The following is a 240278-nucleotide window of genomic DNA, read 5'->3' on the forward strand; positions in this document are numbered from 1 at the left end:
AAAAAAAATTCTTGCCTTCATCAATGGCCAAATTATCATCTTTATGGATTTTTCAAATGGCTTTGAACAACCTGTGAACAATTTCTCTGTAATGTTATCTGCTGCACTATGTATTAACATTTTTTTTAGACAACTGTATTGTGCAAGGGTTTGTCTGCTTGAGGCAACAGATGTTGGTAATGTGGTGTGACACAAATAAAAATGTAACTAAACTTGGTTTCTTCTAAAAAAAAAAAGAAAAAAAAAAAAAAGCATTACTGCCATATTCATATATTCACAACGCCTTTTCACCAGAATCCACTTGCGCTTGTGATCCAATAAATGGATGTGACATACACTAGAGTGTATGCCCGTTTCCTAAAGCCTTTTCATCGAGTTTGTTGCAGTTTTATGGTTGAATGAACAAAAAAAACAATCCCAGTGTACATTCTCAGTATTTATTTCCTGAATCCCCTGAAAATGGCACCTTAATTATGAAACATCATGCTCAATGATGAACTATAGTGACCTTTATGTGACAAAACTACTGCAAACATAGCTTTTAGAAACAAAACTCAAGACTAGAAAAAAAATATAGAGAAGAGATTGTACAATTGCAAGCATCATCTTTTACTTTGGTACTTAGCTGCTATGTATTATATGCCTCACATGAGCTAGCTGCTAAACATCAGATACAGTTCAGTATCTGATCATATTGGCACAATAAAAAAAAAATCTTTTAAAATATATATATAGCTCTTCAAAATCCAATGTAAACTCTTACAAATCTATTTTGTAAATCCATGTACTGTCATATCCGGCCAATATAGTACAAACAAAAAATATATATAAAACATGTTTTGCATAGAAAGGCAACAATATGTATGAGCTTTTCAAAGCTAGGTAAATTTTGCATTGAAAGCATTGACATGGCATGCAAGTATGCAGTGTGTGTATAGTGCATACAGATGACTCAGAAAGATTATATTTGAAGAAACATCTGTAAAGAAGTCGACAGAACGTCTCCCTTTTTCAGTCACTGCCCCCGCAGAGCTTGAGTAGGAGTTTCTTGTAGTCTCCTGATGTGTCTCCCTGTTCAACACAGGCCAAGAAAATTAAACATCGGTCTCTTAAAAACAGATTTTAGTGGATACAGTGCTTTTGTATTATAGTGGATACTTACAGAGATCGCAGTGTACAGAGACTTGCCGTAATTTTTCAAATACTCCTGGCGAATGTCCAGCATGTCAACCTCGGAACGGGAGACCATGATCCGGATCAGAGTTTTGTCTTTTGTCCCAGCTCCCTGCACACAAAAAAATAACACGCACAAAAAATGAATATGATGCTCCATCTATTTAGTAACGCATAGAAAGGGAACAGGCTGTCTCACCTTCATGGCCTTGTAGAGTCTTTCAGCAAAATATGCAGGTGTATTTTTAATGCACTTCACTAAAACAGAGAAAACCAAGTCATTACCAAGACAACAACAATATATTATTAACTGTACAAAAGCAGTTTATTTCTCTAAAACACCACAAAATGACATCTGTGAAATGGAAACAAAACAACAACAAAAAAAACTTCTTAAAAAGAAGTATCTGAATGTTATTAATTGTGTTATGTTATTTAAATCTTATTAAACCGGACTTCCTGATGTATCCACAACAATAACAGCAAGGTGAAACAAATTAAGTAACATAAAACAAAAAAAAAAAAAACACCCCAACAGAAAACACAACAACATCAACATCAACGTCAGGCTCAAATCTACTGTGAAATAGTAAATGTGACATTAAATATTCACATGATATTTACTCCACCACCACCTGAGCATCTACATAAAGCAATAAAGCTGAAAAATTCTTCTAAGCCCTAAAGGTGATGTTAGGTTTTGTATTGTTGATTGTCATTTATGCTTAGAAATATCTACTTATATATGCTTAGAGTTTTATAATTAGTTTTAGATTATCAAGGATCAAACCTCTACCAGTCTGCAAACTTTGTGTGCATTAGAGAGCACTCTGGGAGCATGGGAGAGGTCGAACCTTCTCTTATTGTTTTATGGTAGGATAAACGTGGCTATATCTGTTTTAGGCTAAGTGCCTTTTGTTTAGATGAACTGTTGGACTTCCAGACCAGCAGGTTTAGGGAAGTCATTTATGGGGTCACACTCTGACCCCACCCACACACCCACCCACACCCACACACACACACACACACACACGGTACTCTTTGTCTGTATGTAGACGTCGTATGTTAATGAACCTATGCATATTCATGTAACCTCAATAAAAGAGCAGTGTTACGGGGGAGCGGACGAGAGCAACTGGGGTCAAGCGAAGGAACGGCGTTTGTCCGGTTCTCTCCCGTGCACGAGAAACATGAAGAACTCGTGTCTTGTTTTGCTGTGTAGCAAATTGTCCTTAACGCTCCAGCGAATAGGTTCAAGCTACAAACCTATCAGGTGAGGTATTGGTTGAAGCTTTAGAGCAAATTAAAAAACAAAAAAAAAACCAAAAACAAAACAAAAAAAACCAAAACTGTGGCAAACTTTCAACACTGCACTGCACAAAACTCAGAATGATAACACAGAGGGGATGTGGAAAACTAATGAAAGAGTTCACAAAAAATAGAAATAATATCTAAACAAAACAAAAAAAAACAGGTTACTCTACCATATCTCTGTGAATTGATGGCAAAAGGGGGAGAAGGAGGAGGGCAAGACAAAACAAAGATTAAGCATTTGAAGGACCCTTGCATCTGTACAACACATTTAGCAAAGTTAACTGCAGTACAGTATTAATCCAGTAAGGCAGTTTAATAGTTAATAGTGAATCCTTTACTGCGTGCATGCCTCTACAATCATTGACCTTTTACATAGCACACAGTCTAACTTTCCCAGCACATGGGAGTGGCTCTTTTAAGTAAAAACTTGAATAGGCGTGTGCGCATTCTTACCCACTGCCAACATGCCACTCTCAAGATCGCCAGACATTTCCCTGCCGATGCTCTTCTCAATATCCCTACCGCACATCTGCTGGTACTCCAGGAACACTACACACATAACCACAAATCCACAGGAAACAGGTAAACAGACTGAAAAGGACGCCAAAGATTTGCCTTTGTTTACTAATCCAGAATTTATACCTGCTCTGAGATGGGATTTGCTCCTGGCACATAAAATGGCATTGAATTTGGACTCATCTGTTCCCAGTTTGTTTTCTCCAGCAGCATACAGGGCCTGTTTAGACAAAAGCCAGGTGTGACAAACTGAATGTCCTTGCACTCAAAGAAATCAAGGATTGACCATTTTAAGACATGCAGGTGAATCACTGAACATAAGTCAACAACATGAAATCCGGAGGTTTTACCTGAGCATCTTGTTTAGCCAGCGAGATGTCGACATTTTCTCGTTCATCCCGATTACCCTGCAAAACAGAGAGCAGCACATTTCCTAGTACAAATTCGAAAGTAGTTTCTAACAAAAGCAGGTGGTGCACAAGTGTTTCACAACTATACCTGAGCGAGAGAGACCAGGAGCCTGCGGAAGTGGCCTGAGGTGTCTCCACTAATTGAATCCTCCAGTGACTTCTTGTATTCTGATATGGCAAATATGATGTTTTTTTTTTAAACATATCAAATGTGAGAAAAATATCAAATGTGACTAAATTTCTCAGATCAATATACTACAAACAGCTATCTGGGAATATTTTGTAGCCCAGATTAGTGACAAAGGGGAAAATGGGACACAAGTAGATAAATATAAAGAGCTAAAAGAGCAAACAGTGAATGATTAAGTAATTAAAATAATACCCTTATTTTATATGTTTTGATATTAGAATTGCGACAGCTTTCTTGCTATCAAATCAGAATTTATAGGCGTTATCGTGCTACCCACATCTAAATACACTAAGCTTATCCTCTATGCAATCAATCTCAGTGGTGTCATGCTGTGAGACTAAGGTTAAGAGAGCAGTGAGGAAAAGCAGCATTTAAAAAAAAACCCCAAAAAAAACCCTCAAGCATCAAACCTTGTTTGTAAATACGGTTAATCTCCTTGATTTCAGCATTGGAGCGAGAAGACAGGATCTCAATTAGACAGGCCTCATCAGTTCCAGCTCCCTATTAAGAGGACAGAATAATGCTATCATAAGAACCTCTTTGTCTGGATTGCAGCAGCCTGTGTATGTCTTTTCAATGAGCATGCATTCAGACCTTCGTTATGATGCGACACACCAACATGCATTTTCTCAGTATTTACCTTTATGGAACTGTTGAGTTCAGAGGCATCAAACTCAGTGGGGGTCTTCAGCATGGCCATGACAAGCTTCCTGAAATCCCCAGACAGTTCTGAGTGCAGATCCTTAATCAGATCCTGAAAGCGGGGATTGTTCAAAACCATCGTTAACTGCTCCTTGAAAATTTTGCTGCAAAACACTCCACTGTGGCCTAACAACAATCAGCTTTAAGGACATTCAATCCCCTCTGAATCTGACCGGCACGATAGACTATGTGCACGTTAGCATATGCTACTTCCGGTGTGGAAACTCCTGTGGGGAGCTTTGTTTCCGGTGTCCTATTCGCGCCTTGTTTAGGGTCCAAAACAAGTTAAGCAAATGAATGAATCAAGCGGCGATTTACATTTCTATAGATGTCTTGGGCATTTACCCAATATATCTGTAAATGATGTCCATCGACTTGTCGATATTTTTTCCCCCGCGCCTCAGAGCAAAAGAGAAAAGGGATTCAAATTTTATATTTCTCAGTATCTGTAAACAGCGGTCCCTGGTTTATCGCGGGTGTTATGTTCTAAAAATAACCAGCGATAGGTGAAATCAAGTAGCCAATTTTATTTTTTGATGGTGCAAAACGTTTCGTCGACATACAGTACTGCACTTCAGAGTCACACTGCTAGCGATCGATGCAGCGATTCTGTACTGTACAGGAGAGACGTCACGGAGGAGATCGTCTGCAGCGATCAGGACGCAGGACACAATGTAACGTAAAAATAAGCATGCAAACTTGCACTAAAAAAAAAATCTGCGAAACAGCGAGGTGAAAGGTGAACTGCGTTATAGCGAGGGACCACTGTAATTTTGAAGATAAGTCACAACATACCCTTCGTAAATACTAATGTATAGAAACCGTTACCAGCAATCATTCATTTTTTGTGTGGCTTTTTTCACGGTTTGTTGACATGCTGTGTAGGTGTGTACTTGACTAGCTGATATCGACATAAAGGGGAAACATCTGGTTTGACTATTCTTCACCTGTAGTTTGAATGCTGAACATTTGCCTGTTTAAATCATAAGACCAGTCACTATACAGAGATGTGCTTCTGAATGTGGACGATGTGTCTTCTGATTTTGTAATGCAGTTCTGCTTGTGTTGAGTGATGTAAACAAGTGATCGATCTAAACTGTTTAAACGTCAAAATTGATCATTCGACTTTTTATGACACAACAGTGGTGAGTGTTCCCACCTTCTGCTCTTTGTAACTTAACGCGATCTTTCCGTTTTCAAGTTTTGGACATGATTTTCGAGTATATCTTCGCAGTAGTGATTGACCGCAAAGTAAAGCTACCGGAAATGTACAACCCCACATCCGGTCTCAAACCAGGAAGTTAGCATTTTCTCGTGCACATGGTCTATTAGCATGATTTACCTACTGCTATGTAATGAGACAAAGTCATGTTTCTATTTTGGCAAATTGTTTGTATACACAGTACTAAGAGAAAAAAAAAGAAAAAAAGAAAAAGGCATTAGTTATGAGAATCGTTACCTTGCCATAGGCGGTTTTGTAAGACCGGAGCAAAGGAACGCGCTGTTTGTTGGACCGACTCCCGAGCAACTCAATGATGGCTTGCTCATCAGTTCCTGCGCAGACAAGTCAGAGATGTCAAGTCAGGCACAGATCAATTTAAAAAAAAAAAAAAAAAAAAAAAAAAAAAAAAAAAAAAAATTGGCTTCTTCTCACATTTAATTCACACTATGAATGAAATGAAAATGGCATAGAAAAGAAGAAAACTAGGGCTGTGTTGAGCTAATGACAATAAATGACTATTCACTAGGGGTGCAACGATACACAAAATTCACGGTTCGGTTCGATACTTTGGTGTCACGGTTCGATATTTTTTCGATACAAAAAAAATGTTCATGCCCTTTTAATTTGTCATTTATTAAAAATTATAAATATATATTTTAACTCAAAAGTACAGTTTTTAAATTTAATGTTGCTGAAACAAAAGTAATTAAAAAAAAATATATATATATATATATATATATATATATATATATATATATATATATATATATATATATATATATATATATATATATATATATATCTATCTATCTCAGGGGTCTCAAAATTTCAAAATCCCTGGTAGCCCTTCGGGCAGGGACTCTTCAGTTTTTGGTAGCCCAATAACCCGAATTAAAAAAAAAAAAGAGAGCAATTTTTTGATTGATGTTTTGTTTCCTTTACAATATTATACATTAAAGTATAATATTGTAAAGGAAACAAAACATTAATCAAAAAATTGTTGAAAAACAAATTGCAACATTGTATAAAAATTACAATCAGCAACTCAAATACTTGGTTCTAATTGAACAGAAATTTCTATGAACTTGTAAGAACTGTGTAGGACATGAATCAGTCTGTGTCAGATCCTGAATTTGAAATTTCCACCGAAGTCACGGGTAAGAGGCAAGTGGAACCAAGATCTAGGCCATTTGCTTTTTGAAGTTTGCAAAGACTGCTAAATTTTGCCAGTGGTAGTTCACTCTTTGCAACATAGTACACTGTTCTAAACAGATTTTTCAGGTTTATTTTTAGTATGTTATTTGCAATTGGTGTTTGTTCTGGGAAAGATATTGCAGACTGAGCAATAATGCATTTCTTGCATTTCTCATGGGTTCTAATGGGGGCCTTTCTTAAAATGACTGGTCCCAGTAACAAAGGCGCTTGTCGACTCAGAAATCGAGAGAAAACCAACAACACACCCGGCAGAACATTATGTTATTTACACGGGTGCGCATAAGTGGTCCGCATGTGCGCATTCGCTGTCAAAATAAAAGACGCGCACCAGAAGTTGCAACGCGCGTTTGCGTCCATATAAAAAGCACTGTTTTTGTCCGCTAGAGTGGGATTTTCACGGCACATTCTGCACCACATCTCTGTGTGTTCATCATTTGTTTGAAGCCAGCTCACGTCCTGCAACCACTTTTCCGAGGATACGCGCTTCTTTTGTGGTTCGGATTCCATCTGACATTTCTTTGGAGGTGGAGGAACACCAAAGTAATTGCTTAAAGGAGCTTCTTCGACATCTTTAAGAGTTTTAAACAAATGTCTGTCCTCCTCCAGAAAATCTTATGTATGCAAACACGCGTTGCAACTTCATATCTTGTGTGCGTTTTTTGTTTTTCTTTTTGACAGCGAATGCGCACCTGCGGACCACTTATGTGCAGCCCCGATTATATAGCTCGTCATATTGCAGCCACAGAAATTCTTTTGTCCATGAAACCATAAAGCTGCACTTTCTTTTTGTCTTGTAGTCTGATTTGTCATAACTTTTCCGTTTTGTGGTAAGCTTTTCTTTGTGTCACTTCTTCACCCTGACCTGTCTTATTTGGCTCACCAGGGGCCCGTTCTTCGTACGTCACTTACTACATCCAAGATCAAATAACACATCCAAGACCAAATCATCGCGCTAACTGTGAGCTCGCTAATCCGGTTCTCCGAACACACCTGCTGTTGACGATTAGTACAGCTGGATGAAGTAATGTGAGATCACTGGGTATCGTAAAAGGGGCTACGCATCGATAGTAGAAACATTGATCGGCAACCCTCTGATTGGTCGGCGCAAATGTCGAAGGAGCGTGCTCGGTATTTTTCGGCAGCAGAGCAAGAACTCTTGAGTGAGGGATTTCAGGAGTTTCAGAGTTTAATCAGAACGCAAGGGAACACTGCAAAGGCTGCAAAAGCAAGGAGAGAGGGCTGGCAGAAAGTTGCTGACAAATTAAACTCGTAAGTGATTTAATAATAACAATAACAATGGAGTGGATTGATATAGCGCTTTTCAAGGCACCCAAAGCGCTTTACAATGCCACTATTCAGTCACTCTCACATTCACACACTGGTGGAGGCAGCTACAGGTGTAGCCACAGCTGCCCTGGGGCAGACTGACAGAAGCCAGGCTGCCATATCGCGCCATCGGCCCCTCTGGCCAACACCAGTAGGCGGTAGGGTAGATTTATTATATTACACTATATTATCCAATATTATATTACATTATATTATGTTATATTATATCCCCTTCCACATTAGAGCCACAACAGGACCCACTAGAACATGGGAACAAGTAAAAGTGAAATATAAGAATATTCTACAGAATGGTAATATTTATCACTTATATTGCTTTTCGTCTCTTGGAAAGAGACCCTGAAATAATCTGTTTGTTTGTTCATAACAGCAACCAAGAAAAGGGCAGAGCAAAAAAAAAGACAGGTGGTGGTCCTGCACCCCCTCGTCAACAAGTTGGTTAAGTAAATAATACCCTCGTGGGAAAATCGATATCTCTCTATGAGCACACTGTCGCGCTGAGCTAAAGGATCCTGTCTATCCCGCAATATACGCTGAATTCTGAGGACTCCCCTTATCAATCTTGCACCTTCCGCAATGGGCTGCTCGCGTATACGGACAGGACATGGCTGCGACAGGCTTCCCAAATCCACCTTCGCTTTTATAGCCGTGGTCTCTCATCTTGATTACACGAAGTAATTTGCAATTGCTACTCTGAAATATGAATTACATCTGTAATAATCACATACATGTAATAGAATGTTAATAGTACATTTCCCTTTTTTAGGAAATGACCTGTATGTATCTGTGTGAAATCAATAAAAGGATCAGGTGCTGCATTATCTTTGGTTACATTGATGTTATTTATTTATGGTGAAACAGTGGTGGAATATCGCTGTTGCTTTCGTATAAATGAAGCGGACATACCTGAGTGGCCGCGATCTAATCCTGTTTACATAAAGTAAACCTGCTACCGAGCAGGTTTACGCTTACGGCTCTGTTGCTACGACAGCAAGTCCCGGATGAGCTTCGGGGAACCGAACGATCCAAGATCACGCGAAATCGTCAACAATCAAATCCAGCTAACTTACTTAGCGAGGTACGAAGAACGGACCCCAGAACTAAAATATATATCCTGCTGCTTTTACACACGCACACACACACATAACGGTCAGCGATTCTCTGCGCGATCAACCGCTCACATGTTTAAGCTTGCTGCGGGAGATTTCACTTGTCATGTTTGCATAGTAAGCTAACGATTGATAAGACGATGTCAGAGGAATTGGTGCACAAATTATCATCACTCACCAATCAGTGCTGTCGCTCTCTATACACAGTTCGCCTGATTGCAAAGTGAAAGCAAAAAAAACAAGCGCAAATTCAAACGCGATTTCAATATGTCACATATTGACAGTGGCTCCCCGATGCCAATGACATAATTACCCAGCTACATTTCCAAAAGAATGCAAAAGCATTGACATATATTTTTCCTTCCTACAATAGCCCGACGGGCAGGGAAGAGATAGATTTTGGTAGCCCGACTGGAAAAAAAATCGCTAGCCCCGGGACGTCGGGCTAGCGATTTTGCGAGCCCTGTATCTGATTGAGGAATCACTCATCTTTGAAAAAGAGAGTTTATTACAGAGAAATGGCTCTTTCCAAAATAAAAGCTATACTATACGCTTCTTCTGGGCTATATTCTCAGCAGCATATTGTAGCGGGTCAGGGCTGTTCGGGGTTCTGTTTGTACAGTTATGTTTTGTTTATGTTGCCATAGTGACGGGTGACGCCCTCTCGCTGCGACGGTGCGTCCTTCCGGGGTCAGAGGGCGCCCTGTGTGTTGTCGTTGTTGCTGTGCGGTTGCCGCGCTGAGCAGTTAGCTAGCGGCAGTGTTCTTCTGCAGATGTCAATAAACGGCTGTGCTCCCTGGCTAGCTCACGGGAAGCAAGACCAAACGATACCTCCGTCTCCTCCTTGTCTGAGCTCGCCACATTGGTGTCAGAAGTGGGATGATGGTGGCACCCCATGTTCTGACCCGAGTGACTTTTCCCCCGCCGGTCGTGACCAGCCGGTGCGCCAAAATAAGGCACCTGGACATTTGCAGGACTTTGTGTGGGGTAATGGGGTCGTCGGGGACGACTGACCCCTTAGGTGGGGGCTATGTAGCGGGTCAGGGCTGTTCGGGGTTCTGTTTGTACAGTTATGTTTTGTTTATGTTGCCATAGTGACAGGTGACGCCCTCTCGCTGCGACGGTGTGTCCTTCCGGGGTCAGAGGGCGCCCTGTGTGTTGTTGTTGTTGTTGCTGTGCGGTTGCCACGCTGAGCAGTTAGCTAGCGGCAGTGTTCTTCTGCAGATGTCAATAAACGGCTGTGCTCCCTGGCTAGCTCACGGGAAGCAAGACCAAACGACACCTCCGTCTCCTCCTTGTCTGAGCTCGCCACAATATTAAACATATCAGGTCCCCATAAGGAGAATCATGTGCTAACGGCTGTCTAAATGACTCGGGTAAAGTTTGTAGCATGCATGCTTGTTGTTTTTGTCCACTTGTCTTTGCACTAGGATGATGTCGGTGTAAATGTGCAGTCATATTCGTTGTGTTCCCACTAGTGCTGTCAGCGTTAATCTCGTTGAAATGACTTTAACGAGCTACCCCTGATCGCCCCGTGTGTGGGGCTAGACGGCCAACACGTTAACGAGCTAACTGTGCTAACACACTAGTTCCCACCCATGTAATTGAGCATTGCGTGGCACATCCAACATACTGTTTTACTTTAGTCTAGGGCTGCCACAAACGATTATTTTGATAGTCGACTAGTCACCGATTATTTTTGCGATTAGTCGACTAATCAGATCATCATCCATTGGACGTAAAACGTACAGCTTATTGCACCAGCAGCATCTGCTCTTATATAACTATCATTAGCTTACAGCTTTAAGTGTTTAAGGTCTGTGCTAACTAAAAATAAAGACAAGATGATAGTTTATTAAATTTTAATGAAATTTGCAGATTGTTTCGGTGAAGTTTAATAAACTCCTTGCTATCTAAAATATAACAGGACACCGGAGTAAATTCTCCAGCATCTCACACTTCTGATAATCAGCTGTCTGCTTGATGTTTATTCAGCTGTGTAAAAACTATAACTTTAATCTCAGCCAAACAGATTTACTCAGGAACAAATAAAATACTAAAAAAAAAAAAGCCAAACAATAACATTGTTAAGTTATCTAAGTGACTTATATTTAGGGATGGGTACCGGTGTCCGGTGCCATGATGGCACCGGTTCTGACATAAACGGTAGTAACCAGACCGAAAAGCAGCGCACATTTCGGTGCTTTATTTCGGTGCTTTTTTTTCCTGAGCTGTGATACACTTCTAGCCAATCATTTTACGTTTCCGAGGATAGTAGGCGGGGCCAGGTACGTACGTTCTGTTAGAGCAGAGCTACAGATTAAAAATGTCCAAGGCTAAGCGGTCAAAGTCTGGCTGTACTTCATAGCAAAATATGCAAACTCAGCAGCCTGCAACAAGTGCTTTAAGCTGATACTGTGATACTGTCAAAGGAGGTAACACCAAGAATCCGATTAAACAGCTGGCGACGCATAGCGTTTTTTTTTAAAAGCCCAGAAATGCGCCGTATTTGATAGCGTGCTGCGAGACCTCACACCGTGCACATCTACTGCGGGTGGGTTGCCTGTTATGCAACATCCCCCAAAAAACACAAAGAGGAGAGTCCTGGCCCCTAGCCCTGCCAGTGTAGCAGAAATGATGACGGATGATGATGGCAGCAGCAGCCGTTCTTCTCTGCGTGAGTAGCTAATTTACGTTGAGTAGGCTAACCACGTTATTACATTAATGCATGTAAGGTGAACTAGCAAACATCATCATAGCTACATGCCGCTGTCCTCTTGTTTGATGGCAGATACTCCCTTCACCCTGGCCAAAAAGGCTAAAATGACCAAAGAAAAAGTGGAAAACAGTTAAACATGAGAGGTTTTGGACAAAGTTTGTGTTTTTTCCATTGTTTAAGCACTGCTTCCAGCCAAGAGTGATACCATATATGCCCCATAGCTGCAGAAAAGGCTAACATTGTTATCTTTTTACAAAAAACAGCTGAACATGAGAGGTTTTTGGACCAATTTTGTGTTCTCCATTCTTTAAGCACCGGCTCGAGCACCGTTTAAGCACCGGCACCGTTTCAAAAGTACCGATTTGGCACCGGTATCGGATAAAACCTAAACGATACCCATCCCTACTTATATATCATGTTTAACCTGAGTAGCGAAAGATGGCGGTGGGTTTGAAAACGATTTGCCGGGAGTCCGGTGTTCTCACGGCTCTAGTGAGCCTAGCCCCCGGCTCGCTATCAAGCTAGTGGGTAACAGACGTCTCCGAAAACGTCGGAGCGCTTTTGAAAATATGTGGTGTCTTGATAAACTGAGCAGATATTTGAGGTTTACACAGCTACATTCTCGCCTGAAAATATGTTAAACGTTTATTTTGTGACCCAGAAAGAATAATAAGAGTAATATTAAAACTAACTAGCTGCCGCCATTGTTGGAAACTGAGCTGGGCTGCGCTATGAATTCTGGGACGCTGCTGCTTCTTCTTCGGGGTTTAACGGCAGCTGGCATCCTTGTACATGCAGTGCTGCCATTTTCTGTTACAGTCCGTTACTACACTCTTAAATCCTACTACTTATTCCTGCGTCTTGTGGGATCTTACAAAGCTTCAAACGACGCGTCGACTATTAAATCAGTCGTCGACGATTTTGATAGTCGACGTAATCGTGACTAGTCGACTAATCGTGGCAGCCCTACTTTAGTTCATGACGGGCTTACCTTCAGGGTCATACGTCACATGAAAACCAAAATAATTCCAAACGCCAGATCTGAATGAGGGTGGGGGAGGTTCAATTTGCCATGTTGCAAGGAGAGCTTAACTTCTGTCTCGCTAGCTTGCCCTGCGCTCTTCCTTCTGAGGATGCTGTCTGTGTTGAACGCTCAGTGGATCTGCGCTCGACAGTGCAGCATAGGCGGAGTAGTCGAACGCAGATTCACTGAGCGCTCAACACAGACAGCATCGTCAGAAGGAAAGTTGATAAAATAAATTACAAATTTTGTATTGTTCGATACATATGCGTACCGAACCGAAAGCACTGTATCGAACGGTTCAATATCGATACGAGTATCGTTGCAGCCCTACTATTCACCCATAGTTTTAAAAAGGCTACCCTGCTAAACATGTGCTTATTTATCAGGCTGTGAATCAGGTAAAATATTAAATGGGATTATTCCCAGAAGAACAAACAGAACACAGTTTCCCAAATGTACAATATCCAGAGTGTCTTGCCTATTTGCCTATTTTCTGGGATGTTTAAGCTGCACAAGATAGAACAATTTACATAGTCAGACAGTATAAAGCTTTTCAAATTCCCCCCACCTAAACTGGAAAGTTTCTCTGTTCTTGCTTAAAATAGAGTTTATTCTTCCTGATCAGAGTCTATGTCCATAACACTCACCAAAGCCCTTCATGGCCTTCCTCAGGACCTCCGCATCTTTGAGAGGGTCAGCTCCAGGAAAGTCCTTGATTGTTCCCCTGAATCCTCTCTGGAACAGGTTAATTTGAACAAGGGTTATTAAGTTAGTTTTGCAACACTGCACTGTAAACACAAAGTACATTAAACACATTCAGAGAGGAATAACAAGAATACATTTAATTGTTTTTAAACAAATAAGTTAAAAAAAAAACAACAACAACAAAAAAAAAAACACTACTCTTACATTGATAGGTGGAGCTATTGGCATGGCTCCTCCTCCACCATAGGCTGGCATGGATGGATTTGCTGATGGGGCATTTGGGTACCCAGGCATAGGTGCTGGTGCTCCTCCATAACCTGGCATGGATGGGTTGGGTGATGGTGCACCCGGGTATCCAGGCATTGGCTGGCCAGGCTGACCAGGGTAACCCATTGCTGGACCCTGGTTTTGTTGTGGTGGCATGGTTCCTCCTGGCTGTGGGTACAGGCCACATGACTGTTGGTTAGGGATGGGGCCACCAAACCCACCAGGTTGAGGGGCAGGTTGGTAGCCCCCAGGGACTTGGGCAAACATGGACGTGTTTGGAGGAAACCCCCCCATGGCTCCAGAGATCTGGTTAGCCTGTGATTTGGAAATATTGTCATCCCATAACATGTGCACAGATTCTTGAAGATTTTTTAATTTTTAATACAGGTAGCTGGTCACACCTTTTTTGGTTACACTTGTTTGTCAAATTACCATGATTAAAATAAATATTTCCAAGTAAATACTCAAACTGAGTTCAATATTCCTGGTGTTTATACATGATATCCTCCTAAGACCCAACACTTCATTTTTGTTTTCCTTTTTTGTTTGGGCAGGCATGAGTCTGAGACCTCTCCGTCAAATACTATTTATGCAATCTGTATTATTCCTCTGTACCGGCGAGGGGATATCATGGGCTTTCTATTTTTTTTAGTGTCCTTACTAACAGACATCTGGACTTACTACTTTACATTTTCAATCTATGTACATACTTTAGGAAGCAGATGGCAGAGTGAGGCAAAACCTTTATTCAGAAATGTGGAAGGGCAGTTAAATTAAATACACAGTATTTGTTAGCCATGATGGACTTGTGTGGTTTGTCTGTTAAGTCCTCCTCTGTTTTTTGTTAAACTTACATTTCAGTAATCAGATGGGGTTCTGTCATCTAACCATTTTTATATATTACACCACATCATTCGGTCATGAAATAAAACCTGAACAATTTTAACCCCTCCCGGAAAAAAAATGCTCCATTGAACCACTAATAACATTTATAGTTCTGGGTCTCAGGAGGATATAAAGAAGAATCCAAAGAAAGTGTGGCCAAGCTATTAAAATGTCATTGCATACATCTGACAGACCAAATAAAAAGAAAATGCATGGGGAAAGTCAAAGAGTAAAAAAAAGGGCATTGGTATCTTTAAGAACAATACACAGAAATTAAGTTTATGACTGCTTTTCATGCAGGAAAAATTGAAAAAAAAACAGGTAAGGGAAAAAAAAAAGAAGCAATAATGCTGAGAATTTAGGGAGACGTATTTTGAAACCATCTTACCGTAAAGTGAAAGTGCGTGATATTCCATTAATGGCGTGTAATTCTAACTTGAATATTTAAGGCAAAAATCCAGTGATCATGCATTAAACAAAATTTTACAAATTTCTGGGATGTATATTTTGAGATCAAACTTACCATGCCAGGATTGTATCCAGGGTTGGATAAGCCATCAAGACCAAAGGAGGGATATCCACCTGTAGGCCCTCCACCCCAGCTGCCTGCACAAGTTAACAAAGAAGAAACTATTCAGGAAATTTAAGGAACTGCACTTGCTCCTTGTTTTCATTTAAAGCTCATTTTGAGATTCTACGGATCATTTTAAAATTTGCATGTGGGATGAATAACGCCAACAGCTGGAACGCAGAAATGCTGACCAACTACGAATCCGTTCATATTCTTCGATTTTAGATATGACGGTACTCCTTCCATGAGTAATGTCCTTCAAGTCATGTTGTTTGTTTTTAGGTGATGTCATCTTTTATTGTCCTTAATGGTCATCACTGCTGTTAGATATACACTTTAATTTTCCTTTATCATATCATTTTCCTCTTTCTGTTGTAATGGAATTTCCGAAGCAATTTGTAAACACTGTTGTTAAAGGACACATAAACAAAGTTATGAACTCCAGTCCATTAAGTATAAATTCTCATGATCCCAGTTGCCTGCAAACACCACTTAACTGAAAGTAGGCACCATTTCACATTAACCAAAACACATGTTAATAAAAAGATTAAGATCACTTTCATGTCTGAATGATATGAAGCTACAGCTAGCAGCTCGTCAGATTGGCCTCGGATAAAGACTGACTATTGAGCCTGTAATAAGCAAATCTTCAAATCAGCAATTATATGAAAAGTTGTATAAATGTTACTTCTTTTCTTTCCAACTTCTTTGCATTCGGCTTAATGTTAAGTGACAGGCAATCATTTTAATTTATTTAATACATCAGTAAGATATGAAAATGATATTTATTAGTTGGCCGTGTTGCTGTATGTGTCATTGTCACATACAACAACAGTTAATTTGTGTATATACGGTGCAGAGCTGTGTATCGTTGTGCAAACAGACTTGTTTTGTGTGCAGATTTCCTGAAGATAAAATTAGATCACATTCAAGGTCTGCTGGACTCTGAACAGGAGACCAAATGACTCATCCGCTTCAGTCATTACAGTCAGAGTTTGACAGGACATAACGATAAACACATTTAACTGATGGATTAATCCATCAATCAACAGCAGCAACCAGCGCTACATGCTAAGATTTAACAACCTTGCTGCAGAAAGTAGAATTATATACATCACAAAATCTTTACAAAGAAATGAATCTTCTCTTTACTTAAGTGTGCAAAAGTGTGCACTGACTTTAACAGTCCTGCACAGTGGCTCACCTTGAGGTGGTGCCTGTGGGTAACCTCCAGCCTGTGGTGGGTAACCTCCAGCTTGAGGTGGATATCCTCCTGCCTGTGGTGGGTAGCCTCCAGCTTGAGGAGGATAGCCACCCGGCTGTGGGGGGTAACCTCCCGCTTGGGGAGGGTAAGCACCTGGTTGTGGAGGGTAAGCCCCAGGCTGAGGTGGGTATCCTCCTGCCTGTGGGGGATATCCTCCTGCCTGAGGGGGGTATCCTCCTGCCTGAGGGGGGTATCCAGGGTAGCTCATTGCTTTAAACATAAAACAGAGCAGTCAAAGGGATGCCCACCATACAACATAACCTCTTACAAATAATAAGAATCTGCAGCATCATTATCATTTTGTGCAGCTGCCTCCATTAAAAAGTACATCATCTGTTGAAAATGAAAAAGAAAAGTAAAAGATCAAACGTTTATGTGAACTGCACCTTTAAGTAATATGCAAATGATGCAATGTGCATCGCATTTCTAAACAGAGTCATTATAGTTTAGCATTTTCAAATGAGGTTTTATTATTTACTCTAACATGGAGCAGAAAATGGAAGATGAATGTTACGTTTGAGTGTTTTTGTCTTGAGTTTAATTTCGGTTAGCCCCCTGGAGCCGATTTGCTCTTTCAGTTTTGTTTTTACCGTTTTATATGTTACTGAAGTTTTTATTACTTCCGGGTTTGTTTGTTTTTTTAAATAATTATTACATAAATGGTATTTCCACAATGTAGTGGTTTACACATTTGTGTAACAAGCAAAATGTCCCCAATTAAATTCATCAACCAGTATAAAAATCTGCCAAATCAAACATGTGAAACTACCAGCTGTAGTGAAGGGACCAGCTGAAAGGATCTTCTGTTACGCAGAGGTTCTTTGTCAGAGGCAAGATTTGAATTCCTGGATATTAGTTAATTATTTAGCATTACAATAAAGCACAAGACTCTGTGAAAACAGTTGACTCACAATCATGTGCGTCTAAGTCTCAAAAAAAAAAAAAAAAAAAGTAAAACTAAGTACATTTCCTCATTTTTTAGTTAGTTTTCCCTCAAAATCTAGTTTTCTTGTACATTTTACTTACCTTTAGTTGGCTTTACTAGCAATAACTTGTGGTGTTGTTAATACCACATTTAAAAGTTTTAAAATCTGTATGCTTTATGTTTGTAATCTTTTGTTGAAATGAACTTCTGACCTGAGAACCTATAACTGTGAAAAGGTAATGACTATGTGTTGCCTTGGTTTCCTGGTTTGGAGTGTGTGGTTACACCGTTGCTGCTGCTGCATGTTAAAATCGTGTGAACTACTATTCAAGGCAAGTTCACACGTTTAAAACTAAAAAAATAAATAAATAAACAAAAGTTTTTAAAATGTTTACAACACCTCAGTAAAGCACGTTAATTTTGCTGCTTTTCTGAATTTAACAATGATGTGCTTTAATTGGCTTCTGGTCTAATATTTGCACAATGCTTGTTTGTATAGTGATACTACAGGTTTTATAGCCGATTTATATCCCTGACCCCAAACTGTCTTTCACTGTTAACCAAGCCATGCACAATTGAAGAAACTCATTTTACGTTTCTTTCTTCCCTTAATATGAATTGAACTAGTCTTTTTCTAGTCGCCATTAACTTTTGCTAATGTAGCAATGTAGAGGCCATGGTCATGGAAACCTAATGAAGGACAGACTCTTCATTCCATAGTCATGTGATCACAGATACTTTTAGCTCAGTGGTGGGATGGTAAGGAAACTTTCATTTTGGTTAGGCATAGTATGAAAAGCTTGTCCTCCAGCAGGCCCATTTATTCCGTGGTAAAACTGACTCCAGTTGACTTAACTGGAACAGTCTTCACTGCTTTTATGCACTGAGGATGAAAACAAGCTGCTACTGCATCTGAATAAGCACACAGGGCAAGAAAGATACTCAGGGAAATGCAGAGGTCAAATTAGAATATTTTATCTTAAAAACAACACAGCACACGTCATTATCTTAAACTACTGCTGATGTCCAGCTCAGAAACACTGATGCTGAGTATTAAGGTTAAGGTCTTCGTGTACAAACATGAGTAAATACGGTTTAGTTTCAAATCTGTCTTAAACACATTTAAATGTTGTTCAGGGGGAACACATCTGACTGTTTTCCCCTGCAAATTGTAAGCAGTCACATCTCCATATATGTTCTTTTAAGGGTTTGCGGTCTTTAAAAAAAGTGACTGTTAATATTGGGAAATCGTAACATACGCAGTTTACTCGCTTTATAACTTAGGCGACTTTTGGACCGGTTAAACATCGTGACCAGTGTTATAATATGCTAAAAATCTACTATGACAGTCCTCGGAAACCAACCTTTGGCTCGCTAATTATAAAATACATACAGCCATGCTTTGGGCCTGCGTTAATAATTTTAGAGAGCTCGCAAGTTAAACTGGCTCCCAACTGTATTTACATAGAGTAGCCATATCCGTCTAATCCATTGAAGGCTCGCTCGCTTCCCGCATTAAGCTAACTAACTACAAATAAATATAACAAAATATCAAGCAACAAAAACGAAACTACGACCTGCGTGTGTACTTTCTAGCTTTCCTCGACTGAGCTAAAGGCAAAGGTATGTCTGTAATAACGTTGACAGAGCAGCTAGCGACTGCTTCGAGAAGACAAGCAGCTCGGTAGACGTCAAAGCAGCAAAACGCCTTAAAAAACGACACCACGATCCAGCTCAGGTATAACCTTTACTAACCTATCAATCAACGCTTTAGTCTGTGTAGGAAGCTGTTTTCGCTTTTAGCACTTACTTTAGTTTTCTTGCAGTCTCTTCCTGGAAGCTTGTATTTCTTCGACTAGCTTGGTTGTATTTAAGTGGTGTGGGTGGGACGCAGAGTTTCCATTCAAGGTTCCCACCCATCTCTCTCTCTCTAGCCGTCCTCTTTCACAACGCCTATGAACAAAAACGAATTACTCCCTGCTGGACGTATATGTGACCTATGGTGACTTAATGGAAAACATGACAGCTATTATTTCACAAAAGGTATGTTGTTTGACTGATGTGTTCCTGGAAGGTAACACCCTACTCAGGTAAGAATATCTGAGTGTATGACTGAGTTAATCCCCTTTCTTTGTACATTTCTTTTTATTTTCTTGGAGCTACAAGAAAATGTAATGATTAATGTAGCTGGCAGTAATAAGTCTTAGCAATTTTTAAAAGATAAAATGAAATAAAATAAAAAAATATTAGGAAGTGAAACCATGCTGTAGGCTTGTGAACATATACAGCCAAAAAGAAAGAAAGAAAAGAAGACAGGACAACCAATTCTGTTCTAAAGTTTTACTTATCAAGATAAGATAAGATAAGATAACACATTTTATTGTCATTGCACAGTCATAGCTAGTACAATAGTACAATGAAAATGGAAACTGTCCCACCTCGACAACTAAACACAACAAAACACAACACAAATAGTAACAACACAACACAGTAACTTTAAAGTGGAGTGATAAGCGCAAAAAGGTATAAGCAAAAAAGAAAGAAAGAAAAAGGAATGACTTCATAAATAAATAAAAGAAATTAATGAATGTTTCTTGCACATTATTATTATTGCCCTCCAAAAAAAAGTCCAGGGAGGTAGCCAATCAGGTTAGCTGTTAGCATTGATTAGGGCTATTGCCCTATTGTAAAAGCTGTCCTTGAGTCTGTTTGTCTGTGACCTTGGCAACCCAAATCTGGGCAGGAGATTCAGGTTGCTGAGGTCACTTAAACACCCGGTGACTTGGGTCTGTGAAATCCCGTAGGATGCTACGTGCTCTCGTGAGACAGCGAGTGCTGTACAGGTCCTTCAGGGAGGGAAGAGGATGTCCAATGATTTTGTTCAGGACGTAATGATGAAAAGATATTACAAGGCTCCTCCAGATGGCCATACGGGGGCCACTAAAAGTATTGGGGTGGCACACCAAATGTTTTAAGTTTTCTATTCCAGTTTTATTATGCTATTGTCAAGTATAGGCTACATGGAAAAAAATGTTGCAAATTTTGTGAGATGAGATGAGCATCAACATATGACACATTTCACCATATCATTACTTATTCAAATGAACCAACTAAATACAAACTACGCCCTTACTACTTACCTGGGAATTAAGAGGGTAAATAGCAGCCATATGTTTTGATCATCAATACATTTCAGCATCTCTATGAAAGCTAAAGCTTTTTTAGCCAGTCTGGAGTTTTTAGGTATGTGTTAACTCAAAGCCAAGGCAAAAAGACATCAGCGGTGATCTCGGAGAACCTATTGTTGCTGCCCATCCATTTTGGAAGGGTTAGAATTATATCACCAAACACTATGACCTTCATTATTGTACAATTAGAAAGATTCAATACATGGGAGAATTTCATGGGACATCCCAGTAGGGTCCCAGCAGCAAGGCCATGGGGTCATAATTGGCCTGACAAAAACTCCAATCACTCCAATCCAGCCCACTGGACTGCTTTGGAAAATATTAAGGAGGGCATACATTTTGGACTTCCCACTAATAAAAGACCTCCCCATGGACATTCATACTACACTAAAGTAATAGATAAAAAGTTAAACGACAAAAAAGTTCATTTTTTCACTATTATAGAAACTTTTTGTTTCACAATAAAAAGACAAAAATGTACATTTTCTTCTAATTAACAAAACCTTTCAGTTTTATAATAACTGCAGGACAGTCTGGGTAACAAACTATCTGAACTTGTCTGTCATTTTTTACATTTATTTCTTACAATTTAAGCCCAAAGGGTCATTCTTTTTTTTTTTCAGCAGCATTTCTCTGTTGTTATCTCTGAGTTCAAATGTGCAGTTGAACTTCTGTACAGTGATAGATACCCAGATAAGTTTATCTGGCCCACTTAAGATTAAAGTGGGCTGTATGTGGCCCGTAATGTAAAATAAGTTTGACATCCCCGCCTCTGCCTCAGACTCCTAAATGTTAAAGTTCATGTACAAAGTACATTTAGAAAAAGACTGAATAAATATGGCGTGTTTGAAAGGGTTGCCAGCACAAGGCCTCTTGTTTCTAAAAAGAAAACATTAGCACAGTTTAGGTTTTCAAAGTTGCATCTGAGCAAATTGAAAACACCTGGAACAATGTCGTCTGCACAAATGAGAACAAAGTGGAGATGTTTTACCACAATGTACACTGCCACATTTGGCAAAAACCAAACACAGCATATCAGCACAAACAACTTGTAGCAACTATAAGCTTGGTGGTGGAGGCATGATGTTTTGGGCTTGTTTTGCAGCCACAGGTCCTACGCACCGTGCTGTCATTGAGTCGATCATGAGCTCCTCAAGTATTCTGGAGTCAAATGTGAGGTCATCTGTTTGGCAGCTAAGGCTTGGCTGAAACTCGGTCATGCAGCAGGACAATGACAGCAGCAAATCTACAACAGAATGGCTTAAAAAGTAAAGAATCAAAGTGCTGCAATGGCAAGGTGTTGCAAAATCTAGATCTCAACCACACTGAAATGCTGTGGCAGGAAAGCTGTGCAGAAATAAATGCTTCCAAACCCCAATAAACTCAAGCAACACAAGGAAAGAAGAGTGGGCCAAAATTCCTACACATGTGAGAGACTGATAAAATAGCACAGACAACATTTACTTCAACTCATTGCTGTTAAGGGTGGTTCAAAAGCTACTGAATCACAGATTGTGCTTAGTTTTTCGCACACTCCATGTGTGTTGTGGCTTAGTTTTAATGAAATAATGTTACAATGTAATATCACATGTATTACTGTTCATCTGAAGTTGTATTTCACTAATTTTAGAACCTGGTTAGGTCTATTTGTTTTATTATTGTGTCATATGCACCTCAGAACTGAAAGAGCTTTTCACATGACTCTACTGTAAATGTATGCACATATGGGAAATATCTGTTAATATAGTTTATATATGTGACTCATTGCAAACGTCCGTTCTCCTAAAATTCTCCTAATTTAAGTCTGCAAATTTAAAAGCACAAGATAAAATTAGGTTTTGGAAAGCAGTAGTCATACTTAAGAGCCAGAATAACCTCTCTAGGAAATGAATGCCAGTATCTTCTGGATTCGTGGATATATGCAGGGATTTTTGCCACAAGAGGGAGCCGTTTTTAAGGTTTTCTCCATACTCTGCTGCCTTGAATCTGCGGGTTGGCTGGAAGCTGGGACGTGCTCGACAGAGTGTGCCCCATAGTCCTGATAAGCTGCACAGTTTATTGATTTCTTAACCGCTGGACTAAATGTCTAAAGTTATCCAGGTTTTTCTTTATAGCATATTAATATGTGTTTTCAGAAGGTGGCTGAATGTCATAAAGAATCAGGGAGGCCTGTTTCCACTCAAGAATAGAGAAATAGTAAACCATATATATTAGTAACTTGGTAAATAATAGAATATCTACACCGTCTTTATTACAGCAGTTACTCGGTTGACTCCTGGAACAAACGACGCGCTGATTGGCTGCTGGTCCTCGGTGACGCAGAGCCGCGTTCATTGCATATTCAAAGAGCTTCTCTCTGCCCCGCTGCAATAAAGGCAGATAGCGGACCATGGGGAGCCATGGAAAACTTTTTATACTGACATGTTAACGCCATGACTTTTGAGTAACACCTAAGTGGGACGAGGCTCCCGGCGTGAGGAGGACAGGGCCTTTTACAGAAAGAAGAAGAAGAAAAGGGAGCACTTGCCATCAGTTTGGGGACGGGGACGGGAAAAAAGCAACATTTGAGACGAGTCCAGCAAAAAAGAAAAAAAAGAAGCGGTGGAAATCCAGTTTGGACATTTGAATGGAAAGATGAGCTTGCTGTCTGCCATAGACACGAGTGCCTCCGTGTACCAGCCGGCTCAACTTCTCAACTGGGTCTATCTCTCCTTACAAGACCCCCACCAGACCAGCGCCTTTGACGCGTTCAGACCCGAACCCAACTCTTCCCACCCGGATCTCAGTTTCAGCAAGACTCCCGCAGCGGCGGATTTGAGCTCTTCCCTGAACTCCAACTATCTCAACAACTTCTTCCAGCTGCAGCGAAATGAGGTGAACTGACGGCATGCTACGTACAAATCCGGGATATCTGAGGTTGTGAGACTGTGGCTGATTTTAGGGAGAGTTGGACGGTGTTAGTGTTGTTTGTCTGAGCAGCAAATGTTTTAGCATGCAGGTTGCAACATAGGCTATTCTGGTATAACCGCCATGATATTTTTAATATGGACAAAAACCTAAAATAGTCCGATGAAATAAACATTTTTGGTGGGGCTACTTTGAATGTAGCTCTATTGCTATGTGCAGATGTAAGTGTTTTACATAATATAAAACGATTGTGTAGGCTTCTGTGTATATGATTGCAATACTAGAAGAGAAAAATACACCAGAAATACTCAGTAAATATGTCACTAACCCACTCATGGATTAAATACTTATGTTAAAATTAAAATTAATGTGCAATCTTTCAAGATCTAAATATCACACAGCTCATTTCCCTCCCCCAGATGACATGATTACACATGAAGAGGTCTGCTTTCAGCATATTTATAAGTTATGGCTCAAAGTTAATGTGGTGAGGAAAAATATGTTTTAATCAGAGAGGCAGGAGATGGAAATAGATCCCCCCCCACCCTCTGCACGCCTCTGTCTGGAGAGAGCAGGCCACTGCAGCCCCTTGCTGAGGTCTGCTGTCTCTGACTCCTTCAAATAGACCAGGTTGTGCAAACAAAATCAGTCCTTGTTTACATATTCTCTATTTTTGTGCCTCCAAGTAATTTTAGGGAACCAACATGCTGATAATGTGTGCACGGTGCAAATCTGATACCCCATAGTGCACTCTGTGCAAAAGTGACCCCTCCATCTCTCCCGCATACAGAAAATGATCACACAGCGTGGGCAGAAAGGCAGTGTTATAATAAATAAAAATACACAGTGAGCAGCGTTGATTGCACTGCAGCCCAGTTTCTTAGATCTCTGTTCAAGTGACGCTATGTGTTGGAAACTTTAGTAGTGGATGGATGGTGTAGTCACCATCTAGAGCCAGTGTTCATTATAATGGTGGCAACCGCAGGGGGCTTTTGAAGTCACTTAACACGTAAAGTCATCTGAAAATGGGGCGTTCGCTTTATACATTACACGCAATTGTGTAATGCCATGAGAGTATAAAGTGTTTCAAAGTGAGGGAACACACATAGAGTCTGGAAACGGTTTAAGGGGTGGAGGGAGGGGGAGATTTTGCAACTTTCTATACCGGCTAAGCCAAGCAAAACAAACCACTGCAGAGATTTGATGATGAGATGACTAATGCGAAATGTGGTTGTTTTCACGGTGAAGGATCACACAACAGCCTGCTTGGAGTGAAATTGCGATATAGATTAATGAAGTCGCTGTCGACAGGGCACAAGTCGAGCACGCTTATCGCAGATTCGTCTGCTGACAGCTTTGCTCAAAAGCCTCCTTCACAACCCAGTTGCAGGCAGAAAAGCCCCCCTAACATATTTTTACTGTTAATTTAGAAACTATCTGGATTACTCTACCTCTTATCAGTGCACCTTTAAAGTTCCCAGGTGGCACCACAAGCCTGGCCTAAAAACAGCAGTGTTTTATTGACCTCCTGCTGTGTGACACCTCATCACCGGACCTGTGAAAACACTCACAGATGTGCTACACTTGTTCTGCCTGTCTTGGGCACACCGTGGCTGGCCATCCCCTCATCTATTGCCACACGGCACAAAACACACAACCTACCAAGGACTAGTCACTCAGTCACACACGCAAAAATAAACAAACCGTCTCACCCCACCATTAGCAGATGTGTGTGAAATCCGTTTCCTTTGGGCTGACAGTAGGTGGTTTGAAGCCAAACTGAAGAAATGCTCCGAATGTAAACAGAGCAAAGTTTCCTGTTTTTTATTTGTTAAAAATGATTTCGCAAGCTGCAGTAAAACTTAAATGTGTACATTTCCATTTGGAGGAGGGATGCAGTAGTACACAGAGCTGGAACACATGCACCAGATGGGAAACTGAGAAACTACAGAGCTGTAGTGCTTGATTTACAGCAACGACAAGTAATAAATGAACACGGCTCTTAAAGCTGGAGCTGGTTAGCAAGACAATCTTACAGTCTCCAGATAGAGATTTGGCTTTCAGCCCTGGTTAGGTTGCCAAGTGTAAGGTTTCTGTGCCGTGCAACATTTAAAATCAACAGTAACATCATTTCCCAGACACAAGCCTGTGTCCTAAAATGATGCATACCCTTCGGTTATATTAAAGAGTTTATCAGTGGATTTCCACATGCCTACGAACTCTTTGACATCTTTTCTTTTTCTCAAGAGCGGTCACTCGGATATTAAATGTCAGGCCAGATAATTAGTTAGGCTTCTCCTAGGTTAATTACCTGGCTGTATGAATATTTGCTAAAATCAGATTAATTTCACCCAGGGGTCAAATCACGTCTGTCTCTTCTGGACTGCGTTTGAAAAGAGGAAGACATGAACGAAAAGGGAAATAAGGAAAGGCAGGGAGCGCTTTCCCTGTTATTAATATTCAGAGAGCATCTTCTGCGAATTCAGTTGGCCTGGTGGCACGCAACAGTGCATCCTGTGTCTCCGAGCAGACTACAGATTCGGACGGCGGATAGTTTACCACCAGCAGTGCATGGCGTTAATGCTGATGTTCCGCTGGGTGGCCGGGGGAACATGCTTCCCATCTTGTTTACAATGAGTCATACTTTGTCCTGTGTTTCTCTGAGGACATGCGCAGTACTTTTCCAGTTCATGAGCACAGCTGGGCCTCGTGCCAGATGTTCCGAATTTAATGAGCGAAATTATCTTGGAGTTCTTTTTCCGTTTTTTTTGTTTAGTTTTTCTTTACTTTTTGTACAACAGCAAACAGGACAGAGAGCACATTTAGGAACCTGGCGCGTAATCTAAGCATTTCACGAGAAGCAGAGTTTCATGTTAACAACAGGCTGTATCTGGTGTTATTTTTCAGGCCTTAAACAACAACGTGTATAAGAACGTGTCTCCCTATGGCTCCCTGAACAATATTGTGGACGGACTCAACTCCCTGACGGACCATTTCTCAGACCTTTCCCTCTCTTCTGAAACAAGAAAACCGAACAAAAGACCCCCACCCAACTACTTGTGCCACCTGTGCTTCAACAAGGGCCACTATATCAAAGACTGCCCTCAGGTGAGACTGTTAACACACACGTATGACATAATCTAGTCATCAGGTGACACAGATGGCTTATAATCACTGTTAAATCTTTCAGTGTGTCTCATTTGCTTAATCTTGACATTAGACTTCTTCAATGACTTTTTATTTGGTTCATACAAACCAATAATGACACTAAAATCTAAGCTTGCTGCAGTCAGTCACTCTCTCCCTCACTCTTTTTCTTTCTTCCTCTCTTTTTGGATCTGGTCTGACCTACTTGTTAAACAGACTGGCCTCTGTCTTCTGTAGTCATGTGTGTGTGTATGTGTGTGTTTGTCTTGACTGGCAAAACACTGCACAACAAAAAGACTACACGTTATAAGCACATGTTATGTCACGGCCATATTTTTAAACTCCCAAGTCAAAGGTGAAGGGTTTGAATCAGATCATCATGTTGACTGTGTATAAGTAAGTAGTGTAAGTGCCATTTTCTGACATGTAGCCACAGTTTTTATATCCACAGTTGTACATCCACTTAAACTGTCGCTATTACAGCCACAGTTTAAGTGGGAAATTTCAGTGGGAGCTTTCCTGTCTCTGTTTCCCACTGAATCAGCCTGTTATGATGCAGCTTTTTATCCTTTTTTTTTTTTGGCGAGGCACCATGACAAATCCACCTTGAGGTCTAGTATCGAGGTTACTGGGTACCACCAGTGTGTGACAAATGGGGCTCCAGCTGTTGTCAACACCCCTAAACCGTAGCTTGATTTGGAAAAGAAAAGTATTTATATATTTATCCTGCCTGTCTGTCTCTCTGTGAACTATAGCGGAACATAATGTGTGAAAGGAAAAGCTTCGTTTGTAGCTGCTGTAGCAAAATTAAAGTGTATTTTCTAGGACTAGACTGTGAAACTGCTACGGTCTGATCTGTCATTATGTTGTTGTGTAGCAGCTTGTAAAGGCAAAGTCATGGAGTGCCAAGTGAGCTAATTTCATAGGGAGAACACAAAAGCACCTTCCCTTGGAACTGTGGAGTTTCTGAGTTTTTAGTTGGACCTTACACTCCCTCGTCTTTCAGTTGCCTCCCCCGTTTGTCTCCTCTCCCTTTCCCTGGGTGAGGTGCAACAGCCGAACCCCAGCCCTAAGTTTCTTTTGCATGAAAGTGTAATGAGGAGCAGATGTGAGATTAAAATGCTTTGACTCGCTTTATGACATATGATGACTGGTCTCACGAGGTCTGTATAAGACCACTGTAGTGATGAAATATCTCCTGGGCAGCCCCAAACTGCAGTGTGTGGGAATTAGATCATCTGCTCACAACTCTTCCTGGAATTTGGTTTTGTACTATATCATGCAACATGTAACGTTTTACCTTCCATCTTCCTTCAACTAATACTGTACATGTGGATGTGAGCAATGATGAAGTGATACTCGGCGCTGGCACAGGTGCACATTAAACGACTCACAATTTAGTGTCTTTAGTACTAAAACCATATCTGCTGTATATTAAGTTTCACTTTACCGTTTCAAGATGAAAAAAGGCTAAACTGTTCCTTTATTAAATAAAACCCCTTTGACAGCAGGGAGCAGTGAAATGAATCTTTCCATTGTGTATGTCAGAAACACCCTCACCCTACTTCTGGTTTGTATTTCAGCTGTTCGTTAAACTGCCAGCAGTAACTCAGAAAGCAGCAAAGTCTCCAAACAGCCTCAACACCTACCATCTCAGTTATTTAGGTCTCTCCTGGGCTTCTCCTCCATAAGCTTACCTTCCATTTGTGCTGCATCATTTACACTATTGCCCTCTCACCTGTCACTGCATGCCTAAGCCAAGGATAGTTCTTCCTTATTTAACCAGCTGAAGATTCGAATAATATATGTGACGCACAAGCGAGAAGAGCTCTTCCTAAGAGTGCTTGCTCGCCAAGTCTGGTGTCATTCTCTAAACAAGAACTCCTCATTCTAAATGATCAGTACTCTGTTTTACATTGTGCAGTCGTGTGTTCGTACTAAGAAAGAGTTTGTCCTGTTCAGAGAGGCTTTGCCAATGAAAACAGAAGCTCTTGCTTCACCGGGTCCTGCAAAGTTTGTCATCCTAGTCCAGCACAGTATGTAAAAGCTTCCTCGTCTACTTCCCCTCACCGCCTTTTATTGAGGTGCTTTGCGCAAAGACTGTCAAAGGGTCAAGTAAGTTTCTCCTTTATTTATGATGCTTTCTCTAGCTTTTCTTTATTGTTTTGCTTTTTGAGTATATAGAGGTAGGCCAAAGTGCTAATACATTAATTGAAATTGAAGACCCCCCCCTTTTTAAAAAAAAAGTTTTTACATGTTAATATTGGAAACACAGGCAAGGTTTGTGGTTGTGCTGAGAGATTTATTTTTCAGGAAACTTGTAGCTGAGTGAAAGCCACAGGTCTGGCAGCAGCTGCCCAGTGCTGCCTGTCATGGGGACAGAGGTGTTATGTAAACTGGCTTTTATTCGGGAAAATGACGTCGCTCCCCTAGTTATGAGCAGAATGCCTCTCGCTGCCACGCTCTGGCCCCGCTCCAAGATGTCTTCCACTTGCACTCATGATTTGGTTTTGTTTAGAGGACTAATCCTCTCAACAGCTGGCCCCACCTCTGATTTGAGTGATCAGAGTGATGCAGTGACTGACAGGTTTACCAGAGGTAGAAAGATGAACTCATGGAAAGTTTCTTTGCTGTAATGCAGGTTTATGGGTGGGCGGGGGTGGATCTTGCTGTTGTATGTTTTATGCGTGTCTTTGAGCTACGCTGGACTCTCGACTTACAATCCCTCATTCCTGAACATTATGCAACCCCCTTGTCCAGGATCTTCAGTTAGCACTGCACGCTCTTATGCTTCTGAGAAATGCCAGATTGTTGTTGTTGTTGTCTTTTACTGGGAGAATGCCACAAAAATGTGGTTTCTCATCTCTCATATGAGGTTAACCAAAACTGCTGAACTTTTTGGAGGCATTGTTTGACAGCTTAAAAAAATCACAATCAGCTGATTGAGAACATTTGGTCTTTTTAAGCAACATTCATTATTTTTCAGGAAAGATGCTTTTTATTTATTTTTTTCTTTTTATGAGTTAAATGCAAAGAGGCAGCTGTGGGTCAAGTGGTAAACTTGGTTGTCTACTGACTGCATGGCTGGTGGTTTCTGGCTCCTCTATCTGTCTCAACACTCAGAACCTAAAGCTTTTCCTGCTCCTATGGTAGCTTCTTCTTCAGTGGTGTCCACTCTCAAAATATGCATTCTGATACATATATTTATATATGCATTAAATATGCATTAACACGTTAATTAGTCAGCTTTTGTGGAGTAAAACAGGCTAGCGGTTTGCTCTTGTTTTCACACTTTGTGCTCAGCAGATGTTGCTTTATATCTAACAAACAGATGTGAGCGGTATAGTCTTTTGTTTTAAACGAGAGCTTTTATGCAGCTGTAGCATCAAACCAACTTACATAAGCCTTTGAATTTTCATTGCTTAAATTGCTGATGATGATATAGCCAAAGATGTTGTACAGGTTTGTCTGCAAGAGCACAGTGATCCCTATACAGATCCCTCTTTATCAAGCTTTTTTGTTCCCATTTGGACTGTGTTAGTGCAATGTCTATGTATTTTAAATATTTCCAGCAGAGTATGACAGAAGATAGAATCAAGCCATTTAATTTACCAAAGGCTTTTGCAGAGGATGCTTCACTCTAAAAGCACAGGCACTAACTTTCCCTCTCACGTCTATGGCTGCCAGTCAGTCGGCAGGCATCTCCACTTGCGTATATCTAATGCAAATCACTGCGATGGCATTTACGCCTCACGTGGCGTGAGTTTCAGCAGGAGTTTGTACTTTGTAACAAATGGTCTCCACGATCTCCCGTAAAAGTGGAGACGAGAGTTGACCTTTGAACTAAGGGCGTCCTCGGAGGAGAGGCAAAAGAGCAACGTGTGACTTTCCAGAGTGTGTGCTTTCCCGTCAGCCGTGGTAGTAAACATAATGACTTGTCATTACTGCAGCCTGCTTTGTCTACCATAACAAACATCAGTGGTTTTGACAAAACATATTTGCTTTTAAATTTTCCGGTGCTTGCCTCTGACAGAGCGGCGATCCTTTTCGGATTTGTTTGGCAGTCACGCTGAGAGAATTGTGCAATGTTTTTAATGTTTCAGTTTGTTGTTGTATGTGTGTGTCTGTGATTTGTCAAAAACACACTGCAAATTTGTAATTTACCAGCGTTACATCACTGCACAGAGTGTTGCTTGTGTGTTTGCTTCACTTTAGGAAAAACAAGTATTTTAGCTCAGCGTGGGAACACCCAATTTCCTGCAGAGTGTAACTCATATTAAAGCCTTAATCGAATCTGATTCAGGTCTTTAGCCGAGTTTCACCTTTCCAGCATGTGTTATCTCTTCCAGTTAATCTGAGCACGAGGATCTAACGTCTGATCTTTTTGGGGGCAATATTTATTTATCCGAGACTTCAAAAAGACGATATTCAGTGCTTTTAGCACTTTTAGCCAAAATTAATTTAACCATTTAACAAGGATGCTAGTTTTTTTGGGGGGTTTACGAGAGGCGGGGCTTTCACGTTTCAGTGGTGGTGTTATTGGTGTGTCAGTTCTAACAGTTTAGCCTTGTTTGTGCAACTCTGCAGTGCTAAAACAAGAGACTTCATTACATTCTGCTGGTTATGATAGTTTAATCAACACTTCTGCCTTGCAATCCCAAAAATCTGATCATCCCTAAGACTCTCTCAGACATATTATAGCCACTATAATTAGCCCATTTACCCTTTCTATTTCCCTTATAGATTTTATGAGCTGATAATTTAATTTTGTAAGAGATTTTAATGTAATTTAAATTCCAAGTGCATCAAAACTACACAGATGAATAATTTTGGGTCTGTGTCACCAGAAACAACAATAGATGGAGTGAATGGGGCTGTTGCTCGCTCCTGTTTATTTTATTCCTCTATGTGGCAAATTTTACAAGGGTTGAATAGAAAGCAGTCCTCTGATCACAGTCACAACTTCATTTGGTCTTTCAAAGATTCACTTTTAACCAGTTAGCATTTTTTCAGGGGACAGTCCCCTGGATACATCCTGAAAGACGTATTGCAGCGGGAGTTCCTGTGGTTGGAACAAGCACAAAGGTGTGGGCTGCCTTAAATAAGATCCAGAAAAAAACAGCTGCTAGTGTAAAACAGCCCAATGGTGGCGAGACCTAAAAGGCTCAAAAGTGTGGCTGCACTTCGCTAGAAATAATACTGCCAAAACTGCAACAAGTCCTTTGCATGTTTGGCAAATCTTGTGCACATAGTGTGGCTTTTTCTGTCAGAGCTGTGGGTATGAATATTAACATAAAAGTGTCAGAATAATAGGATGCTGTCACTTCAACAGACTGTTGAAGCCACCAATATAAAGTGTCCCACATATTTAAAGGGCTCTGCACTCCAGCTTCCTATTAAAATTCAACTTTTTCAGTCAGCAGTAAGAAATTCAAGCACAGTCTAAATTCTGGTGTCATGTGCGACTTGTATCTCATATTAACAGTGCCGTCTTAAACCTTTGGCAAAACATTTTGCAACTCTTGTGTTGGAAACATGCTGCGAAATTGTCTAAACTAGCTTTCTATCCTTCCTTGCTATTCAGCCCAGTGCTGATTATTCACTAGTCCAGCAGATTATGTGAGCTTAATGTAGCTGGAGAAGTTTGCAGTCTCCCTGGAGGCTAATGTTCCTGGGAGGAGAAAGAACCTACATCTGTCTTTTTGCTTTTCTAATCTATGTTTAACCCACTCTTTCCTGAGTTGAAATATATATATATTTTTAATGAAATACCAGTTTATTGATTTATTCAACATTTGTCATGAGAAAGAGTTTCACATTTTACCCCCACGATGCCCCAGGGGCAGGTTCTGACACGGCTGCACTTATTTTGCTGGGGCAGGGAGGCAGTTTGGATGTGTCACTGTCATGCCATTCAGCACTATTGTGTTTGTCTGGCACAGAGAGGGCATAGTCTGAAAGCTTGAGAAGGGCATAAGAGCCGAGAGACAGCGGACCAGTGAAAGGGGAGCGAGGGCACTTCCTCTAAACGGAAATCAAAGTTAAAAGAATGATAAAAGTGTAGTTTCCTGCCAGCTGGTTTGCGTTCTGTCCAGAAATCCCATTGTTCCTCTCAGTTTTTGCTGAGTCAACAATCACACCACTTCCTGTTTTGGTAACTGTGACACTTAAAACCCGATCTCTGGGACTCCAGCATGCTGTTACATTTGCCGCAGATAGATAAACTCACAGCTGTTTGCAGATTAAATGCTGAAATATGGACGAAGACACGGTGCACCATCTGCTCGCTTTTAGGTGAAGCTAAGCTGCCGTAAAGTCCCTCAGCTTTCTCGCTGGGAAGAGATTATGCACGTTGTGTCATTTGATTAGTCCTCCTTTTCATGCTCAGATGAAGGCTACACAGTCTAAGTGATGTTAGAGGGCTCCATTAGCTTATTTTTGGATAGTTTCTTATGTAACACTTTTTCCATCACGTTGCTGAGCCAGCACTGTAAAATGGAGGCTTCAGATAATAAAAGAAAATAAACAATAATGTGTTCGGAGCTCTTGCTCATCACACTGCTTTATGTAATTGTGTTTTTGCAGCATGAGGGAAACCAGGTCAGCACTCATTTTGGAACCAAGTTTCAGTATCTGTTATGTTATTGTACTAGAGTGAAAAATCCTTTGTAAAATGTGCAGTTTTACCTCTCTACTATTTAACAGATGGTACTGAATATATTGCAAAATATATACATGGTGGCTATGACAGTAGTCAAGACAGTGTTACGGTTTTTCAGCCCCATAATGAGGCCTCGGGAACTCGGGAACAGGATGGTTCACTTTTCACTCAGAGAGAAAGGAGGAATCAGAGGGTCAAAGGTCACATTTTCACTACAGCATGATGTCCTTGTCATGCGCCGTGGTGCGCGGGCATGAAAGGATCCAGGCGCAGACTCCGAGCTAACAAAAAGACACTTTATTAAAACAACGAAAGGCGACCCGGGGAAAGTAGAGAGCAAAACAGAAACTAAAAATCCGGGGAAACAATGACACGAGGAAGCCGGGATCGGGACGGCGGGGGGCTGCAATAGAAAGGGGAGATGATTACTAGGGAGCCAGGAAGCGGGGAGAACATATCAGGACTGAGTTAGAGTAGGGGCTTACGATAGAACGGAACCGTGGGAGCTCGGGAGGGAAGTGTGGCAGTCCGTGGGGGCAGGAAGTCCGTGGAATGGCGAGTGGGCCAGGTGAGCGCCGCGAGATCCAGTTGAGCCGGAGGACAGGCAGGTAGCAGACGCCGAGTAGAAATCTGGACAGAAGTAGGCAGGTTAAACAAAGTTCCAAGCAGAAGAGAATGCACACTTTTCGTGGAAGTCTGGTTACCACTGTGGGGATGACTACGGACTGGCGTGGAGCATCCGTCAGCGCCGGATTAAGTGGATCTCCGTGTAATCACCGGGATGGAGAGCAGGTGTGCTAGTGATGGCCCAGCCCGGGGGTGTGGCTACCCGAGCATCACGCATTCCACAGACCATGACAGTGCCCCCCCCTCAAGGGTCGCCCCCAGGCGACCGACCGGACTGCGGCCTGCGGAGAGAAGCGCGGAAATCAGCGATGAGGGACGGGTCCAGAATGAAGGAACGCGGAACCCAGAGGCGGTCCTCGGGACCGTACCCCACCCAGTCCACCAGGAACTGCCACCCACGCCCACGCCGGCGCTCAGCCACGATGCGCCGGACCGCATAGGCCGGGTGACCGGCGACAAGCCGGGCGGGAGGAGGGGGCTCGGACGGAGGGCACAATGGGCTGCGGCGGACGGGTTTGACCTGGGAAACGTGGAACGTGGGATGTATGCGCCAGGAAGTAGGGAGCTTGAGCCGAACTGCCGCCGGGTTAACAACCGCATCAACTTCATACGGGCCAATGAAGCGGGGGGCCAGCTTCCGGGAGGACACACGCAGCGGAATGTTTTTGGCGGCCAGCCAGACCTTCTGCCCCGGCTGATAGTCGGGGGCGGGGGTGCGACGGCGGTTGGCATGGCGTGTGTGCTGTTCCTTCGTCCGCAGGAGAGCTTGGCGGGCCCTGAGCCAGACCCGCTGGCAGCGCCGGAGATGGTGCCGAGCGGAGGGGACTGCGAGACCGAGTTCGTCTTCAGGGAAAAGAGGAGGCTGATAACCGAGGGATGCCTCGAACGGGGACAAACCTGTGGCAGACGAGGTAAGTGAGTTATGTGCATATTCAACCCAGGGCAGAAAGGTGACCCAGGAAGTGGGGTTTTGGGACGCCATGCACCGTAGCGCAGCCTCTAGCTCCTGGTTAAGCCGCTCGGTCTGGCCGTTAGATTGCGGATGGAAACCCGAGCTTAAACTAACTCTCGCGCCCAAAATGGAACAAAAGGTCCTCCACACTTGTGAAGTGAACTGTGGGCCTCGGTCTGAGACGATGTCAAGGGGAATACCATGGAGCCGGAACACGTTTTCAATTAGGGCTAGGGCTGTGTCAGGGGCGGAGGGTAGTTTCGGTAGCGGGACGAAGTGGGCGGCTTTAGAGAACCGGTCGATGATGGTGAGGATGACGCTCTTTCCCGAGGAACAAGGAAGACCGGTAATGAAATCTAATGAGATATGAGACCAAGGCCGGTGAGGCGTGCTGAGCGGATGGAGCAGGCCCGCTGGGTGCTTAGTGGACAATTTGTTGCGGGCGCAGACAGTGCAGGCAGCCACGTACTCCCTCGCATCTTGTCGTAAAGTCTTCCACCAGAAATGCCGTTTGAGAAGACCAATGGTTCTGCTCACGCCAGGGTGACACGAAAAACGTGCAGTGTGGACCCAATGGATTACCGCTCCGCGGGCAGCAGCGGGGACAAAACGCCGTCCGGGGGGTCCGGTACCCGGGTCAGGGTCTCCCGGGAGGGCCTGGCGGATAACCTCCTCAACATCCCAGGAGAGGGCGCCCACCACACAGGTTGGGGGGAGAATGGTGGTTGGTGACGATGTCTCCGTGTCTGGGGAGTACTGGCGGGAGAGCGCATCTGGCTTGGCATTCCGTGAACCTGGGCGATACGAGAGAGTGAAGTTAAAGTGTGTAAAAAACAGGGACCAGCGGGCTTGGCGAGAGTTTAACCTTTTAGCAGTCCTAAGATAAATTAGATTCTTATGGTCCGTCCATATGAGAAAAGGCTGCTCGGCTCCCTCCAGCCAGTGGCGCCACTCCTCCAAGGCGAGTTTTATGGCCAAGAGCTCCTTATCGCCTACGTCATAATTTCTTTCAGTAGGGGTGAGCCGGCGAGAGAAGTAGGCGCACGGCTGGAGCTTACCTTGAGGTCCAGACCGCTGAGAGAGAACAGCCCCGACTCCGGTGTCGGACGCGTCCACCTCGACGATGAATTGTTTGGTGGTGTCGGGGTGGAGCAGAATGGGCGCCGTAGTGAACAATGCCTTCAATTTGGTGAACGCTGTGTGGGCCTCCAGGGGCCAGGTGAAAGGTACCTTAGGAGAAGTGAGGCGAGTGAGAGGCGCGGCGACGTGGCTGTAGAAACGTCGGTAGAAGTTCGCGAACCCGAGAAAGCATTGGAGCTTCTTCCGCGAATCCGGGACTGGCCACTCCAGAACCGCCTTGATCTTAGCTGGGTCCGTCTTCACCTGTCCTCCTGCTAAGACATAGCCCAAAAAGGAAACCGATGAGGCGTGAAACTCGCATTTTTCTGCTTTGACAAACAGTCTGTTTTCCAGTAACCGTTGCAGGACGCTCCGGACGTGAACGTGATGCTCCTCCATGGTCCTGGAAAAAACGAGGATGTCATCCAAGTATACAAAAACAAACACGTTCAGGAAGTCTCGGAGCACATCATTCACTAGCGTCTGAAAAACCGCAGGGGCGTTAGTTAAGCTGAATGGCATAACCAAATACTCGAAGTGGCCCAGTGGCGTGTTAAAAGCGGTTTTCCACTCGTCCCCCTCCCTTATTCGGACCAGATGGTATGCGTTTCGCAGGTCCAGTTTTGTGAAAACGGTGGCTTCCTGGAGAGAGCCAAAAACAGAGTTAATCAACGGAAGAGGGTACTTGTTCTTTACGGTGATGTCATTTAAGCCCCGGTAGTCAATGCACGGCCGCAGCGAACCGTCCTTTTTCCCCACGAAGAAGAAGCCCGCATCGACTGGGGAAGAAGAGGGTCGAATGATACCGGCCGCGAGTGATTCTCGGATGTAGTTTTCCATAGACTCCCTCTCGGGGCGAGACAGGTTGTACAACCGGCCGGAGGGCAGCGGGGCACCAGGTAGCAGGTCGATGGCGCAGTCATAGGGGCGGTGTGGTGGCAGAGAGCAAGCCTTGTCTTTGTTAAACACTTCCTGTAAGTCGTGGTATTCGGGTGGGATGGAGGAGAGGTCAGGTGCTTGTGTAACAGGTGGGGTCGGGTTAGTGGGTGGAGCGAGAACTGCTGATCTCAGGCAATTCGCAAGGCAGAACAAACTCCAACTGGCGATCTTGCTTCCTGCCCAATCGATGTGGGGATTATGTCTTTGCAGCCACGGGTAGCCTAACACGAGCGGGGTGTCGGGAGACGGGAAGGTAAAGAACGAAAGCGATTCGTTGTGGTTCCCGGAAGTGACTAATGTCACGGGCGCGGTCTGATGAGTGATGTAAGCAAACACTTGTTTATTCAGCGCTGACGCAGGGAGGGGAGGTTCCAACAGAGTGAGTGGAATTTCCAGCTCTTTAGCCAGTCTTTCATCCATGAGATTCTGCTCCGCCCCAGAATCCACTAATGCGCTGCATGTGACAGTCTTTTTATTGGTTATTATGGCAACGGACACAATCAATCGGGGTCTAATAGTATTCAATGTGCAGCCCACCCGTATCCCCGAACCTACCGGTGAGCTGGTCCGTTTGGGCGAACCGGGCAGCTGGCGATGCGGTGTCCCGGCTTCCCACAGTATAAGCAGTCCCCGGCCCGAAAACGGCGTTCCCTCTCCTCCGGCGAGAGCCGAGAGCGCCCGATCTGCATCGGCTCCGGCGGAGGAGGAGACTGTGAGCGAGCGCACGCCGCTGGAGAGCTAAAAGGGGACAGGGGCAGTGACACGCGAAAGTCTGGGTGCAACACGGGTTTCGGTGGCTTGGACCGCCGTTCGGCCTCCCTCTCCCGTAGACGCTTATCGATCCTACGGGCGAGTGACACCAAATCCTCGAACGTTTTAGCCGCCTCGTGAAACGCGAGCTGATCCTTCATCTGATCGTTCAGGGAGCGTAAAAAAATTCCCCTTAGGGCCGAATCGGGCCAGCCAACAGCGGCTGCCACGGTGCGAAACTCCACTAAATACTCCGCAACGCTACGCCGACCCTGGCGGAGCACCAGTAGCTTTTGAGCGGCATCATCCTCGGAAACTGACGGAGAGAAGGTTGCTTTAAACTCGTCGAGGAAGTCATCGAAGTCGCAGCGCTGTATCGGGTTAGCAGATAAATAGGCTTCAGCCCACGCCAACGCCCTTCCCCTCAGTAGTCCCACGAAGTGGGAAATCTTGGCCGCGTCAGTGGGGAAGGCGAGTGGCGAGCGACTGAAGAAAAGAGTACACTGAAAAAGGAACCCCCCACACTGGTCCAATTCGCCGTGGAAGGGTTCCGGCGGCGGAGACGTCACACAGCGGTACGCCGAGTCGGGCTGTTTAGCGCACATCTCTCCCTGTTTCTCGCTCAGCTCCTGATACTGATCCTGAAGCGAAGAAAGTAACTGATCGTGTCGGCCGAGCATGGCACCCTGCTTATTAATAGCTGAACGTATCGGGTCTGCTGGATCCATCTTGGCCAGTCCGTACTGTCATGCGCCGTGGTGCGCGGGCACGAAAGGATCCAGGCGCAGACTCCGAGCTAACAAAAAGACACTTTATTAAAACAACGAAAGGCGACCCGGGGAAAGTAGAGAGCAAAACAGAAACTAAAAATCCGGGGAAACAATGACACGAGGAAGCCGGGATCGGGACGGCGGGGGGCTGCAATAGAAAGGGGAGATGATTACTAGGGAGCCAGGAAGCGGGGAGAACATATCAGGACTGAGTTAGAGTAGGGGCTTACGATAGAACGGAACCGTGGGAGCTCGGGAGGGAAGTGTGGCAGTCCGTGGGGGCAGGAAGTCCGTGGAATGGCGAGTGGGCCAGGTGAGCGCCGCGAGATCCAGTTGAGCCGGAGGACAGGCAGGTAGCAGACGCCGAGTAGAAATCTGGACAGAAGTAGGCAGGTTAAACAAAGTTCCAAGCAGAAGAGAATGCACACTTTTCGTGGAAGTCTGGTTACCACTGTGGGGATGACTACGGACTGGCATGGAGCATCCGTCAGCGCCGGATTAAGTGGATCTCCGTGTAATCACCGGGATGGAGAGCAGGTGTGCTAGTGATGGCCCAGCCCGGGGGTGTGGCTACCCGAGCATCACGCATTCCACAGACCATGACAGTCCTGTTAGCAGACAAGGGCCAAAAGCTCTGTTAGCTCATACTACTCATATTCTTAGGAGTTGTAGTAACACAGATTTATCCAACATCAATTTATACTCAATAATCCATAACAACATAAAAAAGTCGATTTTGTTCTTCTGTGCTTGAAAATGCTAGTTTTGCTATTTTCTTTTATTTCCTGTTTTTTACAATATTGGTAATATACTTTGTTTATCTTTGGGGTTTGACTTGTTGGTTAAACAAAGGAAAGCATTTCAAGATGCAGCCTTGTGCTCTTCCCTGTAGAAATTGTCATAGACTCTTCTCATTGGTTAATACACCATGTAGTGTGTGCGAGTCACTTACAGTGATGCTTAATAGCTATTTTGATGTTAAAATTGTGTGATTAGGTTCATTTGGATTAATTTACAGGCTCAAAGACAGATGTGAAACCCACATTGTACAGGTAATTTAAATGATGCACCAACAAGCTATTTAACCGTGGTCTTATCTCTCTCTGCTTTATCTCGTTAGTGAGCTGAGAAAGCCATTAAAACCTACCTCAATAAAATATCCACGTCATACTGACTTTGGCATTTGTTTTAACTAATTGCTCCTAATTGAGACGATTCATATGGAAAAAAAAGAAACAACAATTTTTTTTTTTCTAAGACTAGGCTGAAGGAGGGGACGGACAAGCAGATGGACGGACAGAGACGCTGTGAGGCTGCAAGTGCTGGCACACTGGACTGAGTTTGGTGTCAAGAGATCAGGGACTGACACTGCTAGCTTTGTATCACACTTGAATGGGCACCTTAGGGAGAGACCGTGGTTCTGAATGGGAGCTATTGGGGAAAACCCTAGCGGTGGGAATGGAGGCTGGTAATTAAGGCAGTCATTGTGTGTCTGTAGGATATGCTAGACGGAGAGGTCAGGAAGGCAGGCCTGTATTGTTCGCCCAGCAGGGCCCTCACTTCATCAGAGTAGTGCGTCAGACTCAAGTATGTTTGGAGAGAGCCTTGAATCTTACAGAGAAGAAAAAAGGAGTACAACAACAAACCACACACAACGAGTCCTATATAGTCTGTTTGTCTATATGTCAACACTTAGGGGCCTCTTCTGTGGTTTTCATTTTCTGACTGTTTTTTGCTCTCTGTGTCATGAAGTTTGGGAGGCTATCCAGAAGCTGCAGCCTTGCCAGGGATCAGGACAGTGTTTGCAGATTAAACTAGAGTTGCGCTCAATAATGGGAAGCCATAGTGGTGTGTGTGTGTGTGTGCATGCATGTGTGCGTGTGCATCATTAGTAAGTTTTAAAAAATGTTTTGCACAAGGTAAAACGAATCAAAAAGATTAAAATAAGAATATAAAGTCACGTGAAGACATAGAGGGGTTATAGCTTCACAAAGCATGACCTCTAAATAACATTAAGTCAGTTATAATATCAGAGATCTGTAATAAATTAAGCATAAAATATAACATGGTGGTTTAATGCTTTTTAATTTATATTTTTTTAAAAACACAATAAAAGCTTCACATCCCTTCAGTATGTGTTACTGAATATAATAAAGATATAAGTTGTTGTATGTTGTTTATTAAAGTAAGAAACCAGGTGAAAAATCATCATCACAAAAAATTAGAAGCTGTATTTTTTTTTTAATAATGATTATTTAGTGCACTGATGGACCTCAAATAGCATGAGAAACAAATATGAATCCTCACATATGAGCAGGTAATATGGGTCAACTAATCAGGCTGCTCGAAATATGAAAGTAGTCAAAACAGATATAAAAGAGGACACGGGTTTCTAGGGTATGAAGAACTATGTTTCTGCTCGATTTACTTACTTTTTACCCCTTGTTTACTTATAGATCCAAGGTCTTTACTTTAAAAAATAATCCACATTTCATTTGGAAACTGTCTCTCTCGCCTCTCGCTATCAGTATGTGCTACCCTGTAGTGTGCTGAGACGTTTCTGGCAGGGATGAGGGCTGGGGGAGGTGCGCTATGGGAATGTTTTTACAGGGTGACCCCTGATCTTCCTTCCAGTCACAGCAAAGGCTCCGAAAAGGCCTTGTGTCTCTGTCTCTTCTTTAACACACGCTCAGTCAGGTTAGCAAAGCGAAAGACTGGGAGCGAGTGCAGACTCCCTGCTAAACAGATAAGGCTTATCAGGGATGTGTGGTGTCAGATGGATTTTTTTCTGTTTCATAGCAGACATTAAAAAGCTGTGCCTCTGTGAACAAAGCACACAAACAAAAAACAGTCAAGATATTTTAGTTTTGAGAAGTTATATTGGAAAGAGCCTTTCATAGTCAGAGCATTTAGAAACCATATAGGGCCATAGGTCCAATATAGCATTGCCACCAAGTGACGCTGAGATTAGCAACACACGTGTACGGTATATCCGGCAGAGTGACTCTCAAAAATACAGTCTGCAGAGGGACATGCAAACAAATCCTGCTACGTACAGCAAATGCAGGTGACACATGCAGCATATGCACAGACAGCAGTAGCAAGAACCTCCTCCTGCAAGCAGATGACAATATTTTGTGCACCTCTGTATGCACCAGTGTGCGACCCAACCTGCTCTTGTCATTCACAGACTGGTAATATAACGCTGCTGTGCAGCTGCACAGCTTGTTGAGTGTTGCGGGGCTGTGGCTACGTCCAAGGCTAGCAGAGGGTAAAGAGGAAATTCACACCTGTGGCCTCACTTATCAAAAGCCCTTAACGCCTAGTAAATATGGCATATGTAAGTTTAGGAGTAGGGTAAAGTTATATTATGTGTGTGAAATGAGGAGTCTTGCATGTCAAGCAGATGTGTTGATGATCCTGCACCATTGGCTTGAAGCGGACAGATCCCAAAGCCCAGTTGGCTTGTTCTTGTGTTTTCTATGAACTAAGCATGAAGAAAGAGAAAAAGCACCCTGTCAAAACCATCAGCTTTAAAACAACAGCGTGTTACTCGTATAACTCAAAACACCCACATGCTTGGCTATCAGGGGTATTCATTAGTCATCCAGCAACATGTCACTGAGATCCTTTGGCCGATTAGTTGTGGAAATCTAGGAATCTGGGAATGGGGTTTTGGCAGAGAGCACGCTGGCATCATGATATGCCTCTGCAGCTGTCTTGAACACGAATGACATGGGTCTGCTCCTAAGGAGAACAGTTTGGACATGCATATGCACAAGTATCCACAAACATGCTATATTATGCCTTAAGTCGCTGTAGCGACTAAAGGAAGCGTGAAGTTTAGAGTAAAATTTCATGTTGTGTGGGAGATTTTACCATTGAACTGCTTACCACAACATAACCTCCTCCTCCGCTTTATCAAAGCAATCACAAATTGCAGGTCATTGAATGTAATTTGCAAGCAATAACATTATTAGAGATGACTAAGCCGAGATTTGTTACGATCTGTATCAACAGATCAGAATATCATGTTTCCGACTTTGCCAATTTGGTTTCACAATACAGTTACTGAGGGCTTAATTGCCTCTGCAACTAAATTATGTTTTAGGATCCTTCTGCTAAGTTAAGCCACTCACAAAAATATGTTGTTCAAAGGCTGAAAAACATGAATGTCTGCAGGTAATTTAAAAAACAAAACAAAAAGCTAATCTAGTTCGTCCTGTGAAAGATGCTCTCCTGTGGGGATGTTTTTTATGATGCCATATTTTTATTGCTGCCTGTATTTCATTGTTTTAGTTTTTTATTATTTTAAAGAGACAAATGTAAGTAGAATTGAAAACACAATCATTTTACAATCTAGTATATTGTTCATGTTCAAATGTGTCAAGAATTTCTTGGTGGGCAGTGATGACATTTCAAAATCCAAAACACCTCAGCTTTTGCTTTCTGGAAAAGTCTCAGCAGTTATCTACATGACTGCAAGCTGTGGGATGTTTTATATTTGGTGCAGCTGTCTTGATTTACCTTTTTCCCTGTGTGATATGTCAGCTTGTCATAGAACAGACTAAACATAAGCAAAATACCTTGTAGTGTTACGGGACTTCTCAAGAAAATGTGAGAAAATGTTAAATCAAGGTACTTGTTCTGTTTTAAGATTATATTATAAAAAGCAGCTTTCGTGTGTCTTCTGTGCTTCGCTCTCTTCCAGTAGGAACACACACGTACAGTGCAGAAGTCTACAAAAACACACACGGATAGACACACACACACACAGTGCTCACACAGTTACTCTGCCAAAGCAGAGGCCATTTCCAAGAATGAACTATTCTGGCGCCTCCACGGGTCTCGAAATGGACTTGTGGTTATATTTTAAAACAGTTGGAGTGGCTCTCCTCTCAAATTTTTCCCTGGATATGACGGTAACAAACGCATTTATGACAATTTTGGCGGTTAAACCCTGAAACCCCTTAAGAGCAGTGTCACCATCTCACACTTGAAAATATTCAGCATCTAGTCATTTTAAATGCATTGCTGTCCACCTTATATAGACTGCACTGCTGATATAGATTTTTTTAAACTGTTCCTGGTCGATGTGGGGTTATGATCCTTTAAAATAGCCGTGGATTTGATTATAGCCGAGCACTTGGTTGTGTATCAACATGGTTATGGCTCCTTTCCACATACCACATGTTTCACTTTCCTCCGTCCTCTGCTGTCTTTGCTGCTTTCCTCACACTTCACACTTGAAGGTGAGTAAGCGAGGCAAAAGACCCTATGACAACACAAATGCCTCCTAGGGCCTATTTAGACCTCGAAACACCAGGATGTGCTATTGTGAGTAAACCCCTTTTTATAGTGTAGTGAATGGTGAGGGTATATCCGAATAGCTGAAATAAAGAGCTTGTAGAATATGAAACCTTTTTAAGAATAGCACTGTGACCCACATGGGTGCAGAGCAGGTTTAGATGAGTGCTAGTTGAGTGGCTGATGACTGTGATGGTAAACTTGGAGAAGTCATATCTAGTGAGCTCACATACCTTTTGCTAACTTAGTTATGCTAGAAGCTATGTTAGAAAACACATTGTTGCTTTGTCAGCAACTTTATATTCAAGTGCAAATGTTTTATTTGAATATGCAGTCTTATTAAGATTGAGATCTAGTTTTCAGTAGCGACCTGTGTACAAAAAACATATAAAAATTGAGACAGACAGACACATAATAAAATTATACATTATACATCATCACAAATTAATAATAACATGTGCAGAAGTAGCGTCCTAATTTTTGTAACACATTGTATTTATAGGCAGCGAAGTATTTAAAACCAGTTTATTTAAAATTCAATGTACATCAAAGGTTTAAAACAATCATCTTTTAATTGTTAGATTCAGTTCAGTTATATTTATATAGCAGCAAAACACAAAAATAGTCACCTCAAAGCCTTATATTCTAAGATAAAGACCCTACAATAATACTGAGAAATCAGACGGCCCCCTATGAGCAAGCAATTGGCGACTGTGGGAAGGAAAAACTCTCTTTTAACAGGAAGAAACCTCACACTCCTCACAGCGTTACTGGAGGTCAAGGCAAGGCCACCTAGATTAGGTATCTGGTCAGACGCCATCTAAAATTTTTAGGATTTTTAGGACCGAGTATGATAACCTCAGTTTTATGTGAATTTAAAAGTAGGAAATTGGAAATAGATAAAGCTGGGTGTCATCTGCATAGCAATGTAAATATATGCTATGCTTTCTCCTAATAGTGCCTAACATCCGTATATTTGCATTTTTTCACCCAGCTCTAGGTAGCTTATTGGAAAAAAATGCTGTAACAGCAGCTGTCCTCTTGTTGCTATAAGTACAGTGAATGAGGTACCCAAGTAACCTATTAGTAAATGAAGAAATCGCTGTACGCATGCCTGTCTTAACAACTGTCTAACATCCGATCTATGATCTACAAACTTGTATTTCTTTGTGTATTTCTAGGGACCTGATTAAATTCAGTGCTGGGTTTCAGGTTGTTCAGATGCGTTGGTTTCATTGTCAGAATCTTTTCTGCTCAGCAATAAATGGGTAAATCTTTTATATCGTAATCAAAGGCAGATGTATGCTGATGTCCCAGTTCAGATAGTATTGTGGCTACTGCAACCCCTAGGCTGCAGTGAATAGTATGTGGACGATTCATGGAGCAGGTGTTGTCTGATAAAAATCCAGATTAGACTTTTGTTTCTGGGGTAAAAAGAAGGTAAAAAGAAATTGAATTTCTTGGCAATAATTTCATGGTTCAGACTTTTAAGGGCTAAACGGCATTAGCTGTTTAAGGAACAGTTTTTTTCTCTTGGTGTAGCCCTTTACAAATTGAGATGGGGAAATTTTATTTCAGAGAAATGAAATAAAAAATGCATTTGTATTATCAGATTATTATTAATTTAGCCATTGTGCGTGTTTACTTACAGATGCTTTTATTCTGAAAAGCAGTTTCTAAAACCCACCCACGTGTTTATCCCACACCACTTTGAGCTTACATAACCCTGAGACAGAACCACACAAACAAATGAAAAAAGTCTCCAATAGTAAAAAAAACTTCTGATCAAACAAATCAAGCTGATTAACAATAACAAATCAGAAGACTGAATGAGAATGTTGGAACCAACTATTATATGCTTCTTTGTGTAGGTTTGTAAATTCATGCATTGTGTTTCAATAAATTATATATATATAATGATTTTAATCCATTGTATGTAACTTATATAATATCAAATTTGGCACAAACAAAATTAACAAAAAAAGGAGAGAAGGGAGAAACAATGGCAGCCAAGGTTTAATATGCATCATCAGAAGGACAACTTATTATCTGTAACAGTTTCATTAATGATCCGAACCCTCTGATTTGTGAGCCAGCAAACACAACCTTATTGTCATAATGTGTTTGTGTTAACTTGTTTTTCAGGATGACCATATGCACGGGTTTACATGCTTGGTGGCATAAGAAGTTTGAGTGAACCAAAGTGTATCCGACTGAAGTTAGGTGCCCTACATGATGTGTAATGCTGTGGTTTATATTTAGAGACAGCTGTAGAAGATAAGAATGCTTATTTCAGCAGTTGTAGATGTGGGGCTGTGAAACTACGATGTCGTTACTAGGCAGATACAAGCCCCTGTGATTATACTCAACAAAGCATTACTAAGGTTGTTTTGCTTGAAATTTTCCACTAAATATCTGCCTCAAAAGTCACACGTGCACTTTCGTTGAGTAAACTCAGTATATTACAAGCTTGATTATTGGCTCTTTGGCATGAGGAATGCTAAATTAAGTGAAAGGTGGATTCATAGTGAAAAATTCTATCTTCATATAGGCTAACAACAAGCTTTCTTTTGTGGTGTAACAGCTTCAACAGCAAAACCCGGGTGTAGTTTGAGGTGTATACACAGTGAAGTACATAACCATCAAAGTGTGAGGTTTTGTGTTTGAAGGCTCCATGAATGACATTTTAAAAATGTTGGCTGTACTGAAAATAGTCAGATCCCATGATTAATAGATATCTGTTGAGGAAATATTTCCTTGTCATGTTTAGGTGAAGAATCGGGCACGATTGATCCTTTGATCTTGCTTGATGTTTCACAGAGGAGAACCAGTTCTCAGGTTTAAACCACATCCAGGTTCCTGCCTCCCTCCTCCCCCCTGCAGCAAGCTTTCATCAAACCACTGAGACTAGCACGCTAACTGAAACCACATTAAAGCAATTAGAAGTCTTATCAGAAATGCTACGCTTAATGACCAAACCAAACAAAAACCCTGAAAGACTCAAAGCAAACATTGTGGACTGAACCCCATCCGCTGTATCTGTAAATCTATCTCTTTCTGAGCTCCAGCCAAACTAAATAGAGATCCTGAGACGAGGACACAAGAGCAGACACACATGCAGACGTATGGGCACGGACACACTCGCGCTCGGATCTGGTCTTCTCTGTTGCTCGCTGAACGATGTCCTGTGGGATGCGGAGAAGGCAGAGCGGGGCTTGAGCTCCTCCGCTGCTCCTTTGTTTACACTGATGGTTTCCAGATGCTAGGTAGTGATCGGAGCGCTACGGAACGCTGGGGAGCAGCCCAGCAGTTTAGGGTCTGTGCCAACAAGCTGGGATTAAGGCAGCTTTAACTTTGATACTTGAAAAAAAATCACAGCTTTGTTTTGTAATAATTTTGCAATTGTTTCCAATGAATGACAGAGTTTTTCTTATAAAATTTAATTATAAATTATTATAAATTATTCCTTTGCATGTGGCAGTCATAAATGTACATGCTGTTGTCTTCACTGAATTGGAGGGGGGGACATGCAACATACAATGACGTCTTAGGTCATTAAGTGTAATTATTAGTCACAATATGTACACTTGGATTAATTGCATCTGACTGTAATTAACATATTTGTTTTACTCGGTAATTTGACTGCATGTTTCTTTAAACAGGCTCCAGCCAGGCGTTTCTTCTGATGCTGATTGCAAAGAGAGATTTTGCACCCTATAATTTTCCTCTACTTGTTTTTCTGGGGCAGCCTGAGTATATTGTCTGTATTCTATGTTGCCTTATTCGGGGAGGGGGGGGATTGTTTTCATAAACAGAGGTGCATTGTGCCCGAGGGAGGGCAAATTTATCACTTAAACACCTGTTCCTCCCGTCACTTTGAGCCACTTTTCCTTACAGGCATTATAAAGAGACAGCTGCACCAGCAAAGGAGCGAGAGAGAGGTGAGAAAGATTGCAGGGGGGGGGGGGGGGGGAGAAAGAGAGAGAGAGAGGGAGAGATGCACGGAAAACAGTGGCTGTATTTAGAGCTTGTAGTGCATGGTGGGATTGATAAACAGTTCCCATAATGCACCTGACTGAGGTTCTGGCATGAAGTCGTGGCTGTTTAGTCCAGCAGCGGAAACAGCCAATAAAAAAATGCTTGTTCTGTGTGCAGTGGGACACAGCTGAGGTGGGGACAGTGTCATTCTTGTGAGAGTCTTGGAGCAGTGGCCATCTGCACGCCCTCACTTGGCTCTGAGTTCTGACTGACATGGTGACGACTGCATCCTCAGATCTTTATTCTTTAGTTGCTGTGATGTTAAACAATGCGGGTAGTGATGGTGGAAGCAGATGAAATGGTTTAACTAAGACATGGGGAAGTGAGACGAGTCAAAGAGTGCCGCTCTGATTTCCTTCTTTGTTTTTCTAGGTACATGTGGATAGAAATACCACTTAAGAAAATGCAGCGTGTGAAAGTATGAAGCTTTAACTGAATAGTTTCCATGTTTCACATATGACTTGCTTTGATGTGGTCAGCCCAAACCCAATGGCGCAAAAACACTGTTTTGTCAGAATTATTTTCATCCGAGGAACCCGACAAATGTTTTTCTTTTCTTCCTCTTCTGGTGTGGTTTTTACAAACAACCTTAGGCTCTTCCTTTTAAATGTGAAAGGGAAGCTTATGTTATGAATCACTGACCTGTCTGCATCTCGGGGATCATTTTAACTTTGTGGTGTGTTAATGGTATCATCAAATCATACCAAAGAATCTCACACAATGAACTTCCTTGTAAGGGAGAAACTTAGCTTTGTTTGTTTGCTTCTATGTTTTAAGATTTATGTTAGATAATCATTACCTATTAAAACAATAGCTGATAACTTGAGATGCACCAACTGTGAAATTACAGTACTGTGCAAAATTCTTTAGACTCATTTCTTTATATTTTGCTTGGAAAGTTAAAAACAGGCGGAGCAGTTGATTGAAACATGTGCAGACATAAGTGTAAATACAGTATATTAAACAATCTTCTCCTTCTGGAGAAGGAAGCAAAATATAAAGAAATAAGGGGTCACTTGTCACAGTTGCACTGTATTTGCTGTATTACTGAAAACGAAGTGCATTTGAGCAGATCTAAATTCAGAAATAGAGTTCTTACACATTTTTCCAAATTTGTTTTCTCAACTAAATCTCCTTCACCGAAGCCTGACTGATATATCAGTGAGGCCAATATATCAGCTGATATTAGCTATTTAACAATATATTAGTATTGAGATTTATGACGACTGATAAATATAAATTTAAGAAGTAAAGAAGAGATAGAAGAAACACCCTTTAACCATGTTACAAATATTGATGTTGCGTAGTTTGTCCACCAGGGGGCACTCTGCAACGTCCTTCTTGGGAACACGTGTTTGGAACGCCACTCGACTCAACTCAGGTTTTAGGGTTTACTTTTTTAGTACCTGCTCTATCGGGGTTCCAAGCGAGCCGAGTCTCTGTTTTGTTGTTTGTGTCGCGTAAAAATGACGTCACTGGACCTTCAGCTGGGTTGCCATAACAACCCCAAGCACATTGAGGGGGTACTCAAATTTAATGGAAAATGACCAAAAGTGAGTAGAGTCAAGATGACCTGAGTCGATCCGAGAAGCTACTAGTGGAAGCGAGGCTAAATACAACAACCACATCTGAGAATAAACAAGTCATTCTGGATATAAAACAAGATTACTTTTAAATTGGATTGCCTTGTCATAGTAAGGACTCATAGTTTGCTACTTATAACAAATATTTGGGATGTCAGTTTCTGTTTTGTGCGTCTGGAAAAAAAATATCGGCCCATATGTAGGCTTTTTAATGCACTAAATATCGGTATCGGTCACAGTAGAATCTGTCAGTCGCTGAAGTAAAGAACAAACTTTAAGTCTTGTTCACATATAAAGGAATTTGCTCGTTGTCACCTATCACTTTTTACAAACAATAACAACACTGGTTGTTATTTCAGGTTATGGCTGTTTTGTAACCTTCTTTCATACTTCCCACCCTGCCATATGTCGTACAGCAGTATTTTGTGCTCTTCAGTATCTCAGCTCAGTTGAAACTAGTTTAACTCAGTGCTCTTTTTGCTTTGCTTTAATGAATATTTCACCTGCCATTCAAACTGCTGAATTTTGATATTTTGTGGTCTCTCGTTGCTCGCTGCTATAGTTTCTTACTGTCTAGTTAAGCCGTTGTCTGCGGACTGATAATATAGGAAATCCAACTCAAGGTTAATGTCTCCTCCAATATGTTGAGAAAGTACGAAATCGCCACAACCTTGAAAGGAGACGTCTTTAGCATGATTCCTTTTTATGTTTGGTTTGGGAAGGACGTCTAATATTAAGTCTGGTGTCTGTCCACTCCCCATTGCTCTCAGCAAGGAATGTAAGATCAACACGAATGCAAGGTCAACTTTAGGCTTCAGACGGTGGTCAGGACCACATTTTTCCAGCGGTCAGTAATATAAGACATCTTTTAGAGATTTACAATGGATCAGAATTTCAGGATGGTTTTGTGGCACAATGGTATTCAAACTGCAATTTCAGAGTCAGATGCCTGGGCTGCATACCTCTCTCCATTTCACAGTATTACCTGATTTACCCAGAAATTTTAAGACGTCTCATTAAATGTAGTCTAGACTGTGATTTCTTACTTAAAAACACCTCTTAAAATGCAGCAATGTGCCAGTAATTGTGCATCAGATCCATAATATTGTTCTCTCTGTTCAACTAACGCGTGTGGAAGTGGCAGAACATTGGCGCAGCGGTTAGCACTGTCACCTCTCAGCAACAGGGTTTGAACCACCTGACCTTTCAGTGTGGAGTCTGGATGTTCTTGCATGTGTCTGCGTGTCCTCCCGTATTCTACATCCATGCATGTTAGGTTAATTAGACACTATAAATTGGCCTAAGCTGTGTTAGCCCTGTGAGGGACCTATGTCTTCTACCGGTAGTATAGGCTTTACCCTCCACGCCCCCAAATTGGATATGTGTTTAACAAAATGAATGTACGTGTCTTTAAAAATCATAAAATCAGCTCCCCCCTGAGAATTCTCTCTGCATTTCTCCACATGATAACAAGTCGAGTCCACCATAGTTTTGGCCAGCACTGCAGTGGTTAGTTAACGCCGTTTTGTTCCCCCCATCTCTCTCTCGCCCTCTCTCAGTCACTGAAATGTATGGCCTAATTGAAAGCAGAGGAGCAATTTTACGACAGCCCTCAGTGTTTCTCATGTTGCCCTTGCGGAGACCATCTGCTTTGGATTTAGATTTCCACCCTCCTTCTCCTCCTCCTCCGCTCCTTCTCTCAGTTTTTTCTTCCGTTTTTCCACCCTCCTTTGAGGGACTGAATTGAGGGTCTCTCCAAAAAATCATGGGGCTTGTGGTTATTTGTCCACTTTCCTTCTTTTCCATCAAGTTTTTTTTTTTTGACCAGCAGGTTTTCAGGAGACAGAGGCCGCTTCGAATTCAACTGTGACGTCAGCTCCAGTGCTGATCTCGGTCTCTTGCGTGCCATTTTTTGTCTCCCTCTTTGTTTTACTGTGTCTTGCACAGCTCTGTTTATTCCATTTAATGCACTTTGTGTGCTCATTAATTCTGTGATATTAGCCAAAGAATGATCTGTGCTCTTGTAGCAGAGCGAAACACTTGAGTGGGAGTAATGCAGGAAACCGAGACTTTCCAGTTACGTCTCGAGAGTGTATGAAAACCTGTGTGTGTAGAATTTGCCGAGAGTGTATGTGTGTCTGTGCCGGGGTGTTAAAGGGAACAAGAAGAGGAAAAAGCATTAAATTAGGGCTTGCTTGTGCCTGTGTGTGGCCATGTTTTGTGTCAGAGAAAGTGGGTATCACGTGTGCATGCTTGGTTTAACAGTTCAATGACCCATAATGTGTATGCGTGTGTGTGTGTGTGTGTGTGTGTGTGTGTGTGTGTGTGTGTGTGTGCGTGTGTGTGTGTGTGTGTGTGTGTGTGTGTGTGTGTGTGTGTGCTCTGATCTGGACAAGAGGAGGATATGGTAAACTAGCTGTTGTTATGGAGCATCGCTGCCTTGTCTAAGGCCACTGTCTTCCACACACACACACACACACACACATACACACACACGCACTGACCCTTATCTCAACACACAGGGCTATAGCCTTGCGGACTTAAACAAACACTAAGTAATATGACAAACACTGCTTGCAGCCTCCTAGCACAGATCCCCACAGGCCCATTTGCCGTTTCAAGCCCTTGTTTCCACTTGACGGACACCTAAAATGCTCTAAATTGGTCAGATATGTCCATTTAGCTTTTAACTTGTCACAAGCTTGAATGGTTTCAACTGTAGAGAGCAACGGAAAACAAAACACATCCTCCTGTGCAGGCTCATCTCCAGAGCGTTGCATGGTGTGATGACGCAATTCCATTAAATTAGTCATTGTATTGTGTCTGCTGTGGACAGTTTGTAAATGTTGTTTTAAAAGATTATTTTCCTGGAAATGAAGCTTAACTAAAACATTTTTGCTCAGTCATTAGTGTTTACATCTGTGAAAACCGATGTAAATAGAAGGACAGGTCCTGTATGTATGGAAGAAACACAGCGCCTAATTCATTAATTAAACTCGTTCTTCGTCTAAGACCACCATGAGAGGCGGGCGAGTTACAATGGGCTGACAGCAGCTGACCACAATGTGAGTAATACTCAGATTTATGACTTCAAATGTCCAAATAAATTCTACAGTACTTTGCAGTTGCACAAAACTGAATTTCAGACTGTGTGGAAGGCAGATGTGATGAGAAATTGGTTCATTCACTGCTTTTTCACTCACTTTTTGCTCTTTTATCAACTTGATGTCCATATTGTTGGACAGACGCAAGTTTCTTTGGTCATTTATTTGTGTGTAATTAATTTTCTAATGAGAGGCTGAAAGGCAGAAGAAAACAAAAGCACTGAGATTTGAAGGACAGAGCTGATTGGTTTGCAGAAGGAATTGATGTGAAAATGATTGGACCAGAGTATTGACTGCAGAATTAAGTTTGACAGTGTGGGCAAGTGGAAGTCATGTAAAGAATAGGCTTCATCATATACAAAACAAAAACAATTTTTTTCATTGCAAAGTATTATTTTTGTAAATGATGACTAAACTCTGGAAGTCACAGCATCTACTCTGTCACTGGAAATAGGTACAGAATATGAACTGAAAATGAGCTGCTATACACTTGCCTTCACCTACCAAACAAAATGTTAGCATGTGGCTTTGAGTGTGCATGCGACTATTTGCCTTCGCCGTTGTGCACGTGATGCACATGCATGAGAATGCTGATAAATTGGCTAATTCTTGACTGACTGATCCATCAGTACATTGATTTTATTGTACACAGGTCCAAAACTAATAATTGTATTACTGATTTTTATTCATATTAATTAGGGCTGTGCGAAATGACCAAAATCTCAGATCCCCGATATAAGACAGTTATCATCCTGACAACGATATAAATCCCAAAAATGTAATATTTTCTGTAAATTCTGTGAATCTCGGGCAAGTCGACTTGCTTGAACTTTTTCCAGCTGGGCGTCCTGCACCTGGAGTCGACTGTTTTAACCGATGCATGAAACTATATTTTTAGCCATAGGTTGTAACGGCCGCCGTTTTCTTTGTATTTATTACACGGCGTGCTGTGGGGAAAAGCCTGTTCTAACGTTTGAGTTTAAAGTTTATTTTTTAGCACCTAACGGCTCGTTTTTGATTCTCATCCGTAAGCACTCTGCATACTTTTTCGCGTGATTCAGTTTATTTTGAAAAGTCTCAACAGGATCTTGAGCTTTATTGTGAAAGGTTTACTTGGAAAAGAAACAAGCGGGCAGCGGAGCCACGCGATGGTTCCCTTTCAGTCGATTCACTCGGTACAACACATAAGCATGGGATATCACGCCCTCGCGTGTCCTGGCTGAAGAAACCTTTATTCACGCCTTTACGGCAGATGACGTGTGATGACACGCGCAAGGCCCCGCCCGCACATATAGCCGCTGCCATCACCGTCATCCCTCAGTTCTTACGCTCTTCACCTCGCTGAGAACACCTCTGCTGAGTTGGGCTAGCTAGCTACTGCTAGTTAGCTCCGTTGTCTGCCAACTTGAACCTAGCTTAACTGCCCCTGTTGGTGTTAGCCTCCACCGCCCAGCTGGTGCGTAGGCTGCCCGCGGAGCGCTATTTTCAAGTTTTTCTTGTGCAGCGTTTCGCTTTGCGTTTTGGGAATGGACTCCAAACCGAAGCGAGCAAAGCAGAAATCTTCTGTTCGCCCCTGTCCTCAGGGATGTGGTTTCTCTTTGCACGACAGCGACCAGCACGATGCCTGCCCTGTCTGCCTGGGGATCGTCCACGCTAGGAGAGCGTTGACGGAGCCCGAAGCTTGTGCGTTTTGTCGCCAGCTCCGACGCTCGACCCTGGAAAGACGGGTGACGTTTGTGGAAAGAGTGCTGGGACGCTCGGCTGTCGCACGGCATGACCCTCTTCTTTCCGAGTCTGGAGCCCCGGCTTCGTCCGAGTCCGAAGACGAAAATTTTCAGGTCGATGTCCCCGCGATTAGCTGGGCTGACCACATGGAATACGTTGACGGGTTAGCCGATGACGGACCGGAACCATGCAGGAGCGCTGACGGGCTTCAGCCTGGGTTGAAGCCCGCCAGCGCTCCCCAGGAAGACGATGACGTGCTGGACATCGGCCTGGACATCCATGGTTTGTCGGAGGATGAGCAGGAGAGCTCATTGTCGACCCAATATGCCGCCGCTGCTGCGCCGGTCGGCCACGATGACACCTCTCTTTTCTCCCTGTTTCGCCGTGCCGCTGAGAAGCTGCAGGTGGACTGGCCCTCTCCTCCACCAGCTCGGAAGCCGTCGCGGTTTGCGGGTTTTTTCCTTCCACCGGAGCCCGCAACGGCCAAAAACTGCCTCCCCATGTTCCCAGACTTTCTCTGCGAGCTAACAGCGTCATGGGACAAACCTCTGTCTACCCGCGTCACTGTGCCCGGCTATGGACAGTACATGGAATTGGACGGCGCCGAGGGAGCTGGTTTAGCTAACCCACCCCCTATGGAGCCGTCTCTGGCTGCTTATCTGGCCCCGTCCCATAACCATGGTGTCGGTGGCCCCGCAACTCTGCCGTCCAAGCACTGCAGATTCTCGGCCTCGCAGCTGGAAAAGATTTATCGGGCTCAGGCCGGCACCGCTCGAGCCATGAGCTCCGTCACCATGCTCCAGACGTACCAAGCAATGTGCCTGGCGGAGCTTGGATCGCTGGTTCCGGAGGACAGCCCGCTGTCACCTCTTCTTAACGAGGTTAGAGTCACCACGGATTACATCCTCCGTGCGTCTCGCTGTGCAGCGCTCTCCCTGGGCAGAGGGATGGCTTCGACAGTGGTGGCGCAGAGGCACCTGTGGCTGACCCTCTCCGACGTCCCTGATAGAGACAGAGCTGTGTATCTGGACGCACCAGTGTCTGCGGCTGGGTTATTCGGACATTCACTTGAAGCCATTCAGGCTAGATTCGATCTGAGGAAGAAGCAGACGGAAGCTCTGCGCGACATCATCCCCAGACGCCAGCCCCAGCCCAAGCCCACTGCTAGCTCTCACAGGCCCGCCGCTCCTCTGACAGCTGGCAAGAGACCGGCGCCCACTGCTGGAGTGGGAGGGCCGCCGGCGAGAGCACGTACTCCGGCCCGAGCTCCACGCCAGTCGGCCTGGGGCAAAGGCCCTCCCCCGGGCCCCCGACGGGACCCGACGCCCAGGAGGAAGAAGCCTCAGCCCTCCTAGCTGTGATTGCGAGTGGGGAAGGGATCCGGCAGCAGGGAGACGCTGCTCTTACCCCTCTGTTGCCGCACAAGAGGTGCTGCTTAAGTTCTGTTCAGGTTGTCAGCCCCAGAAGGCGCTGCACTTCCCTATCGCGGTCTCCCAAGCACATAACCCCTGCACACGGTTCAGATGTGTTGAATGTTCAAGCGACCACATCGAGTGTTCCCGCTGTTTTTCATTGTTATGCCCCGGAAAAGGTGCACCCAACAAAATGTATAAATGTACATGTTCCCATGTTGCAATCAATAAAGAGTGTTGTTTACTCTCAAACAATCTCAAATGCTCAACCTGCAGGCGAAATGAGCCAGGTCAGGCAGGGGATGCAGTCCCCTGCAGACACACTGGGGGGCGACGGCGCCCCGCCGTCAGTGCTGCAGGCCAGCCGGCTGGCTGCTCACTTCCCTCAGTGGCGCGCTTGCGCCCCCTCTCCGTGGGTGCTGCAAACCGTTGCCATGGGTTACCGGTTGCAGTTCCGGGTCAAGCCGCCTCGTTTCCAAAGAGTCGTGAACACGATTGTCAACCCCGAGGCAGCCTTGGTACTCAGAGAGGAAATACAGGCGCTATTACAGAAGAGAGCAATACGGGTGGTCCCCGCTTCGGAGACGGACAAAGGTTGGTACAGCCGTTATTTTGTCATTCCGAAGAAAGGGGGAGGGCTTCGTCCCATCCTCGACCTGCGAGTCTTGAACACGTACCTGCGAACGTACAGGTTCAAGATGCTAACACTCAGACAGCTCCTGAGTGCAGTCGGCCCGGGAGATTGGTTTGCGACAATCGATCTAACAGATGCTTATTTTCATGTCGCTATACACCCGAAACACAGGCAGTTTCTGAGGTTTGCATTCGAGGGCGTAGCCTACGAATACCTAGTGCTGCCGTTCGGGCTGTCGCTCGCTCCCCGCACCTTTACGAAATGTGCCGAGGCAGCGCTAGCGCCCCTCAGGAAGAGGGGCATCCGCATCTTGGCCTACCTGGACGACTGGGCTCTCGTGGCTTGCTCCAGAGAACAGGCGGAGACGCAGCTGTCGCGGGTTCTGTCACACATTCAGACACTGGGGTTCTCTGTGAACTTTCAGAAGAGCTCGCTAATCCCAGGTCAACAGATCGCTTTTCTCGGTCTGGAAATATGCTCTCTTTCCAGCCGCGCACGGTTGTCAGAGCACAGAGTGGCCGCGTTTCATCGCTGCCTCGCTCAATTTCAGCTGGGACGCAGACTGCGTTTCCAGACGATATTGCGCTTGTTGGGCATGATGGCATCTATGATCGCCGTAGTGCCGCTTGGGCTGTTGAAAATGAGAGCGTTTCAACGCTGGACTCTCTCTCACCGTTTGTGTGCTTCGCGTCACCTCCGGAGGAGGCTGCCGGTAACTGCGTCTTGCATGCTAGCTCTCCGTCCTTGGAGGGAGCCCGGGCTACTGCACCAGGGCTCTCGGATTGGGAGGGTGTTGTTTCGCAAGGTGGTGTCCACAGATGCTTCCCTAAGTGGGTGGGGAGCGCTGTGCGAGGGTGCGTCAGTGAGAGGGATCTGGTCCGCGGCTCAGCGCCAGCTGCACATCAACCACTTAGAGCTGTTAGCAGTGTTCTTAGCTCTAAAGCGTTTCCGTCCAGTCCTGCAGGGCCAGCATGTCTTAGTCAGGACGGACAATTCAACAGTGGTGTCTTATATAAACAGGCAGGGAGGAACACGCTCTCTTCCCCTGTTGCAGCTGTCTCGCTCTCTGCTGTTATGGTGCAGTGTTCATTTTCTGACTCTAAGAGCCACCCATGTCCCGGGCCACCTGAACCTGGGGCCGGACCTTCTCTCCAGGGGGGGTCCTCTGGTGAGAGAATGGAGGTTACACCCTTCAATAGTGGCTCAGATTTGGGATCTATTTGGCGAGGCGCAAATAGATCTTTTTGCTTCCAGGGTGAATGCTCACTGCCCCCTGTACTTCTCCATAATCGACCACGATGCACCCTTGGGCTTGGACGCGCTAGCGCACCAATGGCCAGACGTGCTCCTGTATGCATTTCCCCCAGTGGAAATGATATCTCCAATTCTGGAGAGGGTGCGTCGGCATTCCCTCTCTCTGATCCTGGTGGCCCCTTGGTGGCCCGCGAAGTCGTGGTATGCAGAAATAATCAGCCTGCTTGCAGCAAGTCCTTGGCAGCTTCCTCTCCGCAGGGATCTCCTCTCTCAGGCGGGGGGGGGAAGTGTTTCATCCGCGCCCGGATCTGTGGCACCTTCATGCTTACCTGCTGAGAGGTTAAACTTGGTTGCTAAGGGTCTGCCACCTAGTGTGGTAGCGACGATTCAGAGCGCCAGGGCCTCGTCTACTAGAGGCTTGTACGCTTACAAATGGCGAGCCTTCGAGCGATGGTGCCAGGACCGCCACACTCTCCCATTTCAGTGCTCTATTGTGGATGTTTTGACATTCCTGCAGGAGCTGTTGGATAAAGGCCTTTCATTTTCGACGATCAAGGTTTATTTAGCGGCTATATCTGCTTGTCATATCGGTTTTGACGGGGTGACACCAGGTGCGCATCCCCTCGCCGTGCGTTTTCTGAAAGGGGTTCGCCGGCTGAGGCCCGTGCTTAAGTCCAGTGTCCCGGCTTGGGACTTGTCTTTGGTGCTGGAGGCCCTTTGTGGCCCTCCGTTTGAACCCGTTGAGTCGGTAGATATGAAACTTCTTTCGTATAAGACCGCATTACTTCTCGCTTTGGCCTCGGCGAAGCGAGTGGGGGACCTTCATGCGCTGTCTGTGCATCCTGCCTGCACACGGTTTTCTCCTGATGGCCGCAAGGTCGTATTGCGTCCGAATGCCGCCTATCTTCCCAAGGTCATGCCTGCATCTTATAGTTCAATGGAGTTTGAGTTGCTGAGCTTTTGCTCCCCTCCTTTTGAATCTGAGGAGCAGAGGAGGGTGCATTCTCTTTGTCCGGTGCGTGCGCTACGCACCTACATTGAGCGCACTCGGGATGTGCGTTTGTGTGACCAGTTGTTTGTCTGCTTCGCTAATCCGAATAGAGGTAGAGCTCTGTCCAGACAGAGGCTGTCCCACTGGATTGTAGAAGCTATCTCGCTGGCATACAGCACCGGAGGTTTTGCGTTGCCCCACGGGGTGGGAGCTCATTCCACCAGGGGGATGGCGACCTCATGGGCTCTTTTTGGAGGGGTGCCTGTGGCTGATATTTGTGCAGCGGCTAATTGGGCGTCGCCGCACACTTTTGTGCGGTTTTATCGGTTGGACGTTACGGCCCCTTCGGTGGCTCATGCTGTCCTTTCTGCTGGGTCTACCACTCACTAAGGATGTGGTGGTCCCGTTCCGGTTCGGTGGCTGCTCTGCGGGGCGTGTATATAGGTCCCATACTTATGTGTTGTACCGAGTGAATCGACTGAAAGGGAACGATTAGTTATGTCTATAACTTCTGTTCCCTGAAGGAGAGGAACGAGGTACAACACAGGGTGGCCCCACTGAGCAGTTGGCTCGGTGAAGAGCGGCTATCGAACTGAGGGATGACGGTGATGGCAGCGGCTATATGTGCGGGCGGGGCCTTGCGCGTGTCATCACACGTCATCTGCCGTAAAGGCGTGAATAAAGGTTTCTTCAGCCAGGACACGCGAGGGCGTGATATCCCATGCTTATGTGTTGTACCTCGTTCCTCTCCTTCAGGGAACAGAAGTTATAGACATAACTAATCGTTTTACCGTCATTGTTGCCAACGTAAAAACAGGCGCTTGTCCGTCCATAGTGTGGTTATATATAAGAGAACGAGAGAACTTATTAATAAAGCCACTACAGTAACCATCAAAACGATGAAATTTTTTTTGCTGTAAACGGTTTATTTTACGACACCACGAAACAAACGATAGCGTAAAATGAAACGATAGACATTTTTATATCGTCATCCGATATATATCGAACAGCCTTAATATTAATTAAATACTATTTTATTTAACCTAAAAAATGTAATATATTCAAAACAAACTTTATTTATCAGGGACTTGTTAATATTGAACAAAAATTGCGATATCATACCTTTAAAAAAAATATATCAGTCTGTATTGATATATATATGATATAAATCAAATCACTATTTCTGTCAAGCTTAAAGATTCATTTTTTTCTCCTAAGTGAAGGCTTAAGGTTAATTTTTATTTAAATAATATTTATTTTCAGTGTGCATACTGTAGAGCATTACACAACAGTGTTTTATAGACATTACAGAGACATTAGCGATTAGCACTGTAACCTCACAGCCCTGAGTTTGACTCCATCACCTGGCCTACCGCTATAATCTTATAATTTTTTTGTATAGATAGATTTTTTTGGAAACAAAAAAACAAATAGACAAAAATACGTAGGTATTACCTGCCTTTGTGTGGACATGCTTCCAACATCATTTACAGTGCATGCTTTGCTGCTTCTTTGTCTGTTTTTAAATAACCAAAATATGTCCACACCACCAAATTCCTCAGACCCTTCTTTTCAGCAGTGTCCTTGTCTTTTGAGCTGTTGTGTTCAGTAAGTTTTTCTTAACATTTTCTGTTGTTTGCCTTTTATAACACTCACACACACCTAACCTACTGGTGTGCATGGCTGAAGTAGCCCAACCATTAGCACATATGCTGTTCCCCCTTGACAGGATGCCAGTACTTCACAGGACAAACACCTCCGGCCTGTTTAGGACAAAGCTAACAAGTCCGTTTTTGGTCTGTTGGAAGAAAAACACACAGGCACAGAGAGAACAAGCATACTCTGCACAGAAAGGACCTCAGGCGACCATTAGATTCAAAGAAGAATCCATTGAGATGATGCGTGGCGCTTGCTATCAGCAAACACAGATCTTCAGATCTTGATTTTGTAGAGACAAAAATGAAATTGACATAAAATGATTGTCAACAAATGAATGTAATTATTATTTGGTTTCTATATTCTATGTGCATAATACAAGCATCTACACAATGATTGCGAAAAGAGTTTGAGCTAATCTGAGATGGCTCAGCTGCAGACAGAGAGCGCGATGTGCAGCCAAAGGTCAAAGCCGGGCCCTGGAAGCAGCATGGAGCAAGAGAGGAATGGTCATGAGGAGGATGAGTGCTGTTTCTGTCCTGCTGAGATCTGGCTACAGTGTTAGTGAGAATTTCTTTTTCTAACAAACAGCTGCACGAGGAAATTACCGCTGATTATGTTCAGATTTCTAAATAAATCTGAATAACAAGGGGGTAAGGTAGAACCTCCTTGGCAGTACACCTGGTACACTGATGATTTTGTTTTTAAACTCAGAATAGTCAGTCGTATTTTGTTGCGTGTGATAACGGTCAATCTTGCCACAGCTGGTTCTTGTACTTTAAAATTAATTTTTAGAGTAACAATGGCAGCCTGTTTATAGCTGGATTATATAACAGCTAGCTCATTTGGAGGAGTGTTCAAACAAAATGTTGCCATGGCATTGTCTCCAAGATTGCCCATCGATTGCATCAAGACAACGCTGTCACTGTATAGCGAGTGGTGTGGTGGGAGCCAGCAGAAGTCAGATTTTCCAGCTTGCATGCTGTCACAGTGGGAGATGCAAAGCTGACAGTGGCTTTGAGGTCATGCTGTTGAGGGGCCCGATTGAAGCACAGCCGCCATTACTTAGTATTGGCTTGCTGCTGCTGATGCAAAGTGCTGACGTCTGTTTGGAGAAGCCACATGCTCCTGATTAAAGTTCTTATTACTCATACATGGGCTAGGACAAAATAAGTGAAAACCAGGAATACTGATTGTACCCCCTCCTCCTCTCATTCTTGGTACCCCTTACCCCCCTTACCATCTATTCCAGAATCTGCAAGCAATGTCTAAGTTATGATGAAAACAATCTGCAGTCGCAGGGACTCAAGAGTGGACTGGACAGGTCTGATTTCAAGTAAAAGGCGCAGCATTTCCTAACTTCCTGGAAAGCTGCCAGCAGTTTCATGCTTTGCATGAGGCTCACTTCTGCCTGTTGGATCAGACTTTCATGAAAAAACATATTTTTTAGGTTTTAAATAAAATAAAGGACTTCCTTGGTATTCTATTTACAGTGTTTACTTCCCAAAATGAAGATATTTGTTTACCCAGATAGCCCACTCCCAGCCTGATGATGACTATCACTTGTTCTGGGATGAGTCTTCATTTTTATTTCAGTAATGGAGCTTTAAATTGATTATGACAAGTTCTGACAAAGTTACTAATCAGCATACATGTGGGTTTCTTCTGGCAAATGTCTCGCAGTCATTGCAGACATGCTTCTAGAGGAAAAATTTGTCTGTTTTCCCATTGCTGCTATAGTGGCTTAAATAAAGTTGCCAACATGAAGTCATAGAGGCGGCTCCCCGAGAAAGAACTGCCCTCGGGCTTGCGCTTTTTCATGGCTGACTGACTGTTCGTAATCATCTCCCTCACGAGAATCGTTGGGAGTAATTTAACACAGATGTAATGAAAATTAATGTCAATTACAAGACCGCAAACTGTGCCAAAACTGTTTGTAGGAGTGTCCTGTCTGATGAAGGTGAAAATATTTTAGCACAACAAGGATGGACACACCCTGCTGTCATCTCACCATCTCTTATTATCTGTCCATCTTCTGGACTGAAAGAAAAAAAACATTTTTGAAACATTTCTATTTCATATAAATTTTTAACTACATAAAGATATGGACTGTATATTAAAGATGAGCAACGTAAACCTGCAATATATCTAATGCACAGCAGGGGGCTACTCTCATGGTTGCAAAGAAGTCCAGCTGTGCAGAGAGCATAACCCTACTTGTAACTTGAATTATCTCCTCAGTAAACACTTGAACAAATTTATGGTCGTTGCTGCTTTCAAGTTCTATTACACGCAAGAAGATGTTTGTTTAGTTTACCTACAGAGTATGAAAAAAAAAAAGTGATGCAGTGTGCAAAAACCTGGCTAAAGTCCAGTTTCTTTTTCTTTTTTGCCACTTATTTTATCTGTCTTTGCTTATTTTCTATAAATTTTTAACTTGAAGATGCCAAGTGATGTCCGTTCTTTGAATTATTGTGGTTTAGCAACCACGATCAAACCACTGATTGATGACAATCCACACAGAGTGGAAAGCTCGCCAGCATCACTGAGGCCTTTTGTTTTGGTTCGTAAACATATTTTTCCCACAAGTGTTTCCACTTCTTCGTGCATTTCCTGTTCGGATAGTTTCATAAAACTCCAGGAATTTGCTGACATTAGTGAGTCCTTATCTTCATGCTACGATTACTATTCCTTATATTGAGAAGATGATTGTTATTCTCTCAGGTTAGGTGTGCACGTCAGGTTACGCCAAAAGTTGTTGCGTTTACGACGCTGACGCATAAATCCCCTTTAACGAGGTACGTTTCACTGGCCGACTGACCGGGTCACACCCCTCTGCATGCGTAGCTGCGCTGTGCTGGCGTTTTCCCCTCACAGCTGAGAGATTTGCTGGATTAGGCTCTGGGGAAAATAATGTGATTATTCTCATCAGAAACTGTTTAATAAACTACATTTTTCAGACATAGTTTTAAAACACAGTGTCATTGGTTGGATGCTGTTGTGTGTGTTATATTTGGATGGCTTTTCCTGTGCTGCGTTACAAATAAAGGGTTTGGTACCATGTCACTGACAGGTCGATACCAGTCAGATCTACCCCTCCTTCTCTTCTGGCTTCAGAATGAGGCTTTAAATATATGCAGTCTATAGCTTCCACATGTGCAAGCATCTTATTCACTTTGTTCTTTACAGGCCAGACCCAAAGGTGAAGGACTGACACCCTACCAAGGGAAGAAGAGATGCTTTGGAGAGTACAAGTGCCCTAAGTGTAAGAGGAAGTGGATGAGTGGCAACTCCTGGGCTAACATGGGACAAGAATGTATCAAATGCCACATCAACGTTTATCCACACAAACAGGTATGTAAGCCTGCATCACAGCACTCATGTCCTGAGAATTTGCAGTTGAGTTAAAAAAAAATTGCTCATAGACATCAGGCTTTGGTTTCCGTGTTGTTTTGATGATATTCCAGATGGCCTCATTACAGTAAAATAAAAATCCCACCACTAATAATTGCTTTGGTAATAAACCAGCATTGACGAAACTAATGAAATTTCCTGACTGATAAAAGTTTGGAATTATACACTGAATGCCATCAAATGCTAAAGCAAATATTTCTGTATTAATGGGTCTCAGACATAAACTAACTCAGAGGGAAGTCAGACTTCCAGCTGCAGAAATCTGTCTCACATTTAATAATAAGAAGGGAAAGCACATAAAGCAGGATTCTCTGGAGTCATTTTTCAAACAACACTCGAAGAGAAATCTGTTCAACTTAACCTCAAATAATCCTGGTAAGCAGCTGGGTACGGAGCTGGAGAAAGAATCGTGTCAGTTTTATATTTATCCTCAACACTTCATCTTTTGATATGTATGCTTTTTCACATTCTTCTAATTCCACTTCCTGAAATAAAATTAGGATCGTTGTCGGCTTGAGGCCTGCTCATTCTCAGAATACCACAACTGTCCACGCTTTGCTCTGTTAACACGTGAAATGAAGCAGGAAAGGGACATTTTGTACATCTGTCGAGCATTAACGCCATTCGGAGCCTGAAATTTTATGCATAATTTATTAGAAATCTCTGAGATCTTACCCAAACAGCTTACCTGTAGTCATAACCACAGATAGAAGTCTGCACACACTTTGCAAGAGTTCAAATATGTCTTGGTAAAACCTGCTTTGTTCCCGAAACTGGTGAGAAACCCTCACTCTGCTTTGAGTCTTGTGGCAAAGCTGCACACAGACAAGCAAATTCTCTGCATTTGCAGTGTCACCCACTTAACATACCCCCCTCCCCTTTCCAACCCGGTCAGCAGTTGAAACAGACCACTAACCTCTGTGTCCTTGAGTATCAAAGAGCTCAGCACAGCTCCTTCTCAGGCTGCGGATTCCCATAAATGAAAAGAATATGGATTTTCCAAACACATCCTCGAGTGTTCAAAATTTGGTCCTCTTTAACGTCATACAGACATGAACTTTCGACCCTTTTGATCGAGATTTTAATTTGTACCCTTTTAGATGTCAAACTCAAGTTTTTTGTCACCCTCACTTTACACAAAACAGTCTCTCTCAGTCCGTCTCTTCTCTTGTAGCTGCAATAAAGCCAGTCAAAGCAATTAAACGTGTAAGTCATCAGCTATTGAAGTTAGGTTACTTTAATTATTCTTAAACTGAAGTGTTAAGCAGTTATTTTATATTTTGTATTGCACATTTCTAGGAGAAAAACTTGCCTAGAGTACTTTCCTGTTTTTCTGTTTTATCTGTTCCAATAAAGTCACACTTCAAATTTGGAAGTTTGTTATCAGTGACAGTAGGTCATTGGAAAAGGACAGAAAATGACCTTCGTTTATTTGTAAATGTTGCTGCCTCTAGCATTTTAAATTCTCTTGATATATTGTGATATAATTTTGAGGTTTTATTACCCACCACTTTTGGTCACGCCCAATCATAGCATCTTCAGTTCAGCCATCTTTCTTTTTTTCTTTTTGTCAGCACCACTGGCTCCAAACTCATACATCAGCAGGAGTCACTACTGTCTTGTAAACCTTCCCTTTCACTGTTAATGCTGCCTGTCTGTCACAAATCACTCCTGACACTCGTCTCCACCCACTTCACGCCACCTGCATTCCCTTCCTCACCATTCTGTGTACAGAATTTGCAGAATGCAGAATTTTGCTTGGTTTCCCCCCTCGGATCATTTACCGCTTAGATTCAGAGAAATAATCTGCCGTTATCCTTTAATTACATATTATGTTTAACTGACCAGTATTTCTGGGGCCGACTAGCAAAGGCAGCAAGGTTTTCACATCTAGTCAACTAGTCACGCATATCCTTAGTACATTTTGCAACATCTAGTGTTTTACATGCGCTGCTGTCATCCTAGATAGAAGATAGGGAGCTAACAGCTAGTACAAACTGCAGTACTTAACCGCTTTTCCACTAGTACCTACTCTAATCTACTCAACTCAGCTCTACTTGGTTTCAGTTGTTTTGAATTACAATTGAGCACCACCTCAGTGTGGGTGGAATCGTTATAGCAAGGTGGCCCAAAAGTCATGCTGCTCTGATTCTGTCGTCACTCACCAAGCACAAAAATCTGCACCTTGTTGTTGGACCATGGTGTTACTTTGTGCGTAGCCATTTTCCTGTCGGTGCTGGGTTTCAAAAATGGCTGATTTGATTCTTTTGAAGGAGTTGCTCTCGTGACCCATCCACTGACATACAGTCGGTTGATGTTGCATTTTAATCTTGGCAGCTCGCTTGAAACCCCGGCAAAGTAGGTATTAAACACATACCTGGTACCAGGTACTACCACCTAATGGTAAACCCTAAAAACCGAGTTGAGTCGAGCTGCGTTGGTGCTAGTGGAAAGGGGCATTTGAAGGTCTGGGAGTTGCCACTGCGTCAGCAAGCCTCCAGGTCACCTGAAGTTGTGACCATAGACTATATAAATGATAGATTTATGTTCTGGGTCTGAAAAGTGAAGAAAATGTGCAAGTGTTTTAAAGGTGGATTATTTCTAATGGCTAGCAAGAGGTTAGTCCATCTTCTTTTCTACCAAGGCTTACCTTGTGATTGGAAGGTCAGTATCAATTAAGCATGTAATGTCCCTGTCCCACAATCAGATCGTGTCCTTCTTCATCTTGTCTGGGTTCAAAACACCAAGATGGTTAAGGGCAAAATGCTCACGTCGAGCTTTCGCGATCCAACTTCATCTTCCAGTGGGTAACACTACGGTGGCAACATGCATTTATTATATGCATGTATGCGCCTCTGTCAGTGCGCCCCAGGGTGGCTGTGGCTACAATGTAGCTTGCCATCACCAGTGTGTGAATGGGTGGATGACTGGATATGTAAAGCGCTTTGGGGTCCTTAGGGACTAGTGAAAGCGCTATATAAATACAGGCCATTTACCATTTACCATATGCAGTGTGTGTATTGAGGTTTCTCACACGACATCACACGAGTTCATCCAATCTGCCATGTTGGATGCGATATGATGCATCAACGGGTTGTTAAGAGAAAATATGTATTCCCTGATGGTTTTGCTAGCAGATTGCCATGTTAGTCTTTAGTTTTTCATGTTTATCTGCAAATGATGCCAACTTTCAAGACAAGTGATAGTAAAATTTGCAAAAAGTGACAGAAACTAGAAATGGAGAATATTTAGCTTTAGAGTAAAAGCTGTGGCTTTTTGATGTTGGGTGCAGTGCTGAAGCACAACTTTTACTTTGAAGGCAAAACTTTTGCCTCCTAAACCTCCAATTTTTTTAGTTCGCTTTTCACGCTTTGGTTTCACTAGTACTCGGAGACTACCTGAGAGACAAGTTAACATTAAATTGTTTGTGGTCACATGTATGCAAAACCACTTTTTTTATATTTACATATAGTAGATGTTTCTTCCTTAAGGTCATTTCACTGGGTGATGCCTGCAGTACAGGGCCTTGAACTCAATTCCCTTTAGCCTCCAAGGGAACTCTCTTCCAGCTTTCATCAAGGACCTAATGTCTTTGACAAAGCAATAATACATTTTCAACACTTCCTGGAAGACTCAGACTCAAATATCTTCTTGTGGTGACCCATGGTAACCTGGTTTCCTTTAGCTAGACCACTTGGAATAAATAAAGGTTTTGTTCAAAGCTCTAACAAGAAAAAAAAACAATAGATGAAAAATAAAATTTTCCAGATGGACCGTTAAAATAACCTCCAAGCGTGCTGGCCCAGAAAGGTTACCTTTGTCCTCGATAATGAGTCCAAGATGGTCAGTGTTGAAGCCAACATTTCCATACAGTCCATCACGATTAAATGCATACTGCATCTTTTCCTTTAGCACCAGGTTGTTAAAATGTATTGCTAGCCAGCATGGCTGATGGTGCATTGCCATATCTCTGCATCTAATTTGGCAAATAACACATCAGGTCTGTGAAGAATATGAGAGTTGGAGTTGTTAGGCGTATAGCTGACCTGAATCTGTTGCTAAATAAACGGCTTGCAAAATTCAAGAGGTTTATGTGTGTTTCTTGCTCGGTTTGCCCTTTTCTGTGTTTAATATGACTCATTATTGGTCTTCTGTTTGTATCTCCAGCGACCTTTAGAGAAGCCAGATGGCCTGGATGTGTCTGACCAGAGTAAGGAGCACCCCCAACACCTGTGCGAGAAGTGTAAAGTCCTTGGCTACTACTGCCGCCGTGTGCAATAAATATTCATCATTATTCAGTAGCAGAGAGGAGCCGCTCCATCCCAAACCCTGTTTTTTTTATCCGCCATTGAGACATTATACATCCTCCCTTCCCGGTCCACATCCAGATTTCCCTCAACACGACATGGCACCCTTTCTTCTTCACGTCTTCCTCCCAGTGTCTCAGAAACATCTAATGTGGACATTAGGTCTAATCCTCCCAAATCTCCTGATGCCTTCCTTTATTACCACATCAATTAATTCTGCTCCCTCTTCTCAGCCACTTGTGGAGCATAGACTTTAGTCATTTTCCTCCTCTTTCAGTGACAGTACATCCAAGAATATGTTTGAGGGTCAGCCTCTATCTCTTGAAGTGCTCTTCAACACAGCAAAAAAAAAAAAAAGAGGCCAAAATGATTGACTTTTTATGCCTTATGTATCAGAACCACATGATTAATTTACTCAATACTCAATGTTTAACAACAAAAAAATTATTATATTGATGATTTAGCACCAGGGGTTATATTTCCTTGGCATCACTGACAGTATTTGTCTCAATAGATTACCTCACCTTGGGGTTTGTTGGCTTTGTGTTTACAGAGATCCGCTTTCCATTTCCCTGCCAAGTGAAGTGTGTGTAGATGTGACGAACATTTAACTGGGGCCTCTCATGATGGCATAATGTATTCGAGGCCTTTGATGTCTTGCCTTATTAGGGTCAGCAGCACATCTTATTAACTGTGAATTAACTGAGGGATAATGTGCCATGCATCCCTAGCTTACATTTGGCCTATTTATTTTCTTGTTGTCTCGTGTGCAATTTGAATTTTAACTGGGACATATAGAGACATTTTTGTATGTTTGTATATCGCATTATTGTGTAACTGCTTCCACTTGTCTTTAGAAACTACTGTAGGTTCAGTTGTATAAAACGCTCCTTGGGCTAGATTTAGTGCATTGCTAATAGATAACGCTTCATTTATCCTATTCCTATTTTTGTTGTTGTTCTTGTCATTCTTGCCTCTCATTTATTTGTTAGCGTTGGAAAAAATAGACACTAGATAGGCAGAAGCAGCTGTGGGGAAAAATGGTTTAGTAATTGTTGGCAGTCACATATTTTCATTGTTTCAAAACTATTGATAAAATGCTTGCCACAGCTTGTTTAGCATTGATAAACATGATTTTGGACCCTAAACTGTTCACATAAATCCTGAATAGATTTTAACCACAAGATAGCATAATACAAAAGGAGCTGTTTGCTTGACAAAGATTCAGAGAGACTTTTTTATCCAAGTTTTAGTGCCAGTTGATGTCTGGCAGCCTCAGTGGAGTCGGTGAAGCAAGATGGAAAACTTTCCAAGGGCTTGTACACTGAAGAAACTATGTCCAACAGCTAATTGCAGCGTAGAGTGCCTAAAGAGAGGTGAAGCTTTGGAGAACTTTGCTTTTCAGGTTTGTCGAGAGACAGAAGAGCTGGTTTGTGATATGTTGATGGTGAGAATTCATGGCTGTATTGAAATTTATGGTGATTTAAGTTTACATCCATTTTTATGGGGCCTAATATCAGAAACCATATCTTTAAAGTGGAACTATTATGTATTTTTTTCCTCATTTCTTGTTATACATATCCAGGCATCCCCTAAAACAGAGAATTTTCCAGGTTAGCAAGCTAGTTTCCGCGTAAAGACGATATGCCATGTTCTGACTAAAGTATTTCTAAAACACAAGCACAACATTTGGCGTAAACAAAGATGCAAAACAACAAAGCAGTGACATTTGGAGTATCATAGAGTAGACATTTGGATTACTGAAGTTGGGCTAGCAGACAATGCTAAAAATAGGCTACCTGGTGGCTAGCTTTAGAGCTAGCTATTAGCTTAAGCTAATATAAATACATTTGCTAACAAAAAATGTAAGAATTGAGTTAAATTGTTCATGCTGTTCAGCTGGGAGAGATAAAGCCATTACAGAGCAGAAAGAAGATGCTAAAAACGGATCAAATTTCAGCCAAAAGACATCTTAGATTAGCACAACTGCTACATTAATATGTGACAGTATGGTTTGGATTACTTGCTGTAAAAAAGTCCTGATCCTAAGTCTAAGGTCCACACTGAAATCTTGGTGTGATTCTTCAAATATTTGGTGTTCGGGGCAAAGTCTTAAAACACATTAAAAAGATGACAACCTCAACCAGTGCAGTAGGAGCTTGGACCAGGAAACAGGGCTGATCATAAAGGAGCTATAATGCCTTTTTTAAGATTGTAGGGCTCCCCTGAAAAATATTTATTTTAAACCTAAACATCCAAAAGTACTCCACTGTAGCCCAGAAATAAAAACACTCATCTGGAAATGAGCATAATAGAGCCACTTTAAAGAAAAAGGAATACCCACTGTGGTTCCATATATCACTATGCAGATGTGAAGCACTAAAGAGGAAACTATTTTAGTTATCATTTATGGAAATCTGCTTTTCGAGGATCCTTGGTATAGGAATTGTGAACTGTTTTATATGTACTGTATTTCTAGCCTTACAAAAACTGGCTGACAATATTTTATACTATAACATACTGTATGTGCCTTAAAACGATTGTGTCAAGGCTAAGAGGCCATTTGAAATTTCAAAGATTTGTGGCGAGAGACTCAGAGGTGGAGCAGTATTATGTGCATGTGGTTAACTGTGATGCAGAGTAAGTTTGTTGTAGGTTCAAGATGTGACACAGGACAGAAAAACGATAAAGCTCCGCTATTAGCGGTTGAACTGGCATAGTGGGTGTTCGATTCATGTTGCAGGCACAGGCTGAAACAGCATTTCCAGCTGGCAAAAACAATCTTACTGTGGTCTGTTGTCATGGAATATCAACAGAGATGTTATTTCTTAGTCGATCCTCACAACAGAATGAAGTTGACACAAACTGTGGACCTCACTCATTGTTATTTTTATCTGTTATCGTTATGTTTTTTCAAGGAAACCGTGGGTTTTGTGAAAAAACATGCATTGTTACTTGCTTTAGTGGAAATGGATGATATTGGTGCATTACACTGTTGGGAAATTTAACTAAATTCCATTTGTTGATTTAAAAGGGCACTCCAGTGATTTACTATTCCAGCTTCACCAGTTGGGAGGCCTGCAGAAGACACTAAATAACAGTGCATGCAGCAGTGGATGAAATATCTTTACTTTCAGTTTGGCTCAAGCTCCAGAAATGCATCAGCTATTATGCAACTCAGTAGCCTTTTAAAGTAAGCTCCATAGACTGTATATAAACAATGGATTTCAAAAGCAGCGTCAGTGTTAAGACATCTTAAATTTACATTCTTTGTAATGGCCAATAGAGGATCGACTTCTGTGGTTGTAAATGGACTTGAAGTCCAAAAGCACTTTTTACCACAAACCTCATTCACCCAATCAAAGCACTTTTACTGTTACTGTAGGCTCTGTATAATACTTACGTTCACACTCACACTCCGATGAATGCATCGGGAGCAACTTGAGCTTCAGTACCTTGCCAAAGGATTCTTCGGCATGCAAATTAGAGGAGCCAGGGATCCATTTGGTAGATGACCTGCTCTACCTCCTAAACCACAACCAGAGAAAATGTCCAGCTCATTTTGAGTATTGAGATTTATTTGTATTTCCCAGCTGGTTGCTGGCAGTTGCTGGGATATTATTGCTAAAGTCTGAATTGTGGAGATCTACAGATCAGTCAGTGACCCCCTGGCAACCACCTCTTGCTAAGAATCCTGTATTCCCCAGCTGATTAGCAAAAACCTCCTCCAAAAAAATGGAGGCTTACCTTCAAAGTTGCACGTTTTCAAACATGTTAGCTCTCCCTGGCAACCACTAGGACTCTCTGGCCCCTACTGGTCGCCAAGGGGTTCCCACATTTTTCTTTGGCCGTCGCTGAGGAAAAATGTGTATTTTGCAACTGGTTGGTAAAAAACTTGTTGATATACCTTTGGTCACTAGCAGATGGTCACAGTTACTCTTAGTTTGCATGGAATGAGCTGACCTGTCCACAAACACTGGCCAGCTAATCTCCGCAGGGAAGTGACACAAACTGGAAACAGAATGTTTTCCTTAAAAGTAGAAGTTGTGTCTTCTGCTTTTATTTTGCAAGTGAATGTTCTCTGTTTCTAGTTTGCATCAGTGTTTGCAGAGAAGGAAGTCGCCGTCTTTCACGCAAACTACAACCAACTGCAGCAATCTGCTAGTGACCAACGCAATTGCGAGGTGGTTTCTGGTGCAGTGCCTTATTTGCAACCAGTTTTACTCAGCTACAGGAACCACTTGCCAACTAGGCAGGAAATATACATATTTCCCTCATAACCATTGGTTGTATCGCGTCCAATATTGTGGAAAACTCTGAAATCACACGAGGAACCTCAAGAACCCCACAAAGTCATTCTTACTTCTCAATCACTGATTTCAAGTCTTATTTAATACAGTGTGATTTTTTTTTTTTTAAATATGGCCCATCTTTCAAATTCACTTGATGAACAAGTTGGCCAAAATACTCAACTCGTAGATCAGGATCAAAGTCCAAAAACCTTGACATGTCCAAGTCCATCTTCTATATACAGTCTATGCTAGACTCCCCAGCCTACTAAATGCTGACAATAAAACTCCTCACTTTTTAACACAGGCTTTTTGATTTTCTCTCACGTGACAATGAGCCTCCACAGCCCCAAAAGATATTACAGTAGCTAAAGGACAAATCTGTGGAGTGTCCCTTTGAAGGAGTAACTGAAAGCCCCTCGTTGCATTTATAGTAAAGACCCAATTTTTATGAAAGATTCACCACTGTTGGGAACAACCCATTTTTCTTCTTATTAATGTCTGTTTTTGTTCTGTGTAATGGCACTAAGCTAACAGGTCTCCCGTAACCTTATTTTCTACATCAGACCATGTGGCTGTAGTGAAAGGAATACATACCAATTATGCCTTATGAACTAACCTCATAAACAAATAATATTATTAGTTATTGTGAATCACGTTAATGTTGATAAATCCTGTCAGAGAGTTCGATTCCGCCCAGAGACATGTTATGAGGAGGTCATTTAAAATGGCAACTCAAGAGCCAATGGAAGCAGCTGATACATTTTAAAAGAAAAAGAAAGAAAGCGAAATCTCTGCTTTCAGATGTAGTGTCTTGAATTACATATACTTGACTTTTCTAGTACCTTTTCAGTTCAAAATTGTTATTTTCTATGAATGAGATGTGTATTTTGGAACTCTTAATAGATGTTGAAAATTTTAAAGCAATCTGCAAAAAATCAAGAGTTATTTCCCTGACAAAGATCGACTGTTTTATGTATATATTTGATGGCCATCGTTTTCAATGATAGTAGCTCTTTTGAAGTGTTGAAGCAATATCAAAGCTTTTTCTCTTTCCGGCGTGAAGAAGGGCCTATTGCTGAGAAATAATCAAAGCTGGGAGTTGTTGTTTTTTTTCTTCTTCTTTATGTTTTACAATAATCTGAAGGGTTATCCTGCAGAAATATTTATGGAAAGACTTTTTACAACACTTTTTGTATAGAATATGCAACAAAGTTACACTAAGAAGGAAATATTGATGTCTACATAGAATATTATTAAAAAGAAAAAAAAGCTGGTACATAATTAATAACCTTTCTCAATTATAAGCCATTGTATTTTTTTTCTGTGTTTTTGATTTATTGATGTTATCAGAGTTGAATAACCCATTATTCAGTTGCTATGTGACTAATTATGAGCTGCCATATGCATCCATACAGCCACGTGTATTCATTTTGTAAACGATATTATGAAAATATGTGTTAACATGCAGAAAAGTATGTTTTTATCAATTAGTGACGGATACTCACCACTGTATAAACGCATTAAACTGTGAGATGTAGTTTGGTTAAAGCAGCGATAACAAGAAACTATTATAAAATGTTATATTGGTAGTGTAGCGAGTGTATACTTCTGTCAAGGAAGCGTGTGTGACAAAGAACTATTTTAGAGTTTGCATGTGCATGTGTTTTGAATGAAATATCCCCTTTTTTGTGCAATGTATACCTATTTAAATACCTTACAGTAGTTTGCTAAAGTAAATATTGTTTTTAACATTATCAGCAACGTCTGATTGTTATTAGTCCTCATTTACCGCAAATGTAGCCTCTGCAGATAATACATATTTACTGAATGTAACGTGTTAACACTTAAGTGGTCGAGTCAGAGAGTCTCGTTTGTATTCTTTACTGTCTGTATCACTTGAGATGTTTGTCATGCAGTATTGCAATAATGTAATATTTGATTTGGACAGAACGCAGGCGTGCGGTCGGGAAAGACAATGATTATGGGAAAAGCAAGGACAGTCGTGGCCTCGAGAGTCGACCACAGGTCTGTTTTTCATGTCCATGAAAACGGCATTCCAAAATGTGCCTTATTTGTTAGTTGGGAAAACATTTTAGTGCTGTTCAGAGTTTGATGAATAAAAGTCACGTTGAATTAAAGCCACCCGGGTTGCGCAGTTTTCATTTGTTTTCGGGTCCTGTGCCGAATTTATGTTAACTGGGAGGTGTTCGTTCTGGTGTCTGATTTCAGCCAAAAGCAACACGTTGTTTTTGTGAGCGCTCCTCTCGTTAGTGTTTTTGCCATCGCTCTTGAGTGCGAGGCTTACGCAACACTGAGCGTATAGATTACGATAACGGGGCTTTTAATGGATTATTCATGGTGGTTGTGTAACGCAGAAGAGCGAGAGACTTGGAAAACATTTTTTTTCCCACTTGCCATGAAAGTGCTGAGAGATAACAGACATGTAAACCGGCCAGGACGCACACCCCCTCCCCCATTTCCCAACACTTGTGGACAGGAAACCCCCCCCCCCCCCCCACAAAAAGATGCCCACTGACTCTGTGATAACGCAGACACTTAGAGAAGCAGCAGCATGCACCAGCTGTAAAGATGTCATTGTTTTGCATGTGTGGTAAAAAGAAATGGCACAGTCGTCTCCGGAACCAAGTTTCCATACACATTATTGGACATGCATTCCAAATAACTAAAACTAAACCCGAGGGTGGGGACCCAAATTATATCAAGTTTGTTACAACATCTCCAGCTCAAACAGAGCGAGAGCCGAAAAATCTCTATGGCAACAATGTAATCTGAGAATTCAAACAAACGGAGGAAGGTCAGCACACATATGGTTTCATTTAGGGGCAAGAGCTGCCTTTTTCTTCTTCATTATTTACTTTTATAAAGTATTAGCTCGATAAGCAGCACCACCCAGTCTCTGGCTTTCAGACATGTCTCTCTCCCTCTTCAAGACGCCCTGCGTCTCAATAAAAAAGCAATTTCAGGTCCTGAAACGACTTCACCCTAAGAGGCTCTAACTCACATGCCCATCGTGCATACATGTGATGCTTCAGCTGCAGTGTAGGTGGAATGTCACATGATGTCACATCCTGCTCTTGATGGACAGGAAGTCAGTCGCGCTGGAGCCCGTGTCTAAAAAAAGCACGCTGGATCGTTTCCGGGAAGCTTTAAAAGCAGCAAGATTTGTGGCACATCAGAGCAAATGTCTTGCAGTAAGACCAGAGCTGGTAAAGTCGAAAAATATCAGTCATTTATTTGGCAGTTATTGGAGAATGAGTCACCACACAATTGTTTTACATGCTTGCATACAATTTAGATCAGTTGAGTAAAGATTTTAGAGAGTAAAAAGGTCTGTCTGAGTGTTAGAAACCTCTGGCTTTGCTCAACCTCAAAACCAGAAGTTAAAAAGCACAGATTTGAGTAAAAGCTGATCACCTGCGACAGCCCCGCCTTCAGAGTGCACGAACACACGAGCCAGGACAGAGTAAATACTAGATTGCTGCACAATGACTCATCCAGCAGAAGTCTGTGAGTGCGCTCGGGCGTCATTTGATCTCCCCGCAGTCTGTGATGACAATTTTTTTGATCACACCGCCGTCGTGTAAACCAAAGGATTCCATCTTGGAGACCACATCCATCCCATCCTTCACCTGCCCGAACACCACGTGTTTACCATCAAGCCTGCCCAAAAAGAAAGACAAGAAAACGAAAAAGAAAAGATGAAAAAGTGGCTCCAGCAGCTTGTGATTGATGAGGCACGAACTGGAGTCTGAAATGACTGATTAAAAAGTTCTACGGGGTGTTTACCACTCGGTTTTCGTTGTGCAGATGAAGAACTGCGAGCCGTTGCTGTTCGGGCCTGAATTTGCCATTGAAAGCGTTCCTGCAGAAAACCATAGAAGAAGAAGAAGAAAAAGCAATCAATTGAACTAGATGATGTAAACAAGATCTTCATGTCCTTTTTACTCCTGATCCAAGGACATTTAGGCCTCATTACAGCAACGTCATGCAAGATTGTAAAAAAGAAAAGAAAAGAAAAGAAAAAAAAAAGGGCCACTTCTCTTGTGATCTGACGCACGCTGTGATTACGCAAAGCACTAAATAATGTGCACATGGATGATGTTTATTCAACAAACAGAGTTATTTTGATTAGTGCATGTTGACTCACTAAACTAGGTCATTCACATGAGGATTGCAAAATGTATATGCCCAGCAGTTTGAACGCTGCATGAGATTCTGCACTGCCATCTAGTGGAGAAAAAGTGGGATTAAAATGCAGAAGAACAGCTGGCACATAACACCTGGAAGTTCAGTTTTGGTGCAATTTTCACTTCTCCTAATGAAGTTCTCTAATCAGTAAGACCTTCCCCCACCTATATTGTTTCTTTGCACACAGCTCCATACTTCACTGCTAAAGATACTTTTATCACTGTGTTGATGTCCTTCTCACCTTAATTTCATCAAAACAGTTTAGACTTTTGTAAGAACTCAAACTTTTTCACTTTCCTGAACACTGTCCAGCAGCACGTTAGTGTTTTTAGTCAAATTACTTCTGTAAACTCTAGAGATCTTTAGGAGGGAAAATCCCAGCAGATCAGCAGTTTCTGAAATACTCGGACCAGCCCATCTGGCACGAACAACCATGCCACATTCAATCACCTTTCTTCCCCATTCTGATGCCTGGTTTGAACTTCAGCAGGCTACAAGCCTAAAATGCTTTGAGTTGCTGACATGTGATTGGCTGATTAGTTGTTTCAAATAAATCCTTCACATTTCATTTTTGTGTCTGAGGCCACCATAGGCCTACAGTTTTGCAATACTCCTTCCAAAGTCAGTGCGGGGTTTGATAACAGTATAAAACCACTTGGTGTTTAAGTCTTAAAACAGTGGTGAAAGGGTTTGTATTCACTGATCACAGAGTTGAAGTGACTGACTGATGTTGCATCTTTTGAATATGTGAAAAGGGTTTTTATTGTTTTAGTGTAACCCCTCAAAGCTGTGGAGCTGTACCTGGACCAGTGTGCTTTAACTTGAAGTTTTCATCTTTAAACGTTTTCCCATAAATAGATTTCCCTCCTGTACCGTTGTGGTTGGTAAAATCTCCTCCCTGCAAGAGAAAAAACAACAGCAGAAAACATGCCAAATGACACTGCACCTTCACTGTAAACTGTACCTGACACATGAACTCGGGGATGACCCTGTGAAACACAGATCCCTTGTATCCAAAGCCATGCTCCCCGGTGCACAGAGCCCTGAAGTTTTCTGTGGATCGAAAGGATTTTTTAAATGAATGACGATGAGCCCATCGTGGAAAGAACGTGGCTTCACCTACCTGCAGTCTTTGGCACCACATCTGCATTCAGCTGCAAGATAAAACAAATCACATGCACTTATCTGCACAGGTCTGGCTACTGACAGATATGAACGCTACAGGTCAGATCAAGGTCTCTGGAGGCGACTGTGATAATCGCAAGCTACCTCAATGATTATTCTCCCCAGAGGATCGCTGTCAGCGTCGATGTCCAAAAATACTACCGGGTTCTCGACGGGGCCGGAAGAAAACAGGCGCGCTGCAGTGATGCCCAGCGAGCTGTACCTCATACGATTTTTTATTTGAAGCATAGCTGCTTAGCTCACACGGTGAGGCGGACCTGCAAACCATGGCCCTTTCTCAATTCTCAAGTACGCGAGTTCTCGCGTTCTCTGCACGGGAGTACGTACTTGCCGAGATGCGAGTACGGACCCGCGATTTGTTTTTTGTTTTTTTAATACGCTTTATTGACAAAGCACAAAATACAGATACAAATTAACAAAACACAATGTCAGGGGGTTTCGTATAAAAAAACTAAATACATACAGTCTAAAATGGTAAATGGCCTGTATTTGTATAGCGCTTTACGCAAAAAGTTCCCGTAAAGCGCTATACAAAGTCTAGTAAAGAATCACATAATATTGAACAGGGAACATAGGTCTCCACAGCTTTTACATTTTGAGAATGTTGTTTGGTTTTAACATATTTTGTTTTGTTTAAGAAGCACTGAAAGGATGGTTTCGATTTATGTATATGAAATTTAGCCAGTAATATCAGTAAATTAATCAAATAAAATACGTTTGCCCTGTGCATGGGGTACTTAAAGTATATTCGTGTATAAGCAGGACCAAAACGGACTCGAGATTTGTACAGCAACACCAGCGTACTTGATGATGTCACACGTCCGGAGTTTTTACTGCCTCTGTGATTAATATGTTATGAAGCTTAACTTTAATCTCAGCCAAATCGATGTACTCAGGAATAAATAAAACACTGAAGCAAACCAAACATTAAGATTGATAAGTTATCTAAGTGACTTATTATCATGTTTAACCTCTGTAGCGAAATCTCTCTATTAATAAAAATAGTGTACATGTACGCCTGAATAAAAACAAACAGGTGGGATGCTAGAACGCGTTTATTTTTATTTGAGCAGATACTCAAAAATTACAGCAGACAGCTGCTGGGGTTTGGAAGAGAACTGAACAAATACTTAAAATATAATCTGATCATTTTTGAAGCAGCCTTCAGAATCTCCACATATTAACATGCTGTTTTTGTTTCCGGTGAAAAACAAACTGATAATTTAATGTTGGATTTAATTCAGAGTCAGCTAATCACAGCCAAACCGATTTAATCGGGAACAAATAAAACACTGAAATAAACCAAACATTCAAATTTAATGAACACATGCGCCGACTGATGACGTATCACGAGTCAACGAGAACGCAAGTACGCACAAGTAATTCGAAAACGTGACGTCATTTCCGGGCTAAAACCGCAAAGGATTGTAGGTACAAGCGGCTAGCGCGCGTGGGCTATTACAAGACAACAGTCACACAGACAAACAGAGACACAAATGGCAAGAAGCTGTTGTGTTATTAACTGCCATAGCCGGTCGCATGACAGCCACGGGAAGCCGAAGGCTAAAGGAATCGGTTTTTATCGGATTCCTGCGTGGAATAAAAATTATGCAAGAGATGTTTCCGAAGTCACGAAGAGGCAACGGATGGCCTGGATTGCAGCTATTGGAAGACCAAATATAACGTTCCAGAACACTCCACCTCACATGTTAGTCTGCTCCAAGCATTTCCTCAAAGGTGAGTGTGTGTGTGTTGTAGTTAAGTCATTTATCATAACATTATTGTTGATGTAGGTTACAGATAAGTCTTATATTGATTTGAATTAAATTCTTTGCGCTATGCTGCTTTGTTTACTGTGGCTTTGCGGGCTAATGTTTGTTGTATTTTGTAGGCAAACCAGCCTACAAAATGATGGAAAGCGATCCAGACTGGGCACCCTCTATCCATCTGGGTCATACTGAGTTGAAAGCTGCTACGACAGCAAAATGTGATGGGAGAGCAAGATCAAAGCAGCCACCACAAGTCTCGCATTCCTCTGGGCCAGAGACGGATAATCCAGGCGAAATCCACGCAGGTAAAATTATTATTTTCCATAAAAATCTTGTACTTTTCCCACTAGGGCTGCCACGATTAGTCGACTAGTCACTATTAGGTACAAATCGTTGATGACTGATTTAATAGTCGACGCCTGGTTTGAAGCTTTGTAAGATCACAACAGATGCAGGAATAAGTAGTAGGATTTAGGAGGGTTATAACGGACTGAAACAGAAGATGGCAGCACTGCATGTACAAGGATGCCAGCTACCGTTAAACCCCGAAGAAGAAGAAGTAGCTCTGTCCCAGAATTCATAGCGCAGCCCAGCTCAGTTTCCAACATTGGCGGCAGCTAGTTCAGAATCAGATCAGAATAGTGTTTATTGGCCAAGTATATGTGCAGACACATACAAGGAATTTGGTTCCGGTAGATGGTGGCTCTCAAGCACAGCAATGTAAATCACACAAACACACACGTGTCTATATATACATTACACATGCGTACACATACATACACAAAGCTGTGTAAACCAACTATAATTAAATTAAATTTCTGTATGTTTTAACTTTTATCTTCTATTTTTATCATTGTGTATATTTCCAGTTTTTATCTGTTGTACAGTGTCCTTGGGTGCTTTGAAAGGCGCTATTTAAATAAAATGTATTATTATTATTATTATTATTATTATTATTATTATAAATAACTAATCTAAACTTATATACATAAAATACAGAAATGAATGAGGTGGAATGAATACTACAGAATGTACATAAGGTGCAGTTGCAGTCTGGCAGTGGGAGCAGTGTGACAGGTCAACTGTTTAGAAGGGAGATGGCGAGGGGAAAGAAACTGTTCCTATGTCGGGTGGTCCTGGTCTGCAGGCTTCTGTACCGTCTGTCAGAGGGCAGCAGATCAAAAAGTCTGTGTCCAGGGTGTGAGGGGTCTGTGATGATTTTCCCTGCCCGTTTCCTGGTTCTTGAGAGGTACAGATCCTGGATGGAGGGCAGGGGGGTGCCAATGATCCTTTCTGCTGCCCGTTCAGTCCGCTGCAGTCTGCTCCTGTCCTGTTTAGTGGCTACACCATACCATACTGATGGAGGAGCACAGGACAGACTCAATGACCGCAGTGTAGAACTGGATTAGCAGCTCCCGTGGAAGACTGTACTTCCCCAGTTGTCTCAGGAAGTACATCCTCTGCTGAGTCTTTTTGAGGATGGAGGAGATGTTGGTCTCCCACTTCAGGTCCTGGGAGATGGTGGTACCCAGGAACTTGAAGATCTCCACAGTCAACACCGAGCTGTCTGATATGGTGAGGGGGGGCAGAGTTGAGGGATGTCTCCTGAAGTCCACTGTCATCTCTACAGTTTTAAGAGTGTTCAGCTCCAGATTGTGCTCACTGCATCAGAGTACCAGCCGCTCAACTTCCTGCCGGTATGCAGACTCATCACCATTCTGAATGAGGCCAATGACGGTGGTGTCATCTGCAAACTTTAGGAGTTTAACAGCCGAGTTCTTGGAGGTGCAGTCATTAGTGTAGAGGGAGAACAGTAGTGGTGAGAGGACACATCCTTTAGGGGCACCAATACTGAGGGACCGAGTTTCAGAAGTGATCTCCTCCAGCCTCACTTGTTGCTTTCTATCTGTCAGGAAGCTGGTGATCCATTGACAGGTAGCTGGTGACACTCAGGGCGACAGGTCTGTAGTCATTCAGTCCTGTGATGGTGGGTTTCTTGGGAACGGGGATGATGGTGGAGCGTTTGAAGCAGGAGGGAACTTCACACAGCTCCAGGGATCTGTTGAAGATGCGAGTAAAGATTGGTGCCAGCTGTTCAGCACAGGTTTTGAGGCAGGAGGGTGAGACGCCGTCTGGTCCGGGGGGTTTCCTGGGCTTCTGTTTCTGAAATAGTCGGCTCACATCCTGAGTGTGTATTCTGAGTTTCAGGGAGGAGGAAAGGGGGGTGAGAGGTGTGGTGGAGGTCGTTGAGTCTGGATTGGAGAGAGTGGGGGTGGTCGTTGAGTCTGGATTGGTGAGGGTGAAGGGGGGAGAGGTGGAAGGTGTGTTGGGGGTCAATGTCTGAAGCAATGTCTCTGGGAGGAGAGGCTCACTAGAGCCCATGAGAACACCGGACTCTTGGCAAATTGTTTTCAAACCCACCGCCGTCTTTCGCTACTCAGGTTAGACATAAGTCACTTAGATAACTTAAAAATATTATTGTTTGTTTGATTTTTTTAGTATTTTATTTGTTCCTGAGTAAATCGGTTTGGCTGAGATTAAAGTTATAGTTTTTACACAGCTGAATAAACGTCAAGCAGACAGCTGATTATCAGAAGTGTGAGATGCTCGAGAATATACTCCGGTGTCCCGTTATATTTTAGATAGCAAGGAGCAGACGGCTGAGTTTATTAAACTTCACCGAAACAATCTGCAAATTTTATTAAAATTGAATAAACTATCATCTTGTCTTTATTTTTAGTTAGCACATACCTTAAACACTTAAAGCTGTAAGCTAATGATAGTTATATAAGATCAGATGCATGCTGGTGCAATAAGCTGTACGTTTTACGTCCAATGGATGCATGATCTGACTAGTCGACTATCAAAATAATCGTTTGTGGCAGCCCTAATTCCCACTGTGTTTACCTGTGTTTAGCTCAACTGTTTTGCTCTTTGGCAACTGCGGATAGTTCAGTTCAAAGTTACAAGTCACTGTTTTTGCTGTCTATGTTTTACTTAGATTTTTCATCACAGTCATTTGTTTTAAAAGTATTTATTTTAAAACTGTATGGGTCAAAGGGCCAAGTTAAGTTTTAAATGCCAACGTAGAAATGTGGCTGTTTGATTTACAGAATTTGACTTCTAAACAAAGTAATCAAATCGTGTGGACAAGCGCAGTAAGTGACCCCCGCATGAGAGGGAACAAATCTATTCATAGAAATTACGTTTTTATTATTATTATTAAATTTAAAATTTATTTAATTATTACGATAAAGTAGTAGGGCAAAAGGGAAAAAAACAGTATTCGTCATTTTTAGAATAAAGTCGAAATACTAATTTTATAATAAAAATGAAATAATATTTTGAGAAACAACATTACTTCATTCGTTTCAAGAACTATGAACCAGTAAGTACAGCTCCTTCATTCCTGTTTTAAATGCAGCAACAGTTCAATTTCCAGTGAACTTACATTTTGACATTTGTAATTGATTACAAATAAATAAACAAACATTTGTATGAACAGAGCCTTTGCACTTTGCGCTACGTCATATCAGCAAGCGGGAAGTACTGCTCGCTCACTTCCTGTTTGAGGAACCATGACCGCCAGGAGAGATAAATTTGTGCTTCAGAAGCAAGAAAAACAATATTGCGACCATTGTTGTCTGCCTAAGTGCACAGGGAAGTAGACACCGCAAGTAGACGCCTTTCGCGCATGCGGGGTACCAATCGGGTTTCTGGTACGGATCAGGTCGCGGTGGGCCACGCTATGAATTCTGGGACACAGAAAGAATAATAAGACTAACAGCTTAACGGCAGCTGGCATTCTTGTACATGCAGTGCTGCCATCTTCTGTTTCAGTCCGTTATTACACTCTTAAATCCTACTACTTATTCCTGCGTCTTTTGTGATCTTACAAAGCTTCAAAGGACGCGTCGACTATTAAATGAGTCGTCGAGGATTTTGATGGTCGACGTAATCGTGACTAGTCGACTAATCGTGGCAGCCCTAACTGACAGTAGACACTGATGTGGCTTATTGAATCTTTTGGACTGTGTTCAGCATAATATTAATTAGCCATTAATTGGAAGAGGTGTATTGTTGATGTGTCTGCTATTCTCAATGTATAATGAATTTTATAGTGGCTGTTTGTTAGCCATACTCTCTCTCTCCCACTATATAAAATATATAGTGTATTATCTAACTTATTTTGTGTTTGTTGTATTTTATTTGTATTTGTTGTATTCTTCTTCTGCTAGCTGCACAAATTTCCCCACCGTGGGATCAATAAAGTTTTATGTTTTATCTTATCTTAAATATTTATCTGGTTAAATTCAGTATGGTTCCGACAACAGTTTTCACAATAACATATATTAATGTACAATCCTTAATATGTTTTGTAGGTAACCCAGCATCAGGTGAGCAGCCTATGGAGTATAATTCTGCCTTGGATCATGACTATTTCTGTGACCCAGAACCTGCTTGCGTTGATGTGACAGTAGAGAAAAACATGAAGTTAAAAGAAGAAATGGGAACGTTAAGGAAAGAGATCCAGGAGCTCAAAATGCAGTCTGCTTTTGGATTACAAAGATTTGCCGGATCCGATGATGACATTCAGTTCTACACAGGGTAAACCTACAACACTTAGCTAGACATGTTACACAAAAATACCAGTTTGATTGTGAGAAATATTGTAAATGACCTGTAATTACTGTGTTTTTTTTACAATAGGTTTGCAAGTTACCGTCACTTCATGATGTTTTGGGGGCTGATTGAGCCCTCTGTCCACAAAGTGATTTACAGGTCAAGGTCCGAAGCTACTGAAAGAAGGAGTGAAGCCGTAAATGCATCACACACGGTTTGTATTTGTGCATTAAAGATTTTGAGAAAAAACAAACAGGAAATACATGTCAAACCTTTTTATTGTAAACTGGAATTATATAAAAGTATCATATGCACGTGGTACTGCTTACATTAACATCAGTCAGGCACAACTTTATGACCACCTGCCTGATTATTTTGTTGGCCCCCCTTTTTGCAACCAAAACAGCTCTAACATGTCGAGGCATGGACTCCAGTAGACCCCTAAAGATGTGCTGTAGTATCTGACACAAGTCCGGTAAGTGGTGAGGTTGAGCCTCCATGGATCGGACTTGTTCCTTCAGCTCATCCCACAGATGCTCAATTGAATTGGGGAGTTTGTGCTCCATGTCAACACCTCAAACGTGTTCCTCAAACCATTACTGAACCTTTTTTGCTTTGTTGCAAAGCTAAAAGAGAAGAAAAGGGTGTATATGGTCTAAAATAATGCTTAGGTAGGTGGATCTGGTGCTTGGAGCTCCCTAGGGTAAGTGACACACTTGCACCTGGCTGTGCTTGTGATATAAAAGAAAACGTGATTCATCAGATCAGACCACCTTCTTCCATTGGTGGTCCAGATCTGATGCTCACGTACCCATTGTTGCTGCTTTCGGCGGTGGACAAGGGTCGGCATGGGCACCCAGACTCGTCCGCAACTATTTAGCCCTAAGCCCAACAAACTGTACTGTGTATTCTGACACCTTTCTGTCAGGACCAGCATTAACTTTTTTTGGCAATTTGAGCTACAGTGGCTCATCTGTTCGCTCATGACCTTGTCGGTGCTTCCTTGGACCACTTTTGATAGATACTGGTCACTGCAGACCAGGAACATGCCACTAGAGCCCTTCTCAAACTCACTCAAATCCTTACACTTGCCCATTTTTCCTGTTTCTAACAACAACTTTGAAGACAAAATGTTCATTTGCTCCCTAATACATCCCACCTACTAACAAGTGCCATGGTGAATAAGAAATCAGTGTTATTCACATCATCTGTTATGTCTGATCAGTGTAATTAGTTTTATAAACATGTATGACTTTTTTTTTCTTTTTCAGAGGCAGTCATTGCAACCCATTGATGAGCTGTTCCTATTCCAAATGTGCCTGGCTGCTGGTCTTGAGGAGAGAGACTTGGCAGACCGGTTTGGCATTCACCCCTTGACTGTAAGCGGCATTATCTCTTCATGGACCAACTACTTGTACACTCTCTTGGGTTCTGTGTGTATCTGGATTGATGCTGAGGACATTAAAGCTCACCTCCCTGATGACTTCAGAGACTTTCCTGATACTCAGGTGATAGTTACTTGCACTGAGCTAAAATGCCAAACCGCATCCTCCACTCTCCCCCAACGTGAAATGTTCTCCCCGTCTCACTGCACAATGAAAGGTCTGATTGGGATGGCCCCCCATGGCGCAGTGACCTTTGTTTCTTCACTCTATCAGGGGTCAATAAGTGACGAAGAACTCTTTAGGAGATCAGGTTTGGCTGACCTTCTTACAGAAGACATGGCCATAGTGGTTGACAAAGGATTCCTCATGTCTGACTGTGTGGATTGGAAGGTGTACTGTCCAGCTTTTCTTAGCCAAAATAGCCAGATGCTAGCACACAGCGGCTTCCAGAGACAGGAAATTGAACGACTCAGCGCACATGTGGAGAGTGTAATCCGAAGGGTTAAGGAAAACAAACTGCTTGACTCGGTTATACCGCTATCGATTTCTGGAAGCATTAAGGAAATTTTTACTGTGGCTTGCTTGCTAATTAATTACCAAAATAAACCTCTCGTCAAGGCACGGGCTAAGTAACGCACATGAATATAGACTTCACTTGACCGCGCAGACAGAAAGTAACTGGGTAGGTAAATTGTGAACATAAGCAAGTTGTATATTTCTATAAATAAGGAATTTTTATTTCCTTGTTCTGAATGTTTTCTGAAATGTAGACAATGTCAACAGATGTAGAGTCACAGCAGCATGTTATGAACTGATGTCATGATGTATAAATTTCATGAATAAATCTGAGTCGTTCACAAAACAGTCACTGAATATAATTTTAAATGACTTTAAAATGCATTAATTTAAATAAAATGAATTAACACGAATTTACACTCAAATGTTTAATTGGATTTGGTCTTTAAAATCCTTTCATGTGTGCAGCTTTTCTTTGTTTTTAAATTCAAGCTATATTCAGGTAGTCTTGAGCCACCTCATTTCTCTGCATTTTTTGTCCAAGATGCAAGATTCTTTTTTTTAAAGGGCAGTAGTTCTTTAGACTTTCTGAAGGTCTTTCGAAGTTTTTCTTTGGATGATTTTTCACTCATTTTCAGGCCTTATTTCTGGCCTTTTTCCGCCCCATTAAAAAAAACCCCAAAACATGTAATGCTGACCTATGAATCGTTCAAGGATTAAAAAAGAAACCTAATTAAAGGGACGAACTAGTGCTGTCTACACATAACAGACAAAATAGTAAAGAGCCCATTTTATATTGTATCTTTAGGCCCTGATACTAACAGCCTGAATCTATCTGCAGCTGAACAGTATCTGAAAGTGGTGTCCTTAAAAAACGGAAAAAAATCCATGACGTAAGAGACCAAGAAAGTCATACAAAAATTGTTTGCTTCAAATTCATGTGGTTCTGCAAGCTACTGAGTCATGGAGTGTTCTTTCTTTTTCACTCAGCTGTACATAATATATAAATAGTTTAAACTGACTATATTTAGAACAGTAGCATCACACTATCACTAACAAAGCATGAAGGTCAGAGTTGAGCTGGACGTGGGTTGTAAAGGCGCATGCTGTGCATAGCAACTTGTAAACAGGCTAAAGAAGCTTAAATGTATGGAGTTTACCAACTGGATGTGTCCATGTGTATCAGTGGAGCGTTCAGCTGAGGAAGTGAGCTGTGAGACGGTGAATGATTTCGACTTTGTGGTCTGCATTTCAATGTTCGGGCTGGATCAGGTAACCCTGAATCTTCTCTTAATTATGTTTTATTATGTTATGTTATAATAGGCCTAGCTGCCGAGGGCTTTCCATGACTCACTGTGTGCTTACACACCACTTTGCATTTAGTTACTAGATATTAGTGATCTCTGACTGTCTTCCAGTTTGTCCTGTCTTCCTCTAATTAACTCCAACTCATTGCGTCACATGACTGCCCCTCCCTGTGGTTGTTCCGCCAGAGGTTTCTTTGTGTTAAAAGCATTTTGAGGCGACTGCTCTGTGATTTTTGCACTACATGTAAATACAAGTGAACTGAATTTTTTTATTGTTCCATGGAACATGTTGGACAAGTCGAGCCCAAAATACACAGAAGGCTGCCAACTGTGTTTCATCTGAATACATATTTATTAGATAAATATTAGGATGTCACATCATCTAACTACATACAGATTTGCAAGACTAAAAATCACAATGTTCTTCTGACCAGTTTAGAATATGAAATGATTGTACATAGAATGTACAAAACCAAATAGACAACTGCCACTTGTGCCAATCACTTCAGATTGTACCTTTATAGCATAAGTTTTGCCAAATTGCATAAAAATTATAAATTTGACAAAATGTTTTACAAACTGTAAATTTTGGAAACAACCCTCGAGAGCCTTCTCGAAGCTCGATGTCTCCCGAGTCCCAATTATACCTCAAAAGGTCGGAATAATTTCGTAGCACCTTTATAAAGTACACAGGTAATAACGAAATACACAGAATTTTCATATTACACAAGAGGAAGAACGTCTTTTCTTTTTCTTGAACCCCTTGTCGAAGGGGTTCATAAAGTATCTTACATAAATGAACAGGCATGGTTAGAGAGGTCTGCACAGACATAATCAAACACAGACTCATTTTCCCAATTCAATGTCTGACAGGAGGATGCAAGCTTTACAAATTCTAAATACACTATGCACACTCCCACTGGAGAAAATGAATACATTTCTGTTAACGTGTCTCTATTTGTCATTTACATTATGTACAAATATCCCTTATATCCCAAACCCGTCCCCCAAAACTTACTGGGGGTCTTTCCCGAATTTCATTTTACAATATTAATCGTCTTCTCCTTTAAATCCTCAACTAGTACAAAGTGTGTCGCGAAAATTACTCGATTTTTGTGAAAGGTTACAGTCATAATTACACACTGTGTAGGGAAATAAAACATCCCAATGCGGCAGTGCATTGTCTTTAACAAACATATAAACAAACACAAAACAACATTTGACTCTTTCAGCTGTGTTGTATGCAGGCCATGTGATTACTCTTGAAGCCAAAATGCGGTTCTTGAAAAAGGATCATAAAGCCTAAATATGGGCGACTTTTTTTTTTTTTTTTTTACCAATGACATACAGTTTACTTCATATTCATTGTCTTTGCTGCATAAACTGATGTAAACCAAATTTTACTCTCATACAAACACTGGACAAAAATAACTTAAAATGCAAAACAAAAGTGATGGAAACACACAGATCGATGGCTATGAAAAGCTCAGTATCACACCTCAAAACCATCCAGAGGACTTTTTTTTTTTTTTGCACATTCTCACCTTAAATAAAGAAGATGAGGATCCAATAATATTGAACAAATACGTTTTGGAGAAATTTGGACCCCAGAGCTGCATTAACAACCTTTTATATGTTTCTTCCCGCTGATTCAAAGTCACAGAGTAATGGAAAAAACTGTACACAATACACAGGTACTTAATACAAAGCCAGTGAGAGTGCATTTAAATCAATTCCTTACAATGTTGGACTGTTTATTGGGGACTGTGTGTATTTAATGTGTGTGAGTTGTCACCGACCATGTAGATGCCAGTAATAGTTAGGTACAGTACTGTACATTCACAATGTATTCACAAAGGGTATATACAACAGCTCTGGAAACACTGTCGGGTCATGCAAGTTGTTTTTTTTCTTCCCCTTCCCAAACAGTAATAAAACAACAAAAGATCAGTACAGTCATACAGATTTTTTTTCTGTGTGTGTGTTTGATTTTTTTTTTATAAAACAGTGATTTTAAAAACTTCTGTGGATGTCTGTGGGATGCTGAAATCCTGCTGTTACACCAACACACAGTAATATCCAGACTCAACCCCTTACAAAAAGCACAGGACAGCTGCGGTGACTGATTCGTGTCAATAAAGGGAAAGGGAGCAGGAGGTTGAACGAAGAAAACACAAAGACGCTGACAAAGAACAAAAAACCCCCGATGAATTTACAATAAAATAATAAATATAAAGACTAGAAAGATAATGATTTGATCAAGCACATCTAGGCTGGACAAAAGACAACAGGAGCCGTTGGCACACATGCACTTGTGATGGAAACTGTGCTGAATTCGATGAGAAGTGAAACGTCACAATAAATACACAGGTGCTGAGACAGCTCTTTAAGCTAGATTGTCCCCTCCCTCCCCCCTCCTCTTCTGTCTCAAACTTTCTCTCTCCCGCTGTTTTCCACGTACGCTCGCAGGCAAACGAAAGAGGACGCGGAAACACACTCGCAGTCGGGCACACACACACACACACCACATTTCACACTATGTGCACTCGCCTCCTCCGCTGACACTCAAGGACGATTGAGTTTGTCCTTTCAGTGCACTGATTCTGATGAGTTCCAGTTATTTAACCACCTCACGCACACACAGACACACACACACACACACACACACACACACACACACACATTCAGAAGTCTAGGGAGGTGGGGGGGTGGCAAGGTCAAAGGGCATGGCATACGCCAAAGTTTTGGAAGAACACATTTCAAGGGTAAAAACACTCTTACAAGACAATGTCTTTGCCGCCGACTCTCGTCCTTTTTTTTTTTAAAATGAAAATTATAGATATTTATATAAACAACAAAGCTACAACACTTTTCCTGGAGCCCACAACGGCTCCTGTCTCCTCTGTGTTGATTACATATAATGATTATAGCTGCACAGTTTTTCAGTTGAAAAAAAGTCACAAATATTTAATATATATATATATGTATATGTATACATATATACACACACACACACACATATATATATATATGTATATATGAAGTCACTTTAGTGCCCACCGACATGGCTGTAAATGGCGTGTTTTGAGTCAGAGGTGGTGGAACTGGTGTGTTGAATCTTTGCACAAGCAAAAGAAGGAAGTGTGGGGGACGAGAGGCTCTCCTGCTCTCTCCCTAGGAGTTCCCAAACAGGTGCCCCCCCCCCCCAGCTGTGCTCCTGTGCCGCACATTCTCCGTTTGTGTGTAAGTGCATAAGAAAGCTGATTTGAAGTGTTAACAGGAGGTCGGTCAGGCGTCTGTGGACGGGGTGGTCCGACACGTCACGACTCCCACGGGGGTGAACGAGGGGCTCGTGGGCAAGGCGAAGGTGCTAGTTGTTCTCAAAAAGGGAGAGGAGGTCGTCGTTGCTGTTGGTGGGAAGGTCGGGGGGGTCCAGGTACGAGAGCAGCTCTTCTGGATTCGCCAGTTCGGGAAGCAACTGTGCACGAAAGGCAGAAAAAAACAAAAACATGATTTCTTTTGTTCTTTTTTTCAAGGAAGGCAAATTTACCTTTTCTAGTGACTTCATATGAAGTGTTGATTTTATTTATTAACCTTTATTTAACCAGGAAGATCCCATTGAGATTAAAAACCTCTTTTTCAAGGGAGACCTGGCCAAGATAGGCAGCAGCAGATGTCTCACAGTTACAGAAATTACCATACTCAAACACAGGCAGCAACAACACACATGCAACAATAAGTGAAAGAATACAAATAAAAGAAAAAATAAAATTCAATAAAATTCGTCAATCAATAAAGTTGATGCTAGCGTGCACATAAACAGCTACCGCCGAGAGTCAAATGTTAACAGAAAACAGCAGAGAGATGAGAGCAGCTGCGGCAGACAACAGGTCAACAGTTAGCTTACGGCACCCAAAGCAGACACACTTACATCCAGGGAGGGTTCGGGCATATCCTGGGCTCCCTGACCCATCTGCCCATCTGAGGAGGGGTTAAAGTTCAGATCGCTGTGAGGATGACTGTTCTGCCCGGGATGCTGAGGCTGCGGCTGAGGCTGCGACTGGCGAGGCGGGTGCGATGATTGGCCACTGTGATGCAAGGGCTGCCCTGACTGGACACTGTGATGTAAAGGCGGCCCTGTTTGGCCGCCGGGGTGGGGAGACGCATGCAAGCTCTGCTGCTGCTGCATGGAGTTATGGGACTGATCGGAATGGGACATCTGCAAGTGCGAGAGGGCAAACAAAGAGCGACAGTGAAGGAGAGACGGGAGGGGAAAAAAGGAGGAGGATAAAGCGAGAGAGACACACAGAGAGGGAAGGAGAGAGTGTTAAGGGGGGAAGGAAGGGGGGGAGCGAAATGAGTTCCAGCGTGAATAATATGGAACAGGCTTTCTAAATGGAAGCTGCGATCAGCAGACATGTACAGCTGCAACATTATACGGTGACATGAACATGTGAGCATGACTGAGCACACATGCTGGCTAGAGGCACAGGCTGCACCTTGGTCAGATAAGAAATACAGGTGTTCAGTACGGCACAGATTCTCTAGAGAGTTTCTTCCTCAGACTAAGCAGCAAACATGACTAACTTAGCATCGCATTAAAAAAAGCCCAAATATATGAAAAGCTTAATGTCCAACTTTATTCCCATAAACCATGAGCAGCCAAAGTCAGATGTACTCACTGGATCATTCATGCTGTGGCTGAGGGGCTTATCCTGTGGGAGGAGACCACCAGGCCCGTCCGGAGGATGGGATAGCTGAGGTCCATGGATGAAGTCATTCATAGGGGGACCCCCTCCACCTCCGGAGGGGTTCCCGTGAGGGAAGTCGAAATTCCCCTGGGTGTGGTAGCTGTTGCCTACAAGGAGAGAAGATAAAACACATCTTTTGAAGGGGCTAACTGCAGTTTGGTCCCGCTCACTCATTTGATGAGGAATCCCTGATGTTGCAAATAAAATGTACCTTTATCAAAGCAGTTACATAACAGGATATACTCTTTTTTTTACTGATGAGAAACATTTATCAGAGCAAGAACATTTTTTAAAACACAGTTTCAGCATAAAACTCTCCTTGGGGCTGTTTCTTTGTTTAATGCACTAGAGACACATCAATAGATCCTGCTGCAAAATGCACAACGGCTCATTCTTCCGATAAATGAGATGACTCTCCTGTTATTATTCTACACTGCAGGACGCTGCCTGCTTTTCATTACCTGCTCCCGGGTAATCTCCCCCGTTGCCACTAACATGTTGACCGGGGTGTGGTGGGTATGGACTCGGCCCAGGTCCGGGTCCAGATCCTGGGCCGGGGCCTGGCCCTAGCTGTGCGATCATTTCCATCACATTAGGCATGGTCATCTGACTCGGGCTCATTGTTTTAAAGCGCTTGGCCAGCGGTGCGTCGGGGTCTTCTTTGATGTGTAGCTCAGACTTGATGGGGACAGGTCGCCAGCTACATGTGGGGTCTATAGTTACCTCCTCAAACTCTGAACTATTGGAGGAGAAAACAAATCATGTTGGCTTCACGTCTAAACAATTTGTGCGTGTAAAAACAGGCTAAACAGAGTGAACTTACTTTTGGATGGCATTCAGGATTCCCCACATGTACTGATCCACCTCCAGACCTTCTAATAACGCAGTTTTACTATAAAAAAAAACCAGAATAAAAACAACACATAAGCTACTGGATGGATTCCCTAAACGTATTTTTACACAAGCCTCCTTACTTGCACACAGGACACCTCCATGTCCCCCTCTCACAGTTGAGCTGCAAGTAGGACTCCAGATCAAAGCACTGCAGACAGAAACATCACAAATCCTCATTAGGATAATATTCTTCCGTTCACTGCAACACCAGGCACGCATTTCCATTAACATTATTTCCACTTAAATGCACGCAAACCTGAACATGCTTGCAGTCGTGCCCCCTCGCAGGTAGCTGGATGCGTCTGAACGTGATGGGACATTTCAAAGACACTTTAATGGCCGTCTGCTCCACGCCGTCTTCCCCGTTAAGAGTAGTGTTGCCCGCCGAGGCCGCAACGCTGCTGAAGTTTCTCTTAACTGAAAATATAAAGTGTCACAGAGGGAGCAGTCATAGATGTGCTTAAAGAACGATAAAGAGAAACAGGGTTGAGTTCACTGAATTCGGATGTATTATTGAACATTAACTACGCAAAGGAGCCGTACTCTTGGTGATGCAGTGTTCTGCAGGGAGGAGTCTCTTCTTCAGGAGCCCCTGGAGGACGGATCGCACAGATGGCCTGTGGACCAGCTGAAGCACAAACAGGTGGGACTGCAAAGAAAAGAAGCCATGAACACAAGCAGAATTAGTACAGACAGCTGAATCTCATTCATACTCCAGACAATTCAAATTGAAATCACGTGTGTGTAAATCACTCCAGCTTGTCTGAACTAATGAATGAAGCCGCTACATATCAAAGCTGCTAGTCGGTGCTCTGAGAATGCGAATACTCACACAACAGCATGCGGTGACCGTAATTTGGATGGTGTTCCTCCCGGGTTGGCAAACGTGCTTCAGGTGCAGGGGTTTGTGGGAGGTTTTGTTGTCTCCCCTCTCGATGGTGAGAGGCGTGGCGTTGACGCTGACCTGGACGGAAGCAGGCCAGTTGGTGTTCATTTGCCTGTCTTCATGATGGTAGCACTTAAACTGCAGCTCGAGGTCAGACCTTCGAGGGTAACCAGAGGAATAACAGTTAGTGGAAAAAACTGGGAAAAACAAAACGACAGCCGCACAGTCTGTACAATACATCAGGCATCAGAGGTTAACCAATTCTAATGAGTTTGAAAGTCAATCTTTGGTTTTTTTCTTGTTTCCCTTCCTTAGGATGACTTATTGACAGACACCCATCCACTGAGACCATTTCTGATGACGCTTCATGAATAGCAGATGGATCAAGTGAAGGGTCAGATGCCAGATTTTGGATTTTGCCTGTTTTTTAAGACCTGTAACCTCATCTTTTGCCCTCCACGTGTCCAATTTACTCTATTTTTTAAGGACATACTGCACACCCTGAAGACATATGCCAGGTTTTTGGCTCATGGTTGTTTGTTTTTGGCAGCTATGAGGAAAGAACTGAAAATGACTGGAAAAGCAGGCAGTGTCCAAATAAAAACTTTGAAAGATCTCCAGAAATCCTGGAGAACTATTGCTTAAGACCACTTTATAAAAAACACGGGTGCCAGTTTAGCTCAGGGGGTGAGGAGATGTCGCAAGGCTGAATGCAACAACTCGGGTTTGATTCTGACCCAAGGCCCTCGCTCTCCCTCCTTTCCTGTGTACTCTTCACTATTACATTATCTGATGAAGGCAAAAACCTTGCAAAGAAAAAAAAAGAAATCTGCCTCCTTCGATGTCAAATACAAAGAAATGAAGCGGATTGTATGTAGGCAACACTGTGCTAGCTTACGACAAATCAAGATTCTCACTATTAATAAACTCTGCAGTAACACGTGATTTAGTATGTGATTTAGTATCTCATGTCTGTCACATTCATGTGGCGCTATAACAACAGCCTAAAATAACAGCACCCACAATGTAGCAACTTTCACCACACATCCATTTTAGAGCTTGCTGTGCACATGCTGCACTAGTAACAACAAATACGAAACTACAAGGTTTTTACCTCCACATGAGGGTCTGGTGGACGGACGGTCGAAGGTGGAAGACGTGGTTGCTGACAGCCAGGTTGTGCTCCAAGCGGAACGGTTCCAGCACCACTCCGTCCCTGACTGGGAACGTCAGACGTAGTTCCTCGTTGGGGATAGCTGCAGACGAGGAAAACGGGAGAGGATGGCTTTTAATCTCAGAATGTAAATGTCAGGAGGTGAGATAAAAGGATAAAAAGGACAAAAACAGACAAATGAGTCATGTGAACGACTCGTTTCAGGTCTGCTTGGGTACTTACTTGGAGGGGGCGGAAGCGCTGTCATATTTGGTTTCATGTCGGCTGGAAACGGGGGCTTCACATCCTGGTTTGGCGACAGATACGGCGGAATACTACTTCCCGGGGTCATGGGAGGTGTGGGGTTTCCGGGGACTGGAGAGTGTGGGTAGTTACCAGGCCTGGGGGGCTAAAGAAAGGTGGGGGAAGTGCAATAATCAAAAGATCTGTTAAAGTCATTTCACAGACATGAAAGGCTCAAATCTGGCACCAATGTCTTCACCTGCTAAAACTGAAATTGCACTTTTACATGGGTACGAAGGAAAAACATACCCCACTGCCTTGGCCGTAAGAGTATCCGCCTCCAGAGAAGTTGGTGCTCTGACCGTTGAAGGGCTCCTGCTGAATAAGGAAAAGCAAAAAGGAATTGATACAGTTCCCTTTAGTGCCAGGGATGCACTATAGTTTAGGTGACAAGGGTTCAAACGTCCTGATCTTCTGAATAATTCGCTTCCTTTGCCCCCCTTCTGACCCTGAGTATGCATAAATGATGGACTAACAAACCTTGTAGTACTGGCTCATGGGCATGCCAGGCGGGTACTGCCCTTGGCCCTGTTGCCCCGGCATCCTCTGGCTGGGGTAGTTAGGAGAGGGCAATGGTCTGGAGGCATTTGATGAGGGATACTGCCCCTGCTGTTGGAACTGACTGTTTGGCCCATACTGCTGACCTCCATAGCTTCCCTTCAAGAAGAAAGTTTAAAAAAAAGAAGAAAAGACATTATATATATATACATGTCTCAGGTGCTACAACAAGAAGAATATTCATGTCTGATATTTCCACTCACATCCCCAGGATATGGCCTCTTTATCCCCTGCATGGGTATGCCCTGTCGAGGTCCACCGGGATAACCTTGCTGAGGCATCCTCTGGCTGTGAGCTCCAAAAGGCGTCATGCCTGGGGTTCTCGCCTGGTTTATACCCATTGGAGGCCCGCTCATATTGGGGTTGTTCATGGCAGATCCCATGCTGGATGGATTCATTCCCCCAGGGGGACCTCGTGGGCCTGGCTGATTCATAAACTGGCTATTGTAGGCTGGAGCATGGCCCATCTGGAACGATGGACACATCTGGAGAAAACAACCGAATAATTAATGGCTACATTTTGCAGCAGGTAGTTACCTAACATCTTCCTCCATCAAACTGTTTGCCTCATAGCAGATGTGTACTGTACCTGTCCATACTGGTTCATGTCTTTATTCTGGGTTTCCTGCAGCGCCGCTACAGTGGCTGTTGCAGTGGCTGTCGCGGTAGCAGCAGCGGCAGCAACAGCAGCAGCTGCAGCTGCAGCAGCTGGCTGGGTGAAGTCACCAGGAGGACGTGTGTGGGAGGCCATTCCCATACCTCCTGGTGGTGCATTCGGGCCTCCAGAGTAACTGATGAACACATGATTTATGTTTTAACCACTCTTTTAAAACCGGAGCTGCTGTCTTAAAGAATAAAAAAGAAGACTGGTATCCTGTTTCTCACCTCCCACTGTATCCTCCAGGACCACCGGGGTAGCCGGGCCTGCCGTACATGCTCTGCTGCATGTATGATTGGCTGGAACCGCCTTTATTTGGGAATTGTTGCTGCTGCGCATTGAACTGGGGTGAATTGAGCCCTGCTGCATTGCCAGACATGCCCGATCCCACTGGGTTACCCCCAGGATTCATGGGGTTATTGCTGTTTGCCATTGGGTTGCCTAGCACCTATATTTAACAAAGAATCAAAGAGGAAGTGAAACTATCTGCTAGGTTTGTGCAATAAACCTGTCTTAAAACTGTTTGCTGAACTCATATAATTACAGAGTGGGTGCTTTTCATGCATGGACATACCTGACTCTGTGATGTGTTGGTAACGCCCCACACTGTTGTAACCACGGACAATGACCCAGGGGGCTGGTTGGCGTTTTGTTGCCAGGGGACAGAGTCATAGGGAAATGAGCCATCACTGGAAAACAGATCAAAACACAAACAATGTGCCTGATGTCACTTAAAGTTCTGAGTAACTCTAGGGTTTCTTAAGCCGAAATGTTCATTCAATTTAAATGTCTGGCGTTGAGTTTCACACCACATTTCGAGCCAGGAAATCTGCTAATGACTGCACAAGTAAGATGAGTCAAAATTTCCAAATGTGCCGATAAGGACTCGTCTGTCCGCATGCACCGGTAAACATCTAAGTTCTTCGGATAAGGATAGGTAGTACACATCTGGAATGTTTAGCGTTCAGATTTAAAACAAATAGAGTAAAATACGAGATTCTGTTACACATGATAAACAAGCTAAGTCTCCATGAGGGGAGAGGCAAGTGGCCAGCAGTGTGGGAGGGAACTGCTGCTCTTGGAAGGCACCCTGTTTTCCCTGAGAGGTTAGCTCTCAGAATGGACGACATGTTCAATATTTCCTCATAAATACACATTATCCCAAGATCTTCAGCAGAAGCAAACAGGACTCTTGGCTAACTCCAGGCTTTTTTTCCCCCTTCTCTTTTTGTTTTTTTGAGAGAGGTCCGAGCACATGCTGTTCTCTAAAAGCATTACCTCACATCTGTCTTCCCTCTAGGTTTGCCCTTGCACTTCACATCACTTCACTTCCACAAATTTTTCTGGCTTTTCTCCAATCAGTGGAAACCCTCATGAGGCCTGAATGTTAGATGTGAACCTTAATTTCTTTAATGACTTCCTCTGATGCCTTATAAACACTATATTGCCAAAAGTATTCACTCACCCATCCAATTCATTGAACTCACGTGTTCCAATCACTTCCATGACTACGGTGTATAAATTTAAGCACCTAAGAATGCAGACTGTTTCTACAATGATCTGTGAAAGAACATGTTGCTCTCAGGAACTCCAAGCTGGTACTGTGATAGGACGCCCCCTGTACTGCTAAATATCAGTCAGCTGTTATAACAAAGTGGAAGTGATTGGGAACGACAACAACTCAACCATGAGGTTGTAGGCCACGTAAAATCAGAGAGTGGGGTCAGCAGGTGCTGAGGCGCACAGTGCACAGAGGTCGCCAACTTTCTGCAGTCAGTCGTTACAGACCTCAAAACTTCCTGCGGCCTTCACAGTGTGTGGCAAACTTCATGGAATGGGCTTCCACGGCCAAACAGCTGCATCCAAGCCTTAAATCACAAGCTCAGTGCAAAGTGTCAGATGCAGTGATGTAAAGCGTGCCGCCACTGGACTCGAGAGCAGTGGAGACGTATTGCCTGGACTGACGAATCACACTTCTCCATCTGGCAATCCGATGGGTGAGTCTGGGTTTGGCGGTTGCCAGGAGAATGCTTCTTGTCTGACTGCACTGTACCCAATGTAAAGTTTGGTGCAGGGGGTTTATAGTGTGGGGCTGTTTTTCAGCAGTTGGCCTCAGCGCCTTACTTCCAGTAAAAGAAACTCTTAATGCTTTAACATTTTGGACTTTGTGGAAACAGTTTGGTATGGAAGAACTTGACTGGTCTGCACAGAGTCCTAACTTCAACCTGACAGATCACCTTCGGGATGAATTAGAGTGGAGACTGTTATCCAGGCCTCATCGTCCATTATCAGTGTGTGATCTCAGAATGGTGAAAAATTCCCATAAGCACTCCTAAACCTTGTGGAAAGCCTTCCTAGAAGAGTTGGAGCTGTTATAGCTGCAGAGGCTGGGCCGACATAATATTAAACCCTATGGACTTAGAATGGGATGTCTCAAGTTCACATGCATGGGAAGCTGGCAATATATTGTACACTGGTTATTCAGATGCAGTTTCCTCCCACCACACACTTTATTGAAAATGTGACTTTACTGAGAGCCAACTGCAGCAGGCTTTGTAATCTGACAGGGCATGTATCTCACCTGTGCGTGAGGCCGGGCTTCATGCTGTTCATGCCGGGCTGCATGGGGACTTTCCCCTGCGGTTCGTTCTGTCTGTTCTTCTGGTGACGCAGAAGGAGGAGGCGACCCAGCTCCTCGCACCACGACGACAGCAGGGCTGCAAGGAGAGCACAATGACAGGTTCATGATTCCTCGTGTGCACAACTGGTCTGCACTGGGTACTTATGTATTATCAGACGCATGTTTATGGCTCTATGGTTGCAAATGATCACACAGAATGTCGCTTATAACAGAGTTTTAAAGTTTTCCTTCAATAAACACAATTACAGGTGTCTAACGGTTGCAGCTTGATGTTACTGCTAAAGCCTCCAGGGGGCAGCCTAATGCAACACTTCCATTATCAATCGCTCTGTGTAGTTTCCACAACAGCTGCCTTACATGTCATATCAACCTGCAGAGTCAAATATAAACTGAGATCTATGTACAGCACAAAGAACCTCCCAGTTTTCTCTGCCACTGTGAGGAAAAAGCTGAAATGGAGCGTGAGAGGCAGACACCAGTGAGTGATTGGGGTTACAGATAAGAGCCGTGTAGAAAGTAAGAAACAGTAACATCTTCAGTCCTCCACTTCCTTCATTCATCAGCACCACTTTATTCTTTGCCTCGTTGTCCTCTCATGTCTCTAAGGACTAATCAGACAGCCTTCTCATCCCGCCTTCATGAAGATAAGAGTTGGGATTTTTTGTTCTTGTTCCAATGATGTGCCAATTTTATTTGATTTTGTTGTGTTTTTTCCCCAATGCCAATCAAGTTGTCTTCTTTTTTTTTTTAATCGATGGGTTATTTGAAAGTTGCCTTGACAAACATCAGCCTAACAAAAGAAAGGTTACCGTGTTCATCATTTTATTAAATAGTTTAAGATGCTATTTATAGCCTTGTAGAGCCAGATACAGCAGCTTTTAGAAGGTGCTGTTACTAGGTTTGGGGCGGAGGGGGTGTTACAAAGTCCATGACACTGAAATTGGCACTGCATTAAGATTTACACTATGTCTAAATGATCTAAATGAAAGGAAATTAAAAACATGACATGACAAGTGATTATTTCTGAAGTCACTCGAAAATGACGAGGAGTGAAAGGAACAACAAAGAAAGGAGAGAAGGGAAAAATAAAGGAGAGGAGCGGTTACATTTTCCTCTGCAGGGTGGAGAGAGCCAAGCCTCCTAGTTAAAGAGGAATTATTCCACCCTGCCATTACGGAGAGCTTATCTCCCCACTAAATCACCACCTCCACACAGAGGGACTGTCTCTTCAACAGGCAACCCACCATTTAGACCTAAAACTCCAAGCTCGAGTGATGGGAGTTGCTTTGAGGCAGGGAGAGACAGGCAGAGGACAAAAGAGAGCAATGGCGACTTATCACATCAGCGTGGTTATGAGCTACTGAATCTAACAAGCTGCCAAGGCCAGATGTCATTCATAATAGAGTGAGGGTCTGCTCTGGGCGTCGTGCATATTTAGTGAGCTTAGTACAGTGTACATGACCTTGTTTTCACCTCACAGCCCCCTGTGTTAAAACCTCTGCCAACACTATCACACACCCACAACTCGCCCGCCATACTCCTCTCGCTTTACCTCTTTACGGCCCTCCTCTTTACAGAGCCCCGCACGCCCTCGGTCCTCATACAAATTTAAATAGCATTCTGATGGCATCTGTCTCTACTACTATCCATTAAGTTGTTTTGTTGACTTCGCTAATGGAGAACATGAGGTGCAGATGTCAAGCGTGCAGACAACCCAGCCAACAAAAACAGAAGAATATAAAGACAAGGTCTCCGTCTCATTACACCTCTCTTTATTTCATCTTTCTATTCATTCCCGTTGAATGAATAGAAAGATGAAACTAAAGCCTTCAGTTTGTTCTGAAGGTGCTAACAGCTGGCTGGTTGAGACAAGTTAAGGTCAGCTACTTAAAGATTCTTCTTTAAAGCCTTTCTCACTCTCTTCCGTCTTTTGTTTCTAATATTAAAGAATGCCATGTTTCTATTCTCTGGTAACTTTAACATGATTGCAACTTTACTTAAGAATGAGAGAATCCTGAAACCAGCAAGATTACTGAGATAGTTCAGCTTTGGGAAATGGTACTTTTAAGAGTGATGGGAGGTCTTCTGGCTCGGTTCCCTTAGAAGAGCTGGCTCTTATGGCTCCCAAATGGCTCTTCAATCGGAGCCTTCTATTTTAGCCCAATTTATTAATTATACATATTTTGTGTGCTGGGAAACTTTTTTTAATGCATCATTTTGACACAGGTCTTAATTTTGTGAATTCAATACTGCTATGGGAGAACATACACATGGGGCTTAAGGCCTGCAGTCTACAATATCCTCGAAATGCGTCGTTACTTCACTTTTTCCTTGCGTTTAAATCCGGCTCCCTGTCTCTCTGTTGCTGTGTTCCAGATATCTTGGAGTTGCGTCACTCCCGAGTTAGCGCGTTCCAGATACAGTGAGGGAAAATTTATTTTGGTTCTTACCAACTTAGAGCCATTCAGGTATCACTAGCAACACAGCATAATACTTATTTTTATGCTCTTAAAAAACACATTCGTGGATAAAGCCCAATCAGTCACATTTAGTGAGTTACAAATACACAACAGTGGCAAAACAGGTTCAAAGTCTACAGTTTTAGTACTGTTTATGTTCAGTGCTGCCATCTTGGATCGCTACCTCAGGTTATGTTGGTCTGCTCCAACATTCCGGGAAATCCAAATTGACGTGGTGTTCCACAAAAAAATCATCTAAGGGAACACGAAAATTTGTACCCGGTCTGTACGACTACCCTCGCTGTCTTCCCAACTGATGCCCCCCTTCCTTCTTTTACATAATGGTATAATCTAAGTCTGAAACTGCAGTTCCACAAATGGCCACTTGAGGCTCAAAAAACATCATAAAAAGCCCAAATTTTACAGCACAATTAAACGTATTTACGTTTCTGTACCAGCCTGACATTTAAAGTGTTTTGGTCCTTATTCCTATATAAATGTCACCATTCATGAAAAGTCTGGAGTCAGGTGGGTCTTGACACAGTTCACAGTTACTCTTTCCACCCGACGATCAAGTGATCATTCCTGCTGTACATCTTTAAGCTGCACGTGTAGCCGGTGCACTGTAACGTAAATTATCTGCAGACAAATCAGCATAGTCACAGGTGAAAAGCTAGTGGGTCATTTAAAAAAGCTAGAATGAGTTTACAATATATAACCCAAGCATGCCCACTTCTGGCTCCAACCCCCTACCCCACAAAAAACCAAACAAACCACTTGGTAACCTAAAGGCTTCACAACACTCATCCACTAAACAACGGGTTACTCACAGTGGCTACATCTAGCTTTAAACGGTGAGATTATCCTATTTCTGCTGAATAGCTACACTGTCAGGGCTACTTGATAATGTGCTGACAATTTACAGTTGGGTAAAAAAGTATAGAGATTGTAGCTGATGGAGAAAGTGTTCCTGAAACTACTTTCTCGACGCATCAGTCTGACAGTCTTTCACAACAATAACATCATAAACTGCTGTTTTTACCTGCATCGAAGAGTCAGCTCTCAGTTACGCCGTGCTGTGCTTTTAAATAGTTCCATCATCAAATTCTTTCGAAAGCATTTAATAGAGAATCTCCTTGTCCTTGACTTGCAGCTGGTGAGCCCACAGATATTCAGCAAATGAGTTTATCTAAGCTAATCTCACCATCTGAGACTTTCTAAAAAGCATTCAAAAAGCTGACAGAGTCAAGCGCTTCTTCGTAATACATGACTAAAACCACAGTTACTGATCTGCCTGACTAATATCTGTAGACAACGGTGACATTCAAGCCTCTGGGGCTCATCTGAAGCTACTATTCTGTTCTAACAAGTTTCAGTGGATTCTCCAGCCTTAAACAGAGCCTCCTCCTGAGCACATAGACTGCTCTGCAGGGAAAGCCGGACATAAGCTGAAGCTCTCGTGAACCCGTTCCAACCATCTCCGTTTCTTAGAAGCTGGGACTTTTAATTGAATAATGCCCAGAGACATATGGGTCCTCCTCACTCAAGCTGTATTTAATGCTATATGGCTGACTGATAGCAGAAGCCCTGGCTCATTCTCACCTCACCTCAGCCCCTCTGGGAGCAGAAGGGAGGGAGAATAAGCCCTGGTAACAGGCTGCAAGGCCCATTAACTAATGACAGAGTGTATGTACAAGTCCTTTTTACAAGGAAACCCAAATGCTAATTACTATGAACTCTGGCAGTGCTGTGTGTGTGTAAGCATCTGCGTGTGCGGTAAAAGCCTTCTGCTACTGAGCATATCATTTCCCTTAGAAATCCTGACAGATTGCTAATACTTTAAATGTATCCGCCCTAATATAATTGAGTTAGCCGCAAGACAGCGACCCCACTTTGTTGATAAACACCTGACCTGTTCTGAAATATGAAGCCGGTGCTCTGCCACGTATAAGCGCAAGGTACTCAACACCTCAAAGACTAAGGAACTGGTTGTGGACTTCGGGAGGTCCAGAGAAGGTCCACTGCCGGTTCAGATAGAGGGGGAGGAGGTGGAGGTGGTCAACAAGTACAAGTACCTCGGGCTGTGGGTGGACAATAAACTGGACTGGTCATGCAACACAGAGCACCTGTATAAAAAAGCCCAAAGCCGACTGTACTTCCTCCGGAGGCTGAGGTCTTTTAACATCTGCAGGAAGCTCCTGAGGATGTTTTACCAGTCGGTGGTTGCTGGAGTACTTTTCTATGCTGTGGTGTGCTGGGGGAGCAGCACAGCAAAGAAGGACTCATCCAGGCTGGAGAAACTGATCAGGAGGGCTAGCTCTGTGGTCGGCATGAAGCTGGACACTCTGGTGACAGTGGCAGAGAAAAGGACATTAAAGAAACTGATGGACATTATGAACAATGCTGGGCATCCTCTGCACACGGCCATAAACAATCAGAAGAGTCTGTTCAGTGACAGGTTGCTTCTCCCCAAGACAAGAACTAACAGACTTAAAAACTCCTTTGTCCCACACGCCATCAGACTGTTTAACTCCTCTCTGGAGGGGAGAGGGAGGGGAAACAGGAGGACAAAGGAGGGGGGAACAACTAAGCTGTAGTGCCTCTTCACCTCACTGTACAATACCTTGTGCAATACTTTTTGTAAATAGTCAACAGTGCAATAGACTCAATACTTGAAATGTGCAATTCACTTGTATTTTTATTTTTTATTCCTATTTATTCTATTTATCCCCTTTGTATATTTTATTTATATTTGTCTCTGTATTTATATATGTGTGTGTGTGTGTGTGTGTGTGTGTATTATATATATATATATATAACAATTCTGTAACTGTAACTTCGGTCGTTGCTGTGCTTTTTGGAAGTCGAATTTCCCAGAGGAACCCACCCGAGGGATTAATAAAGTTCTATCTTATCTTATCTTATCTTATTCAACTTTCAGCAAAGATGCTGAAGGCAACAGCAAAAGAGTGCTGCTGTGCTGTGGCCCTAAATCACTGTACTAAGTGTACTATTGTGTGGTTAAAGATTTAAAGAGTGAACACAGCGAAGCAGCCCTGTGTCTGAGCATGCCAAGTGCAGAGGTAAAGTGAACTTCCACCCACTCAAACGACTATTTCAGAGGGTGACATCTGCATTAAAAGAGGAACAGAGTTCACCACGCATTTAATACAGCGTAATTATAGTGTGTATAAATAAAAGTAAATTAAAAACAAAACAGACAGGCCATTTTGGCGGGGGGAAAGCACTGGCATGTCACACATTTTATAAAAATGACTTTAGATGTGAAGTCGCTTTATATATGATCAATACGCAAACATTAAGAAAAGAAGCTGGGTAAAACTGCCCCACCACGGGGGGGGAGGGTTCATTTTCAGCAGAAGAACGTAAAGACAGCATCAGCTGAGGTGCATTATCAAAAGTATATTATGGCAGCCATGTTTCCAAAATGGAATTAAAACAGTACAAATGTGGTAAGCAAAAGAAAAGAGCTGATGTCTAAATACTGTGAACTGCGACTAAAAGAAAGTACTGTTGAGTTTTCAAAGCCTGTATGAGAAGAGTGCTCCGGAGTGTCAGCCCTTTCCCTTTTCTTTTTTTTTAAAGCTTGCATGGCAACTGAAATTCAGTGCAAGAGAAGTGCACCTGTTTCCTCTTAAGACTGCAGTTACAGCCATGACTGCACTGTGATACCATGATACTGATATGGAATATCTATTACTGACACAGTATCACGTAGCAGCTGGAGGGCTTGGCTGTTTTATGCATACATATTTAAGGGTTAGCTGCTTTCAAGAAAGCTGCTAAAAAGGAGATGTTACATAAGACTTTCTGAGCCTCATTAGTTTGGATGGCAACACAAAGAACGGCTGAAGGAGTTTTATGAAGTAGAAACAGGTAGAGATTTCTTGCTGCTCGTACTCCTCTTTGTACGATTCTGACAGAAGAAGCAACTGCAAAGTATAAACTCGGTTAAATAGCTTAATGAGGTTGGTTTGCACAAAAGCTCAAACACGTTTGAGCCACATTCAGCAAAAGCATTGTCCTAATTGTGGAGGATTTAATCAGTTTAATCTTCAGCAGGAATGCACATCCCTCATACTGTACACTCTCACATCAAGCCTGATCCTAAAATTACCACACAAAAAAAGAAAAAAAGCCTCTGTCACAAGTCGCGGCACGCTTTGATAGAGACATGTAACACCGAACATGCAGCTCTACTGTAGTTTTTGTTGATAACAAAACACACACACACAAAAAGAAAATACTACATGAAAAATTACACTTTCTGAGCATGAACACTGCGGCACTAGACAAAGAAGCCTTCTGAGTCAATGTGTGGGATGATAAAAAAGAAAAAAAAGAAGCAATTTATAATAGATATCAAAAGCAGAGGTCTGTAAAACACTGGCAGGTAGAATTATGCTGTGTGGGTACAAAATATTATGCAAAATACAAATATGGAGGGGATATAAAATCCTGTGGAAAAAAAAAATCATGCTTTTTGCCGAAGTGTAATGGAAGCCATTTAAGCAGTCAATGATATCCCCCTTCCTGCCCCCTCTCTGTTAAGCCAACTTCTTCCAAGAGAAGAGCATATCAAATGGGCTTTAGTCTCAACAGCTTGGAGGCAGAACAACTCAAACATGCCCTGCAGAGAGAAAGCTCTATGTCAAAAAATCACAGTCGACCAAAACCAAGCCTTTAGTTTAACGTTCACACGAATCACAGTGTTCCAGATCTTCTAGCTTGAAAGTGCCTCGTTTTGTTTGGATTTTTCAAAAAGACTTGATTATTGCTTTTTGTTAATTTGAACTGAAAAGCAAAGCGACTTCCTTATCGGGAAGACTTCCATCCTCAACCTCTGGCTGTACACCAGATATGAGGACAGAGGGGGGGGGTGGAGGATGGATGGAAGGATGCTAGACAAGAGGACAGGTGGAGATGGAGGGAGTAGGCAGATCCCCTCCTCCCCTGGATGTGTGTGTGTGGGTCACAAGCCAAAAGAGATGCTGCAGCCCAAAAGGGAGGGTAGCTCTACCTGAATCACTCTGACATCTCCTGCAGGTGCTGGTTTCTGTGGGGTTCAAATTACACATTTTTAAATGTGGCAGAGTTATGAGAATCAGAATAAACACCAAACATAATGCAGTATGACGGCTAGATCTGAGCAGAAGGTTGAAAGTGCTGGAGGATCTCCGTGCTGCCACCAAAAACACTCTTTATTATGTTTTTAATGTATCCATTTGCAGGTAAGCTGAGCTTGACTGAGACTCCCTGCAAAGATTCACATTTCCTGCCATAGTATTTATTGCAGATTTAAATGGTCGCTCTGATGCAATAGATATTTTCATTATGTGTGCCATATATAATATATTAAACTACAAAAGCCAAGCCAATCCTTTGTATATAACACATATGCATCCTAAAATGCTCGTTCAGTAAAATCAAAATATACGTTTTGGTTAATCTACAGATTATTTACTGCTTGTTTAACCAACCAAAAGTCCAAAACCTTAAAATAGTTGGTTTACAGGGACATGCAACTTAAATAGTTGCGGACTCGTTTTGCTTCCCTTAAATCTTTCGTGCGGGGAAATCTTCATGCTTGCTTTGGGTACATTTGCTATAACTGGGAGTATGAAAATCAGGTGACTTGCATCAGATGCTACAGAGCATGTCCTCCATAAACTTCTCAGCCGTGGGGGGCGGGATGTCACCAGCATCCGTCCGTGATCACACAGCCACAATCCACAATAAAACAAAATGCACTGTTGCACTCAAAGGAATCTGGAAACAAGCATGCTCGCATACAAGGACAGAAAAGCAGCTAAAGTAAATATGAAATCTGCGGTCTGTGCTGGTGAGCAAACAAACACATTCGGTCTCTTGGCGTCAGGGAAGATGTGCTTAAACGGTAAAGCACCTCGAATAGCTCGAAAGAACATCAGAGAGGAGCAAGCTGTGAATGAACTGCTCTTATCAGCCACGTGCAGCTCGCCACCACTGGAGGGAACGAGCAAATATCACATGCTTAATTATAACTAGACACGCTACTTGTCTCAACTTCCACAATGAGTCTTTCATCTCACACTGTTGTTGCTTCAATGAAATCATTAGGGTGAAAAACACAATCAGAAATTCTGAGATTTCCCGCGGCTGCTCTTTCATAATCTAAGACAATGATTAAAAAGTGATGAAATTCCAGCTACGGAAGCTGGGTTTTTTGTTTTTTGCACATGAATCAGTAAACAGCGATTTCACGAGGAGCGGCCATGAGAGGCCATCAGCACACCTCGACTAGATGGGGGAAGTCAACGCCAAGAATGGAGAATTTCACTGTTTCCTGAAACACTTCCTGCTGTCCTGCCCTATTGCTCCTCCCCCACTGATCACATCAATACCCGGCATCGGCTTGTCCTGCCAGAAATCCCTTGCTCAGATTCTCCAGTCATAAATCGAACGCTGTTTCGCTCGGGCCACACTTGCTCGTGGTGGGTGGAGTGACACATGTAAGGCATGGTAATGATTCACAGAAAAGAAAAAAAAAAGGCAAAACAAACTGCAAAAACAAAGTAGGCCACACACACACACACACACACACACACACACACACACACACACACACACACACACACACACAAACACATCCAGTTCAAATGTCAGGAATGAGTCACTAAACAGCCTGATGGGAAGTACTCAGAGTGCACTCACTGGGGTTCACCAAAGTGTGTGGAGTAAGTGATACAAACAAAGCGCTGGAGTCAGAGAGAAAGGAGGAAGGCTAGAGGGGGAGAGCGGCTGCATGTGGCTGCGAGGTTGAGGATGCAGACGGTTTCAGTGGTTTACACCCTGCTCAGGCTAACAGGAAGTGCTGCAGCGCCACTACCGCTAGCTGGAAGTCATATTGTGCCATAATATAAATATGTATATTTCTTTCTTTCTTTTTTAACCGCCGGTCAGTGAATGGTTACGATATTGTTTACAAGAGCCATTTGCTAATTAACTTGTCAGTTTTAAGGTTAGATTAAACACTGATTGAATCCCCTGCAGCGCCCTCGTGTTTTTATTGCCTGGCTGCCCTTTGCTCATTCAAATTCTGTTACCCTTTAAAAGACGCACAGCTGACAACACGGCGGACATTAAACACTTTTCAGCATCACTGAAAGACTGAAAGAAAAAAAGAAAAACTAAACCAGGCCTTTCTGTGCACTCATCCAACTGCATTGTCCTTCCATGACTACACTCTACACCCCCTCCTTCCTCCTCTCTCTTCTTCTCTCCTAATGAGTGGACAAGCAGACAGGCTCTGGCTCCAAGCACAGGTCAACAACTTAAAAAAAGAATCCACAATGGAAAAGTGGGTCATCTTTTCCTGACTGAAAGAGGGACACTGACGCACGTACTCCTAACACCAACATGAGCACGACCTCTCTTACATTTCATAAATCTGAAGGATTTTACTAGCTGTAAGATGCTGCATAGCCACCAGGGCTCATACAATCATAGTGTAGCATTGTAGCATTTCTATAATTGTAATGTTAAACTGACAACCCTAAATCCTAACTCAAGATAAAACTTAAAACAACCTAAGTGTAATGCACTGCGAAGTGTGTGTTTGCACACACGAAACAGGCAGTCAGTGTAACCCCTATGACAGAACAGCATGTAGGTCAACCTGTGGTCAGCTGATCTCTTCTGATCCTCTCTGGTGCGAGCGACCGGTGTGTTACACTACTACAAAGCTAGAAGCCCGTATTATTAAGCCTGAAATGCACAAATGTCAAGGCACAGCTGAAATGATTATTCCTATTTTAAATGTACTAAAATAACATACTTTAAAGAAACACTGCAGCTAATTGTTGCTTTTTCTTCTTGTATCAATCATAGATCAAAAGCAGTTGCTCAACTGGCCTCTGCTAACCCCCTGATCATCCGCTATGCATACAAACACACTCGCTTAATACGCCAAATAGTTCTGTGCTAGAGAGGCACGTGGAGGGGGGAGCGCACACACACACAGACACACACAGACACACACACTCTCTCTCTGACACTTACCCAGAGCCGGGCAAAGTCCCTGCACATCTCATCTCATTCCCTTCATAGCGCAGAGAAAAGACTCAAGTGTCACAAATGCTCCTGTTTCTGCAGAGGCCAGTGGCAACTCTCAAAGCTTTTTGCTGCTTCCAAGCCTCCTGTGCCTGTGCCTTATCACTCTCACTCTCTGCACAGATCTCTCACTCTGCTCACTCTTTTCTTACTTCCTCTGTCCTCTCCTGTCTTTCTCCCTTCTCTCCCTCTCGCTCTCTATTCGCTTTCTTTCTCCTTCCTTGCTCTCTGATCTGTCTTTTTCCCTTGTCCAGCGTCTGCACAATGCACATCAATTATTCAGAGGCAGTCTCCCAGTTTCTCCAGCTTATCCAATCAGAGCAGGGCTCTGCACTAATGGGCTCCTGCTGTACCTGCTACCGGCTCCAACACACTCTTGAGACAGCAGAGAGGAGGAGGAGGAGGGGGGGTGGATAGACAAGAGGGAGCAGTGGAGGAGGGAGGATGAGAGGAAGAGATAAAGACAGCGAGGCGGACGCAGACAAACAGGACTAGCGATAGAGACGGCAAGATATTTGCAGCGCTTCTCACCTCAGTTGTAAGGTGCCGTTATTGATGTGTAGGCTCTAGCTCTCCATTGCTCTGTCTCTCTAAGCTGTTACACAGTTCACTGTGGAACACACACATGCATGATCCAGCAATGTGACTGCCATTTGTCAGGAAGGGCAAAGAAAACCAGAAGAAAAAAAACAAAACAGAAAAACCCTGCAAGCTCAGATTGCAAACTTGCATAAATGGGTGGAGCTTAAAACGCTGGCTGGAAGCCTACACACGAGGAAGGAAGTGGGAGAAGAAAAAAGATCAATCTTTTCAAAGACAGACAAGAAGTAAGTTATCGGGCTTATCAGAGAGGGGGACTCCTGTCCGCAGGACAATAAAATCTGACAGCGGCCACTTTGCACATCCAGCTAAGAAGACACACCAGAGATTAGCAGAATATCTGAAGTAGATGAATAAAAATGCGAGGCACACAAGGGTGAATCTGAGTTCATTGTCTTTGCGCGCCCACCTCTTAATAATGAACAGGAAAGACCTAACCCGACGTTGTTCTCGCTGCCCTTACCTAAATGCTAAGATGGGGCCGCACAGTCAAATAAAGAAGAGGGAAAAGCCCACGGGCCTCGTGACAGCTGAGAGAAGTTTTTCTTTTGTGTGGTTTTTGTGCAGCGTACGCAGTCATTAACAGTTTCACAAATGTCCCACGCATAATCGAAACGCACAGACACAACAGAGGCATTGTTGGCCAGAAATATAACTTTAAAAGGGTGTGTCGAAAGCCCCTGGGGGGGAGATGATGGTGGGGGTGTTGGCTGAGGTCCTGAGATGTGGGTGCCAGATCAGTCAACCCTGAACAAAAGGAGGATTTAAATCATTTGCTCATCCGGTTTTGACAAGAACAAAGTCTTCTGTGTGTGTGTGTGTGTGAGTGTGTTGAGTACAACTGCACTGTCCTGTCAGCTGGGATATTACTAAAATGAATTCGCTTGTAACTGTATAAACCAAACCAATTAAGGAGTGTGTGATAGAGGGCCCAATCAGCCAGAGGCAGCAAATGCAGCTTCCATAATAAGTGTTTCCCCGTGAGTTTTATTTCCATAAAATTAATAGTAAAGTTCTGAAGGTAGTTTTGGGGGTTGCATCATCTAAAATGAACCACTGGAGAGTGTCAGAAGAGAGGCCCGTCTGCTAAAAATAAACCCAGTTTCCTGTTAATAATTCAGAGCCCTGCACTTACTCAGCAGTAATTAAATATAAAAGTCTGTAAGGTTGATTGGGTCAGTAACAAAGGATGCCTACACTTTCCTCTAGTTGTACATACACATGCACGACTCAAAGATGGAAAGAAAGACAGGCCGAGAAAATCAATCAGGTGAAAGTAAATTGAAGCAGATAAGTGGAAGACATGTCAGATTGTTGTAGGCTAAGAGAAGAAAGACAAGGGTTTGTGTCTACGCACAGGCGCTCACACAGTGTGCCTACACAGAGGCTAATAGGAGGACTCATTCTCTTGCAGTTCTTGTTAAAGTGAGGGAGTTTACTGGCTAGTGAAGTGTGTGTTTTCACAGGACATGGGGGTGAGTTACAGCCACACCCTGGAAGTTTTCTGTCACTGTTGACACAGCAGAGCGGCTGTTTTCCTGATCTGAGCTCTGAGCGTGCTCCGCTGACTGACAGAGAAACACCAGCTTTGCCAATAAATTTCATAAATGTCAGATGCGAGTGGGTGGAAGGGACTCCACCAGCCACCTCCAACAAAGCCTTCTCATCATCGTTTCCTCTTTTTTTCTCAAATACTCGTTCTTAACCAGCTGAATCAGGGAAACTACCCTAACATGCAAAACACAGTGCAACACACTGATCACTTGTGTAGATCTAAAATCGCCCACTACACCAATGATAATGCAGTTAGTAGTTAGTTTATGCTCTGCTATGCAGACATATCCATTAAAGCCCAACAGATATAGGACTTTTAAAACCGATACTGATATTTGGTGATTTTTAAACTAACCGATAGTTTGATATATTAGCTGATTTTTTTTTTTCTTTCAGACACATTAAACATAAACAGATTTCATTAACATTTGCTATGCGTAGTTACTTATTTACTTGTTTACGCTCGTGGTTGTATTTATGGCATTGCTAACATGTGTCGTGGACGATTCAAAGCGCCCTCTGGTGGGCAAACAATGCAACGTCAACACTCGTAACATGGTTGAAGGGTGTTTCTCCCACCTCGTCTTTGTATATAAATTTTCATTTATCTGCTGTTATAAGTGCAGACACAGACAGATTAATATCAGCCAGTAATCTCTACCCACCTATACAATTGTTGGGCTCAAGCAAAAAAATGAAAAAAATCTATGTGTCAGGTACAACTTTGTAAGTAAGAAGCTTAATAAGAAGCATATCTCTTTAGCATGCATTTAATTAATCCAGACAAAGCAGGTATGCGTCACCATGGCAACCAAGTGACCATAGCTTTAAAACGTTGTATTTTAATCCAAGGCAATCTTTAATCTTTTTCTAAACCCAACCTCACAGTTTTAGACCATAGCTCTAACCCAGTAGTTTTAATGTCCAAACTTATTCAGGAAACTATTTTTAAATAATAACTTATTATTTTACAAACTTTTGTGAGACTGTGCAAGTGTATCTCTGTGAAACAGACAAACAGAGAGGAGAGAAAGGAGAGGAGACACAGGTCATGTGAACATGATGTACTTGAGTTTATGACTTGTTATGCACAGCTTTCCAACAAGTGCACATCCATCTAAATTCTCTGGTTGAGATGAAAGCTTTGTTTAGTTCTAACCTTGAGCACCTAGCCATTGTCCCGTGTTCTCCTGGCAACGGTGGTTCTTGTTTTTGCGTTTTCCCCTCCGCTGACTGGAAAAGCACCTTTTCTGTTTTACTGACTTCTCCTTTCACAAACTAAGCAGGAGGAAAAAACCTACTGCTTAAAACTTCAGCACCGGGAACCAGTATTGTAAGTGAGACTTGCTAGTACAGGAGAGCAGGCTACAGGAAAGCTGCTGAAGGAGGGGGTGGGGACTAGTTTGCAAAATCATATATATATTTATAGTATTACACGAAAGCTAGAGTTAAGTCTATGCCATGTTAAGGCCTGGAAAAAATGTTAAATATGTAATTTTAATGTATGCAGATAAGGTTTTACAGTTCGAATCATTGTTTGGATAGGGACTTTAACCTTCTGTGTAAATTACAATATCACTCGAGATTCCAGTCTAAATAACTATTACGTCTTTGAGTTAGACAAAGGGAAAACAAGCAGCAACCTGTGTGTATCTTAAACATTAAAGCTAAAAAAGCTACCATTCCAGGGAGGAGCCGCCTCTAATCCAGGGCATGTCGAGTCACGCTGGAAACATATACACATTCAAAACAATCCAAGTCACACTTCAGATGTAATCCGAGTACAAACAACAGGAGGAGATATTTTCAAGGAGATGAGGTGACAAGCTGATAACTGCAGACAACTAAAGCTGATCTTGGTGACAATTTGTGAAGCTTTTCCTTCATAAAAGGAAGATAACTAACTCTTTATGAGTTTATATTTAGAGTAGCAGATTCACTGAAAAAGGCAGCAGAAAAAGCTTCGACAGATTTTGTGATTAATCTAATTTCCTATGTGTTGTGTTTTGTGCATTTGTAAGGCGGAAAGTGCGCCTCTATCATCTAATGAACCTCTGAGGTATAAGCGTATTTGTGCTAGACTACAGATTATTGGGTGTAAAACATAAACACAGATTTACTTAAGTTTATTTTTCTATAAACCTGAGCTTATAGCATGCCTACTCCAAAAAATAAAAAATAAACATGGAGCAAAACATCAATGCTAACAATCCTACTATGCTAACAGCAGTAATGCTGTGTATCTTTGCTGGTTCTGAGAGTTAACAGTGCTAATGCTACGTTGCCTAACAGCAGATAGGTCTCTTCTCTGGCTGAGTCCAGATTAGAGCAACATACTAATCCCCCAGGCTTCACTGCAGGGTCACAATCTCCAGACAGCTCATCGTCAGCTGCCTGCTGTTGCTGAAAATCTTTCTACTTCACTCGACAGATCTCACAGTCAGCAATTTATACTTTCATACTGTGCAACTATGCCTTTGTACTTTGTTCATGGGTTCAATTACTTGCAAGACACTTAATTGAGACACACAAAAGAGTTGATGTAAATATTAAAATGCAAAGTCAGCCTTCTTGGAAACCTAAAAGTTTAGTGATTAGTTTCTAATATGTTCACTCAGCATTTATTTGCATTCATTCTACAGTCATTTGTGGCTGCAGTTTTTAAAAAAAACCCACACAAATATCATTTTAAATGTTTTTGTTGAACTGCTCTAATGGAGGGTAGGGATAATTGTTTCATCAATTTCTTATTTGACTGATGCTTTCAAAGAAAGTGTCAGTGTGATTGATCTGCAGTCTGCCTCCATCCCTGAGGAGCCTACAGATAGCATCCCAGACTCCTTGGCCCTTGTCTGGGCTCTCAGGTGTCAGATTCACAGGCTTCTGTCGCCATGCAGACTCCAAGAACATTGTGCAGGAGCTGCACAATTAGACACACACGCATGCATAAATGCACGTACATACACACGCGCGCGCAAGGCAGGTGAAAAGACACAAACGACCACACAGACAGCCGACACTTCTCTACATCTCTTTCTGAGCGCATGGATGTATCTTTGATTTCATGCACACATCTTGTCTCCGCTGTCATCCCCTTGTCTGGCTTCTCAGACAGACGTCCTTGTAAGGGAGCTAAGACGGACGCTCAGTGAGTAAGATCTGCCCTGAGTCATATCTGCTTCCCACCCCAGCAGCCTGTCTGCCCTGTTTAATGGCTGGCTGCATCATATCTCACATCCCTCCCCCAACCTCGCATAATTACACTATAGTACCCATTTGTCTCCTGTACATAAACAGCTCTTCCTGAAACCCTCGTGCTGTCTTCTATTAGATCCCAGAACCATCAGCAGGCCTGAAGATGATTCTGACTGTCAGTCGGGCCCAGCCCAGCCCAGCCAGGCAGCCTGCCAGCCAGTCCGTGCCATGGCCTGGACAACAATCATATTATCCCAACGCAGGAACACAGAGAGAGACAGAGAGAGAGAGAAACACAACAATCAATAATGTACAATGACGTCTGTCTGACCACTTAAGTTCCCCCCAACAAGATGCTTCCCGCCACAACTGAAAGCTGATATTCACCCTTAGCAAATGTTCATATCACGGACACTTTGGACAAAAAAAACAAAACAAAGCAGAAACTCCCTTCTGTACATTTAACTGCAACACATTTAACTGTAGCCTGTATGAGGAATTATGGGATAAGATTTCAAAACCGTTACTGACATAACTGCAGTTCCTGTTTTCCGACAAATGACACACGTTTAACTTGTCAGAAAAACAAAGAAACCAGACAAAATATTTGACTCTTATTATTCCTACTCATGCAACCGCCGAATAAAGGTTTATCTGTGCTCTGACTGGCTGACAACAGCTTTGTCAGGTTTCTGTCAGGCAGAGCGAGTGGTCCAGCACACATCAGCGACACCTCTCCAGCCATCCATCTCTTTCTCTCTCTCTCCTCTCTCTCCCGCCTCTGCATGTTTCACTTTGACAAATGTACAAGAACAGGCAGCTCCTGCAGGACTGTGGGAGGCGGAGAGGCGGGGAGGGGAGGTATGGATCGGGGGAAATTGGATTTGATAGATAAATGTCTGAGGATAGCATTACTGCTCACTCTTTCTCTTTTGGCTTCATGTGTATGTGCGTGTAGGCTGCACGCACGCAGTGCGGAAACACTGTTGAGTGGACTCTTTTTCTCAGGCTACCTCTCAGATGGCTCATCTCAATAGCACATCAATGTTTAATGGGAACTAAAAATAACTTCACATTATAATGCTCCATGGACTTTTTGTGTGATGTTTGTGGTTGCTGGTAGAAATCAACCAACCACAGATTCATGGTGACTTTAACAGACATTTATTTTCTTTTTATTTATTGAAACTATACAGTTATTTAATTAATAAGCTAAACTGTCTGTTAGCATAAGACTTTAAGATGTGATTTTATGATATGTGACTTGTTTTGTATATAAAGAAAAGTTGTTGTTTTTAAGTGATGGGTCTTACCTGCAGATTTAGGAGTGAATTTGTCCCTGTTGGCAGCACATACAGCCAGCAGCCTGTAGCCCAGGTCCAAGTCAAACCCCTGCTGAGCAGCAACGCGACTCACCACCTGGAGAAAGAGCAGCGGATTGTGAGTATAGCTGCTGTCTATCTATCAAAAGTCCCCAAGTTGAATTTCTAAATATTCTCGACTGCTGAATTTATTAACTGTGCTCATATTTTGAGCCACTTTTGTAAATAAACTTCATTTCTCTTCAGAAAGAGTGAACGCTCACGCACAAATACACACACGAAAAGACAGATAGTAAGATTAATGTGGAGTCTGCAGTCTGGCTCGCTCCAGTGATCCAGAGTTGGGACGAGTTTGATGACTGTATCCTCCTCCAAGAGAGGCGAGAGTGCCAAACCACAGTCACTCTGCAGAAGGAGCAGAGCTTATGAAGGGTCACCTGAAACAAGTCTGCACTGACCAGGAAGTGAACTGGCCAGAGCGCGACACCCAGCCAGCCGGAGCGTGAGTCAGATGTCCAACCAGATGAGGAGAATGTGGGACTTTTTCATAGTGCTAGTAACTTTTTCTTTTTTATGAGATCATACTGAAAAGTGCAGGCTTTGTTGAATCTATATGCAACAGAGGAAATACTATGTAATTCTGACTGCGCAGAGCCCAATATAAACACACATTCACTAGGAGTTCCCCTGTACTCGCTACCAGGCATCCACCACCCAACTAAAAAAATCAAACAATAAATAAAAAGATCACAAGGTGATGGTGCATTACCAGCTGCTGGCCAGATATTACATTGCCCCAGATGTTCTATGAATGGCTCAAATGAAAACAGGAAGGTATGCAGTTCCAGGGGATGTCCAGACTAACCTCTGGATAGTCTGCAGAACTGTCTGCTCTGAAAGCACCTGAAATAATAGGTATTGGGGTATTTTTCTGTCGATTCAAGCTTCAGTTAGCGGGTAAATATGTCTAAGTTTTTCTAATCCATCTACTATTAAAACACAAAATTGGAATAGTTTGCACGTTTCTATCCAGTTATGCTTTTACTGCTCTGCCAGTGTGTTTAGGATTATTGCCATGCTGAAAGATGAGGATCTTTGCTGCAATCAGAGGATCTCCAAATGGTAATGCATGGTAAATCAAAATCAGACTTTTCCATCATTTTAACAAGAACCCAAACACCACTGGGTGAAATGCAGCGCAAAGCCACGAGAGAGCCTCCACCGTGTTTAACAGATGCCTGTATACGCTCACTGCTGCACCTCTCTCCCAGTTTCCTCCATATATATTGATATAAAATTTCAAATTTGAGTTTGTCGCTCCATCAGACTGATTTCAGAACAGTCTTATGTAAAGTGGCATATCTCAGCCTGAAGAATGGCTTCTTGACAGTCGCCCTTCCACTGAGACCATTTATAATGAGGCTTTAGTGAACAGTAGATGGATGAACTGAAGGAGCAAATACATCTATTAGGTGGCAGGTTTTAAGCTAACAGTTTTTTGGGAATCATCTTATTGGTGCAAAAATACTTTATGCCTGCTAAGCTGTGTTAACTTTGGCATTTTATTTTTATAGATTAAACAAAAAAAGGGAACAAATGATGTGTTTTTGCAACAGGATGCTAGTAACAAGGTGCCAAAAGCTACAACTTAAAACTGGTTCTTTGCTAAGTTGCCTGTTATATGTAGACACAACACTGATTCATCCTGTGAGTTAGGTTCCTTTTTATGCTTAAATGATTCATCGGCCAGTGTTACAGGGGTAAGCACACTAAAAACCTTCCTCTTAAAATAATCATTTATAATGAGTAGACTTAAAATGAGTCAAAAAGCAGCCAATGTCCAAAGAAAGAAAGAAAATAAGTTTCTCAAAAACACTTTAAACAATTAGAAGCAAGTCTGGCTCCTTGGAAGCAAAACAAAAAAAGAGAGGTGGCTCGACACTTGTGCACAATACTGTAAAAAGCTTGGGAGGTGAAAAAAGAGAGAAAACTGGTGAAATGATGTCAATAATAGGGTTTATTTGATTGTTCCATTCAGGAGAATAAAATATGCAATTCTACACTTCCAGTGCAACTTGCATTATATCCATCTGAAGCTGCTCAGGACACATCAGGATTAAGCAAACTATTCTGACAAACGCTCAAATCGTGTTGTTGTCAATGGCTTAATTTCCTGCGTGAGTGAGTCTGCCCTACAGTTTATACAAGGCAGGCAGCCAGTTACAGAGGCTAGCATAGATTCAACATGGATTTAACAGTGTTTCACCTCATAAGCCTTTTTCAGCTTAATCTCCCTCTGAGGATGTGCATCCAAGCACATATTTCTGTCAATATGAAAACAGCGCTGTGAGAGGTGCTGAAAGGGTTAGTAGGCCACTCACTTTCTTGTTTATCTATTTGCCAAAGAGAAAAGGAATCAGTTTTGTAGTTTATTTTTAACTGCTGTTGAAGTCATTCGTGAAAGACGGCTCCTTGTGAACTACGTGGGAGAATTTAGAAAACTGTGGAATCATATACAAAAATAATACATATGTCTGCATCCACTACATTACCGCCCACACATTTTGCATAAATATAAAGAAACAAACAAAACACAAAAAAAACACTACACCTGTCATGTAAAGTGTCATTCTAACAGTGGAATACTTGTTATTTGCGTCATCTCTTCCTGATTCTAAAGCCCCCGGGGAACAGGCGCATCCTCCACATGGAGCATGCGTTCAATTAACAGTCATGTTTAAATTTCTCTTTGGATCTCTGATACACAACCGGCATAAAGACAAAATCCTGAAAGAATGCACAGACTTGTTGCGTGTTCTAATTCTCCAGATAAGCAGCAGTTTGCTCCAAGTCTGACGAAACAATTTAGCTGATGGAAACCGCACCATGCTGAGAGGGATCTCAGTGGGGGGGCTCGATTGTATAGCTCCTTATCGGCCTTTAAGAGGCTTTTATTGTGATTTACACATTAATGAGCATTTGTCTGTTTGCTCACGTGAACGCTTGGACTGGGAACAGCGTTCTTTCAGTGCTGCAAAGGCTTATCTTTGCAATAAACACGTGAAACACGCAGGTCTTTGCTCTAAGGGCTCGCACACATGGCTGCGCATGTAAGTACGTGTGTGAGAGGTTTGTACACACCTGGTGAGAGCCAGCTCTCTGGCCCTGTGCCCAGATCGATGAGCAGCAGCTAGCGAACTGAAAGGCGATAGCCAGAGGTGACTGGGTAGTTACAAACCTCTTCATACCTCTTCTGTGTATGTGTGTGGTTTTGTGTGTGCACAGCACAATGTAGCAGCAGCTGACGACAACTTCTGTCAAGAGCCTAAGCAGCTAGATCACCTCTGGATCCAAATTACAACGTGCTATTAACAGCTTTGTAAAACAATCTGAAATATCTACACGAATATTACATGAAACTTGTGTATATACGATCCTAAACGTCGGCTAAAAGCCTCAGAGGTGGACACATCCTTATCCAAATCTAATTACTGTTTTCCTTGTGTTCAAAAAAGTACCTGAAAAACTCAACAAAAACCATAATTAGTGTTTGCATACCGTCAGACATCCCATGAGACTTTGCTCGAAAGGTCGCTGGAAGGCCCGGGGATCTCCACACCAGTCGAGCAGCTCTGTGGCCGCTGAGTGGAAGTTGGCTGGGTTCTGTAAGTGCTGTGCAAACAGACAGAAAGGAGACTGCTATTAGAGACAATGGGAAATAATGAGTGTTATTTTTTTCGCATTAAGTACAAATTGGAAAAACACTGAACCCAAGTAGTTTTGCAGCCTTGTTCTCCCCCCTTAAACTGCCTTGATTTAATGTCTTGTGTTTCTCCGCAACCCTGTGAGGACCTTGACTCTTTCCAATATACGCCCACTCAGGGCTCAGCCGCAATGTGGGAAGAAGATCACACCCATATCAACAATGATGCCAGTGTTTCTTGTTAATCTCTCTTGGCAACACCCATCCCTCACCCCCATGACCCACACAGCAACCAAATCTTTCCCTCCAATTCTCCTTCTCTCACTTCCCCTCATTCCCTGCCTGTTCTCAGTGTAACAGAGCCCAGGCACCATTACTCCACTGGCTGACTTGGCTGTGCACAAAGAAAACAACCTTGGTCCTGGCAGCTATGTGTGCAGACTCAATACGAGCCGTTGGTGTGTTGTCTAATCTCTTTGAGTCTCTGTCTGTCTCTCTCGCTTGTTCACTGAGGCCTGAAACAGTTGAGTCTTTTCTTCCCAGTGTCTGAAGGCTACTGAGGCTGGCAGGACACAATAAGCGGTTTTAAAATTGGGCTCCCTTTCTTCACGGCTCAGGAGGTTAATAGCTCTGAAATGGCGCAGAGCTGCAGCTCGTTCACTCGGCGAGATTGAGCCCACTTGAAAGCATTTATTATTCTCATCTAGAGCTGAAGCGTTATGTTTTGTGTGCTCTTGGAAAGAAGGTAGAACTATTGTCTTTAGGGGGCAGCAGAGGTGAGCATTTCTGAAAGGGCAGCTTTCTGGCAATGTGTGACAAAAGGGACTCCTCGTTGCAAATGCGACGTGTCAAGCCGGTGCCCGCCCACTGAGAAAATCTCTGAGAGCGTCCAACGATATCATGGGCTTCAAGAGAGGCCTTGAGTGACTCATCTTTTGTGATGTGAAGATTAGGCATTATAGAGTTAGTTGTAGACTCTCACAGGAGTCTGACTGATGACGAAGAAAAGCAGAAAGAGTGAGAGAAAGTGAGAGATGCTCTCATCGAGGTTCAGTGAGAGGGAGGAGAAGAGCCTGCTCTAGATGAGTGATATAATCTGGCATTATTGCTGCTTGATGGGAGGCGTATCAACCTCCAGCGCGAGAGGAATCAGAACTAGCACAGCAGGGGCTGTCTGTCTAGATCTGAACTCACAGCTCCTCCTGCCGCAGCGCTCGCCACCAACTCTGCCTGACAACCTCGACTCTGGTGTGAGGGGGAGGACAGCGGAGTGAAACAGCTCAGCTGAGTTTCAGGAGGAGGATGGGGCCTGAGCTGTTCTTGTTGTTGTTTAGGGTTGGATGAGGACAAGAACTGGGAAGCGAGGGAGAGAGAAGAGCAGCTGCAGCAGTGATGGGGCTTTAGCACACCAAGAGACAGACGTCTGACAGACTGTCCTCAGCGAGATGACGGACCGGCGTACTCCTCTTTTTAGGCCAGCAGTGGTTCAGGCTGTTCAGTGCTTACCTGGCTGCATGAAAAAAACACGACACAGAAAAGGGCATAACAGCTTGCTCTGTGCCAGCGGCTTTCCCCAAACCAAAACAACACCCTGCTAGCAGAGCTACCACAAGCTCAGCGCTCAATGACTAGCTCAGAGCCTTTGAAGTCAGGTTTACGACAAGCTCCATTACAGCAAAAGCTGAGGAGTACATAAAACAAACTACAATTAGTGCGTTTATTAAGCCAGACGTGTTAAATCTGCCTATTACAGGCTTATCGGTGACGCCAAGGAAAGTAAGCGAGGAGGATTTTAGACGTGAGCAGTGTCAGTTACTTCAAATTGTATTCACTTGAAATGAGCTGACGTTTCAAAAAACAGAGCCTTTCCAAGATTTGGTGTCGTGCAAAAGAGCCGAGGCGATCTGAGCCTGTTCAGATGGAGGTTATTATGAAAGGTGCGCAGGAGTTTAGGAGGGAACGCGGGAATAAGGGGGTGGAGGTGGGAGGTTCAACAATGGGTAAAGAGAAATTGCAAAAAATCACAAGCTAAGAAGCTCCATCATTCACTGAGTCACTCTAAGGCATGGTGTCATATGGATGTTTTCAGATATAAAGCATCACACCCACGTAGCATAAATGAATATGCCCACAGCCAGCCAGCTAGCCAACCAGTCTATGAGCTCTTGTAGACGATTAATCACAGGCAGAGGCGGTAGCCCTGGGTTATGTCTGTCTGTATATATGTGTGTCTATGAGGAGTCTCCTGAAAGCTGACAGTCAAAGAAGTATTTAAGCAAAACCACAACAAGGGTAGGCAAACGTCAAGAGTCAGGAACGTGAAGTAAGGGAACACAGGACCAGGAGAAGAAGGGAGGGGGGCTGTTATGTTGCTAGTCGCTTTGAAGTCTGTTCCTGTGTTAGCTGCCAGATTTGCCTCCCCCTCTCTCTCTCGCTCTATGACCCTGTGCAACTTGATCTGTGTGACTGGAGCTAATGGCCAGAAAAACTGATGCCCAAATAAGGTGCTGAGGGGAGAAAGTAATGCAGGAAGGATGAGGAAATGTACATTCTTCTGTCTTTGCCTCTAAAAACTGTGTCTGCAAAGGAGTAAAACAAGGAGGAGGAGAGAGGGCTTCTACACACTGCTCTGCATACACACCTGTTTGATGCACTGCAGCCTGTCATTGGTCTGCTGGATGTGCCGGTCCATTGATGGTAACGTGTTCATCTTGACGTCTCTATCGGGACTCCATTAAAGAGCTCTTTTACTCTGTAAAAGAAGAGGATGGAGAGAAGTACAACTGTTACAACAGGTTTCTGTCAGGTCCCCCAGTGCGTGCAGAGTTTGCAGGCTGTAAATTTCAAACAGTAGCTCAAGAAATGTTTCAAACTGAGAAGCCAGCTTGTTTACGCGCTGACTCACTGAAGGGTTTGATCAGCCTCGAGCGCATATTTTTGGCAAATGCACGAAACTGAGATGTCCTGCAGCAGCAGCATTAATGACAAACGGAAACATGATGAAACTGAAAGGAAACTGTTGCAGCTTTTTTGCTAACTATGTGAGAAAAGTCTCACACTGCAAAAGAGAAAAGACAGCTGTTAGCAACCCTCAGAGCTGAAGTTATCATTGTGCCGTGGACAAACAAATCAAACAGAAGATAAGGTTCTTCTTTTTCTCTTTTTCTTTGCAACAACATGAACAATTGCCACCGTGCGTTCACTTTTCTGAGCATCTCAGAGAAATATGCTGAGATTTGGATTAATGGGTATCGTGCTGATTTGCCAGCGAAGCCCCCGTCCCTCACCATCCCTCTGTGTTTATCTCTATCAGTATTGGTCCGCTTCACATTCCTCCACACAAAAGGCCAACAGAGAAACCACAGGTGGGGGTGGAAAGCTGCTCAGCACTGATAAAGGGTCCCCCAAGATCCCCTGCTGCGAGAAACAGAGCGAAAGAACAAACACGATCGAAACACAGTGCTCAGCCTGAGAGTTTTCATCTGTAGCGCTCAGTCTTGTGCACCTATCTTAGAAAGAGCACAGCAATATGCACACACACTCTCTTTTACACACGCGCGCGCACACACTCTCGCACTTAAGAGCATGTAAACACAAAAGCTTGAATGCTTCACTTTGATTAAACGTAAAGGTAAAACTTCAAAGCAACACTTTAAGAATAAGACTGTATTACTAATCCTCCGAGCTTAAGCATTATCAGATTAGAGTTACACAGAGTGCACTTACAAAGTCTTGAACATCACCAATACACTGCTTGCATGAGTAACAAGGAATTCTGGAGCAAATGTTGTGAAATGCCTGGCAGGGAAATGTCTCATCGCGCTGCACGGTGTGGGCGCTGACTGTCCTGAGGAAACTGCTAAATCCGTAGAGTGCGAGCCACAAAGTCACTCTGACTGTGCAAAAACTTGACCCCTAACTTTGTGTGGCCTAATTCTGCCATGCTGCTGTGCCTCCCAGCGTCCAGCAGATGTCTCCCTCTCCTGCTGCTAACCAGCATGTCTCTTTTTATACACTACACCTGGAGTAAGTGGTCCAGAGAGGCCTCCTTTAAGCCCTGACAAGTGCTACAAATCCCCCTTCAGCAAGCAGGCAGCTCCACAGACCGCTAACAGGGCACGCTTCAGCCCAGCGCTGGCCGTCTGACCTTGTGGCTATTGATTAACTGTTTCTCCTCCAGCTCCCCTTCCTGCTGTCCCAACACATCAAGACTAGAAAGAAAAGAGGAGGGCCGGGGGCTTTGGGGTGGAGATAGCTACATATTTTAACCATCTTTCCCTCCTTCCCTCTGTTGCACTTTCACAAGGTCCAACACACACACACACACCCCTCCCCTCCCCATCAACATACAGCTCTTTTGTTAGTCGATGAAAAGATGGGCCCTGAGGTTCTGAAAGGAAAATGAGGTGGAAATGTGACTGGTTGGCCAGGCTGCGCTCAGTCAGCGGCATTGTAACTGAGACTAGAAGCCAATTCACCTGACTGACCGACCGTCCGCGCTGTCAGACCACCCAGCAGCACACGCCCATGTAATGTGTTGCGTAACAGATGATGCTCCATTGTAGACGGAGCAGAACATCTCCCAGTTGCCCCACACCCTCACTCCTCCTCCTGTACTTTCAAAACGAAACACGCTAATCTGTTATCTGATCACTGGGAGGGGAAGCTAAATGTTTTACCGCAAAATGTTGAAATCTCTGCTCTCAGTTTTCTACAGATTCACTGATTAGGCTGGAAAAAAAAACCTTATGTGTGTGTCTTAGTGTAGCAGTTGACTTTTTTCCCCCTCCTTTCCAGAGTTATATTTTTCTGTTTTTGGGCAACTTCCATCATTGTTTGAGCATGCACAAGCCACAGACAGACCTGCTTAATCTTTATTGTCTTCCCAACATCTTAATCAGCAACAGTCAGCACTGCTTACCCGAGGTGCAAAGGAAAGCATTACACATCCAATTACGATGTGCATATTACGACCTCTCTACAAAAAAGCAGTGGGAGGATGCTGCTATGAATCAGTGCAGAGTAAGAGCAAAATATAAGCAGTGCTAACATCCAAGGAAGCTTGTGTTCTTTTTTTTTGTTGTTTCCCTCCTTCTCTTTCTGTTTCTGAGCGAAAACGAGCTGGGAGAAACGGGGCAAGAAATAAGCAATCCTAAACAAAAGCGCAGTGATATGAAAGGCCCTGAAGAATGGCAGGAAGAGGGAAAGAAGGGCTAGGCTCGGTGGAGAGAAGAGACGGAGAGAAACAAAAAAAAGAGTGTTGAAATGATCTCTTCATTATCAACAGCAGCAGCACGCACGTGCACAGACACAGCGTACGATCGCTCATAGCGCGAGTGATTTCTCATTTCAGACAAATGACTACCACCTTTGTCAAGTGCAGCGAGCTTTGTGAATGTGATCGGTCGTTACACGGAGGCAGCTGTGCAGGAGCTTGTGACACATCGCAGTGCTATGCATTGCGTGGGAATACATTAGGAGCAGGGTTGGATGATATGGTTGCAATCAGCGCCTTGATAGGTCAATCACAGTATTCTCCAAAATCAATGCGCAAGCAGTGAGATGCTAATGAATGCAAAATTACCTGTGCAGACATCAGCTGACGTTACAAACTAAAACTGTAGAAGCTGTGTGCTGTGCACTGATGAAAGAACGGGCCCCTTTGCTCCCTCGAGGGCCAATCTGACACTCACTTAAATAATCTGTTCACACACACTTAAAAAACAACTAAACGTGCTAAAAGCACATTTAAATATGTTATAGGTTCATAGCGTGCCAGTAATACATAATAATAGGTCCAAAGTTAGCTTTAACTCTGTGGTCACAGAGCATTACTCATAATCCCATATGACTTTTTGATGACTTGCTCATCATCTTTACAAAGGCTGCATTGTTTCTGTCAGTCACTGCAGGTCGGCAGTTGGGTCCTTACAATTCGCTTTTGTACTTTAGACAAAAGGATGTAAATGAGATGACGAATGAAAAGATTCATGTGCAAAATAAACTCTTTGTGGGAGTATAGCAGGACCTTATAATTTATTTTATTAGTTCTTAATTATAGCCTGTTGATAAATAATAGCGATGTAAAATTATCTGCCTTATTGAGGACCCAAACTTCTGCAGCTACGCAAGCTGTAAGTGCAACATGCTGTCGCCGCTTCCTTGAAATTTCTTTAACGGTTTTTAAAGTTGAAGTCGGAAAAGGTTTCACGGTGCCTCGGGACGGGTCTATTTCAAAATAATGAAGGGCTTTTACATAACCACGTGGAAAATTATATACTGCTTTAATGCTGACTCTATGCTGTAGGTGAAGTGCAGAGGGGAGTTCTGAACAATGACAAAAAAAAGAGCAATCTGATGAAGTCTGACCAGTGATCAACTTCATTTTGAAAAGGAGAACTCAGTTCTCTGGACTCAGCGGGGGATCTTCACTCCTCCTCTTCATCTTCAGTCATATGGCCACAGATTTTCTTTTCGCTCTCCTCTCCTACAGCCCCCCAAGACATCATTAGAGCCACCCAGCATGCGAGTCCCTTACACCACCTTCCATTTTCCATTCTATCATTTTCTTCTCCCCATCCCTCATATCTCAACCCTCCTGCCACTCTTCTTTCCTCCCTCACTCCCTCCCTCCCTCCTCCTTCCCGGGGCCCCGTGTGGGAGCTGCCATAACAGGAGGTGGAATGGATTCATTTGCTCTAATGTGGTTTGGGCTGCAGCGTGGCACGGCACAGAGCGACACTTTATCCCAGTGCACTGAGCTTCTCTCCCTCTCTTTCTCTCCCTGTGTGCAGTTCATGTGTTTTCAAACAGGCCAATCAACACCACTCAGCTGTGATGGCCTCTCTTTACCTCTCCCTCCCACAATCTCTGCTCTCAGTATGTCTGTAAAAAAGCCACCAGCCATTTCTCTCTCTCACACATACACGTTATTATCTTTAGTGGCAAACTCACAATGCCATACAGCAGCTATTTTCTTTATATTCTCCAGTCCACTCCATTTTGTTGTCAGCTTTCTTCATTTTTTTCTTTACAAACCTCCTTGCATCTTCATATCTTTGTTTTTCTGCCTTGTTTCTGTCTATTTTGTTGACTCCCTGCTAATCCTCTCCTCCGCTAATCTCTACCCTTCTCCTTTTCCCTCTCAGCAAAGCCAACTATTAGTCATATCGCTCCCTCTGGGCTTTATAAAACTCAAACCCTCTACACCATCACAACCACCAGCCTCTATAAAAATGTGAAACGACTTGTCCCAGGGGTGGAAAAAATAAACTCTAAATGTTGCTGTTTGTTTATCTTCTGTTTTAATGTGACAACCACAGGAGCACCGGGCAGCTATGTGACACCCAACACTGCAATGCAAACAGCTGTGATGTGGGGATATGCGAGCGGCTCTGCTGCCGTCTATAAATATGGAGCTTCTGTTGTGGAATATTACAGGTATGCACCACCAGATACCCCCGGGAACAGACGATTATTTCACCACTCTATATGTAAGTTCAAAAACGGAGCACCATGTGCTAAGTGAACGGAGAACTGAATCCTATAATCTTTTAAGTTAATTTTAATTAACACAGTCATGGTGAGGACAGCTGTTACAATTAGTTACCTTTTAAATTTATTTTTAGATTAGATTTATTTTTCTGTTTATAAGGTGAAAAATAACTTTTCATGAGTTGCAGTACTGTGCAAAGGTCTCAAGCCATTTATATATTGATTGGAAAATAGGAAATAGGCACAGCAGTTTATTGAAACACTGGCAAACATACACGGAGATTGAATTTGTACACTTCTAACAGGCTTGAAAGTCAATATTTGTTATGATCACCTTTATTCTTCAACACAACCTGAACTCTTTTAGGTACGATTTCACTCCATAAGACTTTTCTCTCTGCTTCCTGCTTATGAATGACAGCCATCCTTCCACTGAGACCATTTCTGATGAGGCTTCTGTCAACAGTAGATTAATCAACTCAAGGACCAGATGATCTCAGGTCCTGTGTCAAGTCTTTGCTCGATTTGACTTGAAGGTACTTTTTTTTTTTTTTTTAGACCTGCCACTTCTTCTTTTCTCCTCTATTTGTCCAGTTTCCTCAATTTTGTTAAATGCAGAGATATGCCAAGTTTTGAGAATCACCAAAAATAGTGTATTTGGTGTTTTTTTGTAACAAAATGCCTAGAGAAACAATTTAATTTTTTTCTCAGAAGCTGTGTCTTATATGTAGCCACAACACTGGTTCACCCCTTGAGTTGGGTGCTGTTCTTATGCTTGAATGATTCATCGGTCAGTGTTAAAAATGGTCAGGTACAAGGACCAGCAAATGACCAAAGAAAAACTTTGGAAGACCTTCAGAAAGCCTGGAGGTTTGATACTGTCTTTAAAAAAAAATCACAAAAAATGACTTCTTGGAAGCCAAAAAAAGACCTCAAGACCTCTGCACAGCACAAAGCACTAAAGCAGTGTCGACAGGTGGTTAAACTTATGATTATTTCAGCTCTACCAGGACAAGTTTAGAAATATAAGTAACACAAAGCCAGTAGTGAGATAATTCTACAAAGCTTTGCTATCTTTAATGTTTTACCACTTTCAGAACCAACTAGGAAAACAAAATATTTAATGAAATGTTCTGTATTAACAATGGGTCAAATATAGTTTTGTCTGTGAAAGATATTCCCCCGCTGAGAGAAATTCACAGATAATTATCCACTGACTTTGTAGTTCCATTCAGCTTTGTGGAGCTTGTGAGCTTCTTAGCTCTCTAACGTTTCAGCCACATCAGAAATCTATTTTCAGGGGAAAAGTTCTGATAAATTCTCTATGCATCACCTGTAAACAAAGAGAAACCTGGAGAGGAGAGTTTCGAGGCTCCCTGGGGAGTTAGTATGCAACAAAATGGCCAAAGACATTTATTTATGAGGAAGATCCAGGTGTTACTAAAGGACAAGATCAGAGAGGCTAAGGACAATTACAGGAGGAAGCTGGAGTGGAAACTCCAGCAGAACAGCATGAGAGAGGTGTGGAGGGGCATGAAGACCATCACTGGATTCAGGCCAACCAACAGCAGGGGAGCTGAGGGAGGTGAGAATAGAGCCGACGAGTTGAATCTGTTTTTCAATAGATTCGACACCACAGTGTCTGCTCCCACCCCCACAACCTCACCTGCAGTCAGCCTGGAATCCAGAGCCACACCACTGTGCCAGCCTCTCTCTTCACATGTTGCCTCCTGTGAGATTCCTGACACCCCTCCCCCACCCATCACCTTCACTCAATACCAGGTTGAGATGCAAATGAGGAGACTTCACTCAGGCAAGTCTGCTGGACCAGACGGAGTGAGTCCCCTTGTCCTCAAGACCTGTGCCCCCCAGCTGTGTGGAGTCTTTCATAAACTGTTTATGCTGAGTCTGAGTCTGCAGAGGGTCCCGGTGATGTGGAAGACATCATGCCTCGTCCCTGTACCAAAGACGCCTCGTCCCAGTGGCCCCCAGGATTACAGGCCCGTGGCACTGACCTCCCACATCATGAAGACCCTGGAAAGGCTCATCCTGGACCAGCTGCGACCCATAGTAAGACCACATCTGGATCCCCTTCAGTTCGCTTATCAGCCTCGTCTTGGAACAGAGGACGCCATCATCTACCTGCTCAATCGTGTCTACACCCATCTGGACCAGCCGGCGAGCACTGTGAGGGTCATGTTTTTTGACTTTTCCAGTGCTTTCAACACCATCAGGCCGACCCTCCTGGGTGATAAGTTAGCAGCGATGCAGGTGGATGCTTCTCTGGTGTCCTGGATTGTTGATTACCTGACAGGAAGACCACAATATGTACGTCTCCCACAGTGTGTGTCTGACAAGGTGATTAGCAACACAGGGGCACCACAGGGGACTGTCCTCTCCCCCTTCCTCTTCACCCTCTACACCACAGACTTCAGCCACTGCACAGAGACCTGCCATCTTCAGAAGTTTTCTGATGACTCTGCGGTGGTTGGATGCATCAGCAGGGATGATGAGACAGAGTACCGGGCTGTGGTCGACTCCTTTGTCACGTGGTGTGAGCAGAATCATCTGCAGCTCAACGTGGCAAAGACCAAGGAACTGATCGTGGACTTCAGGAAGACCAGGAAACACTTGACCCCTGTTTCAATCCAGGGGGTCAGTGTTGACATTGTGGAGGACTATAAATACCTTGGAGTACACATTGACAATAAATTGGACTGGGCTAAAAACACCACAGCACTTTACAGGAAGGGCCAGAGTCGTCTCTATTTTTTGAGGCGACTGAGGTCCTTCAGCATCTGCCAGAAAATGCTGAGGATTTTCTATGAGTCTGTTGTGGCCAGTGCGATCCTCTATGCTGTTGCATGCTGGGGGAGCAGGCTGAGGGTCGCAGATGCCAACAGACTTAATAAACTGATCCGTAAGGCCAGCAATGTTGTGGGGATGGAGCTGGACTCCCTCAAGGTGGTGTCGGAGAGGCGGATGCTGTCCAAGATAAAGACAATGTTGGATAACACCTCCCACCCACTCCATGACATGTTGGTCAGTCACAGGAGCTCGTTCAGTGAGAGACTGAGATTACCGAAAAGCACCACTGAACGACACAGGAAATCATTCCTGCCTGTGGCCATCTCCCTGTACAACGCATCCACTTAACACACTGTTTGCTGCTACAGCTACACATGTTTCTTTTCCAAATATTTATTTATAAGTGACTTATGTATGTATGTATGTATGTATGTATATATATGTATATATTGTACTATTCTTAGTTAGTGTATTGTCTGTCTTGTCTTAATGTTGGTTTAAAATGGAGCACTGTAACAAAAAATAATTTCCCCCAGGGATCAATAAAGTATTCTCATTCTGATTCTGATTCTGATTTGCACATGCTCTCCGTGTGCTGCATGTGCAAATAAAAGTATGTTTTGTCATACTTGCGCTTGCGCTTTGACAGCATTACAGTGGACAAATCCTGGGTTGCAAGTTGAGCTCTACCACCTGATAACTATAAAGCTAAATGCTCAATTACACCTAATCCCATATTTTAACATAATAGCACAACATTATTATCCAGGTCCAGCTAGGTTTACATTTGTATTGTCTATACTGGAATAATAAGGAAAGGCCATTTATCTAACCATGAGATACAAAAATCAGGTCATCCATGAGCAGAACAGAGCTTTGAGCATCACATGATGAATGAATGAACTCCTTATTCCATACAATGTTCCAGTTCCAGTTCCTGAGGACTAAAAATACCAACTGGGGGAGATTGTATGTCCTGGCTGCCACATATGATTTTCCACTGTCACCAAAGGCGAGATTCTATCACTAGAGATGCAAAAGAGACGAAGCAATTGAGCATATGTGTGTGTGTATGTGTAACATTATGACAGTGTGTGTAGCCTTCAGGACTTCAGAGGCGAGTCTGAAGTTTATTAAGTGGGATAATGGAAGTTTAGTATGTTTTTAGGAATGTGTGAGAGGAGAGGAGAGGAGAGGAGAGGAGAGTGATTGACAGTGCAGTCTGACAGGCTTGTGTAAAGCTAACCTTATGGGCCTGACTCCAGCAGAGCTGTTAGCTCACACACTGCCCCCTGTGGCTGCTGAATGGGTAAACTGACAAATTCCATGTCCAGCACTGGCAAACTGCTGACCCAAATGCAATTAAACAACATCCACCAGGGTGAGTGTAACACATCAGTGTACGGTAGCATATGAATGCGCATGTGATATGTCTGTGTGAGGAGAGAGTGATGAAGTGTGTGCAGGAAGGAGAAACAGAGAGACAGGGGCAGAGGGTGAGACTTACAAAGAGTGAGTGTGATTCAATCTGCTCACTAAGCCATGAAATGGTATTGGTGTCATTAGGGAGAGCAAAAATATATCTGTGCCAGCCTGCCCTCCACTCCCCTTGTCTCAGACGCTCCAAATGCACAATCTTACAAAAAAAAGCTCGCAGTCCAACCTCTTTGCACATAGTGGAACAAAATGCCCCACTGTGCTCCAGCTTCTGCTGAACATCCTTTGTTTATCCCTGTGGGCAAAGCCTTTAAACCATAAATAATATTTTTTAAATCTCCGGAAGTTAAACTATAAACATGTGGACTAACCTTTGCATGTAATTTTACATTCTAACCCATACCCACGTTGCCTTTGTATTTATTAATTTATTTTAAACACAATATGATGCTATTTTGACAAAAGAGTAATGCTAGGTCTGGCTAGCTAGCTGGCTAGGTGTGTTAGCCCTGTGCTAAGACTGGCAACCTATTCCAGGGGTACCCCCTCCCACCTATAACTAGCATATGCTCCAGCCCAACAACAACTCTGATTTTGATAAGTGGAAAAAACAGAAAGCTCGATAATATTTTTATTAATATAATTTTAGCTAGTAAAAAAAAGGCTTAAAAATTTACTTACCAGAGCGTACTTAAAGCTTCTTTTACTAGCATATTGCCAAAGAAGACATAAGTCTTTATAGTCTTTATACAAACAGGGGTGTTATAGATAATACATTACCTAGCTTTATGGGAGGGCGGTGGTTAACAAAATTGTGCATTTTAAACAAAAAAAAATTCTAACACGGGAGCCCCCTTGCGGACATTCAAGGAACTGTAGTTTTTGCCACCTTTACAAGTGCAAATTTTTTCAGCTCCAAAATAAAACCACAGTAATAACAGTACAGTACAGAGTACCAAGTACTCCCTTTCTCATTCAGTTACCACAAATCATTAACATTACTAATTACTAAAGGTCCTGTCTTCATCAAAAGCCTTTTTTTAGGTAAAAAGGCATTTTTTTTACCTTTAGGTATTTTGTGAAAATACCTATAAAAAAAAAAAAGAAAGAAAGAAAAGAAAAATTGGCAATTATTGGTCACTGAAGTTCACATGCCTTCATCAGATTACAGGTACTATAATTTATAATGACTTGTTCTTGGCATGTGTTGCTGCTATCCAGCAATAAATAAACAGCTAAGATATTCTAATGTTAATCTAAAAAAGCTACAGAATCCTTATTGATTTTCCGACTGCCGTGTCTATAGCCGAGCATTGCCTGGAGTCGGCACAGAATAAAGGACTTGTTCAAGGACACTCAAACAAGACTTGATGTTTACCAGTACATGCACCAGGGCCTCCCATACGAGAACAGTGTGTATCAGAGATGCAACAAACCCAAACAAATCACTTTTTCAAGCTCTGAGTGAAATCCTTTGACAGAGGATTTTTACAGAGACCGCTAAATAACCTTAGAGATAGCGAGACCTGCCTGCACGGGTAGATGGGAGAGCGCATTCATCTTGTTCTTTGAAAGTTTGCTCACTGCCGTGCGAGAGCGAGAGGAGCAAACAACACAAAACATCTGCTCGCTGTGAAAATGAAACAGCCTAATGGTGTACACAGAGCACCAGTTTCATTCACTGAAGGGACAATCCACACAGGTATTATTTGGCACAATGAGCGCAAAAAAAAAAAAAAAAAACAGCACTGAAAGGCTAATGTGCTTCACTGCAGCATTTACAAAACACTCTTTCGGAGCTACAAAGCACTCCAACCGCGGTGTGCGTGTGTTTATTTGTCATCTCAAGTCCATCACATCAGCTTATCTTCACGCATGCATGTGTGCGTAACATGTGGTGATGTGTGACATAGCGGGCACGCTCATAAGCAAACGCCACCAAACCTCGAGAGGCTTTAAATGTGTGTACATTTTTTCCTATGAAAGAATCATATTCTGCTGTGACTTCGCTTGTGAGATTCAAGGTATATGTAGAAAGAGCTCAGGAGGACGCGACAAATGGATGGGAAGAAAGGGGGAGACGGAAAACACTCACACAACATATTACATGGAGCGGGAGGCAGGGTGAGGCAAGCAGGGAGAGAAGGGGGGGGGGCTTGAAGAGCAGCAGAGAGAGAGAGGGAGATGGCGAGAGGTCATCCTTGGGTAATTTGTTTTGGTCCTCTCAGAGCGCAGACACACAGGGAGCAGGTAAACCAATTACAGTGTGACATGAATCACTAAGACCTACAGGCAGCCACACAGCTGGCCAGCCAGAGCAGCCAAACAGTCGACCGAGAGCGCGCTTGTCTCTTTCTCTAAGTGCTGGTCAATCACAAGCCGCAGCCCTCGTCCCTCCCTTTGACCACGACTGCACATCTGGAGGGAACCGATGAGAGAAAAAGACAAACATAATTTCCCCCATGCGCTGAGAAATCCCGCGAAGCTCCCGGGACTCTATCGCCAATGGATCTGGATGCTTTTGTGAAGAAAAATACCCTACCCCAGCCACATGACTGACAACCCCCCCCCCCCCCGAAAACGCAATGCATCACGGACAACAGCGGAGAGGCATTTACCAAAAGTGATGATGGCTTCATCTGCAATAAATAAATCTATCTGACAGTCCTTTGGTTTCTCAGTTCCGTCCCATTTTTGAACCGCAAACAATAACGATACTGTTCCTTTGAAGAGGTTGTATGTCAAATCCTAATGGATGTTAAAGCCAATCCAAATACCCCAGGGGGAAGTATTTACACGACAAAGACTTAAGCTTTTACTTTAATTTCCTTAATCACCCGACGGCTGCCAAAATGATGTTGTGTCAGGCCTCAGTCATATCTACGCCAGTGGCTATAAAACAGAGGAGCAACTTGAATAAACAATCATCTAGGTCTCCTTCTCTAATCCTCGAGCTGATGCTAAACTGACAGTCGCATCAGGAAAAGCCACCCAGCATCAGAAAAGGGAAGAGAATGAAGTTGACAAGGAGAGGGATTGGACTGGATTAGATATCGCCTTGGCACTTGGTTTTATTTGATGTGGCCTTGGTGCATGTTGTAGATTCAGACGGGGTAAATATTTGATGAAGGGCGTTGGTGTTGGGCTTGCTGCTGCCAGGGGCTGTTCTCAGGGAGCAACTAATAAAGACGCCGGCGAGCAGGTTGTCGATCACCAGCGGGGGCGCCGGCTGAGTTGAAGTGGCAGGAGACTGTAATCTCAACCCGACGGTTACCCGCTCCTCGAATATGAGCCCCCTTTTTTCTCTCGACTGTGCATGCGCTCCCATGCGCAGACACACACTGTGGCACGCACCAGCGGGGCTGTGGCGAGGTTTCCTAAGTTTTTAAATCTTACCATCTTGCTGCCCCCTTGAAATTAACAAGGGCCTCCGAGCTGCTCTCCCAGAGCCACTAACTGGCCATTTGCACTGTCTGGCTCCTCTCACAAACCCTCCCCTCCTTTCCTCGGTCTTCTCTCCATCACACCCGCTGCTCTCTTTCCTCCTCTCTGTGTCTTTAACCCCACAATTTCCTATTTTCCTTCCCTCCATCTCTATTGTCTTCCTTTGATCTCCACCCTCTTCATCTCTCCTCTCTTCCCACCAAACCTCCTCCCCTCTCCTGACTCCTTGTTTCCTCCACCCCTCCCTCCCTCCCTCCACCTCCTCCTCCTCTTTTTTCCTCTCTCTCTCTTTCTCCATTCCTCTGGCCCTAAAACCAGCCCCTCGGCCGCCCGCTTGCGCTCACTCAGATGGCTGTTACCATGACAACCCCGTTCTTTCAGCTCTCGCAAAATAATGAAGACAATGTGTTTTCCATTTAGATGAGTTTTCTGGTGCAGCGGGGAGATATGGAGTGTCCATCTTGCCTCCTCTTTCACTGCGGAGGAAATGTAATAAAAAAAGAGGGTTTCTAACCTCTCTCTCTCTCTCTCTCTCCACGACACTCCCTTGTTCTGCTGCTACAGGCTTGTGCACAGGCAGGTTAGGGTGCTGGGAGCCAGATGGGTGTTAAAGCGATAATAGCAGCAAATGGTTGGAACTGTGAAAAAGCGCATCATCTAATCCTCTCCATGTTAAAAAAAGCTTTACAGGTTGTTATGGTATATTGCTGATTCTTTAAAAAAAAAGAAAAAACTGCAATGAAGTCACAGGAGCTAACTTGTCAGTGACAGATTACAGAGTCCTGCTCCCTGTTGTCAAATCCAAGCTGTGACAATGACAAACTGTGAACATTTCAAGTTTTTTTTTTTTTTTTTAAGGAGTGGGGGGCTTAGCGATGATATTTTTTTTTAAAGCATAATGCTCCAGTGCGGGAATAAATGCCATAAAATTGATGGAAAGAGCTTTCTTTCTTTCCTTTTCTCACTGATGCAGATTTATTAACTTCACAGAGCACACAAGGGGAGCTGCAATCCAACAACTTGTTAACGCTGAAAAGTAACATTCAGTTGGAGCATGCTGGCATTTTCACCCAGGGGTGCAACGTAAACAAAGCAAATCCTGGTTTGTTGATTTCTTTCTTTTTTCCTTGCAGTGCATTCTCCCTATTGCCAACTGTTTTGCAATAAATAAATAAAAAACATTGCATGAGTCCTGAAACCTCTATAACGCAATGTTTTGTCTCTCTAGCTCCTTGTTGTTTGTGTTTATAAGCACTGTTTGGCCTTTGCAACGCCTGAAATATAACGGTCATAAATTACAAATCTGAAGCAGCTTATACGCATAGGTCGGGTTTCTGGTTCGCACGCTCCAGACATGTGAAGCCTTCTGCTCGGGAAAGACATATATGCGAGAAAGCGAAAAATGGGAGCAGTATATGTCTGTGTGTATGTCTGTGTGTTTACAGTGGAAATAGTGAGTCTGGGACATTTTCTTTGGGTCTCTTTTCCAGTGTTTATGGAGAGTGGTGAGCAACAACACTTCCTGAGAGGAAAGCCAGCTTTCCGAGTCCAAACCCCATTCCAAGCCGCGCAGACGGGGAACGCTCTGTCTCCAATTTATGTTTTCCACCCAGCGCCGTGTAAACACGAGCACAGAAGAACTGGTGTGCGTGTGCAGAAGGACGGGTAGGGGGGTGTTTCAGATAATCCACACTTGCAAAACAAAGGCAGGCGAGCAGACTAATCACAGACAAATGAGCCAAAACATCTCAGAACAAAGTGATAGCCCAGCAGTTCCCAGTGTTTACCAGCTCTAACAGGCCTCTCACATGAAGCTGTGACAAGAGCACGACACAACTCGGGTCAAGCTCCATCACAATCCATCTCCTGACCTACTCATCTCTACCTGACCTGTCAACACAGTCGACAGAAGGATCCAAAAAAAGGGGAAAAAAAGAAACGAAAACTCTGCTTCTCACTTGCCGTCTCTCTGCCGGCCGCCCTCTGCTCGTTCTTAATTACATCCAGATCAGACTATTAATGAAGTCAGTCTGATTTTAACAGCGTCTACGGGGAGCGAAGGAGGGGTTTCCTCATCCAGGGAGCATATCAAATAAAATCGGGCTCTTGGCCTTGACAGGTTTTGTCGCCAATTAAAATGGCACGCTACACCGAAGTAGGGGTTAGGGCTAACTAATAATTATTTTCACTGTTGATTTTCAGTTTTTTGTTTGTTTTTTTTGTTTTTTTAAATTAAAAGCCCCCTTTTAGCATGACTGGCACTCCCTCCATTTTCACAGTTGCCTTCAGGCATTAAAAATCACAACGTCCCTCTGGCTCCCAGTACCTGGTTTTGGTGATGACATCTTCATAACGGCCTCTAAAAGCATGAAAAGTCTCGTCTAGAACCAGTGAATGTTAGAAATGTTTCTTTTTTTGTTGCTTGACAGATTACTTTAATGATTAATTGATTATCAAAACTTTTATTGCTTAATGTTCTGTCCTTTGAGGTGATTAATAGACTAATCGTTTCAGCGCTAACGCTGTTTTCAGCACTCTGCGGGGCCAGCTAGCTTCCTTTACGGAGACGCATCAGCCATCAGCTCATCCGTTTGAAGTGCAGAGAAGGTTGTGACAGCCTGCCATGTGTGTTGATGTATACATTTAAACAAACCGAAGCATCAGCTGCAGAAACTCCATCACATTGCCTTCTTTCTTCTCCTGTTGTGAAGTAAAACTAGCCGCGTTTGATCCTCAAAGAGTACACTGCCAGCCACGCACATACAAATGCACGAACAAATATGAGGCAGGGAAATTATACAATTCCATATGTATACAATAATGGCAGTCTTTTGATGAACAGGCTGTCAGTATGGGGGCTTTAAAGTGCTCCAGTGATGCAGTTGCTTCCCACATGCGTTTGTATTTGATGTACAGCATGTGGCGGGAAACAGCCTCCGTGCCACAGGCGCTCTGATCTTCTTAAGGCACTCCTGTCAGAAAGCACGATGGCAACGACACGCACCTTAACAGTCTCATCTACTGTGTATGTTTACACGTGTGAGCCCGTGCACGTGTGTGTGTGTGTGCATGCATGCATGTGTGCCATCAGGTGTGTTCTGCGTGTGCTCAAATGTCTGCCTCTGTCTGTAATACCATTGTCCGCTGCCACCTGCAGCGCACACACACCAAATCCCGACAGATCAAAACACCGCACTCCATCAAATCCAGTGAAAAGCCTGTTTACTGATGATCTGGTGTGAAGACAACAGGCAGCTGGAGTGGGAGATAGGAAGGGAGGAAAAGAGAGGAGAAGAGAGGGAAGGCGAGGTGAGGGGTGAGAGCGGTTGAGGCGGTGAAGCTATCAGGGAGTGGCCCACTGCAGGGGCCTTTTATTATGAGCCATTGTAAAGGAACTAGGTGGGATAATTGGTCTCCTATGCCCAATGTGAAGCATGCATTTTTAATGAGCACACACTGTTGCTCATTTAATATATAAGCAAGACACACATGACACAGAAATGCTATGAAATGTTGATGTTTATATGGAGTGTTTGCTCAGGGGAGACAGAGATATTACACTTTTGCTCCATTCAGTTTGTCGTGCCAGAAAGAAAGAAATACAGATACAGACTCCGCGGCACGCTTTTTGTGTTAGATATATGTTGGCATGTGATTTGCTGTGTCTCCTGTAGCACCACAGCAGTAATTAAAAATTTTATTTCTTGTCCAAATCAATGTTCCTGAGAAAGATTCAATTAAAAATAGATCAATGAATATTATTTTTTGCTGTAAGCTTCAAGTTTTATTTTTTCCGCACATGAAGGCAAACTCAAAGGTCTGCTGTTCTTATTCCTGTTATTATAAGACGGACAGGATTATGGATTTGGTGACTGAATCTCATCAGTAACTAGTTGATCATCCCATTCAAACTCGCTGCCTGTAAGCCAGCAAATTAGATGCCAACTCTGCTCACCCAGGCGCTGCTGGAAAGTACAGTTAGGGAATAAAACACACACCAACACCAGCCAAGACTTCTGACCTGTCAAAGCACCTCGTAATGTTCGCACTGACCTCAAAGCAACAAAACGAGCAGTGCTTCGCTTTACAGCTGTGTCAGGCGGGCATTAGAGGGCTGCGCCGACCAGGAAGTTAAGAGCTTGGTGGCAGAGAGCAGAAGCACCCGAGTTTAAGTGAATTAAGAAAACTAAGTCGTGTTTAACCCCGGCACGAGTCCATCTCTCCTTGTTGGAGGGCACGCTGCCTGGGCTGCCACCTCATAATAGCATTAAACACATCCCAGATTGATGTTTGGGAGGGAGCATGCTGCAATGACTGTGAAAGGGCAGCAACCAGTAGAGGACTCCACTTGGACATGGAACAAAAAAATAGTTAGGCACAGTGCGGGGGACTAAAGAGGGGCGGCAAAGAGAGGATAGAAGACAGAGAAGAGAGGCGGCAGGTGGAGAGGGGTTTGAAAAATGAAAGCAACCCCAACCCCACACTTCTTCGGGGACCCCACAGACCTCCCCCAGTATCCTGCTCTGAAGCCCTCCATGAGATCTCCGGTCTGGATCCATCCATCAACCCTGCTCCTACTCTGGATGCATGAAGCAGCCAGCCAAAACAGAAAACCCCCTCTGTAGTAACCCATATAATGTTTATACAGCCCCACCTGCTCTCCCAATCATTGTCCATTCTCTCCCCTGGGTCCACTAACAATGAATGCACATTACATCCAGTCTCAGAAACCTTTTAGGGCCGGGTGGAGTATCAGAGATAAGGATAATTTGATACTGTTTTATACAAGATATGGGAAATAACCATTTTTGTAACACCGAAAATGCTTTTTCATTTGAATATAAGCCTGGTTAGTGAGCTACATTTATAAATTGCATGGGTGTGACCCACTGATACGCAAGTCTGCTTATTAATGGACTAATAAATTTACAGAATTTCATTCACTTTCTTAGATTCAATTCAAATCACAAGAGCAGCCTCAAAGCTCTTTATACTGTAAGGTGGAGACCCTAAAACAATACAGAGAAACCCCAATAATCAGACGAGCTTCTATGAGCAAGCACTCGGTGACAGTGGGGAAAAAAACTCCCTTTTAACAGGAAGAAACCTCCTGCCGAAACAAGCTGAAGGAAGGGCAGGCATCTGCCACGACCTGTTGGGAATAAGGGGAGGAAGACAGGACAAAAGACACACTAGGCTGCACCATGCAAGCCAGACATATTATTCCTGCATCCAAAAGCACCAACATCACAAACACAATGGAGATGTCTGGTTCAATGGGTGGAATTAGTGGAGGTGAAGCCTAGTAGACACCTGCCAGCTTTAGCTCCCTGTGTCAATACACCTCTATGCCAAAGCAGCCACACCCCTGACTTTAAAGCTTTAAAGCTACCCCGTCATACAGTTTTTAAAAAGGAGGAAACAGAGGTTCAATCTGTAAACATGCTTTTTAGTTCATTTGAACGTAACACTCTGTGGGGACTGACTTGCTTTTCGAGTCAACCTCAAGTGGCCATTAAAGGAACTGCAGCCCTTAGCGATTTAGAGGTTGCAGCTTGGTTTTCTACTGGCCGTACCATTGTTAAATAGTGAGTGTGTGGCCACACATGACCAGCCAGGTGTGTTTTCTCTAACATGTGCTCTATATTGCCTACCTCTAGAAACCTAAATGGCCAACCACTTTGAATTGTCCTTTTCTGTGTTCTAGCTTTTTTTTTTTGGCATTGCAGTGAAGTCCATAGTTGGAGTGGATAGGACCTATGTGCTCAACACATACAGTGTGTCAGTGCACATTTCTGTTTATACTGTATGCTGTCAGTGTGGTTAAACAAGGGATCTAGTCATCAGGTCATGGCCATTCTCTTTGATGCCAGTACAAAAGCTCCAAAGCGGATGTGAGCTAGCCTGCACCTCCACCACCAAACACCCCGCCCCCCCAACAGCCCAACGGCCAATCCTCTCCTCTGACTGAGCAACTACCACACACACACACACACACACACACAAAGAGAGACGCAGAGAGCTGAGCATAAGCATCTGGATCACACAAATGAATTCTATTTTCTGACGGTAGACAGACGGACCCACTGGACAACCGCCACTAATCTGCTACCTCCCCTCCTACTCTTCCTCCTCCTCCTTTCACCAGCACCACCACCACCACCTATAATCCCTGACAGGGAGACAGGGAGTGAGAAAGAAAGTGTTTAGGACAGTGAGTGAGAGAAACAGAATTAGAGGGAAGCACATTTGCACAATGAAAATAGGCTTGATCTTATCCCCGTGCCTGAACTGAAATGGACTGCCCGCTCACTAAATAAACACTTGTTGGCCACTTTGCTAATGCTACTCAACACAATGGAAGACAGATGATGTTTCATTCACACTCTTGGCTGCTTTGTTTGATTTGCTGGCAGAGCACAGTTTATATAGTAGCAAAAATAATAAACTTTGGAGTCCAGTGAAAGCAGCGGCGGTGTAGGTCTCACTCAAGTCTTGTTAAGTGACTGAAGACTCAGCGGCAAACACGCTCAGGACGAGAAAACACACAGCAAGAGCCATATTTCTTCCAATTACGTGTAACTGACTTGTAATTTTGCCCAATCTCCTGTAGGTTTGTATGTGACCCCGCTGCAGTATTGAAAAATGAAGCAGACATAAAGATGAGGTGTATGAGTGTCTGTCTTGTGTGCTACAATATGTGCTTTGTATTCATTGCAGATAACAGGAGGCCATTGGAGGGGAGAAAACAGCAGCCATTGATTTTGTGTGCTGGGCAGGCATTTCTCCATTCCAGAGTCTGGTCGATACATTCACCAAGAGCAGGGAGCACAGGAGTGGTTATACACCACTCTGGACACTGCATTTGCACGCACGCACACACACACACACAAAGACATGTTTGTATTGGCAGTCACCAGCAAATGGACACAAGGCCCATCAGGCAATCAAAGCTTTCTTATTACCCGCCAGCGCATTCACAAACAGATACATGCACGAACAGAGGCAGCAAATACTACCGCTTACAGAGCGAAAGGAACAAATGCATTCAACGAGGCGATTTCTTTACCACGAGCAGCCCATGAGAGGGTGGGGGTGTATTTCAGCATTAAATCCTTTATCATGTACCCGGCAAATCAAACATTGATTTCCTTGAGCCACTGTGCCGAGGGCAATAAGGATCTCCTTCATCAACCGAGGCAGCATGGGCCACACACACACAACACAGCAAGCACACAAACACACAAACAGCAGGCACTAAATGAATATTAGGTGGAGGAGTAATAGCTCCAATCGGAATAGGAAAAACACAGGCTATTCTGTGTGAACCGCCTGTTTTGGAGCCAGAGGGGAACGCCGGTCAGCTTTGATCAAAGACACGCAGCTTCAGCTGGACAAGTGGCCATTAGGGGGTCACAGTGACAAATATGACAGTTCAACTCATGCTAATGTCTAATGAAACCCTTCCAAAAAAATGCTTTTACTAGAATAGCTTCACTTGAGTTTTTTTTTTCTAGTGCATTTCTGCACAAGATCTGCCATTTGGATGTATCAAGGCTTTACAGTCTGAAATCAAATATTTACTCATCTGCAGAGTACAAAGTTCACCAAACTCATTGGCCTCTGCATACTTTTCATAAAGTGCTTGTTGCTTTTTGAATACATGTTTGCGAGAGCTTTGACCATTAACACCTCTAAAATTGATGAGATAACCTTTTTTTTATCATTATGTGCGCAGCTTTTATTTAAGCAAAGCACAGCATTGTGGATGAAGTATTTCACACCTCAGTACTCAAAGTGAAAAGTAAAGAGACTGAACACCCTGACCCAAGAATATTAGAAAACATTGCTGTCAACATGTCAGCGCAGAAAGTTACCTTGACAGAAGTACAGAAATTGGTTTGACATTAAGTTAGATGTGGAAAAATGTCTTTCTGCAGCAAAGTGATCCATGGTGTTGAAGGCCAGGAGGAAGTGGAGGGAGGGAGGAAAGAGTAAAACCAGCAAACATCCATTACAGGTAGTGCGATGCTATCGAGTGTAAAACGGGAACGCTGCATGAAGACGACTGAGAAAGTTTTCTTCCACTGAACTGTATAAGCTGCTTTCCCAAAATATGCCAATAAAATCTGGAGGTTATTGGGATTCCCTCATTGAAGTGGAAAGCCATAGTGCACAAAACAGTTTTTGCCTGTTTGATTGTTTCTTGATTTGGGGAACATTAAATGTCAACCTGCACTCAGTCATTCACTCCGAGATGCCAAAACTCACCATGGGAATAAATCTCTGTCTGACACGCAAAATAATCTTTCACAAAAGGTTGAATCGTCTTTGCTTATAAACTCACCGGCCACTTCATTAGGTATATCTGCTCAACTGCATACTAATTGGTCTGATAAGAAGGTAACGGTAACTCAAATGACCTTTAACAGCCAAGCTATGCAGAAGAGCATTTCAGGAGCAGAAGACCACACTGAGCGCCACTCCTGTCTGTTAAGAAAAGGAAACCGAGGCTACAATTCACACAATTTCTGCCTTGTATCAACAACAGAGTAATGATGTCAGGGTGTATTTTCTTGGTACACTTCAGGCCTCATAGTACCAGCTGAGCATCATTTAAACATCATGTTGCTGACCCTTGATCACAGTGTACCATCTTCTGATGGCTACTTCCCTTAGGATAACGCACCATGTCACTAAGCTCAAGTCATCTTAAACTGTTTCTTGAACATGACAGTGAGTTCACTGTATTCAAATTGCTTCCAGAGTCACCAGATCTCAATGCAAAACAGACCTTGCTGGCATTTGTTTTACCCTGTCTTAGTTATTTCTTTGCTGTATTTCTTTCTTGCTTTATGCCTGAATTATACTTCAGTGGGAAATATACACTGTAACTCATGATGTAACCGGAAACCCTTTTTAACTGTACGCCAAACTTCCATGAAAAATTTAACTACACGTCAGGCCAATGCAGTCCGCAACAACTGGATGGTACATAAGGTTGCAGTGAGGGGTTTCCGGTTATTTCATAAATTGATCTGTAAATTCCCTGCAGAAGCCTAAATCGAGTTTTAGCCACGTGTAGGTAAATACAAAGAAACCATGACTACATATCTTTTCCACCTTGTCCTGGGACAAAAAAACAGAATGACGATCCATGGAAAAATAAATTGGGATAAGTTCCTTTTTCGTGAGTCTCCCACAGTTTGAGAATTCCTTCTTTAAACCTTGAGATGTACCGGCACTGCTGCCTATCAATAACGTGTTTACACAACGTCTAAAGACACGTTTTTTGATGTTAGAGCATCAAGCTGAAAAAGTCGCGATCTGACTCAAACTGCACCGTGCGCATGAGGTCACTTTCCAAAAAGCTTGCTCTTGTGAAATTAAACAGTTGTGACATTTTAAGCTGTTAGCTGAGAGCCAGTCAGAGACGGGGGATGACGAACAGGCACACACAGAGGAACGCAGAAACATATGCATGTAAAAGATACATGCACAGGGAAGCAAAATGGAAAAACAGGCTCAGGAAATTGGCCAGTTCCTGTATAGGAGAGGTACAGAGGGACAGAAAAAAAGGTGGGGGTCGAATGGAAAAAAAACAAGTGGGAGTGAGAAAGACTGACAGAGAAAGACAGACTCTGTGCCTTATGTAACTTTAGTGTCACTGTCCTTTTGTTTTCCCGACACACCAACATGTCACTGTCAAGATTTTCCTGTAACTATTACAGCCACTTAGAGAGTGTCTATGGGCTAAAATTTACCGCAAGTGTTGTCGTTTGTGAGAATGCTAAAACAAGGGTTAGGGTTAAGTCGAATAATAATACTGTATGCCATATATATAGTATATAGTAAGAACACAATAATTACAAGTTTACTTTTTTAATGGAAAACAAGAATAAAGTTACTAAAATGTTTGTGGTAATGAATTAAAAATGCACAATTAAACAGATTACTTACAGCTAAAACAATTAATTGATTAACCAACCCCCAAAATAATAATAATACTAATAATAACAAACATTTGCAGTTTTCGCATGTTTAGATGCAAAGGTATTTCTGTACAAATGCTTCATTTTCACTGTACCAACAATATAAAAAACAAATAAACCCTTTTCTACCTATAATGTGTCTTTCGCATGTTATATATGTGTGTGTCTCAGGAAACGTAGCCTAGCACTCTGTAACCCTCAGCAGAGTCAACTTTAACCTCTCAGACACACAGAGCAGAACAGATGACCCCCGCTGAAATCTGAGCTGCTGGGTTTCCTCTGTAAAGTGAAACTAGACAGACACCTGACCCCGACTGACATGTGACACACACACACACACACACACTACACAATCAGAAACACCTGTTCAGACATGCACTAAAGCACACATGGGACACAAACATTACCACATCCACATTAAGGGAATTTTCACTGAAGCACAGAACCCACACTCAAGTGAGTCCTGTGTGCTGTTATCCTTGGACACACAAGCAGAGCTCGCCCTAAAACAACCGTGACAGTGTCTGTATCTGTATCTGGAGAGTTAAAGAACATGGTAGGTTCACGCTCTTGCTTCTCCATCCGTCAAGTCAGTTAAAGGACAGTCAGAATTAGAAAGAAAAGCTGCAGGAAATATCGGAGTCACGGGAGCAAACTAACAGTGTCATGATTTGAGCTCTGAGTCCATTAAGTCGATTCCTTGCATGCTTTTGTAGTTATGTTCATCTCTTTGACCTCGCCATATGTCGCAAGAAGCGTCAGCATTAAAGGTCGAACGCCAAACGTTCTTTTTCCTGAACTCAATGATCATTTAAAAGTTAACTTCAGTGGCATCAGATAACATCAAACATGGATCCAGTGAAAAGTTTCTGTGTCAGTGACATCTTAACATATTGTCTCGTAGCTTTTCTTCTTGCTATCGTCATAAAACAAATAAAAACAATGCAATAATATGTTGTAATGTCCCTTCACTTTTGGCAGCACTAATCCTCAAGCCCATTCATTCAAAGGCTAAATTGTTATAGTTATAATGGAGGCATCTGAGTCATAAATGCACATTTACTGCACAAATGAGTAGTTAAAGCAGCAGACTGGTGTATACGTGTTGGAGTAAAAAGAAATTAATATTCTTTTTAATTTGTTAAAAGGTTCGATAAACACTATATTTTTAAATCAGTATTTTCTACCAAGTACTTCATAGTTCAGGCTTTAAAGGGTTAACAAATTTTAGACACAGTCCTCTGTGGCACAGGAGAACAGGCTTATATCAGGCTTTGACTGCACACACATTACTTGGAGACTCACTTCATGGCTGTTTTTGTTATTAGCACGGATGGCTGAAGGACAGATAATCTAAAAAATGTCCCAAAAGCTTCGAAAAGCTGGTATTCTGTATTCGTCATGAATGGAGACCCTTTCTGCAGGATGAATGGCATGTCCATGTGCGTGCATGCATGTAAGAGAATCCTTTTCCTCTTAATAGTTCATTAAGAGGAGCCACTTCACCGCTGGCTGGATGAGGGAGCAGCAGCTCCTAGGCTTTCTGCAGCTCCACTAATCCTTCACTTACCTGAACCACGTCAATACTGCTGCAGGCCCCCACCTTCTGCTCCATTCTCCGCTTTCTTTATCCACAATACCACCCCCCAGCCTTCCTCGTCCTTACTGTTCCCGCTTTGCAGCTCTCATTTTTAGCCCTCAGACACACACACACACACCCACCTTCACCCCTTCTTCCATTCCCCAAAGGTGCTGCTTGATATCCATCCTATCTCTTTTCCTTCCTCTGGACAAAGCAGAGAAGGTACAGGGAATAATAAGGCAGAGCAGCAGGGGTGGGACGGCCCCAGTGAAGTTATTAAGCCTCAGACACAAACACACAATTCGCCACAGGGCTACAGAGGTGAGACCCCAGGGGGTCGGGGGGCCATTTCTGTTTGTGCATGTGTGTGTGTGTTGAGAAGGCACTATGTGTGTTCACGCTGGGAGCCATGAATGATGAGACCACACACCTTTACTGACACTAACAACTAAAGCTGGTACTGGCTAGCATCTTTAATCTGAAATCTCTTCATCCTGAAATTCTGCAGGACCCTTCAAAGTGTATGCTTTGAAGGGAAAAGGTCTCTTCAAACAGCATCTGAGCCATCATGTAAAAGCTAAACTCTCCACTGAATAATAAACAAATTCAATTCATTTAAATGGGTTAATGGCACCTTGAGGCAAAGTGAGACGTGTTTCATTGCAGGTTTTAGAGACTGTCAGTCCCTGCAGCTGCTGAAGTAAAAAGAAACAAACAAAAAACTCCCACATCTAAGCTGTACAAGGTTTGATGTGGAAGAAGGTCGTCCATGTACATAACTATACTACTGTACTATGCAGGGTCAACCTGCCTGAGACTAGAGAGAGGAGAGGTCCAGTTTTAACTAGCTCTATCTTCACAGCTATAAGGATAGGACAGGATTTGGCTTGACCACTCCATAGCTGGGAGCTGATAGCGCAGTGCAGGGCCAGCGGTGGATCATTTTTCATCTCTAAATCTGCTTTGGCATGGTCAGGAGTGCCACTGTGTGTCTAAGTGTGTCTAAGTGTGTGTATGTGTGGCAGGGGTGTGCAGGGGGTGGGCACGGCAGACACAGAAAACTCAGAGGGACCGCGAGAGGGAGGGGCGGCCGACCGGGGAGCATTGTGGTTCATCTCTTGTGGTTTTTATTGGTGCTCTGACAACACAAGGCTGGGTCTTCCCTCGCTGCTCAGCTGAGCAATCAGGTCACCTCATCTTGACAGACGCAAACACGCGCGCACAAAGACGTCAACACACAGAGGCGTGCACGCACATGCATGCACACATCGCACATGCAGCCTGCAGCTGTTGCCAATGATGTCAGTCCTGATTTGGCCAAAGTAGCCTTTTGTTTCACAGCATGAACAGAGGAAGAGGCTTCATTTGGCAGTACAGTAAGATTGTTTGGATTAGGGCTTAGCTACTGGTTGCTGACAGAAAAGTCTCACAGCAAAATAAATACTTTTCCCCGGTTAAACAGAGAAGAAAAAGTTGAAAATAACTTTGAAAATCAGTTAATAACTCAAAGCATCTTTCTGACTTCTTGTAGCTTGTTGTATGTCAGCATTTGTAATGTAAAGCTGCTTCTTGGAGCTACAGAATAACAAGATTGCTATATTGATTAAACAGCATAAAATGTAGAGCATAAAACTGAGCTATGAAACTATTGTGTACACACCAACAGTTGTGATGCAAGAACAAAAGTACACATACAGCCTCAAATACATACATTCATTCACAAATTTTTTAAAATAAGTGGTGCTGAAGGTTCTAAAATATCTGTTAACTTGACGAGGCCAAGGCCTATTAACTTCTCATTAGTGATCAGGACTGACTGCAACTACAACTTTCTCTTTGCCTGCATAAAAAGGATTTGTTTGACAGCACTTAGTGGACTGAACGATATTAAGAACAATGAGAAAAGTCAAGGAAGTCAATGAAGTAGAATTGTAGATTTACACAAGTGAGGGAGGTCTCTTGGAGACATTTCTAAACACCCGCAGATTCCAAGATCATGACTTCAAACAGTTCTACAACAGCAGACTGGAAGCAGACTGGAAGGTCTGGAAGAAGACCTGAACTGTCACTGTCAGATGTGAGTAAATGGGTTAGGATGTTCAGGAACAACCCAGAAAACACCAAGGCTCAAGCCTGGCCTTAAACTGGAAACTGCTGTAACACCATTGTCACTGTCCACAATAAAGTGAGTTTTAGAAAGAATCCCCTGCCCAAAAAATTAACACCTTCAATCTTGGTTTAAATTTGCAGCTTCCCAGATGAACAATCCAAATACCAAGTTTTATAAGTCAAGAATGAGCTATTTTACCACAATGACAAGAGGTATGTTTGGAGGAGTAAAGGTGAGGGATCAAGCATCAAGTGGTTATAGCATTATGCTCTGGGGCTGTTTTGGTGCCAGTGGTGCTGGTACACTGCACAGTGGAAGGAATAATGAAGAAGAATTCTTCAACTTCACCTCAAATCAACAGCTAGAGGGCTGAAACTTGGAAACGGTTGGGACAATGATTCCAAACACACATCAGAACTGGTTTGGGAATGGGTAAAGCAGGCTAACATTAAGCTTCTGGAATGGCCTTCCCCCGACCTCAACCCTCCTGAAAATATGCAGACTATGCTTACAAGCCAGGTCTGTACCAGGAAACCAACCAATTTAAATGAACTCTGCCAATTCTGCCAAGAAGAGTGGTCAAATATTCAGCCAGAATTACTCCAGAAGCTTTATTATGCCTGCCAAAAATGCCTGATCGAGGTGAAACTTGCTAAGGGACATTTAACCAAATATTAGTGAGGGTTTATATATACTTTTGACCCTGTGCAGATTAGAGAAAATACAAAATGAGCTCAAACCAATACCACCTGATTCTTGTTTCTTTGTTTTATAATCACCCCACACTGGAAAAAGAAGAAATCATAAAAATCATGATGATTGCATGTAAACCTCTCCCCACAACTACAGTACAAGAATCTGAATGTTTTTTTTCATTTATATTTTTCAAATATTTCAAAATCTACAGCAGTGTGATTAAAAGTCTATATATAAATGAGTACACGGAGCAACAATACAGCATATAATAGGAAATTGTCAACAAACAACTATAAAAAGTGACAAGCTCTTGATAATTGCCAGCCTCCTCAGCAGGTTATTGACACCTCACGGTAATGAGTTGTTTCAAAACTTGCACAAGTACAAAACTGACAACGCAAAAGTTAGAGACCTCAGCTCTAGTCAAACACCCTCTACCCCCTTATCCAACACACACACACAAACACGCAAACACTCACCGCCTCCAACCTCCTGATGCCTGTTGGCAGAACTGTCTGAGGAGCTTAATTGGTACTTTCTTATTTTTTTTCTCCTCTTTCTCACCCTCTCTTTCTGTCCCTCTTACTCTGTCTTTCTCTCATTCAGCTGTGCGTGCGCGTGTGTGCATTTCTGTTCTGGTGCAAAAGCATGTGTGTCTGCGTGCTTTCATGGCAAGAGGATAAGAGCGTGGGTGCCACTAAATGAAACAGAGGCTGAAGCAACTGCACACTCTGTGGCAATGCGATAGGGCGAGCCAACTCGGTTAACCAAATCTTGGAATGAGCCGCCGAATTAGGCACATACCACGAACACACAAGCTGCAGACAGGCACGCACGCAGATGCACACAGGAGTTGTCCCGGTGCCCGGGCAGCTTTCCCGCTCCCAATAATGAGGAGGTTTTAAAGATGTGCATTTGTTTGTGCAGATCTAAAAACACACACTTTAACGTCTAACACCACGGTTTGCGCGCACACCGATCGCGCACCAGTTTCACTCAACAGATCCCGCTTTCTGTTTACGTTTGTGTACAGTAGCTTTTATGACACACACCGAGTTACACATCACACCTGCTGACATGAGATACAAACATAGCATGAGACACTCTTCTGCTAAGTTATTATGCTGTCAGTGACATTTTCGGGAATAATCCTGCTTCTCCTGACATTTCATCCGGCGGTTGCTCGAGCTACACGATGCCGTCCAAGCAGCCTGTTGATGTGAGATGTGTTTTGTGGAAGCCCGGCAGCCAGTGCTGCTTGTCGGGAGCGATGATTAGATTAGGTCTGCACTGATTACAGTCTTGTTGGTTACAGTATACAGTTGTATCACAGAGACCAAGAGGGCAGAAGCGGGAGTCACTGAGAGTGGGAATGTCAGTTTGTCAAGCTGTCAAGAGCGACGTTGCTATGTTGTATCCCTGTGTTTAGCTGAAGTAGCCGGGCAGGGAATGAATCAGCTAATATAAAAGAGCACCAGAGAGGATATTAATACGAATCTTTTAGCAGTTATCAGCACTCAGGAGAGCGATACAAAGCCATACGTGAACGAGAGCCTTTGAATCAGATCATGGCGTAAAGGAAACGCAGCTGCACATGTGAACGGCTCCCATTTCACAAACAATGCTATCACAGGCAAACACTTTTAAAGGCAAGTGCCTTTCTTTGGCATTGTGCAAGGCAGTTGCAGCACAGTGGCACAGCAGCTCAACCGTAGCGTGTAGTATTGGCTGAGAATAAATAATCTGAAAAGCCTCAAATGCCCTTTGCCTTCCTAAGCTTTATGAAATATTAACCAAATTAATCTACAGTATTTTCTCCCTGAGAACACATACTGTGCTGCCACTGATTCCCTGTAAGCCAACAATCATTCCTGAGATTAATTTGAAGAAATGCAGGAACATATTTGATCTGTGAAAGCCAGCGACAAGGTGTAATTATTCCCTTCTATATATTATGGTTCCTATTAATTGCGCCTGTTCCGGCGAACGTTACTGTGCTTGTTTAACTGACAGCCACAGGGCCACAGGCATCTCTCAACACAGCTTTACTCCTAACAGCGAGCGTGCTGGGTAAAACGCATTATTATAACAGTATGGGCTTGCCAGTATATCACCTGATCAGAGGTCAGACTGCTCTTGTACCCTGTGAAGATATTTTTAAAGACTGGTTTTGATACCCTGTTTACTAAAGTCATTTCTAGAGGCCTCAAGGCAGAACAAAAGGGCAGAGTTCACTGGGAGCAGAAAGAGCTTCGCTCCAAACATGTGACCAGAAAATGAGGGCCACAAAGTAAAATAGAAAATCATTTGAAGGGATTTTATAGATTGCAGATTTAATGTGTCCATCTGATGGAAAAAGAGAGAGAGAGAGAGATCAGAATTAATCCTCTTAGCTGTTTGTTTGGTAATCTGATTTAGTCTGATTTTTAGGCTGCTATCTCTGCTTGTGGTTACTGATGCTGTCTCTGGATTGACCACAGCCATTTTCACCTTCAACACCCACCCAGGGATTTGGCTCGACACATAAACAAAATATCGGTATATGTAAATCCCCTGTACAATTCACCAAATCCAGCAATGTGTCTGCTTATGAACTTATTCCCCGCTCTGACATCGCTCAAGAGAGGCACACCACGGCTGTCCCTGCTCCAAATAAATGACCTACTTTGCACATTAACACACATTTACATGCAGGCAAGATCCAGAGCGGGCTTTGTAGTTTCTGTTTTCTAACTAAGACACTTTGCGCTTTAACTGCAACGTGTCTCCTGCTCAGTTCTTAGAAATCGCAGCTCTTTTCTTTCCTGCTTAGTGAATGTGAATGCAGACATGCGTCCCTTTCAAGTCTAACTGAAAAACAGGGGAGTAATATAGTCCAGGTTTGCGAGTAGAATTGTACTTTTGTCGTGCATGCATGTTAAAGGAAGGTGAGGCTGGCACAGAGGCCCACCTAAGGTGCTCCCAGCTCAGGCAGAGCTATTTCCAGACACCCCCTACCACCCAGCCCCTCCCAACTCCTCTGTGGGGGAAACCACACCACTGCGCAGACCCCAGACACGGACACAACTTAAGAATGGATTCATTATTCACATACACACAGGCGCTGGCACATAAGGGTGCGATGTGGTGGTAGTTAGAACTGCTAAAGAAGGCATTAAAGCAGCCAGCTCAGCTTTTCGGCACAGTTAAACAATGTCATGTAAATGCCCAGTGGGGCAGATTTGCCACTGTGTAAATATGCACCCTCAAAACTAACGAGATGGCACGTGCGTACCAAAAGGAGCCGTGTCGCCATGGACACACGAAGCAAAGCTACACAATAGCAATGTAAGTCAACCCGGCTTTAGACGTGCACGTCATAGCAAGTTTTTAAGAATGCCTCACAGCACAAGACAACTCCACGCAACTTGACATGGATGAATATGTAAGTGCTCTCTCGCTCACTCTTATACTTCCTGTCTCAAACAAACGCGCGTGCACGTACACACAAAGAGGCCAGATTGCACACAAGTTTGCTCACGGACCATGATAAGAAAATGTGGTAAATGCGTAATCTGATATGCATGACTTGAGGTTTCTCTCTGCCTTTCTTTTCCTCTTGGAAATCGCACGTTGCATCCATAATTTACACCAGCCTCCGTCTGTTTCTCTCTTTTCCACTCTGCTCTCCCCTTCTTTCTTTTTTCCCCTCCTCTCCCCGTCGCCCCTTCTCTCTCCTGGCAATCTGGCTTTTGCAGCTTTGCTTATTAGCATATTGCAGAATGTGCAGATGCCACCAAAAATTATTCACCTTCAAGCGCTTTGATGCCGTTTCACATGTATACAACTAACGCTGTCGACATTTTGCACAACCCTCCCAAACAAAACCAGAAGGACTGGGCCTCTTTTTACCTAAAATGCGATGGAGGCCTTAACATGACATCCTTTAGTGCGCTGTTTCCTCATATCCTCATCCAACCCAATTACTTCATGCATCATCGTGGTCACTGTCACATGACGACTGATGGGGTGTTTCATCTCGGCTAAGGTTTAAATGAACACTTAATATTCATGCAGTCCGAGGGTTATCTGAATACATAATGTCCATGCTGTTCAAAGGAAAAATGAACAGAGTATTCAAGCATGTTTTTGCATCAAATGCAGCTTTGTCCTTACAGTAAAGATCGGATTGGAGGATGAGGAAATGGGGATGAGCAGTTTACTCCTCTTGGAGATTGATACGGGCAAATCAATGGTCACACACAGAAGCTCCAGCACTGGTTCAACATGGATAACGATGCCTTGAAAACAAGCAAAAAAAGGTAGAGCTCCACTATAGCACGCATGCAGGAATGTGCTCTTGTAAACATCCTTCAAATGGGCTTGATCTAAAATGACCACATCAGAGGAAAGACCCAGCAAGAAAGACTTGGCATCCCAACTTGTTTGGTCTCACTGACTGACTGACTGCCCCCATTCCTCCTCCACCCCTCACCTGACAAGCACCAGCTGTCTACCATGCAAAGAGGAAATGCCATCACCCACTATCACGCAACTAATCCCCGTAAACATGTGCTTTCATTCAGAACAATGGTGGCCAGTCATGGTGGCAATTAATTCAGGATGTTCTGACGCGTATGTGGTCTAATATATGAAAGCGTTGGGATAACAGAATGCAGCATGTAACAATTTAGGTATCGCAGGACAATCAAACAACACACAGATGATTTATGTTAAAGCTTCGCGTGTTCTTTTGATGCCCCGAATCGCAACATATTCAGGTTTTCATATTGTTCTTGAAAGCAAGTCTTCTTTCTGCTTCAGTTACCACATAACACGATCACGAGAGCATCCTTTTCTAGGACAAAACACCTGGTATGATACAACGTGGGGCAATATCCAAATGGCAGCCATATTGTCTTATTTGCAGTATCACCACACGAGCTGAAGCCAAACCAGTCAGATGAACACGCAGCTGATAAATCAAGATTCTTACCAGTTTGGATAAGGATGTTCTTGTGTTTCCTGTTAGGCAAAATCCGTTTCTTAATCCTCATCAATCACAGAGCGAGTCTAAAATGAACAAAAAACAAAGTGCCATGCGCATGAGGGAGTGTGACAAAACACAACGTGCTTTTTAGTGATAGGAAAACAAGGCTTAGGTGGCAACATTTATCGAGATGCAATAAAGCACCCCGTTGTGCATCTGACAAAATGGAAGCGCATAACTAGGACTGACAGAGCTGGAGAGACTATGCATCTCTAATCCCTGCCAAATATGAAGCATAAAATACTTAAATGACAAATACAAGTTGATTTCTTGTCTTCCTTGTGAGTGCTTTGTGCCCATCTAGCTGCAAAAACCAGCTGTCTTTGAACTCTCCCGACTCTAATCATGGAGGAATATTTCTTCTCTGCTTCTGGCTCTTCTCTAACTAAGATGTGCAGATCTCCTAATGGGACAGTCGCTCGCTGACTATTAATGCACTAGCCTACTTTACAAGACTGCATCTTTGACTCGCTTATTTCTATGTTTGAAACTCACACACCATTTCATTAATATTCTGCAAGACGTCTCCCCCCGAAAAAGCCCCGTCTGGCTTACATTTCTTCCACATGTGTACTTGTACAGTAGGCAGAAAGAAAAGACTTGAGCTATCTTCACAGGCTACAGATTGCCCCACATTTAATTACTGTTAACACCAGTGCTAGCAAGCTAAATACGCCTCCATGATTTATTCACTTTCCCCACATTTGAGTCAAATTAAATTAGTCATATGGGTTTAATTAACTAAATATGATCTGATATTGTAATTTCACACTTGGATATGGGATATAGAGAAGGGTACTTCAGTACAAAGAAACCACAGTAAACCAGTGTTCATTAGAGGCTCTTGTGTACAGTTGTGTTGGCATTACCAATAGTAGCATTAGCTGAATGATTGCTTCTAATCAAGGTTCGCACACTGGGAGGTTAACGTTATTCCTGCAGAACCAGGAACACTCTGTTTACACCATTATTCACTTTCCCATTAGCCATCCAACCGTAGCTAATATAAGCAACTCCCCCCATATTTTCTAGAACCTGCGCTAATTATTGTTATTGAAGATTGCAGAAGTGCATTTAAGGAAAACAAACAGTTTAAAAGTAAAGGAGCTGGGCTTAGTTGGCCAGATATTAAGATACCTGGATCCCAAGATAGACAGAGCTGCTAGCACCAAATCCTTTTTTAAATGTACATCTGCATGTACAGTCTTGTGAAAAACTGAGTGCACCTACATGATTCACTAACTTGTAGAACAACATTTAGCAACAATAACGTGTTGCTTTTATGACATCTCTTTATGTACAGCTCTCTTAGGTCTGGGGTTTGACTCGACCATTGCAGAACCTTAATTCGTTTCTTTTTCAGCCATTCTGTTTACGTTTTCTGCTGTGCTTGGGATCATTGTAATGCTGCCTGACCTATTTGGTTTCCGCCAAATTCTGCATTCTCTCCACTTTGATCTTATCTATCCAGAGGATTTTGTTCCAGAAGTCTCAGTGTTTGTCCGCATGCAACTTTAAAACAGTAAATGGGGGCTCTAGAGTCTAAGATATAGCTCTTGTTTTTCCTTTCTTGCAGTTTCTCTGAGCATTGGACGTGCTGACCTTTGGGGCCGTGTTAATTTAACTGACCAATAATTTCCGTCATTGTTTTCATCAACGACCTGTCTTTTCTGACAAACACAAGACGATAAATTAAAAAAAAAAAAAAAACTAATGCATGCAGACAAAAAGGATGATGTAATGTAAAGACATCTTGTTTTCATCAATGAATGCTCCATGTTTCTCATAGAAGCGTGACAAGATGTCAACAGTTGGGAGGAAGAGAAGAGAAAAGTAGACATTTGATGTCAAGGAAATTAAGACACTTTGTAAACTGTGTAGAGCAACTCTCACCGTTAAAAACACAACTAATTTTTACACTTTATAGTTTAGTCAACTGAATCAACTTTAGATTTAGTCTACTATAATCTTATGATATGTAGTCAGATAAAACTAGACTAAAAAAAACAATCATTTAGAGCAGCGGTCCCCAACCTTTTTTGCGCCATGGACCGGTTTGTGCCCGACAATATTTTCACGGACCGGTCCGTGGCCCGGGGGTTGGGGACCACTGATTTAGAAGCCTAAATGACGACTAAAACTAAAAACATCTGCTGGCAAAATTAAAAATGCTTTGGGTTGAATTTGCTGGGACGTGTGTGGCACATGTTTCTGAATGCACCAGACCAGCAAACTGCCAAATCTTGTGCTTTAATAGAGGTGCTCATACTTGCTGATGATCTAATAATGAAGTGCATTTGATTAGCAGGACCTGGGTGCTACGTACCTGCTTCATTCCTATGGAAAGCACTAAGGGTACTTGTATTAGCCTAGCATTGAGAATGAAATAGATGTTATTTTTTATTATGATGCTTATGCTAGCTGCCACGTAAAGCTGTTAAAAGCCCAGTAAAGCGCTGGAGTCTGGTGAAAGCTGCAATGTTTAAAGATCAGATTAAGATCAAGAATGAAATGGAAATATATCTAAAAAAAAAACAGGTTTTTTGTTGTTTTACCTTCCCTGTTTAGTTTTTTTTTTTTTACTTAAACCCCATAAAAAAGAAAAAAAAATCAAGATGAGAATCAAAATGGACTGTGTATGCTGAGTGTCATCAAAGCTCCCATTAAGTGAGTAAGTGAGTAAATATGTTTTACTGTCATTTAAGTGAACTAACCTATTCAAAACTCTTTTTTAATAACCTGCAAAGTTCTTTACACTTTGATTATAACATGAACATGAATTCAAAGAGTGCATTACAAAGCGCGCCGTAATATTTAATATCCAAACATTTGTAAGTACTTCTGTTGGGGAAGGTCACTGTTGATTGAAACCACAGGGCCTACTGTGGGTTATTTTTTTCATTCAGCTGAACACAGTAATTTCTATGCCTGTCTGTCTTTAATTGACTGAGCAGCTCTAATGCTGGTGTTTTTTCCCATTCATACAAAGGCGCCATCATGGTACTAAACGAGCTTCAGTGAATGATATTAAAAAAAGAAAGAAAAAAGCGTGCGGTAATTTACTGATCCTAGGTAATGAAACATGAGGCCAGTGTGGCATGTTTTCTCACTCTCACCAAGAGGAAATATGGCTGCTGAGAGCTACGCTGGCTTGCAAAACACTGTCACACCGCCTGACGCCACAGGCAGAATTATCAGAGAAAAAACAAATGGAGGCATTGATTCACTAGTTGTTTATTTACAGCCCTCTCTGGAGAAGAAATAAATTCCCCTGTTGAGGCTTTGTTTCCCCATCACACGACACAACGGGACGCATGAGAAGAGGGGTGAGCGGGCAACACACACACACACACATGCACGCGTTCTTACAAATGTAAGATCGCACAAACATACGCGCACAAACGTCTTACATCTGGATTAATCTCGAATGGGCGTCTTCACAGATGCCATTAAACGTAGCAGAAGGCGAGAATCATACAGGAAAGAGGCTGCCATCTGAATAATTTATTCAGAGTCTCATCTTGTCTCACACCAGGGGGATTTCTGCTTTCAATTTACACTGTTTTCCTCCCCATATTCAAATCGGGAGAGCAGATTTGTTGTGATTGGCACACGGAAGGTCAACGTTAGCAAGCTAGCGTCAACGCTGTCCTCAGTGGGTTGGTATGCTGGTCTATTAGCACACTAGGATAGTGTGTGTGTGTGTGTGTGTGTGTGTGTGTGTGTGTGTGTGTGTGTGTGTGTGTGTGTGTGTGGCAGTCTTTGTTTACCTCAGTGTGTGCTGGCTGACGCTGGAGAATAGGCCTGTGGTGCACAGAGACATCAGTGTGTGTCTGAGCTTATTAGGCTGCTTTCCAAGGACACAGGAGGATCTAGACATTACACTGGCTGGGGAAGAAAAACACTATTGCTAATCATAGCGGGAGGATGTTAGGGATGCAGACAGAGTGAGGGTTAAGGGTGGGGAGGGGGCAAAAAGGACAAGAGAGGGACAAGAGCTGGAGGAGTCAAGAATGAGAGCAGGAATAAAGCATGTAACGAAAGGGAGAAAGAGTGCCTGTTGAAGTTATGACTCTCATGCATGTCCTCTCTGTGTGTGCCACTCTGGGACTGAGAAAAGGACGGAGAACAGTTCACCATGACGCAGGTCAGCTGTGACAGGATTAGCCCAACGCATGTGGGGTGGGGGGAAGCAAAAACCCTCTCAGAGTGATGAAGTGTATTTTCAGCTCTTCTGTTTGAGAGATCCAGCATTACAGGCGGCACAAAGGATCTGTTTTGTTGTTTTTTGGTTTGTTTGTTTTTGTGTTTTGCTGTTGTTGTGTGATTCCTTGGGGAATGGATCAGTGTATCCCACTATGCGCTCAATGGCGTACATTCAACAGAGGCGGAAAACATCTCTGAGACGCGAACACCGCGTTTGTCTGAAGAGGCTTGTTCTGTTAGAGGGGCGTGCTCTCTGAAATCCAAACTTCAAAAAAATGGGTTAGGAGGTTGCTCGGGGGAAACTGTGCTTACCGAGCAAAATGCCCGAGTCGTTTCTAGTAGTAAATTGGTATGTTGCTAGCTAACACTGGTGACAGGACTTGGCTGTTGCACGCAATGAATGGCCCTGTAGTAGTCAGGCACGGTGCAGTTGTTCAACAAGGCTTCTTTAACCAGCTGAATGACAGGCAGGCAGACGGGGCAGTGAGCCAGCCACAGACATTCGGCTCTGGCTGTGCTGTAATGATGCCCAGTTCAGCTATACCACAGAGGCCACGTGATGAGAGCAGAAAGCAACCAGGAGAGCAGAGTTCAACTCATGAGTTAGGTTGCCAGGCTATATATGCCCCCTTCTTTCCATGTATCCCACCCTCACATGCCTCCATTTTTTTTATGTTGTCTTTTTGTTACTTTGGGGAGTGTATGCATGTGCTTTTTGCTTTGTTAAACTTTAAATGTCAGCATCCACAGCCCCAAGCGCTGCGTCAGTAGCTCTTTGCACTCTCCACCTTGTGGAAATCTCCGTGCAAACCGAGGGGAAACTCAGCACCAGTATGACACAGCATGCAGGAATGCACCAGCGGATGTGGCTCTCTCCCTTCTCTCTCCTTCTCAGTCAGCTCTCGTCTCCTCCCTCCCTCTCCCTCTGTGGGCAGGTCCATATGCACCCAGTAATTATCAAGGTTATTTTCTCCAGAGGGCTAAATCCCTGTTTATGGCCATGAGCGTGTGTCACAGGGCCCTGGCTGTCAACCCACAGGACGCTGACTCTGTAGACAACCCCAGAGAAAATCTCAATCTCTGCGGTTGTCAGATCCAGCAGTTTTGCTGCTTTTGCACCCATTTGAAAATTACAAAAAAAAACAACAACTCAGCTGTGTCATGACCTCAAGTGAGAAAGCAATAATGATGTTTTCCCACCAACCATAGTTATTATCAAAACCGAGGAGTTATTTCTAGAAATCACAGACTAAACAAAGGCTATTCACTCAGCAGAGAAAAAGTGATATTCGCACAGAGAAAGAACCCAAAACGATCATTTATATCAGTGTTATTTGCTTTTCGTTTTTTATGTCATTTTCACTTTACAATGAGAAGTTTTTTTGTATTATTGGCTCGATTCAATTCTTTCCCAGAGCCAGACACTCTGGAGAATTGTGACCTGAGCTACAGCATACATTTCCTTTTTGGCAACAGCTACAGAGGAAGTAAAGGCCAGTGCTAACAAGCCCTGTGAAAAAACACTAACCAATCCAACAAGCCAGGAATTATACCAGTCAATTAGAGGCAAACAGGAGGCAACTTTGTTTTCTTGAATGGGATACAGAGTAGGCTTGTTCTTGTGGTACAGTAGGCTTGTGAGCAAACAAGAGCCTGGAGCAACCTGAACTGCAAGCTGAAGAGTAAATTTGCATGTAGCGAACTGTTAGCCAGGGTCAGCAGTGCACACGCACACGCACCAACACACAGACAGAATTTGGCTGCTCCCTTCACAAAAGCTGCTTCCTCTTCGTTTCATCACTCAGGCAGGGCTTTGTTGGTGAGCGGAAATGCCTCTAGAGGGAATGAAAATACTGGCAAGTCCCTGCAGCTCTTTCTGGAGGGAGGCAGGTCCTGCAGCTGCACACACGCAACTGCACACATGTGCCAAAGTGCCCGTGTAGGTTGACGGCTCCGGTTGCGCACAGAGATAACTGTGTTAACCTAAAGAACATAAACAGCAGTGTGTGGTTACAGGGCTGCGGAGGCAGCTGAGGAGCCAGAAGAGGCTGACACTGACAGCACAGGATCTAAAGTTGCACTAATGTTGTCACGGCTGCCGCAAAATTACAGGCAACATCAATGTGGGGGCTCACGCCGCTGCTGAAATTAGCCCGGGAGACTTAGGTGACGCTATTTCCTTGATTCATTAAGTCATACGAGTCTTGCCGTCTTGCTGAGATAACCCATCAAACAGTCAGAGAAAGGTCAAGGAAAGTTCAAACATTGAGAGCGCTCTCTAAACTGCACAAAATCTATCCATTTCCCCAGCCCACATCCAGCTCAGGTTGCACACATTCACTCCAGTGTGTGCAAACTCTCGACTTTTAGGATAACCACAGAGCCACCGTGCAGCCTAAAGCCTCGCTAATGCTCTTACATCTTTGTTTTAAATATTCCATTACCTCACTCCAGGGCCATCTTGATTGTTGAAAAGCACATGTTTGTAATCAGATGACAACACTCCAACAACAGATGACTTCAATCAAAACAATCGATGGTCAAAAACACACCATATTAGTAAAACATAAAAACCTATGATTTATATGAACAAAGGAGATTGCCCGATTGTTTAAGTACTGAAAATGCACGCACTGAAAATCTTCCACTTGGTGCCTTTAACTTCTCTTCAGCATGTTAAATGATAGCAGCTGTTATGACTACCATTATCCAGCGTGAGAGGCCAAACCTTTTACTAAACAGCCGTCGGCGGTTTTTGACGTCTTAGCCTTCACATTTATAAACTGACAAACATTGAATATTTCAATAAAGACTAAACAGACCATCTAGGTTGACTTTTGGAAGTATTTCGGGTGGGCACGCTCTGTGCACAGTGATTTTCAGCTTCACACCGTCTCACTGTGCCTCCCACACTCACATTCTGTTGACCCAGGAAATTTAAAACCGTATGCTATTTTTATTTAATATTTCATGTAAATTGTGCCACCTACACAACGCTGACACTCGCCTGCCTACTACCATGTCTTCTCATTACAGCCTCTACAAGTTATTCTAAGATTAAACTAACCCTCTGCCATCAGCCAGCAGCGTGTGCATGCTTAAAAGTTCTGCTTCTTCAAAATGTGGGTCATTATTCACTGTCTCTACTTATTAACAGTGTAAGATAGTAAAAATTCTGTTCTCACTGACTCCACAGGAAACAGCTTCAAATTTCTTGATAGTCCAAGAAAATAAAAGTGTCAAACCTTTTCGATGGTGACATCCTACATTGCTTTATTTTGAAAAATGTATGACTTCTCGTGTGATATCACCTCACACTGTAGTTGTACACCATATTGGATGTGACTCAACCACTGGCTTGTAGGGGGGAAAATGTATTCCCCAACTGGTTGGTGGTGGTTTCTGGAGATTGTCGGATGCTTGCACTTTTTCGTGTTTCTCTGCAACTTCTTGCTAACTACTCAGGAAGTAAAGTGGCACATTTTCACCTTCAAAGTAAAAGATGAGTCTATGTGTTTCAAAACTGTTGCTTTGAAAACGAATCGTCTTCATTTCCAGTTTGGTTCTGACTTTCTACAGTTTCACTATAGCTCGGGCAGTAGCTGCACAGTGTTTGTAGACAAGAACATCACTTCCATTCAAAGTAAAACCACAGCAATATGCTATGAACCAAAGCAACCAACACTTTTCTCTGGCAACAGGTGGCTGCCAGTTCTATAAAGTGGCATGTTCATATGCCTGTGTGGCTGGGGCTTAGGTAATAATTTTCCCTCCAACAACCATTCGGTGAACCGGCGGTTGCCAGATGGTTGCAGATCAGGCTCTAAGCCTGTGTGAATGGGGCCTTGTTCGCTCTATTCTACATTGTGACTGTAGCTGTGCACGTCCAAAATGTCACGTCACTTTGCGGTTACGTGTCTGCAAAACTTCAATATAGCAGTGTTCAGGCTGACCAAGAGAGACACTTCACAAAGCCTGTCATTCAACAAAGCATGAACACACCAGCGCCACGAAGCCGCTTTGAAAGGTGTGGCTCATCCAGGCTAATCTGGGCTTAGTCAAGGATGGGTATCATATTTTAACGGCAGTTTACTGATACTGTTTATCGACACGGTACTCTAGCTGCACTCCTATTCTCTCATTTGTGATATTTTTAAAAGAAAAACCATCAATCATCAGATATTCGTATCATGGTGAACCTGAAGATAACCACCTTCGGCTCTGCTGGTGTCCTTTTCGCTTAGCACTTAGGATATAAAGTTCTATATGTGCACTGTACACTCAATATAGTATACGTACTAAATTTTGCTGAAGCTTTTGAATACTCTCAGATTCTGATCTAGTAAGTGTAAAGTCAGTCGTGTAGTGTAGTGGGGCACAGCATCCTTGCTGGGGAGGCTGCTGCAGTAGGGGTGTGCTTTTGCCATTTGGGGTTGTGCCTGGTCTTCAACCATGATCGGCAAGTCGGCATGCCAAAGCTACAACCACATAAAAGCAGTTTTGCTACAAATACAGGCAATGTAGATGTATGTAACACATATTTACTGACTAAAATTACAACATTAAACAGTGTGTTACAAATATAGGCTTTACAGCGCTTATGATCTCGTTATCTTAACAGATAAGCTACACAACATACTGATTTCCCCAAAGTGTTCCTTTATCAGGGAAAAACTGAGACTTCTGACCAAACATCTGACTAAAACACTGCCTCAGTGAGGAGATATCAGGGGAAAGCAGATTCTAGATGTACTGACAGAGTGGAAGAGCTTTCAAGACAGCTGCTCTAGTTTCTCTCTGTCACTCTCGCTGACACACACACCCCTGTGCGCACACACACGCGTGCTCGCGTACACACTCCACTCCCTCTCTCCTTTTTAGCCAGTGACAGCAGGCACCCAGCGATGACACGAGGAGTGTCTCTGGCAGCCAGTAAGGCAGCACTAAACAGACAGAAATATCTGCTCTGACAGACGGACAGACCATCACCCAGTACGACATGCTTGCAGCTGTCACTGTTCTCACCGCTCCTCTTCCCCAGCCCTCTGGTTTGACTTTGCTTTATGTGATTCTCCCTCCACCCTAAACAGTGCTTCCCTCCTTTTCTCCTTCCTACGGCCATCATGTACGACACTAACGACCCCTCCTACGTTTGAGACACTGCGCTTGGCTCCTGTTGGTTTACGGCAAGAAGAGGAAGAGATAGAGATGATCAAGGGGCGTGAAAGAGGAGCACCCTCTATGAGCTTTGGCCTCCACAGGTTTAGCTCTTTGCTCCTTTCATTCGGTCTTTCTTTTGCTCTTAAGAGTCGTGTGCTTTCACACAAGTATCTGTTCTCAATCTTTCTCTGTCTCTTTAGCTCGCTCTTTCTCAGTAACAGCCGTTCTCAATTAGGAGGGTCAGGGAGCGGAGCGGAGAAATAACTCAGCCTCTGGTATCTGGAGCTGCAAGGACCCGGAGATCAGCAGCAACAAGAAACCACCGCTGAGTCGAAACCTGGGCTGCGGATACATGTTTGCACGGTTGTGCGCGTTGCATAAATCTGCGCTGTGTCAACAGGTTGTCAGTGACCTCTGACTTCCATATTTAAACACACACGAATATGACAGAGCTGCTAATGTTTTGACTGGCACATTCTCCTGGAGTGTGGAGCTCTTCGCCGTTCAATCTAAAGATTCTGGCTTTAAAACAATGGAAAATCATTCGCGCACAGGCAGGCACACCCATGGACCGAGTCTTCGCCCCGTGGAGAGAGCTGCTTTAATTGCTTTGTTTCAATGGTCCCCTCTGAATGGGAGAGGAGCTGGCGGCTGCCGTTTACAAGACACATCTGCAGGTGTTGCATTTCAAACTGAGAAACTCAAGCTGTGAGAAAGAAAACATACGCTAACAATGACAGAAACATAGGAATATTAAGGCAGATTGTCCCTCTGTCTTTTCCTCTCTGTCTCACACACACACACACACACACACACACACACACACACACACACATTGCAGGTGCAGCAATGTTCAGCAGTCCCCTCCAGGCCATTGAGGCACATCTGAGTGATGCCATACTCAAAACTCTCTTTACCTCTGTGTCTCCTTCTATAAAAATACTGACTTTAATGTGAGACAATGTAAAACATAAGACCACACAAAGCCGAGGCACACTATATTTAGGAGGGGCTTGTCAAATTTTCAATGAGGCTCCAGCACTGTGTGATGCTTCCCGGTAAGAATTAAGAGTCTGATCAAAGCCACCTAACGTGGCTTCGGGTTAGGTTGGTGTATGTTTTAGATAACCTCTCCACAGCTGATACACTGCATGAAAAACTACTTTACTTTGTTGCCATACAGCCACTGCTGCACAGCAGCTTCCCCCCTACAGACTCCAAAGCTCATTTGGAGCATTTTTTCACACTTTTAATTTGAAACCTCGCGGAGCAGTGTCTCTATGAGAATCAGATCTGTTTGTTAGAGCTGGGAGTCGAGTAGTTTGGAGGATCTCGGGTAGCGTGTCTCCTAATTCACTGAAAGAAAGAGCAATCAGCTAAGCTTCAGATGGCACCCAACAGACGACAGATTCAATCTCCTTTCTTCGAGCGTCTCTATTGTGACGTTCCCACATGCTGGTGAGCACGCCGCGTTGCTCACATTACTGATAATCTATGCAAATAGGCCACAGATTGACTAGAATGTATCTAATTGAGAAACATATGTGTCACACTCAAAAATAATAATTCTTACATCTCCCAGTGTGCGTGTGTGTTTATTCCCCCCCCCTTTACTTTATTTCTGTCAGCATTCGTTCATTTATGCAGTTACATGTGACTGTGATGTTGGCGTCTTGCCGTTTAAAATGAGGACACGGTGTATCTTTTGTTTGTCGGTACAGCGTTGGGAGTATTCCTCGCTCTCACCTTCTCTCTCTCGTTGTGAACCCTTCTGCGGCATCGCAGGAACGTCCTGGCCATTATGAGAAGCCATTAATGAGTGCGTGGCGTGGCGTGTTGTGATGCGCGGCATATTACAGCCATTCATCAGAGTCAGGAGACACTTGACAGGCGACAGCCAACAGGTTGTGTAATCATATAACACAGCCATGTCAGGCCTGCCACAGCTCCGTGTCCCATTCAGGCCTCTAATGTTGTTTTCCTCTTGGTAATTGACAATACCAGACAGAGAGACCCAGTGATGGATAACATAATGGACCGACAGGCACACAAAGATGGCGGCCCACCGCCAGAGTGATGTCATTTCAATTTATATCTGCTTTTGGAGAAATCTGCAGCAAATTTGTGCTTCTTAAAGCCTTGGTCTGTTTTTCCTTCTTCTTGGGTTTGTAATTACTGAAATGGGGCAGCACAGCGATCTCACGAAAACGAGAACTTCAGCAATGTAGTAGCTCACGCGGCTACTACTACTACTACGGCAATGTACCCTTGACCTTGACCACAGTGTGGTGAAAACCCATTAGGTGATTACTGTGTGCAGGTTTCACTATAATTTGACGGACACTACAGGAGGAATCAGGTGATAAAGAAGGCAAAAAAGGTTATTAATCATCCTGATCATGTTTTGTGATCCGAGATCAAGAAGTTGCTCTCAGTGCAGAACAAATAGATACTTAAATCTCTCATTCCCTCAGCTATTAGATCGCTTAACTCTTGACAGGGGTTATTTAGTTTGACTTCTTTTAATGATTGTTCATTTTAGACACATTTCTTTCTCAATCTATTTATTTTCTTTGGGTTTTTTTAATGAGTTTTACTATTTACTGCTCTTTGCCGACCGACCTCTTTGTTTGACACACCTTGACACTCAACAGTGTTTGTGGTTAAGTGTTTCAGGTTTGTACGTTGTATGTCTATAATTAGGTAGGTTGTGATCAATAAAGTGAGTTGAAAATGGAAAAGTGCCAGTAAAACAACAAATACGACGCTGAACTTGAGCACAGTTTCGGTAATGACTGATTACTGTTACACTTGTAAGTTTGACTGAATCCTGTGCAAGGAGTAGCAATTCTTGTGAACTGACACCAGAGGCCTCGTCATGGCGTGAGCTCAGCCGTCCACATGAGCTAGCAAGAGAATTTCAAAACAGCAGAAATCCCATCCTGAGAGCTTCCTGTTTCATAGTGACTGTTGAGAATGATACGTTAGCAGAATGCTGGTGTTTTAAAGGCAAAGTGAAACGACAGCTGTATTGTTTCATTCCAACCAAGAGTGTGGCTGACTAAACTAAACTAAAATAAAATGTTGGCCTTGTGTGTTTAGAAGCAGGCATCGAGCTTACGTTTGTTTTTTGTTTGGAAGGAGTTCAGAAGTTCGTGCACTTCCTATCTGGTCGTACCTGTATAAATGCCTGCCTGCTCTGCATACCTGTTTGCGCCCCACCCTTCCTCCTCTGTGTCTGCTTGTCTTCCTCTTTTGCAGGTGCTAAGAGGATCTGCCTAGCTAGGGAGCTCTTACATGCTTTCCCCAAAGGGCAAATACTGCCCTAGATGGTTGCTCTTCATCTGTTTAAGCATTTTTTAAAGTATTTGCGTCTTTCCTACCAAGTTTTCCGTCCCAAAAACCGATTTCCTGAGATCTGCCCAGGACCATCTGATGAGCGCCCTCTAGGTAAAGCGCAGATCGTTTCATTTAAGTGAGACCAGGTGAGAATAACTCCAGGGAGAGCCAGATTATCTAAACCCTGTTATCTAAATATAGAGCTAAAACTCAAAGTGAGCAGTAGTAACACAGAAAGAGTTAGAAAGTCAAAGCTGAAGCAGGAATTCTGTTTGTAAACCACAATGACTGTTTAAAGTGATTGGCCAGAGTCATAAATATGAAAAGCGAGACAAATATCATCTTTATCCATTAAATAAAATCATTAAAACCATTGATCCAAGTTATTGTGGTGATTAGGTCTAAAGATGACAAAGTTAAAGCAATTACAGTGTACCAGCAGGCCATCTGACGCTCAGGAATGTGCGTCTCCTACTCTGCACAACTCCCAGCTTCGTCAGAGAGGAAGAGGTGGCCCTGAGGCTGTGTTAGACATTGTTAAGGATAGCAAGTATCCTCACACAACCTGTTCTGCTCTGTCCCTAAGCTGGAGAAGAGAAGACAATGTTCTCTCTTATCCTCCCACTCTCACCGCTTCATACCTCTGCTTGTTTGTGAAATGCCTCTTGCAGCACAAAATCCAAAAACGGCCAGCTTGTGCGTGTGAAAAACAGGGCGTAAGATGTTAACCACAATGAAACTCACCAGCAAGGATAAAAATAAACACCCCCTGTCTTTTGAATATCATCACTGTCTCCTAAGCTGGAGGTAAAACTCCTTAGAGAATAATAGTTTTGATTAGACTCGCTGTCTGTCATTGTGTCTTCGTCTTGCCTTTCTCTCACCCCTTCACATATAGTCGATGTACAGTATACGCACTCAAAAGAAAAAAGATGGGAAGAAAGGGACAAAACAGAAAAGGCAAGAAAAAAAGAGGAGGGTGTAGGACACTGGATGGCGGAAAAATGAAACACGAATGAAAAAGGAACGCTGAGAATGGGATCATAAATCTGTCACAACAGAATGGGTGAGAGGCCTGGAAGACCTAAAAGGGCTTATGTCATTGTTTTCCAAAAAGCTCTGTTTTCCTTCTTCACATGTACACAGGCCCCGAGCTACGCTGTAACCCTGTGACGCAGAAAATTTCCCCTTTAGTGTGGTCACACACTGAAGGAGTCCACCTAACCGCTGCGAACAAAACGCACTCCTCCTCTCTCCTAAATCTCAGCTTCATCGCCTCACAACGGCCGCATTGTTCGACCTCAACAGTGGCCACGCTGTGCGCTGCTGACGTTAAAAAGGCGTGCAGTTAGAAGCTACGGGGATAAATACTCTTCAGTAAACAGCAACAGTCTGTAACGTGTTTGCAGCAATGATAGGCTTTCTAAACAAATTAAGCCAAAGCGGCTCTACATTACTCATCCTGGCCGGCTGTCTGGCCAAATTCTGTCTCCACTGCACAGTTGTTTGATCAACTGTTTGTGCCGAGTCTATGTGTTAATGTGAGGGAGGGAGAGAGGAAGAACAGATATGAGTCCACGGGCTTGAGCTGAGACGAATAAGGCACGACAGCCGCAGGGAGAAGCAGTGAAACTAGTCTTCCTATACTTTCATGTGTCTGCAGTCGTGTGCTGTCACATTCGGAAGCTCTGTTCTTTCTTTCGCTGTGCATTACTTGTCAATCTGCTGATGGTCGGCGTGTGTGTGTTAAACCTGTCACTTTCTGCACTCTGAAGTCCGTGTCCTAATCGCTTTGGCTGATCCCTGCTAGTCGGGTGTGTACAGTATTTGTGTCGGGCTGGCTATATGTGCACATGAGTGTTTGTGTGCAGGGCAGATGCTCCCAAAGCATAGCCTTTGCTCAGCATTCACACACACACACACACACACACACACACACACACACACACACACACACACACAGTATTAAGGAAGATTACCTTGCACTTTATTTATTTATTTGCTTCCTAAACTGCCCCCACCCAACTCCCAAAGCCCCCCCTCCCCCCAAGTCATTTTTCTTAATCCCTGGTGGAAAAGAAAACGGGAGGCAAATAAAAAGTGTAATATTGGAGCACTACAGACACTACAGACCTACTTTTTAAATGGCTGATAAGTTTTCAGATTTAGGGCAATGAAAAGTGCACCAGACCTTTGAATGGGAGCCACAATAAGGTCCTGGTAAGCTCTTTTAAAGTACAGCGTGCCCTACTATTACTGTTTGTCACTACAAATCTCTTTCGAGCTAGACGGGGTTTTTTTGAAAATCAAAAGGTTCTTGAATCATAGCATGTTTTTTTAATGATTTCTCATTTTGACACTGGCCACAAGCATCATGGTGGGGATTTTATTTTAAAGCAAAGCCTGCACAGCGCCTCATAAACAGCAGCTGCAGACTGCTTCCTTAGCTGCCAGCTCAGGAGTGTCCAGTCAAACCAGCCACATCACTCCCTCACTTTTTCTCTGCGTGCCAAGTCGGCTCCAAGTCAGGGAGAAAAAGGAGGCAGGATTGATTCAACCAATGTGCACAATCGATGAGATGCGGAATGAGAGAAAGATCCGTTTACCTGCGTGAACCTTGACCTCGGTGGTAGTGCCGCTGTGGTCGCCACCCCCTCCCCCGCCCCGCCCGTCATGTATTCCTCACGCAGGGTCCCTCGCTGACCTCTCCTTAAGTGGCGATCTGAAGGGAAAGCGAGACAGAAGAAGAAGGCTGTTACATTTCTTTTAATGGAAAGCCAGTGAGAGCCTGGTTCAGACAGAGGACAAATGTATCACAGAAAACAAAAAAAATGCACCCCGGAGTTGAAAAATGTGTGCGGGAAGCCATGAGGGAGTTTGCTATACTGCCCCATTTACTCTACCTCCTAACCCTGCCGGAGAGCCAATGAACCAATAAACAGCTGCACCACCAATCACACTACCGTGCGTATATACTGCAGCAGCAGTCCTGTGTAAACCCCCCACCACCCCCATCCACGCGACCCCACCACCCCCACCCCTGCTGCACAGGAACAATGTCCTTCCTAAAGGTTATCAGCAGCCTGCTGCTTGGTCAGCCCTCATTCTGAATCCATTACACACAGAGCATCGAGATTCACTGCCTTAATACACCTCTCTTAGTCTCTCCTCACTGCTTCACTGCGCCCTTTACAGGCCGATACAAATCCAGCGTAGGCCCAGAACACACAAATTTACACGGGTTTTGAGATTAGCCTATCAGAACTTTTCCTTTCTGTCTCTGTGATTGGTACAAATTTCATCACCACAGAAGCTGTGATGATGAAACGGAGTCCTATGCTAGCCCCTACCCTTGACCACCGATGTCCAAATGCTCCAAAACTGACTTTGTCATACACTTTGATTTATGGCCAAATAACTTTGAAACTAACCACATCCCCGCCAGCCTCAGCTGTAGTCTGTGTTTGATGTAAAACAGCAAATGTTGCTTAGTATAAAAAGCTAACAGACTAAATCATTTCGGCGTCCTGCAACATTACTGCAATAAAGTTTATAATAACTGACAATAATAGTCCCCCAGGAAGATACACAATCCCCCTACTTCCTCCAGTGTTTCTTCACATGCAATCTGGTCAAGAAGTAGAATAAGTCTAAAAACTGCAGTTTAGAGTCAAAACGTGGACAGCTAAAATCTTGTTAAAAGTCTGGGGATCCAGTTGACTGATTTCTCTTAGATCACTTTTGTTAGTGTCCATATTTTGCAAAAGTTTGAAAACAGAAGTTTTGCTTCAATCAGCAAAAATCAGCACGCTTTGTCCTGGCAGCAGATGTTAGCTGAAGCTATAATAAAAGGAATAAAATGACTGAAATGCATAAAAGATAACACCATGTAAAAAAACAAACAAAAAAAACACCTAAAATCACTGATACCAATATTGAGAGAACAACAGACATATGGTTGGAAAAGCGGTGGTCACTACCATCCATATTTCCTGTCTCTCTTTACTATTCCCATCAATAAAGACACAAAATCCATGTGATGCAATGGCAGGCACCTCATACATCACAGCACCTGCTCGTTCATTTATTCCATGATGGGAAGGGAACATACTGAAGACTATAATGTGAGAAGGGGGTGGGGTGGGTGCTGATTTTGGACAGAGTCCAACAAAGAAGAGGACAGGGCAGAGAAGAAAGCCATAAATACGCAGGGAGGCGAGCAGGTGTTCGAGAAATATGATTTGCGGGGGTCTACGTAGCACGCGGTGCTGACAGGTAAGCCTATTAGGTTGCTATTACCCAGCTATAACATGCACCAGTGTTTAAAGGTGATGGGTTTAAGAGAGAGTTATACATTTATTTTTAAAAATGCAGCAACTACATCATTACTGAGCTGGTTTCACATTGATTTAATTCACTGCATCGCCTTTTTTTGTTTTTTCCGAGCTGACATAATTCGGCAGCCGTGAAAGAAATACGTGTTTCGCTTCGCTTGTTGAATAAAAAGCAAGCAAACAAACAACAGCAAGCTTGTTTTATTGCAGTAGATGTTAGGTCTGATTCGACTTTAGAGAGCTACACCAGGTTTTTCTCTTTTTTTTCTCTCATATTCTGAAAACGACATTAGCCTTCACATCCAAAAGAGTGCAAGAGAGAGCTAAACACTGAGATGGCAGTGCATTTCTGCGCATTGAAAACTGCCAGGGAGCAATCAGTGAAGAATGCAAACGTTTATAAGAAACCCAATGCACTAGAACATGGAGATCTGCAATCGAATTTCACTTGAAATACTGCACGAGAGACACAAGACTGCGAGAAAATTGCTACCACTTGAGCAGCACACTACAGATGGTGTTGAGAGCAACACAGCACATAGCAATGTGTTCTTTAATAACGTGGTGAATATTGCAGTGAAAAGCTGAGTAGCTTCTGCAGACTCCTGCTTTTTTTCCCCTTTCCTGTCAGAAGTGTGAACTCTTTCATCCAGGATATAAGAGGCTGCGGTAAAATCCTCAAAGAGACTAATCGCGTTAAATGAGGTTTGTGTCTGTATCCATGACTTCTGAGTGTGCGTGTGTGGGATGTCAGGGGCTGGAGTGAGGGAAGTTGTAGGTGCCTGTGAGCGACTACAAATTCTTGTCACCTTTGAATCTAAACTCTGTCCTGTCTCCGCTCGAGTCAGCCGTCTCCTGTTTTCACTTGGTTAATGCTTCAGTCCTGGTAACTGTATCAGTTGATCGGGGTGTACATTTATGGAGACTAGGGCTGCACGATTAATCGTTAGAAAATCGCGATCTCGATTCATACTTATGTGCAATCTCATTTCCAAATGACAATGATTTTAAAAAAAAAAGAAAGAAAGAAAAGACGACGACGACGACGACGACGATTGTACCGCATTTTGATCCGGGACGTAATCTGCATGAAAACAAGCGCTCACTCTTCCTGCTCAACAAATGACAAGGGCGGAGCCTTATACCACGTGATACAGAAGCTGTGCCGTGTGATGCTAAAATTAGCAGGGAAAAAAACAACGGAGAGCACGTCAGGGATGACGAGAAAGTGACAGGAGAAAATCCGTCCCGGTCAACCACCCAAACATCAATAACGGGAACCTTATACAGCGCTTCCCTATACACGTCGAACTCCCGCAGGCACAAAGAAATTACGGAGGCTATCACTTATCACCTGACCAAAGATATGGCTCCCATCAACACTGTGCAAAACGAGGGATTTAGGAAAATGATCAACACCCTAGACAAACGCTACACAGTGCCGTCCCGCAACTATTTTTCTATTGTTGCACTACCTGCTCTATACACGCAGTGTCGAGCAACGGTGGAGACGGAATTTCAAGCAGTACAACATTTTGCGGCAACAACATAACGTGAGACATTTGTTGTTTTTATGTTTATTTATTGTTTTTATGTTCAGTCTCAACTGTTACGAAGTTGATGTGCAGTTAATAAGTGCAATAAATATTTACACTGGAAAAGAAAATCGTGAGAGAATCGAATTATGCAAAATCGTGCAGCCCTAACGGAGACACGAATACATTTTCTTTGGTCTTAAAAGTGATTCAGTTTCTGAAGATGACAAAGCCTAAGTTTGCCTTTTAAAAGCCTTTAACACCACCACATTTACTTTGGCTTTCTGGAGGGGAATCCTCGCCTCAAGTGGCCGCTCGTACAGTTCAGCTCATACAGACGCATTCATACAGAAGCATGTGCACACATATGCTATGCATCGAAATAAAAGCAAACCTCATCTTCCTTAAAACAGCCAGGGCTGTCCCTGGGTGTCTTAACACAACTCATCAACTGTTAAACCAGAGAGAGAGGCAGAGCAGTAAAAATCAATGCCCCCAGCACTGCAAACAGCAGTCAATTATGTTAGTTGGAAGAGGAAAGAGCGAGAATTTGCAGCAGTGTCTGGAGAGGTAAGGAGAAAGAAATGGGAGGAATCCAAGGAAGGAAGGAAGGAAGGCAGGAAAGAGAAAGTCCATCTTAAGCTAAAAGCAGCAGGCTAATATATGTAATTGATTACCTCTATGCAAATAGAAGAACTTTAAAAAACCACCGACTGCAATTTAAAGCAGGAGCAGAGGCTCTGAAAATCGATTGACGCCATGAGCGAGAGAAGCCATTTTCCTCTAGCCAAGATAAAACACTTTACTACGAGCTGTCAGATACTTATCAGGAGGAAATTAGCAGAGGAATACCATTTTCCCAAACAAACAGGTCAAGTGTTTCTCCTCTTTTGAGTGGCCTGTCCCACGCTTTCACCGTCTCCCGCTCTGATATCATCATCTGTTATTTCCTCCTGTTTAAATGCCAACAGTAAGGGAGCCAGGGCTGTATTTCATTCAAACAGATCATTTGTAATAAAAGAGGGGGGGGGGAAGCCCCACGCAGGCAGGCCTTGTGCACCGGCAGTAGCTGTCTGTTGTTTGAAACAGAGAGGATGAGGTCTCCGGTTTTGCCTCAACTCCCGGGAGCGACCCCAAAGCCTGCCAGCACCCGCACGCACTCGCTGACGCAAGTCCGTCCTCAATCTACGAGCCCGATCTCACCAAAACAATATCTGAGTTTCTGGCCTGCAGTCGGTGTTACTGGCTGAAAAAAAAGGAGAGAAAACAAGAAAGAAAGAAAACAGACAGAGAACAGAGCACAAAGAGATGTCGAGGCAGGCAGCAGCCCACACAAGGCAACTTTGGTGGAGAGAGAGAAGAGGCCAGCTCGGCGTCAACATCAACACCGGTTCTGCAGTCACTGCTCAGCAGGTAATTATGATAACAACGTGTTCCCTAGGCGGCCTCTCTCTGATTTAGTTTCCAAGCACTTACCCTTCCTAAAATCTCCCCCCTGATAACATCTGATATGATTACAAAGTCGAGATCCCTTTCAAAGAGCGCCCACTTATGTGCCTTTAATTTGGTGTACACTAACTTTCCCTCTCGTGACTACTCATTGAAGCTTCTCATCTTATTGTGTACACCTAGTTAAGATGTTGCACCCTTTGGATTGTCATAACATTTCGGAAAATGCAGTGACATAAACAAACCTCACCTACCGACACCATCCGTTACAGAGTGCGCCACTTGCTTTCTATTACCTTCCACTGTAAACATAGCTTTGCCGCATGGGGAAATACGCCATTTCACTGTGTCTGTTAACATCCAGTTTTAGCAGTGGGAATTCGGCCCTGAATGGAATCAACCGAGCTGACCCTGTGATTACCTCTGCGGTGCGGCATTTTCCTTGGCTGTCATCACAGCCGACCCTTTAAACGGCCAGAGCTGCTCTGCAACAGAGGCTAGGCTGTTGACATACTGAAGACATTTAAGATAATCCTGGAGATGTCTCTGTGATTTCCAAGATTACATCTTCAAAGGGGAAATGCGCCCGGCTGCCTGTACTTGAAGGGGAGAGAGATGCGGAGGGCTCTTGTTCTGAAGGAGGGGGTGGAATAGCTCAAGAATGCAATCATGGTTTTGGAGTGGAATAAGGCCTGTCCTGGCTAGCTAAGCTGGCAGGAGGGTGAGAGGATAGGAGGGGAGCGTGGCGAAGGAGAATCAAACCTGAGAGAGAAAACACACTTGTCGGAAGGGGACAAAACACAGCGGGGCTGAGACAGAAGTCTCACCTGTGCGACCAGACCTGGGCCTGCCTTGTCAAGTTGTCAAGTTGAGATTAAATAGTTATTCACTTCCTCCACATTAGGGCTGAACGATATATCGCATTTGCGATAATATCGCGACATGATCAAGTGCAATTTTCTAACCGCAAAGGCTGCGATTATACTCTGGACATGTCCAAATTCATGGGCTGCATCCTCCTGAGGCCGCATTTGTAGACTGATTACGTCACAGCGACGTGCCGAAGGCTGTCCAAATTACTGCCATATCCCAGAATTCATAGCGCGGCCCAGCCAAACTCCAGTTTCCAGCAATGGCGGCCGCTACTAAGTTTTAAAATTACTCATACTAATCTTTCAGGGTCACAAAATAAACTTTTAACATATTTTCAGGCGAGAAAGTAGTTGTGTAAACATCAAATATCTGCTCGGTTTATCAAGATATCCCATATTTGCAAAAGTGCTTCGACGTTTTCAGAGGCGTCTGCTACCCACCAGCTCGACAGCTAGCCGGGAGCTCGAGGGTTACTGATGCGGCCGAGAACGGCACAACTCCCGGCACATCATTTTCAGATCACCGCGGAGTTTCGCTGCTCGGGTTAAACGTAATATATAAGTCACTTAGACAACCTAAAAATGTTATTGTTGGGCTTTTTTCAGTGTTTTGTTTGTTCGTGAGTAAATCGGTTTGGCTGAGATTAAAGTTATTAGATTAGATAAAATAAAACTTTATTAATCCCCCGGGTGGGTTCCTCCTTGGTTTTCACACAGCTGACTAAACGTCAAACAGAAAACTTATTAAACAGAAGTATGAGACAGTCGAGAATTTACACCAGTGTCTGGTTATATTTTAGATAGCAAGAAGCAGACGGCCGAGTTTATTAAACTCCACCGAGACAGCGGTGACGCTAATCAGAACTAGCCTTCTGATTCAGAAGGCTAGACCGTCCAATCTCACGCCTTTAAACTTTAAAGGCGTGTTTGTGTGTGTGTTTATACAATTGCTATTATGTTTGCACTTTACGTGTAATGTTACTGACTGCAGAGATCAGTAAGATGTGTGTATTTTTTATTTATTAGTTTTATTTATTTAATATTATTTTTTAATTGAATGACTGTCTAGTAGTTCACAGATGTCGAAAAACTGAGTGTGGTAAAGCCACTGATTTTTTTTATGTATATTTCTGCAATCTGCACATTGTACTGACTTTCATTTTAATGTTTACACCAGGGTTCCTTGTCAGCACTTTATGCTCAGATGTTTGTAAGCTAAAAATAAACTATTGTGTATGTTCAAATATACTGTTGTGATTGAAGAAGTTAAATAAAAATGTCAGTCATCAATTCATGCATCACCTCATGTCATCATAACAGAGGTCTGTCTTCCAGGAAAGAACAGTTTAAAATTAATGTAATATAGTATTGGCCATACTATATGATGTATTGCTTGTCTTTGTTTAATAATACAGAAGACAAAGACCTTAAAAAATAATCGCATATCGCATCGCAATCGCAATATTGGGGCAAAAAATCGCAATTAGATTATTTTCCATAATCGTTCAGCCCTACTCCACATGAATCAACTTTTCTTGCCTAAGAAAACAGACCTAAATGCTTCAAAGTGTATACTTTTATATTTGATTGTGTCATAATGCTGAGGTAGAAATCAAAGCTTCTCAAACCTGAAGGATACGGTCGTTGCTAACCAGGTTTGGGACAAAATATTGCTGTGGTAGCAATTTTCTACTCAAGCACTTTATACCAAATGCCTCATACTCAGATGAACACACTAGAAAGCAACTTGGGGTTCTGCCCAACGATTTGGAGCAGTCAGGGATCGAACCACCACCAACTCCTGAGGTACAGACACCCTTAATATGGCTGTGATATACCGATATATGCTCACGCTTCCTCTTGTGATATGTGTGGAAACACTCACTACTTCATGGCTTCTTGCAGAGGCAGAAATCAACCTAATGCAGCTAATACAATAAAATCAACCTTTACTTTGTTGCCACATTGTTTCATTTTTATGCAACAAAACACTGAACTACTCTTTCCAGTCCTCTTCACAATAAAAGTCCAATAGAAATAATACTGATACTTTTTTTCTGCTCCCTTATTTCCAATGGGTCACTGCATGTTCGATTTGGCACAGATTTTACACCTCACATTAATCCAGGCTTGGAACCAGTTTGTGTCTCTTCCTGGTCTCAAACCGGGGATCTTTCATAAGTATGATAAGCCTGTTAACCACTATGCTATGAAGTCACTATAATTAAAAAAAAATAAGTGAAGTTAGTTGTGGTGGAAACACAAAGAACCTCATGGGGGAAAGCAAAGAAAAGCAAAAAAACGTAATTATTAAAACTGAATGATATCATACGAAAACACTAACACCACAGTTCAGTGAATACATAATTTGTTTTTCTTCAGTTACACAGATCATAAACTACAAGAAATGAGTGTATTGTGATGTATTGAGATTACAGATTTGCTTAAGCTGGGAGCAACGTGGAAACCGGAGACCACAGGACGTGAATGATATTTGGCAACTTCAAGTGACTACAGGTGAAATAACTTCTAGGCAAGCAACAGGAGCATCTACCAATGAGAGGATAGCATTTATTGACAGATGATTTGGACGTAAATACATTAGAGACTCACGTAGGCAAACAGAAACTGGAATCTCCACAAGCGAGCAGACGTAGCTTTAGTTTTCATGGGGATATATCGCAAGCTATCCTGTAACTCCTGTTCATATTTCCAGTTCTGACCCACTGATTGGGACCCCCTTCTGTGATGGTTACTTTGAGGTTAAATAAAGCCAGTTTCCCAGTGGATCCACTGACACACCTCTCAGTTCAAACAATTGAATGCCCTGACTGCTAGATGCCATTTGTTTTATAGCTGATCATGCATGCATGTAGATGCCCTATTGGACAACTAAACTGGCGCTAAGAGTCATGTACTGTCTGCGGTATTTTAGAATCCACCTGAACTTTACAATGAACTGAATGCTGGAAAATCTCAGTCCCTGAGTCACTTAATCACTTGAGAAGCGTTTTAAGTGTCTTTATACCATTTGTTTTTTGAGTGCAGATATTTGCAGAATATACTAGATTGAGTCCACACCATCAAAATCTGTTACAAACGTCATTATCTTAGGTCCATCCACTCATGGCGCGTTCAAGTAAAGTTAAGAGGGCAGATTTGTCCTCTGCACACGACCCGTTCTGACAATGAAGGACTTGGGCGCTGTAACTCCAGCGAACATGACTTCACTCCTGTGCAGCCTCCAGGCAACTCTCTCCCACAGAGTGTTTACTGCATCATCACAAAGCATTTTTAGATCCAGTGCATGACATCTGCAAGCAGCCGTGAGCCGCTGCATCTACGCAGAAGACCCGAAAGAGAAACGGTAAATCGAATGCGCCACGTCAAATTAATTAGGAAGTATTAAATAAAAGCAAGAAATTATGACTCATATCTGCAACAAATGTCAGCAGTGACGTCCTGTGTGGCTGTGAGCACCTCTTAATGACTCATGGAAGTGTTCACTAATGTGGCTCTGACGGACATTAAAATCATTCAGCGGGATTCTTTCCAGTCGCTGACCGGCATTGTGATAACATCGGGGTATTTTAACACAGCACACGAGGAAGAGCTGTGAATAACAGAAGTAATAATGGCTATTTAACACCACACAGAGTGGCAGGCAAAAACCCAAATGCGTGTGCTTCCTCTCAGCTGGATTGATGACATCATCGGGACCAGAGCCCAGAGCTGGGATCAAAAAGCACAGAGTGAGGCCTGCCTATTACCAGCTGCACATACTGTACAGCATGAGAAGGCACAAACATCCAGTCAAAGAGGCACACAAGTCACACAACCACCAGAAGGCTATTTATGAGCCGCGGAAGAAAGGGAGACAGAGGAAAACAAATCTGTCATCAGCAGGAGGCTGGGAGTGAGTAGACGAATCGGCTGAATCATAACTGCGTCTCGCAGAAAGGAACTTATTTTAGAATGAGCACCGATAAACTGCTTTACAAGTGTAGGCAGCATTAGGTACAGTATGTTTCCTCTCAGTGAGCTCTGCATCGAGGGCCCCTCCTCACTTCTCCAGCCTCACTGGCCACAGTTGAAAAATTAATGCAGCAAACTGACAACACTTAGGGCCTCCCTCCCTCTCGCGCTCACTCGCTCTCTCCCCTTCCTCCCCATGTACCAAACAGGATCAATTACCAAAGCAGGGCTCCACTCAGCAGCGCTAAAGAAACAAGAGGCACTCTCCATCACAGCTGCGTGTGAGCGTGCACATGCAAGCATATGTTTGTGTGGTTCGGGCGGCTTATGATGAGCCGAAAGAGGAGGAGGAGGTGGTAATAGTCTGTTTGCTTCTCTAATGACAGCAGCAGAGTGGATTAGTGAGCCTCCTAACCCTTCAGCATCACTCCTCTGAGTGGAGCTTGTAAATAACCAGTTATGGTCAGTGGGAGAAGGAAAGAAAAGATGGAGACACCGAGACTAATAAGCTAACAAGCGCTAAATATGTGAATGTGCAAGCATTTTTTTTTCTTCGTGCACGTTCATTTGTATGCAGGTGGAGATTTCAAGGAGTTCCATTTCTACAACATCAGCCAAGTTATTCAAATGCAGCACATCTGACTGGAGAGGATAACATAAAGAAAGGCATCAGCAGAAATGGCAGCAGGCAGTAATCCCCCAGCCAGGCCACTTGTGTTTGCCACGCAGGCAGGCAGCGCTGTCAGTGGCAGCACCCATACAGGCCTTATCAGTGACAGCCACAGGGCTATTCTAATAACCCCGCTGATGCTCTGCGGTGCAGGGACAGACGGGGAGATGAGCATGCAGACAGACAGGCGGACAGGTTTCACTTCCCGCATAAAGAAAGAGCCTGAGAGCCAGGTATCAGCTCATGCCTGTGTGTGCTCGTGTGTTTGTGTATGTGGAAAACTTTCTAACATGTAATGCTCTGACAGCTTCATACATGCTGTCACTGTCGTCTGAATACGCTACAAGGTTGACCAGCCCACCTATTAACCCCGCACACGTGCCCACTTTGCATTTACGACAACGTTCTCTAAACGCAAGCGTGCTGGTTTTGCAGCCCCCGGTAGGCGCGTATCTGTCTCCGGCATCATTATCACCATTCAAAAGGTCAAGCACAATGCTTCCAGCCTCTTCTTTGTGATTTATGCCTTTGTGCTATTAACTCTCTTCCCATTACTCTCCATCTGTAAATCTAATCACACTCCCTCACTGTTGCAGCGCCTGGTGCTCTCAGGACAGAAGCCGCGGCCGACGGGAAACAGCTTATGTAAATACAACACTGTTGACATAAGACGAGCAGTACACGGTGCCTCGCTGCTATGATGAGACACGCCGATTAGCGTCCAGATAAGAACAGCTATCGCTTTATTGTTCTTTCTTTTCATTTGCTGCAACTGTTCTTTGCTATCTTTTAAAAATCCCGACATCTTAATGTTTATTTCATATCTACAGGATCATTTCCCTGAGCTCACCTTAAGTGACTGAGGTGCTGTTGTTAGTAAAAAGACCAAAAGAACAACAAAGAAATGCAGGCGCAGTGCTGCGGGGCTCCATTTGTAGTCAATGAATAACTCGAATATTGACACCAGTAAATGAGGGTGTCACTCATGACGCAAAGAAACAGAGCAGCGTTCAGCAGAAGCGCTTCCAGGCATTCTCTGCATGTATGTGAGCCAATAATCATTACCTTGGCTTGAGAAAGGCTCCACAACCACTTGAAGCCCCGTGAAAACATCTACTCTCGCGTGCCTCGAAGCAGCCTTGGAGCTCTTTGAGGAAAGTGGGCTGACAAGCCACTCTATGGCTGCCACATGCAGTATAAAGACTTAATCAGGTCTACCGTGTCTAAGTACAACGATGGCTTCTGAGAGAATTCCGTCTGCAAGGACTGATGGGAACTTCGGTGATGACACAGAGAAGCCTGCAGGCCTGTCAGCTCGTCTCGATGCGGTCAAATCAGCGCTGGCCTAACGGAGAACTTTTTACCGCGGCGCTGACACGCACTCACACACTGGCTGACACAAATCTCCAGCATCACTTCAGCCATCCACTCAGTCCTTCAACATCATACTCGACATGTGGCGTCTGTGCGTGAGATTTGCAGCATACACACAGACTGAGTCATTCCAGGTTTAAATTTGGATGTTGCATGACACACGACCATCTCAAAATAACGCTCTGATATGCAGAAGAGCGGCAGTGCTTTAGCACAGAGCCAGCTGGACCAGAGACTACAGTGAGGATGAACTGGTAAAGGTTACATTAAGTTCACTTGGCACAAACTCTTTGGTCTGCATCAGTTTCTGCGTTGTATCGAAATGTAAGATCTAATCTTAGCAAAGCAATTTTAGCTCTAGATTTGGTTTCAAGCCCTGGGATAGATTGGCAACCTGTCAAGGGTGTACCCTGCTTCTCACCCTGTGACAACTGGAATAGGCCCTCCCAGCATGCCTGAATTGAAGAAGGAGAAGAAAATGGATGGATTTGGTTTCATTTGATTAATACAAGATTAAACAGAAAAACTGTCAATGAAAAACTTAGTACCCGATGTAGCAAAACGCTAGAAACTTTGCCAAATGCTGCTTTTCTTGCAAGCATCTGAAACGCACGCTATTCAAAACACAAAAGAAGAGAGTTTTAAGAAATCAACGCAAAGCCCTAATCTCTTTGACAGATATCATAACTAAAGATTTCAAGATGGTGACTTATATTTTATGTGCCACCAAAAAAAATGCTAAGAAAGAGCGTTTAATTATTGATGGTACTGGAGTAGGGAGATAACCGCTCTCCTCCTGTTATCAATCATTAATGGAGTTTCCATCAAAAACACTTCAACCCCTCAAGTATCAAATATCTCTTGAAGGTGGAAGACCCACATTCAAACATCCCACTTAATCAAAGGGCACACAATGTGCTCTCAGTTTCTCTCATTTTCACTTGCTCAAATTAGGATAATCGCAGCACAAATTAGAAAATTGTTCACAGCTTAAGTGTAAAAGTAGGCATTTTCGCAGAGGTCTTCTTTTGAGTGATGAGGGTTAATGTGCAAATTTTAAATGTTTAAATCACCGGGGAGAGAAAAAGAAAAAAAAACAGCCAGTGCTTTTATTTTCTTACAGAGACAACAGATCAAATGCTGAATCTGAGAAATGCTTTCTTTCTATTTTTTTTATATGATGCAACACCTCAAAGTAGTTGGAAAAGGGCTATGTTTACCCCTCTGTTGCATCAACTCGTCTTTTAATAATATTCACAAGCATTTGGAATTTGAGGAAACCTATTTCAGCTGCATTAGTGGGCCTTCTTTTTCATATTTTTCATTTCATAATGCAACACAAGAAGTCCGCTGAAGTGCAGGCAGGTCAGAATCTGCAGTCTTTTACTGTGCAGTCACGCTGTTGTGATATACGAAGAAAGCGGCTTTGTCTTGCTAAAAGAGCGGAAATATAACATGGCCGACGATTTGTACTGTGGTATTTTGAAGATTTGTTACTTCTATTAATATTATATCTGTAACACGAGCTAGTTGTCTCACAGAAGTACATGAAATACAAATCTTTTTAAAGTCATTATCAAAAAGGAGCAACACAAATAAACCACATGACTAAAAACATTAAATTATCTACTTTTAGGCTTTGTTGACAAAAATCAAATATTTGGCACATGAGTGGCACGTGGAGTCAGTGCTTAGAAGGCTGCTTTTCATGCTTTTACCAGATGTAGCGTCGGTTTAGCAGGCCGGCTGTTTTCAAACAAAGTCAACATATGGCTCATTAGCATATCTGTGCCTCACCTGGCTCCCTCTTTGTGTGTGTGTGTGTGTGTGTGTGTGTGTGTGTGTGTGGAGGAGCTGCCTGAGCCCCACCCACAGTCAAAGACCAGCACACAAGCAGCAGAGCAGAAATGATTTAAAGTTAAAAACTTCCAAAAAGCAGACACAACTCCTGTCTTGGTCTTGAGTTATCTCGGTGCATCTCCGCTCTCTCTTCTTCATCCTCTATCTGTCTGCACTGTGCTCAGCGACAGCTCCTCTCCCAGCTGTTAGCGAACTGTTATGCTACCTGGCTAGTTACCGTCATTTCCCAGCATGCTCGTAAGCGCCGTAATTACTGTTAAATTATTTTATGTTTCACAAATTACTGGGAGCGTCACTGAGAGGTGAAGAGAGCTAACTGTGGATTGTTAACGCCCGTGCTACCGTACTGCTCGGTCTGTGATTTTAATCCTTGTTAAGTAGTTGCTAGGCAATGGGATGAAATCAAAACAGAACTTTTTTGATATAAATCAGATGTTACAGTTGTGAAATTAAAATGACACAATGCTTAATTAGGAGTTATATGTGGATTAACACTACCAGTAGGTCACTTTAGCCCGTTGGTAGGTGGCTGCCAGGTAACGTGATGACATCATAACATCTGATGTGGATAAGAACCTTTGGGAGCTTTAATGTAGCTGTGTGCCAATTCTGATTGCTAAACTTGTGATCGTGTTCACCAATACGCCAGCCATATGAGTCGTGCGATTAGAACTATGAGTGAGAAGGGTTCACAGTTACTACAGACCCACTCTCATGCTTTTTACTGCTACCGGTAGACAATAATATAGTCCATTTAAGCCACTTGAAAAGCCTATGTGGATGTTTTATCCGTTCGCCACTATGCCACCCGGCACTACAAGCTACCCCTTTGCTTTAACTCAGAGGATTTACTGTCTATGTTTCCTAAAAAGGAAAAGAATGTATAATTTAATTGGTAATGCCACATGACACTTTTCCACTTTGCCTCCGTCCATCTTAAACAGACGACAGCACTTCTAGATCTTCTCTGTATACATTCTTTTCTTTGAATGGTAGAGTTTTAACTTGCATTTGTGGATGCCGTAAAATGTTCATCAGTTCAACAGCTTTCAGATGTGATCCTGAGACCATGCAGTGGTTTCCACCACAGCATCTCTTCAATGCATTTCTTCTAAATTTATTTTGGAATTGGGGTTTTTTTGTGTGCGGTGATTTCTTTAGATTGTATATGAATCCCAGAATTTGGTGCAATCTTATGCTGAGACATTTTTTTAATTTAATAATTAACTTATCACACCACATATAGAGTGATAAACCTATCCCCATTCTTACTTCTGAAAGCCTCTCCGCCTGTTTTAACATAATCTTGTTACTAATGTAACCCTAATTAGTTGTTAGATGTTTCACCAGGCTTTTTATAGCCCTACACAAATTTTATAGCTTGAATTTGATACTAGTTACACTGTACAGTGAGCATATGTTTTTTGAAAAGCAGTACAGCTTCTGAATCTCACTGTTTGATATATGTTGTCTCTGCTTTCAGTTACATATAAGCAATAAATTATTTGCACCATTCATTTACATTCAACAACGTGTCTGAACTTGTATATGCAGCACTGTTTGAAGAAAAATCTGTCTATCTGGCTCGCTCTGTAAAGCTGAAGGCTGGCCTGGTCAAAGTCACGCAGGACACGATGTGCATCAGCGACACTCACAAAGAACCGTAACACTGCTGCTACCCTTTAAAACAAACACAAGGTTACACACAGCCCCGTGTGTGTGTTTGTGCATGTAAAGCTGCACACACACAAACACACACCAACGCACACGAGTCAGTTAGAGTTTACAGCTTTGGACCGTCTTTAAGGGATCAGCCAAGATCCTTCAGTCCACCGCCCAGCTAAGGCTACACGGTGTAAAATTGACTTTTACGGTATCCTTGCAGCATCTCCTCTAACAGCCTCGCAGGCTCAGATTTCACATACACACCATACACATTCTACACTACATAAGCACTGCAGCTAAGTGATACCAAAAATGACAGAGTATCCCTAATTACCCATCAAGATGGTTCTGACAGTGTTCCGTGTGCCAGTGATCAGTGTCATGGCGTATCGCCAGCAGCGACTACAGTTTGTCTGATTTGTAGCTGCAGCTCAGTAGTGGGTGGTACACCATCAGAGCTGCAGTGCCATATACTTTCTCTCTCTCCCCCTTCCCCTTCTGCCACCCCCCCCCCCCCCCCCCACCCCCACACACACACACACACACACACACTGTCCTGTTTCACTAGCCCCGACCTTGCCTGTCATCGGTATAAAGCAGCTTCTCAAGGCTGCTGCATTACAGAAACACAGGGAGGACACTGAGAAGATTCTGTGGAGAGAATTCGTCTTAAAAGGTTCAGACACAAACGTGGGCTCTGCTTTAATTTAACAAGCAAAGCAATATGCTTACATGCGGTGTTGAAAACACGAGTTAGTGAGTGAAAATAGACTGTCTACATTCATGCAGCTGTGCTTTGAGCTGTACCCCAATGCCAACGTGCTCACAAAAACTGTGGTAACACGCAGATGGTTATGTTTACTACATTTAACACCTAGTTTTCTTGTGTTAGCGCTGTTACCTGTATTAAGCACAAAGTACAGGTGAGGCTGATGGGAGTGGCATCAGCATTGCAGGCAGCTGGTCATAAACACACAAGTGTTTGGAAGCTGAAACTTCTGCCAGAATGTTGCGTGAGCAGAAATGATAATGAAAATCACAGGGAAGAGAAGTCAGTTTGTGCACAGTCCATTCAACAGCTGTAAAAGCACTTGTAAGAAAAAACCATCACCAAAGTCGGTAGTTTTCTGGGGAACATGAATGTCAGTGGAAAATGTCTGGGAACGCTGTCCCATAGATGCTAAAATAGGTCAGTATACACCAAAGTGTTTTACCAACTGACCATCACTGCTATAACTAGAACCACGTCAACAACATAGACTATATCAGGGGTGTCAAACATAAAACCCGGGGGCCAGAATTGGCCTGCTAAAGTTTCCAGTCTGCCAAATGTACATCTTTGGAAAAAATTTATATTTTTATAGCTATCCCTTCTGATCCAGAACACTTAGCAATTTATACAATACCAAAGTAAATAAGCAACAGACAAACAATTGTTTTTTCACTATCTACTATAGAAGAAAAGACAAAATATTAGCAGCATTTTTAATCATGTAAAAAAAGCACTTCTTTGGCTTATATTAAAATATCTCCAGGATTAAATGGGCAGTTAAACTTCTTTACACTGACAAAAAGAGGAGTTTTACTGGTCCAAGCCACTTAAGATAAAAGTGGGTGTGGCCCACTATGTAAACAAAACTATATAAACAAAAATACCGGGTCACCAACAGGAGGTGTTTGACATGCCATGAAGCTCCCAGTGCACAGTTTATGTGCCGATGTTAATGCCAAAGAAGGTTTAGAGCTGGTTTATTAAGTCAGCAGTGTGCTGGGGACTTTTATGCACTCAGCACTCGGCTCTGTAAACCTTACACGTCTGACCTGCTGTGGTTCCTAAATGCTTCCACGTTGCAGTAAAACCACTTACAGCTCATTGTGGAATATAGAGGAAATTTCACAAACTGACATGTTGCAACAGTGGCATCCTATTTCAGGACCATGCTGGAATTCAGTGAGCTGTTTAGAACAAACCATTCTTTCACAAAAGTCTGTAAAGCCAGACTGAGGCTGAAAACACCTGAATTACAGATTAAGAGGTGTGGCTCAATACTTCTGTCCACAGAATGTAGCTAAACATGAAACGCCTGTCCAAATACGAGGTCTAGTCCATGTCAGTTCTATAATGTGAAAAAAACACTTACTTTCAGACAAAATAAAATAGTTGAAAGCACCACTTTAGAAAACTGAGATGACTAAAAAAACAACAGACTTATTGTGTTGGCCTGTTTAATTGAATAAAAGAACCTATAAAAACAATAAATGCACGCGTGGAAGATGTGTCATAATTTATCTCATTAGTGTTGGGATAGCATATGTTATTATAGTGCCATTGTGAACCTATGAAAGGCTGATTTATACAGTGTAAGCACACTGTGAGCTTTGGCTATGGTGCTGTAAGTGAACTGAATTAATGCACAGAGCCAGTTAATATTTGCTTAGTGAAATGCTATCTGAAATCTGCAGCGCTGATGGTTTTTTTAAATGCCTTTAAAGTGTAAACCAGCCATGAGTTTGTCAGGTCATATGAGCTGTTCTGATCTTAAACCAGAGGCAGCATTACTAATGAAGGGTTGATCTATTCACTACACTGTCTACAATGTATTAATTGGGTAAATTAACCTCTTTGCAGCGACAGTATGTAAACATTTATTTTCAGGCTTACTGGAAGAAGCCTTTGCGTTTAAATCATGGAGCCATCATGGGCTTGGGTTCCTGCCAATAAAGTGTCAGAGGTCAATTACCTTTCAAAAGATAACAGCCACATTTACCATTTATCTTATCGCAAGCCTGATTTCCATCTTGTGGATTCATAAGTAAACAAGATGCTGAGATATTTATTTTGAAAGGGAGCAGGCGTAATAAAGGGGACTAATCTACTTGTCACACATGCTCGCCTTTTACTTTGTGACTCTGCTGACTCACACGAGATGAGCTGAATCAAAGCGGCTTCTGATTCAGTGACTTGGGAGCTGAGTATTCGAGAGGCTTTGAGCTGACAAATAGGTTTACTGCTTTATCTTAAAGGACCATACCTGTGGTTTCGTAGACCTTTCATTTGCTGCGCACATCTCAGATTTTTTCAGTTTTTATTCAAAGGCCTTTTGCTCATTGATGACTGTCTGCCAGGACAGAAAAATACAAGACAATCAGAAGTTTTGTTGTTCCTGTGCCAGAGCCAGACAAATCGAATCAGAAAAAGGGGCATGAAAACAGCAAAAATGCATCAGCTGAAATGATCTTTGAAAGTCATCAGACTGAAATCATAATTCTTAAATACCTTCCTTCCTTCAACATTAGTCTAACTACTCCAACCAAGCAGTAGAGCAATCTAAATCTGAAAATGATTTTGACAGACAAAAAAAGACACTAATCATTTGTTAGTGGTAAAATAGCTCCTTCATCTCCCTAACAAAAAACACAGCCTAACGTCTGATTGAATCAAGAACCAAAAAGAAAAGCTTGATTCAGTCAGACTATGTTTTTGCACATTGAACTTAACATGTATACTTTAAACACCAGCCAATGTTAAAGAACACTATACCGGCCATTTTATTAGTTACACTTTTCCAGAGTAGGGTTGAACCCCTTTTGCCTTCAGAACTGCATTAACTCAACAAGGTGCTGGAAACATTCCTCAGAGATTTTGCTACATATTGACATGAAGTATCACACAGTTGCTACACATCCATAATGTGAATCTCCTGTCCCAACACATTCCGAATGTGCTCCACTGGATTGAGATCTGGTGACTGTGGAAGCCTTTTGACTGCAGTGAACTAACTAACTGTGATGCTCAAGAAACAGTTTGAGGCGATTTAAGCTTTCTGACATCGTGAGTTATTCTGCTGGAAGCAGCCATCAAACATGGGTACACTGTGGTGTAGAGAAGAATGTGGACAGCAAGCATATTCATGTAGGCTGTGGTATTTAAATGATCCTCGTTTGGTACTAAGGAGTCCAAAGTGTGCCAAGAAGATATGCCCTGCACCATTATACCACCAGCAGCAGCAGCATGAAGTTGATACAAGGCAAGATGGATCCATGCTTTCATGTTGTTTACACCACATTCTGACCCATTTCTTCCAATCTTCCATTTTTCAGTTTTGGTGAACCCATGTAAACTGTAGCTTCAGTTTATTCTTAGCTTCTTAGTGTGGTCTTCTGCTGCTGCAAGCCCTCTACTTCAAGGTCTGACGTGTTTTGTGTGTTCAGTGTCACTCTTCTGCATACCTTGGCTGTAACGAGTGGTTATTTCAGTTACTGTGTCCTTCCTATCAGCTCAACGGAGCGTGGCCATTCTCCTTTGACCTCTGACACCAGCAAGGCATTTTTGCCGAGAGCACTGACACTCACTGCATATTTTCTCTTTTCTGGACCATTCCCTGTAAACCCAAGAGATGATTGTGTGGAAAATCCCAATAGATCAGCAGTGTCTGGAATATCCAGACCAGCATGCTTGGCACCAATAACCACGGCACAGTCAAAGTCACTTAAATCACCTTTTCATTCTGCTCCTCCGTTTGAATTACAGCAGGTCATCTGAAACATGCCTACATGCCTATAGGCGTTGAGTTTCTGCCATGTGATTGGCTAATTAGACAACTGCATTAATGAGCAGTTGAACAGATGTGCCTACTGAAGTGACGGTGATTGTAAGTTTTTATGCTGATTTCCAAACTGTTTGCTTTTGGGTTTTAAAAACTAGAAAAAATTATTGATTCTTAAATAAGTTAGAGTTTGTCACAGTCTGCACTGTGCTCTACAATTGTAAGACACTTAAATTGCAATCAGGAACCATTGTCAAAACTGTTGTTGCAGTCAAAAGCTGAAAAGGCACTGCTTTGACAAGCTGCGCTGTCAGAAATTCAAATCAAAATGGGAAGTGAGTAAACATGGATATGAAACGGCGCGTGTGAATCTAGTTTTCTTTCTTTCCTTTAAAGGTGGCTCACAAATCTCTGATGTGGCGTCTTCAAATATACTCGCAGAAGGAGTTTTCACTCTGCTGTCAACCACATCACTAAGTGCCGATAACATAACTTAAAGACAACTAAATGCTGTGTGTGCTGTGATGGATTAGCTGTGTCAATCAAGCTTCTGCAAGTTACACTTCATAATCTAGTGAAGTCACTGGAAACAAACAGCAGCTTAAAAACAATCAGAAAACATCAGAAAAGATATGCATGTGTAAAATACAGTGTAAGTGATTTGGTGTCAATGAGCTGGGACATGCAAAAAAATCATAATATTAGTAGCAAAACTAAGTTATGGTCCTTTAATTGTGAGCTTTCATTTTCCCATGACCGAGTGAGCGTTCGCCAGTCTAGTCACTTGGCAGGAACTCACCTGTTTTGGGGAGGGGGGAGGAGGGGAGCCACTACTACAACACCAATAAATGTCAAAACGGTGAGCGGGATCAATATGCAGGCATTAATCTCTCGAGAAGGTATGCGATGTATCAAACTTGGCAGACGCTGTGTGTGTCAATCCACACTTATGCTCTCTTTAAAAAAACAGAGCAGCCGCAATTAACGCCTTTTTATTCGTTCTGTCATTGGTTTTGTCATTAATAGCGTTGCCCCAGGCACAAAGAGCCAGTTTAACTGTCAAAATCCTCCCTTCAGATCAAGTGCACATCATCGTGCCTGATGAACAACCTGATAAAACTGACATTTCCCTCCTGCCTGCACCTGTGAGTCTAAGAGCGTTACCAGAAGACATGGGACTAGGGGTGGGTTTTTATAATCGATTCATCGATTAAAATCGATTCTGGCTTGGATAACGTAAAATCGATTCATTAAAATCCTGAATCGATTTTTTTATATAAATTTATTTTGTCCGAAATGCCAGAATCTCTGGTGACATCTCACAAAATTTCAAGAACCACCAAACAGTAAATGAGAGCAGGTACAGGGATTCTTCACATAGACTTAAACACAGGGCGTGACCCGCGGATCAGAATCAGTTAGATGTCGCCTTTCTCACAGTCGGGGCTGAAAGTGAAAGCCGACAGCTCGCTGATCCGGGTCCGCGCTTTGTGTTCACGCCCTTTATGCGCTGATTCTAAGGCTGTTAGTTTGATCTCTCTCCAAACAATATTGACCGAACCAGCAGCAAAAGAAGATCCAAACGCTTCACATAAACATCGTCATGAATTCACTCTTTTACTGTTTTGCTTCCATTGCGATGCGCAGCTCTCTCTCTCTCCCTCTCTCCCTCTCCCTCTCTCTCTCTCTCTCTCGAACAGTTTTGCTTTCTTCATTATTCGCTTGCTTGTTACGCACAAGTCTACTGTTGTTTACAGCGCTGTCGGCCGCTGTTTTTTTCCCTTTTACATTCTTCCGAAAAGAAAACCTCATTTCTGCTGTTCAATACTGAACAAATTTAAACTTTTTAAAATTATTCAAAATGCAAAATGCTTAGCCGTGTGTCTAATAAAACCGCTGTAACGTCAGAGGTAATGTTCATTAATTAATGGTTTTCTTTCGTTTTTGATGTACTGCAGAATATTTTTATAAAATCCCAGGCCAGGAAAATCACCTTCATGTTTTTCTGTGTTTTATCTTCAGCTACTTTGACACAAAGGCATCTGCTGTGATGCTCACAGCTTGGATAAAGTCTTGCGAGTGTCAGCTTCCTTTTTATAGATACAAAAATATGTAAATGTACTGATCTGAATTATATTTCTGACTGTCAAAATTTCCCAGATTTAAATTGAATCGAATCGAATTAAATCGAATCGTGGATCGAATCGATTCGGGACCTTGTGAATCGGAATTGAATCGATTCTAGAAATCAGTGACGATACCCAGCCCTACATGGGACGGTGCCAGCCCAGCTTGACTGAGTGCCACACAGTCCAAAGGACAGACGCTTCACATAAAGACAACAAACAACTTAATACCCTGGTGTGTGTGTGTGTGTGAGGGCGCCTGCGTGTGTTTGGTTGTGTGCAGTGTGAATTTTAATGAGAAATGCAGAGAAAGACACTGGGAGACCAAAACACAAGAGATAGAGCTCTGAGATTGTCTCCCACTGTGTCTGGACTGGCGGCTGCTACTCTTCTTGACCCCGATGCTTCGAGCCACAGATCAGATCAGGGACGCTATGCGACAGATGTCTGCCCTAGCGCTCTGTTCCAGGCATGAGTGCTGCTGGCACACGAACCGACGAGGGATGGCGGCGAGGGGCAAAAAAGGGAGAGAACAGAGTGAGCACAGAGGACGAGCTGGATGGCATGAAAAAGGAGAGGAGGGAAAAGAAAACAGGAGAAGAAGAAAGGGGTGGGGGAATTCACATGTCACTTCCTGCAGACTTCATCAGCAGGACGAGATATACTCCGTCACATCTCTGTCAGAAACCAGTTTGGGCAGAAAGAGATGCTACAAGTTCAGACATACCTCCAGCTGACCCCGACTGACCTGGGGGACGAACAGGAGGTCCTCACGCTCATTTTGAGAAATAAACGCTTGCGTGAGGCAACACACAAGCCTCGTCTCTGTGCAGCAAAAAAAACCTGATAAAACTACAAGTTTTCAATCAGGCACCGCTACACAAAAGTCAACGCACGACCTCCACACAACGACTCGCTTTCACTCTGAGGAGCAACACACGATAAAGATGATGAGAAGAGAGAAGAAGGGAGCTAATTATAGCCGCACAGCAGGATGGCCAGAAACAAACTTGATTATCATCATCGTCAAGAAGGCACAAAGGAAACCTGCTGCCTCCCCTCTTCCACCACAATCCAATAGAGAGGCTTTTAGCCTTCGTAATGATTTAGAAAGTGACAAGTCAAACAGATTTACTGTGACAGCCTGAAAGGGACCAGCACGAACACTATAACAGCTCACGTGATCCAGACCTCCGAGCACTTCTCCTATTCCCCCTTCCTCTTCTACATCCCCTTTCTCAAGCCAGCCACCCCTTCACCCACCGTTCCAGTGGTCAGGGAAGAATGAGGCCGGCTCAATAGAGGTAGGCAGCAACACCATTCATTTCCCCCCTCACTCAACACGAGCCCCCTTCAAACGAGAGGGAAAAGCTCTGCTTTTGTGGAAGTTAGTTACTTAAAGCGACAGCCCACCAGATAAGGATCTGGTCACGGAAAACTTGTGGTACGGAGTAAACGGAGATACCTTTGTACAATTTTAACACCATTACCCATGGTTTATCAGATTTAATGAGCCATGAATGTGAGGTCAAATTTTCAGCTTGCAGGAGCAGCTGACAACATTTCTAAAGCACTGTTTGCCCTTCCAGCAACCGTAAAACACAATTAAAAATGCTTATTAATCTGCAAAGGAGAATCATTAAATGTGGAAAACATAAGGCAATCATTGCAACATCCTTTTCTTTTTTTTATCATTATTAGTTTTTGAGTAAAGACAGTGCTGTTTCTTACCCTCGGTTTTTCATCCATATTCATTGGAAGGTATCTTTTGTGCCCTGAGTGACAGGCTCTACATTTGACTTTCATTTCCGTGTCTGAAACATGGAGAAAATTTATGTTTGAGCAGCGCCGGTCCCTCCAGGCCTGAGATGGTTTTCCTGGTGCAGTCATCTGATTTTTTTTTTTTTTTTTTTTTTTTTGCATGCCTCTCTCCGTCTCCTTTCTCTGGAAGGTGAATAACACCTTGGCTGTTGCGAGCTTTGAAAACAGAGCTACCCCTAAAAAGCCGTCAGAGATGGCAGCAGAGGGATATGCGTGGAGAATACTCAAGAAGGAGAGACCCTCAGGCTACCCAGATTTGGTTTCCACTCGTTCTGGCTTCCAAAAGCAAAGGAATTCCAGAGAAAATCAGGGCAGGACCTCACCCCAAGCCACCTCTACTGCTGCTGCTGCTGTTACTACCACTACCCCCATTTCCCTCACAAACACACAGCACAGCAAAGGTGATTTCATGCACCCATCAATGAGACATCCCTTCTCTCTTTGTTACACATTTATGCTGATTTGATATCCAGGGAGACATGACAAGTAAAAGAAGATGGCAGTGTGTGTGTTTGTGTGAAGTTTGGTCTCGTCCATCTGCTGCTCTTGTTTACCGTCACTAACCAGCACGACTTAGACATCATCTCTGGACTGGAGCACAACACTGTGCAACCGCCTCAAGATATTGTAGGTGAGGCAATGATATGACAAACTGCACCCCCACCCCATCTTTTCCAACATGCCCCTTGCTTGACTCAGACATGAAACGTGTGAGGTCCTCACGTGTGTCTTTAACAATGTCAACACATGCCATTCAGCCTCCACTCAGCTGGAGCTGCCAAGTAAAGGTTGGAAGACGGCTGTGAGAGCAATACAGCTGAGCCGTATAATAACTCTGGTAGATCATTAACATGTAGGTAACGGGAGGATGTTGGGACTGGAGCAGACACGGCTGACTGAAGAAATATTATCGCCTTTTTATTAACAATATTTACAAGCATGTTAAATATAAATCGCTTTACTCAAGCTCACATATTTATGAACAGCAGCCCGCATCCTTAAAACACAAGGACTCTCGTTGGTTTGTCAATAATGTTTGCCAGATAATTAAAGAGCCCTGGGAGACAATGATAAACATTGTTTAGAGGCTGATCCCTGGCAAGCGCCAAGCAGTGTATCATTGCTGTCTCCGGAATACACACGATTACCCTGGTCTCATTACTGATATGATAAACGACGGCTTCCACCGTGGCTTTGGTGTGCCGGGAGGACGCACGCAACAGGGGTAGATTAGGGGGAAAAAAGTGGTTAAACACATTGCCCCTGTAATAGACCAGCGCTAAACAAGAAAGATGGGTTATCTGCAGGAGGACTGCAGATAATGTTTGTGATATTTGCAAAGTCAGGGCTGCAGCCAGCTTTTATGGTGCTTCCAACCATTTATTATGAATTGCTGAGATTACTGTTTAATAATGTGGACTCAGACTCTTTGCTTCTTTATTTGCTTCACTCCTCATCATCCCATTGCTCCCTTCATCCCTCTCCTTCTCTGTGAAGTTAATGCTGTTGCTCGGCCCCGGCCCACCAGCCCGTCTCTTTTTACAGTTAGTGTATCCACACAGAGGTTTAGAATATGCCCCTTTATCTGAGCCGCCCAGGCGGGAAAATGAAAGGGATGTCAGTCCTTAGAACCCTGGGAAAGCGCCTGGCTCAACCGCCAGTGTCAAAACTGAGGGAAGGGCAATAAGCGGGCAAACACACTGAGCAACGTTGAGAAATAGGAAGAAAACAGCCTTATTAGAGCAGCGAGGCTCACGATTATATGCCAATATGATTTGAGGAGGCTCTCCATAACAACCACAACAGGCATCATTAACTGACCAAAAGGCAAAACTGGAAAATCAAACCCCAGCGTACGGCCGACTCCCCGCCCTTAAAGCTGAATGACATTTTTATTGCTCGCCCGCACCTCGGCAAAGAAAAACGAATGCCGCTTTTCGCTATTGACCACGTTATCAGCCCAGCGCTCCTTGCATGCGTAAGCAGCAGGCGTCGCGTGAGAGCAGATATTGCACGACTCCTTCGCAGCCTCATAACCCACACCGCGAGCTGGAGAATAAATGCTGTCCCTTTGCATTAGTAACATCCCAGTTAATTTACGTTGTCAGAAAACAAGGAAGTATGTATCCCTGGAGGCCATGAAGGGAGACAATTCGACCGCCTTCATAGAATCTCTGCCATCACTCTGCATCTCCCACGCAACCTCCACCAGAAAATCAGCATCAGCGTGCACTCTGAGAGACAACAGTGCCGACTAGACAAGGCGCTGTTTATAGCACAAATGGTATTATAAACACAGCATGTGGTGTATTATCTTTAGAAAATGATTCATTATGGCCTATAAGCTAGAAAGATTTGCAACACGCTGGGTGGAGGGGGTAACTAAACTGTATCTAAAATTAATTCCTATCATTGGGAATCCTCCTCGAGATGAGGTGCTGTTGCTTGAAAACATAACAGGTTATATTGATGCGGGCCCAGCAGGCCGGTCGGCCCAGCACCTGGCATGAAACTAGGGCTGCCACAAACGATTATTTTGATAGTCGACTAGTCACCGATTATTTATGCGATTAGTCGACTAATCAGATCATCATCCATTGGACGTAAAACTACAGCTTATTGCACCAGCAGCATCTGCTCTTATATAACTATCATTAGCTTACAGCTTTAAGCTTTTAAGGTGCTAACTAAAAATAAAGACAAGATGATAGTTTATTAAATTTTAAGGAAATTTGCAGATTGTTTCGGTGAAGTTTAATAAACTCCTTGCTATCTAAAATATAACAGGACACCGGAGTAAATTCTCCAGCATCTCACACTTCTGATAATCAGCTGTCTGCTTGACGTTTATTCAGCTGTGTAAAAACTATAACTTTAATCTCAGACAAACCGATTTACTCAGGAACAAATAAAATACTAAAAAAAAAAAGCCAAACAACAACATTTTTAATTTATCTAAGTGACTCATATATGTTTAACCTGAGTAGCGAACGACGGCGGTGGGTTTGAAAACAATTTGCCGGGAGTCCGGTGTTCTCACAACGCTAGTGACCTAGCCCCCGGCTAGCTATCGAGCTAGTGGGTAACAGACGTCTCCGAAAACGTCGGAGCGCTTTTGAAAATATGTGGTGTCCTGATAAACTGAGCCGATATTTGAGGTTTACACAGCTACATTCTCGCCTGAAAATATGTTAAACGTTTATTTTGTGACCCAGAAAGAATAATAAGAGTAATATTAAAACTAACTAGCTACCGCCATTGTTGGAAACTAAGCTGGGCCGCGCTATGAATTCTGGGACACAGCTGGCATCCTTGTACATGCAGTGCTGCCATCTTCTGTTTCAGTCCGTTATTACACTCTTAAATCCTGCTACTTTATTCCTGCGTGTTTTGCGATCTTACAAACCTTCAAACGACGTGTCGACTATTAAATTTGTCGTCGACGATTTTGATAGTCGACGTAATCGTGACTAGTCGACAAATCGTGGCAGCCCTACATGAAACGAAGCGCAGGACAAGCCTCCTGAGATAGCGAGAGGGAGTCTAAGCGCAGACCTGAGTGGCTCTCTGGCAAATGAACCCACGTGGGACACTGTGCAAGGTGTGAGGACCTCTTGGAGGAGGCTTGCAGACGTGCTCGAGTATCAAGAGAAGCAAGGCAAACACAGCAGATCAGTGCCAAAACTGTAAACCCACTGACCCAGCGTGAAGAGGGAGAGGGGAGTAATTAGCGACTGTACTTACAACTCAAAGGAGGAGGAAAGAGTAGAGGAGAAAGTAGGGAAGAGAAGGGGGCGGGGGGGGGGGGGGGGCTGAGAGCACACAGTTGGAGGATGAAGACAATGAGTTTGTTTAGCTTAAACAGGATTTACAAGCCAAACAGACACACGCCAACGCCACTCACTCAGACACATACTATCTCTTTTCCCCGCTGCCTGCCGCCCCTCCCCACCCCCTCCCTGTTTTGCCAACACAGACGCACAGAAACGCAGCCGAGACGGGCTCTCAGCGAGGATTTCATCAGCTGGAGGAAAAAAGTGAGGGTAATTGCTCGCGATGGTGAGAAGTCTTGAGTGCATGCAGCGGCGTTGGGGCGAATGGATGGATAGAGGGAACATTTTGTTCCTCCTGTGCGGGCTCCGACTCTCATATTGTTCCTGATGAGGCCGGGTGTCATTTATGATTCAAGGGCCCCCGCTCTCTCACGGCGGATGGGAACAGGACACGGCCATTGTGACGTCCTGTGCACTCGTTTCTCAACGAACATTAAATCAAACATGTATGAGATGGTGACAGGGGTGGGCCGGCAACTTCTCCCTATTCGCTCTCCTCACCTTCTCTGCACTTTGTTTCGCTCTCGTCTCAGGGAGAGAGAGAGGAAAAAAAGAAAGCACTTAAGAGGACTGCGTCTCCCTGATGTTGGCAGAGCTCAAGAGCTGAAATGACGGCTCTTAAGAAAGAGGAGTTAAGCTGGTGTTTTGTCTATATTAAACCGATATCTGTCAACAAGGAAACAACTGACAGGCAAAGCAAGGACAACACGGAAAAATTATATCCCCGCTGTAGTTCCTCATAGTAACCAGAGCCTTTATTTACCTCAAATGCAGAAGGTAACAGGCCTTTATCTGAAGCAGGATTGCATTAGAGGCAGCATTTTATTTCTAATTCCCTCTGTTTGATCAGCGTAAGTGGTCACGATTAAACAAAGCCTCATTGCAATCCCATTTGCCATGTTAAAGCTCAATCTGTTAATACTATGGCGACTTAGTCTTGAGAGAAAACAAGGAAGCTAAACTCCACCTACCCACTGCACACATGGTATTAGTTCATTTCCGATCTAACATGAAAGTAAATAAAACCCAACGGGAGCAAACAGAGCAACTCATTCATGACAGCACGTGCAAAACATTTCACCTGATGTCCATAAACATCACCCGCATGCCCGCTCGGGCTCACGGCTACAGTCCTACACGGTCCTTAACGAAACAATGCTGCTCGCCACCGCCGCTCGAGGTTCGGTGCCTTGCTCGAAGACTCAGCATTAGTCATGCTGACTGTCCAGCCTACCTCAAGCAACTCAGGAGTTTAAAAGTAGTGCTTTCTTCAACCACAAACCCAAACCACAGCGTAAGGTTGGCAGCTTGAAGAACAGTGGTGACAGGCATGTGGAACTGAGGGTTTTTTTTAATCCCGGCGCCTCATGTTGGTCCACTTTTGGCTTTCTGCACTGAACTGATGTCATTGCACGCTGTCAGCAGGATGAGTTACAGCTGCTGTATGCTTCATTTTCTCTGAATTAGTTAGCCTGCAATTACCAGGCTTTAACTTGAAGGGAGCTTAACTGTAGACTTATGGGTAGAATTACAACAACATTTAGGAAGTAGTTAAGTGTCTGACAAGAGGGCACAACCTCAGCTCAAACTGAATATTTCAGGTTTTAACTCCCTCTAAGCTCTTATTCTCAGATTGAGTCTTTAAAAACGCTCTGAGGCAACACACGTTTTCCCTTATTAAAAAGACCAAAATAGGCACATTGAAAAACAAAAGGCTGGGTTTTTAGATGACAAGTAATGCCAAGTTTGAACCGCACTCAAGACACAGACAGCGAGAGAGAGACAGAGAGAGAAACAAGGCCTGACTTCTGCTCTGGACACGAGTGGGTGGGTTAGGGCTGCTGGTGAGACACCAGACTACAAGAATCTGTGTCAAGTTGAAGAGGCAGCAAGTATTTCACAGTAGTCCTCGAACAACAGGAACAGTCAGATGAAATGTCAGGCTGTCAAAACATTGATTAGCGTTCGCCAGGTTTTTAAGCACTTAGCTGGCTGCAGCTGTGCCGACACACACAGCAAACAGCGGCAGAGATGGTGCAACTTGGTAAATTGCTGAGTAACAAAAAGCTAATTACTGAGACACAAGTAATTAGTTGTTTTCCTGCTACGTACTTCTAATCAGCATTACCTCACTGCTTTACCGAGGTACAATGACAGGGGGTAATGTTAACTCACTACCTTAATCTTTTCTGTGACTAATCAGCATGTGAGACTGAACAACTGCACAACTTAAGCATGCGTCGCAACTTTCTGCAGCCCAAACTATCAGAAAAGACAGATTGATACTAAAAAGATTTGGTTTCAAAGGATACATATTTCCCAATATTTTCCCCAATATGATAGCTCAGTAGGTAAAGTGGTCGCCCCATGATCGGAAGGTCGGCGGTTCGAATCCACTTAACGGCTACCCTGAGGTACCCCTGAGCAAGGTACCGTCCCTACACACTGCTCCCCGGGCGCCTGCTTAGTGGGCTGCCCACTGCTTCACTGAGTGAATGGGTCAAATGCAGAGAAAAACAAGTAATTTCCCCATGGGGATCAATAAAGTATCCATTATTATTATTATTATTATTATTATTATTATTATTATGTTGCAGCTTAAAGAGAATAATCTCCACATTCTGCCTCAGGATCAAACACGCTGTTGGATGCAAACGTAATTTTTCTTCCCGTTTTGCTGCAACTTGTAGCGGGGCCAGTGCATGTGTTGTATTTCTATCTGCTGAAAATTTCACTATTTTTCCAGTAAGATCGCCTTCACATTCTTGCACAGGCAGCCAAGCACTCCATTCTCAGAGAGCACGCCTGCAATTGTGTCCAGCACCATCTTAAATGACTTTGGAGAAGAAGAAAAAAAGAAAAAGAAAATTTTGATTTCAAAGTGTGTATGCTGGAGCCTTTTAGCCTGTTTAGTGAATCAGACACTTCTGTCTTGTCTCTCAGTCTGGCTGGCTGGTTGCAGAGAGGCCCCATGAGGGACAACAGAAGGAAAGAAAACTCACACGAACACACACATACACAAACAGACACACTTCCAAGTTTCAAACAGTTGCAGATGGCTTTAATTCCTTGCCCTCTTTCTTTCACAATTTATCAGGTAACCTACTCTGAATGACTGCGCTGCCTTTTCATGCTTTGGTGAGATGACTTAATGCTCCTTTGTTTTGTCAGAAGAAGGGGGGCAAACAGCACTAATTAATGTGGTGCAGCTGACAAGTGTTGCTGCTGAAACAATTTCATTACATCACCAATTTAAATTACCCAGGAAGGAGACACTGGAGGGCGCACCCATCCAAAATCTGTTTATACACTTTCTGAGACATATAGGGAGTGGACACAATAATACGAACACCTGCAATCCAATGCAATACCCCAGTAATGAACCCAGTAACTGTTTTTAAGCCTGTAATATCAACTTTTATGCAAGGCTGTATCAGATTTCTTAGGAATCTGGTGCTTTTGGGCGTTTAAAGCATGATGACATTATAACAGCAGTTAATTTGATCATCCGCTCCAATCACGCCCCCTTCAACTTCAACCTTACTAACAAGTAAAGGGCCCTTTTTGTCACCCTCTCTCAAAGTTCAGCTGTCCTGTAGCAGGGTGCACGGTAATGAAAGAGCAGCAGTCTCCACCTCCTCCTTCTCCTCCTCCTCCTCCAATCGTGAGCCCCCCTCTTCTCCACTCTGCCCAGACTGGCCTCACATCCAGACAGGAGGAATTTAACGGGGAGGGTCCACCAGACTTAAGGCAGAAGCCTGCACTGAGTCAAAGCTGCTCATCCACACTCTGCTGCAGAAGGGCTTGTAAATGTGGCAATGCTGTTCTCTATCGGGGATAGTTTAATGTAGAGCAAGCCAGATGCACATGCTAATACTGGACCATTACAGATGTGAGTGCACTGCAAGGCTCCAGTGCAGGCATACAGCTATTATAAATCACCTGAGCATTGTCTTAATTGTAATAGTCACACTGCAACACACAAATACACACAAATACATATAGTGCAAGTAAACTATCTATCAGAGGCCAGATTCACAAGGTGTCCCTGCAAAGGTCCCAAACGACCTAACACGTTGAGCCACTGATCTTTGAATGATCCCTGACTACATCCAGCAAACACAACTAGTGTTATCAGATAGCAATTACCACTGAAGCTGCATGACATGTGCCGTTCAGCAGAACAGAGCAGGGCAGCATATGGACATGCCTACTAATTGCATTACAACAGGTAGCGGATAATAGCCTTGAAGGGAGTCAACAAGCCCAGGCACACTGCTGACTGTTAGCTAAGTGACACACATTCTCAGTTTAGCATCAAACGAGCCATCAGCTGATCCACCGAGACGAGACATTCACCCACACACATACACACGCAGACCTGCAATCACTGACTTACTAGCGCATTCCTTTCTAGTGATTTTAAGAATAATGTACACACGCCTCACGAAATGATCCTACAGACCCAGTGACTTTGGACGTGTCGCTCCAGCGTAACTACACAGGTAGAGGGGATACGCGGCACAGTCTGGATATTACGCCGCGTAAACGAGCTCCGGCTCGGCTCTTAACGTGCACCCGCTGGCACGAGACTCTCAGCGGCTGCTAAAAGGTTTCCAGGAGGTCACCCTATTGTTAGGAGGTAGTATCTGTCCAGCGGGAGGCAAAACCACACACACGCAAACACACGTTCAAAACCCCGCTGTGTAACACAAAAAATAACCAGGCGCGAAACTTACTTTGAGCTCGGACCCGAGCGGCAAAGCGGCGTATTGTGTCTCCAAACCGCGTGTTTACGATGCTCCCCTCGCTCACTCGCTTCCCTTCCACAAAGACGACGTGAGAGCTCCGAAGACGCTGTGACTGAGTGACTGAATCAACTATCGTAGAGCACGGCAAGTTGAAGTGTCAGATTACACTGGCTATTCAGTTACCAGAGAGAGCCGTGCTCGGCGGCCGGCGTGAAAACGTGACCTAGACTTTCCGCGGAAGGACACCCGGGTGTGAAGGTGTAAGTAGACGCTAACAGCCTGATAACGGCACGTTTCACACTGGAGCGGACTGCAGCCGGCAGCTCCGGCTATTGTCTGCTTTTGTGTCATTACAGCAGTGATGCTTCAGAGCTGCACTGTGTAACCGAGCCAGGAGTTAATTGCTAATTCAGCCATTGTGTGAGTTTAATAGCTGTTAGTAAAACATAATAGGAATATACATGAAAGGCAACACCGTAAGCTTATCTGAGATACAGATTTATTCACGTTATTATCAAAAAACGACTTAATTAACTAGCTAGTAATTATTATTGTTTTTTTGTTGTTGTTAGTAGCAGTAGTGATGTGAACTCTATTAACTTTATTAGCCAATTTTTATTGTTCTTTTTCTTATTATTATATATTATAGTGTCTTTATAGTGTAGTGGTTTACACATTTGCTGAGAAAGCAAACAGTCCCTTGTTCAGTCTCAGAAAAAGACACAAATCCCTTTGGAGTTGTATCAGGAAGGGCATCGGGTGTAAAAATCTACCGAGTCGAACATCCAGTGTGGCCACCTGTGCATAAGGGAGAAAACAAATCTCTTAATAACTGTCTAGTTATTATTATTATCATTATGCTTTAAGGTTAAGTACAGGTCATGCCTCACACCACATCTTAAATCATCATTAAATCTGAGAAAGGATTCAAATTGAAGAAAAGTCAGCAAGACACTGTACTTATTGGTTATTTATTTGTTTGTTTTTTAAATCATTTCACTTTAGCTTCACTCAGGGGCAATTCTAGGTTCAGATTTTTAGGAGGCCTCAGCTCATTAGTTGGATGACCCATTGTAGTGTCTAAGATCAACCAGAGATTTCAATCCAATCCACCCCTTTTCGCCTGTTTCAGGGTGGAGCCTTTAGTTATCAAACCCGAGGCTAAGACTCATTTGTTAAAGAAGTTAAAGAGGTATTTGTGGCAAAGCAGATAAGATGTGAAACACGCACAACATTATTTCAGTCTCTTAATCACATAGAGGCAGTCCACCAAATCATTAAGCACTTAAAGTAGCATTAATCAGTACAGACACTGGAAAATCACTCTACAACACCATAGACCTGTACATGAAGCAGGCTGGCAATAGAGTTGTTTTAAAATTGTTATTAAACTTTTTCAATTCATACAAACCCTCTGTTTATTATGCAGACTCAGCAGAGAGCATCATCTACCCGAATTTCACGAGTGGAGAAATGATTTGTAGTCAGTCACTTCAATGTAGTGGCAGCCATCCTGTTCGAACCATGTTTAGAGTGGTATGAATCTTATAAAATGCTGTCATTCATATCAATATTTTCTGTCTAGAACCCCCACTGGCATTTTTAAGTGCGCTACTAGAAAGCACGCAAAGCATCTGTGAAATGCATGAAAAACTACTAAAAATAATTGTAGTTTTTCCAGCTAACGTCACTATTTGCTCCTTCATTCTTCATGTTCTTGTACAACCTCTCTGTCCTTACTCTCCATCCTCTCTCTTTCCAAGAAACTAGGAAAAGATAAGATAAGATAACTCTTTATTGTCATTGCACAGTCATACATAGTACAATAGTACAATGAAATTGGAAAACTGTCCTACGTCGGCACTACATATAACACAACAGGACCCGATACGACACATCACAACGTAACACAAACAACACAACACAGTATAATAACTTAGTAATAAAAAAGAAGAAGAAGTGTATTTGTATTGCACACTGTTATTATTGTACATTAATTGTTATTGCACCTTGTTATAAATATAAATATTATTATTGTTACTGTTTTTACCGTTGTTACCTTCCCCCCCCCCCCCCCCCCCAAAAAAAAAAAAGTCCAGGTAGGTAGCCAGTCAGGTCAGCTATTTGCATTGATCAGGGCTATTGCCCTGTTGTAAAAGCTGTCCTTGAGTCTATTTGTTCGGGACCTCAGCAGCCTGAACCTCCTGCCAGACGGCAGCAGCTTAAACACCCGGTGTCCTGGGTGTGTACCATCCCGTAGGATGCTGCGTGCCCTCTTGAGACAGCGAATATAATCTTATAATAATAATCACAAGAGCAAGTGGGGGATCCACAATGCACAACAGTACAGCACACTGCCGTGTTATGTGAAATCATCATTAATGAATGTGGACAAACGGAAGCTACAGCTTTATCATTTTTGTGAATTTGACCACATGTCCATTCTCACCTGTTTCTTTTTGCTCTTTCTTTTTGCTGTCTTCATCCTGCTCTCTCAGTCTTTGTGCCGTCACCCAAAAGTTCAATGTTGCAGTCAATGAAAGACATAAAGTGATCCGTCAGTTCATAGCAATATTCAAACTGAATACAGGCTGCTGCTGCACATAGGTAAAATCATTTTGACCTGCTGTCACCTGGATCTGGATCTATACTGTAAACAAACACTGAAGTCCAATTCAACCAGAAAAGGAACAGAAGTTTTTTTTAACAAGCTAAAATAATAAAGTACAACAGCTCCTTGACTGGCATCTAGCGATATACCAGCAAACTATGAGATCAGAAGGTTAAAATTAGCTAATAATCTCTAATGATTTAAGCTACGTTAACTAACGTTTTTGACGCTATTTTGAGAACAAATAAAAATTAGCAGACACTGTACAAGTCAAACCACTATCCACGCATTATCAGAACGGTTTTTATTTTGCTGTATTTCAGTTAAAGTGTGTTTTAAATCTGCATAACTGATTTGTGTCATTAAATTAGCTCTTCATCTTCTTTCTGCCGCAGCAATGAAAGTCTTATCTAGGCGATCAATGATAAACAACATTGCTGAAGCAGCAACACCTCTGTGTGAGCGCACTGTAACATCATCACATCAACAACACTGGACACTTCAATCTATCCTGTACTGCTGTCAGCCGACAAGTTAGGAAAACATAACCTTTGACGCTAATTCCAAAAACATATAGAAAAATATGTTATTATTAGCACTATTAATATAGCTATTATTAGGAGGTTCTCTGATGGGGTCGTTTAAACACTTGCTTATGGCTTTCCCTTGTTCATTTCTGCCCAACCTGCAGTTGCTTTATGACCCACCAGTGGGGCCACAGGTTGAGGACCTCTGATTTCTCCCAGTTAGCTAATTAATTAAACTTATATTAAGCAGTTACATGTGTATTATAAGTCAGCAAGACACAGTAAGAAACTACTGTTTAGTTGACCATATCTTTCTCTTGGGACCTGCCCCACAGTTAACAGGTAATCGGTCATGGACATTTTAGTTAAGCATATTAGTTAATTAATTATTATACGTTTCATGTGTATTAAAATATATTTATTGAAGTGTTATTTACGATGAGCAAAAACCAGCCTTAATGAACAATTATTATGTTATTATTATTATTATTATTATTATTATTATTATTATTATTATTATTATTAAACATAAAGCATTATCCCAGTCACAGCAGTTCCAGCAGAACATTAGATATTGTTTGAAGTAATAAATAACATTAAACTGCAGAAACACGTTTTTATTTATTTATTATTATTTGTTTATATTTGAACGTTTCATTAATAACTTCCCATGTGTGAAGCCTATGTTCCGTCTGCACTCCGCTCCAGCAGTTGTGCAGGCCAGGCTCCAGGTTTTGCAGGCGGCCGGTCTCTGGTGGAAGCCTCAGAATAACAAAGACATGTTTGAGAGCAGCGGCAGGCTGGGCTGAGCGGTGACGTCAAGGAACAATGTCTCTCCTCCCGACACGCACACGCGCGCACGGCAGCACGCAAGCTCTTCCCCTCTCTTCCTACTCTGGCGAGGCTGAACTGCCCAGAGGGAGGGCCGGTCAGCTCGTGGTGCATCAGATAGAATCACTCACTCCTCACGCTGTGCCTCCATACAGGATGCCTTCAGTGTGTGTGTGTGTGTGTGTGAAGAAAATTAAAAAGAAAGAGCAGAGTCCCAGCTAGTCACAGCACAGCTAGACCTGCATGCATGTTTTCCAAACAGTGTATTTCTTGTCGGTGAAAAGCATAAATCCAGTATTATCAGTAAAGGTGATAAAGATTGACAAGATCAGGGCTTCTGAAAGGTAACCAACAATTTCCCTTCACACACTGTCCTCAGTCCAGGGGTCAAATTCCTATCAGCAGCTCCCGGCCCTGGCTCTTTTCCTTTTTGAAGGGAAGGAAGAGACTGCCATCCTTTTAGTTTCCTGCCTGCAGGGCTCCTGACACTGATGCAGCACGGCCCTAAACGGGGGTATCTGCAGAGAGAGGGGGTTGGTTGGGTGTCTGCATCACACTGTGTCTCAAGGACACCCCAGCCCTCTGGTCGAAGCAGCTATCCACACTGATGGGGACAAATGTGGCCAGTGACATCACCGACTCTGGCAGTCACTCATTTTTATTTCAGGGGGCCAGTTTCTTAGACGGAGATTGGGCGAACAGTCAATGTCACAATGCTGTAGCTGTAAGCTCATGATGTGATTTTTTTTCTTCCCCCCTTCAAAAATGGCTCATTGAGATGACCCCCTGTCTTTGTGGTGACACCGCTTCTGTTATGGATGTTTTTCATCTGCCGTGTTACAGCAGTAATATTGATGTTAACACTGTGGTTCACATCTGAGAAATCACATATATGTGTGTGTGTGTTTCCTGAAATCCTCAGGCCGTCGTGTTGTCAGACATTTTGAGCCTTCTTCAATTTAAAAGAAGACAAATATAGGTTTCCTTATTACTCTTTCCTCAGAACTTGGGATCAGCAAGTGACAGATCTATTGTTGGCTTTTGCCATTTAGTTTTTATTCTGATTGTAATATTAGCCGTTCGGGATCATCCATCAACGCTTTGTTTAATACCAACTCAAGGCGACAAGCCCTGTTATGAGTGTCAGGGGGGCTTGCAGCTGGTCGGGTCATTCTTCGGTGGCACTCCGCAGTTCAAAGAATGGCTTGTTGTCAGAAGTCCTCACTTTCATGGTAAGGCATGCGCCTCAGCTTCTCCGAATAATATGGCCAGATGGCTGCCAATAAGATGGATGGATTATAGGTGGGGTGACTTCGGCTTGACTTTGGCTCTGTGTATAATTTCATACACGCAGCATTTCAAAGCCTGAGCGAATGCATCAAAGGAGAACAAAGAGAACTCGCAGTGAAGCATGCTCCGACAAGGTTAATACATATTGCATTGTGTTGGGGTGTATCAAATTAACATATGAAAACTGTTTAGCCCTTTAAACATTAGTTAACATCAAGGCAAGCCTCGGCTCCCGACTCGTGCTCAAACACGAAATGATGTACATTTCCTTTGGCCACCGTTCTGCTGGTGACAAGGCGCCTCTCTATAGAGGCAGCGCCGGGAGTGATGGATGCTGCTGGGGCTTCATGTTGCTACATGATGGAGGGAAAATTTCAGTTGTGCTGACATCAGCTCTCCCATTCACACAGAGGTGTGATGGTGGTTTATATGCCACCCTGTTGTCGCCGCCATGACTGAGTGACTGACAGAATGACTGATACGTCTTTCACAGGACAAAGACAAAAGAATGTTTTCCACTGGTGTAAGGCGTAAATGTGTTTTCTGACCCTGCTCCTAACCAAGCTTTCTGCTACTTTGCTAACAAAGACATGCAATTATACAACTAGCAGTTTTATAACAGTGCACTCCAGTACTTTAGAAGCAATCCCAGGATTTTTCTCCCAATAAATTCTGCTGTGACCCTTCAGGATGCTTGTTTAGCATTATTTATTGCATTAACCTTTCATAAAGTGGGAGTAGAAAGAAAAGAATCCCATGAAGTTTCAGCACTTTGTCCATATATGTAGAAAAATGCTTCAGACCTCATGTGAACACAAAACACACAACACAATTTTTCCAAAGCCCACTTTAAGCCTTTAAATTGTTTGTTCTGCGTGATGACCACCAGCTTTTTTAACTTGTTTCACTTTTTTTCTTAACCACCCAATTCAGGGTCACAAGGGCCTGGAGCCCATGGAGCTGTCTTGAGGTGATAGCTGCAGTGAACCCTGGATCAGTTGCAAGCATGGCTTAAAGAATATCTGACAAATCATTGCATTTTAAAATGGAATTAGTTGCCACAACCCGGTATGAATCATGGATTAACCATGGGTTAAACCCACATGCCGAATATCCTGTTTTTAAAAAAAGGAAAAAAAATAAATGTTTGGGTGTGAAAATGATTTAATTGATTGACCGGGTGACTGAATCCAGAGGAGGTGAGACAAGGGTTAATTTTCAGGACAAGTAGAGAAGATGTGGGGCAGTAAATGGATCATCTCCTGCAGAGAAAAGGCAGAAGAGCACTATTTTAAAACAAGACAAGAGAAGTCTGGTTGAGTACACCATTGATTGTCTCTGGCTGTGAGAAGAACAAGGAGCAGAGCGAGAGAGAGAGAAAGGGAGAGGAGGAGAGAGGACAGAAAACAGATGATGTGACTGCTGGACTCTGGAAGCTTGGACAGCCTTTTATAAATGCTCACTCTCGCTCTGTCTGCGTGTTTGTGTGTGTTTCTCTGTCTCGGTTGAACTCTCCATTTCTCTTCTGTTTTTCATGGTGTATGTTGACTGAGCAGTAAGGCAGACAGCCCGGGCCCCATGCTGACTAGTCCGACTGGCTGTGGGGAGCAGAGAGGCAATCAATGAGTGCTCACAATAGAGCGCCAGCATCCAGATAGCTAACAGCTCCCCGAGGCCATGGGAAATAGGTGGAGAAGAGGGGGATGATAGAAGAAGGGGAAAGAAAGGAGAGAAGAGGCAGAAGAAAGGTACAGAGCATTGAGCAAAGAGATTTTGTGGGTGTCATAGGTGGTTTTCCAGCCACTGGCAGAAATAAAATAGAAATAATAAAGAAAAAAAAAGCCTGTTTGAAATACTAAAGCACACATTCCTTTGTGGTTGTTTATGCTCACTAAAGCATGTGTAACTTGAAGATTACATACAGTTCAGGAAGCAAACTCTTGGCTATATCCAAAGCAGGAGTCTTAAGTTATGAGATGTAATGTGAAGAGTGGTGGTGCAATGCTTGGGGTGATGGCTGCAGTGATAGCACTATTTTTAGTTGGCTTCTTATTCCCCTCATTGTTGCATAGTTTGCATGTTTGCATACGTGTGCGTGCGTGTGTGTGTGTATGTGTCTGTGTGTGTATGTGTGCATGAGAGAGAGACAGAGAGAGCGAGAGACTCTTTTTTTTTTATTATTATTATGCAATGCTGTATCTGACCTTGGCAAGAACATGAGCCAGAGGGATAGGGAGAGAGCTGAGTAAATGTGTGACCATTTCAACCTCTGTGTCATCCTTGACTGCACAACTAGCTACCTCACTAGTCACAGGGGAGCTCTCATGAGGACTCCGAACATTATTAATTCAGTTTATTCAGTTCCATAGGTTGCCTGCTCCGCGTGTTACACCACCATCGGAGCTTGTTGCGAGGCTGGAATGGAAAAAAGGGTGACTTCTTTTTGTACTAAATCAAACATAGCTAATACTCCCTGGTTTTGCTTGTTGAAAACGGTCAAATTCCCATTTAAAGCACAACCATTACCTGCCGTTTAAAACAGCTGTCAGTAGAAATCCTCTTATTGCTACAAGGAAACCTTGACCAGAGTTAAAAAGGAAAACAGGCTGGCAGACAAGCCACCTAAGCTAGTGCCTATTTCTCAAGATGACATTAATATAATAGCGCTGGTGCCCAAAACAACTTTGTATTGATTCGCATAACCTTTTAAGCCAGTCGATTGCTGCACTCTAACTCAGAATGCTTTAGCATGGCTATGTTTTCAAGCAAGGATTTGTTGCAGTGTTGCATGTTAAATATTATGTCCGGTGTTGTCGTTTTTTTTAAATATAGTTTCATGAGTAGGCTTTCTCAGCTCTTTCTCATCAAAATGTTAAAAGTAAGAAGTGCCATCTTTTACTGACGTGGCTTTTTTGGTATCGCGACCCCTAGTTTAAGTATTATTTAAAGCTATAAATACTTATGTAACGTCTGTTTTAATGTGCTTTTATTCCTGATGTGCTGACTCATACTCTTCAGTGGTGCTATGGCTTCCCAACTCACAGGTCATGGTGACTCATCCTCAAACACAGAATCTTAAGATCTTGAGGGAGTTCATGAAAAAAGCTGAATGGCCAAAGACACTGGGGTTGTTTGTAAGTGTATGGCATGCTCACTGCAGTTTCTACTTGAGTGTGCCCGCATATGTTGTGGCAACAGGGTGTTTTTGGCGTTTAACGGGGATTCTGCCTCTCAGTGCACATGGAAAAACAAAGCCTGTTCCAAACATGCGACACTAATAACCACCACGTAGTAGTTGTTATTGTGCTGCAGCTGAATGTTTGCGGGACATGGTTACAAAAGAATCTCCACCCTTTCCTTCTTTCTAAGAAATCCTGTGTGACAATTGAGCCATTTGAAAGCAGATGTTGTCTCTTCAGGCTTTCCACATGTAACACCCTCACAATGAAAACGGGACACAAATGCAGTGATTTATTGAAACAAGCAAAAACAAAGTTTTTATAATTCTAGCGAGCTTGAAAGTCGACTCTCTTAACTCTCTATGAATATTCAGAGCTCCTTTTTGGACGTTGGCAGGTTTTTCTTCCATTCTCTGTGAAGCTGATCCCACGCTGCTTCAATAATATTGAGGTCTGGGCTCTGGGGAGGCCAGTCCATGACTGATAGAGTTCCACCGTGTGTTTTTATATCCAGGTATACTTTTACTGCATTGGCAGGCTGTTTGGGGTCATTTGTCATGGTGAAAAACAAAGTTGTTCTTTCCAGACGGTTTTGCATGGTCGATCAAAATCTAATGGTACGTTTCTGTGTTCGTAATTCCATCTGTTTTGACAAGATCTCCAACACCACTGATTGAAATACATCCCCAAACCATGACAGATCCTGAAGCACGTTTCACAGATGGTTCTAGACAATGACTGAACTCTCTCCTGAGTTCCTACGTACATATCGATAGAACTTTAAATTTGCATTCATAACTCCATGAGACCTGTTGAATTGATTTTCAGTGCAGTTTTTGTGTGATTCTGCATAATTCAGCCTATTATTTTTTCCCCTTCTTTAACAACCATTCTTTCACTGAGATCATTTCTGATGATCAGCTGAAGGGCCAGATGCATCTCTCGGGTCCTGTGGGATCGTTTTTAGGCCTGTCACTTTTTCTCTTGTCCTCCACTTGTCCAGATTCCTCAACTTTTTTAAGGACACACTGCACACCATGGCAAGATATGACAAGTTTTAAGCTAATAGCTCTTTGGGAATCACCTTGTTGTTGCAAAAATACATTTATACCTGTCAAACTGTGTTTTCTTCCTCAGTATTCATAAATGAAAACTTATATGTGTTTTTGCGACAGCCTGCTAGTAACAAAGCACCTAAAGGTACAATTTAAAATTGGTTGTTTGCTAAGTTGTCTGTTATGTGTAGACACAACACTGGTTCATCTGTTAGTTAAACTTTTATACTTGAGTTGACCAAAAGGCCAGTGTTAAATGGCTTAACAAAAACGGCATTCCTTTGAAAATTGTCAGGTATGAGGACTGGAATGAAAATGAGTGAAAAACAAAGAAACTTTGAAAGACTTTCAGAAAGTCAAAACTGTTGCACAAGACCAGTTTTAAAAAACTGCAAAAAAAAAAAAAAAAGGCTCCTTGGACACAAAATACAAAGAAATGAGGGGCAACAGGCTTTTTCCACAGATCTCTAAATTTTGTAAACAAAAGAAGTAGTCTAGTAGTAGTACACATATATACATGGATATTAGAGAACTGAAGAGACTCAAGTAGAAGTAGGGATTCGTGACACTGCAAGAGAACACTCACAATGTCCACTTAAAAGAAGAAACACAGCCGGTAGTCTGCTTAAGAGACTTAGCCATCCCAGATCTCTGTGATTATATCCATTAACAATGACTAATCATGTTATAGAACCTACCACTATCTGCTTTGCCAAAAAAACTCTGTGAGTGAGCTTACAACCTCTCGTGTGTCTCTGGAGGGAAAGTGCTTTGTACCGCAGATGAATCTCGGAGCCATGAAGCAGCGGGAGTAGGTATTGAATCTCCTCCAGAAAAAATAAATAACGCCCTTGTCTGCGAGTGACCAGTGCTCCCTTCCAGACTTTCAAGGCAGCTCGAGTTACTGTGGCCCCTAAAAGGAGCAGACAGGTTGTGTCTGAGAGAAATACCTTCCCACAGATGACATCATTGTGCGGGAGAGCGAGGCACAGAGCAAGCCAGGGATGGCTCCACCACAAAGGCTCGATACTCTATCAAAACATAAGATCATGTCCTGATCTTTTTCTCCTAACACATCTAACTGCATGATGTTATCGCTGAGAACACTGTGTCCTCTGTCAGAAGGTTTGGATGTATTGCTGACTGATCACGACCCTTATTAGACTGTTATGTGTCCATGGAGAGGAAAGCTCCAATCTTCAATTATTAGTATTCAAGAGGCATGAAAACATGACCTTAATTCCCCGGAGTGGCAACGCTCAGACAGTACAGTTTTCTATTTAATATGTGCGAGCTCGCACACATGCACATACACACGCGCACACAAAAGATGGTGTGATCTAACCAGGCAGTCTTAGAGATGAGTCTATTGTGTGGGTTGAAATTAGCTCCCACCACCCTTCTCCCAATGAGGGTGGTCTCCCCTGGGCGCTGTGGATGACATTAAAGGGATTTGTCCATGAAGATCTGACTCCATTACTGCAGATAATGCTCTGGTAAGACAACCACGGAGATCAGAGAGAGAAGTGTGCCGCTCCCAACTTGTAATCATGTGTATCTTAATAATCTGAAACGGACTCATCTTTTCATCTACTTCATCTTCATCTTCGCTTGTTTGCAAAGCAGCACAGAATCACGGAGGTTAACAGGGAGCAGCACTGTGAGAGCGTTTACTCTTAAATGTTGTCCATACAGTTAGGTGGCTGCTATTAAAGGATGGTGCTAAAGGGTAAAACCAAAACATTTTAAGCCAAAGAAAACAAAGTGATACTACAGAAGACAGCACCACCTGCTGGCTGTGTCTAGTCAGTGGTGTGGGGGGTGGGAGGGTTGATACGTGCATGCATGCAAAGATGCAGAGATGTAAGTGCACTGTGAGCGAATGAGTCCCTGCAGCTGCAGAGCCTAAAAGGTGTTAGAGTTATGGTTTGTGATCAAAGAGTCCCAAGTTAACTTGTTGCATTGCTCAACTTGATCAAGTTTAAGCAATGAAACCACGAACCAGGACAAGCAGTTATGCTCTGTGACTAAGACAAGAGAACAAGACGTTCGTGTTCAATCGAATGTTCCTGCACAAGCAGCACAAGTGGAAAACAAAAAAACATTCTGTCCTACAGCGGTCATTCACGGTCTCACTCTGTTGTTGACACTCCTGTGTGACGTGATGCAATAAATGACGTTTTAGCTGTGCAAACATCTCACCGAGAACGGACTCTGGACCTTATTTACCAGTGAGCTGTTAACCTCCCCAGCCACCACCCACCCACATGTTGCCACATATGGGACCTACTGTGCACAAACAGAAAAAATGACTCATCCCTGTGTTAGGAAAGGAACCGCCCAGGTCCTTCGACGAACAGTATCAGTATGTCTGCATCTATATAACACCTGACCCAACACTCAACTCACCGCGGCTCAATGCCCTCATATCCTAATGCTGTTTGGAATGTGTTGCCAAGCAATGGTCTCTGTAAACACAGCACCTGGCAATTCTGACAGGAAACCTCTGTAGCTCTCTGGAAAATTAGATGCCATTATGGCGTGCGTGCCCATTTGTTCAGATAACTGGATATCCGTGCATGGGATCTTTTTGTCAGTCTCAGCTGTTTTGCTTCTACTGTAGCCCCGAACTGTTTTTTTCCCCTGCTTTTGTGCATTTACAATAACTTTTCCTACAACCTTAATCGTGTGTTGGTTAATGAGCTCCTAGCATCAGCTCCCATTCCTCCTCATTACTATAAGCAAGCTTTCACCAATTAACTCCCCCTCTGATTTGCACAACAGAGGTGGCCAAGAAAGTGCCATTACTGAACCGCCGAGCTGCTTACTCTGTCCCATCAATTTCCTGTTATTGTTGGCAGTTGAGCTGAAGCCCTAGTATTGATCTCTCACCCTGGGAGAAGATAAGGTGAGGAATCGAGATGGATTCCATATCTATTATCTAATGGAATTCCTCCTCCCAGAAAGGGCTATGGATTTTCTGCCATTGGACCTGCGAAAATGTGTGTCTATGTGTGCCTCCACTGTGCGCGCGCGTGTGTGTACGCAAGTGTCCCCTCTTCAAGCATAGAATGACACTTTTGTAGGATAGATTAATGCAGCAAGCACAATATGGCGGAAAGTGGCACTGAAGCTTTACGGACTGTTGAGGCATTCAGGGAAATGCACTCTCTATGAATGTGTATTGACCTGCTGCTCTTCAAATGGCCCTCTCAGGGAAGTGCAGATACATAGGCTCTCATGTGTGGAGTATTGCATCAAATTTTGACACAGAGTGGTACTGTTATGGTGGCTTTCTTTAGACTGCAGCTTGTATATATCCAGAGCTATTACTTTCTCAAATGGCATTTTTCTTAAAGTGTTTAGAACATAGACAATAGATCAAATGTGGATGTAGCCACAGTGGCCTCACTCAGCATATTTGGTTTTTTTTTATTTTGCAGACTGAGCTAACCATATTTAGATAATAATCAAACATAGCTGCATCATTAGTCTGTATAAGTGCATGGCATGGACACAGATACCGGCTGATTAGTGGAAAGTAGAATGAATGAATTAAATGATTATTCACTCGCCAAGACTTCTTGGACAGTTGGTATAATTGATTACACAAAAAGCCTCGCTAGTTACGACAGAAATGCTCAAAAAGGCAGCACCAACACTGCAAATACTTAAGGTCCTGTTTAGTGGTCCGAGTAAGCTGAGATGAGAGCTAGCAAAGAGCTAGCAACGTTTTGTTTCCACATGTATGTGTAAGTCAGGCTACCACAAGTCTAATTATGCAAACTGTAGGTCCTGATAAAGTTTTTTTTAAAGTCATCCTCTGTGCAGTTGTTGAAGAGGTGGAATTGCATATTGATGTTTTGCATGTGACCATTAACCACGTGACAGTGTAGGGTCAGATGAATAAGATCACACAGGCCCAGAGACCATCTGACAATCACCAGTCGTGTGGGAAAAATTCGTGTAGCTGTGACTGGTTGCTGGATTTTGATGGCAGTCGCTTGGACCCGGTCACACAGCTCTACAGACCGATCAGTGACTCCCTGGCCACCACCTTTGCTAGGGTAAAATAAGTATTCCCCAGCTGGATGGCAAAAGCCTCCCTGTGATCGTTTTGGTCGCTACTCCTGCAACTGTAGTTTTAATGGACAGTGTTTTTAAGTCTACAAACACTGTCCAGCTGCTCTCCAAGCTGTTGGAAAACTGAAAAATGCGGCACAGACTGGAAAAAGTTCAGCTGTCTGGAGCGCTGAACCATCCCCTTTTCTGGTTTTCGGCACAGTCTTTCAAGTTTTACTACTAATGTACTACTAACGAAGCATATACATTGTTCTTTAGCAACTTGTCATGTCATGCCAGATAAATCTTGAGTAATGTGCAGATGATGTCGCTTGAAAACCTCAATGGTGACTCAAAGGTCACCATTGGTCCAGGGATGGACTAAGCTTCTGGTGGCCTTTTGGCACATTTTGGCATATTGAGTTTAGAAGTTACTAGTTGGTTTCTAAAAATGATTTATTGGTTAATTATTAATGTTTTGTTTTGTTTTTTAATTTGGTTATGTTTTGTAGTCAGGTATGAGCAATAAGACAATCTTTTAGAGTGTCAGGCTGTGCAAAAAAACCCGAGATTCATACTTTTTTAAGTAACAGCAAAGGTTAGCTAACTTCATGTCAGGTCCAATAAAGTTACTAATAATGACTTCAGTCCATTAAGTTGATATTCTTTTAGTATTCACAGTTAAATATGCATTAGCTTTATTTTGGACAGAATGCATATGAAAAACTCTGGATAGACTATTTACACTTCCATTAGATAAGTAATAATATTATGCCTCATTTGGAGTCTTGATTGCATCCCTCTGTCCTGGTGTATACTGTAAATGGAAATGGTGCCGTGAAAAGCTGTGATTTTATGCACCATGCACAACATTTTTCACTTGGATTTAATCATTTTATTAACATTTAAAATACTTAAAAAAAAACAACAACTTCATATTTAAACCTTAAAATGTATGGCAGCATTTTTCAGAAGGTTAAACATGACTCTTGATTATGGATTGTCTATAAGGAATATGCAAACGAGTTAACAAGTGTGTTTGTAGAAAGTTGTGCATCAGAAGATTAACCATTTTTGGGGAAAAAAATCATCGCAACTGTAAGTATAAATTGATGTTTATACAAGTTCATTGTACTGCACTGTTTTTAATTTATCCGTTCTTTTTAACATCTTGCATGCTACTTTATCAGATCATCAGATAAACTATGCAGATTATCCTCTTTTTTTAATCACACACAGGCATAGGCTGACTCTGCAGAGATAGCACCTCTGATTTTCATTTTCTAATATCCCACGGACATTAAGAACAGTTTCATCCCCTTCAAATAGCGAGTGCACAGGTTAGACGGGAGTTGATGGAACTATAATATTTCTGTATCCCATTATGACTTGATTATCTCCCAAAAATAATAAGAAAAAGGTGTTTGGGCGGTGATGGAAATAATGAAGAATCAGCAATGCGCCACCGTGATAGCTGCACTTCCAATAACTATACACAACAATATTACAAAGAAGCATAAATCGATGCGCTGTGCAGCAGAATGCAGGTGTCTGTGTTCGGGGGCGATAGAGTCCCTGCGTAATCAAGCTGCGGCACAGCTGTATAGTGAATATTGTCATTCTGAATGACTGCTGATAAGACGGCACCTGCTTTACAACACACAGGGGACAGAGCTGCAGTGTTTTTTGTGCAATCAGGGAAAGGGAATTGAAAAGCTGTTTTGATTACAGTATGTGAACTGTTACAGTTACTTTAACCTACGCTGGATTGTAATGGATAGATAAATACACTTTCTTCTGCGGTAACAGGCTAAAACCTGGAAGACAGACGTCGGTTCTTTAATGGGGAAAGTGATAGCGTTAGTGGGTAAATGAATGTCAGCAGCAATTAGAGGCCCATCTAATAGCATCTAACAGAGAGGCCAGAGCGCAGACGGGTCAGGAGTTTACCATGTATCACCAGCATTACGTCCACACAGAGCTGATACTTTCCAGCCAAGGACGTCTCGAGGGCAGGGAGGCAGCAGGACAAGTAGGCGATTAATGTGCATACAGCGGAGACAATAAAATACAAAAAGCTACCATCACTGAATAATTCCCTGAAGGGTATATGCAACAGCTTGCTGTCCTTCATCTTGGATTTGAGCCTTGAATGTCTGTGGAGATGCTTAAATAGGTTTAATAATTAAAAAATTAACTGTAGGGATAAGATTGGTAGGAAAGGAATAGAAAAAGAATCCAAAATAAACATGTAATTAAAAATAGGTGTAATCAGTCCTGTGCAAAAGTCTTGAGCCACCCTTCATTTCTTTACATTTTCCTAAAATAGAGGGAAAGTTGTCCAGTAGTTTAATTAATCATGTGAAAACATGTGCAAAAAACTGTAACAGCTTATAAAACTCTAACAAACTTGAAAGTCAATATTTGGTATGAACACCTTTATTCTTTAACACTGTCTGAACTCTCTTAGCCAAGCTTTCTTGTAGTCTGTATGGAATAGTTCTCCAGGCTTCTTGAAGGACATTAAAAGCTCTTCTTTGGATATTGGGTGCCTTTTTTTCCTTTCTGTCAAGATGACCCCGCACATTAAATCCGGGTAGTGGGGGTACCAGTACATGAATGAGCTCAAACAATCACAGAGCCTCCACCATGTTATACAGATGGCTGTAGATCCTCACTGTTGTACCTCTCCCCAAACCAAAAATGTGAAATTTTGGATTCATCACTTCCTAAGACCCGTTGTGTCTGATTTTCAGACTAGCTCAGATCCATCTTTCAGTTCTGTATCAATTCTTTGCCAGAGATTCTCCTTTTATGAATGATATTATTTTGAGATACTGTTAATCTGGTGTAGATATTCTTTTGTTTTTTCACATCTGTCAGATCTTTTTTCCCACTTTTTTGAGGACACACCGCACACCATTCCGAGATGGGGCATGTGTTCTGCCAATCGTTGTTTGGGAATCACCTTGTTAATGCAAAAATGCTATTTTATGCCTGTCAAACTGTGATATCTTTGGCATTTTTCATAGACTAAAACTTAAAAGTAGGAACAAATTATATATTTTTTGTGAAAGAAAAAAAAACTTTGAAAGACTTTCAATGCGAACAAAAAACAATTAAAAAAATTAGAAGGAGGTCTGGCAAAATATAAAAAATTCAGTGGTGGCTTGAGACTTTTGCACAGTACTGTTTCTGGTCATGCACAATATTAAACCATAATTACTGCAGCACATGTCTGGCCAGGGACTTTTTTTTATTAGGAAAATAAATAAAAGGATATTCAAAACTCAAATAAAGCACTAAGAAAGAAAGAAAGAAAGAAAGAAAGAAAGAAAGAAAGAAAGAAAGAAAGAAAGAAAGAAAGAAAGAAAGAAAGAAAGAAAGAAGGGGCTTTGGCTGCATATTCAGAGGTTTTCCCCATGGGTCTGGCACACTGGGCTAATCTCATCCCATGCTGACAAAGTGTCTACCTGCAGAGAGAAGGTCCAAGGATAGAAAGACAAAAAGGATGTGTGTGAAAAAGAAGGAGGTGAAAGGAGTAGGGGGTGAATGGAGAACAAGAGGAATGCTGTTAGAGAGCAGACGATGAGTGGAGTGACATTCACAGCAGCAGTAAAAGAACAAAGAGCAAAGAGGATACAGATAGTTTATAGTGATGAGTGCCGAGATGACGCAGCGATACTTAAAGCTGTGACATCCTGAAACCTGGGAAATAAAAATAAAATGCTGTAAAGCTATAGAACAAAACACGTGGGCATTTTAGATGCAGGTTTAAGCGGTGGTGCTTTAGCCTGCATTTCCAGCCCAACTAGTCACCTTTTGTGCCTGTCATTACTGAAGTGTGTAGGAGGCAGCGGCAGAAGATGACATCAAGCTTAATTAGATATAATTATCCCTTTCTGTATTGTCATCCTCCAGACCTCAGAGCTATACTGTATAGCGTACACTCCAAACAATGTGCACAGCACCCTCTTTTGGCAGGAAAACCCTCCTCTCGCTGATGTTTACTAGCAGTCAATGGGCCATATGGAAAGTGAAGAGGCTCCAGTTTTGACACCATTAGCTTTAATCGGTCCCTTGGTGCAACATGTCTGAACACACTCTGTACTCCGGCGCCGAGCAGGATAGTTTGTCACCTCCTCTGAACATTTAAACCCGACTCTGATTGTGGAGGAGGAGCACGTCGGGTGCTTTAAGTGTAATTTAATAGAATTAAACTACAAAATAAAGCATCGCAGAAAGACTGCATTCTGCTTAATTGCAGAACAAACCTACCATATGCCAAAAAAAGGGGTTTATCTATGTAAACATATGATTTGACTTTGATTTGAGGCTTTTAATCTCCCTTCTGTCATATGTGACTCTGATCCAACTTTTAATTAACAACATCTTATTGCCACAGTAGTGTACTTTTTAACACTTTTTTTCTACCCCAGATTAGAGACATAAAAAAGAAACCATGGTGGATAATTAAATGCTAGAAATGGGACTAACAGGATTTTAGCATTATAGATGCCAACTCTTCTTGGATGACTTAGTTTATATAGGAATCTATTGGCAAAAATGCAGTCGAGACATTTAACAGGTGCATGTGCACACTGCCTATAAGGGTAGTTTAATAGCTTTAATATGATACATGTATATTTTTCTTCTTTTCAGTGATGCTAACTTAGTCGTTTCCGAGATTCTTGCAGATCAAATTCGCCTTGTATCCTATAATAATCACCCGTGTCCATGGCAACCATGTTTCCTCAGGCACCAAGGAGCTCAGGTGCATAGTCTTCCTCCACACATGCTCGCTCTCTTCCTCACACACACACACTCAGGCTAACGGCTCCCCTGACAACTGAGCACAGCTTGCATGGAGTGAATGAAATGAACACCAGAAACACCCAGCAAACTGTTACATCAACCTTTTCTGGCAAAGTCCTCCCATCACATCTGCTTTTGTTATCAGCTCAGAGGAGCTGCCTTCTGTTGGGTTAGGGTTTGAAGGGAATCTGTCCTTCCCTGTTCTTTTGACTTTTTCTTTATTTTGAGAGGAGGGAGGGGAGCGTATGGAAATCAGAATGGTAAAGACAAGTAAAGGTGCCTGTGACATATATGTGCATAATTGGAGCACCTGTGGTTATTTTTGGTTCCACGCGCAGATAGGATTATGATGGATTTTAGCGTCTCTGTGCACAACAGGGCACTAAGTGACACTCAGAAGATTGATATTGTCTTCGGTAAAAAGATCTGTGTCACGCTGAATACAGAACATTATGTTATAATGCTCCTCGTGTCTGTTTCCCAATACGACCTTGCCCGTCAAAGCCTCCTAAGTGGGGTAATTGCTTGTACAACCTTCAGGAGGCTGCGCATGCTTGTCCCCATTAGATTCAAGCATTTCTGGACAGGGCATGGACAGTGCACATTAAGGGCGGCGTCTATTCCCGTCCTCTCCTCCTATCTGCCTTCAATTTCTCCCTCTAATCTCTCCATCATCCTCTGTCTTTATGAGAACTTGTGTTCATTCCCCTGCTCTCCTGCCGCAAGTGAAGTCCCAGCCAGCCGCCAGTCTTTGCCTACGGGCGTATGACAGAAAGAGCTTTCATTTATTAACGATTATATCACTAACACAAACCAGACCAAAGAGCTCCTTCTTCTCTTTTTTTTCTACACTGGAGCAGCACTGGTCATCAGAGGCAAGAGTGAAAGATCCCATGTGGTTGAGATCTGATAGCTTCAGATGCAGTTCTCTGATCAGCAGCATCAGAACAGAAGAAAGAGTTGTCGTATATTCAGGTCTGCATGGCTTGCATCCAGTTAAAAAAAACACTGATTAAGTGGCATGCTGTGATCAAAATGTTGTTTTTTTGGCCGGTGATCTTAAATCTTAATGAACCAGTGAAACACTGGTTTTCTTGTTATTATATGGAAATATTGCTATTTTGCATTTATACCATTTAAATAACTCCTTCCAGCCAGCTGGCTCTGCAATGCCGAAGTCTTATTTTCAAAATCCTATTTCCCTTCCTTCCCTTTTTATGGTAAATGGCCTGTATTTGTATAGCGCTTTACTAGTCCCTAAGGACCCCAAAGCGCTTTACATATCCAGTCATCCACCCATTCACACACACATTCACACACTGGTGATGGCAAGCTACATTGTAGCCACAGCCACCCTGGGGCGCACTGACAGAGGCGAGGCTGCCGGACACTGGCGCCACCGGGCCCTCTGACCACCACCAGTAGGCAACGGGTGAAGTGTCTTGCCCAAGGACACAACGACCGAGACTGTCCAAGCCGAGGCTCGAACCGGCAACCTTCCGATTACAAGGCGAACTCCCAACTCTTGAGCCACGATTGCCCAGCAACATGTAAAAATGTAAATACACTTTTTATAGTGTATTTAGATTTTGCCAAAGAACCGTGGTCTGAATAAGAAAAAATAAGCTGATCAACATGCTGATTTTATTAATTATGAAGCTATGGGTGCATAATTATTAGATTTTTTGTTGCAGAAGACTGGCAGAAATAGCAGCTTTAGTGAAATCCAGCTGACAGAGCTTCCTCATAGCTGAAGCTGCCTTACTGCGATTTGATTTTACTCCTGTTTTGTGATTCTTGTACATCTGAAACAACTTTGCCTCACATGTTTTAAGCTTTTACATGACATTTAAACAAGCTCTCCAACAGATCATCCTTACACTGCCAAAACAGCTTTGACCCATCAGTCCCGTGTTTGTGTTTTGTTGACCTCTCAGGGTGCAGTGTGGTGTCTGGCACCAGAACATCGGCAAGAGATCCTTCAGGTCTTCCAGGTGAGACAATGGGGCCTTAGTGGATGTATGCCTTGCTGCACAGCCTGCAGATACCTGACTGGATTGGGATGCGGGGAGTTCGGAGGCCAGGTCAAGGCTCTTCTGGTGTGCCAGGGTGCATCCATGCCCTGCAAATGGCAGGACTTAAGGTTTCCCAGCAGAACACTGCAGCATAACTACATGTTCAGTGTTTCTCAGCTCACCTGTAAGTGGTTTTAATGCTGAGGCTGACTGATATAAATATAAATATAGGTTGTTTTTCTCTACTGCACTGCCCTCCAATAACACCCAGAGGAGAGTTTAAAGTTGTGTAGGGAAAGCTAATGATTTAAAACAAATATCCCACCTTTCAGCTGAATTTCGTCAAATGGGAGAAGTGTAGGAGTGATCAGGTGATTTGAGATTAACCAAAGTTGTCACATAAATAAGGCTAAGCATAAGTTTTAAAAGATGTTATCCGATGTGTCAAACATATAAACCACTAAAGGGTCCAGTCAGGTCTGCTTAACTACCTTGAAAAGTTTGATACTTCAGCATAAAAATGTGGTCTCATAACTAAAATGAGACTGACACTCCTAATATAACCAGTTCCAAACATAACCCGACACAAAATTTTCATGGAGTCAAATCTACTTCTTTTGGCAGTGTGTCCAGTCATACTATTATACTACTTACCAGGCAAAGGTGGAGCCAACACAAAGACATGTTGGCTTAGCCGGTCTAATGGTCGCTCTGTTAGCCTGCAGTAATCCAGCCCAGCTCCCCTGTCTCAGCAGCCCTCCATCTGTCACTGGAAAAACCGCAGTGGTCCCCCAGGTGGGGGCGTTGTGTCAGCCTGGCAGGGTCATTACAGCAGGGCCTGGGAGTACCGCTGGTGCAGTCTGCTCTCCTGCAGTCCCTGGCCAGCTCTAACCCCTGCCAGGTAGCAAGCTCTCACACAGACCTAATGTATTCACACTAATTAAACTGTGCCAGGCGCCACAAGCCTACGGCCGTTAAAATAGAAAGACCAACTGTTTGTATCAAAGGATGGGGAATGTCACATGTTTACCCCTTCCAAAACCACCTGGATCACCTGGACCAGAGGATCACAGACTAGTGCTTTCCTTTTAAATATCCACAAACATTTACTTTTTAAAAATATTTCCCCGGGTGTTTTTGGCTTAATTAGATGTTAGAGCCAGCAGGGAGCTGACACAAAATGAGGTGAGACAGATGAGAAATAACATGCAACAAAGGACTCTGGCTGAAATTTAGTCAGCCAAGAACATCTCCCACTGCTACTTTCTACACTTAAAATTTGAACTTTATCTTAGTACTTTGCTAATTTAACTTTTTACACCTTGCAACTCCGTTAATCTGCTTATAAATCTTTATTGGGAACGAGCAGTTTTCAACAATCACACCTCAAGTCCAATATTAGTGCATGGATGGAGGCGTCTAGCTCTTCCTGGACCATGATTGACTTCTAAGTGATCTGTGATGCTGGAAATTCTGCTCGCAGAAATGTGCCCTAAACCCTTTTGGTGAGGATGTGAAACTTTCCACTTTCAGTGGATGAATTTTTAAACAGCCTTCTAGCGCAACAATCTGCACGCTGAAATTCAAACATCCAAGAGTAGGGACGTTTACTCAAAACACATTTTTGAGTGGAGGGGGACTTTGAGGGTTGCCGAGGATAACGGGTAGCCCCTCACCTTTTTGTGCAGCGCACCTGTGCTCTCTTGAGCTGTTATAAAACATATAGTCCAGACTTTATGTACTCCCTTCACCGATCTGCTTCCACGTGAAAACCGAGAGGGGAAAAAAGACGACATAATAACAATTAACATGCGTTACTTTGGCAACATGTGAAAGAAGATGGAAGGATGAGAGGAAGACCGGGGACATTTTTCACGGTTAAGGTTTCTACTTTGAGGGAAATTATGTCATAAAACCAGTTTATGTCTTATTTCGTGCACTTCTTTGTGTGTTTTTAAGTGCTCTCTTGACTCTGTTTGAGGTGGGAAGAGTGCTGCCTGCTAAACACAAAGATGTGGAGAGCTTCGTGCAGCAGTCCAATATGTTAGATTGCTTATTAGTGATCTCCTTCCAGAAGTGGTGTAGGGGTGGACAGTGCCAGATTGCGCACAAGTAATCATCTGAAGTGTTCGGGGAACAAAGTGAGCAGGTGTTTGATTGTGAGAAAACCATTTGGGAGACATTTGAGTCCAGGAGTTGGCAACAGGGGTGATTGATAGATATTTCTCCCATTTTGCATCGCAGAGGAGTCTGTGTGTGCTGTTAATAGGTTTTTAGCTTGTACAATTTGGTATTTATGCTGCAGTTATTGGGGCTTGGATATTATGTTTTTATGATTTTTATGATTGTTATGCTCACTTGTGACATTTTAACAAGTCTGACTTGATCATAATACTGAATTATGAGTCTTTCTGGTTTGGTTTTGTTCATTTTAGCAATGTTTAAAATCTAAATATACATTTATTTTCTTGTTTTTAAATCATGTTGGGAATGTGTGACTTCAAATACCAATAAGCTGCTCTGATTAAGTTAGTAGGTTTAATTGCTTTCTTAATTTATAAATTATTATCCTTATGCTCCTTAACTGTAATTTCTTTCATTTGATGGTGGTACACAGTGTAATATAGGCCGCATTACCGCTGTTGTTGACTTGCCTTTGTACTCTGTCCCTCTGATGATCTTACCGCATATCGCTGCTGACCCACAAGCCCTTGCCTGCTAATTTGCATAAATCACAGTCTATATCTGACAGTTACTAGGCAGTGCAGGCGGGGAGATGCCCAGCCCCTGTGCAGAAACCAGGCCACCAACCCGGAGAATGGGAGGCCTGGCTGCCAGAGTGACAAATGTATCCAGAGCCTACTCTTAACTGCCTCCTCTTGTGTGAATGGTGTCTGCGTGTGTGTATGTACTGTGTGTGTGCACCTCTGCTTGCACATGTGTGAGTACGCCACTGTATAACATAAAGGTTAAAAAGTGCTCAGGGGCTCTAAATAGAGTAACAAAGAGTATATCTAAAAAATCCCCTTAATTCGGTGACCGACATATATAGAGCCTTGTTATTCACTTCTCTACACCTCATCATACTGGAGTGGCAGATAAACAGAGCCAATACAAGTGAGCTGGTTGGTGAAGCATGAAGTTCTGTGAACCATGACAGCAGGTGAATAAGGAGGGCCCATCACTCTGAACCTTCTCAAACATGGCAGTTACCCAAGGATCCCAGCCTACCACTATTATTCCACCTGCAAAAGTCTAAATTGATGACCACATGAGATTGTACCTGTTCAGTGATACGAAGACAGCGGGACACATAATTAAAGGCCCTGCTGATGTAAACGGATGTTTTTTCTACTGTAGATAAAGGTTTTTGTTCCATATTTTATCTGGCAGAGAAGCTGAGACTCTACTGTTGACATTACTTTCAGCACTGTGTATGGGTCACATGTAACAGAGTACACAGCTGAGTAGATGGTGCCTTCATGTTAGTTTGTGAACTATGTTCCTGGAAAGTCAATTTAGTATAAGATTTCAACTGATATGTCAATTTTGGAATTTTTTTTTATTTCTTAAAAATGTATACTAGCGTCAGCCACAAAAATCTGGTATCTAATTAAACCTCCAATGTGCATATTCATTTAAGGAGCATTACGCTCTCTTCTTAATGAACCACATATCTGATGTTTTAGTTTTCAAAAAGTCTGATTTTTTTGTGCAAAACCTGCAATGTGCATCCCAAAGAAGTTAGAGGAGCTTCTAAGCCTACAGAGGCAGTTGACACATTGGGAAATATTCTGCTTTGAAATGTTGGGTCCTATCATCCATGTGGATGTTACTTTGACACTTACCTAAGCAAAGACCATGTACTGTATTTTATGGAATCAGTAATCCTTGATGGCTGTGGCCTCTAACAGCAGGATAACGTGCCCTGCCACAAAGCAAAAGTGCTTTAGGAATGGTTTGAGGAGCACAACGATGAGTTTTGAGGTGTTGATGTGGCCTCCAAATTCCCCAGATCTCAGTCCACTCAAGCATCTGTGGGATGTGCTGGACTAATAACCCTGATCTATGGAGACCCCACCTCTCAACTCACACAACTTAAAGGACCCGTTGCAAACATCTTGGCAGCAGACACCACAGCACACAATCAGGGCTGCTTTGGCAGCAAAAGGGGGACCAACCCAATATTAGGCAGGTGGTGATAATAATATGCCTGATTTATGCATATTAACATACACAGAATTTAGGTTTACAAGTCAAATAATTATTAGTGAACAGCTCTGATTAAGCTTGTATTTTTGAAACAGGTAGGATGGACAGTGACCCTGTCATCTTCCATAAAGGTGTCACTTACATAACATCACCCAAATATAAAAAAACACAATAACAAATCTCTCAAATCAATAAATACCTTTTCATTTAGCGTCTAATAGTCATATAGGTAAATGTACCCCCTGGTCTCCATTACAAGCATCATGATATTAAGGAAAAATCTGCCACAAGGTTGTGAAAGATTATTACATCCTGTACAGTGGAGCCAAATCATGAAGTACAGGTGTATGTGCAGGAGTGTGCTATTTGTTTGGCTACATTAGCAAAAATGCTGCATATTGCCCAAATGACTTTTGATTGGATCAGTTATGATGACTGGGCCTGATTGCAAACAACATGATTTCTGTAGTTTATAGATAATGTTTCATTATGACACCTATGATTTAATTTTAATCTAATCTTCAAAAGAAGAGCCACAAATGACTCTCATTAGGTGAGCTGATGACACTTACCCGTAACGCTTGATACGGAAATGTCAGGTGGAGCTTAAGGACCATGCTGGAGAGTTTAATGAGTGTCTAAGTGCTTGAGTAGCCGCATTTGGAGACACCGTGGGGCTCGAGATGCGTCTCTCATCTCTCCAATTAGACATGAGCAGAGGCTTACTGTACTGTGAGGCCAATCCAAAGTGACAGTCAGAAAACAACATGGTGGGGATTGAGGGGATGAAAGATGGAAGTCAACTGGAGCGTGACAGACCAGTCATTTCCCAGAGTACGCCACTGACACTCCTGTCTGTCTCTCTCAGAAAGACTTGGGCTAAAACAAACAAACAAGCAAGCAAACAACAAAAAATAAACGCAGTGATTTGTTACACTTATTTCAATCACAAAGCCGGGGATTATACATCTCTGGGCAAACCAACTAAACTGTGATAATGTGACCATATAGACAAAGACAGCAAATCCACTAGAAAGGTTTTAGTAACTGTGGGTCACTGTGAGTTTCCGTGCAAACCCCACTTAAACTCACACTGCCTCTGCTGCATGTGATGTGATGCCTGGGGTCCTGTGTTATGCATCCTCTGCTCTCACTGCAACACCCAGCCACCAGGTTACGTAATGCTAGTCCATGTGGGTCGTATGCGAGAAAGAAAGGGAGGAGTGTTAGGGCAGCACAAGCTGTAATGATACAATTGGATACATCCTCCACTTTGATACTGATCCCTATACAACTGTGCTTCCTGCCTCCTCTTACACATTGTATATACTTGTCAGGATGTGTAGAGAAGCTGCTGAATCACCCTGTTCCTTAAAATAACCTGGGTAGTCTCTCCATATATCTACCATTTCAGTTGATCTGAATCTTATCTAGATAGAGGCATAATCCCCAAAAAGACCGTTCGGAGGACGGTGGTATACCAATCAGGATTCAGGTGGAAACATTTAGCTGTGGTCTGACAAAACCCCCACACTTCAAAAGCACTTTTGATGTTTCGCCCTTGTTTTTTCAGGTCACTCATGCATCAGTACTTTTGTGAAAAACAGACTCTGAGACAATATTAGAAACGATGCCCGCGGGCGGTTCTTTGAAGCTGAACGCCAAAGCCAGTCGGCCAGTCAGCCCATTGATAGCGTGCTACTCTCCCCACTAGTTTGTATGATGCCGGTCTTCAGTCCAGCTAGTGGGAATACAAAACAGCTTTTTCCTCCAACCCTTGTCAGCACTGATGTTAAATCTTAATATTGCAGCCTGGGCTTCAACAGAGGCCAGTAAAAATCTTGCAGTCATTTGCTCAACAGAGCATGTAACATTTGGCATAAAGCAAGTCAAGCAGCTCATAACGCATTCATTCCAAGTTAATATAACCAAAGTCAAAGAGTATCCCAGTGCCTTTAGTCTTCTGAAGTACTAAGTAAATATTCATGATGGCACGGGTTCATATTCCACATGCTCGCTCATTTCGCACTAGTTTTCTTCAGTGCACTAAAATACTTAAGGAGATATATATCCCATGAAGCCCAGAGCAATAAACTCTTCACTGAATAACGTTGGCCTGGAAGTAACCATAAACCGCAGACGAACGCAGTGCAGCTTTGTTTCATTTTATTTGATTAGATTTTCTTATGCTACATCTTTGCATCATGTCTGAGATTCAGGGGCCGAGCCTTTCCCGGGCATAAACATCGCTGCTACGGCGCCAAGGATATCTGTTGCTCTTAAAATAGCTGCACCAGAAGGCATGAAATTATGCATGTGTTACAGTGGCCATCAGGGATTAACAAAGGTGTTCTATTTTATGCCTCTTCTCCAACAAACGCACAGAGGGAAGTACTTTAACCGCTCCTCCTTGTAATGCATGATAATGAGCCTTGTATTGAAATGTAAGACAAATTATGGTCTATGGAGACAATTACTGCTGCCTAATATTCACGTGATGTCACAGAGCCAGAGCATGCAAGCATGTGGTAGTCATAATATCACATGACCGCAGAAACTGTACAAGACACTCAGACTGATATGGTCAAAGTGTTAGCAGCTGGATGTTGCTTTCATCTAGTAAGTCTGTGTGCAGTTTTGACGATTCGTAGTGTTTACACATGCCTTTGGGCAGAGGTTATCAGTCGTCTTATGAACTGTAATTATTATGTAATAATCAGATGCTCAAACTACCTCAACTGGCTCCTTTCGATGTGGAGGAGTGAATTGCCACCTTATCGTGGTGGAGGAGTTTGTGTGTCCCAGTATTTACAGGGGCTATGTTGCCACCTGGTAGGGTCTCCCAAGGCAAAGTGGACCTGGGCAAGGGGCCAGATTAAGAGACTGCTATGAAAGGAAATCAAGGAGCCAGTGTGCCCTACCTGGAATAGAGTTACCAGGGCCCGACCCTGAAGCCAGGTCTGGTGAGGGAGCTCAAGGGAGAGTGTCTGGTGGCTAGGGCTCGGCCTATGGGTCCTGGTTGGGCACTGCCCAAAGAAGTGACATGGGCCCGCCCTCATGTGGGCCCACCACCCACACGAGGCGCCACAGTGGTCGGGTGCGATGTATGTGAGGTGGCAGTCAAGGGCGGAGGGATTGAAAAACTATTTCAGTGATCATGAGGATGTACAAATGGTGGGTGGGGAAGCGTGTTGGTTTGAGCAGAGAGTCAAGGAGGACATATGCGCTAGCCTTACTTTTATATGGGAATATAATCAGAATACAACCAGTTTGGAACCAGTTCAGTGCCCTATTGTAAGGCTATGGGTCGTAGATGATTTGTATTAATTGGTGCATGCTGACTCAGAATCATTGGTAATCTGTCTGCTTTCATAAGTTAGATTCAATTATTTGCAAACCTTCACCAGTATTTCTGTCCTGTTACTCCTCTATTGTGACACAGTCAATAACTATAGTAACCTCACTGTGGACAGATTTTGCCACAGTGATACCTTCACAGCCGTGTCAGATTCAACACCTCGCTAGTGTCTTGACACCTAAACTGAGGTCATGTTTATGGAGAATTTGGACCCAAAATGCAGACTCCAGGGCAGGTTTAAATAAACAAAAACAAACCTTTATTTACATGAGGCAGCAAATCCAAAAGGCAGACAAAAACAGGAAACACACAAGGGGGGAAAACACTCAGGCAGACAAACAGAACTCCACGACAGAGAACCAAGGAAAACCTAGGGCTTAAATATAAACGATGTATACAGGGAAAGATAACACAGCTGGAGAAAACAAGACTCAGGTGAACAGAATCAACTAACGAGAAAGAAGGAACGCAAAACCAACACCACACACTCAGGACAAGAGACTATCAAAATAAGACAGGAAACACAAAGAGAAGACTAAACACAGGAAACAGAAACACAGACTAGACACAGTGCACATAGGAGGACAGGAAAACCATGAGAATAACTAACAGTGATAACTACAAATGCCAAATATGAATGAAAACACAACCTAAGCCAAGGTAATATTCAAAACTACAACAAACCAAGTCAAACAGAGAATATCAAACAGAAACTGAGAGTCCAAAACGGAAAATGCTGGGCCAAAACCAAATAAAGGTTGAGTGGGTGTGATCTGTGATCCCATTGCGAGATGGTCTCTAGTGTTGATTCACTTCAATTAGCTGCAATCTCTGATGCAGAAATGTATTCAGTTTATAAGGAAAAGCCTGGTGACTTCCCTGTTAACTTTACAGGAGTTCTCGCTTCCTGCTATTCATTTTTTCTAAACACTTCTTGCTATTCATTCCATTTCCCTCCAACCCTGCTCTTTCATGCCAGTGCAGTTGACTGCACAACAGGGGGCAGCTTATATTCTGGGTACTGCTTAATTATTAATGTGCTTCTTAACACGTAGCCTAATCCGTCTACACAACTTGAAATACTGACACAGGGAGAAATCTGCAATCTTACTTGCAACCTTTGTCATAATATTAGAAGTTGACCCAGTTGCACCAGGTTTTACGGAGAGTGCAGGAACATCTGGATTTATGGTGTTAGGCTGGTAAACTATTCAAACATAAAACACAGTTAGTGAAAGCAGGGTTTCTTTTTCTTCAGGCCCATCCTTTCTATTCTATTCAAGAAAATTATGTAGCACAGTATAAATTCACCACAATGCATAATAATCAAGGAGAGGCTGCTGATTTATTTGCCGCATTCACTTATCTGCACAAAACTTTTGTGTCTTTTTGAAATTGTAATGAAATCAAGGAAGATCAGTATGCAAACATGCTCACCAAGATAATATTGACATGCAGATTTTTGTTTTTGCAGATATAATATTTAGTGTGTTCATGATCTTAATTGAAACTATGGCATTTGCTTATTACACACACACACACACACACACACACACACACACACACACACACACACACACACACACACACACACACACACACTCACCCCACCCCCCTATAGAAAACCATCTGACTATCATGAATGTATGTATGCATTCACTCGACACTTTATTAGAGACAACATGCTAGTACCAGGTTGGACCTCCTTTTTGCCATCGTGCTGCCTTGATTCTTTCAAAACTGCTGCAGATTTGTTGGCTGCACAACGGTGATGTGAATCTCCCGTTCCACCACATCCCAGATCTCTATTGCACTGAGATAAGTTGAGTAAAATGAACTCATTGTCATGTTCAAGCCCTCTGGTAATACAAGGATGGGCAGATTTAAACTTTAAAATACAGCTTTTGGAATGACTGCAACAAAACTGTAATAAGCACTATTGTATGTGTAAATATAAATGCATCAATAATTTACTGAGATTGCTGCAATGGTAACCTTTACCTTTCACAAGAACTCAGCTACTCAACTGTCACCTGGTAGCTTTAGTTGTCAAGTGCTTGTACTGAGACAGCAGAAGACATATAGTGGCCTGATCTGTGTGTTGGGGCTTCCAACATAGCCTGCAACAGAGGTAAGGTCAGAGCCTATTGATTTTTAACACTGCTCAACGAGACAGCAGGCTACTCAGTGAAAGACACCACTGTGGAGCCTGTGTAAAGAAACATGTCTGCAGCTCAGTTCCACTAACTGCTACATCCATTTCAAGTAGGTGTACTATTATGAAAAAGCAATGCAAGAAATCTCTATATGATTGCCTTCACGCTTTGATGCTTTCATCGTTTTATCACTCAGATCTGCAATCACCTCGAAGAAGAAAGGCAGCAGAAATGTGGCGCTTCCATTGCAACCTCATGCGCCGCGTGAGCACGGCCTTTGTATGCCCTGCAGTGTAGGTGGGAGGGAAAGTGGGGCACGGGGTCTTTAATGTGCAGGGTGGAATTATATATCCTTTTAATCATACTCCCCCACCCAGCAGCAGTTTAGGATGAGAGTGACAGAGAGCCAACACAAAGCTAATTCTGCCCCTGTCACATCCGATTGTCTCTTACCTCGCAAATGAGCAGCAGTAATGACACTCGCCTGATGGCCCATGCTCGTGCACATTTGCAGGGATAATGTTTGATAGAAATCAATCTGTGATAATATTGTGGATGGGAACACTGAGGTGATTTCCCTCAGATGGGTTTTGTCTAGTGTGAATATTTCAGCTGTGAGGGTGTCGCTTTCAGGTTCTCATTTCATCTTGGAAAGGACGCAGTGTTTTCCAGCATGCTTAACCAATGAGTGCAGAATGCAATTTCATTTTTGCCTTTATGCTATTTACCAGTGCGTGTTGTGGCAGTGAATGGAAGACTTTTACATTAAATTCGTTTAGAATTCTTGATTATACAACACAAAATGCTTTTAATAAATGGAAACTTTGCAATTCAAGTTAAATAAACTGGGTCACTAAAACTATGGCTATGATTAGTCACATGTTGTAGTTCTTTACCAAAGTGCAAAAATCTAATTATTGTGACTCAGTAAATACAGGAATGTTGCCAAAGAAAACTACATTGAATAATATATAACTTGTATAGTTTGATGAGAGATATTTGTGTTCCTCAGGAGGGAATGACATCCATTCTATCCAATCCACAGACTGTATATCAAAGATGGCCATAGCCATGTCACCCATTGGCTGGAGAACTGTGTATTATTTTAAATGTCAGAGAGTGTAGAAACATCTGTTAGGCTGGTAATGTTAGTTGTCAGCTAAAGCTAACAAGTTTGGTTAGCAAGATGCATTCTGTATAATAAACTGTACTGCACAGATAGATGCCATAGAATTTCTGAGACTTTTTCCTGGAGCACAGACTTCTTAAAGTTTCTGTATCACACAGAAAACTTTATTTGTCAAATAATTGCACCAAAATGTCTCCAGAGAGCACCAACCATCACAAACAGGGTCAAGCGAACAGAATTAGCCGAAGTGAAGCCTAGAAGACAGCAATGGGTTACAGATACCTAAAGAAGTCAATCAAAGTCCCTCACTTTAAGCCAAAATTACAAATGGCTGATTTTTAAAAATAAATAAATAAATAAAATACACACCAACAGTAAGTTTATTAAGAAGGGAGTAATTATATGTGGGAAACAAAACCATTCTTGTATCCAGCTGTAAACATGTTAATCTCATCTCTGAATTTGGTATTTCCCATAGAGAGAGTTTGAAAGATGGACTTTGCTTCCAGGTCTGAAAAGTGAAGCCAACATGTCCTGATCCAGATATGTCAGGGCCATGAATTACTCAAAGATTTGCCTTAAGCAAGTTTTATTTTTAATGACCAAGCGGGAAGCTCCAGTGGTTTAAAACAGACTCCTGGTTGTATAGAAGTCTATAGGAAAGTGGACTTCAGTTATTTCACTATGTTACCTCAGTAAACACTTTTCTGATGACTTTATGAGATTTTTCACCAATTTTAAGGTCACACTGCACAAAAAGTCAATTTTACGCATTTTGTTCTTTCTGAGATTCAAATAGAAGCTAATAGAGCAAACAGCTGTATCAGCTGGCTGATTGTATTGGCTGATATTAGCTCTTCGCATTACATTAAAAAGGAGGAGACCAGAAACATCCTTCAAAGATGTTATGAGTGTTGATGTTGCATAGTTTGCCCACCAGGGGGCGATCTGTAACTTCCTGTTGGCAACACACATTTGGAATGGCACAAACACAAAAACCCGCTGATCTGTGCACTGTCAGTCATAGTGTGAATAAATAATCACACATGATAAATGTTAGGGAAATGTGTTTATGTTTTATGTTTCTGAAAGACAAAACACTTTAGGCCAATAAATTAGAATATCAAGTTTTTAAATTACCACATATCGGTATCAGTATCAGTCTTGAAAAATCCTAAATCGTTGGGATCTATTGGGATCTAACGTCTTGTCATCTAACTTCTTGTCATTAGCCAGTTTGCGTAGGGTTTCACAGTCATACACTCTTTGCTCGTTACTTACAGTTTCAAAACACGATAATGATGATGTCACCATGTCTACATCCACCTACTGCCTCTAGTATTTTTTCATGGGAGTGTACGGGACTGACTTGGGCTCGTAGCCCACCTGAAGTGGCTGTTGGCAGCATTGCAGCTTCATTTGTCAGCCATGGGGGTGGCCGCTTGATCCAGACATATCAGGGCGGTGAACTGCACCAAAATGTACCAGTAATGAGATGATGAGTAAAACAGCAGTAATAAGGTTTATTACATTTTAATTACTTGTGCAAGTGTTAAAAGATCAGTGAATAAATCTAGAGCCCCAAACTTAAACAGGGAACATTAATTAGTCCAACAATGACCTGATATAATGATGCTGAGTAATATCCCTTTTCCCCTAATTTCATATAGCTCCATGAACTTAATGCGTGGATATGGTGAGAGCCACTAACAACACCATGAATTATAAATTTTTTCCGGCGACAGAACATATTATGGGATCAGAGAGGCAATATGAGCAAATCTTCCTTTTTATTCATGCCAGTCCTGTTTAATGAATCACTGGGAGATTGCTCTCACTGTTGCCATTAATCAGAGCTCCTCTGCTGCTGATTGAGGAGGGTAATATGAACAGGAATACCAATGAGTGGAGGAATGTGCACGGGCTGAAAAATGGCAGAATAACTCAGCCATTCAGACAGCCAAGTGCTGTGTGCAGTCTAAACACAACCTTGTCCCATCCTTACCAGGAATGAAGTCTATTACCATTTGACCGTGTTCTCAGATAGGGATTATATCTGCTGCACACCCACTGAGACTGAGACAATTTGTTTTTTGACAGCTATTGGAAAACCGTGTACCACAGTCATATTGGTACTTTGGAAACAGCATGATGCAACATCTAAAACACAAATTTGTTTCATTGATTGAAGAAAACTGGACCAGACTCAGGCACTGGGGAGCTTTGCACTCATAAATTGAATCTATAAATTTGCCTGCATGCAGTTAATGCCCCGAGAATAAGGATAGTTTTTAGAACTCATCTGGGGGTTTGTTTTTCATATTTTGAATCTTCCATTCACGTAATTGTAATTTCCAAGCCTTTACAAGTAACTGTAACTCACATTAGTGACCAAGAAATTTAAAGGAATAATTTCACAGTGCAGAGAGCATGTGACATACAGGTCTGCGGATACGTAACAAGCACCATATTAGGACAGGGTGGCATAAATACTGGAAACCAAGAAATAGTGCTGCACGCCACAGGCAGATAAAGAGTTCGGTTTTGGCGCTGGGGTGACTCTGGTATTGTGCTTCATTGTGAGCAACATATTGTTATAGGGACAGCTATTATTACTGTTATAATATACACAATCAACCCAACATTTGTCTGGTAGAATTTCCTGATTTTCTACGTGGTCCTGAATGTCGCAGCGACTGATTCCTGCCTGCAAACTCCTTCAAAAACCCAAATTCATCGTCTTTAAGCTTCAGTATTTGAGATATAATGAGGTGACTGTGGCTTGATTGGCTGGAAGAAAGGGAAACAGCTGTCCTGGCTCCTTCAAAGCAGTAACAAAATTTTACTTCCATCATCCTAACACATTTTCTTTGTTTTTGGCTTCTTTTTTTTCACCTGTCAGCAGAGCAGACAGATGCAGAAGTTTCATCAATCGTCATGTCTAATTTTTGTCCAAAGAGTGAATGAGAAGCCAGCAATATTACAACTGCCGTATTTGATACAGGCAGCATTAGGCAGCGTTTTGGTTTATTTCAGTTTCATTAGCAAACTGGAACACCGTGATGCAATGTTTGCAAGGCACAGACTTGGATTATTTTTGCATCACACGTTCTCTTAAGCCCGAGGGCACACGTATGCGCATATATTTTCTCAATAACTGTGCTCACATAAACACACACAGATCCCGATGTGGAGATCATGACTTATCACACACAGCGCTCCATCATACAGTCACCCACATCTGCTGCCCTTTCCGATTACTCCATCCTCCTTTACCTCCCCTTCTGCCGAATCCTTTTTTCTTTCCCGCTCCTGCAACCATCCGCGTTATCCCCCCATGCCCCGGCCCCCGACTTCCTTTTCTTAGTGCTCTGCAGACTATCCTTCCGTGCCAACCAAAATGAACAGAATTCCTGAGGACATTGGAAGGTAGCCGGGACGCACGTCAGCTGGCACATTTTTACTCTGGTGTGATGTCCTCTGAGCCTCAGATGGCATGTTAACAACCTGGAAAAAAGGACCACAGAGTGGTTTCAATACACCTCGCATGATTGAAACCGAAAAGTGTTTTTTTTTTTTTCTTCACATGTGCACACTGGTTAGAATGCCAGCATTAGACAGCAGGTATGATTTTTCCCCCCACCTTCCTCTGAATGGGTGGAAGCATTGATGGAAAATACCATTGTTGCATTTCAGCGACTATACGGGACAATCAGAGGAGTTCTGTCTGTTTGGGCAGATGCAGTTTGCTGCAGTCTCTGCAGGGTTTTTTTTTTTTTTTTTTTTTTTTTTACCTCTTCCACCATTTCCAGAGAAGGATAAATGACAAAACCATGTCAGGCTGGCGATGCAAAGAGGATAATTAGGATTCACGAAACACAGTTTGTCCTCAAAAGCAAATCACATCCCTGGTGCTCAGGGGCTACCAAGGCACAGATCATTTTATATATCAGCACCTAGCAACTGGCAGATGGAGTGAACTTAGTGCAGGCTGCCAAAGCTGATAGGACACTGCAGGACTGAAAAATGAGCTGTGATGATTCCCCTGCTGAGGCCAACAAGGGAGACATACCTCATTAAGATGCAGCGCATCCTTGAATGCCCGGCCACACTTTACAGCAGCAAGTTGCTCTTTTGCAAAATATATTTACAGAGCTATTGAAAACATACCATTTGGAAGCAAATAGCTGCAAAGCAAACACACACCAGCTTGGCAGTAACAAAATGTATTTTATTAGAGCATCAAATACAAGTAAGGCTGTATAGTTTCCAGTTCAGATGAGTAACATTGCACATTGAAGCAGTGGCACACACACAGTATCATAACATGGAAAACAATAAGGCCTTTGTATGAGACGTGTAGGCTATTGTTGCTATTGATTACTGCACGGACATGCTGGCAAAACCACATAGTGAGTCATCGGGAATTCTGTCCATCTCCTTATTAGTATAATACCATAACGCTGTACTGCATGGAGAGGGACAGGCCATTAAAACGGCACCTGTGGTGAGGGCATAAACATGTGTTCCTCATAAATATCCATCCTGAAGACGACTACAAAAAAAAAATCTCCACCTCTTTTTCTACATGCAGGTAGACGAATACTCTCATTACAAATCCCCTTCGTGTCTTGAAGGAAAGCAGAGGTGAATGTTGTCCTTTATCTGCTTTGATGTGGCATGTTCGAGGGTCCCTGGAGGCCCTTGGCAGACTCTCGCTGCTGAGACTGCAGGTACTGTATAAACACACCAATCCGCAGCTCAATGTCACCCACCGCCTTCTTAACAGTCTGCTTATTTTTCTCTCATCAATATAGCCTACCCTTTTTTCCATTATTTCGCATCACATTACTAACCCTTATTCGTCCACAGCTTAATTCTGTAAATTACAATTTATTGCATTAACCTGCTGATGTCACCCTGCCTTCTCGTTATTAGAAGAGAAGCTGGATTAGTGCAGAACGAAACTCATTTAGATACTTTAATGCTAAAACAAAGGAGGGGCAGAGAAGATATGAAACAGAGGCAAGAAAATAAAGAGTTAGAGACACTGAGAACAAGAGCCGCGAGAAGAAAGAGAGACAAAAGCGAGGGAGAGACTCCTGGGACGGACCAACAGGGCTGCGGCGAGTGGAGCTTAATTTCCCAACACCATCTGTTACCAGTCCCTGGATTGAAAGCTCCACTTATGTCAAACCTCCCACCACAGAGTCTTTTTCTCGTCTGTCCCCAGTAACTCTTCGCGCTCCACACCTATGTAGCATACTCTATCTTCCTCTACAGGGCAAGATAAGACACTTAAGATGAGATAATCTCAATCTGAAAGCAATTTTCCAGCTCGTGGCAAGGAAAAAGAAAACCATGCCGTGCTGGAAAAATATGCTCAACTTTACCAGCTCACTGCACACTTAATTAGTGGAGTCTTCATACAGGAACTCCTTTCTGTTGTGTCGCGGTCCAAATGATCTCGATAAACTCAGTGTTTAATCTTTGCCGACTGGCACAGATTAAAGGAAAAGCCCATCGGGGCTGCCCGGTATATATAGGGCTTTCTACTGGGAAACAAGAGCCCATGACACAAAATGTGTCAATGGAAGTGGCTCCAAGGTACTGCCCCCCCCTCCCATCCCTTTTTTCCCGGTGGTGTGTACACTGAGGACTCCGGTAGAGAAGTGTCTGACCTACATTTAACAGTGCAAAGGCATGGAAATATGTCAAACTGCAAGGTTGAACAGAATTATATACATTATGTGGAACACAGAGCTTGAGCGTGGTCCCTAACTTGCACATGTTACATCAGATTGGACAAAGTAGTTGCTGCACTTTGGATAATGCTATTTTGGGGGTAGAGGTTGTCATTTTTAGCAGTGCATTAGTGCCTGTCAGATTGCATTTTCCTTGTTGTATACTATTATTCATTACTTTAAAGTGTGCACTCAATCTGCCACGAGGAGTTTTCCTCTCCTCTTTAGCTTCTTGCAATCATTTCTCCTACAAGAAGAAATTCTAACCACACAAGAAAGCGAGACACTGGCGCAGAAGCATGGAGTGAGGGTAACCCTGAGGACAGAGTATTCCTTGGCATTTTAATCACTTCATTTACAGTCTCTCAGGGTATTCTGATGCAAATTATCTGAAAAGGTCACACTGCAAAGAGGGATATCTATTCTGTTCCAAATGGTATTTATTTATAAACAGGTCCAAACACTGACTAACCTGTGTATTAGTATTATTTAGTCATCACTGACCTTCATATAAAAAAAGGTTTTAGATCGAAAAGAGTTAAAATACCTAATTTGTCAGGTGACCACCCTTTTAGTAGCAGCTTCAGCACATCAAACCAGTTTCATATTTTCAATGAAAGGAGCCCCCATGTGGCCACTCGTGTTATTACAGCAAAAGCTTTCTAATCAAACAAAAGCTGGTGCGCTCACTGGCCACTTAGGTACATCTGCTCAACCGCTTGTTACTTCAGATATCTAATCAGGCAATCAAATGTCAGGGACTCAGTGCACATACACATGATCAAGACGACCTGACGTGATTTTAGTGAGTTATAACTTGTTAACCTGCATGTTTTATGAGAATTGACAGCCTGAAATACAGAAAATTTCCAGTGAGCAAAATGAAAATGCCCAGTCAATCAAAAGAAGTCATTCGGGTTTGAGTTGATAGGAAGGCAAATATAACCCAAATAAACTTTTATTACAAGCAAGGTATGCAGAAGAGCGTCCCAGAACACACAACAAACGGAAGCTGGAAGCAGATTGGCTACAGCAGCAAAGACTGCAGCAGGTCCCCACTCCTGTCAGCT

General features: G+C 42.9%; 5 protein-coding genes across 11 annotated transcripts; 2 read left to right on the forward strand and 3 right to left on the reverse strand.

Moving 5' to 3' along the window:
• Positions 1-417: 417 nt before the first annotated feature.
• Positions 418-19522, reverse strand: anxa11a (annexin A11a). Its single transcript, XM_086259367.1, has 15 exons — positions 19366-19522; positions 16571-16840; positions 15319-15401; positions 13848-14078; positions 13586-13673; positions 5765-5859; positions 4244-4357; positions 4014-4104; positions 3502-3581; positions 3354-3410; positions 3130-3223; positions 2941-3036; positions 1373-1431; positions 1163-1285; positions 418-1071 (listed from the first exon to the last, which is right to left on the reverse strand). The coding sequence occupies exons 2-15, from the start codon at positions 16836-16838 to the stop codon at positions 1012-1014; spliced, it is 1539 nt and encodes a 512-aa protein (XP_086115493.1). The 5' UTR covers positions 16839-16840; positions 19366-19522; the 3' UTR covers positions 418-1011.
• Positions 19523-23082: 3560 nt separating this feature from the next.
• On the forward strand, positions 23083-74472 carry zcchc24 (zinc finger, CCHC domain containing 24). The gene is made up of 4 exons (XM_086259368.1): positions 23083-23617; positions 26558-26758; positions 63509-63673; positions 67901-74472. The coding sequence occupies exons 1-4, from the start codon at positions 23378-23380 to the stop codon at positions 68012-68014; spliced, it is 720 nt and encodes a 239-aa protein (XP_086115494.1). The 5' UTR covers positions 23083-23377; the 3' UTR covers positions 68015-74472.
• Positions 74473-75560: 1088 nt separating this feature from the next.
• On the reverse strand, positions 75561-78026 carry ppifa (peptidylprolyl isomerase Fa). Of its 2 annotated transcripts, XM_086259371.1 has the most exons (6): positions 77811-78026; positions 77665-77695; positions 77506-77594; positions 77343-77439; positions 76140-76215; positions 75561-76013 (listed from the first exon to the last, which is right to left on the reverse strand). In XM_086259371.1, the coding sequence occupies exons 1-6, from the start codon at positions 77952-77954 to the stop codon at positions 75878-75880; spliced, it is 573 nt and encodes a 190-aa protein (XP_086115497.1). In that variant the 5' UTR covers positions 77955-78026; the 3' UTR covers positions 75561-75877. The 2 variants fall into 2 exon arrangements, with proteins under 2 accessions (XP_086115497.1, XP_086115495.1); XM_086259369.1 differs by having other exon boundaries at positions 77343-77594.
• A 1099-nt stretch (positions 78027-79125) lies between these two features.
• LOC147316143 (uncharacterized) lies at positions 79126-86431 on the forward strand. The gene is made up of 5 exons (XM_086259372.1): positions 79126-79463; positions 79618-79800; positions 83878-84103; positions 84206-84332; positions 85390-86431. The coding sequence occupies exons 1-5, from the start codon at positions 79223-79225 to the stop codon at positions 86134-86136; spliced, it is 1524 nt and encodes a 507-aa protein (XP_086115498.1). The 5' UTR covers positions 79126-79222; the 3' UTR covers positions 86137-86431.
• Positions 86432-87581: 1150 nt separating this feature from the next.
• Positions 87582-170058, reverse strand: zmiz1a (zinc finger, MIZ-type containing 1a). 6 transcript variants are annotated; one of them, XM_086259376.1, is made up of 23 exons: positions 170019-170058; positions 154654-154730; positions 122757-122867; positions 119971-120084; positions 116404-116509; positions 99111-99246; positions 97104-97218; positions 96757-96977; positions 96461-96662; positions 96075-96356; positions 95794-95970; positions 95563-95628; positions 95254-95419; positions 94972-95113; positions 93804-94014; positions 93515-93620; positions 93228-93388; positions 93052-93119; positions 92901-92969; positions 92539-92816; positions 92009-92184; positions 91258-91545; positions 87582-90804 (listed from the first exon to the last, which is right to left on the reverse strand). In XM_086259376.1, the coding sequence occupies exons 3-23, from the start codon at positions 122823-122825 to the stop codon at positions 90697-90699; spliced, it is 3261 nt and encodes a 1086-aa protein (XP_086115502.1). In that variant the 5' UTR covers positions 122826-122867; positions 154654-154730; positions 170019-170058; the 3' UTR covers positions 87582-90696. The 6 variants fall into 6 exon arrangements, with proteins under 6 accessions (XP_086115502.1, XP_086115499.1, XP_086115503.1 ...); XM_086259373.1 differs by having other exon boundaries at positions 95563-95631; XM_086259377.1 differs by lacking the exon at positions 91258-91545 and having other exon boundaries at positions 95563-95631.
• Between the last annotated feature and the right edge of the window lie 70220 nt (positions 170059-240278).

Source organism: Aulonocara sp. 'chitande type north' Nkhata Bay, linkage group LG13 (assembly GCF_057382095.1).
Source record: "Aulonocara sp. 'chitande type north' Nkhata Bay isolate Kocher_YH1m ecotype deep benthic linkage group LG13, A_spYH_male_GT1.1, whole genome shotgun sequence".
In the NCBI taxonomy this organism is placed as follows: Eukaryota; Metazoa; Chordata; class Actinopteri; order Cichliformes; family Cichlidae; genus Aulonocara; species Aulonocara sp. 'chitande type north' Nkhata Bay.

What these genes read in the sequence shown, in the direction of transcription:
- zmiz1a (XM_086259373.1), bottom strand. Translation starts at nt 122,825, where the DNA reads ATGAACACGTTACCATCAATGGACCGGCACATCCAGCAGACCAATGAC. An exon ending in AAGCCCGGCCTCACGCACAG is followed by an intron (nt 97,219 to 99,110) that starts GTGAGATACATG and finishes TCTGTTTTCCAG; the next exon opens with TGATGGCTCATTTCCCTATG. An exon ending in GCCACAGCATGAATGATCCA is followed by an intron (nt 91,546 to 92,008) that starts GTGAGTACATCT and finishes TCGCACTTGCAG; the next exon opens with ATGTCCCATTCCGATCAGTC.
- anxa11a (XM_086259367.1), bottom strand. Translation starts at nt 16,838, where the DNA reads ATGAGCTACCCTGGATACCCCCCTCAGGCAGGAGGATACCCCCCTCAG. An exon ending in CAATAGCTCCACCTATCAAT is followed by an intron (nt 13,674 to 13,847) that starts GTAAGAGTAGTG and finishes AACCTGTTCCAG; the next exon opens with AGAGGATTCAGGGGAACAAT. An exon ending in GAGTGGCATGTTGGCAGTGG is followed by an intron (nt 1,432 to 2,940) that starts GTAAGAATGCGC and finishes TCTCTGTTTTAG; the next exon opens with TGAAGTGCATTAAAAATACA.
- LOC147316143 (XM_086259372.1), top strand. Translation starts at nt 79,223, where the DNA reads ATGGCAAGAAGCTGTTGTGTTATTAACTGCCATAGCCGGTCGCATGAC. An exon ending in CTCCAAGCATTTCCTCAAAG is followed by an intron (nt 79,464 to 79,617) that starts GTGAGTGTGTGT and finishes TGTATTTTGTAG; the next exon opens with GCAAACCAGCCTACAAAATG. An exon ending in TCCAGGCGAAATCCACGCAG is followed by an intron (nt 79,801 to 83,877) that starts GTAAAATTATTA and finishes TATGTTTTGTAG; the next exon opens with GTAACCCAGCATCAGGTGAG.
- zcchc24 (XM_086259368.1), top strand. Translation starts at nt 23,378, where the DNA reads ATGAGCTTGCTGTCTGCCATAGACACGAGTGCCTCCGTGTACCAGCCG. An exon ending in TCCAGCTGCAGCGAAATGAG is followed by an intron (nt 23,618 to 26,557) that starts GTGAACTGACGG and finishes GTTATTTTTCAG; the next exon opens with GCCTTAAACAACAACGTGTA. An exon ending in ACGTTTATCCACACAAACAG is followed by an intron (nt 63,674 to 67,900) that starts GTATGTAAGCCT and finishes TTGTATCTCCAG; the next exon opens with CGACCTTTAGAGAAGCCAGA.
- ppifa (XM_086259369.1), bottom strand. Translation starts at nt 77,954, where the DNA reads ATGCTTCAAATAAAAAATCGTATGAGGTACAGCTCGCTGGGCATCACT. An exon ending in TGTGGTGCCAAAGACTGCAG is followed by an intron (nt 77,595 to 77,664) that starts GTAGGTGAAGCC and finishes TTCGATCCACAG; the next exon opens with AAAACTTCAGGGCTCTGTGC. An exon ending in TGCACAACGAAAACCGAGTG is followed by an intron (nt 76,014 to 76,139) that starts GTAAACACCCCG and finishes CTTTTTGGGCAG; the next exon opens with GCTTGATGGTAAACACGTGG.